This window comes from Hyla sarda, chromosome 7, assembly GCF_029499605.1.
Source record: "Hyla sarda isolate aHylSar1 chromosome 7, aHylSar1.hap1, whole genome shotgun sequence".
NCBI lineage: Eukaryota > Metazoa > Chordata > Amphibia > Anura > Hylidae > Hyla > Hyla sarda.
Window position 1 is genome coordinate 162,119,708 of NC_079195.1, and position 288,358 is coordinate 162,408,065.

At 44.4% G+C, this 288,358-nt stretch overlaps 1 protein-coding gene across 3 annotated transcripts; it reads left to right on the forward strand.

The window, feature by feature from the left end:
• Positions 1-36,133: 36,133 nt before the first annotated feature.
• Positions 36,134-182,015, forward strand: ZFP91 (ZFP91 zinc finger protein, atypical E3 ubiquitin ligase). 3 transcript variants are annotated; one of them, XM_056531144.1, is made up of 12 exons: positions 36,134-36,479; positions 37,135-37,166; positions 50,668-50,859; positions 113,242-113,281; positions 113,381-113,482; positions 113,605-113,709; positions 119,056-119,169; positions 157,795-157,845; positions 178,846-178,924; positions 179,037-179,151; positions 179,236-179,335; positions 179,421-182,015. In XM_056531144.1, the coding sequence occupies exons 2-12, from the start codon at positions 37,151-37,153 to the stop codon at positions 179,824-179,826; spliced, it is 1,320 nt and encodes a 439-aa protein (XP_056387119.1). In that variant the 5' UTR covers positions 36,134-36,479; positions 37,135-37,150; the 3' UTR covers positions 179,827-182,015. The 3 variants fall into 3 exon arrangements, with proteins under 3 accessions (XP_056387119.1, XP_056387117.1, XP_056387118.1); XM_056531142.1 differs by lacking the exon at positions 36,134-36,479 and adding an exon at positions 36,491-36,729; XM_056531143.1 differs by lacking the exons at positions 36,134-36,479; positions 113,605-113,709 and adding an exon at positions 36,491-36,729.
• The last annotated feature ends 106,343 nt before the right edge of the window (positions 182,016-288,358 follow it).

Genomic DNA, 288,358 nt, shown 5'->3' on the forward strand with positions numbered 1-288,358 from the left:
GGTGAAATCAAGAAAGAAAACAAAGAAAACTAAACAAAAAAAATGTAATACCGCTTGGAAAAAATCCTTGCTGCGGATGGTGGAGTTTTAGAGCAAAGTTGTTTGATGGACACTAAAAACGCTGGGCGCTAAAGCCTGCTCAAATAAGTTAAATTATCTCCACCTACTGGTCTGTATACTTGACTTGAAGCTGTATACGAGAAAGTAAAACACCTTGTGTATCCCATATTTGAACTGGGCGGTATGTGAGATATATAATCCTCTGGAGAGATTGTAAATAACTACTGACTGGGGAGCTTATAGTAGTAATATTTATTGGAGATTGAAAAGTGTTGGTATTAACATCTCTATAGTATATATAACTGAATAAAATTTTTCAACTCCTATCAGCTGACCAGTTAAAGTGATAAACAGCCGTGTATTAACCACTTAAGGACCAAGGACGTACCGGTACATCCTGAGTCCTTTCCCTTTCTATAACGCGGGGCCACGACGCGGACCCGCGTCATAGTGGGTCGGGCCGGCCTCTAACAAAGGCCGGGACCCGTGGCTAATAGGACGTGGCGATGATCGCGCTGCCGTGCGCTATTAACCCTTTAGACGCGGCGTCCAAAGTTGAACGCCGCATCTAAAGTGAAAGTAAATCACTGCCGGTTAGCTCAGGGGGCTATTCGGGATGTCTGCGGCGAAATTGCGGCATCCCGAACAGCTGTCGGACACGAGCAGGGTCTCCTACCTTGCCTCCTGGTGTCGGATTGCCGAATGACTGCTCAGTGCCTGAGATCCAGGCATGAGCAGTCAAGCGGAAGAATTATTGATCACTGGTTTCCTACGAGAAACCACTGATCATTGTAAAAGATCAGTGTGTGCAGTGTTATAGCCCCCTATGGGAGTTATAACACTGCAAAAAAAAAAGTGGAAAAAAAAGTGAATAAAGATCATTTAACACCTCCCCTAATAAAAGTTTGAATCACCCCCCTTTTCCCATTTAAAAAAAAACCTGTGTAAATAAAAATAAACATATGTGGTATTGCCGCGTGCAGAAATGGCCGAATTATAAAAATTATATTATATTATTATTATTAATTAAACCCCACAGTAAATGGCGTACGCTCAAAAAAATTCCAAAGTCCAAAATAGTGTATTTTTGGTCACTTTTTATATAATGAAAAAATGAATAAAAAGCGATCAACAAGTCCGATCAATACAAAAATGGGACTGCTAAAAACTTCAGATCACGGCGCAAAAAATGAGCCTTCATACTGCCCCATATATGGAAAAATAAAAAAGTTATAGGGGTCAGAAGATGACAATTTTAAACATATACATTTTCCTGCATGTAGTTATGATTTTTTTCAGAAGTACGACAATATCCAACCTATATAAGTAGGGTATCATTTTAATTGTATGGACCTACAGAATAAAGAGAAGGTGTCATTTTTACCGAAAAATGTACTGCGTAGAAACAGAAGCCCCCAAAAGTTACAATATGGTTTTTTTATTTTTCAATTTTGTCTCACAATGATTTTTTCCCATTTCGCCGTAAATTCTTGGGAAAAATGACTGGTGTCATTACAAAGTAGAATTGGTGGCACAAAAAATAAGACATCATATGGATTTTTAAGTCCAAAATTGAGTTATGATTTTTTTTATGTAAGGAGGAAAAAATGAAAGTGCAAAAACGGAAAAACCCCTGGTCCTTAAGGGGTTAACTAGCAAAACTCCCAGCCCAGTCCTGGCCCACTATATTAGATCCCATTGAAGTACTGATGGGCTGTAGAGGTTCAAAACAAGGGAAAACACACTTAATTAAATGAGAATTAATATCTTCTGGGAAAGACTTTCTAGCCGTGGAGCGTGGAATTTATTGTAGTAACAAGTATCAATATAAATAAGCCATCTATCCTTACCTGCTACCTTGACTAAAAAGCCCACCCCAGTACCTCAGCCCCCTGGCTACTCTATAAAAGGATATAAAAGCACTGCAAGACAGAGCGAGGCAACATATAAGGACTGAAAGTACTTTCTTCTGAAACGTGAATGTTACATGTAGATTTATTTTTATTCAGGTAAAATGGGATGGAATTGCATACTTGATGGCATTTCTGTATAATCCTTCTCTGCTCTCCACTAAAATTATTGAAGAATTTGTCAATTTCTGTAAAGGAAAAGGTGATATCCCTACCATGGTAATGGGAGACTTTAATGGGGTGAGGGATGAAAATGTTGATAGATTTAGGGTAGGGAGACCTAACCCAAAAATGGGTCCAACCCCATTGACGATTATTAGTCAGGAATTGGGATTAATAAATCTATGGAGGGTACGTAACCCTGACGATCAAGTATTCTCCCGTTGGAGTTAAAGCCATCAGATATTCTCAAGAATAGACTTGGCTTTAGGAACGTCCATGTTTAATCAAAAAATAGTGGAAATTAAATATCTGAACCGAAGTATATCCGACCATAACCCCCTTTTGATGAAAATGAAACGGGAAAACATAAGAAGGGCAGAAATAAAAATAAACGCCCATTGGTTTAATTTGTTAGGAAGCACTGGAGATATTAAAAGGGAGGTTAAAAATGTATTGTATTTAATTGAAATTAATTGATTGAAGTCAACTGGGGGTCAGCATCAGATGGGATTGTATGGGAGGCCATAAAAGTTTTGTGAGGGGGGGGGGGGGGGATAATGAACAAATGTCTCATATCTTTGATCAAAAATGAGAAAGATAGGAAAGGTATAACTGCGTTATTACTAATGATCCACAGATCATCCTCTCTAGTATTGCTGAGCATTTTGAGAGACTATATTCCTCTGAAGTATCCTGCTCTGAGATCGAGGTTCGGTCATATTTAGAGCAGATTTACTTCCCGGCAATATTGGAAAGGATAGAATAGAACTTGATGCTCCACTAAGTTTAAACCCTTAAGGACTCAGGGTTTTTCCGTTTTTGCACTTTCGTTTTTTCCTCCTTACCTTTTAAAAATCATAACCCTTTCAATTTTCCACCTAAAAATCCATATTATGGCTTTTTTTTTTGCGTCGCCAATTCTACTTTGCAGTGACATTAGTCATTTTACCCAAAAATCCACCGTGAAACGGAAAAAAAAATCATTGTGCGACAAAATCGAAGAAAAAACGCCATTTTGTAACTTTTGGGGGCTTCCGTTTCTACGCAGTGCATATTTCGGTAAAAATTACACCTTATCATTATTCTGTAGGTCCATATGGTTAAAATGATACCCTACTTAGGTTTGATTTTGCCGCACTTCTGGAAAAAATCATAACTACATGCAGGAAAATTTATACGTTTAAAAATGTCATCTTCTGACCCCTATAACTTTTTTATTTTTCCACGTAGAGGGCGGTATGAGGACTCATTTTTTGCACCGTGATCTGAAGTTTTTATCGGTATGATTTTTGTTTTGATCAGACTTTTTGATCACTTTTTATTCATTTTTTAATTGTATAAAAAGTGACCAAAAATGCGCTTTTTTAGACTTTGGAATTTTTTTGCGCGTACGCCATTGACCGTGCGGTTTAATTAATGATATATTTTTATAAATCAGACATTTACGCACGCGGCGATACCACATATGTTTATTTGTATGTATTTTTTACACTGTTTTATTTTTTTTATGGGAAAAGGGGGGTGATTCAAACTTTTATTAGGGAAGGGGTTAAATGACCTTTATTAACACTTTCTTTTATATATTTTTTGCAGTGTTATAGGTCCCATAGGGACCTATAACACTGCACACACTGATCTTTTACACAGATCACAGGCGTGTATTAACACGCCTGTGATCAGTGTTATCGGCGCTTGACTGCTCCTGCCTGGATCTCAGGCACGGAGCAGTCATTCGCCGATCAGACACCAAGGAGGCAGGTAAGGTCCCTCCCGGTGTCCTGTCAGCTGTTCGGGACGCCGCGATTTCACTGCGGCGGTCCCGAACAGCCCGACTGAGCAGCCGGGTCACTTTCACTTTAGAAGCGGCGGTCAGCTTTGACCGCCGCTTCTAAAGGGTTAATACCGCACATCACCGCGATCGGCGATGTGTGGTATTAGCCGCGGGTCCCGGCCGTTGATGAGCGGCGGGACCGACGCGATATGATGATTGCGGGAGCCGACGCAGGACGTAAATATACGTCCTGAGTCGTTAAGGGGTTAAGTGAGCTAAATAGTGCTCTAGAATCAATTAGAGGGAACTCTTCTACTGGAACGGATGGATTTCCATATGATGTATACCGGAGATATAAGGAATTTCTTATCCCCTGTCTTCTTAGAGTACTGACAGACACATTGGACTATGGTACTCTCCCAAGATCAATGCTCCAAGCTAAAATAATATCTTGAAACCTGACAAAAATCCTTGGGAAATTGAGTCTTATAGACCGATTTCACTTCTTAAAACCGATAATAAAATATATGCTAGACTATTAGCAAATAGGCTTCAAAAAATAATTAGTAAAATCATTCATAAAGCTCCGAATGGGTTTATCCCAGAATGTATGAGCAAATTTAATCTTAGGAGATTATACACAAACATGCAAAAAACTGGAGAGAAAGGGTCCCACTCCATTCTGTCTTTGGATGCTGCAGAGGCATTTGACAGGGTGGAGTGGAAATACTTGTGGGGAACAATGAGATAATTTGGCATAGGGGAGGAATTAATTAAAATGGTGAAAATACTGTATAAGAACGCAGAAGCAAATGTGGAGGTGAATGGAGACTCCTCAAGATGGTTTTCTCTCTCTCGGGGGATCCAAGAGGGTTGCTTATTGTCCCCTCTTCTGTTTGCCCTGTTTATTGAACCCAGATAAGAAACGACCCAAAGATAGAAGGTTTTGGAGCAGAGGGCGAAAGGGATAAAATATCCCTATATGCGGATGACCTTCTGCTCTATCTTAAAGGACAACTGTAGTTGTACACATTTATATATGCCCCTGCCCAGGCCTCAAAAATAAACAAAATAAACTCATACATACCTTCCTACGAGGCCCCGTTGGTCCGGCACAGGCCTCACGGTCCGGCAGTGCTGACGTCATTCCACTTCCTGGGGACGGGGACGCCGCAGAGCCGTCGGCGTATTACCGGCCGTAGCGATGTCCCGCCCCGGTCGATGATAGCCCACTGTCATGTAATAAGCCGGCCAGAGCTCCTTACATGACAGTGGGCTCAACCTATCATCGACCGGGGTGGGACATCGCTACGGCCGGTGATACGCCGACGGCTCTGCGGCATCCCCGTCCCCAGGAAGTGGAATGACGTCAGCACTGCTGGACCGTGAGGCCTGTGCCGGACCAACGGGGGCTCGTAGGAAGGTATGTATGAGTTTATTTTGTTTATTTTTGAGGCCCGGGCATATATAAATGTGTACCATTACAGTTGTCCTTTAAAGACCCTCATACCTCGTTGCCCTTGGTCATGGAAAAAAATCGAAATATTTGGAAAATACTCAGGATTGACTATAAATTGGGAAAAATCCATTTTTATGCCGTTAGGACCAGGTATAGATTTGGGCAACCCCGTAGTAAAAATGTTAAAAGAAAAATGTAACCCCTTAAGTATCAGGCCAATTGTCACTGTAGGACCAGAGCGTTTTTTTTGCACATCTGACACTTTAAGCATTATTAACTCTGGGATGCTTTTACCTTTCATTCTGATTCCGAGAATGTTTTTTCTTGACATATTCTACTTTATGTTAGTGGTAAATTTTAGTCTTGGTGAAAAGACATTTCTTGGTGAAAAATTGCAAAATTTGATGAAAAAAATAGAAGCTTTGAAGCTCTCTGCTTGTAAGGAAAATAGACATTCCAAATAAATGATATTTTGATTCACAAATACAATATGTTTACTTTATGTATGCATCATAAAGTTGCCATGTTTTTACTTTTGGAAGACAACAGAGGGCTTGAAAGTTCAGCAGCAGTTTTCCAATTTTTCACAACATTTTCAAAATCTGAATTTTTCGTGGACCAGTTCAGGTTTGAAGTGGATTTACCCCATAAATGACCCCATTATAAAAACTGCACCCCTCAAAGTATTCAAAGTGGCATTCAGTAAGTGTGTTAAACCTTTAGGTTTTTCACAGGAATAGCAGCAAAGTGAAGGAGAAAATTCAAAATCTTCATTTTTTACACTTGCATGTTCTTGTAGACCCAGTTTTTGAATTTTTACAAATGGTAGAAGGAGAAAAATTCTCTCAAAATTTGTAACCCAATTTCTCTCGAGCAAGGAAATACCTCCTGTATGTGTATGTCAAGTGTTCGGCAGGCGCAGTAGAGGGCTTAGAAGGGAAAGAGCGACAATGGAATTTTGGAGAGTGAGCTTTTCTGAAATGAAATGGTTTTTGGGGGGCATGTCACATTTAGGAAACCCCTATGGTGTCAGAACAGCAGAAAACCCCACACATGGCATACCATTTTGGAAACTACACCCCTCAAGGCATGTTACAAAGGGTCTAGTGAGCCTAAACACCCCACAGGTGTTTGAAGACTTTTCGTTAAAGTCGGATGTGTAAATGAAAAAAAAAAAATGTTTTCACTAAAGTGCAGTTTTTTCCCCAAATGTACCATTTTACAAAGGGTATTGGGAGAAAATGCCCCCCAAAATTTGTAACACCATCTTACCCCATGTTAAGACATAAAATGCTCTGTGGGCGAACTACAATGCTCAGAAGAGGAGTCACATTTGGCTTTTGGAAAGCAAATTTTGCTGAAATGGTTTTTTGGGGTAATGTCGCATTTAGGAACCCCCTATGGTGCCAGAACAGCAAAAAAAAAAAAAAAAAACACATGGCATACTATTTTGGAAACTTCACCCCTCAAGGAACGTAACAAGGGGTTTAGGGAGCCTTAACACCTCACAGGTGATAGATGACTTTTTGTTAAAATCTGATGTGTAAATGCAAAAAAATAATTTCACAAAAATGCATTAGTTACGCCGAGCGCTCCGGGTCCCCGCACCTCCCCGGAGCGCTCGCAGCATTTTCTTATTCGCAGCGCCCTGGTCAGACCTGCTGACCGGGTGCGCTGCGATATTACTCCCAGCCGGGATGCGATTCGCGATGCGGGACGCGCCCGCTCGCGATGCGCATCTCGGCTCCCGTACCTGACCCCTTCCCCGTCTGTGTTGTCCCGGCGCGCGCGGCCCCGCTCCTTAGGGCGCGCGCGCGCCTGGTCTCTGTGATTTAAAGGGCCACTGCGCCACTGATTGGCGCAGCAGGCCTAATCAGTATCATCACCTGTGCACTCCCTATTTATACCTCACTTCCCCTGCACTCCCTCGCCGGATCTTGTTGCCATTGTGCCAGTGAAAGCGTTTCCTTGTGTGTTCCTAGCCTGTGTTCCAGACCTCCTGCCGTTGCCCCTGACTACGATCCTTGTTGCCTGCCCTGACCTTCTGCTACGTCCGACCTTGCTCTTGTCTACTCCCTTGTACCGCGCTTATCTCAGCAGTCAGAGAGGTTGAGCCGTTGCCGGTGGATACAACCTGGTTGCTACCACCGCTGCAAGACCATCCCGCTTTACGGCGGGCTCTGGTGAATACCAGTAGCAACTTAGAACCGGTCCACCGACATGGTCCACGCCAATCCCTCTCTGGCACAGAGGATCCACCTCCAGCCAGCCGAATCATGACAGTAGATCCGGCCATGGATCCCGCTGAGGTCCTGCTGCCAGTTGTCGCCGACCTCACCACAGTTATCGCCCAGCAGTCGCAACAGATAGCGCAACAAGGCCACCAGCTGTCTCAACTGACTGTGATACTACAGCAGCTACTACCACAGCTTCAGAAATCATCTCCTCCGCCAGCTCCTGCACCTCCTCCGCAGCGAGTGGCCGCATCCAGCCTCCGATTATCTTTGCCGAATAAATTTGATGGGGACTCTAAGTTTTGCCGTGGTTTTCTTTCGCAATGTTCCCTGCATTTGGAGATGATGTCGGACCAGTTTCACACTGAAAGGTCAAAGGTGGCTTTCGTAGTCAGCCTTCTGTCTGGGAAAGCCCTGTCATGGGCCACACCGCTCTGGGACCGCAATGATCCTGTCACTGCCTCTGTACACTTCTTCTTCACGGAGATTCGAAGTGTCTTTGAGGAACCTGCCCGAGCCTCTTCTGCCGAGACTGCCCTGCTGAACCTGGTCCAGGGTAATTCTTCTGTTGGCGAGTACGCCATCCAATTCCGTACTCTTGCCTCCGAATTATCCTGGAATAACGAGGCCCTCTGCGCGACCTTTAAAAAAGGCCTATCCAGTAACATTAAAAATGTGCTGGCCGCACGAGAAATTCCTGCTAACCTGCATGAACTTATTCATCTTGCCACCCGCATTGACATGCGTTTTTCCGAAAGGCGTCAGGAGCGCCGCCAGGATATGGACTTTGTTCGCACGAGGCGGTTTCTCTCCCCGGCTCCTCTCTCCTCTGGTCCTCTGCAATCCGTTCCTGTGCCTTCCGCCGTGGAGGCTATGCAAGTTGACCGGTCTCGCTTGACACCTGTCACGATGCCGGCTGGCAGGTAGTGGATCCTCTGTGCCAGAGAGGGATTGGCGTGGACCGTGCTAGTGGATCGGTTCTAAGTCACTACTGGTTTTCACCAGAGCCCGCCGCAAAGCGGGATGGTCTTGCTGCGGCGGTAGTGACCAGGTCGTATCCACTAGCAACGGCTCACCTCTCTGGCTGCTGAAGATAGGCGCGGTACAAGGGAGTAGACAGAAGCAAGGTCGGACGTAGCAGAAGGTCGGGGCAGGCAGCAAGGATCGTAGTCAGGGGCAACGGCAGGAGGTCTGGAACACAGGCTAGGAACACACAAGGAAACGCTTTCACTGGCACAATGGCAACAAGATCCGGCAAGGAAGTGCAGGGGAAGTGAGGTGATATAGGGAAGTGCACAGGTGAAGACACTAATTGGAATCACTGCGCCAATCAGCGGCGCAGTGGCCCTTTAAATCGCAAAGACCCGGCGCGCGCGTGCCCTAGGGAGCGGGGCCGCGCGCGCCGGGACAGGACCGAGGGAGGTACGGGAGCCGGGGTGCGCATCGCGAGCGGGCGCTACCCGCATCGCGAATCGCATCCCGGCTGGAAGCGGAATCGCAGCGCCCCGGGTCAGTGGATCTGACCAGAGCGCTGCAGCGGGGAGAGTGTAGCGAGCGCTCCGGGGAGGAGCGGGGACCCGGAGCGCTCGGCGTAACAGTACCCCCCCCCTTGGGTCTCCCCCTCTTCTTAGAGCCTGAGAACCTGAGGAGCAGACTTTTGTCTAGGATGTTGTCCTCAGGTTCCCAGGATCTCTCTTCAGGACCACAACCCTCCCAGTCCACTAAAAAAAAAGTTTTCCCTCTGACCTTTTTAGAAGCTAAGATCTCTTTGACAGAGAAGATGTCCGAGGAGCCGGAAACAGGAGTGGGAGGAACAGATTTGGGAGAAAAACGGTTGAGGATGAGTGGTTTAAGAAGAGAGACGTGAAAGGCATTAGGGATACGAAGAGAAGGAGGAAGAAGAAGTTTGTAAGATACAGGATTAATTTGACACAAAATTTTGAAAGGACCAAGATAGCGTGGTCCCAACTTGTAGCTAGGGACACGGAAGCGGACATATTTAGCGGAGAGCCATACCTTGTCTCCAGGGGAAAAAACGGGAGGAGCTCTTCTTTTCTTATCCGCGAACTTCTTCATGCGTGATGAAGCCTGTAAGAGAGAATTTTGGGTCTCTCTCCATATGATGGAAAGGTCACGAGAAATTTCATCCACAGCGGGCAGACCAGAGGGCAAGGGGGTAGGGAGGGGGGGAAGAGGGTGACGGCCGTACACCACGAAAAATGGGGATTTGGAGGAAGATTCAGAGACTCTGAAGTTATACGAGAATTCGGCCCATGGAAGGAGATCTGCCCAGTCATCCTGGCGGGAGGAAACAAAATGTCGCAAATAATCACCCAAGACCTGGTTAATTCTTTCTACTTGTCCATTGGACTGGGGATGATATGCAGAAGAAAAATTTAATTTAATCTTGAGTTGTTTACAGAGAGCCCTCCAGAATTTAGACACGAATTGGACGCCTCTATCCGAGACGATCTGCGTAGGCAACCCGTGAAGACGAAAAATGTGTACAAAAAATTGTTTAGCCAACTGAGGCGCTGAAGGAAGACCAGGAAGAGGGATGAAATGTGCCATTTTGGAGAATCGATCAACGACCACCCAAATAACAGTGTTGCCACGGGAAGGGGGTAAATCAGTAATAAAATCCATACCAATCAGAGACCAAGGCTGTTCGGGGACAGGCAGGGGATGAAGAAAACCAGCGGGCTTCTGGCGAGGAGTCTTATCCCGGGCACAGATAGTGCAGGCTCGCACAAAGTCCACAACATCCGTCTCCAGAGTCGGCCACCAATAGAAGCGGGAGATGAGTTGCACAGATTTCTTGATGCCCACATGACCTGCGAGATGGGAGGAGTGACCCTATTTGAGGATTCCGAGGCGTTGGCGTGGAGAAACAAAGGTCTTTCCTGGAGGAGTTTGCCTGATGGAGGCAGGAGAAGTGGAGATCAGGCAGTCAGGTGGAATGATGTGTTGCGGAGAGAGTTCAACTTCTGAGGCATCCGAGGAACGAGAGAGAGCATCGGCCCTAATGTTCTTATCGGCAGGACGAAAGTGAATCTCAAAATTAAATCGGGCAAAGAACAGAGACCACCGGGCCTGGCGAGGATTCAGCCGTTGGGCAGACTGGAGGTAGGAGAGGTTCTTGTGGTCGGTGTAAATAATAACTGGAAATCTTGATCCCTCCAGCAGATGCCTCCATTCCTCAAGTGCTAATTTAATGGCTAGAAGCTCTCGATCCCCGATGGAGTAGTTCCTCTCCGCCGGAGAGAAGGTCCTAGAAAAAAAACCACAAGTGACAGCATGCCCGGAAGAATTTTTTTGTAGAAGAACAGCTCCAGCTCCCACTGAGGAGGCATCAACCTCCAATAGGAAGGGTTTGGAAGGGTCAGGTCTGGAGAGCACGGGAGCCGAAGAAAAGGCAGACTTGAGTCGTTTAAAGGCGTCTTCCGCTTGAGGAGGCCAAGACTTGGGATCGGCATTTTTTTTGGTTAAAGCACCGATAGGAGCCACAACGGTAGAAAAATGTGGAATAAATTGCCTGTAATAATTGGCGAACCCCAAAAAGCGTTGGATAGCACGGAGTCCGGAGGGGCGTGGCCAATCTAAGACGGCAGAGAGTTTGTCTGGATCCATTTGTAGTCCCTGGCCAGAGACCAAATATCCTAGAAAAGGAAGAGATTGGCATTCAAACAGACATTTCTCAATTTTGGCATAGAGTTGATTGTCACGAAGTCTCTGAAGAACCATACGGACATGCTGGCGGTGTTCTTCTAGATTGGCAGAAAAAATTAGGATATCGTCCAGATATACAACAACACAGGAGTATAATAGATCACGAAAAATTTCATTAACAAAGTCTTGGAAGACAGCAGGGGCGTTGCACAGGCCAAAGGGCATGACCAGATACTCAAAGTGTCCATCTCTGGTGTTAAATGCCGTTTTCCACTCATCCCCCTCTCTGATGCGGATGAGGTTATAGGCGCCTCTTAAGTCCAATTTAGTAAAGATGTGGGCACCTTGGAGGCGATCAAAGAGTTCAGAGATGAGGGGTAGGGGGTAGCGGTTCTTAACCGTGATTTTATTAAGACCGCGGTAGTCAATGCAAGGACGTAGGGAGCCATCTTTTTTGGACACAAAGAAAAATCCGGCTCCGGCAGGAGAGGAGGATTTACGGATAAAGCCCTTTTTTAAATTTTCCTGGACGTATTCAGACATGGCAAGAGTCTCTGGGGCAGAGAGAGGATAAATTCTGCCCCGGGGTGGAGTAGTGCCCGGGAGGAGGTCGATAGGACAATCATAAGGCCTGTGAGGAGGTAGAGTCTCAGCTTGTTTTTTGCAGAAAACATCCGCGAAGTCCATATAGGCCTTAGGGAGACCGGTTACTGGAGGAACCACAGAGTCACGGCAAGGGTTACTGGGAACCGGTTTTAGACAGTCCTTGGAACAAGAGGGCCCCCAACTCTTGATCTCCCCAGTGGACCAATCCAGGGTTGGGGAATGAAGTTGAAGCCAGGGAAGTCCAAGGAGAATTTCCGAGGTGCAATTGGGGAGGACCAAAAGTTCAATCCTCTCGTGATGAGATCCGATGCTCATTAGAAGGGGCTCCGTGCGGAAACGTATGGTACAGTCCAATCTTTCATTGTTTACACAATTGATGTAAAGGGGTCTGGCGAGACTGGTCACTGGGATGTTGAACCTGTTGACGAGAGAGGCCAAAATAAAATTTCCTGCAGATCCAGAGTCCAAGAAGGCCACAGTAGAGAAGGAGAAGGCAGAGGCAGACATCCGCACAGGCACAGTAAGACGTGGAGAAGCAGAGTAGACATCAAGGACTGTCTCACCTTTGTGCGGAGTCAGCGTACGTCTTTCCAGGCGGGGAGGACGGATAGGACAATCCCTCAGGAAGTGTTCGGTACTAGCACAGTACAGGCAGAGGTTCTCCATGCGGCGTCGTGTCCTCTCTTGAGGTGTCAGGCGAGACCGGTCGACCTGCATAGCCTCCACGGCGGGAGGCACAGGAACAGATTGCAGGGGACCAGAGGAGAGAGGAGCCGAGGATAAGAAACGCCTCGTGCGAACAGAGTCCATATCTTGGCGGAGCTCCTGACGCCTTTCGGAAAAACGCATGTCAATGCGAGTGGCTAGGTGAATAAGTTCATGTAGATTAGCAGGAATTTCTCGTGCGGCCAGAACATCTTTAATGTTGCTGGATAGGCCTTTTTTAAAGGTCGCGCAGAGGGCCTCATTATTCCAGGATAATTCTGAAGCAAGAGTACGGAATTGTACGGCATACTCGCCAACGGAAGAATTACCCTGGACCAGGTTCAACAGGGCAGTCTCAGCAGAAGAGGCTCGGGCAGGTTCCTCAAAGACACTTCGGATTTCCGAGAAGAAGGAGTGTACAGAGGCAGTGACGGGGTCATTGCGGTCCCAGAGCGGTGTGGCCCAAGACAGGGCTTTTCCAGACAGAAGGCTGACTACAAAAGCCACCTTAGACCTTTCAGTGGGAAACAGGTCCGACATCATCTCCAGATGCAGGGAACATTGGGAAAGAAAGCCACGGCAAAACTTAGAGTCCCCATCAAATTTATCCGGCAAGGATAGGCGTAGACCAGGAGCGGCCACTCGCTGCGGAGGAGGTGCAGGAGCTGGCGGAGGAGATGACTGCTGAAGCTGTGGTAGTAACTGCTGTAGCATAACGGTCAGTTGAGACAGCTGTTGGCCTTGTTGCGCTATCTGTTGTGACTGCTGGGCGACCACCGTGGTAAGGTCAGCGACAACTGGCAGAGGAACTTCAGCGGGATCCATGGCCGGATCTACTGTCACGATGCCGGCTGGCAGGTAGTGGATCCTCTGTGCCAGAGAGGGATTGGCGTGGACCGTGCTAGTGGATCGGTTCTAAGTCACTACTGGTTTTCACCAGAGCCCGCCGCAAAGCGGGATGGTCTTGCTGCGGCGGTAGTGACCAGGTCGTATCCACTAGCAACGGCTCACCTCTCTGGCTGCTGAAGATAGGCGCGGTACAAGGGAGTAGACAGAAGCAAGGTCGGACGTAGCAGAAGGTCGGGGCAGGCAGCAAGGATCGTAGTCAGGGGCAACGGCAGGAGGTCTGGAACACAGGCTAGGAACACACAAGGAAACGCTTTCACTGGCACAATGGCAACAAGATCCGGCAAGGAAGTGCAGGGGAAGTGAGGTGATATAGGGAAGTGCACAGGTGAAGACACTAATTGGAATCACTGCGCCAATCAGCGGCGCAGTGGCCCTTTAAATCGCAAAGACCCGGCGCGCGCGCGCCCTAGGGAGCGGGGCCGCGCGCCGGGACAGGACCGAGGGAGAGCGAGTCAGGTACGGGAGCCGGGGTGCGCATCGCGAGCGGGCGCTACCCGCATCGCGAATCGCAACCCGTCTGGAAGCGGAATCGCAGCGCCCCGGGTCAGTGGATCTGACCGGAGCGCTGCAGCGGGGAGAGTGTAGCGAGCGCTCCGGGGAGGAGCGGGGACCCGGAGCGCTCGGCGTAACAACACCTCAAGAGAGGACACGACGCCGCATGGAGAACCTTTGCCTGTACTGTGCCGGTACCGAACATTTCTTGAAGGATTGTCCTATCCGTCCTCCTCGCCAGGAAAGACGCACGCTGACTCCGCACAAAGGTGAGACAGCTCTTGATGTGAACTCTGCTTCTCCACGTCTTACTGTGCCTGTGCGGATGTCTTCTTCTACCTTCTCCTTCTCTGCTATGGCCTTCTTGGATTCCGGATCTGCAGGAAATTTTATTTTGGCCTCTCTCATCAACAGGTTCAACATCCCGGTGACCAGTCTTGCCAGACCCCTCTCTTAATGTGCATGGGACCCCATCACGAAAAAATTGAATTTTTGGTCCTCTCTAACTGCACTTCAGAAATTCTTCTTGGATTACCGTGGCTTCAACGCCATTCCCCAACCCTTGATTGGACCACAGGGGAAATCAAGAACTGGGGTACTTCTTGTCACAAGGACTGTCTTAAACCGGCTCCCAGCACTCACAGTCAAGACTCTGTGGTTCCCCCGGTATCTGGTCTTCCCAACGCCTATCTGGATTATGCTGATGTTTTTTGCAAAAAACAAGCAAAGACTTTGCCTCCTCACAGGCCTTAAGACTGTCCTATTGACCTCCTCCTGGGTACTACTCCACCCCGGGGCAGAATCTATCCTCTGTCTGCTCCGGAAACTCAAGCCATGTCGGAGTACATCCAGGAGAACTTAAAAAAGGGGTTTATCCGCAAGTCCTCCTCTCCTGCCGGAGCTGGATTTTTTTTTGTTTCCAAAAAAGACGGCTCCCTACGCCCTTGCATTGATTACCGCGGACTTAATAAAAGGTGGACTTAAGAGGTGCTTATAATCTCATCCGCATCAGGGAGGGGGACGATTGGAAGACTGCATTTAACACCAGAGATGGACACTTTGAATATCTGGTTATGCCCTTTGGCCTTTGCAACGCCCCTGCCGTCTTCCAAGACTTTGTAAATGAAATTTTTTGTGATCTTCTATATACCTGTGTTGTGGTTTACCTGGACGATATTCTGATTTTTTTCTGCTAACCTAGAAGAACACCGCCAGCATGTCCGCATGGTTCTTCAGAGACTTCGGGACAATGAATTATATGCCAAAATGGAAAAAAGTCTCTTTGAATATCAGTCTCTTCCTTTCCTAGGTTACTTAGTCTCTGGCCAGGGACTACAAATGGACCCAGATAAACTATCTGCCGTATTGGATTGGCCACGCCCCTCCGGACTCCATGCTATCCAACGTTTTTTGGGGTTCGCCAATTATTACAGACAATTTATTCCACACTTTTCCACTATTGTGGCTCCTATCGTGGCTCTAACCAAGAAAAACGCCAATCCTAAGTCCTGGTCTCCTCAAGCGGAAGACGCATTTAAACATCTCAAGTCTGCCTTTTCTTCTGCTCCCGTACTCTCCAGACCTGACCCATCTAAACCCTTCTGATTGGAGGTAGACGCCTCCTCGGTGGGAGCTGGAGCAGTTCTTCTACAAAAAAATTCTTCCGGGCATGCTGTTACTTGTGGTTTTTTTTCTAGGACCTTTTCTCCGGCGGAGAAAAACTACTCCATTGGTGATCGAGAATTACTGGCCATAAAATTGTCGCTTGAGGAATGGAGGCACCTGCTGGAGGGATCCAAATATCCAGTTATTATATACACTGACCACAAGAATCTCTCTTATCTCCAGTCTGCCCAATGGCTGAACCCTCGCCAGGCTAGGTGGTCGTTGTTCTTTGCCCGTTTGAACTTTGAAATTCATTTTCGCCCTGCTGACAAGAACATTAGGGCAGATGCCCTCTCTCGTTCTTCAGATGCCTCTGAAGTGGAAGCCTCCCCGCAACACATCATTCCTCCGGACTGTCTGATCTCCACTTCTCCAGCTTCCATCAGACAAACTCCTCCAGGGAAGACCTTCGTTTCTCCACGCCAGCGCCTCGGGATTCTCAAGTGGGGACACTCCTCCCACCTCGCAGGCCATGCTGGCATCAAAAAATCCATCCAACTCATCTCTCGATTTTATTGGTGGCCTACACTGGAGACTGATGTTGTTGATTTCGTGCGGGCTTGTACTGTCTGTGCCCGGGATAAGACCCCTCGCCAGAAGCCTGCTGGTCTCCTTCATCCTCTGCCTGTTCCTGAACAACCTTGGTCACAGATTGGTATGGACTTTATTACTGACTTGCCTTTATCCCATGGCAACACAGTTGTTTGGGTGGTCGTTAATCGATTCTCCAAGATGGCCCATTTTATCCCTCTTCCAGGCCTTCCTTCGGCGCTTCAGTTGGCGAAGCAATTTTTTATACACATTTTTCGCCTTCACGGGTTGCCCACGCATATCGTCTCGGACAGAGGCGTTCAATTTGTGTCTAAATTCTGGAGGGCCCTCTGTAAGCAGCTCAAGATCAAATTAAACTTCTCTTCTTCTTATCATCCCCAATCCAATGGGCAAGTAGAAAGAATTAATCAGGTCCTGGGTGACTATTTGCGACATTTTGTTTCCTCCCGCCAGGGTGACTGGGCAGATGTTCTACCATGGGCCGAATTCTCGTACAATTTCAGAGTCTCCGAATCCTCTGCTAAATCCCCATTCTTCGTGGTGTACGGCCGTCACCCTTTCCTCCCCTCCCCACTCCCATGCCTTCTGGTTTGCCCGCTGTTGATGAAGTGACTCGAGACCTTTCCACCATATGGAAAGAAACCCCAAATTCTCTTTTACAGGCTTCATCCCGGATGAAAAAATTTGCTGATAAGAAAAGAAGAATTCCCCCCATTTTTGCTCCCGGAGACAAGGTATGGCTCTCCGCTAAGTATGTCCGCTTTCGTGTTCCCAGTTATAAAATGGGACCACGTTATCTTGGTCCTTTCAAAATCAAGTGCCAGATCAACCCTGTCTCTTACAAACTCCTTCTTCCTCCTTCTCTCCGTATTCCCAATGCCTTCCATTTCTCTCTCCTTAAACCACTCATCCTTAACCGCTTCTCTCCCAAAGTTGTTTCTCCCACTCCAGTTTCCGGGTCATCTGACGTCTTTTCGGTGAAGGAGATTCTAGCATCCAAGACAGTCAGAGGTAAAAGATTATTTTTGGTTGACTGGGAGAACTGCGGCCCAGAGGAGAGATCTTGGGAACCTGAGGACAACATCCTGGACAAAAGTCTTATCCTCAGGTTCTCAGGCTCCAAGAAGAGGGGGAGACCCAAGGGGGGGGTACTGTTACGCCGAGCGCTCCGGGTCCCCGCTCCTCCCCGGAGCGCTTGCAGCATTCTCTTATTCGCAGCGCCCCAGTCAGACCTGCTGACCGGGTGCTCTGCGATATTGCTCCCAGCCGGGATGCGATTCGCGATGCGGGACGCGCCCGCTCGCGATGCGCATCTCGGCTCCCGTACCTGACCCGTTCCCCGTCTGTGTTGTCCCGGCACGCGCGGCCCCGCTCCTTAGGGCGCGCGCATGCTGGGTCTCTGCGATTTAAAGGGCCACTGCGCCACTGATTGGCGCAGCAGGCCTAATCAGTATCATCACCTGTGCACTCCCTATTTATACCTCACTTCCCCTGCACTCCCTCGCCGGATCTTGTTGCCATTGTGCCAGTGAAAGCGTTTCCTTGTGTGTTCCTAGCCTGTGTTCCAGACCTCCTGCCGTTGCCCCTGACTACAATCCTTGCTGCCTGCCCTGACCTTCTGCTACGTCCGACCTTGCTCTTGTCTACTCCCTTGTACCGCGCTTATCTCAGCAGTCAGAGAGGTTGAGCCGTTGCCGGTGGATACGACCTGGTTGCTACCGCCGCTGCAAGACCATCCCGCTTTGCGGCGGGCTCTGATGAATACCAGTAGCAACTTAGAACCGGTCCACCGACACGGTCCACGCCAATCCCTCTCTGGCAGAGAGGATCCACCTCCAGCCAGCCGAATCGTGACAGCATTTTTCCCGCAAATTTTACATTTTTACAAGGGGTAATAGGAGAAAATGACCCCCTAAATTTGTAACCCCATTTCTTCTTAGTATAGAAATACCCCATGTGTGGACGTCAAGTGCTTTGCTGACACCCTACAATGCTCAGAAGAGAAGAGCTTTTGGAAAGAGAATTTATTTGAAATGGAAGTCAGGGGCCATGTGCGTTTACAAAGCCCCCCGTCATGCCAGCACAGTGGACCCCCCCACCCCACATGCGACCCCCTTTTGGAAACTACACCCCTCACAGAATTTAATAAGGGGTGCAGTGAGTATTTACACCCCACTGGCATTTGACAGATCCTTGGAACAGTGAGCAGTGCAAATGATAAATTACATTTTTCAGTTTCACGGACCACTGTTCCAAAAATCTGTCAGACACCTATGGGGCGTAAATGCTCACTGTACCACTTATTACATTATATATAGGGTGTATTTTCCAAAATGGGGTCACATGTGTCGGGGGTCCATTGTTCTGGCACTATGGGGGCTTTGTAAACACATGTGGCCTTCAATTGCGGACAAATTTTCTTTCCAAAAGTCCAATGGCGCTCCCTCTTTTCTGAACATTGTAGTTCTCCCGCAGAGCACTTTGCATCCACATATGGGGTATTTTCTTACTCAGAAGAAATGGGGTTACAAATTTTGTGGGGCTTTTTTCCTATTTTCCCTTGTGAAAATTAAATATTTAGGGTAACACCAGCATTTTTGCCGCAGCTCATACTTGAAGCAGGAAACTCACTGTAAACCTGCCCATGTGAATGTATCTCATACATTCACATGCGGGGCAAACCTCCAGCTGTTTCAAAACTACAACTCCCAGCATGTACTGACAGACCGTGCATGCTGGGAGTTGTACTTTTGCAACAGCTGGAGGCACACTGGTTGGAAAACCTTCAGTTAGGTTCTTTTATCTAACTCAGTATTTTCCAACCAGTATGTCTCCAGCTGTTGCAAAACTACAACTCCCAGCATGTTCTGATCGCCGAAGGGCATGCTGGGAGATGTAGTTATGCAACAGCTGGAAGTACGCAACTACAACAACGAGACAGCTGTTTGGGTATGCTGGGATTTGCAGTTTTGCAACATCTGGAGGGCTACAATTTAGAGACCACTGCACAATGACCTCCAAACTGTGGCCCTCCAGATGTTGCAAAACTACAAATCCCAGCATGCCCAGACAGCAAACTGCAACTCACCGGCTTCCGTAGGATCCAGAGAGCCGCATCGCCGCCCTCTGCTGCCGCCGTTCGCCTCCCGCTGCCGCCGCAGATGGGTAAGTGGATTCGGTGCCATACCTCATCGGTTTCCCTGTTGTGCTTTGCCTACTGTCGGTGTGCAGAACGGGGAAATCGAAAGTTAAGCCCCCCGCCTTCTTGACAACCCATAGAAGGGATAGGAGGGGTGGCCCCCCTGCCACCTCACTCCTATCCCTTCAGGGGGATCGTGGGTGTCTTGGACAACCCCGATCCCCCTTATTCTCCGGGTCACCGGAGACCCGTATGACCCAGAATCGCAGCAAAGTGAATTCACCGGTGATTTCCGTCGATCGCCGACATGGGGGGCCTGATGACCCCCCTGGGCATTTGCACGGGGTGTCTGCTGATAGATATCAGCAGTCACCCTGGTCTGGTCCCCGCCCGGCGTGTGGCAGGGACAGAAATTCCCACGGACATACGTCCTTGGTCCTTAACCACCATGTAGCTAGGACGTACGCGTACGTCCTTGGTCCTTAAGGGGTTAAATACCTGGGGATACAGATATTGAGGAGTGTACAGGAGTTCCATCAAGTAAATATCTTCCCTGTGATAAGGGAAGTGGAAAGGAAGGCTATAGCCTGGAATAAGCTACCAATCTCTAAAGCAGATAAAATAGTACTTATAAAAGCTGTTATGATTCGGCTAGCTGGATGTGGATCCTCTGTGTCAGCGAGGGATTGGCGTGGACCGTGTCGGTGGACTGGTTCTAGGGTTGCTACTGGTATTCACCAGAGCCCGCCGCAAAGCGGGATGGTCTTGCTGCGGCGGTAGCAACCAGGTCGTATCCACCGGCAACGGCGCAACCTTGCTGATTTCTGAGAAGGCGTGGGACAGAAGGACTGGACAGAGGCAAGGTCAGACGTAGCAGAAGGTCGGGGCAGGTGGCAAGGTTCGTAGTCAATGACGATAGCAGAAGATCTGGAACACAGGCTTTGGACAACACTAACGCTTTCTCTGGCACAAGGCAACAAGATCCGGCCAGGAAGTGCAGGGGAAGTGAGGTTAAATAGACAGGGAGCAGGTGGAGGCTAATTAGACTGATTGGGCCAGGCACCAATCATTGGTGCACTGGCCCTTTAAATCTTAGAGAGCTGGCGCGCGTGCCCTAGAGAGCAGAGCCGCCTGCGCCAGAACGTGACAGCCGGGGACCGGGACGGGTAAGTGGCTTGGGATGCGATTCGCGAGCGGGCACGTCCCGCTATGCGAATCGCATCCCCATCGTGAATGTCAGTGCAGCGCTCCCGGTCAGCAGGTCTGACCGGGGCGCTGCAGAGAGGAGAACGCCGCGAGCGCTCCGGGGAGGAGCAGGGACCCGGAGCGTTCGGCGTAACAGTACCCCCCCTTAGGTCTCCCCCTCTTTTTGTCTACTTGTCCCTTCAAATGATACGAGAACATAGGGGGCGCCTCTTGAGTTTCCTTCCGGAACAAAAAGAAGTCCTGGGTAGCTACATCAGCGGCCGGTAATCCAGAAGAAGTGGGAATGGGGAGGGGGGGCAGAGGGTGAAGCTTGTCACGGGGCAGAGTGTTACCAGGACGGGGGCTATGAAGAGGCACGGCACAGTCCTGATAGGCCTTGGGGAGACCAGGCACAGGAGGAGACACTGAGGCCCGACAGACGGGACTGGGAGCAGACGTGAGGCATTTCTTGTGGCAAGCAGGACCCCAATTCTTGATCTCCCCGGTGGTCCAGTCAAGGGTGGGAGAATGATGCTGGAGCCATGGCAGACCGAGGAGGACTTCAGAGGTGCGGTTGGGCAGGACAAAAAATTCAATTTTCTCGTGATGCAGTCCAATGCTCATAAGCAAGGGCTCTGTGCGGTAACGCACAGTGCAGTCCAACTTCACTCCGTTGACCGAAGACGGGTCACCGGGATGCAGAACCTATTAACCAAAGAGGCCAGAATAAAATTTCCAGAAGAACCAGAGTCCAAGAAGGCCACGGCTTAGAAGGAGGAGTTGGCAGAAGGAGAAATCCGCATGGGCACCGTGAGACGTGGAGAAGCAGACTTCGTACCAAGAGACGCCACACCCATGTGAGCTGGATGCGTGCGTGTGTTTCCCAGACGTGGAGGACGAATAGGGCAATCCACCAAGAAATGTTCGGTACTAGCGCAGTACAGACATAAATTTTTATCCCTACGGCGAGTCCTCTCTTCATGGGTCAGGCGAGACCGATCCACTTGCATAGCCTCCTCGGCGGGAGGCACAGAGGTAGATTGCAAAGGATACTGTGAGAGAGGTGCCCAGAGATCAAGGTCTTTTTCCTGGCGGAGCTCCATGTGTCTTTCAGAAAAACGCATGTCAATGCGGGTGGCCAAATGGATAAGTTCATGCAGGTTGGCAGGAATCTCTCGTGCGGCCAGCACATCCTTGATGTTACTGGATAGGCCTTTTTTAAAGGTCACGCAGAGGGCCTCGTTATTCCAAGATAATTCGGAGGCGAGAGTACGAAATTGGATGGCGTACTCGCCTACTGAAGAATTACCCTGGACCAGGTTCAGCAGGGCAGTCTCGGCAGAAGAAGCTCGGGCTGGTTCCTCGAAGACACTACGGACTTCAGCGAAGAAGGACTGGACTGTGGCTGTGGCAGGATCATTGCGGTCCCAGAGCGGTGTGGCCCAAGACAAGGCCTTTCCAGACAGAAGACTAACTACGAACGCCACCTTAGACCGTTCTGTAGGAAATTGGTCCGACAACATCTCCATATATAGGGAACATTGAGACAGGAAGCCACGGCAGAGTCTAGAGTCCCCATCAAATTTGTTCGGCAGGGACAAGCCACTCGCTGCGGAGGAGGTGCAGGAGCTGGCGGAGGAGATGGTTGCTGCTGTAGCAGTGGCAGAAGTTGCTGTAACATGGCGGTCAACTGCGACAGCTGCTGTCTTTGTTGGGCAATTTGCTGCGATTGCTGGGCGACCACCGTGGGTAGGTCAGCGAGACTTGGCAGCGGCACCTCAGCGGGATCCATGGCCGGATCTACTGTTATGATTCGGCTAGCTGGATGTGGATCCTCTGTGTCAGCGAGGGATTGGCATGGACCGTGTCGGTGGACCGGTTCTAGGGTTGCTACTGGTATTCACCAGAGCCCGCCGCAAAGCGGGATGGTCTTGCTGCGGCGGTAGCAACCAGGTCGTATCCACCGGCAATGGCTCAACCTCGCTGACTGCTGAGAAGGCGTGGGACAGAAGGACTGGACAGAGGCAAGGTCAGACGTAGCAGAAGGTCGGGGCAGGCGGCAAGGTTCGTAGTCAATGACGATAGCAGAAGATCTGGAACACAAGCTTTGGACAACACTAACGCTTTCTCTGGCACAAGGCAACAAGATCCGGCCAGGAAGTGCAGGGGAAGTGAGGTTAAACAGACAGGGAGCAGGTGGAGGCTAATTAGACTGATTGGGCCAGGCACCAATCATTGGTGCACTGGCCCTTTAAATTTTAGAGAGCTGGCGCGCGCGCCCTAGAGAGCGAAGCCGCGCGCGCCAGAACATGACAGCCGGGGACCGGGACGGGTAAGTGGCTTGGGATGCGATTCGCGAGGGGGCGCGTCCTGCTATGCGAATCGCATCCCCATCATGAATGTCAGTGCAGCGCTCCCGGTCAGCGGGTCTGACCGGGGCGCTGCAGAGAGGAGAACGCCGCGAGCGCTCCGGGGAGGAGCAGGGACCCGGAGCGTTCGGCGTAACAAAAGCTATAATAATTCCGAAACTGTGGGACTCCAATATGGTTTAGAGATCAAATATTTAAGCAAATTATTGCTATTTTTAACTCCTTAATTTGGGGGAAGAAGCATACAAGAGAAAAGGTGGAATACCTTTGTGTACCAAAAGATAAAGGTGGATTATCATTCCCAGATATTAAAAATTATTTTTTAGCCACCCAACTTGCTTGGTTTATTGATTGGTGGCATGATTTATTGCTGAGATATGTATTCGAAGGTTTCCACGGGAAGTTTAAAAATATATTCAAAATTTTGGAATCTGGTATAATGGACAGAAAAAACCCAGGGGTGGATTGTTTGATCAAGACCTGGACAAGGCTTAAAAAGATTGAGTCATTCCAACATAGTTTGGAAATATCTACTATATGGCATAATAAAAAGATAGAGGAATTCTATAAATTAGGATCATTAAATAATATAGAAGAGAAGGGAATTAGGAAAATTTCTGACTTGATAAAAGAGGGTAAGCTTATTAGATAGGAGGACCAAAAAGAAAAGTTTGATTCGGAAGAAAAAGCATGATACGAATATGCTAAAATTAGATAATAGATATGCATTCTTTTGCCACCAAAGAGAAAGAGATCTTCAGTGTAAAGACTCTTAGGGGTCTACTGGAAAACTGACAAAATAGGAAAGAAAAAAATAGTAGCAAATTTATATAAAAGAACAACTAGAAGGTGGAGGTACTCTATCTACCACAGAATCTGACCGAGAATTTAACCAAGGAGTGATATCCTCTCAACACTCAGGGTAATCTTTCAGTATAAAAAACAACGGTTTGGCTTCTTCTCAAGGACTAGATATACTAGAAATAAATAAAATAATGTGGGTGCAGTATTAAGGTGGTCAGTAGGAGTAAAGATGGCTGGGAGGAGAATGGTGCAGGAATGGAGGTCTGTTTTTAGTAATATGTGTGTGGTTAGAGAAATAGTGTAAGTCTAATGCTATGGTGGAATCGGGGTGCAACTAAGTTGATGAAAAACTGGATATATTGTTAAAATATGTGATATAGATCTTATGTTAGAGATTGCGGTGTAGGTCTGTTAATGTAGTGGGAGCAAAGTGTAACTATGTAAATGAAAATGTGGTGTATATAACTGTAACAAATGAATCAATCAGTGTCTATGTCCAAGGTACAGAAATAATTTATTTGACTAAATACAAGGTAACAATTGATAGCAGGATCCTTGCACTTCCCATATACAATTTAAAATGTTTAAAACAAAGTATCACAAAACAGCTATTTGACACCTTTAGTAAAGTACTTAGTAGTAGAATGCAAAGCAGTGGGAGTTGGTGTGAGTGCCTGCAGTGCACTTGCAGGTGCTGGAGTCCCCAAATTGGCAGCCCACTGGTAAAACTGCTCTACAAAAAAATGTTGATAAGTCACTTTGAAGAAGTAGTTTTTAATCCTCCAGACGAGATTTAACAGTCACAGCAATGCAATGAGAGGTGACCGTGGTAGAAAAACCAAGTAGCGCGGCGGCTTTAACAAAGTTAATTCGGCACGGCGGCCGTTAGAAGCGGGTAGAGGAGCGGCACTGCGGCCGACAGGTGATGCTGGAAAACACGGCACTGCGGCCATCAGATGGTAATGAAGATATGGCACGGCGGCCGTTAAGTAACCAGTTGGTACACTGTACCGCTTACCCTTGGATGTGGCAGTCCTTACGTCTCCTGGCCGTGATGGTGGTTACAGTGGTGTCCGGGATCTTATTGTGTACTGCCGGCAAGCAGTCCTTTTCTCCGTGGACAAGTCACGAAATCTGCAGGAGTCGGGTAAGCGGTGTAGCAGTGATGTGTCCTGATGTTGACGTCCTGGGTTGCTTCTGAGTGTGCGCTCTTGGTATCCACGGCTTGCTCTGTTTGCTGTGTGCTGGGTGAGCTGTAGCCAACAATGCATAGTGCGGAGGTGATGGTACTTGTGGTGTAGTAGGTAGGAGTTGGTGACAAAGTGCTGTTGGTGATATTAGTCGCTGGTGGTGGGGATCAGACGCGTTTCGGTCCGTCTAGGACCTTCCTCAGTGATCTACCTGGAATATGCTGTTCAGTTTTGGGCACCTGTCGATAAAAGGGACACTGCGGAGTTGGAAAGGGTGCAGAGACGCGCGACTAAACTGATATGGGGCATGGAACATCTTAGCTATGAGGAGCGATTAAAGGAGTTACAATTGTTTAGTCTTGAGAAGAGACGTCTAAGGGGGGATATGATAAACGTATATAAGTATATTAATGGCCCATACAAAAAATATGGAGAAAAACTGTTCCAGGTTAAACCCCCCCAAAGGACGAGGGGGCACTCCCTCCGTCTGGAGAAGAAAAAGTTTAGTCTCAAGGGGCGACACGCCTTCTTTACCGTGAGGACTGTGAATTTATGGAACAGTCTACCTCAGGAACTGGTCACAGCAGGAACAATTAACAGCTTTAAAACAGGATTAGATACATTCCTGGAACAAAATAACATTAATGCTTATGAAGAAATATAAAATCCCATCCCTTCCCCAATATCGCGCCACACCCCTACCCCTTAATTCCCTGGTTGAACTTGATGGACATATGTCTTTTTTCGACCGTACTAACTATGTAACTATGTAACTATGTAACTATAATGGGTGTGGGTACTTTATATGTGCAAAATTGGCGGGTGCACATGAGTTCAAAACAAGACCCGGTTCGGCTGTTTGGACATAGACAGGTGAGTGGTGGAAAGAGCCGAAATGGAGTGAAATGTCCTAATGGGAGAATCTAAAATATAGTGTGGCAATTTTTATCATTATAATTTCATAGTAGTATATATATGTTAGTGGATGTCTGTATATGTACATAGTGGACAAGTGAGTGTGTGTGTGTGTGTGTGTGTGTGTGTATGTATGTGTATGTATATAAGATGGATATAGTATAAAAGTGAGTGTCATTAAGATTGTATTATCTTGTATTATTGTACTAAATCTGTATATATAAGAGGCAGTGTAAGTGTATTGGGACGGGGTGGGAAAGGGTATGAGTTTGACGTAAGTGTATATGCATAAATAGGAGGTGATTTAGTATGATGAAGTAGGGTCATTTAGTCACCATTGTAGCATAGGAGATGTAGAAATTACTGGATGATAAAAATAGAATCAGCTATGAATCAACATGTTATGCGGTTACTATAGAGTAAGTGAAGTATAAAATGGAATAGAGTAAGGATAAAATAAAATAAAGAAAAATAAATAATGATACAAAAAAAAAATAGAAATAAAAATAATAATAAAAGATAAAGAAAATAAAGAAAAATAAATAAAATAGAGTGCAAAAATAAAAAAATAAAAATAAAAAATAAGAATAAAAATAAGAAAAAATAAAATAAATAAAAAATATATAATATAAAATAAATAGTATAGAAAAGATAATTTAATTTTTTGTTATCTTTTCTATATTATTTAATCTTTTCTATATTATTTAATATATTATATATATTATATATTTTTTATTTATTATATTTTTTCTTATTTTTATTTTTTATTTTTATTTATTTATTTATTTATTTTTGCACTCTATTTTATTAATTTTTTTCTTTATTATTATTATTTTTATTTCTATTTTTATTTGTATCATTATTTATTTTTCTTTATTTTATTTTATCCTGACTCTATTCCATTTTATACTTCACTTACTCTATAGTAACCGCATAACATGTTAATTCATAGCTGATTCTATTTTTATCATCCAGTAATTTCTACATCTCCTATGCTACAATGGTGACTAAATGACCCTACTTAATCATCATACTAAATCACCTCCTATTTATGCATATACACTTACGTCAAACTCATACCCTTTCCCACCCCGTCCCTATACACTTACACTGCCTCTTTTATATACAGATTTAGTTCTACCCCTATTTATGATAATACAATCTTAATGACACTCACTATTATACTATATCCATCTTATATACATACACATACACACATACACTCACTTATCCACTATGTACATATACAGACATCCACTCACATATATATATATATATATATATATATATCTCTACTACTATGAAATTATAATGATAAAAATTGCCACACTATATTTTAGATTCTCCCATTAGGACAATTCACTCCATTTCGGCTCTTTCCACCACTCACCTGTCTATGTCCATACAGTCCGAACCGGGTCTTGTTTTGAACTCATGTGCTCCCGCCAATTTTGCACATATAAAATACCCACACCCATTATATCAAGATAGATCACTGAGGAAGGTCCTAGATGGACTGAAACGCGTCTGATCCCCACCACCTGCGACTAATATCACCAGCAATAGAAGAAAGGAATAGTCCAGCAGTGCCTTAAAATGTTGAATTTTATTCTTTCCTTTAAAACGAAGAGCACACTCCAAACACCATCACCATGCCGGCAGGCAACTCACATGGACACGTTTCGAACGCATGCGCATTCTTGATCACCAACTAATATCACCAACAGCACTTTGTCACCAATTCCTACATAATACACCACAAGTACCATCACCTCCGCTGTACGCATTGTTGGCTACAGCTCACCCAGCACGCAGAAAACAGAGCGAGCCGTGGATACCAAGAGCGCACACTCAGAAGCCACCCAGGACGTCAACATCAGGACACATCACTGCTACACCACTTACCCGACTCCTGCAGATTTCGTGACTCGTCCCCGGAGAAAAGGACTGCTTGCCGGCAGTACACAATAAGATCCCGGACACCGCTGTCACCACGATCACGGCCAGGAGACGTAAGGACTGCCACATCCAAGGGTAAGCTGTACAGTGTACCAACCGGTTACTTAACGGCCGCCGTGCCGTATCTTCATTACCATCTGACGGCCGCAGTGCCGTGTTTTCCAGCATCACCTGTCGGCCGCAGTGCCGCTCCTCTACCCGCTTCTAACGGCTGCCGTGACGAATTAACTTTGTTAAAGCCGCCTCGCTACTTGGTTTTTCTACCACGGTCATCTCTCATTGTATTGCTGTGACTGGTAAATCTCGTCTGGAGGATTAAAAACTACTTCTTCAAAGTGACTTATCAACATTTTCTTGGAGAGCAGTTTTACCCTATCAGTGGGCTGCCAATTAGGGGACTCCAGCACCTGCAAGTACACTGCAGGCGCTCACACCAACTCCCACTGCTTTGCCTTCTACTACTAAGTACTTTACTAAAGGTGTTAAATAGCTGTTTTGTGATACTTTGTTTTAAACATTTTAAATTGTATATGGGAAGTGCAAGGATCCTGCACTTTTATCAATTGTTACCTTGTATTTAGTCAAATAAATTATTTTTGTACCTTGGACATAGACACTGATTGATTCATTTGTTACAGTTATATACACCACATTTTCATTTACATAGTTACACTTTGCTCCCACTACATTAACAGACCTACACGGCATCTCAAGCATAAGATCTATATCACATATTTTAACAATATATCCAGTTTTTCATCAACTTAGTTGCACCCCGATTCCACCATAGCATTAGACTTACACTATTTCTCTCACCACACACATATTACTAAAAACAGACCTCCATCCCTGCACCATTCTCCTCCCAGCCATCTGTACTCCTACTGACCACATTAATACTGCACCCACATTAATTTATTTATTTCTAGTATATATAGTCCTTGAGAAGAAGCCAAACCGTTGTTTTTTATACTGAAAAATTTATATAAACATCCGTAGTAACAGAAAAGACAAAATTTAAAAGTAAAGAAAGGTAGAACAGAGACTTAGTGGAGATCGGAGAAGAGGAATGGGGAATATATACAGGAATGTAAATAGGTGCTCATTTAACCTGTTGGGGATGAAGGGCGTATGCATACGCCCTTGTGTCCTGGTACTTATGGTGTTGCCCTATACTTTTTACTTTCACAAGCGGTAAAAGGAAAAAAAGACCCCCAAAATTTGTAACGCAATTTCTCAGTACAGAAATACCCCATATGTGGACGTAAAATGCTCTGCGGGCGCACAACAAGGCTCAGGAGTGAGAGCTCACTATGTACATTTGAGGCCTAAATTGGTGATTTGCACAGGGGTGGCTGATTTTACAGCAGTTCTGACATAAACGCAAAAACATAAATACCCACATGTGACCCCATTTTGGAAACTACTCCCCTCACGGAACGTGACAAGGGCTATAGTGAGCCTTAACATCCCACAGGTGTTTGATGAATTTTCATTAAATTTGGATGGGAAAATGAAGAAAAAAATGTTTTCACTAAAATGCTGGTGTTACCCTAAATTTTTCATTTTTACAAGGAAAAATAAGAAAAAAGCCCACAAAATTTGTAACCCCATTTCTTCTGAGTAAGAAAATTCCCCATATGCGGATATAAAGTGCTCTGCGGGCGCACTACATTGCTCAGAAGAGAAGGAGCGCCATTGGGATTTTGAAGAGAAGATTTGGCCAGAATTGAAGGCCACGTGTGTTTACAAAGCCCCCATAGTGTCAGAACAATGGACTCCCCCACGTGACCCCATTTTGGAAACTACACCCCTCATGTAATGTATTAAGGGGTGCAGTAAGCATTTACGCCCCACAGGTGTCGGACAGATTTTTGGAACAGTGGTCCGTGAAAATGAAAAATTTAATTTTTCATTTGCACAGCCCACTGTTCCAAAGATCTGTCAAACGCCAGTGGGGTGTAAATACTCACTGCACCCCTTATTATATTCTGTGAGGGTTTACTCTTCTGGCACCACGGGGGGCTTTGTAAACGCACATGGCCCCTGACTACCATTCCTAACGAATTCTCTTTCCAAAAGCTCAATGGCGCTCCTTCTCTTCTGAGCATTGTAGCTCGCCCGCAGAGCATTTTACGTCCTAACATGGGGTATTTCCATACTCAGAAGAGATGGGGTTACAAAATTTGGGGGGCATTTTCTCCCTTTTGTAAAAATTTTAAATTTTGGGGAAAAAACTGCACTTTTTTTTTTCATTTACACTTTTTAACGAAAAGTCGTCAAGCACCTGTGGGGTGTTAAGGCTAACTGGACCCCTTGTTACGTGCCTTGAGGGGTGTAGTTTCCAAAATGGTATGCCATGTGGGGTTTTCTGCTGTTCTGGCACCATAGCACCCATTGTTGCTCCTTCCCTTCTGAGCCCTCTACTGCGCCCGCCGAACACTTGACATACACATATGAGGTATTTTCTTACTCAAGAGAAATTGCATTACAAATTTTAGGGGGCTTTGTCTCCTGTTACCACTTGTAAAAATTCAAAAACTGGGTCTACAAGAACATGCGAGTGTAAAAAAATGAAGATTTTGAATTTTCTCCTTCACTTTGCTGCTATTCCTGTGAAACACCTAAAGGGTTAACACACTTACTAAATGTCATTTTGGATACTTTGAGGGGTGCCGTTTTTATAATTGGGTCATTTGTGGGGTATTACTAATATGAAGGCCCTTCGAATCCACTTCAAAACTGAACTGGTCCCTGAAAAGTTCAGATTTTGAAAATGTTTTTACAAATTGGAAAATTGCTGCTGAACTTTGAAGCCCTCTGATGTCTTCCAAAAGTAAAAACATGTCAACTTTATGATGCAGATATAAAGTAGACATATTGTATATGTGTATTAATATATAATTTATTTGGAATGTCTATTTTCCTTACAAGCAGAGAGCTTCAAATTTAGAAAAATGCTACATTTTCAAATTTTTCATAAAATTTTTTGCAATCTTCACCAAGAAATGATGCAAGTATCGACGAAAATTTACCACTACCATAAAGGAGAATATGTCACGAAAAAACTATCTCGGAATCAAATTTATAAGTAAAAGCATCCCAGAGTTATTAAGTGACAATGGTCAGATTTGCAAAAAATGCTCCCGTCCTTAGGGTCATAATGGGCTCCATCCCCAAGGGGTTAATAGTAATCACAGGTTAACGCAAATATGGGTTCTACATAGAATCTATTACTGCCCTAAAATATTACACAAAATGGGGAAACGACTGGACTCCAGTTGTCCTAGGTGTGGGGAGCAGGATGCCGATTTATACCATATGTGGTGGGGCTGCACTGAAATTAGAAAATTTTGGAATGATGTATATATGGAAATTGGTAGGAAGGTGGGAGGGGAGATTAAGATGTGCCCCAAGATGGCCATTCTCGGTGGAGAAGGGGAAGATCAGGATCAAAGATAAGAAAGTAGACACAAGGTAAACAGATATCTCTTTTATGCTAGATTGCTGATAGCAAGAGGGTGGATATCCCCTCGACCCCCGGACGTTAAAGCCTGGTCAGAAATATGTACGTATTTTTAAAAATTTTCAAATGAAAGGACTGGAAAGGGAAAATAGGCGAGTTTTAGCATTTAAAATTTTATACACATTTTTTTTCTTTCTTTCTTTACTTTTTTTTTTCTTTTCTTCACTCTTGACTGCAGCAAGGGGGGGTGGGGGCAGAAAGAGTGGGAGGTTAAATGTTTGGTTTTGTTAATCTGTATTAAAACAAATCTGAAAAAAAAAAAAATATATATATATATAAAAAAGAAAGCCCATTTTAACGCCTTAACGACCAAGAACGTATATTTACGTCCTTGGCCGGCTCCCGCGATATAACGCGGTGACCCCATGTCATATCGGGTCGGTCCTGGCATGTTTCTGAAGCTGGGACCCGGGGCTAATAGCGCGCAGCAGCAATCGCGGTGCTGCGCGCTATTAACCCTTTAGACACGGCATTCAAAGCTGAACACCGTACCTAAAACTAAAATAAAAGCTTCCCGGCTGCTCAGTGGGGCTGATCGGGACCACTGCAGTGAAAATGCGGTGTCCTGATCAGCTAGGACGCGAGCAGAGGTCCTCTTACCTTCCTCCGATGCGTCCATTTGGCGATTGATTGCTCCAAGCCTGAGATGCAGGCTTGAGCAATCGACCGCCGATAACACTGATCAATGCATAGCTATGGCTTTGCAGTGAACAGTGCTAGCAATCAGTGTGTGCAATGATATAGCCCCCTATGGAAGCTATAATACTGCAAAAAAAAGTGTTAAAAAAAAGTTTATAAATGTGTTTAAACCCTTTCCCTAATAAAATTTCAAATCACCACCCTTTTCCAATTATAAAAAAAACATGTAAATAAAAATAAATATAAACATATGTGGTATCGCCGCATGCGTAAATGTCCGACATATAAAAATATCTAATTAATTAAACTGCACGGTCAATGGCGTATGCGTAAAAAAATTCCAAAGTCCAAAATAATGTATTTTTGCTCACTGTTTATATCATGAAAAAATGAATAAAAAGCGATCAAATAGTCCGATCAATACAAAAATGGTACCGCTAAAAACTTATGATGGCACAAAAAATGAGCACTCAAACCGCCCCATACGCGGAAAAATAAAAAAGTTATAGTGGTCAGAAGACCACAATTTTAAACGTATACATTTTCCTGCATGTAGTTATGATTTTTTCCAGAAGTACGACAAAATCAAACCTATATAAGTAGGGTATCATTTTAATGGTATGGCCTACAGAATAAACATAAGGTGTCATTTTTAATGAAAAATGTACTGCGTAGAAACGGAAGCCCCCAAAATTTACAAAATTGCCTTTTTCTTCAATTTTGTCGCACAATTTTTTTTTCCGTTTTGCCATCGATTTTTGGGTAAAATTACTGATGTCACTGCAAAGCAGAATTGGTGGTGCAAAAAAAATAAGCCATAATATGGATTTTTAGCTGTAAAATTTAAAGGGTTATGATTTTTAAAAGGTAAGGAGGAAAAAACTAAAGTGCAAAAACAGAAAAACGCTTGATCCTTGAGGGGTTAAACATCGGAAGTGTATAGATAATACTTGGATAGATAGTGTGTCTTTATGAGTTATGTTCTCCGAGTTATGAACCGACTATCATTTTGCATCACCTTTTTTAACTATCCTGTACATATATGAGAGATAGCATATCTATAAGACAATAAATGGGGGTGGGGGGGGTTTGCTGAGCTTATGCACCAGGGACCACAAACTTTTTACCTACAGGGCAAACTGACAACACTCGGGGCCCCCAAAGAAAATAAAGCAAGGGCCACATCTGTCACGCCCCTATCCTACATCCTACCCAATTCCTTCTTATGTCCCACCCTACACAAAAAAAATATATATATATATATATATATAGAAAACACGTCAACATAGGTAAGATATTTTTCCATGACCAATAATATCGGTATACAAAGAGGAAATATATACCATCACACAATAACTGGATAATACCGCCATACTGTACTGAATAAAACCACTATACAAAGAGCAGTATTCCCCCATACAGTGGCCATATAGTGGTAGATACTAGCTGTACACAGGATCTGTATACAATATAAGCGATTACATACAGGAATATATAGCGGTAGATACCAGCTGTGCACAGGATCTGTATACTATATAAGTGATTATATACAGGACCATATAGAGGTAGATACCAGCTGTACACAGATCTGTATTCCATACAGAGGTATATACCAGTCATGGACAGGATGTGTATACTATATAACTGATTATATACAGGACCATATAGAGGTATATACTATATGTACACAGGATATATACACCATATAATTGATTACAATTACATCTAGGGAACTCACAGATGTCTTTTCTGATCGGTGGCATACTCTTTCCTTTTCTTCTCCGTCTGTATCAGACCGCCATGATGACTTCTTCCTTCCAAAACTCATCTCTTAACAGGACAAACATGTTTGACTCCGCATTTTTATAGTGCCATCACTCCTTTACACAATCTCCCCATCTAAAGGCACAGAACTGTTATAATTCACTCCTTGGTGTCCTGTACAGAAAAGGGCAGGTAGGTATGTAGCCAGATAGGTAGGTAGCTATGTAGTTAGGTAGCCAGATATGTAGGTAGGTAACTAGCCAGGTAGGTATGTATCCAGGCATGTAGGTAAGTAGCTAGCTAGGTAGTTAGGAAGTCAGGTATGTAGTTAGGTATGCAATTAGGTATTTAGGTATCCAGGTAGTTAGCTAGGTAGTAGGTTAGCCAGGTATGTAAGTTGGTAGTTCTGTAACCAGGTATGTAAGTAGGCAGCCAGGTATGTGGGTAGTTAGGTAGCCAGGTATGTAGGAAGATAGTTAAGCAGCCAGGTATGTAGGTAGGTAGGTAGGCAGGTATATAGTTAGGTAGCCAAGTATGTAGGTGGTTAGGTAGTTATGCAGCTAGATATGTAGGTAGGTGCTTATGTAGACAGGTAGTTAGGTAGCTAGGTATGTAGGTAAGGTAGAAAAAATAGAAAGACAGCAGTACTCCCAAAAAAGAAAAGTCCTGTGGATGGGTGCAAGCAGTCTATGGGGCTCTGGTCCTGGGTCCAACAATGCAGAGATAGATAGGGACGACTGCAGCACACCGAAGTAGCAAAAATGAAGCTTTTAATCCAGCTAAAAGATGGAAAACATTTCTGGGGTCTCACACCACCTTTTTCAAGTCCACCTGAAAACGGTGGTGTGAGACTACAGAAACGTTGTCCATCTTTAAGCTGGATTAAAAGTTTCATTTTTGCTACTTCGGTTTGCTGCAGTCGTCCCTATCTATCTAGGTATGTAGGTAGGTAGTTAGGCAGACACGTATGTAGGCCAGGTATGAAGGTAGTAAGGTAGCCAGGTATGTAGGTAGGTAGTTAGTGGGGGCCAGGTTAGGCAGCCAGGTATGTGGTGAGCAAGGGTAGGCAGCCAGGTATGTGGGGGGGCCACATACAGGATTAGTTAGATACATTCCTGGAACAAAATAACATTAATGTTTATGAAGAAATATAAAATCCCATCCCAAATATAAATATAAAATCCCATCCCAAATATAAATCCCAAATATAAAATCCCATCCCTTCCCCAATATCGCGCCACACCCCTACCCTTTAATTTCCTTGTTGAACTTGATGGACATGTCTTTTTTCGACCGTACTAACTATGTAACTATGTACCCTCGTGATGTCACACCGTGCCCCCTCCATTCATGTCTATGGGAGGGGGCATGATGGCCTTAATCCCCCCATAGACATGAATGGTGGGGGCGTGGCGTGACGTCTCCAATCCCGGAAACTCAGAGGTTTCGGACATTGGAGCAGCAGCCCGGGACAGAATGCTGGGTGCTGCATAGAGATCACGGGGGCCCCAGCGTCGGCACCCCCACGATCAGACATCTTATCCCCCATCCTTTAGATAGGGGATAAGATGTCTATGGCCGGAATACCCCTTTATACATGCATTGCCGTCAATAGAGATGAGATGGTGCATGTCTGAGGCTGATTGTTTCAGTAGTGTCGGCCATGCACAGAATGTTTACCCAGAATAATTGGATGGATAATCTGCCATGTGAATGAGCCCTTACAGTGTGTGAATAGCGCCAGCACAGCTCCTGCAGCGGGTATGACACGCTGAAGTTAACACCAATTTTATCTTCCTAACCCATCAGACACAGCATGATGTCAAAGCTGATTATTGCATCAAAGTGATTTTACAGAGGGAGAAGTCTCTCTCTGTAAGCCTATTGGCACGTAAAAGAATAAAAAATGTCCTGGAAAAGACAGCGTTAATAGATATAACAATGATTTACATCAGTTTATGGAGGTCAGAAGCTTAATGTACAGAAAAATATTTAGGCATTATACTGTACAGCAGTGTTTCTCAACCAGGCAGCCTCAAGCTGCTGTCCAGGAATGCTGGGAGTTGTAGTTTTGCAACAGCTAGAGGCACCCTGTATACACAGGCATGACATAGCGGCCCATAAATGTGACTGCTGACTGTAACTTACACATATGACACTGCAGAGCGACACTGACATAAAAAGACAAGTCTAAACAATGTTTTTCAATGACTGAAAAAATATGGGCAATATAAAAATTGTGCAGCCATTTTGACCTAAAACATATAGTTAGGATACTGAATGAAGAAACTATCTACGGTACATTAAGATCTCATTTACTTAGGTTAGCCGTCTGGATGTCTAGATGCAGTGGTATTTGATTTCTAACTGTACTGCTTTCCTAACTCTACATTCACAACTCGCTCGAACTTTTACCTTGCTGTTAACAGCATTTATTAATACGTATTTTTAAAGGTCCGTGTGTTGCTCGTTTGTAATAAAGTTTTTTTTATAAAGAAAAAAAAAACTTAAAACTTTCATGAAACTACAGATCCCAGAAGTCAAAGCACACAGTTCAGACGAATAGAGCATGCGTATTACAGTTTCGGGTCCTTCCCCCTTAAAGGCTGTCCAATGAACGTCTAGATAGTGCACAAAGTGGGCGGGCTCAGGTAAAGCTTCGCAACGTTCAAGATTTTGTGCATGCGCGATGTTTGTTGGGCAAAGGCGATTTTCATTTCGCACAGGCGCAGATGGTCCAAGTCGTAAGCAAGGGGGTGCGCACGCCAAGTGACGTAAGAGCGCTGACCCGGAGGGTGAGCACCGCGCCTGCGCAGTGCCCATTACAGAGAGCGGACTGGCTGACGGACGGATGCCGGGAGGGCCGGAGCCGCGGGGCCGCCCGAAGCGGGCAGCAGGGGCCGAGGGGGTGGCAGTGGAAGATGAAGTTATGACTGGGGGCTCCTCCCGTCGAAGGAAGGCGGAGTGTCCGCGGAGGAGGAGAAGCCGCCGGGAAATGCCTGGGGAGGAGGAGGAGGAGGAGCTAGGTCTTGGGGGCAGACACAGGTGAATGACGTCGGGGGTCTGCTTTCTGAGCTCCTGATACAGTGTAGTCGACAGGGAGACGAAATGGGAGTGACACTATTGCCTAAAAGTGGGCCGAAAAGTTGACATGGGTGTGGTCAGCATCATTAACATAAGGGGCGTGGTTTACTTAATATTTACATATGGGAGTGGCTGTATCCTGTGTCCCATAAGGTCACTAAGTATATGAGGCATGGCGCACATCCTATTAGTATTTGTAAATATGGGACATAGTTTAGGACAGTGACTGTACAGCATGTAAATACTATATGTGTCCATATAGCAGAAGTTGGGTAGGTCTAGTTTGTGTCTAGAATTGTCAAACTTTATCAAATTGTAGCAAAGCATTGTGGGATGTGAATTAATAAGATTGGTTTCCATTTACAGCTATCTGGAGGAAGAAATGTTAGCTAATAAAGGTATGTGTGACATTGTGGTCATGTATTGTTCTCATGTTACATGTTTAAGCTAGTGAAATACACGTTTTCATCAGATGCCTCCATACATACCTGTTGTTACATTAGGAGGGATTTTTGTGGCCTTTAGGTTTCTCATCCGCCTACAATGACTGGCTACTTGAGGGAGTCCTTCAGTTAGTAAGCCCTGTGGGATGCTTGGCTGGCAGTATCAGGCAGGGCCTAGGACATGGATTGGGCAATCCCTGATTGGTGGTGATGATGCATTCTCAAGTGTTTGATAAAATTTAGTTGCAGGATGACAAGACCATGGCGTGTGCACGCAGCTTATCGTTTTGTTATCGGACCTCTGATCATCATGTGCTTAGTTACAAGCTGGCTTAAAGGGGTTATACAACAGAAGGGGGGTTTAGAACAATTTTCTATGTTCACATTACGGGTTTAGTACAATGCCCATTTTGCATTATTTAAAAAAAATAAAAAACGCGTAGACAAGAGAGGAAAAACCGGCGATTCGCTAATCTTGCGTCTTCCAGCTTCTTTATTGGATAAAATACTCACATTAATTCATAAGGAGGGGACATACACAAGTCCATCCGGAATGGCCGGATGGAGCACTAGACAGTGCAAAATGAAGCTTGTCGCCTTTCTGTACCCCCCTTGTGTATGTCCCCTCCTTATGAATCAATGTAAGTATTTTATCCAATAAAGAGTTGGAAGACGCAAGATTGGGTAGTCGCCGGTTTTTCCTTTCTCTTGTCTACACGTGATAGAGGCATTACTGTTGTTACCAGAGCACCGCCACACGTCAGAATTGCAGTGTATACCCACACCCCAGATCCATCTCCTACCTGCCTTGTAGTGCCGGGCTGCCTTGCTTTTTCACTTTCTAAAAAAATAAACCCATGCTACAATCCTCTTCCTAAGCTGCTGACACTTAAAGGGCTACTCCGGCGCTTAGACATCTTATTCCCTATCCAAAGGATAGGGGATAAGATGCCTGATCGTGGGGGTCCCGCCGCTGGGGACACCCGTGATCTTGTACGCAGCAACCTGTTAAAATCAGTCCCGGAGCACATTTGCTCCAGGTCTGATTACTGGCGATCACGGCTCCGCCCCCGTGTGACATCACGCTCCACCCCCTCAATGCAAGCCTATGGGAGGGGGCGTGACAGCTGCGTGGGCCCAGTGTTTCATATTACCGCTCAGCCAGTCACTGTCCAAAGTGATGTCCCGCTTCGGCAAGTGACTGGTTAAACGGCAGTATGACACACTGGGCCTTGATGTTACTCCGGGCCCAAGCATCATGCTGCAGCTCAGGAAGAGAATTGCAGCCAGGAACACGACAGAACACCAAAAGCACCATGGGAGATCTGGTGTCAAGTACAGGTTTATTTGTATTTTTTTCTATACTATGCCATTGTTCTAACCCCCTTCCTGCCGGATAACCCCTTTAAGGCTCCCTTGATGCCACCAAAGACCTACAACATGAAAAACTGTTTGGTTGGTCAGGGCATATATGGTAGACATGTTATGAAACATTTAAAGTCAACTTCTCTCAACATGCTCTAATACAGTGGTTCTTAACCTTGTTGGAGGTACTGAACCCCACCAGTTTCATATGCGCATTCACCAAACCCTTCTTAATTGGAAAAATAAAATATGATTTTTTCAAGTTCAAAACATAGGAGGTATATATTTATACATAGGTGCACAAAATGAACAAAACCATTAAAGAACAAAACGATTAAGAACAAAGAACAAAACCGTGAAAACATGATTTTCACACAAAAACATAATAATGAATATTTATTGCAAAACATAGAAATTATATGGTTGGATATAGCCCAGGTTACACAAACAGTAGAATCTACTGAGTAGATAAAGGCAGTGGTGATTCAGGTAAGTAACAAGGGCTGGAGGCAGGGATAGCTAGGTAGGGATAGGGTTAAAAAAGATATTGAATACAGGCAGTGGTGATTCAGTGTAAGGATAGGGTTAACTATGAACTAGACACAGTTAGCCAGACATTGAGTGAAGGCAGTGGTGGTTCAGTGTGCCTTCCTGTTCCTGCAGCATCCATGTGTGCAGGCTGTCCGCTTGTCAGAGGGACCATCTGACTGAGCCTGTTCAAGACGCCGCGGGACCGGAAGTGCGTCAGGGGAGGCCACGCTGGAAGTGGTGCATTCCAGCGTGGGACACATGCAGATATATTAAGAAAAAATTCTTAATATATCAACTGGCTGCAGAAAGTTAACCAGATTTGTAAATTACTTTCTATTAAAAAATCTTAATCTTTCTAATAATTATCAGCTTCTGAAGTTGAGTGGTTCTTTTCTGTCTGGCAACAGTGCTCTCTGCTGACATCTCTGCTTGTCTCGGGAACTGCACAGAGTAGAAGAGGTTTGCTATGGGGATTTGCTTCTACTCTGGACAGTTCCCGAGAGACATGTCATCAGAGAGCACTTAGACAGAAAAGAACAACTCAACTTCAGTAGCTCATAAGTAATGAAAGGATTTAGATTTTTTAATAGAAGTAATTTACAAATCTGTTTAACTTTCTGGAGCCAGTTGATATATAAAAAAAAGTTTTTTTCCTGGATAACCCCTTAACTATGAACTAGACACAGTTAGCCCGGCATTGAGTGAAGGCAGTGGTGGTTCAGAGTGCCTACCTGTTCCCGTGGCGTCCGTGCATCCAGGCTGTCCGCTTGTCAGAGGAACTGTCTGGCTGAGCCTGTTTAAGACACCGCAGGACCGGAAGTGCATCACGGGAGGCTGTGCCGGAAGTGGTGCGTTCCAGCGTGGGACACATGCAGGCGATCGCGTAGAAGCGGAGCCACAAATGATAGGAGGCTTCCTTTACAGTAGGGTAAAACAGTACTCTGAGATCTGTTAGGTGGGACATGATCACCTGCAGCCAATGATGGACAAGCGGGGCATGTCATCACGAATCATATGAGTCAGGTGTGTGTCTTGACCTCCGCCGAACCCGCGAGACTGACTCACCGAACCCCTGGGGTTCGATCGAACCCAGCTTAAGAACCACTGGTCTAGAGCAAGTTGACATGAAAAAATGTTTTCCAACCGGAGTACCCCTTAAGTGGCAGAATTACCAGAAGGCTTTTTCCCCACCCCAGTTTTTGTAGATGGCAAACTGACCACATACTTCATCACATTTAAGTGCATATAGCAAATGAATGTCAGAATAAAAAAAAAAAAAAAATTAAAGAGGACCTGCCAGCTCTCTAGACATGTATGTTTTAGTACAAGCTTGCATTCACCATGAAAGTGCAATGCTGGGTCATCTTTTCTTAGAACTCATTGGGGGACATTTACTAATCTAGTCTATTCTGGGTATGCTTATAGACCAGCGTATGTGTTAGTCTCCTGTCTATTGTGCTCCTAATTTATCAAAGGTCTCACAGCCCTTGATAAATTCTGTGCTCAGACTTCAGGGTCTACAGCTTAAACTGCATTTAGACCTGCTCCAACATGGTCTGACGTTTCAGCGTATTTTGGGCAGATGCGACTTGTCGCACTTGATAAATTCAGCACCAATGCATTTTCCAATGCATTTCTGTCTAAAATAGACTAGAATGCATCATGTTCTAAAAATCCTCCACAGCAAAAGTCGCAGAAAAGTCGCACATATTTAGACTGCGACTTTCTGTGCGACAAATTTAGACAGGAAAAAACAGTCTGAATCGTTTGATAAATCTCCCCCATTGTGTCATTTGTCCATTTCTGCTATAAATTTATGAATAAATTGTCGACTGGGGGTTACTGACACTCTCCAATCTGTGCTGGCAGTATCAAACTGCCCCCTTTGACAAGAATTCTCCTGAATCAATAATTTATTAAAACAGCATAACAGGAGAGAGGCCGGCTCTTGAAGGTCACTCACTCTTGCAGCTTTCTTCTCAACAATAGCTATTGCCCTTTTATTAAAAAAATTATAATTCTGCCCCTGCGTCACTAAATTTATTTACGAACCCTCTTAGGCTGGGTTCACACTACGTTTTCTCCCATACGGGAGCGCATACGGCAGGGGGGAGCTAAAAGCTTGCGCTCCCGTATGTCACCGTATGCGCTCCCGTATGTCATTCATTTCAATGAGCCGGCCGGAGTGAAACGTTCGGTCGGCTCATTTTTGCGCCGTATGCGCTTTTACAACTGTACCTAAAACCGTGGTTGACCACAGTTTTAGGTCCGGTTGTAAAAGCGCATACGGCGCAAAAATGAGCCGACCGGACCAAACGTTTCACTCCGGCCGGCTCATTGAAATGAATGACATACGGGAGCGCATACGGTGACATACGGGAGTGCGAGCTTTAAGCTACCCCCTGCCGTATACGCTCCCGTATGGGAGAAAACGTAGTGTGAACCCAGCCTTAGTCAGCGTGCCTAACTTTATTATTGGTGCCTAATGTTTTGGGTTATTGTTAGCTGTAATGTGTAAGTTACTAGTCTACCAGTGCCAAATCTATTTCTATAGCAAAGACCTTTAGCAATTTATCAATGTTTCTAAGACTAAAATGTGCCCTGATTGCCCATAACAACCAATCATAGCTTAGCTATAATTTTACCAGATCAATTTGAGAAATGAATGCTTAGCTGTGTTTGGGTGTTATGGGCAACTCAAACACATTTATGTATAAGATAGATTAATAAATCTGGCCCATAATGTTTATGGTTTGAGGGTTCTATGAGCTCTTGCTTACAGGTACTCTGTATGAAGACAAAATGACGGGAACAGTAATGACATGTTAACACGGTGGATTTTCCCTTCTGAAATATCTGCCACGAATCTGAGGCATACCCTTGGATTTTGACGTTTTAGTTTTAATTCATATGATACATATTTTGGTATGGTTTTGGACTTAGGCTTAGTTTTATTCCAGGCTACCTAATGCGGTTTCCATGTGGACAGTCTGGATGATTGCAGGCTGCACAGGCTTATAATGGAGCCCATGTTTGTCCGTCATAGGATTAGAACTTACTGGCACCAGATCTTTTAAATGGCTGAAAAACATGGTGTCCGGCGTTTTATCAAAGTGGGACTGCATGCTGCGCTGTTTAGTTCTAGATTGTTGCCAGAATCTGTGACAGAGGCTGTTAATGAAACCTGTGATGACCAGCTCAGTTGAAGGTTTCTGAACCCTCTATAACACCGTAGAAAGCATCTCATAAGAACTTCCACCAGTATGATTGCCTAGAGGATGGCAAACATTGGCATGAAATAAAATAGCAAACCTGAGGTGCAGCATATGCATGCAGAAAATCATGAAATGTTTGAAAATATTTAGTTTTAACTCCGATGTCTTTGTCCCTTTGTATTGGGTAGAGCACAAGGTAAATCTCCGGAGAAGCTTTCCTTTTGCCTACCTGTAATAGGGCTTACCTGTATTAGGCTTTCACTTGGGCCCATGTATATGGGGAGTACATTGATGGCCAGATGTCAGTGATCCCTGTAAGATTCTGAATTCCCTGTGAAATTCTAGAACAGAATGACATAAAATGGAGTGGGATGAAGTGGATATGGATCATTAGCTGCAAAGAGTGGGATGCAGAAGGATAAAAATTACCCTGTAAATATTAACCTCTAGATGACACAGGGTGTACATGTATGCTGTGACCGCCTGGTACTTAAAGGGGTACTCCACTGGAAAACCTTTTTCTTTTAAATCAACTGGTGCCAGAAAGTTAAACAGATTTGCAAATTACTTCTATAAAAAAAAATCTCAATCCTTCCAGTACTTATTAGCTGCTGTATAATACACAGGAAGTTCTTTTCTTCTTGAATCTCCTTTCTCCCCTTTGCTCTGGACAGTTCCTGACGTGGACAGAGGTGTCAGCAGAACAGCAGAGAGCACTGTGGTCAGGGAAAGAGGAAATTCAAAAAGAAAAGAACTTCCTGTGTATTATACAGCAGCTAATAAGTACTGGAAGGATTGAGACTTTTTTAATAGAAGTAATTTGCAAAACTGTTTCACTTTCTGGCACCAGTTGATTTAAAAGAAAATGTTTTCCAGTGGAGTACCCCTTTAATGCACTAGGGTGTACATATATGCCCTAAAGTTTTTATTACCTAAGTAGAGAGTGCAGGAGCGATGGCTGCTATCAGCGTTCACGCTGATGTCTGCCGTTAACCCTTTGGATGATGTGATAAGTGCTGATCACAGCATGGAAAGGGTAACAGTGGCAGGTGCCAATGGGTTTAGGACTCTCATTGGACCCCTGCACCAAGATCATGGTGATACAATGAGCTAAAATGGTGGCCGGTGGTAACCTCTGTGCCACCCAATTGCCTCTCCTCTGTTATTAGACTGTAGTAGCAAAGTGACAGTTTCAATGTACAATGCTATTGTTACGCCGAGCGCTCCGGGTCCCCGTTCCTCCCCGGAGCGCTCGCCTCATCCTCGTTGCTGCAGCGCCCCGGTCAGATCCACTGACCGGGTGCGCTGCGGTTCCGCCTCCAGCCGGGATGCGATTCGCGATGCGGGTGGCGCCCGCTCGCGATGCGCACCCCGGCTCCCGTACCTGACTCGCTCTCCGTCGTTCCTGTCCCGGCGCGCGCGGCCCCGCTCCCTAGGGCGCGCGCGCGCCGGGTCTCTGCGATTTAAAGGGCCACTGCGCCGCTGATTGGCGCAGTGGTTCTAATTAGTGTGTTCACCTGTGCACTCCTTATATATACCTCACTTCCCCTGCACTCCCTCGCCGGATCTTGTTGCCCTTGTGCCTAGTGAAAGCGTTCCCTTGTTTGTTCCTAGCCTGTGTTCCAGACCTCCTGCCGTTGCCCCCGACTACGATCCTTGCTGCCTGCCCCGACCTTCTGCTACGTCCGACCTTGCCTTTGTCTACTCCCTTGTACCGCGCCTATCTTCAGCAGTCAGAGAGGTTGAGCCGTTGCTAGTGGATACGACCTGGTCACTACCGCCGCAGCAAGACCATCCCGCTTTGCGGCGGGCTCTGGTGAATACCAGTAGTGACTTAGAACCGGTCCACTAGCACGGTCCACGCCTATCCCTCTCTGGCACAGAGGATCCACCTCCTGCCAGCCGGCATCGTGACAGTAGATCCGGCCATGGATTCCGCTGAGGTGCCGCTGTCAAGTCTTGCCGACATTTCCACGGTGATCGCCCAGCAAGCCCTAAAGATCACCCAACGAAATCACCAGCTGGCATACTTGACCACCGTGACACTGCAACTTCAGTCACAGATACAGCAGCTGCTGCCGCAGATACAGCAACTTTAGTCACACACACAGCAGCTGCAACAACCATCTCCTCCGCCGGCTCCTGCAACTCCTCCGCAGCAACCGGCCGCTCCTAACCCCTGCTTGTCCCTGCCGGACAAATTTGATGAGGACTCTAGACTCTGCCGTGGTCTCCTTTCTGGAAAGGCCTTGTCTGGGGCCACACCGCTCTGGGACCGCAATGATCCTGCCACAGTCCAGTCCTTCTTCGCTGAGGTCCGTGGTGTCTTCGAGGAGCCTGCCCGAGCTTCTTCTGCCGAGACTGCCCTGCTGAACCTGGCCCAGGGTGTTTCTTCCGTTGGCGAGTACGCCATTCAGTTCCGTGCTCTTGCTTCCGAGTTGTCCTGGAATAGTGAGGCTCTCTGCGCGACCTTTAAAAAAGGCCTATCCAGCAACATTAAAGATGTTCTGGCCGCACGAGAAACTCCTGCTAACCTACATGAACTCATTCATCTTGCCTCTCGCATTGACATGCGTTTTTCCGAATGGCTTCTGGAGCTCCGCCTGGATATGGACTTTGTTCGCACGAGGCGTTTTTTCTCCCCGGCTCCTCTCTCCTCTGGTCCCCTGCAATCCGTTCCTGTGCCTCCCGCCGTGGAGGCTATGCAAGTTGACCGGTCTCGCTTGACACCTCAAGAGAGGACACGACGCCGCATGGAGAATCTTTGCTTGTACTATGCCGGTACCGAACACTTCCTGAAGGATTGTCCTATCCGTCCTCCCCGCCTGGAAAGACGTACGCTGACTCCGCACAAAGGTGACACAGTTCTTGATGTCAACTCTGCTTCTCCACGCCTTACTGTGCCTGTGCGGATATCTGCCTCTACCTTCTCCTTCTCTACTATGGCCTTCTTGGATTCCGGATCTGCAGGAAATTTTTTTTTGGCCTCTCTTATCAACAGGTTCAACATCCCTGTGACCAGTCTCGCCAGACCCCTCTACATCAATTGTGTTAACAATGAAAGATTGGACTGTGCCGTGCGTTACCGCACGGAACCCCTCCTAATGTGCATCGGACCTCATCACGAAAGAATTGAGTTTTTGATCCTCAGGTTCTTTGGACCCAAGAAGAGGGGGAGACCCAAGGGGGGGGGTACTGTTACGCCGAGCGCTCCGGGTCCCCGTTCCTCCCCGGAGCGCTCGCCTCATCCTCGTTGCTGCAGCGCCCCGGTCAGATCCACTGACCGGGTGCGCTGCGGTTCCGCCTCCAGCCGGGATGCGATTCGCGATGCGGGTGGCGCCCGCTCGCGATGCGCACCCCGGCTCCCGTACCTGACTCGCTCTCCGTCGGTCCTGTCCCGGCGCGCGCGGCCCCGCTCCCTAGGGCGCGCGCGCGCCGGGTCTCTGCGATTTAAAGGGCCACTGCGCCGCTGATTGGCGCAGTGGTTCTAATTAGTGTGTTCACCTGTGCACTCCTTATATATACCTCACTTCCCCTGCACTCCCTCGCCGGATCTTGTTGCCCTTGTGCCTAGTGAAAGCGTTCCCTTGTTTGTTCCTAGCCTGTGTTCCAGACCTCCTGCCGTTGCCCCCGACTACGATCCTTGCTGCCTGCCCCGACCTTCTGCTACGTCCGACCTTGCCTTTGTCTACTCCCTTGTACCGCGCCTATCTTCAGCAGTCAGAGAGGTTGAGCCGTTGCTAGTGGATACGACCTGGTCACTACCGCCGCAGCAAGACCATCCCGCTTTGCGGCGGGCTCTGGTGAATACCAGTAGTGACTTAGAACCGGTCCACTAGCACGGTCCACGCCTATCCCTCTCTGGCACAGAGGATCCACCTCCTGCCAGCCGGCATCGTGACAGCTATGCAATAGCCTTGTTCATTGAATGCAATGAGTTGTGTAAAATGAATAACTTAAAAAATCTCTTAATTTTATGCTTATGATCCTGAACGTTGTAAACAAAAAAAAAAAGACAAAACCATAATTGCTGATTTTTTGGTTACTTCATATACCAGAAAAAATGAATAAAATGTGATCAAAAAGTCCCATCAAAACAAAAATCATAAAAACTCCAGATCAGGATGCAAAAAATGTGACCCTCTGAAAACCCTGTAAATGGAAAAAAAATATGGGTTAGAATAGGGCAATTTTAAGATTTGTTTTTTTTTTTTTTTATTTTTTTTTTTAAGTAGTAGTACAATAATAGAAAAACTATGTAAATATGGGTATTGCTTTAATTGCATTGACCACAGAATAAAGACCCTGAGGGAAATTTATCAAAACCTGTGCAGAGGAAAAATTGACCAGTTGCCCAAAGCAACCAATAAGATTGCTTCTTTCATTTTCAGATGCCTTTTCAAAAATGAAAGAAGCAATCTGATCAGTTGCTATGGGCAACTGATCCTCTCCACAGATTTTAATAAATATTCCCCACTTTGTCAATTTTACCAGCGTAAGAATTTCGGTTGTAAATTCCGATGCAGTAGAATCCCATTGCTGGCAATGGGATTCTGCTGCACAGTGCACACTATGGAATTTCAGTGGTGGAATTTGAAGTAGTATAACATTCTGTTCATCTGATGCTTGGTAAGTTGAAACTGACTTAGAGGGAATCTGTCACCTGTTTTATTCTGCTCAAATCTATAGCAGTATAAAACAAGTCCTACAACACTGATTGAGGGTATGTTCACACGGTGGAATTACTCCGCAATTTAAATGGGCACCGTCAGATTCAAAAACTTTTTATATGTTGTACATCTTGGCAAAACATTAACCTTTCTAATAGGGATCGAACGATATCGTTTTTTTTTGTTTTTTTTTAGGGCCGATACCGATAATCTGTGGCGGTTAGGGCCAATAGCCGATAACTTATACCTATATTCCAGTATAAGTTATCGGCTATTTATCCCCCCCCCCCCCCCCGCGACACCGCTGCAGATCATAGATTTAAAGCGGGCGCTTTAAAATCAATGAACTGCAGCGGCTTTTGCGGTGCCATAGGCCGCCCAACCGCCCCCCCCCGCCTGTCCGGGGGTCCTCCTGAGTGCTATCACCGCCCCCAGCGACCGGAACCCCTGCCGCACCGTGCCCCCCACCGCACTGGCCCCATTGCCTCCCCCATCCCCGGTTTTATAATTACCTGTTCCCAGGGTCCACTCTACATCTGGCTCCGGTGGCGTCCTCCTGAGCTGTCACTGTGCGCACTAACGGTGACGTTGCGTCACATCTCTTGTCATTGCGCACAGCGTAACGCAGGACGCAGCAGGAGCCAGAAGTAGCGTGGACCCCGGGCCCCTGGGAACAGGTAATTATAAAACCAGGATGGGGGAGGCAATGGGGCCGGGGCGGTGCGGTGGGGGCTGCGACGCTGGAACAGTGGGGGGTGCGACGCGGTGCGGTGGGGTTGGTGAGGGGGCGGTCGCGGTGCGGTGGGTGGTGCGGTGGGGGCGGTGCGGGCATTATCGGATTATCAGCAAGGTAATTACCGATACCGATAACGCCCAAAATCGTGAATATCGGCCGATAATATCGACCAAACCGATAATCCCTACTTTCTAATATACTTCATAAGAAAATTTTATTTCCTTTTTATAGAAATCATGGCTTTGTCCAAGCTGAAGCACAGGCATGGACAGTAAGTGAGGTTGTGCTAGCACTCTTCTGTCTGATAGGACTCTCTTGTCTGACAGTACTCCTCTGTGCTCTCTCCTGTCTGATAGGACCCCTCTGTGCTCTCTCCTGTCCTATCAGACAGGAGAGAGCACAGAGGAGTACTGTCAGACAAGAGAGAGCACAGAGGAATGCTATCAGACAGGAGAGAGCACAGAGGAGTCCTAGCAGACAGGAGAGAGCACAGACGAGTCCTAGCAGACAGGAGAGAACACAGAGGAGTGCTATAAGACTGGAGTCCTATCATACAGGAGAGAGCACAGAGGAGTACTATCAGACAGGAGAGACAACAGAGTAGTCCTAGAGAGCACAGAGGAGTACTATCAGACAGAAGAGAGCACAGTGGAGTACTATCAGACAGGCGAGAGCACAGAGGAGTTCTAGCCCACCCTCACAGGACTTTGTCCATGCCTGTGCTTCAGGTTGAAAAAAGCCATGATTTTATAAGCCATGATTTCTATAAAAATTCTTATGAAGTATATTAGAAAGGTTAAAGGGGTACTCCACCCCAAGCATCTTATCCCCTATCCAAAGGATAGGGGATAAGATGTCAGATCACCGGAGTCCCGCTGCTGGGGACCCCTGGGATCTCCGCTGCAGCACCCCGCTATCATTACTGCACAGAGCATGCTCGCTCTGTGCGTAATGACCAGCAATACAGGGCCGGAGCATCATTATGTCACGGCTCCGCCCCTCGTGACGTCACGGCCTGCCCCCTTAATGCAAGTCTATGGGAGGGGCGGGATGGCCGCCACGCCCCCTCCCATTGACTTGTATAGAGGGGACGGGCCGTGATGTCACGGGGGCGGAGCCATGACATAACGATGTTTCGTCCCCTGTAATGCCCGTCATTACGCACAGAGCAAGTTTGCTCTGTGCAGAAATGATAGCAGGGTGCCGAAGCAGCGGGACCCCGGCGATCTGACATCTTATCCCCTATCCTTTGAATAGGGGATAAGATGCTAAGGGGCGGATTACCCCTTTAATGTTTTGCCAAGATGCACAACATATAAAATGTTTTGAATTTGACAGCGCCCATTTTTTTTTTATCAACTGGTGCCACAAAGTTAAACAGATTTGTAAATCATGTCTATTAAAAAATCTTAATCCTTACAGTACTTTTTAGGGGCTGTATACTAATGAGAAATCCAAAAAAGAAATGCATTTCCTCTGATGTCATGACGACAGTGCTCTCTGCTGACCTCTGTTGTCCATTTTAGGAACTGTCCAGAGCAGCATATTTTTGCTATTGGGATTTTCTTCTGCTCTGGACAGTTCCTAAAATGTACAGCAGAGGTCAGAAGAGAGCACTGTGGTCATGACATCAGAGGAAATGCATTTCTTTTTTTGGATTTCTCTTTAGTATACAGCCCCTAAAAAGTACTGGAAAGATTAAGATTTTTTAATAGAAGCGATTTACAAATCTGTTTAACTTTCTGGCGCCGGTTGATTTAAAGAAAAAAAAAAAAAAAAAAGTTTTCCACGGGAGTACCCCTTTAAGGCCTATTGATTTAAATAGGGTTCTGTGGTCTGCTTTTCGCATTCCACAGAAAAATAAGATCAGGCTTATATTTTGCGGAATTCCGCAGCTGAATCCTATTGAAATCAATGGGGCTTTAAAGGGGTTATCCAGGAAAAACATTTTTTTTATATATATCAACTGGCTCCAGAAAGTTAAACAGATTTGTAAATTACTTCTATTAAAAAAATCTTACAGTACTTATGAGCTTCTGAAGTTAAGGTTGTTCTTTTCTGTCTAAGTGCTCTCTGATGACACGTGTCTCGGGAACCACCCAGTTTAGAAGCAAATCCCCATAGCAAACCTCTTCTAAACTGGGCGGTTCCCGAGACACGTGTCATCAGAGAGAACTTAGACAGAAAATAACAACCTTAACTTCAGAAGCTCATAAGTACTGAAAGGATTAAGATTTTTTAATAGAAGTGATTTACAAATCTTTTTAACTTTCTGGAGCCAGTTGATATATGAAAAAAGTTTTTTCCTGGAATACCCCTTTAATTCCGATGGAATTCTGTGTTCTGAGGACACAGAAATTCCGACAGATTTATGCAGTTCCATTCATTTCAAAGTAAATCATAGTGTTTCGGGAACCCACTTCCTGCACTTGTTTCATACTGCCCACTGTTTAGGCAGCATAAAACAAATGACAGGTTCCCTTTTTAAAGTGTTACTGTAAAAAAGAAAAAAAAAAAATATTGCTGTCTGATAATTTTTCTTGTGGATTATAGAAAATTCCAAGCTCTCAAAAAATACATATTCAGCCAATTATGGGTTAAAGTGTCACTGTTGTTAAAAACAATCTTTTGGCATGTCATAGAAACACATTAAATGTTTCAATCGTTCAGGGTCCGGGTGTTAAGACCACCAGCGATTGCTAGAACTAGTGCTCAGCTAAATGCTTCTCTCCCCTTCTCCCTCCTTGCTGTAGGAGATAGACAAGCCAAAAGGCTTCTTCTATTCTCCAAGAATTCAAGTTTCAGTGCATGAGACCCAGTGTATTCAGGGGGTATTATTTTTTTGCAGGGATATTGAAGCTTTGCTAATAATGTAGTGTTGTTATTTCTAATTGTCATGTCTTTCCTCTCTGCTTTCCTTTTTTTGTCACACCTCTCAGCACCAAAGTGTGAGGTGGAGGAAGTAGTGGTACAGGAGATAGAGCAACCCATATTAATTCCTGATTCGAATCTGGAAGTGGTGGAGACCAGGACGGTTTCAAGGGAAGGTGTTCTGCGCAGCACACGTTCAGAGTCGCCTACCTTAGAGCTCATCTGTAAGACGGAACCTGACCCAGATGACCTAGTCTATGGTAAGGAAATAAAGGCAATGTAAAGTAAGGTGTTCTGACATTATCGATGGGGGAGATTTATCAAACCTTGTGCACAGGAACACTAGAGCAATTGCCCATAGTAACAAATCAGATTTCAGATTTAATTTTAAGACTCCCTTTTAATAATGAAAGAAGGATTCTGCTTGGTTGCTATGAGTAACTACTCCACTGTTCCTTTGCACAAGGTTTGCTAATTCTCCCCCATGAAATGTAGCCTAACACTGACATGCTTGTGTCCTAGAAGATGACTGGGAGTCTATTAAAAACAGTGGTCGCTGTGTAATTCCTAGCCATTTTCTTGGCCGATATTAACTGGGTATTAATGGATTAGTAAAAAAAAAGGCTTCTTTGTTCCAAAAATAGTGGCAAACCTAGTTATGAGTTGTTTTTGAGCTTAGTCCGTTGAAGTTATAGGGAAACTGAAAGTAACATCCAGCATTTAAATGCTCTTCCTGTTGCACTGGGGGTGTTCCCCAGCCCATTGGTGCACCATCCTGCCTCATGCATCTGCCCTGTGATAAAGCATGCTGTTATAGATATATAGATATTTGCATAGTTAGTACGGGTGAAAAAAGACACAGACCCATCAAGTTCAACCAAGAGTGAAGGAAATGGTACGGGTGGATGAAGTATAGTTCTGCATAGACATTAAAGGGTCACTCTCATTAAAACTAATTTTTGCTATTGCACTCCTTATGGTAAATGAAAAATATTTCTAATATACGTTGTTTAAAAAAAATGAAGTTTTCTATGTTTTATTTGTGCTTAAAAAAGCTCAAGAGCACATTTTCCCCCAACTCATACACAGACTTTGGACCAAAGTCCAAACACAGGAAGTGCCGCCTGGAGTGCTGAGGGGGGGGGGGGGGGGGGGTCCAGCCTCATCCAGTCATAGCTCCTCTCAACCCCCGACCCCACCCCCGCCCCCCCCCCCCCTCAGCACTCCAGGTGGCACTTCCTGTGTTTGGACTTTGGTCCAAAGTCTGTGTATGAGTTGGGGGAAAATGTGCTCTTGAGCTTTTTGAAGCACAAATAAAACATACTTAACATACTTAAAAGTTGATCATATCCCCCTTAACCTGTTAAGGACGCAGGAAGTACCTGTATGCCCTGTGCCCGCTACCCTGCTATGACGCGGGTTCACGATCTGACCCCACGTCATGGCGGTGTGGTCCCGACTGCAATCAACGGCCGGGACCCTTGTCTAATGCCGCACATCACCACTCGAAGTGATGCCCGGCATTAACCCCTTAAACATGGTGATTAAAGTTGATCACCGCGTCTAAAATGAAAAATAAAGCATTTCCAGCAACTCTGTTGGGCTGATTGGGATCACCGCGGTGTCCCAATCAGCTAAGAGGACCGCAGGAGGGCCTTTACCTGTCCGATCTCTTCTGCGATGCTCCAGCCAGGCTCAGCAGGCTGGAGCAGTCGAGCACATATAACACTGATCAATGCTATGCTATGGCATAGCATTGAACAGTGTATGCAATCAGAAGATTGCATGTAATAGACCCCTATGGAGACTTAAAAAAAAAAAAAAAAATGGTGTTAAAAAAAAAAAAGTCAATAAATGTGAATTAACCCCTTCCCTAATAAAAGTTTGAACCCCCCCCCCCCCCCCCCCCCGCATTTCCCATTAAAAACAAAACACAAATGTAAACAAAAATAAACATGTGTGGTATCGCCGGGTGCATAAATGTCCGAACTATAAAAATATGTTAATTAAACCGCACGGTCGATGGCGTATACATAAAAAAAATTCCAAAGTCCAAAATTGCGTTTTTGGTAATTTTGTATACCCTAAAAAAAAAATTGATCAAAAAGTCCCATCAAAACAAACGGTACCAATACAAACTACAGACCACTGCACAAAAATTAGCCCTAATATAGCCATGTATGCCGAAAAATAAAAGTTATAGGGGTCAGAAGTTGACAATTGTAAATATATTAATTTCGGTGCATGTAGTTAGAATTTTTTTTAATGTTGTAAAATAAAATAAAACCTACATAAATTGAGTATCCTTGTAACTGCATGGACCTACAAAATAAAGATAAGCAATAATTGTTACCGAAAAGTGCACTGAGTAAAATCGGAAGCCGCAAAAAATTACGATATTTTTATTTTATTTTACATTTTTTAAATTTTGTCCCACAAATAATTTTTTTGTTTCGCCATAGATTTTGTGGTGAAATGACAAGTGTCATTACAAAGTAAAATTGGTAGCACGTAAAACAAGCCCTCATGGGTCTGTAGGTGAAAAACTGAAAGGGTTATGATTTTTAGAAGGTGAGGAGGAAAAAACAAAAGTGCAAAAACAGAAAAACCCTGAGTCTTTAAAGGGTTAAAAGTCTCTTCTCAAGAGTAAACAAATGATATTCTTTCTTTACCTATAAACTAAGATGCTCTGTGTTCCTTATTAGTTTATTTCCACAACCCTGTACCCTTTCCAGTTCCAGAATGTCGTCCCTTTTATGAACTGGCGCCCCGAACTGAACAGCATATTTTAGGCCACACCAATGCTTTATAAATGTCCCTGTCCTGTGAGTCCTTGCCTCTTATTTTATTTTATTTAAAAAATAAAATTTTTATATTTTAATAATTTTCCAACATTTTCCAAAGAATGAATACTGAGTCGGGACAATACCCGACAAAGATGTGAGAGGAGACAAGGTACATCTTCCATAGACTGTACCGTGCTATAAAGCTTGATATCATCGGCAAAGGTAGAGACAAAGCTGGTAATTCCATCCTCTATATTATTCATGGCTAATTCCATGTGTGTCCTACACGACAGTTGGCGCAAAATTAAAACTTTTTTAGTTTCTCCCATCTAGCAAGAGTTTGTATTGTAAATAAACTAGTAGCTATTAAATATGTGCCTGCACACAGGAAACTTCTGCTTACTCATTGTGTCATTAACAAAAATAAATTAAACTTAAACTGTGACCTACACGGCATGGAAATACCAATCATATGAACAACACTTTTTCAGTGTACAATATTTGCTCATTTGTTGAGTACAGAAATCTAGTAAGTTACAACTACTAATACAACATTTTGAATGTACGCTGTATAATTCGATAAAATAAGAAAAAAACCCTACTCATCAAACTGTATGTGACCTACACGTCATGTGCAATGTATCTTCATATAATATTATAAGTTTAAGCATTGTTTCTTGCTTCAGTTACTCTATCCCATAGAAAACACAGGAAAATCTGCAATGAAAGTCACGTTTGTCCGTTGTAGACCCACACAATTTAAGTTTCACCTTGTCTTTCTCGATAGCACTAATATCGTCTAATGTTGGTAACACAAAATCTTCACTTTTTGGGTTATAACATAAAAATCTTACATTAAATGTGCAGTCTACATTGGCTAAAAGCACCGGACCCACAAAACATTTCATCTTCATTGGCTGTTAGTTGAATTCAGTACAGGATAGTCAATCTCCATTATTGATTTTTCTGAATTTCAGACTCTTCGTCTCTGTCTGAAATGTAGGGCTCAGTGCTTGCATCTTCAGTTTCACGATCTCCGCTGTGGCACCTCAGTCATCCATGCATGGAGTGAACTCCACTCCCTGCCAGATGACTGGCGACTGGCTCCAAGATTCTGTATACCGGACGCTGCTGCTGCTGCCCGCGGTCAAACATCCTATCTCCTAACCTTTGGGTAGGGGATAAGATGTTTTTCGGCAAAGTACCCCTTTTAACTTGACCATGCTCCATAAGTCATCCAAGGGCTCCTTTCTTTTAGTGATATCTGTTTCACTTACACATAAGAAATTTATGTTTTTGCTGATTTTCTTGGCACATATATTGTAGTGCATGGCATTCTGAGGATCAGTTTTCCTTGCAGTTGTTGCTTCACGCACACAGCATTTGGAAATCTCTCCTAGGCCATCAATAGCACTTATGGCATGTGATGTTGCTAAAAAGTTCTATGAACACTGATCATTACCCAGAGTAATGAATGCAAGAGAAACCTTTTTTATTTGAGGTGTTGCGCAGCACCATCAGACTTGTATTCTACACTTTTCAACAAAAATTTACCATAATGGTAAAGCTTGAAATCATTTATTATTGCTTCACTGTAAACTGCCACTGTATATTTGTGATGTGCCATGTAGTCTGACACAACTATTTACGGTACTGACTGAAGCTGTTGATAATATACGATTGCTGATAATATACGACAAGAAATAATACATTTTTTGACCTACATGACATTTGATCCTTAAAATTAAAAATGGGTCCTAATTGAGTTAAGGGGGTATTCCAGGCCAAAACTTTTTTTTATATATCAACTGGCTCTGGAAAGTTAAACAGATTTGTAAATTACTTCTATTAAATAATCTTAATCCTTCCAATAGTTATTAGCTTCTGAAATTGAGTTGTTGTTTTCTGTCTAACTGCTCTCTGATGACTCACGTCCCAGGAGCTGTGCAGTTCCTATGGGGATATTCTCCCATCATGCACAGCTCCCGGGACGTGACATAATCATTGAGCAGTTAGACAGAAAACTTCAGAAGCTAATAACTATTGGAAGGATTAAGACTTTTTAATAGAAGTAATTTACAAATCTGTTTATCTTTCCGGAGCCAGTTGATATATATATATATAAAAAAAGGTTTTGCCTGGAATACCCCTTTAAGGTTATAAAAAAGAGAAAAGAGGAAAGGCGCTCCCTGTGTAATAAAGTCAGCACGAGGGTAGAGAGGAGAATAAATGCAATATCCGTGCTCACCCTGCTAAGTTGTGTGAGGACATACACAACTATGCTGAATACATGTGATTTTTAAGGATCACAATCCTGTAGTCTGCAGCCTTCCTGCAGGATGTGTGGAATAAAACAAGACTTCAGGGAGAAACCAGGATTTTCGGCGCTGACCAAAGAGAAGGTATCGGCGCCCAGCTAAAGGAAGGAGGTTTATTAGCAACGCGTTTCACCGCGCTTGCGCGGCTTCATCAGGCTTAATACACAGCAGTTGTACCAGGGTTATATACCCACACGGGATTAACCCATGAAGTGCATAATTAAAATATATTACAAAAAAACAATATAAAATGTATAAATAACAGTGAGCATAAATGTACATTTATAACACTCAGCACTGATCTTAATGAAATATTATATAAATTACAGCTGTAAAATTAAGAGGACATGTATAGAAGTAAAAAATGAAAAAATAGCCGCATAGTGTGAATTTGATTGAAGGATAAAAACAAGACCAAGGTTCCCATCGGGCGTGACCAGTTTAACCAAATAGTTGATAGAAGGAGTTGCATGATTCATATCACGAACATCAAATGAAGGAAGCACAAAAAGGTCAGAACAGGTTCCAAAAAAACTATTAAAGTAAAAAATTTATAAATAAAGAATGTATTAATGAAAATATGGATGAACAAAATCAACGAGTATTTGTCTCATTCAAACCGTGCGGAAATAAAGTTACCAACTTATGGATCCAAAAACTCTCACGGTTGATTAAACGTTGAAATCTATTGGAAATACCCTTTGGGACCGATTCCAAGATAATCAAATTTAAAGACTCTATGCAACTATTGTGTTTTAATGAAAAATGTTTAGAAATGCTATGTAGCATATACTCATGTCTGATATTCCATCTATGGCGATTCATACGTGCCCGAACTGTTTGTACAGTGCGGCCTACGTATTGTAAACCGCACTGACAAGAAAGTAAATATATGGCAAAATTAGTGTCGCAGGTAAGATTGCCTTTGACTTTGTATTCTTTGTGTGTATACGATGATTTGAATACAGTTGTGGATTTAATTAAATCACAGCACATGCAGCGAGACCGGCCGCATGGAGAGCTGATGGCACCCGTCTGAACTCTGTCTATAACTATAGGTTTCAATTTACCAGGGGCAATAAGATTTTGTAAATTACGAGATCTTCTAAATGTAATATTAGGAGTAGTAGGAAGAAAACTTTTAAGAATTGGATCATTACACAAAATGGGCCAATGTTTGGATAATATTTTTTTAATGTTATTAGCTTCGTTATTGAAATTAGTAATAAAATTATATTTGTGATTAAATGTTTTCAAGAGTGACATATTATTTAGGGACGGTGACTTAGGTGTGACCAATTCTAATTGTGTTTTTCCTTTTACTTTTTTATAGGCATCGGAGAGCAATTTATTGGGATAACCTTTTTCACGAAAACGTCCCCTAAGGACAGCGGCCTGCGTATCAAAACTGTCATCTGATGTACAGTTCTTTCTGACGCGCAGGTACTGACCATAAGGGACACCACGGAGCCAGATAGGATAATGTGCACTTTCATAGCTAAGAAAGCTATTAATATCAACTTTTTTGAAAAAAGTTTTGGTACTTATGTGTCCCAAATCTGATCTGGATATTTCCAAATCCAAAAATTGAATAACGTGAGTGGAATATTGCATAGTAAAATTAAGCCCCCAAGAATTTTGATTTAATTCACTAACAAATTGCTCTGCCTGCGAAAAAGAGCCACTCCAAATTATGAATAAATCGTCAATATATCTCCAAAAAAAGCAAACAAACTCAATAAATGCAGGGGACTGTGCCATAACTAGGGACTCGAATCGCCCCATAAATAGATTAGCATAACTAGGGGCGAAACGAGTCCCCATGGCACAGCCCCTGGTCTGCCTATACAAAACTTCATTAAATGTAAAAATATTGTGGTCCAAAATAAAACGAATAGAATCTAACAAAAATGCAGATTGGTCAGTGCTGAGTGTTATATCATTCGAAAAGGTATTTTGTATGGCTGATAGACCCAAGTCTGTTTAAATATTTGAGTAGAGAGAGCAGACATCCAGGGTTAAAAAAGAAAATGTCAGAGGTAAACTAATATTTAATTCATAAATTAACTGGGTTGAATCACGTAAATACGAAGGTAAGTTTAAAACATAAGGTTGTAAAAAAAGGTCAATGAAGTGGGACAAGTTGGCTGTAAGAGAGCCAACACCTGAAATTATAGGGCGACCAGGGGGTTTACTAGGATTCTTATGTAATTTAGGTAAATAATAAAAGTGGGGAATATTATAATGTTTAATATTAAGAAAAGTATGCTCTCTCTTATTCAACAGACCAAGGTCGGCAGCTTTCTGTATTAATGCTGAATACATGTTAAAATAAATCATAGAAGGGTCATTCAATAAAATCGAGTAATAACTCGTATCAGAAAGAATATTCATGGCCTCTGTTGTGTGAACAACATGGACAGGAGACGGGCATGAGACTAAAAAAGAAGAAGAGGAAGAGGAAGCAGAGGATAATGTAGGGGCTTCAAAAATAGTGTCTGATCAAGTGGATATATCTTTAGATACATCTCTTCTCACTATACATGATATTTCACATCTTAATACCACTGTCATTGAAGAACATATTTTTGAAGCCCCTACATTATCCTCTGCTTCCTCTTCTTCTTTTTTAGTCTCATGCCCGTCTCCTGTCCATGTTGTTCACACAATACCAGGGATGACGACCTCCTCCCAAATACCACCCACTGTGACCTTAACGCACAGTTTGAACACTGTCCAATTTCCAGACCACAAAAATCCCCAACACGCCCTCATTACTCAATACTTTCCACCTCTATTGGACAAACCATGTCACAAAAAAGAAAAATAAATTCAGAGGATGTAGAGGTGGCAGATACTCTAAAACTAGGGGATCCCCCAACCTTATCCCCTCTTCGCAAACAAGAATTGAAAAATAAAAAATAAAAATGTTTAACTTATCCAAATATTTGTTGTCTGAAAGCGAAACTAGTTTACTTGCCAGAGGCTTGTCCTTTTGTCCGGTCACTCGCCCTGACAATTTTCAATTATTTCTAGATTTGAATAACTATATACGGAAATTAACCATAAATCGTAATTTTTCTTTAATTGAAAAAAATAAAACTTCCTTAGCGGAATACCAGGATTATTCAGCTTTAACATCTTCTAATATCGAGGCCAAACATGTCCAGGTAAATCCCGTTTCTAACTTCTTTCCTCTACACCACAGAGGAAACTATTTAGAAACATTTTATTCTATGGTAAACAAAGATTTTAATTTGTTATGTGAGAGATCTATCATATATAAAGATAAAGATAATCTCTCTACAGCAGAAAGGAATGCCATCAGATCACTACAAAATAATAGCAAACTAGTTATCCGCCCCGCTGATAAGGGGGGTGGTACTGTATTACTTGATCGTGATGACTATATAGCAGAGGCCATGAATATTCTTTCTGATACGAGTTATTACTCGATTTTATTGAATGACCCTTCTATGATTTATTTTAACATGTATTCAGCATTAATACAGAAAGCTGCCGACCTTGGTCTGTTGAATAAGAGAGAGCATACTTTTCTTAATATTAAACATTATAATATTCCCCACTTTTATTATTTACCTAAATTACATAAGAATCCTAGTAAACCCCCTGGTCGCCCTATAATTTCAGGTGTTGGCTCTCTTACAGCCAACTTGTCCCACTTCATTGACCTTTTTTTTTACAACCTTATGTTTTAAACTTACCTTCGTATTTACGTGATTCAACCCAGTTAATTTATGAATTAAATAATATTAGTTTACCTCTGACATTTTCTTTTTTAACCCTGGATGTCTGCTCTCTCTACTCAAATATTCAAACAGACTTGGGTCTATCAGCCATACAAAATACCTTTTCGAATGATATAACACTCAGCACTGACCAATCTGCATTTTTGTTAGATTCTATTCGTTTTATTTTGGACCACAATATTTTTACATTTAATGAAGTTTTGTATAGGCAGACCAGGGGCTGTGCCATGGGGACTCGTTTCGCCCCTAGTTATGCTAATCTATTTATGGGGCGATTCGAGTCCCTAGTTATGGCACAGTCCCCTGCATTTATTGAGTTTGTTTGCTTTTTTCGGAGATATATTGACGATTTATTCATAATTTGGAGTGGCTCTTTTTCGCAGGCAGAGCAATTTGTTAGTGAATTAAATCAAAATTCTTGGGGGCTTAATTTTACTATGCAATATTCCACTCACGTTATTCAATTTTTGGATTTGGAAATATCCAGATCAGATTTGGGACACATAAGTACCAAAACTTTTTTCAAAAAAGTTGATATTAATAGCTTTCTTAGCTATGAAAGTGCACATTATCCTATCTGGCTCCGTGGTGTCCCTTATGGTCAGTACCTGCGTGTAAGAAAGAACTGTACATCAGATGACAGTTTTGATACGCAGGCCGCTGTCCTTAGGGGACGTTTTCGTGAAAAAGGTTATCCCAATAAATTGCTCTCCGATGCCTATAAAAAAGTAAAAGGAAAAACACAATTAGAATTGGTCACACCTAAGTCACCGTCCCTAAATAATATGTCACTCTTGAAAACATTTAATCACAAATATAATTTTATTACTAATTTCAATAACGAAGCTAATAACATTAAAAAAATATTATCCAAACATTGGCCCATTTTGTGTAATGATCCAATTCTTAAAAGTTTTCTTCCTACTACTCCTAATATTACATTTAGAAGATCTCGTAATTTACAAAATCTTATTGCCCCTGGTAAATTGAAACCTATAGTTATAGACAGAGTTCAGACGGGTGCCATCAGCTCTCCATGCGGCCGGTCTCGCTGCATGTGCTGTGATTTAATTAAATCCACAACTGTATTCAAATCATCGTATACACACAAAGAATACAAAGTCAAAGGCAATCTTACCTGCGACACTAATTTTGCCATATATTTACTGTCTTGTCAGTGCGGTTTACAATACGTAGGCCGCACTGTACAAACAGTTCGGGCACGTATGAATCGCCATAGATGGAATATCAGACATGAGTATATGCTACATAGCATTTCTAAACATTTTTCATTAAAACACAATAGTTGCATAGAGTATTTAAATTTGATTATCTTGGAATCGGTCCCAAAGGGTATTTCCAATAGATTTCAACGTTTAATCAACCGTGAGAGTTTTTGGATCCATAAGTTGGTAACTTTATTTCCGCACGGTTTGAATGAGACAATCGAAAATACTCGTTGATTTTGTTGCGTTTTTCGCTAAGCTATTTGTGCTTCCTTCATTTGATGTTCGTGATATGAATCATGCAACTCCTTCTATCAACTATTTGGTTAAACTGGTCACGCCCGATGGGAACCTTGGTCTTGTTTTTATCCTTCAATCAAATTCACACTATGCGGCTATTTTTTCATTTTTTACTTCTATACATGTCCTCTTAATTTTACAGCTGTAATTTATATAATATTTCATTAAGATCAGTGCTGAGCGCGGTGAAACGCGTTGCTAATAAACCTCCTTCCTTTACCTGGGCTCCGATACCTTCTCTTTGGTCAGCGCCGAAAATCCTGGTTTCTCCCTGAAGTCTTGTTTTATTCCTTTAAGGTTATGTCAGTGTTACTATATTATTTTATAAAAGCTGAAGAAAGAAAATAAAAATAACCTTAATTGGATGTCAGTCCTTTCATCAGCTAAAATTAAAGAAATAAAAACCTGACTTTATTGTGACCTACACTACACACTGACACCTGTTTATTTTTTTTTTTTATTCTAGAGGTAGATAAGAGATTAAAAACAAATCAGTATTGGTTATGCATACAGTGATGTAAGATTATTTACCTGTAACAATATAACAGTCAATATTGCTTACATTATTGTATTATTTGGTATATAAATTTGTTATTCAAAAGTAGTATGAATGCATTGTTTCTTTAACCTTTGTTGGCTACCATATTGGATGATTAAGTGACAACCAACAATACAAACATAAAAAATACGATTACTTTATTCATTAAGGACTTAGCTCATTTTCACCTTAAGGACGGAGCCCTTTTTTGCAATTCTGACCACTGTCACTTTATGCATTAATAACTGCTTTTACCGATTATTCTGATTCCGAGATAGTCTTTTCGTGACATATTCTACTTTAACATAGTGGTACATTTTCTACTTGCATCCTTTCTTGGTGAAAAATCACCAAATTTCATGAAAATTTAGAAAACTTAGCATTTTTCTAACTTTGAAGCTCTCTGCTTGTAAGGAAAATGGATATTCCAAATACATTTTATATTGATTCACAAATATAATATGTCTACTTTATGTTGACATCATAAAGTTGACATGTTTTTACTTTTGGAAGACATTAGAGGGCTTCAAAGTATAGCAGCCATTTTCAAAATTTTCATGAAAATTTTAAAATCTGAAATCTTTTTCAGGGACCAGTTAAGTTTGAAGTGGATTTGAGGGGCCTTTCTCTGAGAAATACCCCATAAATTACCCCATTATAGAAACTACACCCCTCAAAATATTCAAAATGACATTCAGAAAGTTTGTTAACCCATAACCTGTTAAGGACGGCGGGCGTATCCATACGCCCCCGTTTTAAAGTCCTTAAGGACTGAGGGCGTATGGATACGTCCGTGGGAATTCCGGTCCCCACCGCTAGCCGGTTGGGGACTGGATCGGGATGCCTGCTGAAATCATTCAGCAGGCAACCCAGCACATCGCCGAGGGGGGTCCTGAGACCCCCCCATGTTGGCGATCGGAGAAAATCGCATGTGAATTCAGACATGCGATTTTCTCCAATTCCGGGCTGATTGGGTCTCTGGTGACCCGATCACCCGGAAAATAGGGATGATTGGAGTTCTCAGTGACAGCCCCGATCATCCTAAGGGATAGGAGTGAGGTTGCAGTGCTGCGATCTCCTCCAATCCCATGCCATTAGTCAGAACTGAGTTCTGACCAATGGCAGCGCAGGACAGGGGGTTGCCATGGAAACCCCTCGTTCTGCCCACCCCTGGATGTCGGGCAGAACGGGGGGGGGGGGAAGAAGATGGAGGCCTGTACCTGAGGAGAAGATGCGTGGGGCCCAGCGATCATCGCAGACATCCAGCAGAGATAACGACTCGGGTAGGGAATCGATGGTGGGGGGGAGAAGTGAAAGTAAAGTGATCTTTACTGTGGCAACCACTAGGAAGGCCGGACTGCAACTCCCAGCATGCCCAGACATCCAAAGGCTGTCTGGGCATGCTGGGAGTTGTAGTTTTGCAACATCTGGAGGGTCACAGTTTGGTGACCACTGTTGCAGATAAGCGCCTTTTGCCATTGACCGCGATGAACATAGAAGATGCACAAACTTCTTGCAATTCCGGCCGAACGGAAGGAGATATCTGCTCAAAACTTGCTGTGCTGGTGCAGACAGTGGCACCCGACATGCCTCCAGATGTTGCCAAACTACAACTCTCAGCATGCCTAGACCGCCCAGGTATGCTGGGAGTTGTAGTTCTGTAACATCTGTCCCTTCAGATTTTGCAATTTTCATGACCCTTTTGAAAATTGCTGCTCTACTTTGAAGCCCTCTGATGTCTTCAAAAAGTAAAAATATGTCCATTTTATGATGCCAACATAAAGTGGACATATTGTTTATGTGAATAAAAATAACATTTATTGTGAATATCCATTTTCCTTACAAGCAGAGAGCTTTAAAGTTAGAAAAATGCAAAATTTTCATGAAATTTTGGGATTTTTCACCAAGAAAGAATGCAAGTAATGCCGAAAATTTACCACCAAAATAAAGTAAAATATGTCACGGAAAAACAATCTCAGAATCAGAATATTCGGTAAAAGCGTTTTAGAGTTAACGCTTAAAGTGACGGTGGTCACAATTGCGAAAAAGGGCTCAGTCCTTAAGGTGAAAAAGGGCTCAGTCCTTAAGGGGTTAAGGTCTTTCACAAGAATAGCAGCAAAATGGAGGAGAAAAATCAAAATCGGCATTTTTTGCACTAACATGTTCTTGTGGCCCCATTTTTTTCCATTTTTTAAAAGTGTAGCCCAATTTCTCTTGAGTATGGAAATACCTCATATGTTGACATAAAGTGCTCTGTGGGCTCACAACATGACTCAAGAGGGAAAGAGCGACTGTGGGATTTTTTAAAATGGATTTAGCTGAAATGGTTTTTGGGGGCCTTGTTGCATTTAGAAAGTCCACAGGGTGCCAGAACAGAAAAAAAAAAACCACATGGCATACTATTTTGGAAACTAAACCCCTCAAGGAACGTAACAAGGGGTATAGTGAGCCTTAACACCTCACAGGTGTTTGACGACTTTGCGTTGAAGTTGGACGTGAAAATGCAAAATGTGATTTTTAACACTAAATTGATGGTGTTACGACAAAATTTTAAGCCCAATTTCTCCCGATTAAGAAAATGCCCCATATGTGGATGTTAAGTGCTCTGCTGGCACACTACAGGTCTCAGAACAGAAGGAGCACCATTGGTCTTTTGAAGAGAGAATTTTGATGAAATTGAAGTCGGGGTCATGTACATTTTCAAACCTCCCATGATGCCAGAACAGCAGAAACTCCCCAAACGTGACACCGTTTTGGGAACTAGACCCCTCTAGGAACGTAACAAGGTTTACAGTGAGTACTTAGACCTTACAGGTTTTTTGAACATTGGGCCGTAAAAGTGAAAAATTTGATTTGTTAATAAATTGCTGGTATTAACCAAAATTTTTTTAGTTTCACAAGTAGTAAGAGAGAAAAAAAGCTCCACAAAATTTGTAGCCCAATTTCTCCAGAGTAAGAATATACCCCATATAGGGCGGGAAAGCACTATGCGGGTGCAAAACAGGGCTTAGGAGTGAGACAGCACCAATGAGATTTGAGGCCTAAAGTGGTGGTTTGCACTGCAATGGTTGAGGTTCTGCCGTAAAATAAAAAAAACAAAAAACAAAAAAAACCCCGGCAAGTGAGCACAATTTTGAAACTACACCCCTCAAGGAAGATAACAAGGGGTACAGTGAGTACTTATACCTCACAGGTTTTTTGAACAGTGGGCTGTAAAATGAAAAATTAGATTTTTTTTTTTACACTAAAATGCTGGGGTTACCCAATGTTTAACATTTTCACAAGGGGTATTTGGAGTAATTGGGTTACAAATTTTGGAGGGCTTTTTCTCCTGACTATGGAAATACATCCATATATGGGGTAACTTGTTGGGCGGGCGCATAACAAGGCTCAGAAGTCATAGAGGTCTTTTTGCATTTGAGCCCTATGGCATATCAGTTGCTGACGGTTACATACATTCAGAGGAAAATACAAGAATGAAACACCCACATGTGACACCATTACAGAAAGTACACACCCTGAGGAATGGGTATAGGGCTAAAGAGGACATTTTGAACGCACGGGGTATTTCTTAAATTTATTTTCCACGAATAGATGAAGGGTAGCTTTTGAAAATTGCAATTTTCAACCTATGCTCTGCTTCATTTTTCTGGGAACAACTAACATGTGACTCCAAATTGTCGCCTGGAAATACGACAGCTCATGAGGAAGAACTCTTCACATTTGAGGCCGATGTTTCTTACGGACCTAACAGTTACATTCAGAGGAAAATACAAGAAAGGAACACCCACATGTGAGCCTATTAGGGAAGGTTTACAGGGGTGAAGTGGAGATTTGGAACAGACGGGTGTTCCCTAAATTTATTTTCCAGGAATAGATGAAGTGTACTATGGGGGGGGGGGGGGATGAAAATTGCAATTTTAATACTGATATGCCAATTCCCAGAATGATGAGCCGGAGTATAGCCGAAAGTAAAAATTATGCCGCCCCAAACCCTATGCTCTGAATCATCATTCTTGGAATATGATGTGTGTAGCTGTCCCTATTCTGTTACCTCAAATGCGCACCCCGCTTAGGTGGGGAGAGAGCGCTGCGCATTTGAGGCAACTGCAAACCCCCAATGCTGTTGACTCTGACCCACCAATGGGTGTCCCATGACCCATTTTTTGTGGGGGAAAAAAGATATTGGGGGTATTGGGAAAAAGGTTTTGGGATTTTTTGGAGGGGAGGTGTTTTGGTTTTAAAATTTGGAAGACAATGTACTCTGGACTGGTACATTGGAATAGAATTCTGGGGAATGAAAATCAGGTAAAAGGATAAAAAATGTTGTACTCCACGGAAGTGTAATACTCCGTAAAGCAATCCTTAAAGGAGTACTCAAGTGAAAACCTTTTTTCTTTTAAATCAACTGGTGGCAGAAAGTTAAACATATTTGTAAATTTCTTCTATTAAAAAATCTTCATCCTTCCTGTACTTATTAGCTGCTGAATACTACAGAGGAAATTCTTTTCTTTTTGGAATGCTCTCTGATGACATCACGACCACAGTTCTCTCTGCTGACGTTATTATAATAATAATAACGCTTTATTTATTGTTGTCCTTAGTGAGATTTGAACCCAAGTCCCCAGCACTGCAAGGCAGCAGTGCTAACCACTGAGCCACCATGCTGCCCTTAGCATACATCTGCTATGCATGGTTGCTAAAATGGACAGAGATATCAGCAGAGAGCACTGAGCTCGTGATGTCATCAGTGTTCCAAAAAGAAAGGAATTTCCTCTGTAGCATTCAGCAGCTAATAAGTACTGGAAGGATTAAGATTTTTTAATAGAAGTAATTTACAAATATGTTTAACTTTCTGCCACCAGTTGATTTAAAAGAAAAAAGGTTTTCACCGGAGTACCCCTTTAAAGGAGTACTCCACCCCTAGACATCTTATCCCCTATCCAAAGGATAGGGGATAAGATGTCAGATCGCCACGGTGCCGCTGCTGGGGACCCCGGGGATCGCCGCTGCGGCACTGCGCTATCATTACAGCACAGAGCGAGTTCGCTCTGTGCGTAATGACGGGCGATACAGGGGACGGAGCCGCGTGACGTCATGGCTCCGCCCCTCGTGACATCACGGCCCGTCCCCTTAATGCAAGTCTATGGCAGGGGGTGTGACGATCCGCCACGCCCCCTCCCATAGACTTGTATTGAAAGGGGCGGGCCGTGACATCACGAGGGGCTGAGCCGTGATGTAACGATGCTCTGGCCCCTGTATTGCGCGTCATTACGTGCAGAGCGAACTCGCTCTGTGCTGTAATGAGAACGCGGTGCTGCAGTGGGGATCCCGGGGATCCCCAGCAGCGGGACCGCGGCATACTGACATCTTATCCCCTATCCTTTCGATAGGGGATAAGATGTCTAGGGGCGGAGTACCCCTTTAATGCAGAGGCCCGGATGATCAGGGCAAGTGTCGCACTGAGTGGTGGTGTCCTTACGAATCCCCTCTTGCGACACACACTCTGCATTTTTCTGGGATTGTCCCTTCTTTCCAGTGTGGGGGACCTCACCTGGAAAGTGTTGGCCGGGGACGATCTGGGGGCCCACAGTTCCAGAGGTGCTCTGACCCGCTCTTTGGCGGTCATCAAAGATGAGGCTCTTTAGAACTTCCTCTTGAAGCTGCAGGTATGTCCCTGTGTTGCCAGCGTACTGGGACAGTGCAAAAGAGTTATACATGGCAACCTGTACCATGTAGACCGCAACTTTTATGTAACATACCCATGTTTTCCGCATGGCATTATATGGCTTGAGGACTTGATCAGAAAGATCAACTCCCCCCATATACCGATTGTAGTCCAGAATACAATTGGGCTTGAGGACCGGTCCCACGGTACCTCGCACAGGGACAGGGGTCCCATGAATTGTGGTGAGCATAAGGACATCCTTCTTGTCCTTATACCTGACCAGCAACAGGTTTTCATGGGTAAGGGCATTGGACTCACCCCGATGGATAGGAAGGAAGGCCTCTTTGATTCTTCCGGACTGTCCAACAACGTGCGCGTGGATCTGGCGGCGAGGGATGTGAAGAGAGGGATACTAGTATAAAAGTTATCTACGTAAAGGTGATAACCTTTATCTAGCAATGGGTGCAAAAGGCCCCAAACGATTAACATCCAGAGTGGCGGGACATTCTGGGGGTTCAATACGGGAATCTCGTCCCTCATACACCATAACCTTGCAAGTGTACCCTGAGGTACTCTCGCAAAGTTTATACATCTTCACACCATACCACGCTCGCTTGGTAGGGATGTATTGCCGGAAGCTGAGACTCCCCTTAAAGCTGATGAGAGACTCATCAATAGCGACCCCCCTTCCAGTGACATAGGCTTAATTTTTATACAGTCAGTCATACACGGGATCAGTTCGTGGGGGAAATGCCGCATTATCAGCATAATTCAAAAACATCTCCGAATGGCCTCGAACCGGGGACGTGCCATGGCCATATTGTGGTGCGGGGTCTGGTAAAGGACGTCCCCACTCCAATATTGCCTGACACTGGGTTTCTTGACCAGGCCCATATGCAGCACGAGGCCCCAAAATGTCCTCATTTCGGCTGCATCGACTGGGAACCAGCCATTGGGCCTAGCCAAGAGTGAGCCCGGGTGTGCGGCTATGAACTGTTGGGCGTACAGATTCGTCTGCTCAACCATCAGATTGACAAAGTCGTCATTGAAAAAAAACAAGTGAAATAGTCCATTTCAGTTAAACCGACAATGTCAGTCTCGATTCCTGAGTCTCCAACAAACTCAGGAATCACAGGCTCGTGGTCCGCTGGCTCAGTCCAGACAAGTTCTCCTGTATGGGGCACCAGTGAACTTGGCTTTGGGGCTTGACTAATATGAGCGCCAGGGGGAGTCGTACTAGCATGGGGCACCAGGTCAGGAGCAGAGGAGGTTTGGGGACCCGCTTGGCGGCAACTCCGCCGCTTTGGTGGCTCATCATCAGAACTAGATGATGAGGAGGACGAGGAAATGAGGAAGGTGGGGTCTTCCTCGTCCTCTGAGGCTCTTTGAGTGTCAGAGGCAAGTATGGCATATGCCTCCTCTGCTGAAAACGCCCAGCTGTCACGCCCCTCCCATAGGCTTGCATTGACGTCACACGGGGGCGGAGGAGTTACGTCACACGCCACCTGCCCCGTGGTCGCCGGTAATCAGACCCGGAGCGAACATGCTCCAGGGACTGATTTTAACTGGGGTGCTGCGTGCAAGGTCACAGGGGTCCCCAGCGGCGGGACCCCCGCGATCAGGCATCTTATCCCCTATCCTTAGGATAGGGTATAAGATGTCTAAGTGACGGAGTACTCCTTTAAGGGTCAGTTCACACCACTATTTTGCTGTACGGTTTCGGCATACGGTTTCATAAAAAAAACGTACAGAATGCAACCGTACAGAAAACCGCACCCATAGACTTCCCATTCAAAAACTTATGCACCATATTGCATACGGTTGTCTCTGTTTTTCAAGCCATACGTTTTTTTCCTTTTTTTTTTTTTCCGGACAGAAAACCGTGGCCTACGGAGTGAAAAGTTCAAAACGTATACTTTTTTTTTTTTTAAACAGGTATAACCGGACATAATTTTTCAAACTGTATATGGTTTTCAACCGTATACAGATAAAAATTTGTACACACGTTTTGATACAGTTTAGTCAGGTTTTGAGGAATCTGTTTTTTTATCAAAAACCTGATACAGGAACTGTATTGCAAAAACGTGGTGTGAACCTTCCCTAAGCCAATTTTTAATCCAGTTACAAACTTTCTAAACGTTAAGACTTTAATTTACTGCGTCTATAAGGGACAGTGTCAAATGCTTTTGCAAAATCTAAAAACGCGACAGCCACCCCTCTGTCCAGTCTTCTGATCTTCATAAAAGCAGATTAGATTGGTTTGACAACTTCTATCCTTAGTAAACCCATGATGGTTATCACTTATAATACTATTACCCCCTATGTATTCCTGTATGTAGTACCTTTTGAGCCCTTCAATCAATTTGCCCACAAAGAGTTAAGCTTACCGGTCTGTAATTACCTGGGGAAGACCTGGAGCCCTTTTTGAAGATTGGTATTACATTTTCCTTGCACCAGCCCCTTGTCACAATACCAGACACCAGAGAATCTCTAAATATTATGAGCAAGTGTACAGAAATTAATTAACTCTTGTGTGTAATCCATTTGGTCCTGGAGCTTTGGAAATATACTTTTGACCATGTTTACATTAAACCAGTTCAGTACATTACATGTTGTGTTACCAGCACTGGCCAGGTTTACATCAGTTCCTCCATCTTCTTTTGTATATATTTTCTGGTGATTTGTTAGTTTTTATATGGCCACTTGACATTCATTGTTAATTGTTGCTGCTTTTCAACATTTTTTTTTATAACTTTTCGTAAGATCTTTGTGACTTGTAAGGCTAAAACTGACCCATTTGATTTGTATTTACTTAACCCCTAGTTGACTTAGGGCGTACGTATTCCCTTTTCATCTGGGACTTTAAGCACCAAGGCATAAAAGTATGCCCTGGAGCAGTGATTCCCAACCAGGGTGCCCCGGTACACTGGGGTGCCATTCGGCACTGCCCGGGGTGCCGCGGGATTTTGCAGTGAATTTTTCTTTTTTTTTTATTTCCCGTTGCGGCCTGCATGCCTGTGACTCATGGCGCCACAGGGGGAAAGGGAAGCCTGTGTGCCCACACAGCGTCTCTCGGCATCCCCCGGCGTAGCCCAGTGTCTTGCTACATCGAAGAGGGGAAGATGCCGTGGAACGGCAAGCTGTGTCGGATTCCTGTGCTGGCTTGCTTAAGGTACTGTACCCTTTCCACCCCTATGTTACCATTTTTCAACCCTGTCCACCACCCCCGTCACCCATGTCAACCCCACCCCACCCGTATCCCCCTTAGTCACCCATTACCAACCCCAACCCCCCCCGTAACCCATTTCCACCCTCCTATCATCCATGTCCGACTTGTCGACCCCCCCCCCAGTCCATCCCTGTCACCCATGTTCACCTCCCCTGTCCACCCCCCCCGTCTACCCCCTCCCCCCCCAGTCTACCTTGTCTCCCGTGTCCACCCTCCTGTCATCCATGTCAGCCTTGGCCACCCCTCTTTCACCCCTGTCCATCCCCCATGTTCACCCCCCCCTTCCACCCTTCTGTACACCCCCCAGTCTACCCCTCTGGCCACTCCCTATTCACCCCTGTCCCTTTGTCACCATGGTCCACCCCTGTTTTCCCCCCTGTACACCCCCCTGTCTCCCATGTCCACCCTCCTGTCACCCATGTTCACCCCTTTTAACCCCCTTGTCCACCTTGGCCACCCCTCTGTCATCCCTGTCCATCCCCCTGTCACCCACTACCCCCCCCCCCAGTCTACCCCCCTGTCACCCCTGTTTACCCCCCCCCGTCTCCCATATCAACCCCCCCGTCACCCATGTTAACCCCCCTGTCCACCCCCTAGTCACCCCTCTGTCCCTTTGTCCACCCCTCTTTTATCCTCCTTGTCATCCTTGTCCACACACCTGTTCACCCCCCCTCCCTGTCTCCCATGTCCACCCCCCCTGTCATCCATGTCCACTTTGGCCACCTCTCTATCCACCCCTCTGTCGCCAATGTTCGTCCCCTCTGACCACCCCCCAGTCTACCCCTCTGTCATCCATGTCTACCCCCCCTATTCACCCCTCTGTCCCTTTGTCACCCAGTCCACCCCTCTCTGTCACTCCTGTCCACCCCTCTTTTACCACCTTGTTACCCTCCTGTCATCCATGTCCACCTTGGCCACCCCCCTATCCACTTCTCTGTCACCCCTGTCCATCCCCCTGTCACCCATGTTCACTCTCCATTGTCCAGCCATCTGACCACATCCTTGTCACCCATGTCCACCCCCTATTCACCCCTCTGTCCATTTGTCACCCCTGTCCACTCCTCTTTTACCACCTTGTCACGCCTGTCCACCCGTCACCCATGTACACTCTTCTACACCCATCTTTCACCCATGTACACCTCTCTACACTCCTCTGCCACCCATGTACACTCCTCTACACCCCTCTGCTACCCATGTACACTCCTCTACACCCCTCTGCTACCCATGTACATGCCTCTACACCCCACTGTCACCCATGAACACTCTTCTACACCGCTCTCTCACCCATGTACACTCCTATACACCACTCTGTCACCCATGTACACCCCTCTTCTACCCATGTACACTTTTCTACACCCCTCTGCCACCCTTGTACACTCCTCTACACACCTTTGCCACCCATGTACACCCCTCTGTCACCCATGTACACTCCTGTACACCCCAACACCCCTCTGTCACCAATGTACACTCTTATATCAAACCCTTTGCCCCATCACCCATGTACACTCTTCTACACTCCTGTTACCCATGTACACCCCTCTGTCACCCGTGTAAAAAAAATAAAAAAATTAAAAGTTTGGCGCCTAATAGGTTTGTTTTGCAGGTTTAACGGTGAAGAATTGTGGCTGGAAGAAATTGTCATGATGGCCGGGCCAGATGGAGAAGAAAAGGGAACAACGCTGATTAGAGAAGATGTCTTTTGTGAGTTGCTGTCTAATGCAGCTCCGTAATCTACATACCCACAGATAAATATATGCTGTGCATTGCGGCACTTTTTCCTTCTTCTTATTTTGCTAGTCAACCTCCAGTAGGGGTGCCCCACGAAAAAAAACATTTTTCCCAAGGGGTGCCCCGAGCCAAAAAAGGTTGGAAAACGCTGCCCTGGAGTGTTAAATGACACTGAAGCGAGCGCAAGAGCTGCGCTTGCTTCAACAGCGGTTAGTAGCAGCTACTGTCAGTAGCTGGACACTCACCGCTAATGATGGGGAGCAGAGATTTTGCTGCTACCCTTCATTAATCCTTTAGACACAGTTATCAATAGCGATCACTGCGTCTAAAGGTGTAAATGAAACATGCCAATTAGCCCAGGAAGCTCATCAGACCAGTATGGTACCGATGTGCTAAAATGACATCGTCCGAATCACCAATCCAATGATGCAGCCTTGATGCAATGATGCTGACTGTATCAATGCATGCAATCTTATGATTACATATAAAAGTGCTCCATGAGGGATTAAAAAGTGTAAATAAATAAAATAAGAATAGATTTAAATTATACAGTTATGGCCGTAAATGTTGGCACCCCTGAAATTTTTCAAGAAAATGAAGTATTGCTATACACATGGCAATGAAACAGTGATATTGCACTCACTGCTGGTCACAATGCAAAAATGTTAGCTTTATTCCAACAGACTGCAATAGATTTAGTGGACAGGACAGGTACATAGAGAGCTCGGATGGAACAGGTGAGGCGGGGGCGTGGCAGAGGGGCGGCAACTAGTTTTGCGCTCGGAGGCGCTTCCTCTGGCCCATACTGCCCAGTACGGGCCAGAGGAAGTGCCTCAGAGTTTGAAATTAGTTGCTGCCCCTCGGCCCCGCCTCACCTGTTCCATCCAAGCTCCCTGTGTACCTATCCTGTCCACTAAAGATATTGTAGTCTGTTGGAATAAAGCTTGAATTTTCGCATTGTGACCAGCGGTGAGTGCATTCTCACTGTTTCTTATTCATTGCCGTGGATATTTACCTGTGACCTTTTTTGATAAGAGCATCGCCGTCTTGTATGCACCGAATATCAGGACTGATACACGTTGTATGCTACCATTCATCCAGTGTTACACTCTCAACCATATTGCGTTAGCGGTGCCAGACACTTCTTGTTTCTACTGTTATGTTGTTTGCTATACACATGTTTATTGCCTTTGTATGTATTGGAACTAAATCAAAAAAGGGAGTTAAAAAAGCAAATCAAACATATTATCACACCAAAATCCAAAAATGGGCTGGACAAAATTATTGGCACCCTTTCAAAATGGGGGAAAAATAAGATTGTTTCAAGCATGTGATGCTGCTTTAAACTCACCAGGGGCAAGTAACGGGTGTGGGCAATATAAAAATCGCACCTGAAAGCAGATAAAAAGGAGAGAAGTTCACTTAGTCTTTGCATTGTGTGTCTGTGTGTGCCACATTAAACATGGACAACTGAAAGAGGACTTGAGAACCAAAATTGTGGAAAAATATCAACAATGTCAAGGTTACAAATCCATCTCCAGAGATCTAGCTTTGCCTTTGTCCACAGTGCGCAACATTATCAAGAAGTTTGCAACCCATGGCACTGTAGCTAATCTCCCTGGGCGTGGACGGAAGAGACAAATTGGTGAAAGGTGTCAACGCAGCATAGTCCGGATGGTGGATAAGCAGCCCCAAACAAGTACCAAAGATATTCAAGCTGTCCCGCAGGCTCAGGGAGCATCACTTTCAGCGCGAACTATCCATCAACATTTAAATGAAATGAAACACTATGGCAGGAGACCCAGGAGGACCCCACTGCTGACACAGAGACATAAAAAAGCAAGACTACATTTTGGCAAAATGAACTTGAGTAAGCCAAAATCCTTCTGGAAAACTGTCTTGCGGACAGATAAGACCAAGATAGAGCTTTTTGGTAAAGCACATCATTCTACTGTTTACCGAAAACAGAATGAGGCCTACAAAGAAAAGAACACAGTACCTACAGTGAAATGTGGTGGAAGTTCATTGATGTTTTGGGGTTGTTTTGCTGCCTCTGGCACTGGGTGCCTTGAATGTGTGCAAGGCATCATGAAATCTGAGGATTACCAACGGATTTTTGGTCGCACTGTACAGCCCAGTGTCAGAAAGCTGGGTTTGCGTCCGAGACCTTGGGTCTTCCAGCAGGACAATGACCCCAAACATACTTCAAAAAGCACCCAGAAATGGATGACGACAAAGCGCTGGAGAGTTCTGAAGTGGCCAGCAATGAGTCAAGATCTAAATCCCTCTGAACACCTGTGGAGAGATCTTAAAATTGCTGTTGGGAAAAGGCGCCCTTCCAATCAGAGAGAGCTGGAGCAGATTGCAAAGGAAGAGTGGTCCAACATTCTCACTAAGAGGTGTAAGAAGCTTACTGATGGTTATAGGAAGTGACTGATTTCAGTTATTTTTTCAAAGGGTGTGCAACCAAATATTAAGTTAAGGGTGCCAACAATTTTGTCCAGCCCATTTTTGGAGTTTGAGACATCATGTCCAATTTGCTTAGTTTCCTCAGTTTTTTTTTTTTTGTTTAGTTCCAATACACACAAAGAGAATAAACATTTGTTTAGCAAAACATGTGTTACTGCAATCCTTTTCTGTGAGAAATACTTCATTTACAGGTCAATCCTTCTTCCGGTCCAGTTGGACACTGTACCTGAAGAAGAAGGTGTAACCTTTGAAACGCGTTGTCCTTGCTGTAAACTGCCATCCTTGACTAAAGATGGCATTGATTTACCCATCTGAAGTCTCCGGGAGTGTGCCTTTAGAGACTAAAAATTGGATTTTCTTCCTGGTCCAGAGAGGTCTGCCCTGCCGGGCTCCTCGCTCTCCAGCTGTTCTCCTCTGCATAAAATAAGTGATGTCATTACAAAGTACAATTGGTGAAGCAAAAACAAGCCCTTATATGGGTCTGTAGGTGCAAAATTGAACGCGTTATGATTTTTAGAAGGGGAGGAGGAAAAAACATAAGTGCAAAAATGTCCTTTAGGTGAAAATGGTCTGAGTCCTTAAGGGGTTAAAAAGTGATCATAAAATTCCATCAAAACAGAAATGGTACCAAAAAAGCTACAGATCACTGTGCCCTCATACAGCCCTGTATATGGAAAAATAAAGTTGAAGGGGTACTTCGGTGGAAACATTATTTTTTTTTTAAATCAACTGGTGCCAGAAAGTTAAACAGATTTGTAAATTACTTCTATTTAAAAATCTTAATCCTTCCAGTACTTATCAGCTGTTGTATGCTACAGAGGAAGTTCTTTTCTTTTTAAATTTCTTATCTGTCTGACCACAGTGCTCTCTGCTGACACGTCTGTCTATGACAGGAAATGTCCAGAGCTGGAGCAAATCCCCATAGCAAACCTATACTGCTCTGAACAGTTCCTGAAACGGACAGAGGTGTCAGCAGAGAGCACTGTGATCAGGCAGAAAAGAAATTCAAACAGAAAAGAACTTGCTCTGTAGTATACAAAAGCTGATAAGTACTGAAAGGATTAAGATTTTTAAATAGAAGTAATTTACAAATCTGTTAAACTTTCTGGTACCAGTTTATTTAAGACATTTTTTTTCCCCACCGGAGTACCCCTTTAACCCCTTAAGGACCCAGGGCATATCCATACGCCAGTGGGAATTCCGGTCCCCGCCGGGCGGGGACCGGACCTGGTTGCCTGCTGAAATCATTCAGCAGGCATCCCGTGCAAATTCCCTGGGGGGTCCTGGGATTTGCGCCGATTCCGGTTCATACGGGACTATGGTGACCTTGAATATAAGGGGGATCGCGGTTGTCCGAGACGCCCACAATCCCCCTGAAGGGATAGGAGTGAGTTGGCAGTGGTGCCACCCCTCCTATCTCTGCTATTGGTCATCAAGAAGCGACAACCAATAGGAGATCGGGGGCAGGGGGGTTAACTTTCGGTTCTGCCCACCCACAATAGGCGGGGCAAAACGGGGAAACCAGCAGCAGGCGACGATCGGCGGCGGTGATCGGCGGCAGAAGAGGACGGCGATGCGGCTCCCTGGATCCTACGGAAGCCAGTGAGTTGCCTAGCAACATCTGGAGGGCTACAGTCTGAGACCACTATGCAGTGATCTCTAAACTGTAGCCCTCCAGATGTTGCAAAACTACAACTCCCAGCATGCCGAGACAGCTGTTTGGGCATGCTGGGATTTGTAGTTTTGCAACAGCTGGAGGGCTACAGTTTGGAGATCAGTGTGCACTGGTCTCTAAACTGTAGCCCTCCAGATGTTGCAAAACTGCAAATCCCAGCATGCCCAAACAGCTGTCTCGGCATGCTGGGAGTTGTAGTTGCGTACCTCCAACTGTTGCATAACTACATCTCCCAGCATGCCCTTCGGTGATCATTACATGTTGGGAGTTGTAGTTTTGTAGCAGATGGAGGCACACTGGTTGGAAAATACTGAGTTAGATAACAGAACCTAACTGAAGGTTTTCCAACCAGTGTGCCTCCAGCTGTTGCAAAAGTACAACTCCCAGCATGCATGGTTTGTCAGTACATGCTGGGAGTTGTAGTTTTGAAGCAGCTGGAGGTTTGTCCCCCCATGTGAATTTACAGGGTACATTCACACGGGTGAGTTTACAGTGAGTTTTCTGCTTCAAGTTTTGAGCTGCGGCAAATTTTTGCCACAGCGCAAACTCTTAACAGGAATCTCAACATAAACGCCCTCCAGTGCGAATGTACCCTAAAAACACTACACTTACACATAATAAAGGGTAAAACACTACATATACACCCCCTTACACTGTCCCCCCCCCCCAAATAAAAATAAAAAACAGATCGTACGGCAGTGTTTCCAAAACGGAGCCTCCAGCTGTTGCAAAACAAAAACTCCCAGCATTTCCGGACAGCTCTGACTGTCCAGGCATGCTGGGAGTTTAGCAACAGCTGGAGGCACCCTGTTAGGGGTATTCTACGCCAGTGATTCCCAATGTCCACCCCTATGCAATCCCTAATTTAGTCCTCAAATGCGCATGGCGCTCTCTCACTTCGGAGCCCTGTCGTATTTCAAGGAAACAGTTTAGGGCCACATATGGGGTATTTCCGTACTCGGGAGAAATTGCACTACAAAGTTTGGGGGGGGATTTTTCTCCTTTTACCCTTTATGAGAAGGAAAAGTTGGGGGCTACACCAGCCTGTTAGTGTAAAAAAAAAAAAAAATATACACTAACATGCTGGTGTAGAAGGTAAAAAAGACTCCCAAAATTTGTAACACAATTTCTCTTGTGCATGGAAATACCCGACAAAATGTAAAATGCTCTGCGGACACACAGCAGGGCTCAGGAGTGAGAGCGCACTATGTACATTTGAGGCCTAAATTGGTGTGTTTGCGCAGGGGTGTCTGAATTTAAAGCCGTTCTGAGATAAACACAAAAAAATTAATACCCACATGTGACCCCATTTTGGAAACTCCACCCCTCACGGAATGTAACAAGGGGTATAGTGAGCCTTAACACCCCACAGGTGTTTGACAAATTTTCATTAAAGTTGGAAAATGAAAGAAAACATTTTTTTTCACTGAAATGCTGGTGTTACCCAAAATTTTTCATTTTCACAAGGTAAAATAAGAAAAAAAAATGTGTAACCCCATTTCTATATGTATATATATAAATACCCCATATGTGGATGTAAAGTGCTCTGCGGGTTCACTACAATGCTCAGAAGAGAGGGAGCCCCATTAGGCTTTTGAAGAGAAATTTTGTCCCGAATTGAAGGCCACATGTGTTTACAAAGCCCCCATAGTGCCAGAACAATGGACCCCCCCCCTCACATAATGTAATAAGGGGTACATTGAGCATTTACGCCCCACAGGTGTCTGACAGATTTTTGGGACAGTGGTCTGTGAAAATGAAATATGTAATTTTTCATTTGCACAGCCCACTGTTCCAAAGATCTGTCAAACGTCAGTGGGGCGTAAATACTCACTGCACCCCTTATTAAATTCTATGAGGGGTGCAGTTTCCAAAATGGTGTCATGTGGGGAGGGGGTTTTGTAAACGCACAGGGCCCCAGACTTCTATTCCAAAGAAATTCTCTCTCTCCAAAAGCTCAATTACGCTCCTTCTCTTCTGAGCATTGCAGTACGCCAGCAGAGCACTTGACGTCCACACATGGGGTATTTCCATACTAAGAAGGAATGGGGTTACAAATTTTGGGGGTCATTTTCTCCTATTACCCCTTGTAAAAATATAAGATTTGGGGAAAAAAACAGCATTTTAGTGAAATATTTTTTTTTTAATTTCATTTACATATCAGAATTTAACAAAAAGTTGTCAAACACCTGTGAGTTGTTAAGGCTCACTGCACCCCTTGTTACGTTCCTTAAGGGGTGTAGTTTCCAAAATAGTGTGCCATGTGTTTTTTTTTTTTTTTGCTGTTCTGGCACCATAGGGGCTTCCTAAATGCGACATGCCCCCCAAAACCATTTCAGCTAAATTTGCTTTCCAAAAGCCAAATGGGTCTCCTTCTCTTCTGAGCATTGTAGTTCGTCCGCAGAGCATTTTACGTCCTAACATGGGGTATTTCCATACTCAGAAGAGACGGGGTTACAAATAATTTTGGGGAGCATTTTCTCCCATTACCCTTTGTAAAAATGGTAAATTTGGTGGCGGTGGGGGGGGGGGGGGGGGGAATGCACTTTTGGGAAAAAACAACACATTTGTTTTTTCATTTACACATCCGACTTAAACAAAAAGTCGCCAACCACCTGTGTGGTGTTAAGGCTCACTGGACCACTTGTTACATGCCTTGAGGGGTGTAGTTTCCAAAATAGTATGCCATGTGGTGGTTTTCTGCTGTTCTGGAACCAAAGGGGCTTCCTAAATTCGACATGCCCTGCAAAAACCATTTCAGCAAAATTCACTCTCCATAATCCCACTGTCGCTCCTTCCCTTCTGAGCCCTCTACTGCACCAGCCGAACACATGACATACACATATGAGGTATTTCCTTACTCGAGAGAAATTTGGTTACAAACTTTGGGGGGGCTTTTTCTTCTATTACCCCAATTCAAAAACAGGCTCTACAAGAACATGCGAGTGTAAAAAATGAAGATTTTGAATTTTCTCCTTTACTTTGCTGCTATTCCTGTGAAACACCTAAAGGGTTAACACACTTACTGAATGTCATTTTGGATACTTTTTGGGGTGCAGTTTTTATAATAAGGTCATTTTGGGGGTATTTGTTCTAATATGAAGGCACTTCAAAACTGAACTGGTCCCTGAAAAATTCCAATTTTGAAAATTTTGTAAAAAATTTGAAAATTGCTGCTCAACTTTGAAGCCCTATGATGTCTTCTAAAAGTAAAAACATGTCAACTTTATGATGCAATCATAAAGTAGACATATTGTATATGTAAATCAATATTTTATATATTTGGAATGTTTGTTTTCCTTACGAGCAGAGAGCTTCAAAGTTAGAAAAATTATCAATTTTAAAATTTTTCATAAAACGAAAGGAAAAACGAAAGGAAAGGAAAATAGCTGTTTAAAATATAATATGGTATAAAACAATAATACCGCTCTATAGGGATATCAGAAAGTCCGCTAATCTATTAGTCCGGAAATAATCACAGTCCGCAATTATGATGAATGTAAATGAATATATACTCAATGTATAGACAGCAGTGTCAGAAGTATATATATTTACCAGTTGATGATATTCAAAGTATCAAAGTTGTTCAAAATTGCAGCCAGCTTCCATGTATGTCCTGGACTTGTTGCGCTGTACGTCTGAGACTTGGTGCGCTGTAATGGGCGTTGGCATGCGCTCCTGCAGCTGGTCCGCCCGCCACAGACCGGGTGTAAAGCCGCTGCTCACAGAGATGGAAAATACAGCTGACAGAGAACTTGGTACGCTGTAATAGGCGCTGGCGTGCGCTCCCGCGGCTGGTCTGCCTGCTACAGACCGGATGGAAAGCCGCTGTTCACAGAGATGGAGAATACAGCTGAGAGGATAATGCAGCCTTGTGGAGAGTCTCGCCGTCTGATGTCAGCCAGGTGGGAAAGGCTGGTGGAAGTGGATAGGGATGGAAGAAAGATGGGACCAAGCGGCTGGATTAGGCATCGGTGTCAATCTTTGTAGTCATGTAGAATAGGATCCCAAGTATAGATGCGGTAATTCACTTCTAGACGCGTTTCAGGGTACTGAATAAAATGACCTTTTCCTCAGTAGAGAGGGTTTTCTCTACTGAGGAAATGGTCATTTTGTTACCAATACTTTTTTAGGGCCTGTATACTACAGAGGAAATGCTTTTCTTTTTGGATTTCTCTTCTGTTATGACCACAGTGCTCTCTGCTGACATCTGCTGTCCATTTTAGGAACTGTCCAGAGCCGGAGAAAGTCCCCATAGGAAATATATGCTGCTCTGGACAGTTCCTAAAATGGACAGCAATCCAAAAAGAAAAGCATTTCCTCTGTAGTATACAGCCCCTAAAAAGTACTGGAAGCATTACAATTTTTTAATAGAAGTAATTTACAAATTTGTTTAAAGGGGTACTCCGGTGCTTAGACATCTTATCCCCTATACAAAGGATAGGGGATAAGATACCTGATCGCAGGAGTCCCGCCACTGGGGACCCCTGTGATCTTGCATGCAGCACCCCGTTTATAATCAGTCCCCGAAGCGTGTTCGCACTGGGTCTGATTACCGGCGACCACAGGGCCGACGGCGTGTGACGTCACGCCTCCGCCCCTGTGTGACGTCACGCCTCGGCCCCTCAATGCAAGCCTATGGGAGGGGGCGTGACAGCTATCATTATTTATCTTTGTCTGCCCTCTGCACCCTCTACAGTTCAGCAATGTCCTTCTTATTTACAGTTGCCCAAAATGGGACACATTATTCCATATGTTGTCTGACTAATGACTGATACAGAGGAAAAACTATGTCCTTGTCACAAGCCTCTATCCCTCTCTTGATGCATCCCATGACTTAATTAGCCTTGGCAGCCACTGCCTGCCAGTGATCACTAAAGTTGTTTACTGTCCACCAATATTCCCAAGACCTTTTCAGTGGTAGTTTACCTAATGTCTTATTATTTAGCATTTAATTGTACATTTTATTTTTATGGCCCAATTGTGTAACCTTACATTTATCCACATTAAATTTAATTTGCCATGTCTGTGACCAAGCCTACAGCTTTCCCACATCCCTCTGTAATGTAATGTTATCCTCCACCTTACCCAGTATAGTGTCATCTGCAAAAATTGGAGATTTTCCTAGCCTTTGGTGACGGAAAATATGAATTTTATTAAAGACAGGAGGCGAGCATAATGCTATTCTTTCTTTACTACTCAAATAGCGGCAAGGGTAAGCAAATCCACAGATATCAAGGAAAAAAATCTCAATATGCAAATAAAGGTATAACTGGTAGCCAATCATAATCCAGCGTAGGTGATAAAAGGTGAAGTCCGAAGGTATAATGCCAATTTTTTGATGTGACAGAGAATTTATAGGTGGATTTCTCAGTCATGGCAGGTAAGGATAAACGGGAAAAAACTAACGCACCTCAGCAACATGTGAAGAAGAAACAAAGGTGAATCATCGGCAGCTGTAGTACTATCAGGATAGTAGGATTAAAAAATGAATAGAATAGGGTAGGGTTAAAAGGGTGGGATAATGTTCACCTACTGTCTTCAATTGTCTCCAATTTAATGACAAGACAGGAGGCTTCCATTATGAAAGTTGCAATAATACATGCGATATAAAAAAGGCTTAAAGGAAAACTGTCAGATATTTTCTCCTGCACTATCCACACTATTCATCCCCCCTCCCTCTAGTTAAGAGTGGCGAAAAGAGGGAGAACTGGAGGGAATATTCATAAGCGGTGCTGATGTCAGTACAGAAGCCCCGCCCGTGCCAGTTACAGCAAGATATACACATAAAATAAAAGTACAATTGCGGGCGAACGGCCGGGCGGATCCGGGTAAGGTAGGGCTCGTTTTAATCAGCGTCTCCCGCACTATCCACCAGTACTGTGGATAGTGCGGGAGAAAATATCTGACAGTTTTCCTTTAATTATTACTATTCACTCAAAAAAGGACCATAGAAACATGAGGATTAGGTCCAAAATAAAAGGTCTTGAACATGGATTCAGAAGAGCATTCGTCAGATATCAGATGAAGATTCCCCAACTTGTCTCACTTTGGTGGGCATAGCTCCTCTGGTTGAGTGAGCTCCAAAATGGAGGTGTCTATTCCAGCTAATGACATGGTTTCTCTGACCTATCTAGCAAAAGTAGAAGAGACTGGTAGATGAGGTTTACTGAAGGAAATAAGTAAATGAGAAGAAGGATTTCTGAGGGACTTTGTTTTCTGTTTGTAGGATTTTAACCCTTGAATTACACATTAACATTCTTCATGTTGAAAAGCAGGATGGAAAACTATCTATTTATGGAAAATTGTCTCTGAAATATATCTAAAGCTTTCTTATCAGACAATCTTTTCTCCTGCTCTGGACAGTTCCTAAAATGGACAGCAGATGTCAGCAGAGAGCATTGTGGTCGTGACAGAAGAGAAATCCAAAAATTAAAGCATTTCCTCTGTAGTATACAGCCTCTAAAGGATTAAGATTTTTTAATAGAAGTAATTAACAAATCTCAACAAATGTAGTAGGAAAGGGGAGAGCACACAGGAAGCAACTTCACCTTCCACGACCTGTAATTACGTCTTCGGCGACCTATATCAATGTCTCCTGCGGGGTGCACATACAAATGTATGAAGTATCAATATAGGATAAAGAAAGGGGTACGTACGTGCACTCACCGCTTACCGGAGATAGTTGCATCTGGAAGTCCGGTAACGGGATATCGGGAGTGCCGTACACCTGCGCCTATGCCGTGAACCGGCATCCCGTTACTGGACTTCCAGACTATCTCTGTTGAGCAGTGAGTGCACGTACGTACCCCTTTGTTTATCGTAATTTACAAATCTGTTTAACTTTCTGGCACTAGTTGATTTAAAAAAAAAAAAAGTTTTCCATGGTAGTACCCCTTTAATATCTCCTAACATTTCCAAAAAGGCAAACTGCTCTTTGGACCCATCCTTTAACCCTTTAAGGATGAAGCCCATTTTTTGCAAATTTGACCACTGTCACTTTAAGCATTAATAACTCTGGGATGCCTTTGCTTATGAATTTGATGATAAATTCTACTTTAGTGGTACATTTTCATTGATACTTGTATAATTTCTTGGTGAAAAATTCGAAAATATCATGAAAAATAAAGTGCTCTGTGGATGAAGTACAGGGCTCAGAAGGGAAGGAGCGACAATAGGCTTTTGGAGTGTGAATTTTACTGAAATGGTTTTTGGGGGGCATGTCACATTTAACCCCTTAAATGGGCACTGTCACCAACTTTATTTTTTGATATGTTGTAGTACTTATGTACTGCAACATATCTCTAATATACTTTTTATTATATATTTTTTTCCATTAAAAAGGTTTAATTTACATTTAAAAACCGGCTACTGAAAAAGGACTGATTTTGGAGTGGCAATCAGTCCTTTTTCAGTTAGGCTGCACTCGCTCCCTGCCTGTCAATCAGACAGGCGGGAGCGAGCGCATTGGCTCCCCGGCTACTGGCTGGGAGGCCACTCCTCCCGCACAGCGCCGCCGCCGCCTTGTTGCCGCCGCTGTCCCTGCACGCCCGCTGACGGACTCTGCAGTAACTGCAAGTGTAATGAGGGAACGGGGTATGCGGGGCGGGGGGGGGGGGGAGGAGGGAACGGTCTAGTGCCGTAGCGGGGGGATGAACGGGCTAGCAAAAAAAAAAAAATTGGATGGTGGGAGCTACCCTTTAAGGACCCAGCCATTTTACACCTTAGGACCTGGCCATTTTTTGAACATCTGACCACTGTCACTTTAAACATTAAGAACTCTGGAATGCTTTTACTTATCATTCTGATTCCGAGATTGTTTTTTCGTGACATATTCTACTTTAACATAGTGGTAAAATTTGGTGGTAACTTGCATCCTTTCTTGGGGAAAAATCCCAAAATTTGATGAAAATTTTGAAAATTTAGCATTTTTCTAAATTTGAAGCTCTCTGCTTGTAAGGAAAATGGATATTCCAAATATTTTTATTATTTTATTCACATATACAAAATGTCTACTTTTATGTTTGCATCATAAAATTGATGTGTTTTTATTTTTGGAAGACACCAGAGGGCTTCAAATTTCAGCAGCAATTTTCAAATTTTTCACAAAATTTTCAAACTCACTATTTTTCAGGGACCAGTTCAGGTTTGAAGTGGATTTGAAGGGTCTTCATATTAGAAATACCCCACAAAAGACCCCAAACTGCACCCCCCAAAGTATTCAAAATTACAATCAGTCAGCATTTTAACCCTTTAGGTGTTTCACAGGAATAGCAGCAAAGTGAAGGAGAAAATTCACAATCTTAATTTTTTACACTCGCATTTTCTTGTAGACCCAATTTTTGAATTTTTACAAGGGGTAAAAGGAGAAAATGTAAACTTATATTTGTAGTGTTCGGCGGGCGCAGTAGAGGGCTCAGAAGCGAAGGAGCGACAAGGGGATTTTGGAGAGTACGTTTTTCAGAAATGGTTTTTGGGGGGTATTTTGCATTTAGGAAGCCCCTATGGTGCCAGAACAGCAAAAAAAAAAAAACACATGGCATACCATTTTGAAAACTAGACCCCTTGAGGAATGTAACAAGGAATTAAGTGAGCCTTAATACCCCACAGGTGTTTCACGACTTTTGCATATGTAAAAAAATAAAATAGTCACTAAAATGTGTGTTTCCCCCCAAATTTTACATTTTTGCAAGGGTTAATAGCAGAAATTACCCCCCAAAATTTGTAACCCCATCTCTTCTGAGTATGAAGGTACCCCATAAGTTGACCTGAAGTGCACTACGGGCAAACTGCAATGCTCAGAAGAGAAGGAGTCATATTTGGCTTTTTGAGAGCAAATTTTGCTCGGGGTCATGTCGCATTTAGGAAGCCCCTGTGGTGCCAGGACAGCAAAAAAAAAAAAAAAACAGTGGCATACCATTTTGGAAACTAGACCCCTTGAGGAACGTAACAAGGGGTACAGTGAGCATTTACCCCCACTGGTGTCTGTCAGATCTTTGGAACAGTGGGCTGTACAAAAATTTTTATTTGCACAGCCCACTGTTCCAAAGATCTGTCAGACACCAGTGGGATGTAAATTCTCACTGCACCCCTCATTACATTCCGTGAGGGGTGTAGTTTCCAAAATGGGGTCACATGTGGGGTTTTGTTTTTTTTGCGTTTGTCAAAACCGCTGTAACAATCAGCCACCCCTGTGCAAATCACTTCAAATGTACATGGTGCACTCTTCCTTCTGGGCCTTGTTGTGCGCCCCCAGAGCACTTTACGCCCACATATGGGGTATCTCCGTAGTCGGGAGAAACTGCAATACAAATTTTGGGGGGCTTTTTTTTCCCTTTTACCTCTTGTCAAAATGAAAAGTATAGGGCAACACCAGCATGTTAGTGTAAAAAAATTTTTTTTTTTACACTAACATGCTGGTGTAGACCCCAACTTCCCCTTTTCATAAGGGATGAAAGGAGAAAAAGCCCCCCAAAATTTGTTAGGCAATTTCTCCTGAGTACGGCGATACCCCATATGTGGCCCTAAACTGTTGCCTTGAAATACGACAGGGTTCCGAAGTGAGAGCGCCATGTGCATTTGAGGCCTGAATTAGGGATTTGCATAGGGGTGGACATAGGGGTATTCTACGCCAGCGATTCCCAAACAGGGTGCCTCCAGCTGTTGCAAAACTCCCAGCATGCTTGGACAGTCAACGGCTGTCCGGCAATACTGGGAGTTGTTGTTTTGCAACAGCTGGAGGCTCCATTTTGGAAGCAGTGGCTTACCAGACGTTTTTCATTTTTATTGGGGAGGGGAGGGGGGGCTGTGTAGGGGTATGTGTATATGTAGTGTTTTTTTACTTATTTTGTGTTAGTGTAGTGTAGTGTTTTTAGGTTACAGTCACACGGGCGGGGGATTACAGCGAGTTTCCCGCTGCGAGTTTGAGCTGTCGCGCAAAATTTGCTGCATCACAAACTTGCAGCCTGATACTCATGGTAAGCCCCCTGCCCATGTGAATGTACCCTGTACATTCACAGGGGGGGGGAACCTCCAGCTGTTGCAAAACTACAACTCCCAGCATGCACGGTCTATCAGTGCATGCTGGTAGTTATAGTTTTGCAACAGCTGGAGGCACACGGGGTGGGAAACACTGAGTTAGGAAACAGACAATGTTTCCCAACCAGTGTGCCTCCAGTTGTTGCAAAACCACAACTCCCAGCATGCCCAGGCAGCCGAAGGGCATATTGGGAGTAGTGGTTACGCAACAGCTGGAGGAGAACAGTTTGGGGACCACTGTGTAGTGGTGCCCAAGCTGTAGCCCTCCAGATGTTGCAAAACTCCCAGTATGCCAAAAACTGTCCAGGCATGCTGGGAGTTGTAGTTCTGCAACATCTGAAGGGCCAGATGTTACAGAACTACAACTCCCAGCATGCCTGGACAGTAAGGGCATGCTGAGGATGTGTAGTTTTGCAACATCTGGAAGGGCACAGTGGCCTCCAAACTGTGGACCTCCAGATGTTGCAAAACTGCAACTCCCAGCATGCCCAGACGCCAAGGGCTGTCTGGGCATGCTGGAAGTTGTAGTTTACAGGGTCCCATTACAGCAATGCATGTCGGTTTACGGGGACGTGCATTGCTGTAAAGGGCACGACCGCGGCTGAAGATCCACTCACCTGTCACCGCTGCCGCCGTCTTCATCGCCGGGATCCGGGTCTTCAGGGACGAGGTAAGTACTGGGGCCGGTCCCCAGCACTCCCCTGTCCCCCGCCGCGTCCTCCGGTCTTCCTCCCGTCCTCTCCGGACATCCCTGTCCTGGCACAATGGGGCCTTTGCAAACACACCTTGCTCCCATCTTCCATTCCAGCCAAATCCACCCTCCAAAAGGCTGATGGCGCTCACTCTCTTATGAGCTCTGCAGTGTGCCTGCACATCACTTTACGTCCACATATGGGGTATATCTATACTGGAGAAAAGTTGTGTAACAGATTTTGGGGGTCTTTCCCCATTCATCCCTTGTGAGAATGAAAAATGTGGGGCTACACCAACAGGATAGTGTAAAACTTAAATTTTTTATTTTCATGGCTCATTGTTCCAGAAATCTGTCAGACACCTGTAGGGTCGGAATCCTTACTGCATCCCTTGTTACATTCCATGAGGGGTGTAGTTTTCAAAATGGGGTCACTTGTCTGTTATTTTAGTTTAGATTTTATGTCTGAACCTCTGCAACTATCAGCCATTGCAGTACAAATCACCAATTTAGGCTGCAATGGCTAATGTATATGGTGCTCCCTCAGTCCTGACCCCTGCCATGCACCAGCAAAGCACTTTACGTCCACATATGGGGTATTTCCACACTCTGGAAAAGTTACGTTACAAATTCTGGAGGTCTTTTACCCCTTGAGGAAAATGAAAAAAAATGGGGCTACACTCGCATGTAAGTGTGAAAAAAAAAATAGTTTTTACACTAACATTCAGATGTAGCCCCAAAGTTTTCATTTTCTGAAGCGTAAAGCAATTTCTCCCAAGGACAGAAATACCCCATATGTGGCCCTAAACTGTTGCCAGGCAAATGCGACAGGGCTCAGGAGTGAGAGAGCTCCCTGCATATATTGTGATTTGCACAGGAGCGGCTGGCAGTTGCAGAACTTTACTTACTTTACCAAAACACTGCAGTTAATAAATCACCCCCTATTGCAGTGTTTCCCAACCTGGGTGCCTCCAGCTGTTGCAAAACTGTGACTCCCAGCATGCTGGGAGTTGTAGTTTTACTACAGCTGGAGACAGCCTGGTTGAGAAGCACTGCCCTACTGTGTTGATCTAGAGGAAGGCAAAAAGCCTCTTATGAGGCGGATGCCAATTTGCCCCATATCAGGGGGGAAAATTCCTTCCCAACTCAAAATACGGCAATCGAAATAAATCCCTGGATCAACGTACTTGGGACTTTTTGGGGATTATTGCAACCAGGGACTGGTATGTCCCTGTGTTGCCAATGCATTGGAAAAACTCTGTACATAGCCGTGATACAAGCTCATGTACAACGCCACCAAAACATTGGAAGAGAACAATAGCATTGTACAACGCTGCATGGCTCATGTACAACACACAGTAAATTTGGGAAAAAATGTAAATGGGGTAAATCATAAATTTAGTATTCCATAGAATTATGATACGCCTTAAAGCATTCTTCGATGCAGAGGCCTGATTTTTCAGGACAGGTGTCACACTGGAAAATGGTGTCCCTTCTTATCCCTTTTTTAAAACAGACTTTGCATCTTTTCTGGGACGTCCCTTCTTTCCAGTGTAGGGGACATCCCCTGGAAAATGTTGCCCTGGTACAATACGGAGGCCTACAGTTCCATAGGTACTTGGGCCCACTCCTTCCTGGTTGCCAAAGATCAGGGCCTTGATCACTACCTCCTGGAACTGAAGTAATGCCCCCGTGTTGCCAGTGCTTCAGAAAAATGCAAAAGTGCTGTACAATGCCGTCTGCACCATGTACAACGCAACTTTTTTGTACCATCTCCTGGTTTTGCGCATGGCACTATAATGTCTGAGGACTTGATCCGAGAGATCAACTTCTCCCATATACTGATTGTAGTCCAGGATACAATCCGGCTTGAGGACCATAGTACCGGTACCTCATACCGGGACAGGGGTGCTGCCGTTACCGTGAATTGTGGTCAGCATAAGTGTCGAAAGCTGCAGTGGCTCAGGCGGAAAGGGTCTTGAAAAGAGGGATGCTGGTATAAAAGTTATCCACATAGAATTGGTAACCTTTATCCAGCAGTGGGTACATCCTTCCAACACAATTTTTGTCTAACTCCCAGGATGGGGGGGGGGGGGGGGGGGTGTTTATTCTGGAGGTTCAATGCGGGAATCCACCCTAAACCTATAAGTGTACCCTGAGGTATACAGAATTTGTATACTTTCACGCTATAGCTTGCCCTTTTACTAGGAATGTACTGGAGGAAATTGAGTCTCCCTTTGAAACTAATAAAAACAGATATTTTTCTTGCAGCGCTGGACCAATGGAATTAGAAGAGACCAAACTCTTATGGTGATCAAACAGTAGCGATAGTAGTGATCACCATAAGAGTTTGGTGTCTTCTAATTCCATTGGTCCAAAATATCAGTTTTTTTTTTTATCTACCTCACTTACTACTACCGACGACTCCACAGAGGCTACATGTGAACACAGATGATGTGCTCTTAGCGCAACACCAAAGGGTGAGTGAGATTCATATGTTTTTTTTCCCTATAATCATTGTTTAAACTAGGGGCACGTGTCCTGTTTTTTCCCTTTCTCCTCTCTTTGAAACTAATAAGGGACTCGTCAATAGCGACCTCCTTTTGGGGGGCCTCTGCAAATTTATTAGTGAAATGATCTATGAATGGCCTTATTTTGAATAGGCGGTCATATGCGGGATCATTTCGGGGCAGGCATGTTGCATTATCAACAAAGAATCGGGGTGCTGGGCGACAAAATAATGGGCGTACAAGTTTGATTGAGCCACCGTCAAATTGACAAAGTCCTTTTTGAAAAAAAAACATAAAAATGTCAATTTCAGTGAGGTTTGTGGTGTCAGTTTAGATTCCTAGGTGGCCAACAAACCTAGGAATCGGACTCCTAATTTTCCGGAACTGTGGTCCAGACAGGGTCACCTATAATGGGGACCGGGAAACTTGGTACGGTGGACAGGGAACATTATACAGGGACAGGGCTATTAGTTTGGGGGACAGGGCTACTAGTTTGGCGGACAGGGCTACTAGTTTGGGGGACAGTGCTACTAGTTTGGAGGGCCTCTACTGGCATTGCCCAGCGGCAGACGCAGCGCAGCCTTCTAGGGGGCTCATCATTAGTGGATGATGAGGAAGAAAGGAGGAAGGTTTGATCTTCCTCTTCCCCATCACTGACTGATTTGGTGTCAGAGGCAAGCATGGTGTATGCCTCCTCCACCGAAAAACCTTACTGACCATTTAAAAACATTTTTGGGGGTAGGGACAGGGGAGGGGGGGGTTGTAAGTGTGTGTGTAAATTTGAGGTTTCACTTACTTTAATTGTGAGAAGTGTAGTGAAGTGATTTTGCAACAGTACAAAACACAAACGCTTCCGAAAAAGTGTAAGGGGTACGGTCCAGCCACACACAGTGCAGACCAGCGACTGGTGGCAAGGACCGCAAACACCCTCTCTGAAAAAAAATACCCTACAGAAAAAAAAAACTGCACCTCAAAAAAATATAGGGGCTGACTGCAGCAGCAAGATGCCAGACTCACAGAGCAGTGCTCCTGCAGAACAAGCAAACTGTCCCTACCTGCTCTACAGCTCACTCACCAACGATCCAGTCGGTCACAGTCACAGGATGCTGCCACAGCCGCCGCGCACCTCCCGCCGCACACTACAGCCGCTGCAGAACTCCTTCCTCCGCTCCCTGCCCGGACTTGAGTGAGCAGGCAAAGTGGGGGAAGGAGTTTTACTAATTTTCTCACTGTGCTGCCATTGGTCGGTTGGTCCTTACCGACCAATAGCAGCAATCGGAAAAGTGGCAACCTTGCCACCTCCCTCCTTTACAGAATGGTGATTGGTGCTGTCTCGGAAAGCACCAATCACCATTTATTCCTGGTCACAGGGGGGCCGAAACAGAGCTGGATCGCTGTGATTGGATGGTAAGAAGTTACATCATACTGCGGCGATTGCCGTTTCAGGAGGGGGTTAAATCCCCCTTAGGCGACGTGCAAAGATGGCTGCTATTAGGAAACCGCAGAAATCTTCACCCAATCACTGCGTCAGGAGATGCGGTGATCCAAAACAGATCGTACGTAAATGTACATTACAGTGCGGGAAGTACCACCTCATCATGATGTACATTTACATCCGTTGTCGTTAAGCGGTTATGCACCTAGAGATCCACTGGGTTCCCCGAGGAGATAGGTCCAATATTTTTGTAAATGGGCCTAACAGATCAAGGTATTTATCTCTGATCGAGTGGAATGACCTATCCACCCCTTTTTTTTTTTTTTTTTTTGCCTGACTTGGTCAGATACTTTACAAAGGTAGGATCAAAGTCTGCCGTGTTTATGAGGAAGAGTGGGCCTGGGGAATTCAGATTTGAGTTTGCTCCTGGCCACTTTGTTTAATGATTTCTTTACCCAAAGACTCAGGAAACGTTACACTTTCGGGTGAGGTACCGACCCCCAGATCTCGGGTGGTTAAAGGAGTTATCCAGGAATAGAAAAACAGAGCTACTTTCTTTCAAAAACCTCTCCCCACCTGTCTCCAGGTTGGGTATGGTTCTGCAGCTCAGTTCCATTGAAGTGAATGGAGCCAAGTTAGGAAACCACACCCAACCTGGAGACAGACATGGAGTTGTTTTGGAAGAAATGAGCTGTGTTTTTCTATTCCTGGATAACCCCTTTAATGTTACCCGGGTCCAAGTAAGGGACTTCAGCACTTTCTAAAAGCTTCAGCATCCAGTATTTCTTCCCCCTCATCTAAATGTCTTCATACTCAGAATTCTCCTCCATGGTATAAGGAGTTTATACCTCCTTATACCACCTGATCCTCTCTCTTTAATATTTTTCGGTGTTTTGATAGTATTTGTGATCAATATCAACCTTTTGTGGGAGGCTTTTCCAGATTTCTTTCCCCCTTCTACTGTATGTGAAGAAGATTCCTCTGTGGACCAGAAATCCTCTGAGGAAATAGATGGGTCCAATTGAGGCAATTTATGTGGCTTTGAGCGGGCCATAGCCAAAACCATTGACTTAGTAATGGCATCCTGCAATGATGAAATTGCCGAACGAACGGCAGATTGCACCGATTTATTAACAAATTGATCAACCATTGATTGAATCAATGCCTCAATAAATTCAAAAGTGTTAGGTTCCGCCATTTTTTCAGATTGTTAATCTGCCATTGTGACGGAAATTTTTTTTTAAATATTACCGCAAAGTAATAATAATAAAATAGTGTAAAAATATAATTATTAACTTGTTGGGGACCAAAAGCTGCCTCCTCGCTGTCTGATCGGTGATCTGCTTCTCCAAGCCTGCATAGCAGGCTGGAGCAGCAGAGCACCGATAAAACTGATCAATGCTATTCTATGGCATAGCATTGATCAGCGTGTGCAATCAAAAGATTGCATGTTATAGAATAATCATTGTGTAGAAGAATACAATGTTGAGGCACTCTGTTCCATCTGTTCACATTTATTATAAGAGCAGGTCAAACGCACGGCAACAAAACAAACTGGAAGCCTGTGCTAGCATTTCTCCTGCGGTGTTGCTATCAGTGTGTGAAGAGTGGGAGAAGAGAGTTGCATTGACAATCCAACACAATGGGCAGCACATTGAACACATTTTATAAGTGGTCAGAAACTTGTAAATAACTCATGAAAGAATAAAGTTATGTTAAAACCAAGCACATCATTGTTTTTATATGTTTTTAATGTGATTGAATAAACGTCCACTCGGTGGCTCTGTTCTGTTCCCTGCGCAAGTCATACAGTTAGTTGGTCTCCTCCCGGCCTGGCAGGAGACCAAACTCTGGAAGTGCGTGCAGAGCATGGTGAGGCTCAGTTTTCGCAGGCTTCAGTGTTGTCACGCCTGCTAGGGAACGCCAACTTTCTCCTGCCGGGAGCTCACACAATGGCCCTCATTTACTATACTAAACCCGACTTGTTTTGTGGGGTTTTTTTGGCGCATCTTTGTCTGCGACATGTCGCAGACATCGTGCGCCAGTCTGCGACACGATGCAAAATTTTTTCCCGACGAACCCGATGTGGATTCTCCCAAACCCGAAAAAGGGGCATAACCCGACATTTCTGAGCTTTCCCACATATTTATAAAGGTTTCCAACCCGAATTTGTTGAATTGTTGTGGATTTTTTCCCGACAACTCAGAGGAGTTGGAAACCAAAACTTACAAAACCCACGTGCGACAAACAGGATGCGACATAATAATAAATACCAGGGGAAAAAAGCAGTCGGGTAGGAAAGCAAGATAGACTTACAACCCGATTTTCTAAGTAAATGAGGGCCAATGTGAGCAAGGGGAAAGGTATGATACAAAGATTTTTAAAGCTCGGAAAAATGTTTTAAGGGCAGGAGGGGTGTTAAGAGTAGTTAGGGAATATAATATGAGTTAGTTTGAAAAATATGATTTGATGACAGGTCCTCTTTAAATTATGTAATAGGATAGGTAATACTAATAGGTGACCTTATGAAGGGAGAAATCCTGTGTGAAGGGAAGGAATTATTAAAACAGGACTGTATATACTGAAAGGTATCAGAAGGTGGCATTGTAGGACTGAGGAATATAAAGAGAATAAAATCAATAAGAATAAGCAGGAATAATATATATATAGACATAGTATAAAATTATATATATATATATATATATATATATATATATATATATATGGCGGAATTTGCAAATCAGCTCATTACATTACCTTTTCTTGCGATGTTCCCTGGTATCAGCTTAGCTCCAGTTACGGAATATAAAAAGCTAATCGGTATTAATGCCAAGCCAGAACTCTCTCTCCAGAAGGAAAGAGCACCCATGAGCAGACAGCTGTTTCTGGGTACTTGCCCCTCATCAGTACAGAGCAGGGTAATCTGGCTTGGCTGAGATGAGGGGCCTTAGACCAACTAAACGGGATGAGTATTTAACTCAGGGAGAGTTTACCACTCCTGGTGTGACGGAGCTTTCAAGGGCCACTAAGCACTCCGCAGGCATTCTGGGTAGGGGAATATGTAAATCAGCTCATTACATCACCTTTTCAGGGATGTTCCCTGGTATCAGCTTAGCTCCAGTTACGGAATATAAAAAGCTAATCCGGATTAATGCCAAGCCAGAACTCTCTCTCCAGAAGGAAAGAGCACTCATCTGCAGACAGCTGTTTGCAGATGGGTGTTCTTTCCTTCTGGAGAGAGAGTTCTGGCTTGGCATTAATTCCGATTAGCTTTTTATATTCTGTAACTGGAGCTAAACTGATACCAGGGAACATCGCCTGAAAAGGTGATGTAATGAGCTGATTTGCATATTCCCCTACCCAGAATACCTGCGGAGTGCTTAGTGGCCCTTGAAAGCTCAGTCACACCAGGAGTGGTGAACTCTCCCTGAGTTAAATACTCATCCCGTTTATATATATATATATATATATATATATATATATATATATATATATATATATATATATATATAATATAGTACAAACCAAAAGTTTGGACACACCTTCTCATTCAAAGAGTTTTCTTTATTTTCATGACTATGAAAATTGTAGATTCACGCTGAAGGCTGCAAAATTATGAATTAACACATGTGGAATTATAGACATAACAAAAAAGTGTGAAACAACTGAAAATATGTAATATTCTAGGTGGAAAGTGTCCCCAAGTGCAGTCACAAAAACCATCAAGAGCTACAAAGAAACTGGCTCACATGCGGACCGCCCCAGGAAAGGAAGACCAAGAGTCACCTCTGCTGCGTAGGATAGGTTCATCCGAGTCACCAGCCTCGGAAATCGCAGGTTAACAGCAGCTCAGATTAGAGATCAGGTCTCTAGAACAACTGTTAAGAGGAGACTGTGTGAATCAGGCCTTCATGGTAGAATATCTGCTAGGAAACCACTGCTAAGGACAGGCAACAAGCAGAAGAGACTTGTTTGGGCTAAAGAACAAACTGGGACATTAGACCAGTGGAAATCTGTGCTTTGGTCTGATGAGTCCAAATTTGAGATCTTTGGTTCCAACCACCGTGTCTTTGTGCGACGGATGAAAAGGTGAACGGATGGACTCTACATTCCTGGTTCCCACCGTGAAGCATGGAGGAGGAGGTGTGATGGTGTGGGGGTGCTTTGCTGGCGACACTGTTGGGAATTTATTCAAAATTGAAGGCATACTGAACCAGCATGGCTACCACAGCATCTTGCAGCGGCATGCTATTCCATCCGGTTTGCGTTTAGTTGGACCATCATTTATTTTTCAACAGGACAATGACCCCAAACACACCTCCAGGCTGTGTAAGGGCTATTTGACCAAGAAGGAGAGTGATGGGGTGCTGCGCCAGATGACCTGGCCTCCACAGTCACCAGACCTGAACCCAATGAAGGCAAAAGGGCCAACAAGTGCTAAGCATTTCTGGGAACTCCTTCAAGACTGTTGAAAGACCATTTCAGGTCACTACCTCTTGAAGCTCATCAAGAGAATGCCAAGAGTGTGCAAAGCAGTAATCAAAGCAAAAGGTGGGTACTTTGAAGAACCTAGAATATGACATATTTTCAGTTGTTTCACACTTTTTTGTTATGCCTATAATTCCACATGTGTTAATTCATAGTTGTGATGCCTTCAGTGTGAATCTACAATTTTCATAGTCATGAAAATAAAGAAAACTCTTTGAATGAGAAGGAGTGTCCAAACTTTTGGTCTGTACTGTATATATATATATATATATATATATATATATATATATATCTCTATATCTTCAGCATCTACAAAAATATGGTATCTAACAATAAGAGCACTTCATGCAAAGCAGCAAAGAAAGAAGGATTATACCTGCTGACCTCACCTTATATCACCTACGCTGGATTGTGATTGGCTACTAGTTATACCTTTTAATTTTTTAATTTTTTTAAATTGAGTTTTTTTCTTGATATGTTGATTTGTTAACCCTTGCCGCTATTTGAGAAGTAAAGAAAGAATAGGATAATGGGAGACTCCTGTCTTGTCATAAAATTGAAATTCCACTCTGTAATGCCTCTACTAGGTCATTTATTAACATTTTGAAAAGGAGTAGACCCATTTATGACCCATGCAGTACCCCACTTGTAACTGTCACCCAACCAGAGTAAGTTCCATTGGTAACCACACTCTGCTTTCTATCACTGAGCCAGTTGCTAACCCATTTACTTATAATCCTCCCCTAGTCCCAGCATCTTCATTTTATGTACTAAACTTCTGTGCGGCACATTATCAAATGCCTTAGAAAAGTCCAGATATAAGATATTTACTGCTTCACCCCAATCCAATCTATAACTGACCTCCTCATAGAAGCTGATCAGATTAGTCTGACAGGACTGATCCTGCATAAACCCACATTGGCTCTGTGTTAAAGATTATTTTCGTTAAAGATATTCCAGAATAGCATCCCTCAGAAACCCCTAAAAATCTTACCCACAACAGATGTTAATAGAACTTACAGGCCTATTTCATCCCTATTTGACTCCTTTTTGAATATTGGTACCACATTTGCCAAGCGCCAGTCCTTTGGAACAGTCCCTGTCATTATAGAGTCTTTGGATACAAGGAATTAGGGTCTTTCTAATAGGGATCGACCGATTTAAATTTTTTAGGGCCAATACCGATAACCTGTGGAGGTTAAGGCCGATAGCCGATAACTTATACCGATATTCCGGTATAAGTTATTGGCTATTTATCAAACAACCACCCCCCCCCCACCACCACCTGGCGACGCCACTGCAGATCATTGGTTTAAAGCGGGGGCTTTAAATCAATGAACTGCAGCGGCTTTTGCAGTGCCAGAGACTGCCGCCGCCACCCGCTTCTCTCCCCCTGCCTGTCCTGAGGTCCTCCCTAGTCCAACCACCACCGCCGCTGCCCCATTGCCTCCCCCATTCCCAGTTTTATAATTACCTGTTTCCGGGGTCCGCGCTACTTCTGGCTCCGGCGGCGTCCTGAGCTGTTACTGTGCACACTGACTGTGACGTCACTCGTCATTGCGCAGCGCACAGCGTAACACAGGACTCCGCAGGAGCCAGAAGTAGCGCGCACCTCGGGCCCCGGGAACAGGTAATTATAAAACCGGGGATGGGGGAGGCAATGGGGCAGCTGCGGCGGCAGTCTCTGGGCAGTGCGATGTGGGGGGGGCATTATCGGATTATCGGCAAGGTAATTGCCGATACTGATTACGTCCAAAATCGTGAATATAGGACGATAATATCGGCCAAACCGATAATCGGTTGATCCCTACTTTCGAGCACGCTACTTAATTCCTGCAAAACCCTGGGATGGATTCCATCTGGGCTCAGTGATTTGTGTGTTTTAATGTTACTAAGGTGCCACCATATTTCTTGTTGGGTTAAATAGACAACATTTGCTGGATAATTTATGTTATCCCTTCCCCTGTTATCAGACATTGGATTTTCCTATGTAAATACAGTAGAGAAAAAGGATTTAATAGATTGGCCTTTTCCTCATCCTCCTCCAGCATTACACCCAGATTATTTCTTAAAGGAGTTCTCTAAGCTAAAACTTTTAACCCCCACTGTGCCCGGGCTGTAAAACTATACATAATAACCTTTCACTTACCTGCCTACGATCCCCCGTTGCTCCGATAGCGCCGCCTGTGCTCCAGTCCCTGTCAGCTTCCTCTTCCTGCGGGTCGGTGACTTCACTCTGCGATCAGCCTATCAGAGGCCGCGACGGGACATTGCTGCGGCCGCTGATAGGCTGAGCGCAGAGTGAAGTCACCGACTCGCAGGAAGTGGAAGAGACCGGGACCGGAGAACGGGACGGCGATCTCGGAACAACGGGGGATCGTTGGCAGGTAAGTGAAAGGTTATTATGTATAGTTTTACAGCCCGGGCAAAGCGGGGGTTAAAAGTTTTAGCTTAGAGAACTCCTTTAATGGGCCAACATTTTCAGTTTTAAACTGGTGCCAGAAAGTTAAACAGATTTGTAAATTACTTCTATTTAAAAATCTTAATCCTTCCAGTACTTATCAACAGCTGTATGCTCCACAGGAAGTTATTTTCTTTTTGAATTTCCTTTTTGTCTGACCACAGTGCTCTCTGCTGACACCACTGTCCATTTTAGGAGCTGTCCAGAGTGTCAACAGAGAGCACTGTGGTTAGACAGAAATGAAATTCAGAAAGAAAATAACTTCATGTGGAGCATATAGCAGCTGATAAATACTGGAAGGATTAAGATTTTTAAATAGAAGTGATTTACAAATCTGCTTAGCTTTCCGGCACCAGTTGATTTAAAAAATAAAAAATAAAATGTTTTTTTTCCAGAGGTGTACCCCTTTTAAGTTTCTTATTGTTTGTGTAGGTGAAGAATATTTTTGTGTTCTTTTTACTTTCTATTTTTGCTAGTTTTATTTAATCTTTTGCAGAATTTATTCCTCTTATTATTTTGTTACTGTTTCCCCACTACCTTCTTGTTTAAGTAGTTTGAATGCTTTCCTTTTTTCATTTATCACATAATTTAGTGTTTTGGTTTATCACCTTTTTTCTTTTAAATCAACTGGTGGCAGAAAGTTAAACATATTTGTAAATTACTTCTCTTAAAAAATCTTAATCCTTCCAGTACTTATTAGCTGCTGAATGCTACAGAGGAAATTCCTTTCTTTTTGGAACACTGATGACATCACGAGCACAGTGCTCTCTGCTGACATCTCTGTCCATTTTAGCAACCATGCATAGCAGATGTTTGCTAAGGGCAGCATGGTGGCTCAGTGGTTAGCACTGCTGCCTTGCAGTGCTGGGGACTTGGGTTCAAATCCCACTAAGGACAACAATAAATAAAACATTATTATTATTATTATAATAACTTCAGCAGAGAGAACTGTGCTCGTGATGTCATCAGAGAGCATTCCAAAAAGAAAAGAATTTCCACTGTAGTATTCAGCAGCTAATAAGTACAGGAAGGATTAAGATTTTTTAATAGAAGTCATTTACAAATATGTTTAACTTTCTGCCATCAGTTGATTTAAAAGAAAAAAGGTTTTCACCGGAGTGCCCCTTTAATCCCGAAGGGTATATGTCATTCTCAAGTTCTCTTAAAAATGTCCCATTTACCTTGTGTACTTTTATTACTTAGGGCATGGTCCCAATCTATGTCACTATGGCATTCCTGAAGTTTAATGCTTTTGTAGACTCATTAGTAGCCATCCTCTTATAGGATAAATGAAAACTTATGTCGTGGTCACTAGGGATGCTCCGAAAGGGCCGAAACGGAAACCGAAAATTTAGGCTGTGCTTAACCGAAACTGAAAGTGAAGTAATTTTAAGTAGAGCTGCAACAATTAATCGAGAAAATTGATTAAATTCGATAACTGGATTCGTTGTCGACGAATCCCATTATCGAATAATCGCCCGATTCGTCGTCTGCAGTCAGAAGGCTACTGCCGGCAGGCAAACGGTCAAGCGTGAGTCCCGAAAATCCCGCAGCAGCCTAAGTACAGTCTCAGGCTGAGACTCAGATACTAGCCATTTCCATGGTATCGGGGACTCGTTCAATCTCCCCGATACCAAATCCGATACCTGCTGTGCTCTGCTGCCCCGTCCTCCCATCCCCATCATGGCGTTCCATGGAGGAGCATGTGACACACACGTCACTCCACCTCCTCCATCCACTGAGCCCAGCATAACGCTACGGAGGAAGCAGAGTGACGTGTATGTCACATGCTCCTTCATAGAACGACATGATGCGGACGGGAGGTCGGGGCAGCGGAGCTGTCTAAGGGGGGCCCTGCTAATGTCCAAAGGGGGGCCCTGCTAATGTCCAAAGGGGGCCCTGCTAATGTCTAAAGGGGGGCCCTGCTAATGTCTAAAGGGGGGCCCTACTAATGTCTAAAGGGGGGGGGCTGCGTTCTACATGGAGGCTGCTGCTAATGTCTGCAAGGGGATACTACCTACTATTTAAGGCAATCTTACAGCAGGGTCACCTGCACTAACTTGAATGTATAGGTAGATAGTGCAGGTGACCCTGTTTCTACCATACACACTGCTAAATAAATGGTAGTATGTGCAGAGGTGACCCTGTTTCTACCATACACACTGCTATATAAATGGTAGTATGTGCAGAGCATTGCATCCTAGTGTCTGTACTACAGACACAAGGGTGCAATGCTCTGCACATACCCCCATGGGTATAGCGGTGTGTATGTAGTGCATATACACTGCTATACACATGGGGGTGTGTGCAGAGCATTTGCACCCTAGTATTTGTAGTACTACAGATTTTGTACTACAGACATGGGTTGGATGCAATGCTCTGCAGTCTGCACATACCCCCATCTGTATAGGAGTGCTATATAAAAAGAGTAAAGTAAAAACAAACAAAAAATTTAAATTAACTGCTCTCCAATAAAAATTATCTCCCCCTTTTCCTATTGCTATACAAAAATGTAAAAAATGTTTTTATTTTTACATATTTGATACTACCACATGGCTAACTGTCTGAACTATTAAAATAGTAGTGAATCATTAACATTTTATTTTAATAGATCAGATAGTTACCCATTCGGCAGTATAAAATTTAAACTGGTTTCTGTACAGGATCATTAATAATGATCCTGTATGGCAACCGGCATAAACGTAAAAAAAATAAAATTGCTGCTGTTTGATCACATCACATGCTAGAAACTTTTAATATTGCCATTGTACATCATTTTTCAAGTAGAATCAGCTGAACCTCTTTTTTTTGGAATTTTGACATTTTTTCCGATTAATCCATAAAATAATCGACAACTAATCGATTATCAAAATAATCATTGGCTGCAGCCCTAATTTTAAGTGATCTGAAATTACTGTATAAACTCTGTGCTAATAATAAGATAAACGTTTTATTCTTAAATAAAATAAACCTTTTAAAAACCTTTTGTCCAAATTGTCTATAATACAAATAAAATAAAATTAATTAAATAAAACATACTGACTCAAAACCGTAAACTAAAGGGGTAAGTCTCTTATCTGACCACTGCAACCTGCTCCCCCTTGAAATTCCCTTAGCCCAAAAAGGCCGTACGGGCCATTTTTTACCCATAATTTTTGGCGCCGAAATTTTGATGCATCCCTAGTGGTCACTATTACTAAGATAGCCCCCTATGTCTTCTTTGGATACTATGTCTCACATAAAGGTTACTATAAGGTCCAGAAGTGACTCCACTCTTGTTGGGTCCTGCACTAGTTGGGAAAAGTAATTGTTCTTTATTATCGCCAAAAACCTGTTTCTTTTGCTGGACCTGCAGGTTTTATCTTCCCAATATATACCGTATTTTTCGCCGTATAAGACGCACTTTTTCTTCCCCCAAAAAAAGTTGGTGCGTCTTATACGGCGAATACACACACCTATCGCGGTGGTCCCTGCGGCCATCAATGGCCGGGTCCCGCGGCTAATATAGGACATCACGATCGCGGTGATGCCCTGTATTAACCGTTCAGACACGGCGATCAAAGCTGACCTCCGCGTCTGAAGGGAAAGTGACACTAACCCGGCTGCTCAGTCGGGCTGTTCGGGACCGCCGTGGTGAAATCGCGGCGTCCCGAACAGCTTACAGGACCTTACCTGCCTCTGTGTCTGCTCCGGGATCCCCTGCTTGGCCGGCGCTATCCTTCGACGTCATTACATAGTCGCGCACGCCGTCCCCAATAGGAGCGGCGTGCGTAACGACAGGATGACGGCGACGGAGAGCGTGGATCCCGGGGAAGATGATGTCCGGAGAGTCGGGGACACCATGGGGACGCGGCGACAGCGATGGAGCAACATCCAGGGCAGCGGTGACGGGTCCGGAACGGCAGGGACACGTGAGTACTACCTCCTATCCAGTGGTCTTCAACCTGCGGACCTCCAGATGTTGCAAAACTACAACTCCCAGCATGCCCGGACAGCCAACGGCTGTCCGGACATGCTGGGAGTTGTAGTTTTGCAACATCTGGAGGTCCGCAGGTTGAAGACCACTGTTGGGTTCAGAATCTTTATTTTTTTAGATTTTGCACCTATAAATTGGGTGCGCCTTATAGGGCGAAAAATACGGTATTAGGGTAATTTAAAGTCCCCCATAAGAAAGAAATCACCCTTCTTTGCTGCCCCATCTATTTGTCTTATTAATAGGCTTTTTGCTGCTTCTTTTATACTTGGCGACTTATAACAGACCCCTATTGGTGATTTATTGTTCTTACCCCCGCCCCTTATTTCCACCCACAGAGACTCCGCATAGTTATTTTCCTCACCTAAATCTTCGCTTAGAATGTGCCAAATAAAGGAATTTAGATATAAGCAAACCTTTCCCCCCTTTTTTACTTGTACGGTCATTTCACAACAGACTGTACCCCTGTATACTAACTGCCCAGTCATAGCTCTCATCCAGCCATGTCTTACTTATCCTCACAGTCTTACTCCAACATTTATAGGTCTAGTTCCTCAATCTTATTAATGAGGCTTCTTGCATTAGAATACATGCATTTAATGCTTTCTTTCCCATTTCCTTGTCACTTACGACTGTTCTAACCCCTCCCGCCACTCCACCCACAGTTTTACTGGTTATTCCAAGCTCTCTATCTACACTATCTTCCCCTTCTATATAGTAGTTTCCTTCTCTTTTCTTAATAACCCCTTAACAAACCATGCATCCATCCCTTAAATGGGCTTTATCAGATCCAAAAACCTATGTGTTGTTACTGATGAAAATTAAAGACCTTTTGTAATATGGTTGTTTACATTTTTTTGGAATATTTAATAAAGAAAACAGCTCCTGAAAATCTCACTGCTTGGGGTCTCCATACCTACTAGGACACTAGTGACACATAAGTCACGGACAAAAGATGACTCTTGGATAAGGCTGGATTAGCAGGCACACCAATCCCCTCCCACCACCACAAGGGAGGGACACGCCCGCAAGAGGTATTTTTATGATAAATACAGTGGTCCCTCAACATACGATGGTAATCCGTTCCAAATGAAACTTCGTTTGTTGAAACCATAGTATGTTGAGGGATCCGTGCAATGTAAAATATAGGAAGTTGTACTCACCTGTCCCCGCCGCTCCGGATCCGTCACCGCTGCCCTGGATGTTGTCCTCCATCACTGTCGTCTCTGCTTCCCCGGGATCGTCGCTCTCACGTGATAACGACGATGGAGAGCGCCGGCGATGCAGGGAATCCCGAAGAGGACGGTCCGGAGCCCCGAGGACAGGTAGGAGAACATCACCGGAGCACATGGGGCACTGTAAATGGCTATCCGGCGGCAGCTGAAGCAGTCTGCGCTGCCGGATAGCTGTTTATGCGATGGCCCCGACATACAAAAGCATCGTATGTTGATGCTGCCTTCAACATGCGATGGCCTCTGAGAGGCCATTGCATGTTGAAATTATTGTATGTCGGGGCCATCGTAGGTCGGGGGGGGGGTCAATGTATAGGTGTAAGAGACCTAAAAATGTTATGTACATGGTCAGGATTAGGTACTGAGTAACATATAATTATTGTTTTATATATATATATATATATATATATATATATATATATATATTATTATTATTTTTTTTTTTTTTTTTTTTTGTGGGATCTGACAGTTAAGCTTTAAAGCAAGAATGGGCAGAGTACTTAAGGGGTTAAAGCTGATAGCAGCCAATCATCAGGCGATCCACTGTTCTGGCCTTACCTTGGTCCCCCGTGGCTGCAGATCCTCAGATTGTATTGATAGAGCCTGCTCCAGACAGGCTCCATCAGTAGAGCACATATCTCCTAGATCAATGCAATTCAATAGAACTACATTGATCTGTATGAGTTCAATGTAAACTAATTGATTGAACACAGCATCAAATCTGCAGCTTCAAATCCTGCTCATTGAATATATACAAGATACTGTACGTGTGAATATACCCTTCAAATATAGCATTATTTTTCCTGCATAATTTCATGGCGCAAAAAATTTGCCATCAAACAGCCCAGTATGGAAAAATAAAAAAGTTATAGGGGTGTTATTTTCTAAAAAGTTTCATGTTTCGTGACAATCTAAAGAATCAAAATAACATGTCAGTTTGACTACACGGCGAACAGCGTAAAAAAATAAATAAATTGTTATGGCATATGTTATGGAAAAGTGAAGGAAGTTTTTACAAAGAAAAATTGTTCCCACTAAAAACATGCTCTGGTAGGGGTGTGTAGATGAAAAAAAATTATTTATGGCTATTATAGGGCATGGAGGGAAACATGAATATTGGCATGGTCCTTTAGCCCTAGAACACATGTATGCCCTGTGCCAACTCTCGGTCTATCAAGCGAGCTCAGGAGCTGAACGCGCTTCATGCACAGTGGGTCCCGGCTATCAGCATCCAGGACCTAAAGCTAGTGCCAGACATTGATGTTATGCATAAAGATGTAATTTTTACCCTAAAGTCCATTGCGTTGATAAAAAAAAAAAAAAAAACATTTTCAAACGTGTGTTTCTTTCCTTTAAAATTCATTCCACAAATATTTATTTTCTTTTTCTCCCCCAGCAATTTAGTGCTAAAATGAGTGATATCATTATGAAATACAATTGGTACTGCATAAAACAAGCCCTCATATGGCTCTGTACATGGAAAATTGAAAGCGTTATGGCTTTTAAAAAGCGGGAAGGAAAAAAATAATGAAAAGGCAAAAATGGAAATTTGGGGCTGAGCTGCAATACCTTACACAACCAGTGGACAGATCAGGCATTGTTTTTGAAAAAAGCAGTAATGTTTTTGTAAGACTTGAATAACCTTTCACTGGGTGGAAATTACAATGTTTTGTTGTGTCTGGACACACGTGTTTGAAGGAAGTGGTAACATAAGAAGACTAAGTTCACATCTGTGTTGGAAGCTCCATTGCAGCGTCCGTAATAGGGTCTGTGGGGTTTCAATCCGTTGTTTTTCAGGAGTTGTTTTTCAGGAGTTGAACAGAGAATAAATACAGATCTGCAGTATTTTTTTCTCCTTTCATCTCCCGTCATCTGGACAGACCCAGCCAATGGAGCTCCTCTAAGCAGAGCTCGTTGCCAATGTGAACCTGGCCTAAGGGTTGTAGGTGTCCCAAGAAGCTACTGTTACCCCCTTAAAGAGAATTTCAGGTCCCTAGTGCCTCACAGACTCGCTCCAGGACCTGACAGGGAAGGAGAACAGTGTTCTGATGCTGCATTCAGGCTGTCAATCCTAACTGGTGGGAGCAAGAAGCAAGATTGGAAGCCACTCCGTCCCCGTGTGACTGGATACCTGTCATGGGGAATGCTGTTCAAAGTAACTTTTCAGCTCTAGGAGGTATTGCAGAATAAGAGAAAAATAGGATCCGAAAGTTGCTCTCGTTACTTGTTAGGTCCTTGGGCTGGTGTTTGAGGTACCTGACAGATTCGTTTTAATGACTGCATTTTTATGACAACCTGATGGTCCCATCAGATATCACTCTGATTCCAGTTGTTTAACCCCCTAAATGCTGGGGTTAGTAAAAGGTTGCCTTACAGTTGCCCGCACTGTCAGGGCACTGATCAGCCTTCTCAGTGCAATCATGGTGTACTGATCAATTACTATGGTAGCCAGGGTCCTTCACTGTTACTCTACTATTACAGCCTGCTACATATAGGCAACACAGTGGCTTAGTGGTTGGCATTATTGCCTTCCAGCACTAGGGACTGCAAGGCAACACAGTGTTTGTGCGGTTTTCCTCCAAGTACGCTGGTTTCCTCCCAAATTTGAAAACCTTAAATAGGTGGACAATGTGTTGTGAATATGTCAGCGCTATACAGTCATGGCAGTAAATGTTGGCACCCCTGAAATTTTTCAAGAAAATGAAGTATTTCTCACATATAAGGATTGCAGTTACACATGTTTTGCTATACCCATGTTTATTCCCCTTGTGTGTATTGGAACTAAACCAAAAAAGGGATAGAAAAAAAGCAAATTGGACATAATGTCACACCAAATTCCAAAAATGGGCTGGACAAACTTATTGGCACCCTTAACTTAATATTTGATTGCACACCCTTTGGAAAAAATAACTGAAATCAGTCGCTTCCTATAACCATCAATAAGCTTCTTACACTTCCCAGCCGGAATGTTGGACCGCTCTTCCTTTGCAAACTGCTCCAGGTCTCTCTTATTGGAAGGGTGGCTTTTCCCAACAGCAATTTTAAGATTTCTCCACAGTTGTTCAATGGGATTTAGATCTGGACTCATTGCTGGTCACTTCAGAACTCTCAAGCGCTTTGTTGCCATCCATTTCTGGGTGCTTTTTGACGTATGTTTGTTCATTGTCCTGCTGGAAGACCTAAGATCTCAGACGCAAACCCAGCTTTCTGACACTGGGCTGTACAGTGCGACCCAAAATCCATTGGTAATCCTCAGATTTCATGATGCCTTGCACACATTCAAGGCACCCAGTGCCAGATGTAGCAAAACAACCCCAAAACATCAATGAACCTCCACCATATTTCACTGTAGGTACTGTGTTCTTTTCTTTGTAGGCCTCATTCTGTTTTCAGTAAACAGTAGAATGATGTGCTTTACCAAAAAGCTCTATCTTGGTCTTATCTGTCCACAAGACGTTTTCCCAGAAGGATTTTTGCCTACTCAAGTTCATTTTGGCAAAATGTTGTCTTACTTGTTTATGCCTCTGTGTCAGCAGTGGGGTCCTCCTTGGTCTCCTGCCATAGCCTTTAATTTCATTTAAACGTCGATGGATAGTTCACGCTTACACTGATGCTCCCTGAGCCTGTAGCTTGAATATCTTTGAAACTTGTTTGTGTCTACTTATCCACCATCCAGACTATCAATTTTCATAAATTTTTCTCTTCCGTCCACACCCAGGGAGATTAGCCACAGTTCCATGGGTTGCAAACTTCTTGATAATGTTGTGCACTGTGGACAAAGGCAAATCTAGATCTCTGAAGTTGGACTTGTAACCTTGAGATTGTTGATATTTTTCCACAATTTTGGTAAGTTTAACCCCTTCCCGCTATAGGACGTATGCATACGTCCATTCATCCCACATGTTCGCGCAATTGGACGTATGCATAAGTCATAGCGATCTCCGGCACTGCCGTGGGTAGCGCAGGAGATAGGCGACGGGACCCAGCGACCCAGTATTAACCCCATAGATGCCGTGATCAATCCTGATCACGGCATCTATGGTGTTGACAAGGGAAGCGCTCTCTCCCTGTTCTACAGCCGCAGCGCCACGATACAATCGCAGGTCGCTGTTTGTTGCTATGGCAGCAGGAGGTCAGATCATGACCTCCTGTATGCCTGCTACGGAAGCCTGTGAGATCCAGCCAGAGGCTGGATCGCACAGGCTGTAGTGTCTGCAGCTCATCAGGTTCTACTGTGCTGCAGTACAAATGTATTGCAGCATAGTATAACCTGTAAAAAGTGTAAGAAATGTAATAAAAAGTTCTTCAATAAAAGTATGAAGTGTAAAAAAAAAAAAAAAAAAAAATGCCCCTTTCCCAATAAAAGCCCTGTATTATCACCAAAAAAGATACACAAACACAAATCATATACATAATAGGTATTGCCACGTCCGTAATGATGTGTACTATAAAATTATAATGTAAATTATACCGCACGGTGAGCGCCGTAAAAAAAAAACCAACATAAAAAATAGCGCAAAATTCACCAATTTTGGTACAAATACATAGTTACATACATAGTTACATACATAGTTAGTATGGTTGAAAAAAGACATACGTCCATCAAGTTCAACCAGGGAATTGAAGGGAAGGGTGTAAGGGGATAAGGGGAAGGGATGTAGTTTTATAATTCTGCATAAGCATTAATGTTATTTTGTTCCAGGAATGTATCTAACCCTGTTTTAAAGCTATTAATTGTTCCTGCTGTGACCAGTTCCTGAGGTAGACTGTTCCATAAATTCACAGTCCTTATGGTAAAGAAGGCGTGTCTCCCCTTTAGACTAAACCTTTTCTTCTCCAGACGGAGGGAGTGCCCCCTCGTCCTTTGGGGGGGTTTAACCTGGAACAGTTTTTCTCCATATTTTTTGTATGGGCCATTTATATACATTTATCATATCCCCCCTTAAACGTCTCTTCTCAAGACTAAACAATTGTAACCCTTTTAATCGTTCCTCGTAGCTTAAATGTTCCATGCCCCATATTAGTTTAGTCGCACGTCTCTGCACCCTTTCCAGCTCTGCAGTGTCCCTTTTATGGACAGGCGACCAAAACTGAACAGCATATTCCAGGTGAGGCCGTACCAATGCTTTATAAAGGGGGGGGTATTATGTCCCTGTCCCTTGAGTCCATACCTCTTTTGATACATGACAATATCCTGCTGGCTTTGGACATATGACGCATGCATGTTATTAGTACCCAGATGCATAACTTTACATTTATCCACATTAAACCTCATTTGCCAAGTGGATGCCCAGACAACTTAGTCTATCCAAGTTATCCTGTAACTTATGCACATCCTCTATAGACTGTACTGTGCTACAAAACTTGGTGTCATCTGCAAAGATAGAAACAGAGCTGTTAATACCATCCTCTATATCATTGATAAATTAAACAACAGCGGGCCCAGTACAGAACCTTGGGGTACACCACTAATAACCGGGGACCAATCAGAATACAAATTATTGACCACCACTCTCTGGGTACGATCCATGAGCCAGTGTTCAATCCAGTTACAAACTAAAGTTTCCAAGCCCAAAGACCTTAACTTACCTGTCAGACGACTATGATGGACAGTATCAAATGCTTTAGCAAAATCCAGAAACACTATCCACAGCCATTCCTCTGTTAAGGCTTCTACTCACATCTTCATAAAAGCAAATAAGATTGGTTTGACAACTTCTATCCTTAGTAAACCCATGCTGGCTATCACTTATAATACAATTATCCCCTATGTATTCCTGTATGTAATCCCGTATAAGTCCTTCAAACAATTTACCCACAATGCACGTTAAACTTACCGGTCTATAATTGCCTGGCGAAGACCTAGAGCCCTTCTTGAAGATTGGTACCACAGTCGCCTTGCGCCAGTCCCTTGGCACAATACCAGACACCAGTGAATCTCTAAATATCATGAACAAGGGTACAGATATTACTGAACTTACCTCTCTAAGAACTCTTGGGTGTAATCCATCCGGTCCTGGAGATTTGCTCACATTTACTTTACTTAACTTACCTTGTACCATTAGCGGAATCAAAAAGATCAAAAGTTAGCACTTAGCACAAAAATGATACAATGGCGTCGGACGAAAAATAAAAAAGTTACGGCTGTTGGAAAATGAATGGCAGAAAAATAATTTTGCTCAGAAAAGGAAAAAGAACATAGAAAGCTATATAAAATGGGTATGGCCATAACCGTACTGACCCACTGAATAAATATAGCATCACTTTTACCGAACAGTGTACACCATAAAAAAATAAAAACACCAGAAATTTTCCAGTTTTTCACAATATTTTGAAGTTTTTCACAAAAAATGCTCTATGTGTCAACAAAAATGCACCAGTTGTATAAAGTATAATATGTCACGAAAAAACTATCTCAGAATCGCTCTGCTCAGAAAAAGCGTTCTAAAGTTATTACCATTTAAAGAGATACAAAAGAGCCTGGTCATAGAGGTAAAAAATTGGTCGGTCCTTAAGGGGTTAAAGGAGCATCACATGTTTGAAACAATCTTATTTTACACAATTTTGAAAGGGTGCCAATAATTTTGTCCAGACCATTTTTGGAGTTTGGTGTGACATTATTTCCAATTAGCTTTTTTTCCTCCCTTTTCTGGTTTAGTTCCAATACACACAAAGTGAATAAACTTGTGTATAGCAAAACATGTGTTATTGCAATCCTTTTCTGTGAGAAATACTTAATTTTCTTGAAAAATTTCAGGGGTTCCAACATTTACGGCCATGACTGTATCAAAACCTGTGTAGAGGAAAAGTTGCCCATAGCAACCAATCAGATTTAAGCCTTCATTTTTTAGATTTTTCAGAAGTGATCTGATTGGTTACTATTGGCAACTGGTCAACCTTCCCTTTGCACAGATTTTGATAAATCTCCCCCAATGAGTTGAAATGGAGGTCGGAGTGTACCGATCATCGCTCCCCCAATGCAACCCCTTTCAGGCAGATTGTAGTAGCAAAGCCCCTCCCCTAATACAGTTTAAAGGGGTACTCCACTGCTAGACATCTTATCCCCTATCCAAAGAATAGAGGATAAGATGTCTGAGCTCCAGGCTGATCATTTTTGTTCAGAACGCCGGGTTCAGGCAGCCGTGGTTTTGATGTCATGGACATAAATGGAGGGGGTGGTGTGACGTCACGGCCACCCAAATCCGGTGTTCTGAAAAATGATCAGAATGCCGGGGTGCCTTTGGATCGGGGATTAGATGTCCAAGGGCAGAGTACCACTTTAAATCACCCCTTTCCCATTTAGCTAATTAAAAAAATGAATAAGCATATTTGGTATGTCCAGGTATGGAATTGTCCGAAAAGGGCGACCCCACACAGGAATCTACCCCTCAAAATCTCCTACACGTTTCCTGGATACAGACACAAAGAGAGATAGGCGAACACTATCTCATTGATAAAGGACTGTCTAACTATTAGGATAGCAGAAGGAAAAATCCCCTTGCTGTCCTAATGCCCAATAACATAAAGCATGATTTGGTTAATAGCTGTCTCAGACTTTTCCAATGCATATATTGATATCAGGTATTTTTTTATTTTGGATTTGATATGTATACATCACCACTAATGTATCCAAAACAGGTGTAACGTTCATCACACTGGGAAAAACTCAGAATGTACTAGTATGTTAAACTGCAGTAGTCACTCCCAGTAGAACTACAGATCAAAATTTAATTCCCAAAGTATTACCCATCATGTTTTTATTCACACAAACAATTGACAGCAGAAGGGCAATAGAGGCCTTCATATGGCTCTGTAGTTTGAAAAATAAGAGTTATGTCTCTTAGAAGGCGAGCAGGAAAAAAAGGCCAAAATGAAAATTGTCTCTGTCCTCAAGGCCAAAACCTAGTGTTTCCCTAACACCTTAAAGGGGTATTCCAGGCCAAAAAATTTTTTTATATATCAACTGGCTCCGGAAAGTTAAACAGATTTGTAAATTACTTTGATTAAAAAATCTTAATCCTTGCAATAGATATTAGCTTCTGAAGTTGAGTTGTTTTTTCTGTCTAACTGCTTTCTGATGACTCACGTCCCGGGAGCTGTGCAGTTCCTATGGGGATATTCTCCCATCATGCACAGCTCCCGGGACGTGACATCATCATTGAGCAGTTAGACAGAAAACTTCAGAAGCTAATAACTATTGAAAGGATTAAAATTTACAAATCTGTTTAACTTTCCGGAGCCAGTTGATATATAAAAAAAGTTTTTGCCTGGAATACCCCTTTAAAGGAGTAGTCTTCTGAAAAGTATTTCCAGTCTGTTGTACCCTGGGCTGCAAAAAGAAAAGAAAACAAACTTGAACTCCCCTCCCTCTGTTCCCCTGTTCGGTCCTCCGGTCGGTCTTCTTCTTTTCTGTGTGCACGGATCGTCACACTGTGCTCAGCCTATCATCGGCCGCATCGATGTCCCGCCTTTTCCGTGTTCAGTGTGACAATCCGTGCACATGGAAAATGGAAGAAGACCAGACCGGAGGATATGGAGGATAAAGTTTGTTTTCTTTTCTTTTTTTTTTTTTGCAGCCCGGGACTGGAAATACTCTTCAGAAGACTACTCATTTCAGGACGCAGGACATACATGCGCCTGGTCCTCCCATATGAAGCGCTCTCAGCAGCTGAGCCCTCATATGGGTCTGTAGGTGGAAAATTTTAAGCGTTATCGCTCTTAGAAGCTGAGGAGGACACAACAAAAGTGCAAAAATGAAAAATTGCTGCATCCTCAAGGGGTTTAATAGGCATTGTCATTTGAACAAACTTTGCATAGATCAGTAGTGCAAGTGAAGATAAGAAACTTTGTAATGTATTTCATCAGACAAAAATGCTTTTTTCTTGTTATCAGACACCCTTCTCCTTTTCCTGCTGCCATACACTTACACTTTGAAAATTAGCCAAGCTTTGTCCTGTGTCTACTAGACAAGCAGTCCCAAGTCTTTGGCGAGGGGAGGAGGGAGATGGGAGTGAGCATGCACAGGCTACAGAGACTCAAAGAGAGACAGCAGAGACAAAGCTTTGTAAGTAAGACATCTCACCCCAGGGATTTGTACACAGTTTATACTTCTAGTACAGTGACTGCTGCTCTTTAGGCTGTGCAAAGAGAGGTAGAATTGCAGGTTCCCCTCCTCTTTGTGTACAGTATATAGCAAACACCATAGACATTAGGCATAGCCCACCATCTGTAGAATTGCAATTTAAAGATGCAGAAATCTGCTAAAATATGCAATTTGCAAGTCATATAATGGCCAGAAATATGTCTGATCCTCATGTACACACACAGGGAAGCATATCCTGATAGGTTACCTGAAATGTTAGGAACGCTTTATCAAAAATGAGTCCTTACTTCAGAAAAAATCTTTGAAGCCTTGGACACTAGGTGTCTCCCTCCCCTGCAAAGTGCTGTCCACTGCTTGTTGTTGTCTAGCAGCACAAAGATCAAAACTCAGTGCAGAAAGTGGTAGTGGTATGCAGGGAAGAGAGACCATGCATGTGTCCTTCAGAGGGTCCACGCTCTGTTCTTCTGTGCAGCTGTCACATCTGTTACTATCTACTTCTATCTATTGCTGCCTTCTAAATGTAATTCCCCCCAATCTGACACTTCTTCATTAGCATCAGTTTACTGCTTAGGACAAGAGCTTTTGTGAGGTTATCTGTAATGCTGCAGTTTTTTTTTTAGTTTTGCACTATGTAAATCATCCCAGCAGGTGTCAGTCTGTTCAGTTCAGTGCCCTTTCTCTAGCACTGTGATGGTAGAGCAGGAAGAAGTAGATGCTGTCCTTTACCTGGCCAGACGAGTTATAGAAAGGATGCCCTGTGTGTGTGTGTGTGCTGCTGGTAAACAACCCAGCCCTTGTCCCACTCCCTAAAATGGAGAGAATGAGGTATAGTTGTGCACCATGTTGGGGACTTACACCTGCCTTATAACAGAAGTAGGAGCACTAAATCACCTTGTCACAACACCACTGAAGTATTAATGTTACAAAACCATGCAGGTTTTTAAAAATCTTTTAAAAGTACAGGTACGCTTTAATGTTTATACTTCATGGTTTGCATTTTACAGAGATCAATGAGGGACCCTCATCATATACAGCTGGAATCAGGTAATATGTCTGTTAGACAAGGCTAAGACTTGTTTGTTGACCTAAATAATTAGAGACCTCTTATAATCCTAACATTTTTTTCTTTTCTGTGCTCTTCAGTGATGAAGAAGAAGAGGAAGAAGATGTGTTAATAAGTGAGGAAGAGACTCCTTATAAAGATGACCCCACTGATGAAACATACAGGCCCCCTCAGTTAGAAAGGTATTGGACATGTTCAGTTGTGGTGAACTTTCCCTCTTTTAGTGCGTCCTTCTTTCACTATCTGTCTCCGGCATTTCTGAAATGCTCTTTCTTGCTTTTCCTTGCTGCCTTCTGCACCTTAGTGAGGATGATGAAGACGATGATGAAGATGAGGAAATAATAAGTGAGGAGGAGACTGGTTATAAAGATGACCCCAGGGATAAGAGCTATAGGCCACAGCTGAACAGGTACATGTCGGTTGTGTTATGCGTGCTTCTTGCTGATTATGCATCATTCATCTTACTTTAATGGAATCGTCATGTTTGATAGCCCACATTTAATTTTGCAAAGAATGGTGAATAACTCACTGAAATAAAGTGTCATTTAAATTATAACCTCAGTGATCTAATTGATTTCCATTGATGACACGGCAGATGTCTCGGCGGTAGTCCAGTTCTGTCTAGGCACTTTCCAGCATATCCTCTGATATGGACTGTTTCAGTAATGTGTTCAGATCCTGTGGCTGGTGGGGGCTGATAAGAGTCCTTAATGTAGCCGCTTAGCAAAAAGTTGCAGGCTGTTAGAATTGGCAATTGTGAAGGCCGGTGCAACACTGAGGTAAAAGGTTGCTTTATCACTGAACACCAGCCTGTCATCTAAAATTAATGATTCATCAATGTTGGCACAGTGTGTTGCAGTATTATACAGTGGCACAGTGTGTCCCAGTATCATATATGGCAATGGTGTGTGGCAGTGTTAGATTAAGGGGCATGGTGTGTGGCACTTTTATATCACGACACATGGTGTGTGGGAGTATTATGCTTAGGGCACAGTTTGTGGCAGTTTTCAGGTCGTACAGGGAACAGTAGATTTACATCCTCCACACTTTAGTTAATCATTTTACCCAGTGACTTATTTCTAGGGTGATAATAGCGTTTTACAACTGGCAGCGCCTCGTTCTTGCACTGCACTGTGGCCGTTAGATGTGAACCAGGTCTTATTGTTTAGCTCTGACCTTCAGCGGATGGCAGACCTGGATAAGCTGACCCCTACTAAATATAGTTGAGTACTCTTGCTCTATGAATACTGAGGCTATACTTTTGCTGAATGCTGAATCACCCTGTACTTCATTAAATTTGTACCAATTCTGCTTTCATATTTTAAACTTCAACATACCTTTTGGGATGACCACACAGTATAGAGCATCTGTACAGCTTTTACATTTATGTTACATAGCAACATAGTTCATAAGGTTGAAAAAAGACCAGAGTCCATCAAGTTCAACCTATAACCCTAATATGTCCCTATTGAGTTGAGTTGATCCAGAGGAAGGCAAAAAACCCTCATACTAGAGGTAAAAATTCCTTCCCGACTCCAAATATGGCAGTCAGAATAAATCCCTGGATCAACCTTCTGTCCCTATAAATCTAGTATACATAGCCAGTAATGTTATTTCTCTCCAAAAATGCATCCAGCCCCTTTTTGAACTCTATTACAGAGTTCACCATGACCACCTCATCCGGGAGAGAATTCCACAGTCTCACTGCTCTTACAGTAAAGAACCCCCCTCTGCTGGTGTAGGAACCTTCTTTCCTCTAGACGTAGAGGATGCCCCCTTGTTATTGATACAGTCCTGGGTATAAATAGATCATGGGAGAGATCTCTGTACTGTCCCCTGATATATTTATACATAGTTATTAGGTCTCCACTAAGCCTTCTTTTTTCTAAACTAAATAACCCTAATTCTGATAATCGTTCTGGGTACTTTAGTCCTCCCATTCCCCGTATTACTCTGGTTTCCCATCTTTGAACCCTCTCCAGCTCCACTATATCTTCCTTGTACACTGGTGCCCAGTACTGTACACAGTATTCTATGTGTGGTCTGACTAGTGATTTGTACAGCGGTAGAATTATTTCCTTGTCGTGGGCATCTATGCCCCTATTGATGCACCCCATGATTTTATTAGCCTTGGCAGCAGCTGCCCGACACTGGTCACTACAGCTAAATTTACTGTTAACTAAGACTCCTAAGTCCTTTTCCATGTCAGTCGTCCCAAGTGTTCTCCCATTTAATACATAATCCCAGCCTGGATTTTTCTTCCCCATGTGCATTACCTTACATTTATCAGTGTTGAACCTCATCTGCCACTTCCCAGCCCAAAACTGTAACCTACCCAGATTCATTTTTAACAGTGCACTGTCCTCTATAGTGTTTACCGCTTTACAGAGTTTAGTGTCATCTGCAAAGATTGCTACTTTACTATTCAACCCCTCTGCAAGGTCATTAATGAATATATTAAATAGGACAGGACCCAAGACGGACCCCTGTGGTACCCCACTAGTAACAGTCACCCAATCAGAATGTTGTGAATTTCCATCAAAGCTTCCCTCACCTTGGAAGCAGGAATTTATAAAATATAGAACCTCAGTTTGGTTCTGCCATTTAGAAGCTATTATACCAGTGTAAACCAGGCCTATATTTTTCTATTTTTGTGCTTCATTATAGTTTTGTGCTTCAGAGGTTAATAGATAATATTGACCCTAACCTACTGAAAGGTCAGTAACATTAGATTGGTTAAAAATCTGCCTTGGCAGAAAAAAAGGACCGATATAAAACTTAAAAGGGAAACTAACAGAAGGATCATCCACACTAATCTGAATATATAGGATTATAGGGAGGGTGGCAATCTTTCTAACAATGTTTATCTGTCTAGCCATTCTAAATATACTTAAAGGGGTATTCCAGGCAAAAACTTTTTTTTATATATCAACTGGCTCCGGAAAGTTAAACAGATTTGTAAATTACTTCTATTAAAAAATCTTAATCCTTCCAATAGTTATTAGCTTCTGAAGTTTTCTGTCTAACTGCTCAATGATGATGTCACATCACGGGAGCTGTGCATGATGGGAGAATATCCCTTGCATGATGGGAGACTATCCCCATAGGAGCTGGACAGCTCCCGGGACGTGAGTCATCAGAAAGTAGTTAGACAGAAAACAGCAACTCAACTTCAGAAGCTAATAACTATTGGAAGGATTAAGATTTTTTTAATAGAAGTAATTTACAAATCTGTTTAACTTTCCGGAGCCAGTTGATATATAAAAAAAAGTTTTTGCTTGGAATACCCCTTTAACAATATTCACTTCCACTCGTTGCTACCATCTCTTTGTGACAATTATAGTCTGGAGCTGTGGCATGTTATAAACCCAAAGAAAGAAAGAGATAAAAATGACAATCTCATGCAGAGTATATCTCATGTATTGTAAGTGATAAGCCAAGAGCATATAGCCAGGACCGAGGACACAGTTGCCACTAATTTCCCTTAGTGTTATAAATATAGTGCCAAATCAACCACTGTATTGGGAATCACAGACTACATCTAACTCATTGCTAATATTTCAACCTATTGCTAACCTATTAACATGTTGTATAGTGTACCCTACAGGATGTAGCATAAAAAAGCTGAATTACTAAACGTGAATATATGTAATGTAAAGAACATTGTAGACGTAGATGTCACTTGTTATCCACAATAATCTGATGGGAAAACAGCTAGCACTATTGGTGGTATGAAAATTGTTTCTAACCAATGCTTTTGTATCAAAAAATGCTCTTAAAAATTGGACAATACTGTATTAGTTTCAGCAATATGTGGCTTATAACTAGGCAAATGACCAGTGGTAAATGTGTTTTTGGTGTTTTATATACTGACTTCACTCACAAAAAAAAAAAATCAGGGTGCATTCACACATCGTGGACTAAAAACCATGGCAGACCACAAAGCCAGATACAGTCCAAAAGTTAACTGACCGGAGGCACTTGTTGAATCCGTCTGGCTCATTGAAGTGAATGGCTGCTGTATAGCTTAAACGTGGTGTGAATGCACCTTTACTGCTATGGCTCTCAATTGATTTATGAAATAATACTCACCATGCTGTTGTAGCAAATTTTTGCAAACCTATAGGACTGACCTGAAGAGTTGTCTCTCTTCCCCAGCCTTGAGGAGGGGAACGCTCTTACAAGCTACTGAACTTCGAACCACAGTGAACCAGTGTTAGGCTATTTTTGCTCAATACTAGTGTAATTTAGATGTAACGCACCCATATGCCAAAGTCTGCCTTGGATGTTTTGCCTTCCCTGCTTGAAAACTGAGCTAAAAAACATACACACTCTTCCCTCGCCCTAACATTTCACTGTCTACATGGATTTGTTAAGGGTGTCAGCAGCACCTATCATCAATAGAGCTGGCTATAGAAGTGGTTATTACATAAACCTTGAGACAGATGCATTTGTGATTCCCAATACAGTGATTGATGTGGCAGTTTTCATAATTTACATAATTGTTAGGGCAACTGTTGCCCATAGCAACCAATCAGAGTCCAGCCTTTATTTTCCAGAGGCCGTTTAAAAAAAATGAAAGCTGGAATCCATTTGATTGCTATGGGCAACTGCCCCCCTGTTCCTTTGCACACATTTTAATAAATCTGCCTCTCTAAGTTTTGCACCTAAATATTTCAGTTCAAATTCCTAGCTCAGTGTTTCCCAACATGGGTGCTTCCAGCTGTTGCAAGACTAATACTTCCAAGCTGCCTAAACAGTCAAAGGCTGTCTGGGCATGCTGAGACTTTTAGTTTTGCAACAGCTGAAGGCACCTTAATTGGGAAATACTGCACTAGCCTTTACTCTATACTTTTTGACAGCTTTCTTCACTTGTGCACACTCCATTCATTTTAATGCGAGGCAGAAAAGGGGAGACTTGAATTACTACAAGGTCTTCCCCTTCATCCTTATTGATACCAGCTAGAAACAGAGAGATTTTTAAAATAACTTGGAACTTTGTACCCAAACTGTGAATTACAAGCTGACTGTGGAGAGAACTTGCTAACTAACTCCTGTGCTGTGTGAGAGGGATGTGCCCGTAGGAGTGCACTGACTGGGAGGAGTGACCTCTGTAATGTGTAAAGACAGTGCCCAGGCTGCAGCTTCTCTCTGTATGTGTAACATGGCAGACAATGATAACAACTTCCTGTGAATTAGATAGGAGAGATTTGTAGCACAAACAAAACGGCTGAGCTCTGAAAGAAAAAGCTACACAAAGGTACTGCACGTGTGCAGTGTGCCATTTTTATTGTTCATACAAGCTACATTTTCAGGAACCAAGCAGAAATCTTCATGCTAGATGAAAACATTAATGTGATCTTTTTATCAAACAGGTCTCTATAAATTTCAGAACTGTAAATTGAGGAAGTAAAAATATGGGGAAGTAAGCTATTTTATCAATCAAAAAGTCTCCCTTTCTAGTATGGAAAGGGACACACAACCATGCTTGCCACCAAAATTTATACCAGTCACTAGCTTAGGATCAGCCTTCCTGTTCTGGATACTGATCATTCTCAATGAGGATAACTTTTTGTTATACTTATGTATATTGTTAAGACTGGAAAGTTGTCAGGACACATTTGGTCTCAATGATGAATACTTTTTTGTACTAGTTTTTGTCTTTCATTTGCATAATGCTACTACAGTAATTACACTGTGTATGGCCAAACCTAACCATTTTTCTATCTCTTATTCTGCCAAAAAAAATTCTTAGGTCATCTGGCTCTAGGCGCCGAGGACCTCGTACTAGAGAAGATACAGCCCCTGTAGAGGTAAAGATGGAAGTAAAAGAAGAGAATCCTGTCCCTGAGCCAGAAGCTCCAAGGAAGTAAGTGACGTTATTAGTGATACTCCCAAAAATATACCTATTCCAGCACTGGTGGTGTTTTATTGCTACATCCCTCTCCTCATGAGATCTAAGGGATTCAACTTTTTCCTTGACTATCTGTGCTTCATGCAGGTGGTCAGATGGTCATGAGCTGTATAAAAAAAAAGAATGCCAAAAAATGTATGTATTGAAAAAAAATAAACCCTTCAATTATAACCCCATCTCTTCTGATTTCCTCCCTTTTTCGTTTTCCCCCAAAAAATAAAAAATGTCAAGAAATAATAAACATGTCTGCTATTGCTGTGTGCAGAACTCTCCAAACTATTTTTGATCTTACTTGGTCAACAGCATAAGCGCAAATGTCGGTCACATTTAAGAAAACAAGAATGTAAAAAGTGATCACAAAGTATAAACTTAATTTTTGAACTTTAAAAAGTCCACTTTAACCTCTTAATGACCCATGGCGTGTATACATGTCATGATGGCGATGAGGAGTTATGATGCAGGTTCTTGACTCGAGCCTGCGCCATATCCGGGGGCTCTCTGTTTTCAGTAGCTGGGGGCCGCAGTTGGATATTAACTCTTTAGATCTCAGCTGTTGTCTAAACAGACTTTTTAATGGTCCCTGGTGGTGTAGTGGTGGGGATGACCCCCCTGCAGCATAATCGCAGGGACTGGGGGGATAGTGATCCACTCTTGAGGCAGTCAATGGCTAACCTTTCCTTCAGTTGCTGCCCGTGATAGAGCCTGCCTTGAAATTCCTCATAAAAGTCTTCTAAAGTGACCAATAAGGTGTAATAAAAGTTTAACACACATACATTGACTTATTCCATTTCAAATGTTTTAACCCACCTTTTTTCATTTTCCTTGTAAAAAAATATGTTAACAAAATAAAAATAAATTTGATATAATCTCGCTTGTAATTGTCCAAACTATGAAAATATAACTTTATTTATCTCGTATGATCAATGGAGTAAACGTAAAAAAAATACTAATTATATCCCAGAAAAAAAATAAAGTAAAAAGTGATCATAAAGTCTGATCAATACCAAATGATAACAACAAAAAACTACAGATCACGGCACAAAAAAATAAGCCCTCATACAATGAAATGAGCCCAGCCAAAATAAAAAAGGTATAGGGGAAAGTAAATGGCTATTTAAAAAAAATCTTCAATTTTTTTTTTAAAGCAGTAAAATGTGATGGAGACTGAAAATATGAAGATAATATATTAGTTTGACAGCACTGTTAATGGCTTAAATAAGAAGTGTACACCTAAGTGTTTTTCCTGTCCCGATTCAGGAAGGAATCTCTGACAGTGCAGGAGATTTTTTTCCTGCTATGGGATATTTGTTTTATCATTTTTTTTCCCCATAGAAGATTTGTAAATTTCGATCTTACCAGGTTAACATCTGGATTCTGCGTTGGCACCTGCTCACCGGGTTCCAGTTGCTGTTTCGTCTCCCCTTGTGGCACCCAGGTGGGCTTATGCAGGGGAGACACAATAGGGGCCGGATCGCAGAACCCCTGTTCTTGCCTTCCGGTCCTATGTCCGCTGGTCCTCCGTACAGGCTGCGGCGTCGCTAGGCCGGGGGTCACTTCCAGTCCGTGTGTATGGAGTCTGACATCACACCAGCCGGAAGAGAGGCAGGGATTTCAAAGTCCCTAGTATATCAAGGCCCTGGCTTTAACAGCAGGTGTTTGCTCCCGTGGAGTAAGCTCTGTTTGTATCTGGTGCTGCTATTATCAAGGAAGGTATTTCTACTTACTGCTGCTGATGCATTTCGGTGGGTCTCAAGCCTCTGTGACCCCTTCCTCCACATACCAACCGATACAGCCTGTCCTTCCTGCTGCTGCTACAGTTGCCATTACAGGATGTCTACACCGGCCAAGACCTCCGAGGTTGATCCCGTGCAGAGTAATGAGGGCCTATAGGTTTTTTTTGTACCCTAGCCTATCTTCAGGACTACTGGCTGATCCTTTCCTCCCTTTATTTTTTTAGGGATAGACAGACAGGAAAAGATATTTCCTTGGTTATCGTGAAACCCAAATCTAAGGCAAATTTTTTTTTATTTGTAATAAGAAATATGTTGCCAATATGGTCTCTGAAGAGACTCGTGACCTTATGAAAGGTATTAGAATGATGATTCAGTCAGAGGATATTAGAATGATGATTCAGTCAGAGATTCAAGCTGCTAAATCCTCTTCTTTTAGTCAGGCGGGCCTGTCCACATCCATGAAAGTCCCAAAAAAAAGTCTAAAGTGGTCTTTTTTTTCCAAATCTGATGATGCTACGTCTCATCAAGACGAGGAGGGTGAATGTGTGGACAGCCCACAGGAGGAAGAGGATACAGGGTATAAGAAATTTTTGTTTAATTCTGAGGCCATTGATGAGCTCATTAAATCGGTAAGAGCCACCCTTAATCTTGGAGAAGTACAGGAAGCTAGAACCATTCAAGATTAATTATTTGGTGGCTTAGGTGACCGTAAGTCTTCTTCTTTTCCTGTTCATGCCCGATAAGGGGTCCTTTATTCCTAAAGGCATTAAGAGACGTTATCCCTTTGCCGACTCTGATTCCTCTAACTGGGATACTATTCCTAAAGTTGATGCTCCCATAGCCAAAGTAGCTAAGCATACTTCATTACCCTTTGAGGATTCCTCCCAAATGAAGGATCCACTGAACAGAAAAGCAGAGAGTCTCTTGTAAAAAACCCGGGAATCAGCAGCTACTTTGCTTAGGCCCAAGTAGCTTCCACCTGTGTAGCCAGAACTCTAGGTGTATGGATCGACCAACTTCAGCTACACTTACAGGGCGATACTCCTGAGGATATCATTGACAGTCTTCCCATTCTTAAAATGGCTACAAATTTTTTAGCAGATGCCTCTGCGGAATCTGTCAAGTTATCTGCCCGCACTGCTGTTCTATCCAATATTTCTAGAAGGGTGTTATGGTTTAAATCCTGGATAGGAGATGTTACCTCCAAAGACAAATTGTGCTCCCTTCCGTTCCATGGACAATTTGTTTCTGGACCTGATTTAGATAGTATCCTGGCGAATGCCTCTGACAACAAAAAATGTTTTCCCAAAGAGAAGACTCAGCCTAAAAAGACCCCTTTTTTGTCTCTTTTTTTTCAAATTAATCAGTCCTTTTAGAGGGAGAAAGGGTAAGACAGCAAAGGAGGTAAGGGAAGAGGCTTCTTGTTTAACCCAAACCAATCCAACACTGGTGGAGGTAAACAATGACACCATTCTGGTAGGGGCGAGACTGTCCTTCCCCCCCCCTTATTTATTTGGGAATCAATAATTCCCAACCCATGGATAGTCAACATAATTCAGCAGTGTTTCCAGATAGTTTTCCTCTCCCACTCCCCCAAGATTTGTGGTAAGCAATCAATTCCCAGGTCCCCTAGCCTTACTTCTCCAGGGAGTCCACGATCTATTAGGATTAGGGGCAGTCATAGAAGTCGCAAAAGAGTCTCAGGTCACTATTCCCGTCTTTTTCTAGTCAAGAAACCAAATGGGAGTTCAGGACCATCATCAATCTGAAACCCTTGAACAAACTAGTAACCTACAGAAAGTTCAAGATGGAAACAGTGAGGTCAGCCATTCACCTAATAAAAAGCAGGGCAGTCATGGCCACATTGGACCTCAGGGACGCATACTACCACCTACCTATTCACAAAGACTCACAATCTTTTCTAAGATTCGCCATTCAGTGGGGAGGCAGAGTCCGCCACTTTCAATTTGTCTGTCTGCCCTCCGGCTCCCCTCGTCCCCTCCCCCCCACCTCATTTTCACAAAAGTTGTGGCGGAGATGGTTGCTGTTCTCAGGAAAGAGAAAATTCTTGTAATTCCATACCGAGACAACATATTGATTGTGGTGGACTCTATTCCTTTTCTAAAGGAACATATAAAAAGAACAGCTCAGGTCCTACAGGATCTCAGATGGATCCTGAATCTAGAGAGATCAGACTTATTACCAAGTTGCAGGAAGATCTTTCTAGGAATCCTCTTGTATTAAGTAGCCCAACAGCCCTTCCTTCCCAGGGAAAAGATCCAAAAACTACAGGATCAAGTTCATCAACTTCTTTATCTCAGGAGTTATACCTTTTATTAACATCTTCCATCCCGGCTGTGGCTTGGGCTCAGTTCCACTCCAGACCTCTTTAGAAATGGATTCTAGCTGTATGGGACAAAAAAACTGAGCTCCTTAGACGAGAAATTTCTTCTTCCATCTCAGTTAAAGAACCAGCTAGAATCTTGTGCAGGGTGTACATTGGCATCAAACAGACCCCAGGATCATTACCACGGATGCCAGTGCACTGGGCTTGGGAGCCCACTCAGAAAGCCTTTCTGTCCAGGGAAGATGGAGTCCTTCTCTGGCAAACAGATTGGGAAACCTGAAGGAGTTATTAGCCATCTGGATGGCTTTCCAGGACATGGAACTTTATTGCAAAAACAAACATGTTCTCATCTACTCGACTGCAGTGGCGTTCATTAGTCATCTGGGGGGGCCTCACCACTCAACCCTTCAGTCAGTCTCAGGTCAAATATTCTGTTGGGCAGAACAGAACGTGCTTTCCATCTCAGCCGTACATCTCGGGGATATGCAACATCAGAGCAGATTTTCTAAGCCGCACTTCATAGATCCGTAGGAATGGACTCTAGCAGATTGGGCATTCTCGTCATTAATCAGCGCCTGGGGCCTACCCCAGATAGATTTGTTTGCTTCCAAGAAAAATCACAAAGCGAGAAGATTTTTCTCTCTGAATCCCAGAGACTCTCCATTGGCAGTGGATGCTTTAGTTCAAGATTGATCTTTTAGCCTGGGATATGCCTTCCCCCCAATAGCCCTAATCCCCAGAGTACTACACAGGCTGATGATCCACTCTTGTACGTTAATCCTAATCGCCCACTTTTGGCCCAAAAGGAGTTGGTTTCCTCTTTTAAAATCTATGAGTGTGGAAGATCCAATACTTTTCCCTTCTCATCCAGATCTACTTACACAGGGTCCGATCCAGCACAGTCAGGTTCATACCCTCAGTCTAGCAGCCTGGAAACTGAGGAGCTCCTAATAGAGAGGAAGGGTTTTTTCTGAAAAAAGTAATTAATAGAGATGAGCGAATCGAAGCAGACGAACCCTAATTCGTTCCGAATTTCATGATTTATTCGATTCGCAACAAATTCTAATATCGCGCGTATCGCTTTATTAAACTTCATTTAACAGCGTTCCAGGCTGCGGGACACCTAAAATGGCAGATCCACATGTCAGAACATGGGGCAGGGGATGCTGGGAAGCCAGGAAGGCAAGGCGGGAAGGGAGGTAGGTGTGATGACCCTGAATCACATGCCGGATGCATCCTATCAGCATTCATTGGCCCCTGTGATGTCCCAGCTCTATATAATCGGCAGCCATTTTGCGGCTGCTCATTTCATGCCATACACTGTAGAGGGATAGGAGGGACTACGTGTCTCTGTGTGCTAGTCACATCAGCGTTGTGGACAGAGAGAAGTGCAGTGCTTTGCTTGTTCTCACTGCTAGCCATTAAAGGAGTAGTCCGGCGCGCACTTTTTTCATTTTATCCCGTCCGGGCTGCAAAATAAAAGAAAACACACTTTCTCCTACCGGCCAACGAGCCCCCGGAGCTCCGGTACACTCCGGTACAGGTGTTCGGTCCCCGGGCTGTATTCTTCTTACTTCCTGTTAGCCCGGCACGTCACACGGAGCTTCAGCCTATCACTGGCCGAGGCGGGACATCCCTGCCGGGCTAACAGGAAGTAAGAAGAATACAGCTTGGGGACCGAACACCTGTACCGGAGTGTACCGGAGCTCCGGGGGCTCGTTGGCAGGTAAGAGAAAGTGTGCTTTCTTTTATTTTGCAGCCCGGAAGGGATAAAATGAAAAAAGTGCGTGCTGGACTACTCCTTTAACCTCCCAGTCAAGTTACTCAGCATTTTATCAGAGAGGGGCAGATAGCTTTTCGTTGCCTCATACATATCAACAAGCTGCCTTAATTTCATGAACCTTATCACAGGAGGCAGGAGTGATTTTTCACCACAATTCTGTGTATTTTTCCCACAAGAAATCATCAGCTGCTTATACTAGTCTGCAGACAGTATAATAACTAGCAGTTCACACCATTCTTAATACTCTGTCAGAGTGCAATTTTTGGTTTAACCCCTTAAGGATGCAGGACGTAAATGTACGTCCTGGTGAGGTGGTACTTAACGCACCAGGACGTACATTTACGTCCTAAGCATAACCGCGGGCATCGGAGCGATGCCCGTGTCATGCACGGCTGATCCCGGCTGCTGATCGCAGCCAGGGACCCGCCGGCAATGACCGACGCCCGCGATCTCGCGGGCGTCCGCCATTAACCCCTCAGGTGCCGGGATCAATACAGCATCTGCGGCAGTTCGCGATTAAAATGAACGATCGGATCGCCCGCAGCGCTGCTGCGGGGATCCGATCATTCATAACGCCGCACGGAGGTCCCCTCTCCTTCCTCCGTGCGGCTCCCGGCGTCTCCTGCTCTGGTCTGTGATCGAGCAGACCAGAGCAGGAGATGACCGATAATACTGATCTGTTCTATGTCCTATACATAGAACAGATCAGTATTAGCAATCATGGTATTGCTATGAATAGTCCCCTATGGGGACTATTCAAGTGTAAAACAAAATGTTAAAAAATGTAAAAGTAAAAGTAAAAAAAAAGTGAAAAATCCCCTCCCCCAATAAAAAAGTAAAACGTCCGTTTTTTCCTATTTTACCCCCAAAAAGCGTAAAAAACATTTTTTATAGACATATTTGGTATCGCCGCGTGCGTAAATGTCCGAACTATTAAAATAAAATGTTAATGATCCCGTACGGTGAACGGCGTGAACGAAAAAAAATTAAAAATGTCAAAAATTCCTACTTTTTTAATACATTTTATTAAAAAAAAAATTATAAAAAATTTATTAAAAGTTTTTTATATGCAAATGTGGTATCAAAAAAAAGTACAGATCATGGCGCAAAAAATGAGCCCCCATACCGCCGCTTATACGGAAAAATAAAAAAGTTATAGGTCATCAAAATAAAGGGATTATAAACGTACTAATTCGGTTAAAAAGTTTGTGATTTTTTTTAAGCGCAACAATAATATAAAAGTATATAATAATGGGTATCATTTTAATCGTATTGACCCTCAGAATAAAGAACACACGTCATTTTTACCAGAAATTGTACGGCGTGAAAACAAAACCTTCCAAAATTAGCAAAATTGCGTTTTTCGTTTTAATTTCCCCACAAAAATAGTGTTTTTTGGTTGCATACATTTTATGATATAATGAGTGATGTCATTACAAAGGACAACTGGTCACGCAAAAAACAAGCCCTCATACTAGTCTGTGGATGAAAATATAAAAGAGTTATGATTTTTAGAAGGCGAGGAGGAAAAAATGAAAACGTAAAAATTAAATTGTCTGAGTCCTTAAGGCCAAAATGGGCTGAGTCCTTAAGGGGTTAATACACATTTTTCTTTTTTTTTTTTGTGGTGCTGCACTGTTGTGTCTTGCTGCTGTGCAAAAATATGTTTTTTCAGCACACTGTAGTGCATTTTTCTGCCCTCCTACGTGCAAACCACATACCTACATCAAAGCAGTCTACTATTTTGTACCTGTTAATCAGTCAAGGGCCTACATACTGTGAAAGTCCAAGCAGCAGTACTCACCGGCTGGTGTTTTACAAAAATACAGAGTTTTTTGGCGTATTGTAGCGCATTTTTCTGCCCTCATCAGTGCATACCGCATACGTACATCTAAGTAGTGTGTACTATTTTGTACTTGTTAATCTGTCAAGGGCCTAGATACTGTGAAAGGACAGCCAATAGTACAAACCTGCTGCTGTTCTAGACAAATACTGTTTTAAGTGTAGTGAAGCGTATTGTACTCATATACGCAATAAGTATGTCAGGAAGAGTATTGCCAGGATGTGCACAGAAGAGTGGCAGAGGCCTAAATTCATCAGGCGCAGGCAGAGGTCGCAGCAGAGTAGGGGTGTGTGCCAGCCGGAGTCGCAGCGAGAGGTCTGAGCTCCCGGTGTCAGCTAACAGTCGTGTTGCAACCAGCAACCTAGCAGCCGTGATTAATTGGTTCACTCGGTTATCCATTGGTTCAGTCGGTGGGTTCCTCACACTCAACCCTCAGTTGTCATGGCCCTCATGCTGCTGCTGCCACCTCCAGGCTCTCTGATTCTGCTGCTCTATGGTCTCCTCATGCTAATGCTACCACCTCCACGCTCTGTCATTGTGCCACCATATGGTCTCCTCATGCTGATGCTACCACCTCCAGGCCCTGTCATTGTGCTGACATGTGACATGGAATTCCTTGTTAGATTAGGTCCTTTGTACCCACACGCCGGGGCCCGGGCCACTAAAACTTGAGTTAAAAGTTCAATTTCAAAATCTTTAATTTCAATTTCTAAATAGTTAGTTAAAAAAAGGGGGGCGCTCCTAGAGTGAAATGCAAATGCAAAGTCTGTTGCCAGATTTGCTGGTACCTCGCCAATTGTAGTTGTGAGCTGTTGGATGAAAGCTGCTGCACTCCGACCGGGTCTGGGCTCTTACGCAAGAGCCAGTGGAGATACGGGATGGGTAGCACAGGGCTACAGAAAAGGTCGGTTGATTGGGGAGGTGCTGCTATTTGTGTGTGAAAGGACGGAGAGACTCAAGCCAGCACAGGTAAAACTAGTTTATTTAGCAGAAATGTGAACAACGCGTTTCGGCACTCTCAAGGTGCCTTCCTTAGGTCCAAAGTGTACAATACTGAAAGATAGTAAAAACGAGGGTATAATAAAGAGACAGGGTAGAGAATAGAGGTACAATGGATGTACAGTGTGGGATAAGACAAATGTGTACGTGATCTAAAATAGTTAAAAGATACAGTAAACTTAAGGGTAAAAAGTATGTGTATCCTTGTTTAATTCGTTAAAATATATATGTAAAATATATATGTAAAATATATATAAAAGTATGTGAGCGTAGCATTTTGTTGCTACATGTATGACAGCTTTTTTTTTTTTCAAACTTTGTTTATTGAAAGGATTTTCAAAATTTTACAATTAAGGTAAACAACAATCAGGATAATAAGGCAGGTGTGCATAAGAGAGAGGGTCACTTCGGACCCAACAGACATAAAAGCAAATATGATATATAAGTCCTCGTTCGAGGGCAAACAAATCGCCGGACAACAGGCAATCACAATCCAAAATACAGTGAAACAAATCAGTACGATTGTCAGCATGGTGCAAAACACTCACTCCCACACACAGGGGCCTCCTCCACATACCACACATGGCATCCATCCGAACACACATATGTATGACAGCTTTTGTTGCAATAATGGGTGTATATAGATCACAGCTTGTGATCTCAGCCGAGGGTGGTTGTCGGTGTAAACGGTGTTACCAAAGTCCCGGGTGGACCTGATATACCGTATCAACTACACACCACAAGCCACCCTATGCATATGTTTAGACAGTGGTGGTTGGTAGGGCCCATTGCTATATGGTTTTTCTAGAGTGCAGCTCTAGTGTGTGTAAGAAATGAATATACAATTTCTACGGATAAATTGATAAGTAGTATGTAAAATGTGAGTACACAGTCAATCTATATGGATAAGTCGATATACATAAGGTTTGTAAGATTGGATCAATAGATATAGGGGGAGATTTATCAAAACCTGTGCAGAGGAGAACTTGCCCAGTTGCCCATAGCAACCAATCAGATTGCTTCTTTCATTTTTCACTGGCCTTCATAAAAATGAAAGAAGCAAGCTGATTGGTTGCTATGGGCAACTGGGCAAGTTTTCCTCTGCACAGGTTTTGATAAATCTCCCCCATAGTGTAATCAATACATAGCTTTAGCATATGTAAACTATACAGAAGTAATATACAAATAGATCAATGAATGATTACAATTGAAGAGCACAATTAAAGCATATGTAAATTGGCAGTACAGCATTACAAAAGGGCAATATAAGTATGGTAAAGGGACTTGCCCAACTTCTATATTAGTGGGCAGAGTAACTGAGAAGGGAATAGACAGCAGTCAGATTGGGGAGTGCGGGTAAGAGGGGGGGTAGGTTGGAAGGGAGTAGCGAGGGGTAAATGAATGAGTTATGAGGCATTACCTGCTGGAGATCCTGTCTGCAGCAACACTGGTTTGACAGCGTGCTTGCACTGAGCGCGCGTATTAATGCGCTCTCAGTGCCGCCACGTCACTTCCGGGTGGCCGGGCAACCCCAGACGCCAGCTGTCAGTGAATCGAGGCCGGCGAGGAGAAAGGCTGTGTTTGTCTGTGGTGACAGACAAGCGTGGGGATGTGTCGGCGCACATATGTGTGCGCCCAGCACACACATGTGTGCCGTACTGGTGTGGAGATGGTCTGTGCTAGTCTGTAGTTACAGACAAGCATAGGGTTGGTGACAATGTACTGTGTGCGTGCGCACGGCTTGTGGATGAATGTGAGGAGCGGCATACAGATGTGTACCGTACTGGGCACTATACGCCCCAATGTTTGTTGATATTAAAGTTGTTGTTTTTAGCTGTGAGGGTCCAAAAAAGTGACCCACATATATGTGTATCCTACTGGGCAATATAAGCCCCAATGTTTGTTGGTATTAAAGTGGTTGTCTAAGGCTGTGTGGGTCCTTGACAGTGGGTAATGGGATGTGTAAGGGAATGTTATGGGGGAGGGGGAGCAAAGGTGGGAGGGGGGGAAGATGGGATGAGGGTGGAGTGTGGGGGTTGAAAGTGGGGGAAAGGGAAGCCAGAGGGTGGGGAGGTAGAAGTGGAGGGGGGGGGGGGAAGGGGGGAAACGGGACGGGGGGGGGGGAATAAAGGGGGGGGAGGATGGGGGTTGGTGGTGGGGGGGTGTAGCAGATGGGAGAAGTAGCAGGGATCTATGGTGGGTGTGCTAATTGAGGCTGGGGGCTTATACAGACTTTTAGAATTCAATATGATGGTTCAGCTAATCCGGATACAGGCAGTGTATTCTTGAAGTCAGGAATATACAGACGTTTAAAGTTCAATGCAATTGTTCAGACCATCTGGGTACAGGCAACGCATTTTGAAAATCCAATAAGCTTCTCTTTTGTTCAAAGTAAGGGATCGGTTGGGAGTATCATGGGGAACCTGTTCAATTGGGGTGATTTTGATTGAAGAGAAGTCCTTGTTGTGTTCTTCCGTGATGTGACGTGAGACACTCTGTTTCAAATATCCTTTTGTACAGTTATATCTGTGGCCATTAAGGCGTTTCTGTAATGTCTGTGTAGTCCTCCCAATATATTGAATGCCACAAATGCATTCGATGAGGTAATCACAAAGTTAGAATTGCAGCTTAAACGGGACTTGATTGGAAATGTTGCAGACGTCATCCTGGAGGGGAAGGTGGAGATGTTGTGTGGAGACAGGTGGAGACCTGTTTGCCTGCATTTGTACGAGCCTGGTGTTAGGGGCGCAAGAGTTTGCTGATGTAGGGTTTCATTGGTAGTTTTGGCCTTCTTCAGTCGGCTTGGTGCTAAGATGTTTCTCAAGGTTTTTGCCCTTCGGAAGGTGAAGCCAGCATGGGAGGGTATGATCTTTTTCAGGATCGGATCCTGTAGGAGGATGGGCCAATTTTTCTTGAAATGAGATTGGTTATATGTGGTTATGAAGTTGGTAGAGAATCCAGTTGTAATGGTAGAGTTTTCTGGTTTCCTGTTGCTGTTGGTATCAGAGGATGTTGGAAGCAATGATGCTTGGCTGCAGGATAAGTTGCGTGTGTAGGCGTCTTTGAGGAGGGTAGTGGGGTAGTTCTTCTGTTTAAAACGTTCCTGTAATATTTTTGATTTAGTTTTGCAGTCATTTGTTTCGGTGCAGTTCCTCTTTATCCTGCGGTATTGACTGAAAGGGATGTTTCTCAGCCATTTTTTGTAATGTGCACTTTTGAAGTCTAAGAAACTGTTCGTATCTACCTCTTTGAAGTGTGTAGAGGTAATAATTTTGTTATCCTGGTGGCTTACTCTAAAATCCAAAAAGACAGTGGATTTGTGGCTGGAGTTCGGGCTGAATTCCAGGTCCCAGTGGTTATTATTCAGATGTTTAAATGGGCACTGTTAGATATAAAAACTTTTGATATGTTATAAGGCATTGCAAAACAATATGTTTTGCAATTGCTTTCATCAGAAAATTTTTAGAATTTCATATAGAAAAAGCTAGTCAAAAAACTGGCCACTAGGGGGTTCCTCCTGCCTTCTGAGACACATACCAGTCAGAAACGTCTCCTACGTCAGGGACGTTTTCCTTGATTGCCAGCAGGTCCCGCCCTCCTGTGCTCGCTCCCGAACCCTTTCACTGCCTGTGTGAGCGCGTAGCCGCCAGGAGCCGAGAGCGCGCACATACATCAGCAGCATCCTGAGAAGCGGGCATCGGAAACCAGGAGACCAGGAAAGTTGGTAAGAGCATATTTTTTCCTATATGCATTTGTGCTCGTGTTGCGGTCCCCCCTGGTTTTGCAGTCCCCCTGGTGTTTCGGCTCCCCCCCTGGTATTGCGGCTCCCCCCCCCCCCCCCTGGTATCGCGGCTCCACCGGCAGTATCACGGCTCCCCCCGGTGTTTCGGCTCCCCCCCTGGTGTTTCGGCCCCCCAGGTGTTTCGGCTCACCCCCAGAACCCCCCCGTGTTTCGGCTCACCCCCAGCAACTCCCCCCGCCCCCCCAGGTGGTTTCGGCTCACCCCCAGGCGCCCTGTCAGAGAAACAGTGCTCTCCATAACCTATCACTCTCTGAAACTACAACTCCCATCATGTCCTGACAGATATACAGGCTGTCAGGACATGTTGGGTACAGTAAACTCTCTAAAACTATATCTCCTAACATGTCCTGACAGCCTGTATATCTGTCAGGACATGATAGGAGTTGTAGTTTCAGGTGATACATCCACAAACAGTCAATCTCCAGCTGCTACAAAACTACAACTCCTATCATGTCTTGACAGCCTGTTTATCTGTCAGGGCATGATGGGATTGTAGTTTTATATTATCCCTAAAAAAACAGTCTCTCTACAGCCACTATAAAACTACAACTCCCAACATGCCCTGACAGCCTGTATATCTGTCAGGGCATGATAGGAGTTGTAGTTTCAGGTGATACATCCACAAACAGTCAATCTCCAGCTGCTACAAATCTACAACTCCTATCATGTCCTGACAGCCTGTATGTCTGTCAGGGCATGATAGGAGTGGTAGTTTTAGAGCAGCTGCAGATTGACTGTTTGTGGAGGGATCATATAAAACTACAATCCCATCATGCCCTGATATACAGGCTGTCAGGACATGATAGGAGATGCAGTTTTGTAGAAAGTGAAGATTGACTGGTTGTGGACGGATCACCTGAAACTACAACTCCTAGTATGCTACGACACCCAAATAATGTGTGGAAATGCTGGGAGTAGTAGTTTTGCATAAGCTTTAGGCACATTCAATGGGGGATATTTATCAAAACCTGCCCAGAGGATAAGTTTCCCCTGTTGCCCACAGCAACCAACAATGCCTCTGCAAAATGAAAGAATGGATCTGATTGGTTGCTATGGGCAACACAGGTTTTGATAACTCTCCCCCAATATTTGTAAAAATCTGTGTTATAGCTTTATTGCCCTTAGCTATTGCAAAGCTACAGACAAATGATGTGCAGGCATGCTGGGAGTTATAGTTTTGCCAATCATGTACCTCCGGCTGTTGCAAAACTACTATTCACAGCGTGTCTGGACAGGCAAATGATGAGTGGGCATGCTGGAAGTTGTAGTTTTGCAACAGGTAGAAGAACATAGCTTGCTTAAACAGTGTTATAAATGAGAGTGTTAGCAATCATATACATCCAGCTGTAGCAAAATCACATTTACCAGCATGCATGAACAGCTAAATGATGTGTGGGCATGCTGGAAGTTGTAATTTTGCAAAAGCTGGAGGAAACACTGCTATAAAACAGGGAATCTCCAATAATCCTTCTTCGTGTGTGTGTGTGTGTGTGTGTGTGTGTGAGTGTGTGTGTGTGTGTGCGCGCGCGCGCGCGTGTGCGTGGCATAAAACCAGAGAGGAAAGGGTTACAGATGAGACTTCTCTACTTGGCTGACTGCCAGGCTCGCTCCTGAGAACAGTGACTCAGAGCAGAGAGCGGGAGGGGGAGTGGTTATCACACTGAGGAGAAGAGGGAAACTCCCCCCCCTGTTTTTTGGACTTGTTTTATTGTGAGCAGTATATAAAAGGGAATGCTAAGAGAATTAAAGGGCATATACTCATAAAAATTATATGTACATGATCAGGATGAAGTGCTGAGCAACATAGAGCAGTTTTTCTTTTTTTGGAGATCTGGCAGGTACACTTTAATGAACAGTTGAGCTCGTTCCAGTCCTCCTGTCCAAATGATGAATAAATCGTCTATGTAACGCTTGTAGTAAAGGATGTTAGCATAGTGTTCTGTGGATCCGGATCCATAGATGTATTCTTGTTCGAAACCTCCCATGAAAAGGTTGGCGTAGCTGGGGCCACACGGGTCCCCATTGCCGTGCCACGTTTCGGGTGATACAGAGTGTCGTTGTGGCTGAATACGTTATGGGTCAGGATGAACTCCAGACCCTCAAGTAGGAAGTTGATTTGTTTTTCTTCAAGGTTCTTTGTTTTGTGTAGGAAATAAGCTGTGGTTTTTAGGCCAAGTCCATGGCGGATGTTAGAGTAAAGTGAGGTTACATCGAGGGTGAGAAACATGAATTGAAGTTCCCAACAAATATCCATAAGGTCCTGGATGAGGCTAGCCGAGTCTTTTAGATATGAAGGAAGAGTGATGACAATGGTCTGCAAATATAAATCAATGAAGTGTGACAGTTGACTGGTGAGTGATCCAATTCCTGAAATTATAGGTCTTCCGGGTAGGTTATTGAGGTCGTTGTGTATTTTGGGAAGGTGATAAAAGAATGCTAGTTGCGGATTGGATACTGTTAGGAAATTCTTTTCTTTCTTATTGAGGATGCCTTCTGTTTGGGCTGAGGTTATGAGTTGTGAGTATTCGTGTTGGTATCCTGGAGATGGGTTGGTATCAAGTTTTGTATAGTAAGAGACGTCTGATAAAATTCGGTCAGCTTCATTGAGGTAGTCTCTCCTGTCTTGGACTACTACTCCTCCTCCCTTGTCCGCACTTCGTATTACCAAGTTTCGATTTTCTTTCAGAGACTTCAGTGCTTGGCTACCCTCTTTGGATATGTTATTGTTCTTTAGTTTGTGTGATGCCAGCACGGGTAGGCTGGTGATCTCATCTAAGACGATACTATAAAAGGTGTGGAGGTGGTGTCGCTTGTGGTAATGTGGGTAAAAGTTTGATTTTCCCTTTACATCTTGGTGTATGTAGGGGTCAAGATGCAAATCCGTCGAAGGTGGGGGGAGTACGTTCTTGGTTTTCTCGATTTTGAAATGTCTTTTTAGTGTAAGCTTTCGAATAAAAGCATTTAGATCTACAAACACATCGAAATCATTAATCGATTGTATCGGGCAGAAGAATAGTCCTTTCGCTAGTAGCGAATGTTCGGCTTTGGAGAGTTGATGCTTGGAAAGGTTGAAGATTTGAATTATTTCACTTTGTTTTTCTTTGGGGTCTGTGTGTTTGGATTGGCATCGTGGCTTCCTCTTTTTTCCTCCTCAGGTTCCTCTGGTCTTTCTTTTCTTTGTGTTGTTTGTAGTTTCATTGTTGTTTGTAGTTTCATTAGTATTCAAAATCCTTAATTTCTATTTCAAAATATTAGATTTCTATTAAAAATTCTTGTATTTCAATGGTCTCCTCATGCTTCAGCCACCTTCAGGCTGTACCATACAGACACTATCTCACGGCCACATGAGCCCTGTGGGGGCTTGTTAGATTTGGCCCTTTGTACCCACACGCCGGGGTCCGGGACACTAAGACTTGGGAGTTAAGGGGGTTATCCAGCATAATGTGATTTTAGAACGTACCTGGCAGACAGTAATGGACATTCTTAGGAAGGATCTGGGCTTGTCTTGGGGCTAAATGGCTATGTTGTGAGATTACCATAACACGGTGGCTAGCTTTTTGTGAACTTGTATTTCCTGTTTGACTTATGTTTTTTTGACTACAAATCCCACAATGCCATTTTCCTCCCTCTCACACATCAGCCACCCCACCCCACCAACAAAAGACCTGTGGTTTTCAATCAGGGTGCCTACAGCTGTTGCATTTGTTGCAGATTGATCTCTCCACCCATTGAAGCATACAGGCTCCCTGTCATCAGCTGACTAGTGAGTCAGGTCTCGGCCGCATTGCAAGCTGGGAAAAATCCGAGACAACAGTCATTTTGTATGCTGGTAAAAATAAATAGTGGGGTGAAAATCACAGAAGAATTGTGAGAAAACCGTCACACACAGGTACAGACACTATATTATGAACTACACTAACTTTACAGCCCCTGTAGCCTAGTCAAATAAAAAAAAAATCCTGGAATACCCCTTTAAAAGTTCAATTTCAAAATCATTAATTTAAATAAAAAAAATCATACATTTCAATGGTCTCCTCATGCTTCATCCAACGCTGTGTCATTCAGGCAATATATGGTTTACTGATACTTCTGCTGGGCCTTGGTCGGGGACTGAAATTTATGTTATGGTAGCACTAGCTATCCAAAATCTTCATTTTACATTTCACAAATTCTTGTGTTTTTTCTTGGGGATTGTGAAGCCCTGGGCTCTCCTCATGCATCAGCCAACTCCAGGCTGTGTCATTCAGTATATGGTTTACTGATACCGCTGCTGGGCCTGGTCTGGGAACAAAAACTTTAGTATGGTAGGTAGCACTAGCTATCCAAATTCTTTGGTTTAAATTTCTGAATTCATCTTTTAATCTTAGGGATTGTGAAGGCCTAGTGTCTACTCATGCTGCTGCCAACTCCTGGCTGTGCCATTCAGCCACTATATGGTTTCCTCATGCTTCAGCCACCTTCAGGCTGTACCATTCAGACACTATATGGGCTCCTTATGCTTTCCCCACCTCCAGGTTGTGTCACTCATAAATGCTTAATTGAGATTTCAACATTGATCTTTCAATGTAAGGGGTTATGAAACCCCTTAGCACTAGCTAACATGCATCTTCAATAGATATTTAAACATTCACAGTTTTAATGGTAGGGGTTGTGAACCCCCTCTTGTGAACTCATGCTGCTTCCTGCTCCACTGTGTTTCAGGACCTACTTGACTTACTGTTGCTGCTTGGCCTGGGCCAAAACATTTTTGGTGGTAGCACTAGCTAACATACATCTTCAATAGAGATTTCAATATTCATCTTTTAATCTTAGGGGTTGTAATTTTTTCAAGACTGAGGCCCTTTGGCCCTCGACGTCATATGACCTGTGGAATTATCACAAGAATCCAATGAAACATGATGGAGCAATAGCAATGAACCATAACTGATTAAATGAAACATTCGTACTTTCATAATCAGGAACTGAGAGGCAAGGTTTGGAACAGGTGGTATCTCACATCAAATGACATGAAATATGACATAAAAGATCTCTTTATCCTCTTCAATTTTGACAACTTATAGTCTCCCTGCTGCCACATAGACGCTTTGTAGCGGTGATTCTAATGGCAGTGCCTGTAATCTGCATGCCAAAGTGAATAACAGTATGATTTCACTTACCTGGCACACTTCCTATGCGTGTTAAAGCAAGGCAAAGTGTTCTACACCCCCTATTGGGGCTCTCTGTAGGCCAGAAATAGCCGTTTTTAATACAGTTTTGCCGCAAATTTATTCAACCCGAAACAGACTTTTTTGAAAAATTCGGCAAATCGTCCGAACTTAATTTTTTGAAAAGTTAACTCATCTCTAGTAATTAACTTTTCACCTGTAAAATCTATTCTAAAGTTTCGAAAAAATACATTTCTTGGTGTGGGTCTGCTTTTTCACTTGACTCTTCTAACATTCCTGATATGCTTAATTTTCCACAGGATGGCTTTGATTTAGGTCTCTCTCTGAGTACTTTAAAGGTTCAGGTTTCAGCTCTCAGTGCTCTTTTCCAAATTAAATTAGGAGATGACTGTTGGGTTTCTAGGTTTATTAAAGCCACTGAAAAACTTAGGCCTAGGGTTACTAACCTCTGTCCTCCTTGGAACCTTAATGTAGTCCTTGTAGCCCTTGCTTAGCCTTCCTTTGAGCCATTGGAGTCCATCTCTATTAAATTCCTTACCTTAAAATTATGTATTTTTGGTAGCAATAACATCTGCACGTAGAGTCAGTGATATTCAGGCCCTCTCTACCTTAAAGCCTTTCTTTATGGTCAGGGATGATAAAATTATCCTCAAACTAGACCTACATTTTTTGCCTAAAGTTTCTTCCTCTTTTCATAGGTCACAGGATATTATTATTCCTTCCTTTTGCCCAGCTCCTAAAAATGATCAGGAAAGATTGTTCAACTGCTTAGATGTAAGGAGAGTTGTTTTACAGTACAGTGACCCCCCGACCTACGATGGCCCCGACATATGATCAAATCGACATACGATGGCCTCTCAGAGGCCATCGCATGTTGATGTCAGCATCGACATACGATGCTTTTTTATGTCTGGGCCATCGCATTAAGTGCTCTCCGGCAGCACAAAATGCTTAAGCTGCTGCCGGATAGCAGCTTAATGTTCCCTGTATGGTGCGGTAAGTATTACTTACCCCTCCACGATGCTCCGGGGTGCCCTCCGGGTCCAGCGCTGGTCTTCCGGTGTCTTCTCGGCCCTCTCCGATGACGTCAATACGCTGCTGCGCACGTCATCCAATAGGAATGGTGTACGCAGCGGCACAGTAAGGCCTTGCGGAAGAAAGCAGAGGGCCGGAGAAGACAGAAGAGGACCGGAGAAGACAGCGGAGGACCGGAGAAGACAGTGGAGAGCCCAGCTGAGGCCCGGGGTCACCATCGGGAGCAGCGGGGACACCATCTCGAGCGGCGGGGACAGGTGAGTACAGCTTCCTATACTTTACATTGCACGGATCCCTCAACATACGATGGATTCGACAAACGATGGCTCGTTTGGAACGAATTACCATCGTATGTTGAGGGACCACCGTATGTTGAATCCTCTCATTCCTGAAGGAAAGACAAAAACCTTTTTCTCCAATTTGCAGGTCCCAACAAGGGGAAAAAGGCTTCCAAAAGTTATATTGCAAGATGGATCCGCATGGGCATCTCAGAAGCCTATTCAGCAAGAGGAAAAAGATCCCCCTCTTGAATTAAAGGCTCATTCTACCCGTGCAGTTTCTTCCTCATGGGCAGAAAGAGCATCTGCTTCTGTGGAGCAGATTTGTCGTGCAGCGACATGGAAAAATGTACAGACGTTTTCCAAACATTATAGATTAGATGTTCTTTCTAAACAGGACATGGCTTTCGGACGCAAGGTCTTGAGTGCTGTGGTCCCTCCCTAAAATACTATTCTTTGATATTTATCTCAGGGTGCTGTCATGAAGACGACAGGGGAAATGGTGAATTATGCTCACCGATAATTGTATTTCTTGGAAGTCTCCATGAAAGCACCCATAATTCCCACCCTTTTTGGTTTTCTTTTCTTTCTGGTTTGGTCCTTTCGGTGATCAGTTTTTTCCCTTTTGATCTCTGTGTTCTTTGTAATACACTGGGAATGGAGAGGAAGGGTGGGGTTTTAAACTCTCAGGTGTTTTTCATGTCCCAATTAGGCAGAGGCAATCTCAGGGTGCTGTCATGGAGACTTCCAAAAAATACAATTATCCGTGAGTATAATTCACCATTTTCATTCCACCTAACATTTTTTGTTTTTGTTTCGAAGCATGTGTTATGGAAAAATAAAGGAAGTCATTACAAAGTACAATTGGTCCTGCAGAAAACAAGCCCTCATATAAGTGTGTCGATGAAAAGAATCATGCCTATTAACCCGATAACGACCATGGAAGAGTATAGACGTCCAGGTTGGCGGCCGTTCCCGCACCTGGACGTCTATACTCGTCCATTATTCTCGTGGGTGCTGCCCAGTGCATGAGATCGCAGCAGGGACTCGGCTGTATCACACAGCCGGGACCCTGCTGCACTGCCAGGACCGAAGTAAACTTCGGTCCCGGCAGTTTTAACCCTTACTGCCGTGGTCGGAAATGACCGCGGGCTGTAAGTGTTATGACAGAGGGAGCTCCCTCTGTCTCCTCTGCAGCACCCCGCATCGCGATCGCGGGGTGCTGTGTGTAATACGTGGCTGGCCGGGGCCTGCCGCACTGCCGGGAGTGAAGTTCACTTCACTCCCGACAGTTTAACCCTTACAGCCGCGGTCAGAAGTGACCGCGCGCTGTAAGGAGTTCTGACAGAGGAAGGGGTCTCCCTCTGTCTCCTCTGCAGCACCCCGCATCGCGATCGCGGGGTGCTGTGTGTGGCCGCACAGCCGGGAGTGAAGTTCACTTCACTCCTGACAGTTTAACCCCTACAGCCGCGGTCAGAAGTGACCGCGCGCTGTAAGGAGTTCTGACAGAGGGAGGGGGCTCCCTCTGTCTCTCCTGCAGCACCCCGGAGCATCGCGGGGTGCTGCTGCATACCTGGGCAGCCGGGATGTCCTACAAAGACCCCCAGGTCTGCCCTGGGTATTGCCTGTAGGACGTGCCAGAGGCACGTCCTATTATGCTGCCTGCTTGTGAAAACTGGCAGGCAGCATATAACTGCAATGCTTTGGAATACTAAGTATTCCAAAGCATTAAAAAGTGTAAAAAAATAAATAAATAAATAAATAAAACAAAAGTGTAAAAATAACTAAAAATGTAATAAAAGTGTAAAAAAATAATAATTATAAAAAAAATATTAAAAATACATTTATTAAATGAATCTAATAAAAAAAATGCATAATGTGTAGGATCGCATTGGCGGACATCCGCAGCATGTAATATGCTGCGGATGTTCACCATGTGATCCTACACATTATGCAGCAGTCACGGTAATGAGCTCCCTGCTGCGGCTGGGTAGCTTTGTGTGTCCACTCATAACGGCGGATTTCCCGCCAGCAGTCATGAGCGGACACACTGAGCTACCCAGCCGCAGCAGTGATGGATATATTCGCCATGAGCGGGTGCTTATTCCCACAACATGGCGGATATATCCATCAGGAGCCTTAACTGTCACAGACAGACGCGTTATACTGCCAGCCGACCAAGGACCAATCAGAGAGGTCCCTTGTCCAGCCAATAACTTGTAGGGGTGTGGTATATAAATGGGGTCACTTGTGGGGGTGGGGGTACTGTTCTGCCCTGAAAGCCAAATGGCGCTCCTCTCCTTCTGAGTCCTACCACGCGGCCAAGGAACCATATATGGCCAAATCGGGGGTATTTCCGAACATGGGACAAGCAGCTAAATAAAATATAGGGTGCATTTCTTTCAATATCTGAAGTGATGTACAAAAAATATGCCCCCCAAATGATGCATTTGTGAAAAATTGCAAATTTTGAATTTTTAACACTGACTTTGTAATAATTCCTGCCAAAAAACTATGGTGTTAAAATACTCACTGTACCCCCTAGCGAATACCTTGAGGGGTCTAGTTTTTAAAATGGGGTCATTTGGGGGGGGGGGGGGTCCTATGTTCTACTACCTTTTAATTTCTGCAAACCTTGCATAGCACAAGTTGTTAGGCTTCTAACTAATTTAAAATGTTAATTAAAAACTAAAAAATGACGTCAAAATAAAGTAGACATCTGAAAGTATAAGTTTCATAAACTATTTGGTCAGTAAGTATAAATATATGCAACCTATTAGTGTTAAAATAGCAAAAAATCATAATTTTTTGTAAAAATTTCATGATTTTTTGCATTGTAAAAAAAAAACTACAAATGATAGCGGCTTACTTTTACTATGTACATGAAGGACAACTTGTGACAAAAAAACAATGTCAGAATTATCGTGATTGGCAAAACGTTACCAGAGTTATTCTCTAATAAAGACAGACATCCCCGATTTGAAAAAACAGGCCTGGTCTTTCAGGGGCGTACAGGTTTATTTGCATTGGTCCTTAAGGGGTTAAAGGGAAAGTCAAGATCCAAGGGGTTATGTAACCTAAATATGTTGACACATAGATCATCCACAAACATAATGACACTGAGCATAATTCATCTGATTTATTGTCTGCTATGCACTTTGTACCTTTTTTCCATATTATCATCCATTTCAGGGAAGGGGTAGACTAACTGTATTGTGTCCCTATAGTATTACTAACCAGTTGTGTATAAATATATATACAATACAATCTTCTATTGTGATTTATTGTCCAATTTAAATGTCTATTCATTCTCTGTTTTTGAGTGACTGCTTACAAACAAGTTAGTGATAATTTGTAAATTATTGTAAACTCTGTCTCTGTTAACTTCCCAGGCCTTGCAACGATCCCACAATTTAACTTATTTCCACATGCCAGCAGAAATATGGAACTGCCCCTTCAGCTTCAAAAATGTCAGCTTATGAATGTGAGGGAGTTCCACATCCCTGCTAACATAAGGAGAACATCAACTATCACTAGAAAGCAAATGAATAAAGGAGATTAAAGGAGTATTCCAATATCATAAAAATAATAATGCTGCAGAAGCATTACTTACCTGTCTGTCCAGTTCTGAACCCACTAAGAATCCATTAGTGTCCATTAGAATCTATTTTTGGGGGTCTCTCTCTTTCCATTTCAGATAATCAATGTACTTCCTGGCTAAGCAATTGCTCAGTACTACAATTCCCAGAATTGTCTTCTCTCCCTCCCCTCCCACAGAACTCCTGCTAGTTCCCCACCAAGAGCTGCAGCAGAACATTCCGTAACACAGCAGACTATCCCTCCACACAGTCAAGCCATACTAAGGCTGCATTGACATATCGTTTTTGCAATACGGTTCCCGTATCCGGTTTCAGTGAAAAAAACGTATGGAACCGTATTGCAAACCGTATGTATAGACATTTCATAGAAAACCGTTTGCCAACCGTAGCATCCGGTTGTGTACGTTTTGCATTATTTACGGTTTTATCCATTTTTTTCCTGTACACAAAACCGTAGTTTACTACAGCTTTATGTCCGGGTGAAAAACCGAATACAACCCGTATACGTTTTTTTTTTTTTTTTTTAAATGGTGGTCTATGGGAACCCTACTGAACCGTATGTGTGTACTGTTCCATCCGGTTTGCAAAATACGGTTTTGCAGTTTGCACATGTGCAGTGCACGCCGAAAGTTCTTCCCACAAATAGAACAAGAAGAACTTTAATTAACCCCTTAAGAACTCAGGGTTTTTCCGTTTTTGCACTTTCGTTTTTTTCCTCCTTACCTTTTAAAAATCATAACCCTTTCAATTTTCCACCTAAAAATCCATATTATGGCTTATTTTTTGCATCACCAATTCTACTTTCCAGTGACGTTAGTCATTTTACCCAAAAATTGACGGTGAAACAGAAAAAAAAAATCATTGTGCGACAAAATCGAAGAAAAACGCCATTTTGTAACTTTTGGGGGCTTCCGTTTCTACGCAGTGCATATTTTGGTAAAAATGACACCTTATCATTATTCTGTAGGTCCATACGGTTAAAATGATACCCTACTTATATAGGTTTGATTTTGCCGTACTTCTGGAAAAAATTATAACTACATGCAGGAAAATTTATACGTTTAAAAATGTCATCTTCTGACCCCTATAACTTTTTTATTTTTCCACATACAGGGTGGTATGAGGGCTCATTTTTTGCGCCGTGATCTGAAATTTTTATCGGTACGATTTTTATTTTGATCGGACTTTTTGATCACTTTTTATTCATTTTTTAATGGTCTAAAAAGTGACCAAAATACGCTTTTTTGGACTTTGGAATTTTTTTACGTGTACCCCATTGACCGTGCGGTTTAATTAACGATATATTTTTATAGTTCGGACATTTACGCACGCGGCGATACCACATATGTTTATTTTTATTTACACTGTTTTATTTTTTTTTTATGGGAAAAGGGGGGTGATTCAAACTTTTATTAGGGAAGGGGTTAAAGGACCTTTATTAAGACTTTTTTTAACTTTTTTTTTGCAGTGTTATAACACTGCATATATAACACTGCACACACTGATCTCCTATGCTGATCACTGGCGTGCATTAACACGTCTGTGATCAGTGTTATCGGCGCTTGACTGCTCCTGCCTGGATCTCAGGCACGGAGCAGTCATTCGTCGATCGGACAACGAGGAGGCAGGTAAGGGCCCTCCCGGTGTCCTGTAAGCTGTTCGGGACGCCGCAATTTCACCGCGGCGGTCCCGAACAGCCCGACTGACTAGCCGGGATACTTTCGCTTTGGAATCGGTGGTCAGCTTTGACCGCCGCCTTTAAAGGGTTAATACCGCACATTGCCATGATCGGCGATGTGTGGTATTAGACGCGGGTCCCGGCCGTTGATGAGCGCCGGGATCGACGCGATGCTTCATATCGCGGGAGCCGGCGCAGGACGTAAATATACGTCCTGCGTCGTTAAGGGGTTAAGGACAAACCTAAAACCGTCTCCGTTTTTTTTTTTTTCAAAAAACGTATTAAACCGTATACAACCGGACATCCGTTTTCAAACCGTATACGGTTTAAAACCGTACCGAGGTCTATGCGGTTGTATGCGGCTCGGTCCAGTTTTGAGACATATTTTTTTTTAAAATTTATTTATTTATTTTTTTACAAAAAACCTGATAGGGGAACCGTATTGCAAAACGAGATGTTAATGCAGCCTTAGAGACTCCAAACCCCAGAGTAGGAGCAAATCCCCATAGCAAGCATCTCCTGCTCTGGACAGTTCTGACATGGACAAAGCTGTCAGCAGAGAGCACTGTGGTCAGACAGAAAATACATTTAAAAAGAAAAGAACTTCCTGTGGAGCATACAGCAGCTGATAAGTACTGGAAGGATTAATATTTTTAAATAGAAGTAATTTACAAATCTGTTTAACTTTCTGGCACCAGTTGATAAAAAAAAACAAAAAAAAATTTCCACCAGAATTCCCCTTTAGAGGGGTACTCCGGTGCTCCAGCGTTCTGAACATTTTGTTCAGAATGCTCGTAGCCGGAGGCCGTGATTGTGATGTCACGGCCACACCCCCTTGTGACGTTAGGCCATGTCAATGTCGTATTTGTGTGGGGAAGTTGAAAAGAAAACCGTAGTTTTGCAAGGCTTTGTTTTCATGCTATAGCCTTCACGGTATTTTGTGGGTCAATACGATTAAAATGATACCCATGGTTACATGCTTTTCTATTTTTGTACTGCTTTAACCCCTTAAGGACTCAGCCCATTTTGGCCTTAAGGACTCAGACAATTTAATTTTTACGTTTTCATTTTTTCATATCATAACTCTTTTATATTTTCATCCACAGACTAGTATGAGGGCTTGTTTTTTGCACGACCAGTTGTCCTTTGTAATGACATCACTCATTATATCATAAAATGTATGACGCAACCAAAAAACACTATTTTTGTGGGGAAATTAAAACGAAAAACGCAATTTTGCTAATTTTAGAAGGTTTCGTTTTCACGCCGTACAATTTATAGTAAAAATGACGTGTGTTCTTTATTCTGAGGGTCAATACGATTAAAATGATACCCATCATTACCTACTTTTCTATTATTGTTGCACTTAAAAAAAATCACAAACTTTTTAACCAAATTAGTACGTTTATAATCCCTTTATTTTGATGACCTATAACTTTTTTATTTTTCCGTCGGTATGGGGGCTCATTTTTTGCGCCATGATCTGTACTTTTTTTTGATACCACATTTGCATATAAAAAACTTTTAATACATTTTTTATAATTTTAGTTTTTTAATAAAATGTATTAAAAAAGTAGGAATTTTTGCCTTTTTTTTTTCCGTTCACGCCGTTCACCGTACGGGATCATTAACATTTTATTTTATTAGTTCAGACATTTACGCACGCGGCGATACCAAATATGTCTATAAAAAAAAATTTTTACGCTTTTTGGGGGTAAAATAGGAAAAAACGGCCGTTTTACTTTTTTATTGGGGGAGGGGATTTTTCACTTTTTTTTTACTTTTACTTTTACATTTTTTTTTACACTTGAATAGTCCCCATAGGGGACTATTCATAGCAATACCATGATTGCTAATACTGATCTGTTCTATGTATAGGACATAGAACAGATCAGTGTTTTCGGTCATCTTCTGCTCTGGTCTGCTCGATCACAGACCAGAGCAGGAGACGCCGGGAGCCGGACGGAGGCAGGAGAGGGGACCTCCATGCGGCGTTATGAATGATCGGATCCCCGCAGCAGCGCTGCGGGCGATCCGAACATTCATTCAAATCGCGCACTGCCGCAGATGCCGGGATCTGTATTGATCCCGGCACCTGAGGGGTTAATGGCGGACGCCCGCGAGATCGCGGGCGTCGGCCATTGCCGGCGGGTCCCTGGCTGCGATCAGCAGCCGGGATCAGCCGCGCATGACACGGGCATCGCTCCGATGCCCGCGGTTATGCTTAGGACGTAAATGTACGTCCTGGTGCGTTAAGTACCACCGCACCAGGACGTACATTTACGTCCTGCGTCCTTAAGGGGTTAAAAAAATATCAAACTTTTTTAACAAAATTTGTATGTTTAAAATCACTTTATTTTTACCACCTATAACTTTCCAAATTTTCCATATACAGGGCTGTATGAGGGCTCATTTTTTGCACTGCAATGATCTTTAGTTTTTATCAACATTATATAGTGATAGTTTGGACATTAACGCATGCGGCGATACCAAATATGTTTATTAATTAATTTATTTTTTTACACTTCTTGGGATAAAATGGAAAAAAGGGGCCATTTAAATTATGATTGGGGAGCGATTATTTACAGCAATCCTTAGATTGCAGATACTGAACAGTGCTATGCATAGGCATAGCACTGATCAGTATTATCGGTGATATTCTTCTCTGATCTGCTCGATGTTAGACCAGTGAAGAAGATCCCAGGATGACGGCCGAAACAGGTAAAGGGACCTCTGACCGTCATGTTGGATGATCGGATCCCTGGGGCAGTGCCGTGGTCCGATCATCCTTTCAAACGCCCGCACCGCCGCAGATGCTGTGATCTGTCGTGCTTGCGTCATACAGTGCAGGGACCCACCGCTAATGGCCAACATCCACGATCGTGCGGATCAGTACAGATCACGGCATCTGCAACAATTTAAAAAGGGGACAAAAAGTGACCCCGGGAATTATAGGCCTGTTAGTTTAACCTCTGTTGTATGTAAATTGTTTGGGGATTTTCTAAGAGATGCTATTTTGGGATATCTTGATAAAAATAAATGTATGACCCCATATCAGCATGGCTTTATGAGGGATCGGTCCTGTCAAACTAATCTGATCAGCTTTTATGAGGAGGTGAGCTCCAGACTGGACCAGTCACAATCGCTGAATGTTGTATATCTGGATTTTTCCAAAGCATTTGATACAGTGCCACATAAAAGGTTTGTGCATAAAATGAGAGGGATCGGGCTGGGAGAGAATGTGTGTAAGTGGGTAATTAACTGGCTCAGTGATAGGAAAAAGAGGGTGGTTATTAATGGTACTTATTCTGATTGGGTGACTGTTACTAGTGGGGTACCACAAGGGTCAGTATTGGGTCCTGTCCTATTTAATAGATTCATTAATGACATTGTAGAGGGCTTGAATAGTAAAGTAGCAATCTTTGCAGATGATGCTAAACTCTGTAAAGCAGTAAACACAATAGAGGACAGGGCACTGTTACAAATTGATCTGGATAGGTTGGAGGCTTGGGCTGGGAAGTGGCAGATGAGGTTCAGCACTGATAAATGTAAGGTAATTTACATGGGGGGGAAAATCCGGGCTGGGGTTATGTATTAAATGGGAGCACACTTGGGACGACTGATGTGGAAAAGGACTTGGGAGTTTTAGTTATCAGTAAATTTAGCTGTAGTGACCAGTGTTGGGCAGATGCTGCCAAGGCAAATAAAATCATAGGGTGCATCAATAGGGGCATAGATGCCCATGACAAAGAAATAATTCTACCACTGTACAAATCACTAGTCAGACCACACATAGTACTGGGCACCAGTGTAAAAGAAAGATATAGTGGAGCTGGAGAGGGTTCAAAGACTGGCAACCAGGGTAATACGGGGAATGGGAGGACTACAGTACCCAGAAAGATTATGAGAATTAGGGTTATTTAGTGTAGAAAAAAGAAGGCTTAGGGGAGACCTAATAACTATGTATAAATATATCAGGGGGCTGTACAGAGATCTCTCCCATGATTTATTTATACCCAGGACTGTATCTAGAACAAGGGGGCATCCCTCTACGTCTAGAGGAAAGAAGGTTTCTACATTTTATTCTGACTGCCATATTTGGAGTTGGGAAGTAATTTTTACCTCTAGTATGAGGTTTTTTTGCCTTCCTCTGGATCAACTCAGTAGAGACTCATTAAGGTTATAGGTTGAACTTGATGGACTCTGGTCTTTTTTCAACCTTATAAACTATGTTACTATGCTACTGCATCCGAGGGGTTATGGCAGACATCATGCTGATCGCTGATGTCCTCCGTTACCGGCGGGTCCCTGGTTGCTGATTGCAGCTAGCACCTGCTGTGCATGATGAGAGCACCTGTCCAATGCTTGCGTCATGTACAGGACGTAAATGAAGGAAATCTGCAGAAAAAGACAACTTATCCGCTATCCACAGGATTGGGGATTAGTGTCTGATCACGAGGGGTCCGACCGCTGTGACCCCCCCGCGATCTTCTGCACGGGGCCATGGCTCTCCCGTGCAGGAAGCGTGCCGGCCGCAGTATGAAGTTGCGGCCGACAAGCCTCCTCCATGTATCTCTATGGGAGTACTATGGGGGGCATATGGGGAACTGTATCAGAGAGGTCAACGCTACACGCATTAGCCGCTCACATAGAGCGGCAATGCGGGGCCCTCGTTTGGGAGACCGTGGGGGGTCCCAGCGGTCGGACCACCCCTGCAATCAGACACTTATCCATTATCCTGTGCATAGGGGATAAGTTGTCTTTCACTACAGATGTCCTTTAAGTACCAATACACTAGGACGTACATGTACGTCCTGTATCCTTAAGGATTTAAGTAGTCGTTTAAAAGCAGGAGTCTGAAACTTGTGGCCATCCAGATGTTGCAAAACTTCAACTCCCAGCGGCATGCCCAGACAGCCATTTCCTGCAGCTAACCGCTGTCAGGAATGCTGGGAGTTGAAGTTTTGCAACATCTGGAGGGCCACCAGTTTGAGACCCCTGTTCTAAAGGGATACTATCACGTCCGTTAGGCTGCCCATGCTGAGAAAAAAACTGTTTAGGGTCAGTTTATACTTGCTTATTTTTGCTGCAGATATACTGCAGCAGATTTTTCTGCCCATTGATTTTGCATTGATTTTGCATTGATTTTGCTTATTTATCATAAACTAGCTGAGTACCCGGCGTTGCCCGGTTTTTCCTTCCTAATGCTTGTTGGGGAGGAAAATAAACAAAGGAGGAAGCTTTTGACTTCATATCCCGTCCTCATATATTGTTGTCATATCCCGACCTCCTATCCCGTCATCATATCCCGACCTCCTATCCCGTCATCATATCCCGACCTCCTATCCCGTCATCATATCCCGACCTCCTATCCCGACCTCCTATCCCGACCTCCTATCCCGACCTCCTATCCCGACCTCCTATCCCGACCTCCTATCCCGACCTCCTATCCCGTCCTCCAATCACGTCCTCCAATCACGTCCTCCTTTCCCGTCCTCATATCTCGACCTCCTTTCCCATCCTCCTATCTCGACCTCCTTTCCCATCCTCCTATCTCGACCTCCTTTCCCGTCCTCCTATCTCGACCTCCTTTCCCGTCCTCCTATCTCGACCTCCTTTCCCGTCCTCCTATCTCGACCTCCTTTCCCGTCCTCCTTTCCCGTCCTCCCTTCCCGTCCTCCTATCTCGACCTCCTTTCCCGTCCTCCTATCTCGTCCTCCCTTCCCGTCCTCCTATCTCGACCTCCTTTCCCGTCCTCCTATCTCGATCTCCTTTCCCGTCCTCCTTTCCCGTCCATCTATCCCGTCCTCCTATCCCGTCCTCCTATCCCGTCCTCCTATCCCGTCCTCCTTTCCCGTCCTCATATCTCGACCTCCTTTCCTGTCCTCCTTTCCCGTCCTCCTATCCCGTCCTCCTTTCCCGTCCTCCTATCCCGTCCTCCTTTCCCATCCTCCTATCCCGTCCTCCTATCCCGTCCTCCTATCCCGACCTCTAATCACGTCCTCCAATCACGTCCTCCTATCCCGTCCTCCTTTCCCGTCCTCATATCTCGACCTCCTTTCCCCGTCCTCCTATCCCGTCCTCCTATCCCGTCCTCCTATCCCGTCCTCCTATCCCGACCGCCTATCCCGTCCTCCTATCCCGTCCTCCTATCCCGTCCTCCTTTCCCGTCCTCATATCTCGACCTCCTTTCCCCGTCCTCCTATCCCGTCCTCCTATCCCGTCCTCCTATCCCGACCGCCTATCCCGTCCTCCTATCCCGTCCTCCTATCCCGTCCTCCTATCCCGTCCTCCTATCCCGTCCTCCTATCCCGTCCTCCTATCCCGTCCTCCTATCACGACCTCCTATCACGAACACCTATCTCGACCTCCTATCCCGTCCTCCTATCCCATCCCTGCCTACTAAGCCTGTCTGCATAGGTTCCCCATGTTTCACATAATTCAGGGCTATATTGGGCAGTAATTCTTGGGACTCCATGGTTTATTCCTCCACAGGAGGCTTTCTTGAAGCAGAGAACAGAGGGCAGTACGAGTAGTAGAGGAATGTAATGGATTGATGAATGGAGTTCATTGCTGCCACAAAGGCTTAGAATTAGGCTGTCGCTGTGAACCAGTTGATTTACCCAGGTTTGGGGGGGACTAGCAAGATGGGAGATGGCAGTATGTATCTTAACATATTCTGAAATATAAGTACGTGGTTTCAGAGTGAATAGTAGTTCACATGACGTGATGAATGCCCGGCACTCAGCACGTTTATCAGTAAACTTGTCAGGCATAGCTATGGTAGGTTCAGGTGTAGCTACATCAAGAAAGTTAGGAGGCTGTGTAAGTGGGGAAGTAGGCAAGTCCATAGCCTCTGACGCTCTCTTTTCACGGCCTTGTTCCCCTTTGTAACAGAGCTTCTTGGCTTGCTTGCATCTGGCATGTTTCATGGCAGCTAGTTGCTGCATGAGTGCAGCAATGGAATTAGTTCTTGCATGTTCCATGGCTAGGCTGGGTTATTATGTAACCTGGGAAGTGACTTCCCTTTATTCTAGTATAGAAAACCCAGTAACCGGAACAAAAACAATAAAATAATTGCCTAAAATTCCAGAATATAGTACCTGCAATGGCAGAGAATAATTAAGGTCAGTCCAAATCTGAGGTCTGAGTAGGCAGCACAGTCGTGATTTCTATAAAAAAGGAAATAACATTTTTTTATGAAGTATATTGTGTTTTGCTTAGTTGAATAATATATAAAAAGTTTCTAGATCTGACAGTGCCTATTTAATCACTGGGGAAATTTTCACTTTTGGGTTTGTTTTTTTCTCCTTCTTTTGCTAGCCATAAGTCTTTTAACCCCTTAACGACAATGGACGTTAATGGACGTCATGGTGCCATGGTACTTAACGCAGCAGCCAGGAGCAGCCAGGGACCCGTCGGTATTGACGGACATCCGGGATCGCGCTCATGTCTGCCATTAACCCCTCAGATGGCGTGATCAATACAGATCACGGCATCTGTGACAGTGCGGTACTTTATCCCCTTAAATGGGCACTCTCATTAAAAAAAAATTTGCTATTGCACTCCTTATGGTAAATGAAAAATATTTCTAATATACTTTGTTTAAAAAAAAATGAAGTTTTCTATGTTTTATTTGTGCTTAAAAAAGCTCGAGCACATTTTCCCCCAACTCATACACAGACTTTGGACCAAAGTCTAAACACAGGAAGTGCCGCCTGGAGTGCTGAGGGCGGGGTAGGTGTCCAACCAACAGCATATGGCAGTTATGTGTGAGAGGAGCTATGATTGGATGAGGCTGGACCCCCCCCCCCCTCTCTCAGCACTCCAGGCAGCACTTCCTGTGTTCGGACTTTGGTCCCAAGTCTGTGTATGAGTTGGGGGAAAATGTGCTCTTGAGCTTTTTTGAGCACAAATAAAACATAGAAAACTTAATTTTTTTAAACAAAGTATATTACAAATATTTTTCATTTACCATAAGGAGTGCAATAGCAAACATTTTGTTTTAATGAGAGTGACCCTTTTGGACTAGGCTCATTTAGGCCTTAAGGACCAGACCAATTTTATTTTTGTATTTTAGTTTTTTCCTCCTCGCCTTCTAAAAATCATAACGCTTTCATATTTCCATCCACAGACCCATATGAGGGCTTGTTTTTTACGTCACCAATTGTACTTTGTAATTACATCACTTATTTTACCATAAAATCTACGGCGCAACCAAACAAATATTATTTATGTGGGAAAATTGAAAAGAAAACCGCAATGTAGCAAATTTTGGAAGGTTTTATTTTCATGCTGTACACTTTCCGGTAAAAATGACATGTTTTCTTTATTCTGTGGGTCAATACGATTAAAATGATACCCATGTTATATGCTTTTCTATAATTGTACTGGTTAAAAAAAATCTCAAACCATTTTAACAAAATTAGTATGTTTGAAATTGCCCTATTTTTTACCTCCTATTACTTTCTAATTTTTCCGTATATGGGGTGGTATGAGGACTCGTTTGTAGTTTGTATTGATCTGTAGTTTTTATCAGTACCATTTTTACTTAGGTTTTCTTTTTATACATTTTTAATAAATTTTTTTTTTTATAAAATGTGACAAAAAAGCAGCAATTTTGGACTTAAAATTTTTTTTTTACGTTTACGCCGTTCACCGTACGAGATAATTAACAATATATTTTATTAGTTCAGACTTTTATGCACGCGGCGATACCAAATATGTGTATTAATAATTTTTTTTAACGCTTTTTTGGGGGTAAAATGGGAAAAACTGACGTTTTACTTTTTCATTGGGGAGATGATTTTTCACATTTTTTTTACTTTTTTAGTTTACATTTTTTTTTTTTTTTTTTTTTTTTTTTTCACACGTTAATAGTCCCCATAGAGAGCATAGCACTGATCAATCTCAGACCAGAGCAGAAGACCCCGGGAGACAGCCAGAGCCAGGTGAGGAGACCTCCAGCTGCCATGCTGGATGATCAGATCCCTGCGGCAGCGCTGCGGGCGATCCGATTATCCATTCAAAGTACCGCACTGCCGCAGATGCCGTGGTCTGTATTGATCACGGAATCTGAGAGGTTAATGGCGGACATCCGCGCGATCGCGGATGTCCGCCATTATCGGCGGGTTCCTGGCTGCAGATGGCAGCCGGGATCTGCCGCTCATGATGCGAGCACTGGTCCGGTGCTCGCGGTCATGGCGGCGCGTAAATGTATGTCATGGTGCGTTAAGTCCCACGGCACCATGATGTACATTTACGTCCATTGTCGTTAAGTTGTTAAAGGGATAATCAGATTGCCCCCGCAGCGCTGCCGCGGGGATCCCATCATCCATAATGACGGACAGAGGTCTCCTTACCTGGGAGATCGAGCATACCAGAGCAGAAGATCACCGATAACACTGATCAGTGCTATGCCCTGTGCATACCACTGAACAGTATTAGCAATCAAATGATTGCTATAAATAGTCCCCTATGGGGACTATTAAAGTGTTAAAAAAAAAAAAGTATAAAGATGTAAATAATAAAAAGTAAAAAAAAATTGAAAAATCCCCTCCCCAATAAAAACGTAAATCATCCGTTTTTCCCATTTTACCCCCAAAATAGCATTAAAAAAAATTTCATAAACATATTTGGTATCGCTGTGTGCATAAAAGTCTGAACTATCAAAATATATTGTTAAATATCCCGTACGGTGAATGGCATAAACGTAAAAAAAAAATTAAAAGTCCAAAATTGCTGGATTTTTGTCACATTTTATTTTAAAAAAATGAATAATGTATAAAAAGTATAACCTAAGCAAAAGTGGTACCGATAAAAAACTACAGATAACGGCACAAAAAATGAGCCCTCATACCACCCCATATACGGAAATATTAGAAAGTTATAGGTGGTCAAAATAGGGCAATATCAAACATACTAATTTTGTTTAAAAAATGTAAGCGGTAAAATTATAGAAAAGCATATATCATGGGTATCATTTAATTGTATTAACCCACAGAATAAAGAAAACATGTCATTTTTACCATAAAGTGTACACCGTGAAAACAAAAGTTTCCAAAATTTGTGGTTTTCTTTTCAATTTTCCCACATAAACAATATTTTTTTGGGTTGCGCTGTACATTTTATGGTAAAATAAGTGATGTCATTACAAAGAAAATTGGTGACGCAAAAAATAAGCCCTCATATGGGTCTGTGGATGGAAATATAAGAGAGTTATAATTTTTAGAAGGCGAGGAGGAAAAAACGAAAATGCTAAAATAAAATTAGCCTGGTCCTTAAGGCCAAAATGGGCCTGGTCCTTAAGGGGTTAATGTTCCACCTATGGGGCCACATAAGGGCTTGTTTTATGCTGGACCAATTATACTAACTAAGTGATAACATCACTTATTGTACCATAGAATCTATGGTGAGGCCAAAACAAAGTCATTTGTGAAGCAAAATTAAAAGAAAATGCAATTTTGCAACTTCCAGGAGGGTTTCTATGCAGTGCACTTTACTGTTAAAATTAGTTATCTTTATTCTGTAGGTCAATACAATTACAACAATACCCAATTTATATAGGTTGTTTTATATTGCTACTTTTTAAAAATTATAAAGTTTTGTAAGAAAATGAATGTTCTTAAAAATGTCCTCTTCTACCCCCCTATAACACTTTTTTATATTGGCTGTATGAGGGCTAATTTTTTGATCTGTAGTTTTTATCGATACCATTTTTGTTTTGATGAGCCTTTTTTTTATTGCTTTTTATAAATTTCTCTGGTATATGAAATCAACAAAAATTGACAGATCTGGTTTTTCTGTACATTTCTGGTATTTTACGCCATTTACTGTGCGATTTCCTTAACATTGTATTTTAATAGTTCAGAAATTTCCACATGCGACAATACCATAATTACCATGCAATTTTTTTACATTATTTTATTTGAAGAATAGGAAAAGAAGGGTGATTTACACTTTGAATTCACATTTTTTTCTGTGGGCTGTCTGCTATCGGGATTTCAGCCATTCCGCTTCCCCTTCCTAGAGGGAGTAATTCAGGTCTTGTACGGTTCCTGTTTTTGTTCTTGCAGCCGTTGTCCTTTGGCCCCCTAGTATCGGATGGTTTATTTATTTGGTTCTTAATCTTCCTATCCATACCATCATACTCCCCCTTCGGTGGAGTGCGGCAGGATTTGGCGTAGTTAAAGCTGTTGCTGTCCTGGCGTTCACGTTGCCTTCCTTGTTGGCACTGCTGGGGTGGTTCCTGCCTTAGCCCTCCCCCTTTTTCTGGGTGGAGTGCTGGCGATCCTGGCATTGTTGCAAATCTGGTTATTCCAACCCTCAGGTTGCATTCTCTTTTGGGGTAGCTCTTGCTTAAAAGACATCCTGGTGGTTCTTGTGGGGTTTCTGCTTGGGTTTTCTATCAGTCTCATCACTTCTTTTCCATTTGCGGTGAGGGTGCTCTCGGTTTGTTCTCTGCTCTTACTCTCCAGTGGTCTCTCTGCTTGGAGTATCTCAAGACCTTTCTCCTCATGGCTCTTCTGTGCAGGCTGCCAATAGCTCCCCGAAGTTCCGCATCAATCTCAGTTGTGGCATGTCAATCCTCCTTCTGGGTGAGTGTCAGTTGTTCCGTGCTATAAGGGTATATCACTCCTTCCCTTGTGGTCCTGGCCTCGTTTAGAACTCCCTCGATATTCTGCATTGTGCTGTCTTCCAGGTGGCTGTTACACATCTTGATGTCAAGGGTGGTTTCCTGGGTCCAGGGTGGTTGTTGTCTCTGGCCTTAGCGGGGTTCCTATCCCGATCCTCTCCACTGTTCCCTACGGGAGGCATTCCCTCCCTCCCTCTCCACATCCTGTCTCAGCCTAGGGGCACGTCACCTGGGGCGTATCGCTCAGGTTTGGGTTTGCTCATAATCTACTGGTGTGGGACTCTGCAGTCCCTCAAGTTATTCCTGGAACTGGAAACCTCTGGTTCTGATGGTTCCTCTTGTTCCCTTCCAGACGATACAGCATGCTCTTTGAGTTCTTCCACCCGGTTTCCTCGGTCCTGCAGTTGCAGCTGGCCTCCTGGTGGGGCTTTCCCTTCTTGCCTTTCCGGCACATTTCCCTTCTGGACGCTGGAGTTTCCTCACCATGTTCGCTTGCTTACAAGAATGTCTGAATTGGGGTTCTCTTATCACTCGCTCTTCCACCTTTTGGACAGGCCTGTGTCTTATGTCTTTTCTTCGGAGGTGGTTTCCCCTCTCTGGCCAGGAAGGTGTCCTGCAGGCAGGCCTCTAGGGCTACCGTTTCTTGTCGAATTTTGTCAGACCTCAGTCTCTGCACGGTTCCTTTTTTTTTTTTTTGGGTCCTAGCTCTCCCCTCATGTTTTGTTGGGGTTTCCAGGTGGTTGGTTTCCAGATTCCGTTTTCCTCTGGACCTCGTCCACATTCCTGTGCGAATGGATATAATTCAGTCTCTGGACCGACCTTCTCTTTTCGTTTTTTTCCCCCACACCTGGGACTGCTTTAGGATGTCCCATGAAGCTACTGATAAAAGATTTTTTTGTACTCACGGTAAAATCTTTCTCATAGTCTTCATTGGGGATACAGCACCCACCAATTTATGGTTGCCTGGTCAGGTTGTTTTATACCTGTTGTTACTTTCTGGTGTCCTTTGGACATATCTCCTTTGTTGTTTGGCTTCTCCTACTGCTTTGTGACACAACTGGTGACACAACTGGTGTATCCTGCTGGGAGGAGCAGACTTCTTTTTTTTGCCTAGTGTCAGCAGCATAATACCCATGGTCTCCTGTGTTCCCCAATGAAGTCTGCGAGAAGGAGGAGATTTTACGATGAGTAAAAAAAAAAGTCCTTTTTTGGGGGGTGGGGGGAAGAAAACAACAATTCTGACTATTTTTGCCATTTTCTTTTTACATTGTTCATTGTGCAATATAAAATACATATACACGACTGATATTGTTAATGCTTTACTATTTTTGCCCAGCAAACATGCTTTTAAAAAAAAAACATAAATAAATATTTTTAAATATTTATAAAATATTAATTTTTTTCTTCAACGGAACTGTGTGTATGTTTTCTTGTGTCATGAGTTGTAGTTTTTATTAGTACTACTTTGTGGTAGTATTTTAATAATTTTTTTATATAGAAAAGGCATGCCCCCAGCTGCATGAAGACCTATTGGCTTACCTCTGTTTGACCATTTATAGAGGTCATAGTCAGCATAGACAGTGGCAACTATGGGGTCGAACAACTGGGATTTTTATTTCCAATTTTGTTTGCTAGAACATGGTGTAGGCTTTATAAACCGGTGTGAGGTGCAAAACTGCGCCCTATGCAGTTTTGCGTTGGCCCCTCCCCTCAGCTGTCCTGAGATTTCCGAACATATAAGGAGAGGAGGGGGAAGGCAGAGCTGTGCATGACACAGTTCTGCACCTCCCTCAAGAGGAGGACGTAGATTCCTGCAGCCCCACTCCTGGATGTAGATTTTTTACAGCTGTGTGAGTGGGGCTTCCCCTCAGGAGAAGAGGGATTATCACAGCCCTGCTCCCGGACATACATTTTCATGCACCTCCGTCAGGAGGAGAGGGATTCCCACAGCGCCACTTGCACAGCCCCCTGGGCGTGGATTTTCACAGCTGTCAAAATCTACGTCCAGGAGCGGGCATTTGAAAATCTATGTCTCCCATCCTGAGGGAGGGGCAAGAAGGGAACTGTGTATGGGGCTGAGGGAGGTGCAGAACTACGTCCTGCACAGCTCTGCCTTCCCCCTCCCCTCGCTGTATGTTCGGAAATCTCCGGCCAGCTGAGGAGAGGGGCCAACGCAAAATTGCATGGGGTGCAGTTTTGCACCTTACACCATCTACACCTGTAAGTGATGGCATGGGCACAGTTCCTTTGTCCACAATGTCCCCATGGTATACTATTACATTGGGCTTAGCTTGACTTAATTGTCACATGTTAAATTCCTTTTATCGGAATCTATCAGCTCCATACCAGGCACACAGCTGTAGATCACAGCAGATAGGTGTTACAGAGATAAAATTAACCAAACATTTAGTATTGCTAGTCACAATTTGTAAATTAATAGGAGAGCCTTTTTCGTTAGCAGCTGAAGTGTTATAGAGGTGGCACCCAACCACAGAGTTCCTCGGGTAACCGAAAATTTTGTTTCTGTATCAAGTTTTGATTTCTGTAATGCAGGTTAGGAGGAAAAACAATCTCTTGCCTATTGCTCTAAAATTATACCTTTTGTACTTTGCACTTTCCATTTAAACCCTACTTTATGATTTAGCTGTAACATCTTATTTCTTTTTCTTCTCTTCTTCTAAAGGAGAGGTCGTCGGCGCAAAGATGATAAAAGTCCAAGACTACCAAAGAGGCGGTAAGTAGGTGCTTTATCCTCTCCTGACTATTTCCTGATAGTGCCAAAAACTTTTTCTTTTTATAAAGAGAATTTGTGTCTTCGTTTTTTTAATACTACATACAAATATATTTTTCTAATTTGTTTTTCTAGTTGTAGGTATTTTTTTCTTTTTCAGTTTTCCTTGAATATGGGGGCAACCCTCTTGCCTGAGCCTCTGCTCTTTACTTTAACAACATTCATAGATATGCCTTACAGCAGCCAGATTGGGTGTTGAGCTTACTGAATTCTTTTGGAATGTTGTGAACATGCTCTGTAAGTTAAGCAAAAAGAAAAAAGAAAGGAGCTGTGACTATTGCCTATTATCAGTGGTGGATCCTGTGTTATCTGCCTCCAGCTCTATAATGTTGTCTTTTATTCTAACCCCACTCTGTTGTGACAGTGAGATCACTTCTGCAAATTATTCTCTACACAACAGCAGTGTTATTTTTGTTGACCAATTATTATTGGTTGACCATGCATTATTTTCAGTGACTAAAACTAAACAAAAATAAAAACTTAATTATGATGACTAAAACTATAGCTAAAATATGTCAACATTTAGGCTTAACATTTTCCACTTAAAAAAATGCCAGCAAAAACGCCAGAAAAACTGCCACAGCTTTTTTCTGCCTTTTGGCACTTTTCCTGGTGTGTGGGGAACCCTATGCGTTTTTTTTATATTTTATTTATTTATTTAAAAAAAAACACATAGGGTTCCCCGTCTTTTTATTCTCAGCCAGATACCAACCAAGCAGCAACAGCCTGATGTTACCAGGGTGGGCGAGGACCATTGTTACTGGCCCTCCCCAGCCTAAATAACGCCAGCCTTTTACCACCTAGGCCCAGAAGCGCCATTTTAGACACTCTGAGCCTGTTGGTACCGGCTCTTCCCGGCACCCCTGTGGCGGTAGGTACCGGGGTAATAATTGGGGGTTAGCGCTAGCTGTTTTTGGGGCTAACGCTAAGCCCTGGCTTATTAAAGGATTCCGTCAATAAGACCGGCTTCCACTACTAAGCCTGAAAATTCAATAAAAATAAATAAAAAAGACGACACATTGGAAACGTTATTTTAAATTAAAAAAACACTCCCCCACAGCCACTCGTTAACCAATTTATTAAAAGGGGAAAAAATCCAGTTCATCTGCCGTAATCTATCGAATTTGCCGTAATTCTCTGCATACACGGATCTGAAACAAGAAGAAGAAAAAAAAATAGCTATATATAGCTGTATATAAAGGGATAACCTACACTGTCAAGCAGTGTAAGTTAACTCTTTCCTTGCTGGGCTGGCGCATAGCGCACAGCTCAGCAAGAGGTTAAGTAAACCAGCAATGTGTATACTGTATACACATTGCAGGCTCACTGTAAGTTCTTGCTGGACAAGTTCTACTGCTCAGTATCAGGCTTTGTAGCCATGAGCACAGCTGAGTCCCGACATTCACATCAGTAGGATCGCAGTGGGTGTCAGGAGGAGTGACATCCGCTGTGATCTGTCCCTTACTGCAGGTACTACTGCTCCCAACATGGAGCACATTCTGCTCCATTCTGGGAGCTTTAGTACCTGCATTAATAGACAGATCGCAGCGAGAGTCACTCCAGACACCCTATGCGATCCTCATGTATAATGTATAGATGCGGCCGGTCGCTCTTTTATGGTTCCCTGCACTGACATATATATATACAGTGGGGATCAAAAGTTTGGGCTCCCCAGGTAAAAATTTGTATTAATGTGCAAAATGAAGCCAAGGAAAGATGGAAAAATCTCCAAAAGGCATCAAATTACAGATTAGACATTCTTATAATATGTCCATAAAAGTTAGATTTTTTTTCCATCATTTACACTATCAAAATAACTGAAAACAAAAAAATGGCGTCTGAAAAAGTTTGGGCACCCTGCAGAATTTATAGCATGCACTGCCCCCTTTGCAAAGCTGAGACCTGCCAGTGTCATGGATTGTTCTCCATCATCATCTGGGAAGACCAGGTGATGTCAATCTCAAAGGTTTTAAATGCCCAGACTCATCTGACCTTGCCCCAACAATCAGCACCATGGGTTCTTCTAAGCAGTTGTCTAGGAATCTGAAACTGAAAATAGTTGACGCTCACAAAGCTGGAGAATGCTATAAGAAGAGAGTAAAACGTTTTCAGATGTCAATATCCTCTGTTCGGAATGTAATTAAGAAATGGCAGTCATTAGGAACAGTGGAAGTTAAAGCAAGATCTGGAAGACCGAGAAAAATGTCAGACAGAACAGCTCGCAGGATTGTGAGAAAAATAATTCAAAACCCACGTTTGACTGCACAATCCCTCCAGAAAGATCTGGAAGACACTGAAGTTGTGGTACACTATTCTACTATAAAGAGATACTTGTACAAATATGGTCTTCATGGTAGAGTCATCAGAAGGAAACCTCTTCTACGTCCTCACCACAAAAATCAGCATTTGAACTCTTCAAATGAACATATAGACAAGCCTGATGCATTTTGGAAACAAGTTCTGTGGACCGATGAGGTTAAAATTGAACTTTTTGGCCGGAATGAGCAAAGGTACATTTGGAGAAGAAGGGGAACAGAATTTAATGAAAAGAACCTCTGACCAACTGTTAAGCATGGGGGTGGATCAATCATGTTTTGGGGTTGTATTGCAGCCAGTGGCACAGGGAACATCTCACGAGTAGAAGGAAAAATGGATTCAATTAAATTTCATCAAATTTTGGATGCTAACTTGATGCCATCTGTGAAAGAGCTGAAGTTAAAGAGAGGATGGCTTCTACAAATGGATAATGATCCTAAACACACCTCGAAATACATGGGGGATTACATCAAGAGGCGTAAACTGAAGGTTTTGCCATGGCCTTCACATTCTCCTGACCTCAACATAATTGAAAATCTATGGATAGACCTTAAAAGAGCAGTGCGTGACAGACAGCCCAGAAATCTCAAAGAACTGGAAGACTTTTGTAAGGAAGAATGGGCAAAGATACCTCAAACAAGAATTGAATGACTCTTGGCTGGCTACAAAAAGTGTTTACAAGCTGTGATACTTGCCAAAGGCGGCAGTACAAGATATTAACTCTGCAGGGTGCCCAATCTTTTGCAGACGCCATTTTTTTTTCTGTTATTTTGAAAGTGTAAATGATGGAAATAAAATCTAACTTTTGTTGACATATTATAAGAATGTCTGATCTGTAATTTGATGCCTTTTGGAGATTTTTCCATCTTTTCTTGGCTTCTTTATGCACATTAATACAACTTTTACCTGGGGTGCCCAAACTTTTGATCCCCACTGTACACCTATTCATATTTCCCACAGAGTTGTGATTGGCTGGAACCATCTGGCCAATCACAGCTCTCTGGGGGAAATATGAATAGGTGTATATACACGGCAGTGCAGGGGACCATAGAAGAGTGGCCGCATCTATATATTATACAGAAGGATCGCAACAGGCCCCGGTGATCTTTCAATTAGTACAGGTGTGTTCCATGCTGGGAGTAGAACAGTGTGTTCCATGCTGGGAGTAGTAGTACTACCTAAAAAAAAATAAAAAAGTGAAAAACACACACACACTACATTTTTATTATTGTCGGCTACATTTTTAGTGCCCTGCCCGCCTACATAAATTGATCCCTGTTTAAAAATGTATTAACATTTTGTTATAAAAAAGATACATTTTGTTAAATACAATTTTTTCCATCACTACTGTATCTTTTTTATTATAATTTTTTAATAGTACCCTACAAAATTATTTATAAAAAAGGTATCTCCATCACTTTTTTAGATCGCTAAAGTCCAAAAAAGAATAAAAACTGCCTGCAAACCCACATAGCGTTGACGTTTTTTCACTCTTATAGATTTGCAGTTGTCTCTGTCAGACAGAATGGAAAGTGACCTCCTCCTGCTTCTTGGCATGGTGGACTCCTATAACATTATCCAAGTCCCCTGTCAGAAAGGAAGTATTGCAAGCAGGTACATGCACCCATCTTTTAGGTGCAGTCTTTGTTCTATCGTGGAACTTCCTTTAACCTGGGGCTTTTTTTCTCCTCTACAAGGCTTAGCTAAGTTCTTATGCTATTGACAATTTATTGCCCTATGGAACACCTGTCTTGCTCATATGGCTGCTTCCCCCTTTCTATGTGAGCTCATAGGTTGGGGCAGCCCTCATTTTTCTACCCCCTCACTGTCCAGTCTTTATACTTTCTACAGACGTATTCTTATTAGTTTGTTCCCTACAGAGTAATATTGTCTCCAGCGTATGGCTTTCTTTTTCTACACAAACTGTTATTGCTATGCAAGTGTAGACAACAGTCTTGCAACCCTTTTTCCCCTCTTTAGGTGTGGTATGCATGTTCTTTACTAGTTACCCTATTGGTTTGTCACTTACTAGCAGGCTGTATAGTTATCCAACAGACATATTGTATTCTTCTCACACTATGTACAGTCCTCAGACTGCCATATTGCTGCTTTCTCCTACGGTGAAAAATCTGTCTGCAGATATTAATGCCTGACTCCTGTGCCAGACCTGCTGGTCCCTTGACTTTGTCTTCCATATTTTCCTTGGAACTTTCAAAGTTTTTCCGCAGCCCCATGGTCCAGCATTGTCCATTTCTTTCCTGCTCTCTTCAGGGTTCATGGGATTCTGTTTGTTTATAGCATCACATTACCAATGCCTTAGCTCTACCATCTGGTCCAGCTTCTCGCACCTCACCACAGATCTCTTCCTCACTGCCTCTAGTCACTGGGTCCATGGATTTTCTGCTGGGATTTCTCCTTTCTAGTCTTCCCTCATGCCAGGGGAAGAATTTTGCTTCCCCCTAGACATTGCTGGCTGGCTTCTTCTCCAGGAGGAGTCCCTTTTGGACCAATACTCAGCTTGTCTCTTCTGTGGGTCTGCTAACTGGGCTTTTCTTCCCTGGAGCCTCCCGAGTCCTTTTCATCTGATTCTTTTGGGGAAGTGCTACCATGTGCAGGTGACCCCATCAGCATTCCTAGGTGTAGCAGACTATAGGTCATTTTTGTCTCTCTCCCCTTCTTCAGAATCTACAGACTGTGAAAACTGTTTGCATCTTCCCCCCATCTTTCTGTCGAAGGGACATTGGCGTGTAAGGGTTCCGCCAGTGTAGCTTTTCAGCAGCGGTGCGTCTTTCTATATTCTTTTTTGCCTGGTATTTGTTGTCTTCCACCCTAGGGACAGCTTTTAGACATTACATGGTCTCTTGTGTCTTACCATGAAACAACCAAGAAAAGAGGATTTTTGTTCTCCCTGTAAAATCTCTTTCTCGTAGTCTTCATTGTTGGACAGAGCACCCACTTATTTTGTTTTCTACTTCCATGGATCTCCTGTAGGGTGTTTCTTTTTCACTATTTTCAGACAGTTATTGTTGACTTCTACTGCTTTGGCACAAAACTGATTAGCTCAGAGCCTGGGCCTTATATTCTGTTCAGGAGGAATTACTTCCTCTTTTACTTAGTGTTAGCGCCTCCTAGTGGCAGCAGCTTATACCCATGGTCTCCTGTGTCCTCCAGTGAAGACTACGAGAAAGAGATTTTACGGTGAGTACAAAAATTATTTTATTTGGAGCATAGTCTAACTTAAGAGTTGATAATCTTAAAATAGACACTGTCTTTAAATGACTTACCTTCTGTTAGCAGTGCTAGATAGTTCTCTGCCTCAGCCAGGCACTCACCCGACCCTGCTGACCCTAGACACCGAGAAGGCCTTTGATAATGTACATTGGGACTGGCTGAGGATGGTGCTAGAGAAATTTTGGATTAGTGGACGCTTTTCCTTTTTCCTATCTTGCCTATACAATCTTACGGCTTGGGTAGCAACGCCGGGGATCTCATCAGCTCCCTTTCTTCTCCATAAGGGCACCAGACATGGGTGCCCACTCTCAACCCTTCTTTTTTTTTTTTTTTTTTTTCAAGAATTGTTTTTATTAGGTTTTGCAATACAGAATAAGCCGGGCATTCCTGGTGTAGAGAAACCAAATCAGTGGAAATAAACATACAGGTTAACAACCTAAAAAAACTAACCAATAGAAAGTCTGTCTTTGATCATATCATAAAGGTATGAACAAAAGTCCTCAGCCTGTGGACACAGAGAAAGAATTAAGGGGCAAGGATGGTACTGCCAAGCCCGAACAGGTCACATGTAAGTAACCAAAGTAGCTGTCATGGGGGGGGGGGGGGGAATTGGAAATAGGGGAGAAAGGGGGGGGGGGTAGGTGGGGATAGGGTAGTAGCCACTGGGAAAGGGGAGGGGTCACTTTTGAGTACCGCAACGCCAACCGTGTTGACCATTTGTTCAGGAAGACCTGATGAGTGGAATTGCCAAGAGAGATTACTTTTTCATAGGAGCAAGTGAGGTTGGTTGCTGCCACAACATCTAGGACATCAGGAACTATGGGAGACTTCCAATGTCTCACAAGTATCGTTTTCGCTATTGCACACATAGTACATATTAGACCCTTACATTTCAGTGGTAGTATTTGTTGCGGAGACCAATCATAGTAGCAGGGTAATACATCTTTAAGAAGCTGCTTACAACTTGTCCAATATCTTTGTATCAAAGGACAGGTCCAGAGTGTGTGGAACAGGGTGCCTTTACAACCACAGCCCCTCAAACACTTATTAGAGACGGAGGGGTATATGAGGGCTAATCTGTCTGGCGTGTAATACCATCTTAACGTCATTTTTATAACTGCCTCAATATGAGAAGTGCATCTGAGGTACCTCTGGGACATATTAAAAGCGGACATCCTAGGTCTTTTTCCCAACTCCTCCGGGAATGGAATTTATGAAAGCAGGTTGTGTGTTGGAGAACATTATATAAGACTTTCAACCCCTTCCTGCTGCTAGATACATGTATGTAGATAACTGCGTCTCTACATAAAGAAGAGTGTATTGGGTTCCCCACCAGATGGCGGAGTTGGAGATATTTGAAGAAGTCCGAGGTCAGGATGGGATACCTGTCACATATCTGGGAAAATGCTAGAAAGCCACTAGGGTCCATGAGATCTCCCACCGTGAATATCCCCTGGTCTGCCCAGGAGCGTAAATCAGTGTCAGGGAGCATAGCTTGTAGGAGAGTGAAGGGTAAGGCATTTTTTATCTGAGGTGTATTCGCGTTCGATTTGAAGTGAAATTTCGACCAAGTTGTCAGAGAGGCCTTTACTATAGGACCCTTATCTGCAGGCGCGGGTATATGCCAGAACGATGTCAGTAATAAGTCTGTCAAGGAGAATGGGCACGTCATGGCTCCCTCTAGCTGAATCCAAGGTATAGAGTCATCTAGTGTGAACCAACCCTTCAGAGCTGATACTATAGAAGATAAATAGTAGAATTTCAGGTCCGGCAAAGCCAGGCCTCCCACTCGTCTGACTCTAGTTATGATTGAGTGCGCGATTCTAGGTCTACTGTTGGCCCATATAAACCCAGCAAGCATACTCATGCCCCTTCTGATTGATCTGGCCATTGAGCCGTTGGCACAACATCTGCTGACGACAGACCTGTACTCGGAGTTGAGAGTGGGTTCCACTGAAGTAAAAATATTGTTTTTCGCTGTCAACGTTCTTTTATATCTTAGTCACCCTGCTAGGGACGTGCCTCGAGTCCTGGATTTTCTTTCTTATTATGGGGGCTTGTCAGGCTATAAAATAAACATGTCAAAATGCGAGCTCTTGCCATTGGGTTTGTCGCCTCTGCGCTGGCTCGCGGAGGCGGGGAATCTAGGGGTCGCAGTTGCATCCTCTCACATCCAATTCTTAGGCATCAAGATTGGGAAAACACCTGATTTTCTTAATTAACCTCCCCTCCTTGCTAAAATAATTTCCGAATTGCGCTAATGGGAGAATCTTCTGTTAACTCTCATGGGATGTTGTCATCTCCTGAAGATGATCAGCTTCCCCAGGCTGTTATATCCCGTCCAAACCCTTCCTACCCTACTCAAACTTGATGATGTTAAACGCCTCAATTCAGTGGTTACTCGCTTTATCTGGCAGGGTAAGCGCCCTCGCATTGCTCTGCAAAAATTGATGTTGGGCAAGACTAAGGGTGGTATTAACCTACCCAATGTGAGGGGCTATAACAGTCTGCTTATTTCGGGAAGTGTAATTGATTGGCTGCAGGGTTCCTTTTTCTATTCCAATGTGTTCCTAGAACAGAACCTGGCAGCACAGTGGGACTTGGTAGCCCTTCTGCATACCGCCTACTCAAAACTGCCCCCCACGATTAACTGATCGGTCTTGTTACGTGATACTATCGTCTCTTGGAAGGAGATGCGGAAGGCTTTTGGCCTCCCCTTTCTCCTTTCCAAGAGGATGCCCTTATGTCATCATCCTGAATTCCCACAGGGGAGATCCTCCTCCTGGCTGTCCCTCTGGAAGGACCGAGGTATATTAGTGGTTGGGGACCTTATGAATAAGGAAGATCGTCAGTGGTACACTCCGGCTGAGAAATTATCTAAGTTTGCTCTCCCTACCTCACATATGTTGTTTGCCAATCAATCCTATACATTCTGTAATAGTAGGCTTCATAATCTCACACTTGAATCACAATCCCACTCCTTAGACAATATAATCGGTACAGTACCTAGATGCTCTTCAATCTCGTTACTCTATCAAGCCTGTCAAAGCAGGTTTCTAAAATTGGACCCTAAAAATGATTCTGTACGTGGGAGAGGTGGAAGGGCGATGAGGAATTGACCAAGGTCATCCTCTCCGGATGGAAGGTGGTACGTAAATGTGTAATAAATGAGAGATGGAGGGAAACTTATTTTAAAATGGCTCATGCTGCACTATTTGTATTCAATATTCTCCCCTCTCTGGATTTTCCAGATAGAATTACCAGTTGCCCTAAGTGCCAAACACTCTTGACAAATGTATATCATGGTGTCTGGACATGCACACATTCTAGATCCTACTGGGAGTTGGTTGCAAGTTATATTTATGACCATTGGAGAGTGAGAGTCTCGATTACACCGAGTAGCATGCTCTTCCAGCAGTTGCGTCCCCTGGAGGGGCAGGATGGGGAGGGAAGGAAGCCCCCTCAGATGGTTCATGTGGCCTTGTTGGTGGCTTTATGCTGCCTCTTTGCTACTTGGCTCTCAGACCCTACACCGGATTTGTCCATGCTGATTGCTCAAATTAAGGTTTTCTTTGGGGTAGGTAGGCTAGATGCAGAGCATCACAAAATGACTGGCACCAAAAAGTTCTTCCATAAATGGAAATCATTCATAGTGACGCATTTTAATGTGCATGAGATAGCTGACATATTGTGGCCCTTCCAGTACATGGAATGGTATAATATGGAGGCTCTCAAGTGCTCTTTGGGTTACCTCAACTTGCCCTGACCCTTTTTTGTTTGGATGCATGTGATTATCTCTGTCCTGCACATTTTTGTTCGTATTTGGGATACCCCGGGGATCTTTTATATTCCTTCCTTTACTCAGGGATGTGTGGGTCGTCTCTCACTGGCTACCTATATCGCATGTGATAAACTATATTACTGGGCCTTTCAGCCTGTACGGGACACTGGATTGTTATGTTGGAAGGCCTTATGGCTTCTCATTTATGTTATGCTCTTTTCTTTTTTGCACTGAATGTATATTTGATTGTGATTTTTGGCCGCACTGTTGGGCCTTGTTTTATGTCTTCTGTTTTCCGTTTTGTTCTGTTTTGGAAAATGCTAATAAATACACTGGGGGGGGGGGAGGACTTACCTTCTATGTAAATCAAACCTTCACTGTATGTAAATTGTTTTAGGGTTTTCTAAGGCAGGGTTCATACTAAGGAATTTCTGAAAGTAAGTTGCGCTTGGAAATTCCGTTGACGTATAATCCCATTGCTGCCAATGGGATTCCGCTGCACAGTTCACCCTTCGGAATTTCACAATGCCCTCTTATTTCCCAATGTGAACCCTGCTTAAGAGATACTATATTGGTGTATCTCAATGAAACTAAATTTATGACTCCATATCAGCCTGGGTTCATAAGAGATTGGTGCTGTCAGGCTTTTATGAAGAGGTCAGCTCAAAACTGGATCTTGGCAAATCGCTGGATATCATATAACTTAAAAGCTTTTGATACTGTGCTGCGTAAAAAGGTTGCCACATAAAATGAGAATACTTGTACTGAGGTAAAATGTGGGTAAGTAAGTGGCTCAGTGATAGAAAACAGAGGGTACAAACTCTGAGTGGGTGACCGTTACTAGTGCGGTACCCCAGGGGTCAGTTCTGGGCTCTATTTTTTAAAAGTCCAGACTGGGAATATGTATTAAATGTGAAAGCACTGGGAATGACTGACATGAAAAATGACTTAGGAGTTTTAATCTACAGTAAATTTAAATGTAGTGTCCAATGTCAGGCAGCTGCTATCTATCAGATAGAATTCCTCAGTAAGAGTCCATTGGAAGGAACATTTGGCACTAGTGATGAAGGGTAAAAAATCTAGCTTTTTGCCAAAACATGATAAAAAGAAATGATAAAAAGCAGAGCTCTACGTATATAAAAACTGACACATTTCGATGACCTTTTTCAAGGTCTGTTGCCAATACAAATAACGTCATAGGGTGCATCAAAAGAGGCATAGATGTCCATGACATGGAAATAATTCTACCACTGTACAAATCACTAGGATCACACATGGAATATTGTGTACAGTACTGGGCATCAGTATACAAGAAAGATATAGTGGAGCTGGAGAGGGTTCAAAGACGGGCAACCAGAGAAGTAATACAGGGAATAGGTGGACCACAGAAAGATTTTCAAAATAAGGGTTATTTAGTTTAGAAAAAAGACAGTTCAGGGATGACAAAATAACTATGTATAAATATATCAGGGGTAGTACTGATATCTCTCACGTAATCTATTTACACTGTATCTTTAGCAAGAGATGGAGAAACAACAATAAAAGGACTCCAGACCAAAGGCGCTATCCCAGGTGGCAAATAAATAATCAATTGAATATAATAGAATATTATGGGATAGTGTCCTTGGTCTGGAGTCCTTTTTTTGTTGTTTCTCTATCCATTGTTCTACCGGACCTCCGGCCTGAGTGTCCGGTCAAGCTCCGTTGGCCTGCCATCCATAAAGACCACCCCGTTGCCAGGGGTTACGTGCCTGAGACCTACATATAATCAGTGAGAGTCTCCAAGACAGCCGCTCACCTTCTTACTCCTACCTACTCGCAGGATTATACGAGGCGCTGCCCTCCTTCTTTTTCCTTTATATACCCTTCTCTTTAGCAAGAGGACATTCTCTACGTCAAAAGAAAAAACTTTTTTTTCACAAGCATAGGCTTTATTGAGAGAAACTATGGAACTCTCTGCCAGAGGAAGTGGTTATGGTGAACTCATTAGAAGAGTTCAAAATGGGCCTGTATGCATAACTAGAATAATAACTTTACAGGTTATGGATACTACATTTATACAGACAGAAGGTTGATGCAGGGATTTATTCTGATTGCCATATTTGGAGTTGGGAAGGTTTTTTTTTTTGCCCTTCCTCTGGATCAGCACAGTAGGGATATAGGTTAAACTTGATGGACATTTGTCTTTTTTTCAACCTTATGAACCGTGTTAAAAACTTTGTTCACTTCAGAGTGATAGCCAGTGTGATTCCTAACATTTGTAGTAATTACTTGTTTTAGCAAAAATTACTTTTTACCCCAGAAAAACTGCTCTAAAATCTTGGCAACCTGATTGTTGAAACTGATATCAGAGTCACCTGCACTAACCTCAATATACAAGAAGTGCAGGTGACCCTGTTTGTAGTGCTTAAATTTATGCAGCCGCTGCAGGCGATATTCATCTTGTTGCTAATGTGGTAATTTCTTCTTATCTGCAAAGGAGGTGGGCTGGGTTATCACCAGAGCAGGTGAGAGAAAGCAGTGCACTTACAGAAGCAGCCTGCCTCTGTAGCAGATAGGAAGAAATTACTACATTAGCACCAAGATGAATATCTCCTTAAGGCTAAGTTTCTACTTGTTTTTTTTTTTTTTTTTAAACGCCAAGAAAAACGCCAATTCTGCCGCATGGCGTTTTTTTCGGCCAAAGAACGCGGCTGCCAGATGTTAGCTGTAAATCAATGAGAAATCGCAAAATTCTTATTCCACTTGGTGTTTTTCACTTTGACGTTTTTTAAATTATTTTGGCGTTTTTTCACTCTTTTTTGGTGTTTTTCAGCTCCTTGGCAGTTTTCCAAAATCGCAGCATGTTGTGGTGTTTTTCTTCCATAGAAGTCTATGGGAGTGAAAAAACACCAAGAAAAACGATATGTGGGTTTTAACTTTGGCGTTTTTGCAGGTAGTTTTAATTTTTTGGACTTTTTAGCGATCCAAAGAAGTGATGGAGATACCTTTTTTAATAAAATTTCATAGGGTACCATTAAAAAAAAAAAAAAAGATACAGTAGTGAAGGAAAAAATTGTATCTAATGAAATTTATCTTTTTCCTAACAACATTTTTATTCATTTTTAAAACAGGGATCAATTTATGTGGGCGGGCTGGGACCTAAAAATGTAGCCGACAATAATAAAAATGTAGTGTGTGTATGTTTTTCACTTTTTTTCTTTATTTTTTACATTTTTCTAGGTAGTACTACTAGTCCCAGCATGGAACACACTGTTCCATGATGGGAGTAGTAACACCTGTACTGATTGACAGATCGCCCATTGCGATCCTCCTGTATAATGTATAGATGTGGCTGGCTGCTCTTCTATGGTCCCGTGCACTGCTGTATATATACACCTATTCACATTTCCCGCAGAGAGCTGTGATTGGCCAGATGGTTCCAGCTCTCTGTGGGATATATCAATATGTGTATATATACTTCAGTGCAGGGAGCTGCATCTATACATTATACAGGAGGATCACAGCGAGTGTCAGCAGTGACATCCACTGTGATCTTTCCTTAACTGCAGGTATCTACTACTCCCAACATCGAACACACTCTGCTCCATGCTGGGAGCTGTAGTACCTGCATTAATAGATAGACTGCAACAGGTGTCAGAAATTAAATGTGCTGCGATCTGTCTATTAATGCAGGTACTACAGCTCCCGGCATGGAGTAGTAGTACCTGCAGGTAAGAACAGATCACAGCGGGTATCACTACTGACACCCAATGTTATCGTCCTATCTATTGCAGAGATGGAGTGGCTTTCTCCTGCGCTCGCATCTCTGCACTACTCCGGCCAGTGATGTGAATAGAACATCACTCATTCATATTTCCCTCAGAGAGCAGTGATTGGCTGCAATCATCCGGCCAATCACCACTCTGGGCGGAAAATATGCATGAGTGATGTTCTATTCACATCACTGGCTGGAGTATAATGCAGAGATACGAGCGCTGTATAGAGCCGCTCCACATCTCTGCTATATTATGGACGATCGCATCGGGTGTCAAGTCTGACACCGGGGGCGATATGTCTATTAGTGCAGGTACTACTACTGTTCCATGCTGGGAGTAGTAGTACTACCTAAAAAATGTAGAAAAAAAAAGTGAAACACACACTATATTAAAAATATATCAAATATATCAATTACGTTAAATAAAAAAATTTCCATCACTACTGCATCCTTTTTTTTTTTATTTTTTTTTTTGGTACACAACAAATTTTGGGTACCCAAAAAACTGCCAAGGTGCAATTTCCACACAAACCAAAAAACGCAGGACAAAAAAACAAGTAGAAACTTGGCCTAACTGCTGCACCGATTTTGGCTCAGTAAGTAGCATTCATACGGGTGACCCTGTTTCTATCTGTAAATTCAGGTTCCCCCCCCCCAACTGTGTTTGTATGTTCAGTTTAGTGTGGGTGAGGTTTCAGTCAGTTTATCTTAAACCCCTTAACAACCATGGACGTAAATGTACATCTTTGTGCGGCGGTACTTCTTGCGTCATGCACTGCAGGACCTGCTGGTGATGGCGGACATCAGCTATCACGCTGATGTCCACCATTAACCCATCAGATGCCGTGATCAATACAGATCGCGGCATCTGCGTCAATGCGCGTGTATAAATGGATGATCGCCGTGGGGTTGCCTCACGTGCCTCCGTCCATCTCCTGGGGTCTTCTGCTGTGGTCTGAGATCGAGCAGACCAGAGCAGAAGATTGCCGATAATACTGATCAGTGCTATGCCTATGCATAGCACTGTTCAGTATATGCAATCTAATGATTGCTATAAATTGTCCCCTATGGGTACATAAAAAGTGTATTAAAAAAAAAAAGTAAAAAAAAAAATGAAAAATACCCTCCCCCAATAAAATTTTTAAAAAAGATTACAAAAACATTTATAAACATATTTGGTATCACCAGGTGCGTGAATGTCCGAACTATCAAAGTAGAATGTTAATGATCCTGTATGGTGAATGGAGTAAACGTTAAAAAAAAAAAAAAAGTCCAAATTGCTGCTTTTTTGTCCCATCTTATTCCCCAAAAAATTTATAAAAAGTAATTTAAAAGTTTCATATACGCAAATGTGGTATCGATAAAAATACAGATCACAGGGCAAAAAATGAGCCCTCATACAGCCGCATATACGGAAAAATGAAAGTTATAGGTGGTCAAAATAGGGCGATTTTAAACATACTTGTTTTGTAAAAAGAAAAAAGTTTTAGACTTTTTAAAAGCTGTAATAATATAAAAGTATGTAACATGGGTATCATTTTAATTGTATTGACCCACAGAAAAAGAAAACATGTAATTTTTACCGTAAAGTGTACAGTGTGAAAACGAAACCCTCCAAAATTTGCTAAATTGTGGTTTTCATTTAAAATTCCACACAAAAATATAATTTTGCAGCTTGCAGTGCTGGAGGCTCGTGACGTCATGGCCACTCCGCTTGTGACATCACAGCCACGCCCCCTCAATGCAAGTGTATGGGAGGGGGCTTGACAGACATCATGCCCCGTCCTAGACTTGCATTTAGGGGGCGTGGCCGTGACGTCACGAGTCTCCGCATTGCCAGTCATCCGGCACAGAGCGAAGTTCGCTCCATGCACCGGATGTCTGGGGTGCCGCAGCTTAGACCGCGGGGGTCCCTAGCAGCGGCTATCCTTTGGATAGAGGATAAGTTAGTCCTCTCCCTTTCTATAACTCGGTGGCCATGTCGTGGCCCCGCGTCATAGCGGGTCGTGCCCAGCTGTGGCTAATAGCGAGCACCACCGATTGCGGTGCCGCATGCTATTAACCCGTTCAAAGTTGATCGTCGCATCTAAAGCTGCAAAAAAGCACCCCCGGCAGCTCAGTCGGGCTGATCGTGATGAAATCGCCATGTCCCGATCAGCTAGGACGCAGCAGAAGGGTTTCTTACCTGCCTTCTGCGCGTCTGATTGCCGAATGACTGCTCCATGCCTGAGACCCAGGCAGGAGCAGTCAAGAGGCAGAATCCTTGATCAATGTTATCCTATCGGTAAAAGATCAGTGTGTGCAGTGTTATAGCCCCCTATGGTGGCTATAACACTGCATAAAAAAAGTGAAAAAAAAAATAAGGATCATTTAAAGGAGATATCCAGTGGTGAAAAACTTATCCCCTATCCTAAGGATAGGGGATAAGTTTCAGATCGCGGAGGGTCCGACAGCTGGGGCCCCCTGCGATCTCCTGTACGGGGCCCCGACAGCCCAAGGGAAGGGGGCGTGTTGACCACCGCACGAAGTGGCGGCTGACACACACCCTCAATACAACTCTATGGCAGAGCCTGGAGCGCTGCCTTCGGCTATCTCCGGCTCTGCCATAGCGATGTATTGAGGGGGCGTGTCGGCCGCCTCTTCGTGCGGTGGTCTACACGCCCTATCTGGCCAGCGAGCCGGGGGCCCCTGCGGTTGGACCCCCCGCGATCTGAAACTTATCCTCTATCCTTAGGATAGGGGATACGTTTTTCACCACTGGACTACCCCTTTAACCCCTCCACAAATAAAAGTCTGAATCACACCCCTTTTCCCATTGAAAAAAAAAAAACTGTGTAAATAAAAATAAACATATGTGGTATCGGCACGTGTAGAAAAGTCCGAACTATAAAAATATATTTGTTAATTAAACCGCATGTTCAATGGCGTACGCGTAAAAAAAATTCCAAAGTCCAAAATAGCGTATTTTTTGGTCACTTTTTACCATAAAAAAATGAATGAAAAGTGGTCAAAAAGTCTGATCAATACAAAAATTGTACCGCTAAAAACTTGGGATCACAGTGCAGAAAATGAGCCCTCATATTTTCCCGTACACAGAAAAATTTAAAAGTTATAGGGGTCAGAAGATGACAATTTTAAACGTATAAATTTTCCTGCATGTAGTTATGATTTTTTTCAGAAGTAATACAAAATCAAACCTATACAGTGACCCCCCGACCTACGATGGCCCCGACATATGATCAAATCGACATACAATGGCCTCTCAGAGGCCATCGCATGTCGATGGTAGCATCGACATACGATGCTTTGTTATGTCGGGGCCATCGCATTAAGTGCTATCCGGCAGCGCAAAACGGATAGCAGCTTAATGTTTCCCGTGTGGTGCGGTGAGTATTACTTACCCCTCCACGATGCTCCGGGGTGCCCTCCGGGTCCAGCGCTGGTCCTCCGGTGTCTTCTCGGCCCTCTCCGGTGATGTCACTACGCTGTTGCGCACGCCGTCCCGTCATCCAATAGGAACGGCGTACGCATCGGCGTAATGACGTCGCTACGCAGGCCCAGTAAGGCCTTGCGGAAGACAGCGGAGGACCGGAGAAGACCAGGAGAGCCCAGCAGAGGACCAGAGAAGACCAGGAGAGCCCAGCGGAGGCCCGGGGTCACCATCGGGAGCGGCGGGACGAGGTCCGGAGCGGCGGGGACAGGTGAGTACAGCTTCCTATACTTAACATTGCATGAATCCCTCAACATACGATGGATTCGACAAACGATGGCTTGTTTGGAACGAATTACCATCGTATGTTGAGGGACCACTGTATAAGTAGGATATCATTTTAATCGTATGGACCTAAAGAATAAAGAGAAGGTGTAATTTTTACCGAAAAATGTACTGCGTAGAAACGGAAGCCCCCAAAATTTACAAAAATTTGTTTTTACTTCAATTTTGTCCCACAATGATTTTTTTTTTCCATTTCGACGTAGATTTTTGGGTAAAATGACTGATGTCATTATAAAGTAGAATTGGTAGCGCAAAAATCAGTGCTGGAGAGCGTAGATAGAAAAAGTCTGTGTACCTGCATCTGTGAGTGTCCAGAGACTCTGCACTGTCTGTGCAAGGTAAATGAAGGCCTATCTTAACAGCAGCAGGGTCTATCCCTTGACTTGCTTTGCTGCTGCTGTTTATTTTATTTCTGCTCATAGCACCTTGCAAACCCAATGTATCAGTAACCATCCCCACTCCCCATGCCATCTATCCTATTGCATTTTATAAAGCATCTCCCAACACAGTGCCAGCCTATTCAGTGTTTTAGGTAACTCTTTCCTTGTTATCATATTTCTTTGATATCTGCTTATATAGCACTATAGAGAGAATGAGAAATAGCTCAGTACCATGGATGATTTGTCAGAATCTCCATAACCGTTAGAGGACTAAAATCACCTTGTTGGTCAACCATGCAGGTTTTTAAAAATGTCTTAAAGAGAGGTAAACTTTAATGAATGGATGAAGGGTATGCAGCACAGTTAGGTTGACTGCATTAGACATAGGTCAGATGAACCTGCCAGCTATGTTATGTTTATAGAAATGTTCTGACTTCTCTTTTGGGGGGAGGGGGGTCATGTTGGGTTTCATTGCCCTTGACTTTAATTCTCAATAGTGAATAACCTATCAGAGGTACTGCCTATTCCACTCTCCCCATCAACAACACTTGCACACTCAGCCAGATACTGGCTTGCATGAATGTGCAGAGTTTATTAAGAGTAGCTGTTGGTCAAGCAAGCATTTGGATAAGAGCCGTTGAAAATGTAAGCCCTAATTATGCTGGAAGCAGATAATAATAGTCGCCATCTTCAAAGCTTGAGCTAAATATGTTAAACAATCCTGACTTGCAACATACAGTTAAGGTAAAGAAGCTCCATAAGGCTGTGTTTGCGCTACAAAAATTCTGGGCATATTCCGCTTACACCAGCTTCCTCCAGACAGCAGAATGTGGACAGTAAGCATCAATCCATTCATTCAGTACTGGAACTTCACCGGCAGATTCCACCAGAAGATTGAGAATGTTCCAGTCCAATTCAATGTGGAAAGTTTTACTACAGAACTTCTGTAGTGTGCACGGAGTGTCATACTCTCTTTAAGACAGTGGGAGTTAGCTTCAAGCTGAATTTCATGTGGAAATTCCTTATTCAGTCAAACAGTCCTTTAGATTACTACATTACTGCTTAATACATTAAATGTCATGTATGTACATATGTCATGCTATGTACATATATGAACTTAGAAGTCCGAGGTGGGTGGTTGGAGCAGCGCTCAGCAGATCACCCTGGAAAGCTGGATTACTTGTTTGGTGCAGGTCGGGGAGAAAAGATTCAGTAGAATCGTCCTTCCGTGTTCATTTTTTCTCCTGGAGGAGAACTGAGCAAGTAACCCAGCTTTCCTGTGTGATCTGCTGAGTGCTGCTCCAACCACCCACTTTGGGCTTCTATGAATCCCTGACTCAAACCTTGACATGCGGGAGGTTACCAGGCTGCCAGCGGGACCTGCCAAGGACCATGGGGACACCAGCTTAACTACATGTTACAGACAGTGTTGTGCCTGAAGCGCAACATTAATAGGTGAGTTCATAATACACGACACCTACCACACTGCTGTTTACACTGGATAAGCGGCACATAGAGTTCTGTGCTGTTTCTTTTTTTCTGTCTTCACATATATGAACTTAAGGGGAAACCGTCATCAGTTTCACCCACTCTAACCTGTTGGTACAGGTTGTAGTGCAGGTGACACTGATAACGATACTTGCCTATCCCCGATCAGTCACTGCTAGGGATGTAAGAAAAAATCGATTCGCGCAATTATCGCGATTTTTTGTTCCGCGATACTGAATCGATTTTAAAATTCTGAGAATCGATTTTTTTATAAATTATTATAATTAACGTTTACTGTATTTCACTCACTGAGTCACAGTCCTATTTGTCTGTCTTATTTTTTTTATAACACTTAAACTCCTGACCACTAGTTGGCAGTGTACCTGTTATCAGCTCTGTCCCACTCGCAGGCTGCTACCGCGAGACTGCAGACTCAGAACAAACAGGAAGGAGAACGTACGCACTCACAGGACAACTCTCGCGGGACCTTGTTCTTTCTCAGCTAGAATAAGTTTTCCCAAGCTTTTAATAGGGAATATCGCGATATATCGTGATATATCGCCAACATGACAGTATTGCGATATATTGCGATATATCGAATCGCCACCCTGGTATCGCGAATCGAATCGCCAAATTATTGGCGATTCACACCCCTAGTCACTGCGGCTGCTTTCCTAAGCCTGCTCGCATCCAGACCCTACCAATAAGCACCAGCAGCGATGATTCCAGCATCCCTGCACACTTAGCCAGCCCAAGCAAGGAAGAAAGCAGGCCAACGGGATCATGGACAGGTAAGTAACGTTATCATGAGTGTCACCCGCAATGCACATCAGTACCAACAGGTTAGTGCGGGTGAAACTGAAAGCATGCCTGTTATTTCAGACAACTTTTCAGGATATAAGCTGTAATGTGTGTGCATGAGTAGTAGCACCCATTCTACCCATTATGTTATTTGTACATGTCACCAGATTTCTGCTCTGCATGCTTCATCCTTAATTTTGAGAAAAGCCTCTATAATGTATCTTGTATACTTAACACACAGAAGAAAAAGATTCTACTCTCCTATATGCTCAACTTAAGAAGCAGCAGCATAAAGGGTATTTTAAAGCAGTAATGAGCAGTTGAGGACAATAAACTCCTTCAGTCTGTCTTTAGCCTCATTGTCTGCATCTGGCTATTTTCAGCCCTTGCCCTCACCTCTCCTCTCCTTAGGCCTGTTTAAACGGCATGTAACCTAACTTTTTGTGAGTCCGTTTTGTTAAGATGAATAAATTGTAAAATATGAAAGGGTGAGGGGCAGAAAAGGAGCCTGATAGGGGAAGAAAGAAGCATTTTTCTCTGCTAAGGTATATAAGGTTTTATTTATTTGCCTATACTATTGATTTATGCAAGGTTTTTTAAAATGACAGTGATCTTTTAGGGTAGGGTCTCACCCACCGCGTCCGCAGCATAATTGACGCTGAAGGATGCGCTGCCGACAGTCGCAGAGCAGGCTCCCCGTAGCTGTGTGTGTCTGTCTGCTCTTATCAGCGGATTTTCTAATGGCAGTCACAAACTGACACACAGATCTACCCAGCCACAGCAGGAAGCTTGCTTTGCAGTCGCTTTGTGACTGCCGGCATTGCATTTGCAGCGTCAAATATACTGCGGATGCGTGGTGTGTGACAGTACCCTTAAGGAGGAATTCTCGGTGCAGCAGGCACTAGGACTGCATTGTCCTGCGTCTAATTGTCCTGTCACAGTCCGCACATAAACATGTTTATTCTTTTGGTGGAAACTCTGCAGCACGGAATCCTACTGAGAGTAATGGGAGGCTTCTGTAAAGTGGATTCTGCTGGGTTTCCAAGTGGAAGTCTCAGTGTGAAATTGGACCTAACGGTCAGTTCATCTCTTACTGTACCTCCACACCCCATTTTCCTTCCATAAACATCCATGGGGAACATGTTCACTAATCCCTCAGCAAGGAGGGGTTGTATTGGTAAATAAATTCAGTGCATTTTTCTCTAATACGATATATAGTTAAGTTTTTTGTATCCACTTGTACTATAGATTTTGGTAAAATTTGTTAAATGTTCAATGCTCATATAAAATGTGGCCACATTTTAGTAGCAAATGTCAAGCATTTTGATAAAATGTAGTGTATAGCATGTGTTTGGCAGTTGCCATTATTTTATATTGTACTTAAATTTAGCTTATTTGTAATTGACCTTTTCAGGAAGAAGCCACCTCTGCAGTATGTGCGTTGTGAGATGGAGGGATGTGGCACAGTATTGGCACACCCCAGATACTTACAAGTAAGGGCAAATTTCTGGGTAGCATGGTGGGGATATGCAGAGTTCAGCCTAAAATGGAACACGCGTAATACTGCATTGTAGTGTGAAATGAATAATTTCTTTTATTTTACAGCATCATATTAAATATCAACACCTTTTAAAGAAAAAATATGTATGTCCGCACCCCTCATGCGGGAGACTTTTCCGCCTTCAAAAGCAACTGATGCGACATGCAAAGCATCATACAGGTAATTCATAGAGTTCTTTTTTTTTCTACAAGGGGAGATCCAGATAATCTGTATTCTTTTCTATGACACTGCTTCTGTTATTAGACCAGCGGGATTATATCTGTGAATACTGCGCTCGAGCGTTCAAGAGCTCTCACAACCTGGCTGTTCATAGAATGATCCACACAGGAGAAAAACCCTTACAGTAAGTGTCATACCCTAAAATTCCCCCTCTCCATTTACCTATAACATCATCTGTTCATTAGCTTCTCACCATTCTCTATCTCCAGATGTGAGTTCTGTGGCTTCACCTGCAGACAGAAAGCCTCCCTGAACTGGCACATGAAGAAACATGATGCTGACTCTTTCTACCAGTTTTCTTGTGGAATCTGTGGAAAGAAGTTTGAGAAGAAGGACAGTGTTGTGGCCCACAAAGCCAAGAGCCATCCTGAAATTCTTATAGCTGAAGCCCTGGCGGCCAACTCTGGCTCTCTCATCACCACCAACAATGAACTGCTGGTGACAGAGACCCCTGCTACCACAGGCTCAGTTGTGCAAGATGAGCTTGCACCCCCACAAACCTTTCACTCTACTCATGGCTCCAAGGTTTTAGTTGCTTGCTCTGTCCCGCCAGTAGAAGGACTGGGTGCTACAACAGAGGTTCTTATTGAGGATTCGGACTCTGCAGGACCCTAGAGCAGGAGAATACTCTCCCTTCACAGCACCTAGACTGTTTCCTTGTCCCCCTCCCCCCAGCTGGCTGGCTGTCTCATCCCTTCAATGCTTTCTTTCTGTGTTTCTTAATATTTGCATAACTAATGTGGGGCCCAAAGCTTTGTACCCTGATGTTCTCAATCAATTCCTTTTATCTTACAAGTTGTCTGGTTTAGTTTTTACCAGTCTTCTGGTATGGCATCCTTTCATTTTTTCTTTGCTTCTTTTCGCCCTTGCATTACGGTTTTATTTGTTTTTATTTTGAATCCCATCGCCCATCCTGTCCCTTCTTACCTTCCTCCTCAGGTGCTGTGCTGTGCACTCTCACTGTATATATACTGTATGTTTAAAGAATAAAAAGGAGCTGTTCTATTTCAAAATGAAGCCCTATTCCCCCAAGCAAAGCTGCTAGTGTTACTTAGAGCGCTGCTTGCGGTCTCTTTGTACTCTGTGACCCATTGTCCATATTATTTTTTCTTGTTAATTTTTGTCCCTCGTACGAGTGAAATTTTGCACTTTAGAGTGATTCAAAGAGGGTAGTTTGCCTAAAATGGTTCTTTTGGTCCTATTTACTATCCCATCTGCCTGCTTGCACTTAACCATGAATTCCCTTTACTTGCACAGTATTCATTCATTTTCAGTCTTATTAAGTTCCATTGCTACAACATAGTCCATAGCCTGTCTTGTTCGGCACAGTTTATCGCCTCGGGTTTTTTTTTTTTTTGGGCACCATTTTCTCTGCACTTTGACATTTTCATTAACCTCGTTATCCATTCAACACATTGCACTTAAAGGCTATGGACACCATTTCAGACATTTTTTTAATGTAGTGTATGTATTTTATTAAATTAAACATATTTACAATTGTTTTTCACTAAAAATATTTAACCATTTGCCTTCTGCATACAGTATAATACTTTCAGTGTTTATTCTACCAGACATGCTCACCGCTAGATCAGTCTCTAGCCCATCTTTCTGCTTTCTTGAACACTTATTGTAGCTGACATATTTACCATCAAGTTAAAGTGAATCAGTCAGCCCATCTGCACTTTGTGAGCTGCAGACATGTGCTGACAGAAAATGGTGCAATAACACACATTTTTACCTTTTCTAAAGCTTGAGGGGCTTATATTCCAGGCTGAGGTGTCCAGGAGGAGGGGCCAAATGCGATGATGCAGCACTTCAGCAGCCTGAAATAAAAGCCCCTCAAGCTTTAGAAAAGGTAAAAGTTTGTGTTATTGCACCATTTTCTGTCAGCACATAGTATACAGAATGGCTGACAGATTCACTTTAAGATAAATGTAATTGTTAGGCAATGCGCACATTAGGGGGGCTTTATCAATAAAATCATTAGATTCTGCTGTGCTGTGCACATGCGGACTCCGCACAGAATGCATAGCTGTCTATAAGATGGCACATTCCTGTGCGGTCCTAGTGTATGGATGCCTGCAGACTGCAGAATGTCCACACAAAGATTTTCCATGCGGACATTCCGTAATGTGAACACAGCCGAAGACATAACAGCTGCAGATGATAAATGGTTATAAACTTTTAACTATAACTAGTTCTAAATATGTTTTATTTAATAGAATACTTATAGTGCAATAACAAAAATGATTGCAAAGCTGTCCATAGCATTAAAACCTACTCTTCCTGTATACTTTTTAAATCTAACGAAAAAAAATTGATTTGATTTACTTGTTTGGGTGTTAAACTTATTTTGAGTTGGACGTGTGTGTCTGCTTTTACTGTTGTCAGATGTTTGTGTCCCGAATGAGTCTAAGTTACAAGTTGAAATTCAGGCATGTGGAAATCAAGAAAAAATGTAATCCATGTCTGAAAGTATGTAATATATATATATATTTAAAAAAAAAAAAAAAGTGAACGTCATTCTGCCCACATAGGTAACCCTGGGCATCGTGAGCGCCAAAAAACTCTTACATTTAAAGATGTTTCCTTTTTAGAAAAGTGCCCCCTCTTTCTGACTACTTGAAGATATAAGCTGGCTGCTGGAGCTTTCTGATTGGCTCTTGGATGCCATACTATTTTGTATTCTGTATGTATTGAATACAATAAAAAAAAAAATATATAAATTGCACCATAGTTTGGTGAAATATGTGAGCTTTAGAAAGCAAATGATCAGTCTAATTAAAGTCTTGATTTTTCACTTATTAGGTGCAAGTTTTTTTGTCATTCTTCTTTTTTGTATTTGCCATTCATTTTACTCTGTTATCGTAAAGAAACCCAGGCAAAGGTTTGTGCATGTTTTTTTTTTCTTTTAATAAAGCACCTACCAACCTATTCATTGTGTACTTTGTCCAGTATCCCCCAAGTTCCCCTTATACGCACTTCTGTTTAAGGGTGCATTCCCACACGGCGTATACGCAGCGTATTTCATGCTGCGCAAAATTTACGGCAGCAGCGGGAAATACGCTGCATATTCCTTGCTCATTATACACACAGGGCTTTCCGGCGGCAGCCCTATAAGTGTAGTGAGTTTTAGAGACAGGGGCGTGTGCCTGAGACGCGCGGCTCCGCCTCCAAAACTCACTGCACACATAGGGCTGCCGACGGAAAACCCTGTGTGTATAGTGAGCAAGGAATATGCAGCGTATTTCCTGCTGCTGCCGTAAATTTTTCGCAGCGCGAAGTACGCTGCGTATACGCCGCGTGGGAACGCACCCTTAAAGAGGAGGACCTGTTTTTGTAAAGAAGAACATCCTGGTTTCTGATCATGGGTCTGTTTTCTGACCCTTCCTCTCCCCAGGATTAAGCTGACATGCGGACATGGGATGTCCTAAAAGGGCTACCGCTTTGCAGTGAATCCCCACATTGTCATCATCTTGTTTTAAGGTCTAAATGTGTGTGTTGATTTCATAATACATATTTGTAAACAAACAAGACAGTGTGGCTGTGTCAAATCTTTCACAATCTTGGTAAACTGGTTACACATTGGCCCAGATTTATTAATCTGTTAGAGACAATAATGGTTGTGAGTTGCCCTTAGCAATCACAGCTCAGCATTCATATTTTAACAAGCTCTGATAAAATGAAAGCAAAGCTGTGATTGGTTGCAATGGGCAAACCAGTTTTTGTGCCCTAACAGATTGATGATGATACAAGAATAGGGGGCTTAAAGGGGTAGACCAGTGTAGAACAACTTATCCCCTATTCTAATGATAGGGGATAAGTTACTGATCGACCTCCCGTACTGGGCCCCGGCTCGCTGGCCAGAGAGTGCGTGTCAACCACCACACGAATCGGCGGCCGACGGGCCCCTTCGGCAATCTCCGGCTCTGCCATAGAGCTGTATATAGGGGTCATATCAGCCGCAGCTTCGTGCGGTGGTCGACACGCGCTCTCCGGTCAGCGAGCCGGGGTCCTGTACGGGAGATGACGGGGGCACACACGATCAAAAACATATCCCCTATTCATAGGATAGGGATAAGTTGTTCTACACTGGACTACTCCTTTAACCAAATAATGCATACTATAGTGCTACTATAGTACTTTTTGAAAATACCTGTACCAAAAATATAGTGCACACACAAAGTAAATATAAGAAAGTAGAAATTTGATGTGTATGAATATAAATATACCTTTATTGACACTCTCTCTGGCTCCTGCTATTTAATCGGCCCCTCTGCCACCTTAAGAATTGTGCCACGCACTGGCACATCTACTACGCCCTTACCCCGCCCTGGCGGCTCACCAGAGAGAAGCGCAGGGGAGAAAGAAGAAGGAGTTGCCACTGTCGCCTTACCACTCCTGGTGCCTCAGTGGGTTTGTGTTCGGCTCCAGGGTACAGCTCAAGCTCAGCCTCCACTCTATCTGCCGTGGCAGCTGGTAAAGAGACTACCGGGCAGACAGGACAGGTTAAGAATTAAAATTATAAAAACTGTACTCTGTTGGCCTATGCTATGCCCAGATTTCCTACTACCCCCTTGTCATGCCCCCCATGTGTACAGTGACATAGTACATGCTGTACCGTGACATCACTGCATTGTGTATATTCTGTACTGTGATGTGAAATCAACATGCACAGTGATGTCATAGTGCATGGTTAATATACTCAGTGATGTCACAGTACAGTATTAATATGCACATTGACATAACAGTACAGGGTTAATTAAGACCAGGGGTCTCAAACTGGTGGCCCTCCAGATATTGCAAAACTTCAACTTCCAGCATTCCCGCCAGCCGTTAGCTCCAGCAAATGGCTGTCTGGGTATGTCCAGGCATGCTGAGAGTTGAAGTTTTGCAATATCTGTTCACCAGTTTGAGACCCCTGATTTAAGACTGTACTGTGATGTCACTGTGCATATTAACACTGTACTGTGATGTCACTGTGCATATTGACACTACTGTGATGCCACTGTGCATATAGCAACCCTGTACGGCAGTGATTCCCAACTGGGTTTCTCAGCAAAGATGGCGTTTGTGAAAAGAATATAAATAAGTAAGAAAAAGCTGGCCCTTTTTTGTGTGTTTTTTTTTTTTTTTTGTCCACTCTGCTTCTTTTGCCTCCATCCCCTCCTCCTCTTGAGAAGACAACTTTTGCAGGGAAAGGATGGCGCAAAGCGAGAAGCACGCATCAGTTGTGGCAACCCCAGCCCACAATGCAGAATGCTTAGGGGAGCACTTGCAGCCACGCAAGGATAAAGACCCCTTCAGTCAAATCGATGAGCACTAAATCAGGTTAGAATTATGGTGTGGAGAGTTTATGAAGGCATTTGCTGGGGGGTGGGTGTTTGTGGTGGATGTCTGCTATCTGGGAGGCTGCTTTGTGGAAGGCATTGTGTGTAAGATTGCTGGAGGCATTGGGGGAATTTATCATTGGCTGGCTGTGAAATAAGTGTAGGTGCACATGATTTTCTATGGTGGTTTCTGTTGTCCTGGGAAAAATTGCAAGTAGTACAAAAAAATCTGCAACAAATCCACAAAAGTCGCAGTTGATAAATCCAATACCACTGCTTTAAAGTTACTACAAAACTTCCTGTGTAAATAAACGTGCAAATTTTCTAACGTAAAAAAAAAGGTAAATCCAATGATACATTTCTGCCATTGCGTGTGTGCGGTTGCTGGAGGCATTAAGTGTGTGTGTGTTTGTGTGGCGCTGCTGGAGGCAGTGTGTGTGTGTGTGGGTGGCTTCTGGAGGCATTTTGTGTGTTTTTTGAAGCTGCTGGAGGCATTTTGTGTGTGTTTGAAGCTGCTGAAGGCATTTTGTGTATGTGTGATTTTTGTGTGTGACTGCTGCAGGCATTATATATGGGGGAGGTTGGAGGTAGTGTGTGTGGGAGAAAGCTGGAGGCATTTGTGGAAAAGTGTGGAGCCTAATATGTTTGTTTTGCAGGTTATGCAGTGAAAATTTGTGGCTGGAAGAAATCAAAGTAAACAACTCTAATCTCCGAAGATGTCATCTGTGAGGTGCATGCAGCAGCACTCTAATCTACATAGCCCACAGATATATAGAGGTTTTGGGGGGAGATTTATCAAAACCTGTCCAGAGGAAAAGTTGCTGAGTTGCCCATAGCAACCAATGAAATCACTTCTTTCATTTATGAAAAGGCCTCTGCAAAATGAAATAAACAATCTGATTGGTTGCTATGGGCAACTGGGTAACTTTTCCACAGCACAGGTCTTGATGAATCTCCCCCATTGTGCATTGCCCCTTTTTAGCCATTTTTTTTTTGTAGCACGTCGAAAATTGTTCGGTAAGGATGCCCTGCAAATTATTATTATTATTATTTTTTTTTTTTTTTGCGAGGGGTGCCCCGAGCCGAAAAAGATTGGGAACCACTGCTGTATGGTGACATCACTGGCTGTGAAATAAGGGTACGTGCACATGATTTTCTATGGTGGTTTCTGTTGTCCTGGGGAAAAAAATTTCAAGTAGTACAAAAAAATTGGCAACAATTCCACAAGTCGCAGTTGATAAATCCATTACCACTGCTTTAAAGTTACTACAAAACTTCCTGTGTAAATAAAAGTGCAAATTTTCTAAAATAAAAAAAGTCAATATTAACCTTGTACTGTGATGTCACTGTGCATATTAACCCTGTACTGCATTATCATTGTGCACATTATTCCTGTACAGTACAGGTTTAATAAGCACAGTGGCATCAATGTACATTAATTAATGCACACAGTGATGTCACATGGGTGGGTAGTAATACCTATCCCACAGGTCCCAAACGGAAATCCACACATGCTGTTGTTTTAGGAAACTTCCTCAGGGGTAAATAGGTATGGTACTTTGCTGTCCTATATATCATAGGTAAATGGAAAATTCCTGACAGGTGTAGAATTGCTACGGCGCAGAGTGAAAAAGATGGAGTGATGGATGTTGATGGGTAACAAGTATGACATCACAGGTGCAAATACATGTGTATGCAGCGCAGAACAGAAGAGATGGTAGAACGCAAGTTGGAGGAAAACAATTAGTGAGATGTGATTGTAACAGAATGTATATGTATGAATATATAATTATGTGGACCTCCAAGGTAATATTTGCTGAAATATTACCTGTACCATGAGCCACACCAGAGAGGCAGCAGGAGATTAGGGAGGTAAACAAGTGGCTCAGAAGCTGGTGTAGGAAGGAGGGGTTCGGGTTCATGGAGAACTGGGCCGACTTCGCTGTGGGTTACCGACTCTACCGTAGGGACGGGCTGCACCTCAATGGGTAGGGTGCAGCTGTGCTTGGGGAGAAGATGGCTAGATGGGTGGAGGAGTGTTTAACCCCCTTTAGGACCAGGCCAATTTTCACTGTAGGACCAGAGCGTTTTTTGCACATCTGACCACTGTCACTTTAAGCATTAATAACTCTGGGATGCTTTTACCTTTCATTCTGATTCCGAGATTGTTTTTTCGTGACATATTCTACTTTATGTTAGCGGTAAAATGTTGTCGATACTTGCATCATTTCTTAGTGAAAAATTCAAAAATTTGATGAAAAAATTTTAAATTTTGCATTTTTCTACATTTGAAGCTCTCTGCTTGTAAGGAAAATAGACATTCCAAATAAATTATATTTTGACTCACAAATACAATATGTCTACTTTATGTTTGCATCATAAAGTTGCCATGTTTTTACTTTTGGAAGACATCAGAGGGCTTCAAAGTTCAGCATCAATTTTCCAATTTTTTTCAAAATCTGAATTTTTCATGGACCAGTTCGAGCTTGAAGTGGATTTCAAGGGCCTTCATATTAGAAATACCCCATAAAAAAAACCATTATAAAAAAAACTGCACCCCTCAAAGTATTCAAAATGACATTCAGTAAGTGTGTTAACCCTTTAGGTGTTTCACAGGACTAGCAGCAAAGTGAAGGAGAAAATTCAAAATCTTCATTTTTTTTTAACACTCGCATGTTCTTGTAGACCCCGTTTTTGAATTTTTACAAGGGGTAAAAGGAGAAAAATCCTCTCAAAATTTGTAACCCAATTTCTCTCGAGTAAGGAAATACCTCATATGTGTATGTCAAGTGTTCAGCGGGCGCAGTAGAGGGCTCAGAAGGGAAGGAGCAACAATGGGATTTTGGAGAGTGAGTTTTTCTGAAATGGTTTTTGGGGGGCATGTCACATTTAGGAAGCCCCTATGGTGCCAGAACAGCAGAAAACCCCCACATGGCATACCATTTTGGAAACTACACCCCTCAAGGAACGTAACAAGGGGTCCAGTGAGCTTTAACACCCCACAGGTGTTTGACGACTTTTCTTTAAATTCGGATGTGTAAATGAAAAAATATATATATTGTCACTAAAGTGCATTCCCCCCCCCCCCCAAATTTACCATTTTTACAAAGGGTAATGGGAGAAAAAGCCCCCCAAAATTTGTAACTCTTCTGAGTATGGAAACACCCCATGTTAGGACATAAAATGCTCTGCGGGCGAACTACAATGCTCAGAAGAGAAGGAGTCACATTTGGATTTTGGAAAGCAAATTTTGCTGAAATGGTTTTTGGGGGGCATGTCGCATTTAGGAAGCCCCTATGGTGCCAGAAAAGCAAAAAAAAAAAAAAAACACATGGCATATACTATTTTGGAAACTACACCCCTCAAGGAACGTAACAAGTGGTACAGGGAGCCTTAACACCTCACAGGTGTTTGACAACTTTTTGTTAAAGTTGGATGTGTAAATGAAAAAAAAAATTTTTTCACTAAAATGCAGTTTTTTCCACAAATTTTACATTTTTACAAGGGGTAATAGGGGAAAATTACCTCCAAAATTTGTAACCCCATTTCTTCTGAGTATGGAAATACCCCATGTGTGGACATCTAAGTACTCTGCTGGTGCACTACAATGCTCAGAAGAGAAGGAGTGCCATTGAGCGTTTGGAAAGAGAATTTGTTTGGAATGGAAGTCAGGAGCCATGTGCGTTTACAGAGCCCCCCATGGTGCCAGCACAGTGGACCCCCCCCCCACATGTGACCCCATTTTGGAAACTACACCCCTCACTGAACATAATAAGGGGTGCAGTGAGCATTTACACCCCACTGGTTTGACAGATCTGAGTTTGACAGTGGGCTGAGCAAATGACACAGACCAGCATTCCAAAAATCTGTCAGACACCTGTTGGGTGTAAATGCTCACTGCACCCCTTATTACATTCCGTTAGGGGGTGTAGTTTCCAAAATGGGGTTACATGGGGGGGGGGGTCATTGTTCTGGCACTATGGGGGCTTTGTAAACACATGTGGCCTTCAATTCCGGACAAATTTTCTCTTCAAAAGTCCAATGGTGCTCCTTCTCTTCTGAGCATTGTAGTGCGCCCGCCGAGCACTTTACATCCACATATGGGGTATGTTCTTAGTCAGAAGAAATGGAGTTACAAATTTTGGGGGGCTTTCTTCCTATTTTCCCTTGTGAAAATGAAAACTTTAGGGTAACACAAGCCTTTAAGTGAAATTTTTTTATTTTCCCATCCAACTTCCCATCTTACTCCTGAGCCTTGTTGTGTGCCCGCAGAGCATTTTACACCCACATATGGAGTATTTCCATACTCAGGAGAAATTGTGTTACGAATTTTGGGGGTCTTTTTTTCCTTTTACCGCTTGTGAAAATAAAAAGTATGGGGCAACACCAGCATGTCAGTGTAAAAAAATAAAAACATTTACACTAACAGGCTGGTTAAAGGGGTAAAAGGAGAAAAAGCCCCCCAAGTTTGTAGTGCAATTTCTCGCGAGTACGGAAATACCCCATATGTGGCCCTAAACTGTTTCCTTGAAATACGACAGGGCTCCGAAGTGAGAGAGCGCCATGCGCATTTGAGGACTAAATTAGGGATTGCATAGGGGTGGACATAGGGGTATTCTACGCCAGTGATTCCCAAACAGGGTGCCTTCAGCTGTTGCTAAACTCCCAGCATGCCTGGACAGTCAGTGGCTGTCCGGAAATGCTGGGAGTTGTTGTTTTGCAACAGCTGGAGGCTCTGTATTGGAAACACTGCCGTACAATACTTTTTTATTGGGGGGACAGTGTAAGGGGGTGTATATGTAGTGTTTTACCCTTTATTATGTGTTAGTGTAGTGTAGTGTTTTTAGGGTACATTCGCACTGGCGGGCGTTTACGATGAGTTTCCCGGTAGGAGTTTGCGCTGTGGCGAAAAATTTGCCACAGCTCAAACTTCAAGCAGGTAACTTACTGTAAACCCCTCCAGCTGTTTCAAAACTACAACTCCCAGCATGTACTGACAGACCATGCATGCTGGGAGTTGTACTTTTGCAACAGCTGGAGGCACACTGGTTGGAAACCTTCACTTAGGTTCTGTTACCTAACTCAGTATTTTCCAACCAGTGTGCCTCCAGCTGTTGCAAAACTACAAGAGCATGCTGGGAGATGTGGTTATGCAACAGCTGGAGGTACGCAACTACAACTCCCAGCATGCCGAGGCAGCTGTTTGCTGTCTGGGCATGCTAGGAGTTGTAGTTTTGCAAGATCTGGAGGGCCACAGTTTAGAGATCACTGCACAGTGATCTCCAAACTGTGACCCTCCAGCTGTTGCAAAACTACAAATCCCAGCATGCCCAAACAGCTGTCTGGGCATCCTGGTAGTTGTAGTTTTGCAACATCTGGAGGGCTACAGTTTAGAGACCACTGTATAGTGGTCCCAAACTGCAGCCCTCCAGACGTTGCTAGGCAACTCACCGGCTTCCATAGGATCCAGGGAGTCGCATCGCTGTCCTCTGCTGCCACCAATCCCCACCGCTGAACGTCGTCTCCGCCATGGTAAGTGGACTCTGGCGCCGGTCCCCGTCGGTTTCCCCGTTCTGCCTCACCTATTGTGGGTGGGCAGAACGGGGAAACCGAAAGTTAACCCCCCGCCCCCGATCTGCTATTGGTCATCGCTTATAGATGACCAATAGCAGGTATAGGAGCAGTGGCAACCCTGCCACCTCACTCCTATCCCTTCAGGGGGATCGTGGGTGTCTTGGACAACCCCGCTCCCCCTTATTTTCCGGGTCACCATAGACCCATATGACCCAGAATCGCGCAAAACGCCGGTGTGAATTCACCGGCGATCGCCAACATGGTGGGGTTTGCGCGGGATGCCTGCTGATTGAAATCAGCAGTCACCCCGGTCTGGTCCCCGCGCGGCAGGGACCGAAATTCCCATGGACGTACGCGTACGTGCTTGGTCCTTAACTACCAGGGAGCTTAGACGTACGCGTACGTCCATGGTCCTTAAGGGGTTAAACTAGGGACTGGGAGGGAGGGAACCTACAACATAGAGGGGGAAGATAGTGTAGATAGAGAGGGGGGACTTATTAATGTACCTGGGGGTGGAGCAGAGGGAGGGGTTAGAATAGCTAACATACATACACCATACATACATACATACATAGAATAGCTAAAAACATACACCATTGAATTGCATGTTGACTAATGCCAGAAGTCTGTCCAATAAAACTGATGAACTGGAGTGGTTTTTGTCTGAGGAGAATTATGACATAGTGGGTATAACAGAGACTTGGTTGGACAATAGCTGTGACTGGGCGGTCAACATACAGGGTTATAGTCTATTCAGGAAGGATCGGACAAAACGGAAAGGGGGAGGATTTTGTCTTTATGTAAAGTCCAGTCTGAAGGCCGCACTGCGGGAGGATATACGGGAGGGAAACGATAATCCGGAGTCATTATGGGTAGAAATATATCGAGATAAAAATAAAAAAAATTCTGATGGTCACGCCCCCTCCCATAGATTTGCATTGAGGGGCAGAGCGTGACATCACATGAAGGCGGAGGCGTGACGTCACACGCCGCCCGCCCTGTAATCGCCGGTAATCAGACCCGGAGTGAACACGCTCCGGGGACTGATTACAAACGGGGTGCCGCGTGCAAGATCACGGGGGTCCCCAGCGGCGGGACTCCCGCGATTAGGCATCTTATCCCCTATCCTTTGGATAGGGGATAAGATGTCTAAGCACCGGAGTACCCCTTTAACCAACAGACCTGACAGAGTAACTAATGTGCAAGTACAAGGACACCTGGGAAATAGTGATCATAATATAATACATTATAACTTGTTTTTCAATAAGGGAATCTCTCGAAGGGCCACAAAAACAATGAACTTTAGGAAGGCAAAGTTTGACCAACGCAGAGAAGACCTTAATATAAAATGGGATAATGTCCTCAAAAACAAGAACATTGACACTAAATGGGAGACTTTTAAAAATATCTTAAATTCTCACTGTAAGATGAATATACCTTATGGGAATAAAAGGGTCAGAAATAAAAGAAAACAATATGGATGAATAAAAATGTTAAGGGGGCAATAAATGACAAAAATAAAGCATTTAAACTACTAAAACAGGACGACAGTGAAGAAGCATTAAAAAGCTATAGAGGAAAAAGTAAAATATGTAAAAAACTGATAAAAGCAGCAAAAATAGAGACAGAAAGGCTCATTGCCCAAGAGAGTAAAACTAACCCCAAAATGTTCTTTAACTATATAAATAGCAAAAAGGTCAAAAATGAAAGTGTTGGCCCTTTAAAAAATGATAAGGAAGAAATTATAAACGGGGATCAGGAAAAAGCAAATGTATTAAACAAATTCTTCTCCACTGTATTCACCGAGAAAAATGAAATGGCAGGTGAAATACAGTGAGATAAGGTAAACTCCCCTTTACAGGAAGAAGTGCAGTGCCGCCTACAAAAAATCAAAACAGACAAATCACCAGGTCCAGATGGCATTCAGCCATTTTTAATATTCCGGGACTCTATAGCAACAGGGACTGTTCCCCAGGACTGGCGCATGGCAAATGTTGTGCCAATATTTAAAAAAGGGAAAAAAGGTGACCCCGGGAATTATAGGCCTGTTAGTTTAACCTCAGTTGTATGTAAATTCTTTGAGGGTTTTCTGAGAGATGCTATTTTGGAGTACATCGCATGACATCATGCGAGAACGGAGATCATTTCCTGGATCTCTGCCAGTTGCTTTTCGCATCGCAATTTTCTGCTGCCCTGTGAAGCGAAGATGGTGGGAAGTAACTTTTCAACTAGTGAGGAAAAACTGGTGATTTGTGTAAGTAATGTCACCACTGTTATTTCATTATATTTAACTGCATTTTAGACTAGTTTGAAAGTTATGATATAAGATCAGATAGCAGTGTTTCAACAGTGTGCCTCCAGCTGTTGCAAAACTACAACTCCCAGAATGCACTGGCAGACCATGCCTGCTGGGAGTTGTAGTTTTGCAACAGCTGGATGCACACTGGTTGTGAAACACTGAGTTAGGTAACAAACTCTGTGTTTCGCAACCATTGTGCCTCCAGCTGTTGCAAAACTACAACTCCCTGCATGCAACTCGCTGCATCCCCCCCCCTCCCCCAATGTGAATGTACAGGGTACATTCACATGGGCAGGGGCTTACAGTGTGTTTGTAGCTGAAGCAAATTTTGCGCTGCAGCTCAAACTCTCAGCGGGAAACTACTGTGAACCCCCGCCCGTGTGACTGTACCCTAAAAACACTACATTACACTACACTAACACAAAATAAAAAGTAAAAAACCCTACATATACACATACCCCTACACAGCCCCCCCTCCCCTCCCCAATAAAAATGAAAAACGTCTAGTACGGCACCGTTTCCTAAACGGAGCCTCCAGCTGTTGCAAAACAACTCCCCAGTATTACCGGACAGCCATTGACTGTGCAGGCATGCTGGGAGTTTAGCAACAGCTGGAGGAACCCTGTTTGGGAATCACTAGCGTACAATACCCCTATTTCCACCCCTATGCAATTCCCTAATTTAGTCCTCAAATGCACATGGCGCTCTCACTTTGGAGCACTGTGTTATCTGTTGTATTACATAGGACTGCAGGTCACATCTACTACATTATCTGTACTCAGAGAGTTATCACTGTGTTATATGTGGTATTACCTAGGACTGCAGGTCATATCTACTACATTATCTGTACTCAGAGAGTTATCACTGTGTTATATGTGGTGTTACATAGGACTGCAGGTCACATCTACTACATTGAGAAGGAAACAAAAAAGAAAAAGGTGCGCTCCTAGTGCAATAAAATTAAACACGGTAAGCCCCAAGCAAGGTAAGATGTGAGCTTACCAAAGGGTGTTGTGCTGAGGGCACAACACCTGTAACAGCCTGTAGACTCGCTGAAGAAGGTGAGGGTAACCACTGCTCCGGATCCTTCCTGAATGGCGACAGGCACTCAGCAGAAAATGCAAGATATTGGCTTATGCAAGCCGTAAAAATAAGGATATAGTCCAGGCGCTGGTCCTCCCAAATGGATGATATCAAGAGTCAGATATGTAGTAAAATAATGGTTCTTTAATGCAACACAAAAGTTTCAAGTCCTCTGCTGGACTCTTCATCAGGCATAACATACATAGAATAAGTGGAGTTTAAATACACCAGGCAGACAATCCCTACCGGGACACAGGTGTGATGATGACGTCAAACCTAAACATAACAATAAAATTAACTTAAAATCATAGATTCAATATCCTGTACCATATGTTATTTGGATTTCACACTAATCCCTTTAAAAATAAAGGAATTCCTTTATTTGAAAGCGCTGGAGTCCCTCAGTTCGGGGACCCCCCACGCCGCTTCCATGAGTGAGACCGGTAGCACGTAACCAGTCAATCACCCTGTGACAAGGGTAAACATCCGGGCAAAGCGCTCTTAGATTATGAATGAACTTGCATTCCTCTGGTTGATAGCGAGGCTGATGACGTCCGACCGTCACGCTGCAAAATGTAAACAAACAGAAGGGGGCCGTCAGAACGTGCGGTGAGTTATAACTCTGAGTGTATGTTGAGTATATACAGGCATCATATTAAGTAGAACTAATTAGAACTAATGTAGGGAAAAGGATGAAAGGAATGTTTATTATGAACCGTGGATTACCAGGCCATTCTATATGATGATTAACTGGGCCGATCATAGTGTATAGATGTATTTAGCTATATTTATCAGATTGGCAATACACACTGGTCCGGCAGTATAAGTGCCACCCATGTGTGTATCTACCTTATATGAAATTATGACAAGGTATATAAAATTATTAAAAATATAAAAATACAAAAATACCCATCTTTAGCCGAGGAATGAATTCTAAGGCTAGTGAAATTATTATAACCATATTATAAAGGTGATAAAGGAACACAATGTAAAGCTGTACGGATACATAATAACCATGGCATTAAGCCCATAAACAAAAAGAAGTACACAGTAATGGAACCTAGATTCAATGATATAGAATAGATAAGGGATACAAGTGAATGTCCCCACTTGATTACAACTTGGTTACAGTAATCTTTCTATGTTGAAATCTATGTTATTGCATAGAAGTGGTTATATGTAACAACAAAGTAGTTATATGTAACAGAAAGCAATGAATCATATTATTTTATTTTAGCTATGTTTTCTGTTTCCTCATGTTTAATGAATATTATCTATATTTTAGGGTGGAACCGAAAGTACACTTGTGGTCTCCATTTTTCCAGATGTTAACAAAATTGTTTCAACAGTCTCATTAATGCCTCTGGGTGCTACGGTGGACAACTTATACATCCAGTAGACCTCCTTTTTCTTCAGCAACTTTTTGTATTTTTATATTTTTATAATTTTAATAATTTTATATACCTTGTCATAATTTCATATAAGGTAGATACACACGTGGGTGGCACTTATACTGCTGGACCAGTGTGTATTGCCAATCTGCTAAATATTGCTAAATATAGCTAAATACATTGTTACATAGTTACATAGTTAGTACGGTCGAAAAAAGACATATGTCCATCAAGTTCAACCAGGGAATTAAGGGGTAGGGGTGATGAGGTGGCAAGCAAAGGGTGTATTTCCTTGACTCACCCTGAAGTATCTCTCACCTGCTCCTTAATTAATGAGGCAGGAGGGAAGGGAGGTGTGTATATAAGATGGAGACTCAGTCTAAGGGTGGATTCACACTACGTTTTCTCCCATACGCGAGCGCATACGGCAGGGGGGAGCTAAAACCTCGCGCTCCCATATGCCTTCGTATGCGCTCCCGTGTGTCATTCATTTCAATGAGCTTGACCACAGTTTTAGGTCCGGTTGTAAAAGCGCATACGGCGCAAAAATGAGCCGACCGAACGTTTCACTCCGGCCGGCTCATTTATATGAATTACATACGGGAGCGCATACAAAGGCATACGGGAGCGCGAGGTTTTAGCTCCCCCCTGCCGTATGCGCTCCCGTATGGGAGAAAACGTAGTGTGAACCCAGCCTAATGTGGGCTCTTCCTAGGAGACAGCAAGTGGGCTGTAGGGAAGAGACAGAGCCTGCTGAGGAGTACACAGCCCGAGCTATGAGTGGCTCAAAGAGTGACATGAATTGTGTGTAGAAGGTTGCAGGGGACATATGTTTAACCGACTGAGGGAAACTCAGCGGTTGTTAATCAGGACAAGCTGATCTGTTTAGTCAGTGACCAGACGGTGTAGAATTTTGTTTTGTTCCTGCTTTTTGTTTATTTCTTTCCCTTCAACCTGTCTAATAAAACTGGCAAGGTGCCAGATTTGCATTATAAACGTTTGTTTGCTGGTTTATTGAGAAGAAACGCATCCTGTGGCATGGTCCAGGACGATCCCAGAGCTAATCCCCAAGACGGATCGTCCCATTTTGGTGGAGGATGCGGGCACGCCGTTGCTAAGGGCAACCAGTTGCCAAGGGCAACCAACGTGCGAGTTTGAGAGGAGCTGTTGCTAGGAGCAACCCCTTGCAAGATTGCAAGTTGGAGGAGCCCAGCAGAGGAGTTCAAGCACAGTTTGGTGTCTGTGGAGGAGCGTTGCTAGGGGCAACGGATCGAGATTTTTTTTTTCAAGAAAATGGGACAACCTTGAAAGGCCGATGCTGGGAGCAACCGACGTGGGCCACAACCGGTGGTCGCCAGGATGAAGCCGAGGTCCCGTGAGTTGTTGGTGGGCGGAATCCCACTGTGGGTGGACTTGGATTGTTGCCAGACTGTATCTCGGATTATGCCAGAAATAATTCCATTTGTGAAGTCCCACCCGGAGCCTTGTAAGACTGTTCAAATTACCTTTGATACATGTTTTGGGACAGTAAGCCATATGATGGAGATATGTGCGGAACTTACAGTGGAAATTGTACTGGGCAGAGACTTTCCGTATTTCTGGCAGCTGTGAGATGCCGAGAGTGCACCTGAGAGTTCGCACACAAAGGTTCCGGAAGTAGTGAGGACTGGGGGGTCTCTACTGGACTGTGTGAATGGTGCTGTATATTGTGAACCCATGCAGGCTGATAATGTTTTTCTTGAAAAACTTATGTTAATGTGTTCTGATGTAAAGAGTACTGTTGCCACCTCTTGCAGGACAAAAGAAAACCTGTGTGAGCTCGAAATAGAAGGTAAAAAGATGACGGTTTTGTTAGATCCAAAATGTGTAATAAGTCTGGTAAAGACCAGCTGCAGAAAGCCAGACCCCGCTATAGTGTCTATATAAGCCGGTATTTGGGGTTATAAAACAGTTAATGTGTGTATTTCTACTCCCTATGGTACCATAAGTCACAAAGTTGCAATAGAAACTACCTTAGAGTATGAAGTAATGCTGGGGAAGGATTTTTTGTTTTTTCAGCAGTTGTGGGAAGATAGTCAGGTGACTAGAGCAGGAACACCTGATAGGCTCACAACACTTGGTTTTCACCACATAGCAGGGGACAGTAACTCAGCAGAGGCTGAGGACGGGGAGTGTCAGCAGACCCTAGGTATATGTCAGGTGGAAGTGTGCCAGACCACTAGGGGAGCTGAAGAACAGTCTGCGAGTCAAGTTAAAGAGGTGACTGGAATAGAAGCTACGGAGATGGCTGCGGAAAAAACAAAACTCCGGAAGAGAGTACCAGTGGAGCTTGGGGCTGCGCTTACGGTCACAGACAGAGTCCTTAGTGAAGGAGACTGTGAAAAGACAAAAGAAAAGTCTTCCAAGAAGCCGAGAGACAGTTCAGAGGAACTGTTCAGGAATCACCCTGACTCGCTGGTGCCAAGAGCCATTGAAGTTGTTGCTAGGGGCAACAAACTTACCGCCAAGGGATTGCCGGTCCGACTGGAGTGTTTAGCAAGAGTCTCCAGAGTTGCCAACGTGGTGGGAGAGGAAGAGTGCCAGGTGTCAGTGGCACCTGTTGTTAGTGATAATATTGAGGCACAAGTGGCCGCAACCTCGAAAAAGGGGGAGACCATCTAGAGATGGAGAAGAGCTGGGTCGAGTGTCTGGCAGAGGACCAGAGGATGTCTGAAGGTCTAACAGCGAAAGTGAGGAGACCACTGTCAGTAAAAGGTCTCGGAAAAGACGAGCTGGCCTTGAAAAAAAACTGGAGCAGATCCAAAATCTGGAAGAACCCCTGCAGATGGTTTCTGTGAGGTTGATGGAGAAAGAAAAAGAGGTACATCGCTTGACAGAGGAGAAGGACAAATCACTTGCTGACTTTAAGAAAGAGCAAGAAGCGAGGCTTCAGCTGGAAAAAGTCATGGAGCATCACAAAAGGGAGTTTGTGGCTCTGCAGGATGAACTGTCCCACTCCCAGGGTCTTGTGACCAGCAAGGAGAGTGAAGTGGAGAGTCTGGCCAAGCGGATGTCATTCCAGGAAGAAGAAGTGAGTCTTCTACATGGTGCATATCAGGCTCTGCGGAGTGATCACAAGGCTAGGCTGGTAGCCATGGAAAAAATTGAAAAAGAGAAGAATGAAATGATGATGGAAGTTGATGATCTGGACAGTAATCTGGAGAGTGTCTCTAAAGCTAAGAGACAACTTGAGGAGGAAGTCAAGGTGAAGAATGCCCTTGCACATGCTCTTCAATCTGCTTGTCATGACTTGCTCTGTGAGCAGTATGAGGAGGCCCTGGAACAAGTTGAGACTCTGCAACATGAAAACAAGAATTTGCCACAGGAGATCTCAGATCTATCTGAACAGATTGGTGAGAGTGGAAAATGTATCAATGAGTTAGAGAAGACCAAGAAACAGTTGCTGGACAGTGAGAAGATGATCTCTGGAAATCTCAAGAGTGAGCAGCTGAAATATATAAAGCTGGAAGATGACATGTAGATCTTAAAAGAGAGCCTGGAAGTGCAGAATAAAACGTGCAGAAGGTCCCACGTAGCTGCCTTGGTTTTGCTGGGAGCGCAACTCTACGAGCAGGTGGCTGTGCTGGCTGACAATGAACAGTTGAGGAAACAATTGCTGTCTTTGGAAGATACTGTCAGGGACTTGACAGAGTTACTTGACAGTGAGAGAATGAAGTCCGCTAAACTCCAGTGTAAGCTGCGAAAATGTGAGAAAAAGGAAGAGGACCAGGAAGTTCTAAAAGAGAGCAGAGACCAAGCTATGGTGGAATTTGCTCAAAGGCTTCTGGGGCAGAAGTTACGGGATACAGGGATGCTTTCTCTGAAGCCTGGTAAAAAGTCCTCTAATGCTAAGATTGAGGTGAAGCCCTGTAAGAAGTCCCCTGATGCTAGGACTGAGCTGAAACCTGGTGTGAAATCCTCTGAAGTGGAGACTAAGGAGAAGTCAGGCGGGAAATCCTCTGAACCTGAGCAGACCAAAAATTCTGAAGGTAATGCTGGGGCAGAGAAATCCTCTGAAGCAGAAGCTAAACCAGTGTCAACCTCAAAAGCTGTGAGTAAAGAAAATGGTACAACTGAGGCTACAGGTGAAGAGAAGAAGCCTGAAGAAGCTGCAAAGAAGACCAAAACGGTAGTAGAAGCTGATTCTACACAAGAATCTGAAGGAGCAAAAGACTCTGAAGCCAAACCTGAGGAAGCTGGTGCCCCTGAAGAGAAGGCTGGAAGGGATGAGGTGAAATCATGTGAGAAATCCACTGAAGTCAAGACTGAGGTGAAACCAGGTGGAAAGTCCTCTAAAGTTGAGACTGAGATGGACCCGTGTCGGAGGTCCTCTGAAGCTACAGAGAACAAGACAGTGGTTGGTGAAGCCACTGAGGCCAAAAGATTCTCCGAAGCAGAGGCAGAGGTCCGGCAAGCCAGAAGAAGACAAAGTTTAGAAGCATCGGTCCTCTCTGTCCTTAATTTCAAGAACCCTGCCCACACCAGGGTGAAGAACCTGGTACTGGAGAGGTGTGACCGAGAGACTTGCAATTGGTGGCTGGTAAAAGTCCGGAAGAAAGAAGTCAAGGACTTCAGAGAATGTGGGATAAAAGTTGTCCAAAAGAAAGGAAAGGCAGATGGTTTCTGCCTTTCAAATACATGTGCTCCTTCCCGGTGGTCTGAGCAAAGGGGGGGGGGGGGGGTTATGTGATGAGGTGGCAAGGAAAGGGTGTATTTCCTTGGCTCACCCTGAAGTATCTCTCACCTGCTCCTTAATTAATGAGGCAGGAGGGAAGGGAGGTGTGTATATAAGATGGAGACTCAGTCTAATGTGGGCTCTTCCTAGGAGACAGCAAGTGGGCTGTAGGGAAGAGACAGAGCCTGCTGAGGAGTACACAGCCCGAGCTATCAGTGGCTCAAAGAGTGACATGAATTGTGAGTAGAAGGTTGCAGCGGACATATGTTTAACCGACTGAGGGAAACTCAGCGGTTGTTAATCAGGACAAGCTGATCTGTTTAGTCAGTGACCAGACGGTGTAGGATTTTGTTTTGTTCCTGCTTTTTGTTTATTTCTTTCCCTGCAACCTGTCTAATAAAACTGGCAAGGTGCCAGATTTGCATTATAAACGTTTGTTTGCTGGTTTATTGAGAAGAAACGCATCCTGTGGCGTGGTCCAGGACGATCCCAGAGCTAATCCCCAAGACGGATCGTTACAACATCTATACACTATGATCGGCCCAGTTAATCATCATATAGAATGGCCTGGTAATCCACGGTTCATAATAAACATTCCTTTCATCCTTTTCCCTACATTAGTTCTACTTAATATGATGCCTGTATATACTCAACATACACTCAGTAATAACTCACTGCACGTTCTGACGGCCCCGTTCTATTTGTTTACATTTTGCAGCGTGACGGTCGGACGTCATCAGCCTCGCTATCAACCAGAGGAATGCAAGTTCATTCATAATCTAAGAGCGCTTTGTCCGGATGTTTACCCTTGTCACAGGGTGATTGACTGGTTACACGCTGTTACGCCGAGCGCTCCGGGTCCCCGCTCCTCCCCGGAGCGCTCGCAACATCCTCGCTACTGCAGCGCCCCGGTCAGATCTAATGACCGGGTGCGCTGCGCCACCGCCCCCAGCCGGGATGCGATTCGCGATGCGGGTGGCGCCCGCTTGCGATGCGCACCCCGGCTCCCGTACCTGACTCGCTCTCCGTCGGTCATGTCCCGGCGCGCGCGGCCCCGCTCCCTAGGGCACGCGCGCGCCGGGTCTCTGCGATTTAAAGGGCCACTGCGCCACTGATTGGCGCAGTTGGTCTAATTAGTGTGTTCACCTGTGCACTCCCTATGTATACCTCACTTCCCCTGCACTCCCTCGCCGGATCTTGTTGCCATTGTGCCAGTGAAAGCATTTCCTAGTGTGTTCCTAGCCTGTGTTCCAGACCTCCTGCCGTTGCCCCTGACTACAATCCTTGCTGCCTGCCCCGACCTTCTGCTACGTCCGACCTTGCTCTTGTCTACTCCCTTGTACCGCGCCTATCTTCAGCAGTCAGAGAGGTTGAGCCGTTGCTAGTGGATACGACCTGGTTACTACCGCCGCTGCAAGACCATCCCGCTTTGCGGCGGGCTCTGGTGAATACCAGTAGTAGCTTAGAACCGGTCCACTAGCACGGTCCACACCAATCCCTCTCTGGCACAGAGGATCCACCTCCTGCCAGCCGAATCGTGACAGTAGATCCGGCCATGGATCCCGCTGAAGTTCCACTGCCAATTGTCGCCGACCTCACCACGGTGGTCGCCCAGCAGTCGCAACAGATAGCGCAACAAGGCCACCAGCTGTCTCAACTGACCGTGATGCTACAACAGCTACTACCACAGCTTCAGCAATCATCTCCTCCGCCAGCTCCTGCACCTCCTCCGCAGCGAGTGGCCGCTTCCGGCCTACGACTATCCTTGCCGGATAAATTTGATGGGGACTCTAAGTTTTGCCGTGGCTTTCTTTCACAATGTTCCCTGCACTTGGAGATGATGTCGGACCAGTTTCCTACTGAAAGGTCTAAGGTGGCTTTCGTAGTCAGCCTTCTGTCTGGGAAAGCTCTGTCATGGGCCACACCGCTCTGGGACCGCAATGACCCCGTCACTGCCTCTGTACACTCCTTCTTCTCGGAAATTCGAAGTGTCTTGAGGAACCTGCCCGAGCCTCTTCTGCTGAGACTGCCCTGCTGAACCTGGTCCAGGGTAATTCTTCCGTTGGCGAGTACGCCATCCAATTCCGTACTCTTGCTTCCGAATTATCCTGGAATAATGAGGCCCTCTGCGCGACCTTTAAAAAAGGCCTATCCAGCAACATTAAAGATGTTCTGGCCGCACGAGAAATTCCTGCTAACCTGCATGAACTCATTCATCTAGCCACTCGCATTGACATGCGTTTTTCCGAAAGGCGTCAGGAGCTCCGCCAGGATATGGACTTTGTTCGCACGAGGCGTTTTTTCTCCCCGGCTCCTCTCTCCTCTGGTCCTCTGCAATCCGTTCCTGTGCCTCCCGCCGTGGAGGCTATGCAAGTTGACCGGTCTCGCTTGACACCTCAAGAGAGGACACGACGCCGCATGGAGAATCTTTGCCTGTACTGTGCCGGTACCGAACACTTCCTGAAGGATTGTCCTATCCGTCCTCCCCGCCTGGAAAGACGTACGCTGTCTCCGCACAAGGGTGAGACAGTTCTTGATGTCAACTCTGCTTCTCCACGCCTTACTGTGCCTGTGCGGATATCTGCCTCTACCTTCTCCTTCTCTACTATGGCCTTCTTGGATTCCGGATCTGCAGGAAATTTTATTTTGGCCTCTCTCATCAACAGGTTCAACATCCCGGTGACCAGTCTCGCCAGACCCCTCTACATCAATTGTGTTAACAATGAAAGATTGGACTGTACCGTGCGTTACCGCACGGAGCCCCTCCTAATGTGCATCGGACCTCATCACGAAAAAATTGAGTTTTTGGTCCTCTCCAATTGCACTTCCGAAATTCTCCTTGGACTACCGTGGCTTCAACGCCATTCCCCAACCCTTGATTGGTCCACAGGTGAGATCAAGAGCTGGGGTACTTCTTGTTTCAAGGACTGTCTTAAACCGGTTCCCAGTACTCCCTGCCGTGACCCTGTGGGTCCCCCTGTAACCGGTCTCCCTAAGGCTTATATGGACTATGCTGACGTATTTTGCAAAAAACAAGCTGAGACTTTACCTCCTCACAGGCCTTATGACTGTCCTATTGACCTCCTCCCGGGCACTACTCCACCCCGGGGCAGAATTTATCCTCTGTCCGCCCCAGAAACTCTTGCTATGTCTGAATACATCCAGGAAAATTTAAAAAAGGGGTTTATCCGCAAATCCTCCTCTCCTGCCGGAGCTGGATTTTTCTTTGTGTCCAAAAAAGATGGCTCCCTACGTCCTTGCATTGATTACCGCGGACTTAATAAAATCACGGTAAAGAACCGCTACCCCCTACCTCTTATCTCAGAACTCTTTGATCGCCTTCAAGGTGCCCACATCTTTACCAAACTGGCCTTAAGGGGTGCTTATAATCTCATCCGCATCAGGGAGGGGGACGAATGGAAAACTGCATTTAACACCAGAGATGGACACTTTGAGTATCTAGTCATGCCCTTTGGCCTGTGCAACGCCCATGCCGTCTTCCAAGACTTTGTTAATGAAATTTTTCGTGATCTCTTATATTCCTGTGTTGTTGTGTATCTGGACGATATTCTGATTTTTTCTGCCAACTTAGAAGAACATCGCCAGCATGTCCGCATGGTTCTTCAGAGACTTCGAGACAATCAACTTTATGCCAAAATGGAGAAATGTCTGTTTGAATGTCAATCTCTTCCTTTCCTAGGATACTTGGTCTCTGGCCAGGGACTTCAAATGGACCCAGATAAACTCTCTGCCGTCTTAGATTGGCCACGCCCCTCCGGACTCCGTGCTATCCAACGTTTTTTGGGGTTCGCCAATTATTACAGACAATTTATTCCACATTTTTCCACTATTGTGGCTCCTATCGTGGCTTTAACCAAGAAGAATGCCAATCCTAAGTCCTGGTCTCCCCAAGCGGAAGACGCATTTAAACGGCTCAAGTATGCCTTTTCTTCTGCTCCCGTGCTCTCCAGACCTGACCCATCTAAACCCTTCCTATTGGAGGTTGATGCCTCCTCTGTGGGAGCTGGAGCGGTCCTTCTACAAAAAAATTCTTCCGGGCATGCTGTTACTTGTGGTTTTTTTTCTAGGACCTTCTCTCCGGCGGAGAGGAACTACTCCATCGGGGATCGAGAACTACTGGCCATTAAATTGGCACTTGAGGAATGGAGGCATCTGCTCGAGGGATCAAAATTTCCAGTTATCATTTACACCGATCACAAGAATCTCTCCTATCTCCAGTCTGCCCAACGGCTGAATCCTCGCCAGGCCAGGTGGTCGTTGTTCTTTGCCCGTTTTAACTTTGAAATTCATTTTCGCCCTGCCGACAAGAACATTAGGGCCGATGCTCTCTCTCGTTCCTCGGATGCCTCGGAAGTAGAGCTCTCTCCGCAACACATCATTCCTCCTGACTGTCTGATCTCCACTTCTCCAGTCTCCATCAGGCAAACTCCTCCAGGGAAGACCTTCGTTTCTCCACGCCAACGTCTCGGGATTCTCAAATGGGGTCACTCCTCCCACCTCGCAGGCCATGCGGGCATCAAAAAGTCCTTGCAACTCATCTCTCGTTTCTATTGGTGGCCGACTCTGGAGACGGATGTTGTTGATTTTGTGCGGGCCTGTATTGTCTGTGCCCGGGATAAGACTCCTCGCCAGAAGCCTGCTGGTCTCCTTCATCCTCTGCCTGTCCCCGAACAGCCTTGGTCTCTGATTGGTATGGACTTTATTACAGACTTACCCCCATCCTGTGGCAACACTGTTGTTTGGGTGGTCGTTGATCGATTTTCCAAGATGGCACATTTTATTCCTCTTCCTGGTCTTCCTTCAGCGCCTCAGTTGGCAAAACAATTTTTTGTACACATTTTTCGTCTTCACGGTTTGCCCACGCAGATCGTCTCGGATAGAGGCGTCCAATTCGTGTCAAAATTCTGGAGGGCTCTCTGTAAACAACTCAAGATTAAATTAAACTTCTCTTCTGCTTATCATCCTCAATCCAATGGGCAAGTAGAAAGAATTAACCAGGTCCTGGGTGACTATTTACGGCATTTTGTTTCCTCCCGCCAGGATGACTGGGCAGATCTTCTACCATGGGCCGAATTCTCGTACAACTTCAGAGTCTCTGAATCTTCTGCTAAATCCCCATTTTTCGTGGTGTACGGCCGTCACCCTCTTCCCCCCCTCCCTACTCCCTTGCCCTCTGGTTTGCCCGCTGTGGATGAAGTGACTCGTGATCTTTCCACCATATGGAAAGAGACCCAAAATTCTCTTTTACAGGCTTCATCTCGCATGAAAAAGTTTGCCGATAAGAAAAGAAGAGCTTCCCCCATTTTTGCTCCCGGAGACAAGGTATGGCTCTCCGCTAAATATGTCCGCTTCCGTGTCCCCAGTTACAAACTGGGACCACGCTATCTTGGTCCTTTCAAAATCTTGTGCCAAATTAATCCTGTCTCTTACAAACTTCTTCTTCCTCCTTCTCTTCGTATATTCCCAATGCCTTTCATGTCTCTCTCCTTAAACCACTCATCATCAACCGTTTCTCTCCCAAACTTGTTTCTCCCACTCCTGTTTCCGGTTCTTCTGACATCTTCTCCGTGAAGGAGATACTGGCCTCCAAGACGGTCAGAGGGAAAAAACATTTTTGGGTTGATTGGGAGGGCTGTGGTCCTGAAGAGAGATCCTGGGAACCTGAGGACAACATCCTAGACAAAAGTCTGGTCCTCAGGTTCTCAGGCTCCAAGAAGAGGGGGAGACCCAAGGGGGGGGGTACTGTTACGCCGAGCGCTCCGGGTCCCCGCTCCTCCCCGGAGCGCTCGCAACATCCTCGCTACTGCAGCGCCCCGGTCAGATCTACTGACCGGGTGCGCTGCGATACCGCCCCCAGCCGGGATGCGATTCGCGATGCGGGTGGCGCCCGCTCGCGATGCGCACCCCGGCTCCCGTACCTGACTCGCTCTCCGTCGGTCATGTCCCGGCGCGCGCGGCCCCGCTCCCTAGGGCGCGCGCGCGCCGGGTCTCTGCGATTTAAAGGGCCACTGCGCCACTGATTGGCGCAGTTGGTCTAATTAGTGTGTTCACCTGTGCACTCCCTATGTATACCTCACTTCCCCTGCACTCCCTCGCCGGATCTTGTTGCCATTGTGCCAGTGAAAGCGTTTCCTAGTGTGTTCCTAGCCTGTGTTCCAGACCTCCTGCCGTTGCCCCTGACTACGATCCTTGCTGCCTGCCCCGACCTTCTGCTACGTCCGACCTTGCTCTTGTCTACTCCCTTGTACCGCGCCTATCTTCAGCAGTCAGAGAGGTTGAGCCGTTGCTAGTGGATACGACCTGGTTACTACCGCCGCTGCAAGACCATCCCGCTTTGCGGCGGGCTCTGGTGAATACCAGTAGTAGCTTAGAACCGGTCCACTAGCACGGTCCACACCAATCCCTCTCTGGCACAGAGGATCCACCTCCTGCCAGCCGAATCGTGACACACGCTACCGGTCTCACTCGTGGAAGCGGCGCGGGGGGTCCCCGAACTGAGGGACTCCAGCGCTTTCAAATAAAGGAGCTCCTTTATTTTTAAAGGGATTAGTGTGAAATCCAAATAACATATGGTACAGGATATTGAATCTATGATTTTAAGTAAATTTTATTGTTATGTTTAGATAGGTTTGACGTCATCATGACACCTGTGACCCGGTAGGGATTGTCTGCCTGGTATATTTAAACTCCACTTATTCTATGTATGTTATGCCTGACGAAGAGTCCAGCAGAGGACTTGAAACTTTTGTGTTGCATTAAAGAACCATTATTTTACTACACATCTGACTCTTGATATCATCCATTTGGGAGGACCAGCGCCTGGACTATATCCTTATTTTTATGGCTTGCATAAGTCAATATCTTACATCTACTACATTATCTGCACTCAGAGAGTTATCACTGGGTTATCAGTTGTGCTTCTTCTGTTTTTAAAAAAAAAAATGGGTTCTCTTCTGCTTTAAAAAAAGCAATTGGTTGTCACAGGATACAAGGCACAAAGGATGCAAGCAAAAGCACAGAAACACTCTCCTCTCTAAACCACCATGTGAATCTGCAAAGGAATGCTGGTGGGGAGTGATGTTATATACTGGTCGTGCCAGCAAGTTTCTATTGGTTGCTAGGGACGTTGCTAAGCTTGACAACTGTGCTTGCAGAACTCTCATTGGCTCGCAGGCATAAGTAGGGCGGAATTTCAAAGAATATTCATATTGCGAATATTCGCATGCATAAACCTTTCGCCTCACAGTCTCATCCTTGGGTCTTTATTGATACAAGCATTGCATTTATCAGTCGAAGGCGATCCCTACAATGTGCTCAGTTTTTAAAACAGTTCGAAAAAAAGACGAATATTCATAATAGCGAATTTTTAGCGCGAAATTCCTAATATTCGTGAATTTGCGAATATACGATATTCGCTGCGAATATTCGTGAGCAACACTACTGATCAGCTCCAGACTGGATCAGGGGGAATCGCTGGATGTCGCATATCTGGATTTTTCCAAAGCATTTCATTTGGTGCCACATAAAAGGTTGGTGCATAAATTGAGAAGGAAAATAATACAACAAGAATTGTGTAGCTCACTCAGCCGGGGCTGACTCGAGGTTAACTGGGTAGGTCTATACCCCACAGACCTAAAGGTATATATAGAAAAAGGATGTATAACAAGTGTATACAAGAACCAGTCCTCTAGAGCCAGTAGAAATAAGAAATGAGAAAATAGGAAAGAAAATAGAAAAGAGATGAAAATGAATGAAATAAAATTTTTTAAAAATGATAAAAATAATACTGCAGTGAATTAAAAGATGAAAATTATATATATATATATATATTCCTTAATAGTCCCGAATTAAAGTTGGAAACATGAAAAAGATATAACACATTTATTCATAATGTAATAATATACATCAGTGCAGGGCCCTTGCACGAGATGTATTACAACTGTTAAAAAACATATACTAATAAAAAATATATAAAATGATGATATGCAAAATTATATATCACGATCAGCCACCTTTAAATAAATGTCAATTTGCTAGAGAAATAGTCTATGATAAAGTGATGTCTGTGCAGCAGGTAATGATATATAGAGTGCCAGACTTGTTCACAATGTTTTAAAGGAGTTTCAGAAAACGCTGTACATACAGTGTGGTACCTGTAGTCCACAACGGGATGTAGTTCACGCTGTCCTGCGGTAGTGATGACGCTCGGAGCTGGCACAGAGCTGCCTCCGGCCCAGAGGTGGTTGCTCCAGCGGTCCCGGCGGGGTACAGGTGGGCACGGATCTGTGTCCGGCCGTAGCGTTTGCTGGATGGAATAAACAGGTAAGTGAGCTGGCGTTCTTGTGCTTGGATTTTTTCAAAGCATTTCATTTGGTGCCACATAAAAGGTTGGTGCATAAATTGAGAAGGATTGGGCTTGGGGGAGAATGTGTGTAAGTGGGTAAGTAACTGGCTCAGTGATAGGAAACAGGGTGGTTATTTTGACCTTAAGGACCAGGCCAATTTTATTTTTGCATTTTCGTTTTTTCCACCTCGTCTTCTAAAAATTGTAACTCTTTTATATTTTCATCCACAGACTAGTATGAGGGCTTGTTTTTTGTGCGACCAATTGTCCTGCCTAATGACAGATCTCATTTTACCATAAAATGTATGGCGTAACCAAAAAAATACTATTTGTGTGGGGAAATTAAAAAGAAAACCGCAATTTAGCAAATTTTGATAGGTTTCGTTTTCACGCAGTACAATTTACGGTAAAAATGATGTGTTCTTTATTCTGTGGGTCAATACGATTAAAATTATACCCATGATTCTATACTTTTCTATTATTGTTACTCTTTAAAAAAAAGTTTTTAAAAAACTTTCTAACCAAATTAGTATGTTTAAAATCCTTCTATTTTGTCAACCTATAACTTTTACATTTTTCCATATAAGCGGCAGTATGAGGGCTCATTTTTTGCGCCATGATCTGTACTTTTTATTGATGCCACATTCGTGTATTTAAAACTTTAATACATTTTTTATTTAATAAAATGTGACAAAAAAGCATCAATTTAGTGTTTTTTATTTATTTATATTTTTTACGTTCACCTCGTACACCGTACGGGATCAATAACATATTTTAATAGTTCGGACATTTACGCACACGGCGATACCAACTATGTGTTTTTTTTTTTTTTATATATACACTTTATGGGTTAAAATGGGAGAAAAGGCTATTTTGCATTTTTATTGGGGGAGGGGATTTTTCAAATTTTTTTCAAATATTTTTTTAACGTTCATTTTTACCCTTTAATAGGGGCTACCGTATTTATCGGGGTATGCTACGCACCAAGGATATTTGTTTATAAAAAGTTTTTTACCCAAATATCCTTGGTAAAATGAGGGTGCGTGTCTGTGCATATGTATACCTCGATACACTGTTTCTGACCCCGCAGAAGCCCCCAGGAAAGGCAGATATGTGGGCAGAGGATGGGGGGAGGCGATGGGGCAGCGGCAGCGGTGGTATGTAGGCAGAGGATGGGGGGAGGCGATGGGGCAGTGGCGGCGGTGGTATGTGGGCAGAGGATGGGGGGAGGCGATGGGGCAGCGGCGGCGGCATGTGGGCAGAGGATAGGGGGGAGGCGATGGGGCAGCGGCGGCGGCATGTGGGCAGAGGATGGGGGGGAAGCGATGGGGCAACTGGGGTGGTTAGACTCAGGACAGGCAGGGGGAGAGAAGTGGGCGGCGGTGGAGGTCTCTGGCACCGCAAAAGCTGCTGTAGTTCATTGATTTAAAGCACCCGCTTTAAGTCATTGATCTGCAACGGCTTCTGCCCCGCCGGGGGTTGAAATAGCCAATAACTTATACCGAAATATCGGTATAAGTTATCGGCTATCTGCCTGAAAGGTTACAGATTATCGGTATCGGCCCTAAAAAAAACGATATCGGTCAATCCCTAGTTCTCTGTGGCGGCCATTGTTTCTGTGATGCTTTGTCTGTGGGGTGGAGTGGCCCAGAGCCAGGGGCTTGGTTGGGCAGTAGTAGGGCTGCCTGGCCACTGGGTCGCTCCCCCCATTGGGCATGGGGTCTCGGAGGCAGTGGTCGCCGCCGGGGGCTACGCTAGTGTCAGGTTAGGGACCCACTCTAATGAGGTGGCCGTGACGTGGCGAGTGGGCATGTACTTTTTGATCAAAATGTATACTAACAACCTGTTAGTTTTTGAAATTATGCTGAGAAGCAAGTAGATCAAATTACAAATGGTGGATGTGCGGCTGTGTTTCTCTCTTTGTGTTGTACATTTGTAGTCTCTCCCTTCTTCCATAGTCTGCACTCCACTCCACCCATTTGGCCCAGGTGTTTTTAATTAGCAGGAAACTGCATAAGTGTTTCCTCCTACCATTCTCCCAGCCCTCTGGCAGTGAGCACATGGTAGGTGTCACCATTCGGCAGGCTGGAGGTGGATCCTCTGTGCCAGAGAGGGATTGGCGTGGACCGTGTCGGTGGACCGGTTCTAAGTTGCTACTGGTATTCACCAGAGCCCGCCGCAAAGCGGGATGGTCTTGCAGCGGCGGTAGCAACCAGGTCATATCCACTGGCAATGGCTCAACCTCTCTGACTGCTGAGATAGGCGCGGTACAAGGGAGTAGACAAGAGCAAGGTCAGACGTAGCAGAAGGTCGGGGCAGGCGGCAAGGTTCGTAGTCAATGGTAATAACAGGAGGTCAGGAACACAGTAATGGTAAACACAGAAGAAGCTTTCTCTAGGCACTAAGGCAACAAGATCCGGCAAGGTGAGGTAATATACCAGGGAGCAGGTGGAAACTAATTAGGGTGATTAGGCCAGGCACCAATCATTGGTGCACTGGCCCTTTAAATCTCAGAGAGCTGGTGCGCGCGCCCTAGAGAGCGGAGCCGCGCGCCAGAGCATGACAGCCGGGGACCGGGACAGGTGAGTGACTTGGGATGCGATTCGCGAGCGGGCGCGTCCCGCTATGCGAATCGCATCCCCGCCAGCAATGTCAGTGCAGCGCTCCCGGTCAGCGGGTCTGACCGGGGCGCTGCAGGGAGAGAAACGCCGCGAGCGCTTCAGGGAGGAGCAGGGACCCGGAGCGCTCGGCGTAACAGTACCCCCCCCCCCCCTTAGGTCTCCCCCTCTTTTTGTCGGGATGTCGCTCCACATGGGACGAGGACATTGGGAGCGATTGTAGAGTCTCCTTCTGGGGGACAGTGAAGTCCTGGGTATACTCATGAACGGCAGACAGTTCAGAAGGAGTGGGAATGGGGAGGGGGGGCAGAGGGTGAGGCTTGGCGCGGGGCAGAGTGTCACCAGGATGGGGGCTATGAGGAGGCACGGCACAGTCCTGATAGGCCTTGGGGAGACCAGGCACAGGAGGAGACACTGAGGCTTGACAGACGGGGCTGGGAGCAGACGTGAGGCATTTCTTGCGGCAAGCAGGACCCCAATTCTTGATCTCCCCGGTGGTCCAGTCAAGGTTGGGAGAATGATGCTGGAGCCATGGCAGACCGAGGAGGACTTCAGAGGTGCAGTTGGGCAGAACCAAAAATTCAATTTTCTCATGATGTAGTCCAATGTTCATAAGCAGGGGCTCTGTGCGGTAACGCACAGTGCAGTGCAACTTCACTCCGTTGACCGAAGAAATGTAGAGCGGCTTGATGAGACGGGTCACCGGGATGCAGTACCTATCAAGCAAAGAGGCCAGAATAAAATTTCCAGAAGAACCAGAGTCCAAGACGGCCACGGCAGAGAAGGAGGAGTTGGCAGAAGGAGAAATCCGCACGGGCACAGTGAGACATGGAGAAGCAGACTCCGTACCAAGAGACGCCAGACCCACATGAGCTGGGTGCGTGCGTGCGTGCGTTTTCCAGACGTGGAGGACGAATAGGGCAATCCACCAAGAAATGTTTGGTACTAGCGCAGTACAGACATAGATTTTTATCCCTACGGCGAGACCTCTCTTCAAGAGTCAGGCGAGACCGATCCACTTGCATAGCCTCCTCGGCTGGAGGCACAGGGGTAGATTGCAAAGGATACCGTGAGAGAGAGGTGCCCAGGGATTAAGGTCTTTTTCCTGGCGGAGTTCCTGGTGTCTTTCAGAAAAACGCATGTCAATGCGGGTGGCCAAATGGATAAGTTCATGCAGGTTGGCAGGAATTTCTCGTGCGGCCAGCACATCTTTGATGTTACTGGATAGGCCTTTTTTAAAGGTCGCGCAGAGAGCCTCGTTGTTCCAGGATAATTCAGAGGTGAGGGTACGAAATTGGATGGCGTATTCGCCTACAGAAGAACTACCCTGGACCAGGTTTAACAAGGCAGTTTCGGCAGAAGAAGCTCAGGCTGGTTCCTCGAAGACACTGCGAACCTCAGAGAAGAAGGAGTGTACAGAGGCAGTGACAGGATCATCGCAGTCCCAGAGTGGTGTGGCCCAAGACAAGGCCTTCCCAGACAGGAGACTAACCACGAAAGCCACCTTCGACCGTTCTGTAGGAAATTGGTCCGACAACATCTCCAAATGTAGGGAACATTGTGACAGGAAACCACGGCAGAGTCTAGAGTCCCCATCAAATTTGTGCGGCAGGGACAAGCGGAGGTTAGGAGCGACCACTCGCTGCGGAGGAGGTGCAGGAGATGGTGGCTGCTGTTGCAGCTGCTGTAGCTGCGACTGAAGTTGCTGTAACATGGTGGACACTTGTGACAGCTGGTGACTTAGATGGGCGATCTGTCGGGATTGCTGGGCGACCACCGTGGTGAGGTCAGCGACAACTGGCAGGGGGACCTCAGCAGGATCCATGGCCGGATCTACTGTCACGATTCGGCAGGCTGGAGGTGGATCCTCTGTGCCAGAGAGGGATTGGCGTGGACCGTGTCGGTGGACCGGTTCTAAGTTGCTACTGGTATTCACCAGAGCCCGCCGCAAAGCGGGATGGTCTTGCAGCGGCGGTAGCAACCAGGTCGTATCCACTGGCAACGGCTCAACCTCTCTGACTGCTGAGATAGGCGCGGTACAAGGGAGTAGACAAGAGCAAGGTCAGACGTAGCAGAAGGTCGGGGCAGGCGGCAAGGTTCGTAGTCAATGGTAATAACAGGAGGTCAGGAACACAGTAATGGTAAACACAGAAGAAGCTTTCTCTAGGCACTAAGGCAACAAGATCCGGGAAGGAAGTGCAGGGGAAGTGAGGTAATATAGCCAGGGAGCAGGTGGAAACTAATTAGGGTGATTGGGCCAGACACCAATCATTGGTGCACTGGCCCTTTAAATCTCAGAGGGCTGGCACGCGCGCGCCAGAGCATGACAGCCGGGGACCGGGACAGGTGAGTGACTTGGGATGCGATTCGCGAGCGGGCGCGTCCCGCTATGCGAATCGCATCCCCGCCAGCAATGTCAGTGCAGCGCTCCCGGTCAGCGGGTCTGACCAGGGCGCTGCAGGGAGAGAAACGCCGCGAGCGCTTCAGGGAGGAGCAGGGACCCGGAGCGCTCGGCGTAACAGTAGGTTTCATACTGGTGTGGTTCTCTGTGGCGGCCATTGTTTCTGTGATGCTTTGTCTGTGGGGTGGAGTGGCCCAGAGCCAGGGGCTTGGTCGGGCAGTAGTGGGGCTGCCTAGCCACTGGGTCGGTCCCCCCATTGGGCATGGGGTCTCAGAGGCATTGGTCGCCGCCGGGGGCTACGCCAGTGTCAGGTTAGGGAACCCACTCTAACTAGGTGGCCTTGATGTGACGAGTGGGCATGTACTTTTTGATCAAAATGTATACCAACAACCTGTTAGTTTTTGAAATTATGCAAGCAAGTAGATCAAATTACAAATGGTGGATGTGTGGCTGTGTTTCTCTCTTTGTGTTGTACTGATAAATGTAAGGTTATGCACATGGGGAGGAAAAATCTGGGCTGGGATTATGTATTGAATGGGAGCACACTTGGGACGACTGACGTGGAAAAGGACTTGGGAGTCTTAGTTAACAGTAAATTTAGTTGCAGTGACCAGTGTCGGGCAGCTGCGGCCAAGGCAAATAAAATCATGGGGTGCATCAATAGGGGCATAGATGCCCACAACAAGAAAATAATTCTACCGCTGTACAAATCACTAGTCAGACCACACATAAGATATAGTGGAGCTGGAGAGGGTTCAAAGACGGGCAACCAGGATAATACGGGAAATAGGAGGACTACAGTACCCAGAAAGTTTAACAGAATTGGGGTTATTTAGTTTAGAAAAGAGAAGGCTTAGGGGTGACCTAATCAGTATGTATAAATATATCAGGGGACAGTACAGAAATCTCTCCCATGATCTATTTATACCCAGGACTGTATCTATAACAAGGGTGCATCCTCTACATTTAGAGGAAAGAAGGTTTCTACACCAGCACAGATGGGGGGTTCTTTACTGTAAGAGCAGTGAGACTGTGGAATTCTCTGCCTGAGGAGGTGGTCATGGTGAACTCTGTAAAAGAGTTCAAAAGGGGTCTGGATATATTTTTGGAGAATAATAACATCACCAGTTATGTATACTAGATTTATAGGGACAGAACGTTGATCTAGGCATTTATTCTGACTGCCATATTTGGAGTCGGAAAGAAATTTTTACCTCTAGTATGAGATTTTTTTTTGCCTTCCTCTGGATCAACTCAGTAGGGACTCATTAAGGATATAGGTTGAAATTGATGGTCTTTTTTCAACCTTATTGTTACGCCGAGCGCTCCGGGTCCCCGCTCCTCCCCGGAGCGCTCGCTACACTCTCCCCACTGCAGCGCTCCGGTCAGATCCACTGACCCGGGGCGCTGCGATTCCGCTTCCAGCCGGGATGCGATCCGCGATGCGGGTAGCGCCCGCTCGCGATGCGCACCCCGGCTCCCGTACCTGACTCTCTCTCCCTCGGTCCTGTCCCGGCGCGCGCGGCCCCGCTCCCTAGGGCGCGCGCGCGCCGGGTCTTTGCGATTTAAAGGGCCACTGCGCCGCTGATTGGCGCAGTGATTCCAATTAGTGTGTTCACCTGTGCACTTCCCTATATCACCTCACTTCCCCTGCACTCCCTTGCCGGATCTTGTTGCCATCGTGCCAGTGAAAGCGTTTCCTTGTGTGTTCCTAGCCTGTGTTCCAGACCTCCTGCCGTTGCCCCTGACTACGATCCTTGCTGCCTGCCCCGACCTTCTGCTACGTCCGACCTTGCTTCTGTCTACTCCCTTGTACCGCGCCTATCTTCAGCAGTCAGAGAGGTTGAGCCGTTGCTAGTGGATACGACCTGGTCACTACCGCCGCAGCAAGTCCATCCCGCTTTGCGGCGGGCTCTGGTGAAAACCAGTAGTGACTTAGAACCGATCCACTAGCACGGTCCACGCCAATCCCTCTCTGGCACAGAGGATCCACTACCTGCCAGCCGGCATCGGGACAGTAGATCCGGCCATGGATCCCGCTGAAGTTCCTCTGCCAGTTGTCGCTGACCTCACCACGGTGGTCGCCCAGCAGTCACAACAGATAGCGCAACAAGGCCAACAGCTGTCTCAACTGACCGTTATGCTACAGCAGTTACTACCACAGCTTCAGCAATCATCTCCTCCGCCAGCTCCTGCACCTCCTCCGCAGCGAGTGGCCGCCTCTGGTCTACGCCTATCCTTGCCGGATAAATTTGATGGGGACTCTAAGTTTTGCCGTGGCTTTCTTTCCCAATGTTCCCTGCACCTGGAGATGATGTCGGACCAGTTTCCCACTGAAAGGTCTAAGGTGGCTTTCGTACTCAGCCTTCTGTCTGGAAAAGCTCTGTCATGGGCCACACCGCTCTGGGACCGCAATGACCCCGTCACTGCCTCTGTACACTCCTTCTTCTCGGAAATCCGAAGTGTCTTTGAGGAACCTGCCCGAGCCTCTTCTGCTGAGACTGCCCTGTTGAACCTGGTCCAGGGTAATTCTTCCGTTGGCGAGTATGCCGTACAATTCCGTACTCTTGCTTCAGAATTATCCTGGAATAATGAGGCCCTCTGCGCGACCTTTAAAAAAGGCCTATCCAGCAACATTAAAGATGTTCTGGCCGCACGAGAAATCCCTGCTAATCTACATGAACTCATTCACCTAGCCACTCGCATTGACATGCGTTTTTCCGAAAGGCGTCAGGAGCTCCGCCAAGATATGGACTCTGTTCGCACGAGGCGTTTCTTCTCCTCGGCTCCTCTCTCCTCTGGTCCTCTGCAATCCGTTCCTGTGCCTCCCGCCGTGGAGGCTATGCAGGTCGACCGGTCTCGCCTGACACCTCAAGAGAGGACACGATGCCGCATGGAGAATCTCTGCCTGTACTGTGCTAGTACCGAACACTTCCTGAGGGATTGTCCTATCCGTCCTCCCCGCCTGGAAAAACGTACGCTGACTCCGCACAAAGGTGAGACAGTCCTTGATATCTACTCTGCTTCTCCACGTCTTACTGTGCCTGTGCGGATGTCTGCCTCTGCCTTCTCCTTCTCTACCATGGCCTTCTTGGACTCTGGATCTGCAGGAAATTTTATTTTGGCCTCTCTCGTCAACAGGTTCAACATCCCAGTGACCAGTCTCGCCAGACCCCTTTACATCAATTGTGTAAACAATGAAAGATTGGACTGTACCATACGTTTCCGCACGGAGCCCCTTCTAATGTGTATCGGATCTCATCACGAGAGGATTGAACTTTTGGTCCTCCCCAATTGCACTTCTGAAATTCTCCTTGGACTTCCCTGGCTTCAACTTCATTTCCCAACCCTGGATTGGTCCACTGGGGAGATCAAGAGTTGGGGGCCCTCTTGTTCCAAGGACTGTCTAAAACCGGTTCCCAGTAACCCTTGCCGTGACTCTGTGGTTCCTCCAGTAACCGGTCTTCCTAAGGCCTATATGGACTTTGCGGATGTTTTCTGCAAAAAACAAGCTGAGACTCTACCTCCTCACAGGCCTTATGATTGTCCTATTGACCTCCTCCCGGGCACTACTCCACCCCGGGGCAGAATTTATCCTCTGTCCGCCCCAGAGACTCTTGCCATGTCTGAATACGTCCAGGAAAATTTAAAAAAGGGCTTTATCCGTAAATCCTCCTCTCCTGCCGGAGCCGGATTTTTCTTTGTGTCCAAAAAAGATGGCTCCCTACGTCCTTGCATTGACTACCGCGGTCTTAATAAAATCACGGTTAAGAACCGCTACCCCCTACCCCTCATCTCTGAACTCTTTGATCGCCTCCAAGGTGCCCACATCTTTACTAAACTGGACTTAAGAGGTGCTTATAATCTCATCCGCATCAGAGAGGGGGATGAATGGAAAACGGCATTTAACACCAGAGATGGACACTTTGAGTATCTGGTCATGCCCTTTGGCCTGTGCAACGCCCCTGCCGTCTTCCAAGACTTTGTTAATGAAATTTTTCGTGATCTTTATACTCCTGTGTTGTTGTATATCTGGACGATATCCTAATTTTTTCTGCCAATCTAGAAGAACACCGCCAGCATGTTCGTATGGTTCTTCAGAGACTTCGTGACAATCAACTCTATGCCAAAATTGAGAAATGTCTGTTTGAATGCCAATCTCTTCCTTTTCTAGGATACTTGGTCTCTGGCCAGGGACTACAAATGGATCCAGACAAACTCTCTGCCGTCTTAGATTGGCCACGCCCCTCCGGACTCCGTGCTATCCAACGCTTTTTGGGGTTCGCCAATTATTACAGGCAATTTATTCCACATTTTTCTACCGTTGTGGCTCCTATCGTGGCTTTAACCAAAAAAAATGCCGATCCCAAGTCTTGGCCTCCTCAAGCGGAAGACGCCTTTAAACGACTCAAGTCTGCCTTTTCTTCGGCTCCCGTGCTCTCCAGACCTGACCCTTCCAAACCCTTCCTATTGGAGGTTGATGCCTCCTCAGTGGGAGCTGGAGCTGTTCTTCTACAAAAAAATTCTTCCGGGCATGCTGTCACTTGTGGTTTTTTTTCTAGGACCTTCTCTCCGGCGGAGAGGAACTACTCCATCGGGGATCGAGAGCTTCTAGCCATCAAATTAGCACTTGAGGAATGGAGGCATCTGCTGGAGGGATCAAGATTTCCAGTTATTATTTACACCGATCACAAGAACCTCTCCTACCTCCAGTCTGCCCAACGGCTGAATCCTCGCCAGGCCCGGTGGTCTCTGTTCTTTGCCCGATTTAATTTTGAAATTCACTTTCGGCCTGCCGATAAGAACATTAGGGCCGATGCTCTCTCTCGTTCCTCGGATGCCTCGGAAGTTGAACTCTCTCCGCAACACATCATTCCTCCTGACTGCCTGATTTCCACTTCTCCAGCCTCCATCAGGCAAACTCCTCCAGGAAAGACCTTTGTTTCTCCACGCCAACGCCTCGGAATCCTCAAATGGGGTCACTCCTCCCATCTCGCAGGTCATGTGGGCATCAAGAAATCTGTGCAACTCATCTCCCGCTTCTATTGGTGGCCGACTCTGGAGACGGATGTTGTGGACTTTGTACGAGCCTGCACTATATAAGACCGGGATAAGACTCCTCGCCAGAAGCCCGCTGGTTTTCTTCATCCCCTGCCTGTCCCCGAACAGCCTTGGTCTCTGATTGGTATGGATTTTATTACTGATTTACCCCCTTCCCGTGGCAACACTGTTATTTGGGTGGTCGTTGATCGATTCTCCAAAATGGCACATTTCATCCCTCTTCCTGGTCTTCCTTCAGCGCCTCAGTTGGCTAAACAATTTTTTGTACACATTTTTCGTCTTCACGGGTTGCCCACACAGATAGTCTCGGATAGAGGCGTCCAATTCGTGTCTAAATTCTGGAGGGCTCTCTGTAAACAACTCAAGATTAAATTAAATTTTTCTTCTGCATATCATCCCCAATCCAATGGACAAGTAGAAAGAATTAACCAGGTTTTGGGTGATTATTTACGACATTTTGTTTCCTCCCGCCAGGATGACTGGGCAGATCTCCTTCCATGGGCCGAATTCTCGTATAACTTCCGAGTCTCTGAATCTTCCTCCAAATCCCCATTTTTCGTGGTGTACGGCCGTCACCCTCTTCCCCCCCCTCCCTACCCCCTTGCCCTCTGGTCTGCCCGCTGTGGATGAAATTTCTCGTGACCTTTCCATCATATGGAGAGAGACCCAAAATTCTCTCTTACAGGCTTCATCACGCATGAAGAAGTTCGCGGATAAGAAAAGAAGAGCTCCTCCCATTTTTTCCCCTGGAGACAAGGTATGGCTCTCCGCTAAATATGTCCGCTTCCGTGTCCCTAGCTACAAGTTGGGACCACGCTATCTTGGTCCTTTCAAAATTTTGTGTCAGATTAATCCTGTCTCTTACAAACTTCTTCTTCCTCCTTCTCTTCGTATTCCTAATGCCTTTCACGTTTCTCTTCTTAAACCACTCATCATCAACCGTTTCTCTCCCAAATCTGTTCCTCCCACTCCTGTTTCCGGCTCCTCGGACATCTTCTCCGTCAAAGAGATTCTAGCATCTAAAAAGTTCAGAGGGAAAACCTTTTTTTTAGTGGATTGGGAGGGTTGTGGTCCAGAAGAGAGATCCTGGGAACCTGAGGACAACATCCTAGACAAAAGTCTGCTCCTCAGGTTCTCAGGCTCTAAGAAGAGGGGGAGACCCAAGGGGGGGGGTACTGTTACGCCGAGCGCTCCGGGTCCCCGCTCCTCCCCGGAGCGCTCGCTACACTCTCCCCACTGCAGCGCTCCGGTCAGATCCACTGACCCGGGGCGCTGCGATTCCGCTTCCAGCCGGGATGCGATCCGCGATGCGGGTAGCGCCCGCTCGCGATGCGCACCCCGGCTCCCGTACCTGACTCGCTCTCCCTCGGTCCTGTCCCGGCGCGCGCGGCCCCGCTCCCTAGGGCGCGCGCGCGCCGGGTCTTTGCGATTTAAAGGGCCACTGCGCCGCTGATTGGCGCAGTGATTCCAATTAGTGTGTTCACCTGTGCACTTCCCTATATCACCTCACTTCCCCTGCACTCCCTTGCCGGATCTTGTTGCCATCGTGCCAGTGAAAGCGTTTCCTTGTGTGTTCCTAGCCTGTGTTCCAGACCTCCTGCCGTTGCCCCTGACTACGATCCTTGCTGCCTGCCCCGACCTTCTGCTACGTCCGACCTTGCTTCTGTCTACTCCCTTGTACCGCGCCTATCTTCAGCAGTCAGAGAGGTTGAGCCGTTGCTAGTGGATACGACCTGGTCACTACCGCCGCAGCAAGTCCATCCCGCTTTGCGGCGGGCTCTGGTGAAAACCAGTAGTGACTTAGAACCGATCCACTAGCACGGTCCACGCCAATCCCTCTCTGGCACAGAGGATCCACTACCTGCCAGCCGGCATCGTGACACTTATGAACTATGTTACTATGTATATATGTTTATGATGAACTAGCTGAGTACCCGGCGCTGCCCGGTTTTTCCTACCTTATCCTTGTGGGGCAGGAAAAGCAACAAAGGAGGAAGCTTTTGTCCTCATATCCCATCCCTAAATCCTGACCCCATATCCCCTCCTCATATCCCGACCTAATATTTTGTTCTCATATCCTGTCCCCATATCCTGACCCCATATCCCGACCTCAAATCCTGTCCCCATAGCTAATCCTCATTTCCCAAGTCGTCTCCATGACAGCACCCGGAGATTGCTTCCGCCTGATTGGGACAGGAAAAACCCTGAGAGTTTAAAACCCCACCCCTTCCTCTCCATTCCCAGTGTTTTTCCTGTCCCGATTAGGGAAGGAAGCTTAGAGTGCAGGAGAGCTGTTACGCCGAGCGCTCCGGGTCCCCGCTCCTCCCCGGAGCACTCACAGCGTTCTCCTGTTCGCAGCGCCCCGGTCAGACCTGCTGACCGGGTGCGCTGCGATAATGTCCCCAGCCGCGATGCGATTTGCGATGCGGGATGCGCCTGCTCGCGATGCGCATCCCGACCCGCTTACCAGACTCGTTTCCCGTCTGTGCTGTCCCGGCGCGCGGCCCCGCTCCCTAGGGCGCGTGCGCCGGGTCTTTGCGATTTAAAGGGCCTGTGCGCCACTGATTGGCACATGGGTTTTAATCAGTATCTTCACCTGTACACTTCCCTATTTATACCTCACTTCCCCTGCACTTCCTTGCCGGATCTTGTTGCCATTGTGCCAGTGAAAGCGTTTCCTTGTGTGTTCCTAGCCTGTGTTCCAGACCTCCTGCCGTTGCCCCTGACTACGATCCTGGCTGCCTGCCCTGACCTTCTGCTACGTCCGACCCTGCTCTTGTCTACTCCCTTGTACCGCGCCTATCTCAGCAGTCAGAGTGGTTGAGCCGTTGCCGGTGGATACAACCTGGTTGCTACCGCCGCTGCAAGACCATCCCGCTTTGCGGCGGGCTCTGGTGAAAACCAGTAGCAACTTAGAACCGGTCCACCGACACGGTCCACACCAATCCCTCTCTGCCACAGAGGATCCACCTCCAGCCTGCCGAATCGTGACAGTAGATCCGGCCATGGATCCCGCTGAGGTCCTGCTGCCAGTTGTCGCTGACCTCACCACGGTGGTCGCCCAGCAGTCGCAACAGATAGCGCAACAAGGGCACCAGCTGTCTCAACTGACCGTGATGCTACAGCAGCTTCTAACACAGCTTCAGTAACCATCTCCTCCGCCAGCTCCTGCACCTCCTTTGCAGCGAGTGGCCGCATCCAACTTCCGTTTATTATTGCCGGACAAATTTGATGGGGACTCTAAATTTTGCCGTGGTTTTCTCTCACAATGTTCCCTGCATTTGGAAATGATGTCGGACCAATTTCCAACTGAAAGGTCAAAGGTGGCTTTCGTGGTCAGCCTTCTGTCTGGGAAAGCCCTGTCATGGGCCACACCGCTCTGGGACCGCAATGATCCTGTCACTGCCTCTGTACACTCTTTCTTCACGGAGCCAGTTTTTAATTTTTAATTATATATCTATTTTATGAATTATGGTCCAGTTTCAGCTTGTAATTTATTATTTATTTTGTTTATAAGTATATATTAAATTAACCATCTAGTCCCGCTGCTCCTGGTGCGCAGTGTAGATCACGGACGCCATCTTTTTAGAGCCTCTGTTCCCCCTATTATTCCTTATGTAGATGTGCATCCACAGGAACGGTGTCAGGCGCCATTTTGGTGTAGCCACTGCTCATGGTGCGCAGTATAGACCATGGACGCCATTTTTTCAGAGCCTCTGTTCCCCCTACTATATATATATATATTTTTTATGTAGATACGCATGCGCAGGAACGGTGTCGGGTGCCATTTTGGTGTAGCCCGTGCGTTCTTTTACTCTAGACACTAGAGATCCTTGGCGTTGTAGGTCATTTCCGGTAGTTAGCTGAGGCGCCTCCCGATACCACAGGTGTGTTAATAGTTTCTTTATTGAATACCCTATATATCCTTGCTCCTATTCAGTATATGCATACTCCTTGATAAAGCCGGTCACGGTGAAATGCGTTGGAGGTGATTGCAGGGACGTGGAACTTACCTTCTTTTTACATGTGGGGTCAAGTATTTACATTCTGACACCTTCACTTTTAGCACCTTATTATGTTTTGTTTTCTTGCACTGCTTTTTTTACATTTATTGTATGCACTTATATTTCTGTGTTGCACATTGCACTTTATGCATATTTATATTTCTAAGGTTAAATACACTTTTTATGCTTTAAACAGAGTGTCACATTGCACGTATTTTATAGCAACAGGTGTTTCTATGATCCATTGGTGATCAATTGACCCCCACATTTACTCCTTTATTTTTTACATCCTTTTCCCGTCCCTGCCATCTTTTGCATTTTTTAAGTTCATTTATTTACATATATATATATATATATATATATATATATATAAATTTATTAAATAATTATACACATTATCAAATTGCGCTAATGACAATTATTTTTATGTATGTTATATAGCTATATATTCTTATCAATCTTTTTTGCTTGTGTATGATATATGTATTTTTTGTAAAATAAAACTATATTTATTAACTTGATGGTTATTGATTTATCAGATTAATATATTTTTTATTTATTTTATTATATACATTTTTATTCTTGGTGGGTTTACCCTATACGCTGTAGTGGCGTATTTATAGGTTTTTCTTTCTTCACGGAGATTAGAAGTGTCTTCGAGGAACCAGCCCGAGCCTCTTCTGCCGAGACTGCCCTGCTGAACCTGGTCCAGGGTAATTCTTCTGTTGGCGAGTACGCCATCCAATTCCGTACTCTCGCCTCCGAATTGTCCTGGAATAACGAGGCCCTCTGCGCGACCTTCAAAAAAGGCCTATCCAGTAACATCAAAGATGTGCTGGCCGCACGAGAAATCCCTGCTAACCTGCATGAACTTATTCATCTGGCCACCCGCATTGACATGCATTTTTCCGAAAGGCGTCAGGAGCTCCGCCAGGATATGGACTTTGTTCGCACAAGGCGGTTTCTCTCCCCGCGTCCTCTCTCCTCTGGTCCGCTGCAATCCGTTCCTGTGCCTCCCGCCGTGGAGGCTATGCAAGTTGACCGGTCTCGCTTGACACCTCAAGAGAGGACACGCCGCCGCAATGAGAACCTTTGCCTGTACTGTGCCAGTACCGAACACTTCTTCAAGGATTGTCCTATCCGACCTCCACATCTGGAAAGACGCACTCCGACTCCGCACAAAGGTGAGACAGCTCTAGGTGTGAACTCTGCTTCTCCACGTTTTACTGTGCCTGTGCGGATTTCTTCTTCTACCTTCTCCTTCTCAGCTGTGGCCTTCTTGGATTCCGGATCTGCAGGAAATTTTATTTTGGCCTCTTTCGTCAACAGGTTCAACATCCCGGTGACCAGTCTCGCCAGACCCCTCTACATCGCCTCTGTTAATAATGAAAGGTTGGACTGTACTGTGCGATACCGCATGGAACCCCTCTTAATGTGCATTGGACCCCATCACGAAAAGATTGAATTTCTGGTCCTCTGTAACTGCACTTCGGAAATTCTTCTTGGACTACCTTGGCTTCAACGCCATTCCCCAACCCTCAATTGGACCACCGGGGAGATCAAGAACTGGGGTACTACTTGCCACAAGAACTGTCTTATGTCTGCTCCCAGTACTGTCAGTCAAAACCCTATGGCTCCTCCGATACCAGGTCTCCCCAAGGCCTATCTGGACTATACTGATGTTTTTTGCAAAAAACAAGCAGAGACTTTGGCTCCTCACAGGCCTTATGACTGCCCTATTGACCTCCTCCCTGGTACTACTCCACCCCGGGGCAGAATCTATCCTCTGTCCGCTCCGGAAACACAAGCCATGTCGAAGTACATCCAAGAGAATTTAAAAAGGGGATTTATCCGCAAGTCTTCCTCCCCTGCCGCAGCTGGATTTTTCTTCGTCTCCAAAAAAGACGGCTCCTTACGACCTTGCATTGATTACCGCGGTCTTAATAAAATCACTATAAAAAAACGCTATCCCCTACCTCTTATCTCAGAACTCTTTGACCGCCTACGTGGTGCCAACATCTTTACCAAATTGGACTTAAGAGGTGCATATAATCTCAAGGGAGGGGACGGGTGGAAGTCCAACAGAGATGGACACTTTGAATATCTGGTTATGCCTTTTGGGCTTTGCAACGCCCATGCCGTCTTCCAGGACTTTGTAAATGAAATTTTTCGTGATCTTCTATATACCTGTGTTGTGGTCTACCTGGATGATATTTTGATTTTTTCTTCTAACCTAGAAGAACACCGCCAGCATGTCCGCATGGTTCTTCAGAGACTTCGGGACAATCAATTATATGCCAAAATGGAAAAATGTCTCTTTGAATGTCAATCTCTTCCCTTCCTAGGATACTTAGTCTCTGGCCAGGGACTCCAAATGGACCCGGACAAACTATCAGCCGTATTGGATTGGCCACGCCCCTCCGGACTCCTTGCTATCCGTTTCTTGGGGTTTGCCAATTATTACAGACAATTTATTCCACATTTTTCCACTATTGTGGCCCCAATTGTGGCCCTAACCAAGAAAAACGCCAACCCTAAGTCCTGGCCTCCTCAAGCGGAAGAGGCATTCAACCATCTCAAAACTGCCTTTTCTTCTGCTCCCGTACTCTCCAGACCCGATCTATCTAAACCCTTCTCACTGGAGGTAGACGCCTCCTCGGTGGGAGCTGGAGCGGTACTCCTACAGAAAGATTCCTCCGGACATGCTGTTACTTGTGGTTTCTTTTCTAGGACCTTCTCTCCGGCGGAGAAAAACTACTCCATTGATGATCGAGAACTACTGGCCTCCGGACTGTCTGATCTCCACTTCTCCAGCCTTCATCAGACAAACTCCTCCAGGGAAGACCTTCGTCTCTCCACGCCAGCGCCTCAGGATTCTCAAGTGGGGACACTCCTCACACCTCGCAGGCCATGCTGGCATCAAAAAATCCGTCCAGCTCATCTCTCATTTCTATTGGTGGCCTACCCTGGAAGCTGATGTTGCTGATTTTGTTCGGGCTTGTACAGTCTGTGCCCGGGACAAGACCCCTCGCCTGAAGCCTGCCGGTCTCCTCCATCCTCTGCCTGTTCCTGAGCGACCATGGTCTCAGATTGGTATGGACTTTATTACTGATTTACCTTTATCCCATGGCAACACAGTTATTTGGGTGGTCGTTGATCGGTTCTCCAAGATGGCACATTTTATCCCTCTTCCAGGTCTTCCTTCTGCGCCTCAGTTGGCGAAACAATTTTTTGTGCACATTTTTTGCCTTCACAGGCTTCCTACGCATATCGTCTCGGATAGAGGCGTTCAATTTGTGTCGAAATTCTGGAGGGCCCTCTGTAATCAACTTAAAATCAAATTAAACTTCTTGTCTTCTTATCATCCCCAATCCAATGGGCAAGTGGAAAGAATTAATCAGGTTCTTGGTGACTATTTGCGACATTTTGTTTCCTCCCGCCAGGATGACTGGGCCGATCTTCTACCATGGGCCGAATTCTCGTACAATTTCAGAATCTTTGAGTCTTCCGCTAAATCCCCATTTTTTGTGGTGTACAGCCGTCACCCTCTTCCCCCCCTTCCCTCTCCCATGCCTTCTGGTTTGCCCGCTGTTGATGAGGTGACTCGGGATTTCTCCACCATCTGGAAAGAGACTCAAAAATCTCTCCTACAGGCCTCATCCCGGATGAAGAAACATGCCGACAAAAAAAGAAGAACTCCCCCTGTTTTTTCTCCCGGACACAAAGTATGGCTCTTCGCCAAGTATGTCCGCTTTCGTGTCCCCAGTTATAAACTGGGACCACGTTATCTTGGTCCTTTTAAAATCAAATGTCAAATCAACCCTGTCTCCTACAAACTCCTTCTTCCTCCTTCTCTCTGTATTCCTAATGCTTTTCATGTCTCTCTCCTTAAACCACTCATCCTTAACCGCTTCTCTCCCAAGGTTGTTGCTCCTACTCCTGTTTCCGGGTCCTCTGACATCTTCTCGGTTAAAGAAATTCTGGCATCCAAGACGGTTAGAGGTAAAAAAAAAATTCTTGTAGATTGGGAGAATTGCGGCCCAGAGGAGAGGTCAATGGAACCCGAGGACAACATCCTTGACAAGATCCTTATCCACAAATTCTCAGGTTCTAAAAAGAGGGGGAGACCCAAGGGGGGGGGTACTGTTACGCCGAGCACTCCGGGTCCCCGCTCCTCCCCGGAGCGCTCACAGCGTTCTCCTGTTCGCAGCGCCCCGGTCAGACCTGCTGACCGGGTGCGCTGCGATAATGTCCCCAGCCGGGATGCGATTCGCGTCCGCATGCGCCGGGTCTTTGCGATCTAAAGGGCCGGTGCGCCACTGATTGGCGCATGGGTTTTAATCAGTATCTTCACCTGTGCACTTCCCTATTTATACCTCACTTCCCCGGCACTTCCTTGCAGGATCTTGTTGCCATTGTGCCAGTGAAAGCGTTTCCTTGTGTGTTCCTAGCCTGTGTTCCAGACCTCCTGCCGTTGCCCCTGACTACGATCCTTGCTGCCTGCCCTGACCTTCTGCTACGTCCGACCCTGCTCTTGTCTACTCCCTTGTACCGCGCCTATCTCAGCAGTCAGAGAGGTTGAGCTGTTGCCGATGGATACGACCTGGTTGCTACCGCCGCTGCAAGACCATCCCACTTTGCGGCGGGCTCTGGTGAAAACCAGTAGCAACTTCGAACCGGTCCACCGACACAGGACACGCCAATCCCTCTCTGGCACAGAGGATCCACCTCCAGCCTGCCGAATCGTGACAAGAGCGCTCTTCTGCTAGAAAACTTTGGGGGTTAGTCTGCCCCATAAAAATACTTACTGACTCGCCGGGAAACGCTTTTTCTGTTTGTCTCCCCTTGCGGCACCCAGGCGGGCTTATGCAGGGGAGACGCGAATAGGGGCCGGATCGTGGTCCTCAGGTGCTGCCTTCCGGTCCCGTTCCAACCAGCAAGCAGCGGCATCGCAAAACCGGAGGACTCTATGGTAAGAACGTCACTTCCGGTGACGTAGGAGTCCTCCGGAGCGTGCTTCCGGCTTCATGTATGGCGTCTGACATCACACCTGGCCGGAAAAGAGGCAGGGATTTCAAAATCCCCATGAATATAGGACACATGGAAATCACAGAAGGTGCTTACTCCAGAAGAGTAAGCTCTATAAGAATTCACTCCTCTACCACAGCCGACGCTGCTAAAACACTGCAGGGACCCGCTACAGCACTACAGTTGCTACGTCCTATTACCCGCTACAGGATATATTGTAAGTACTCCTGGTGCTGGGTCATTTTTTGGCTTCTTTTACCATGGTGGATTCAAGCTCTATGACCGTTCGCTTGAAGGTACAATCTGTCACAGCCAAAGCAATTTCCGCTGCTACAGTCGTTTTCCACTATGTCTACACCGGTTAAAGCCGCTGAGGTTGATCCCGTGCAGATCCAAGTAACCGTAAGTAATGAGGGCCTATAGGGTTTTGTACCCTGGCCTATCTTCAGAACTACTGTCTGATCCTTGCCTCCCTTTATATTTTAGGGAGAAAAAGATACTCCTATGGTTTCTGTAAAAACAAGATATATAAAATAAGGAAATGAGTAGTCTGTAATAAGGAGCCTCATGTGTCTTAAAAAAAAAACACTGTGCAAAAGATGTGTTGCCAATTTTGTCTTGGAGGAAACTCCTGATATTATGAAAAATATTAGATTAATGATTCAGTCTAAAATCCAGGCTTCTAAATCCTCTTCTTCAAGTCAGGCCGTCCCGTCTACATCGCTAAAGATCCAAACAAAAACTAAGATGGTTTCTTTCTCTGACTCTGATGATAATACATCTCATCAGGACATTGAGGAAGGTGAATGTGTAGACAGCCCACAAGAAGAAGAGGATACGGGTTTTAAAATTTTTTTGTTTAATACTGAGGATATTGAGGAGCTAATTAAAGCAGTTAGAGCCACCCTTAATCTTGAGGAGGTACAAGAGGTTAAAACCATTCAGGATGAATTATTCGGAGGTCTAGGTGACCGTAAATCTCCCTCCTTCCCTGTGCATCCTAACATTCATAAGATAATTAATGACCAATGGGCTAGGCCAGATAAAGGGTCCTTCATTCCTAAGGGCATTAAGAGATGTTATCCCTTTACTGAGGCTGACTCATCTAACTGGGACACTAGTTGCATCCAGTGCATCCAATCTCTCCCAGCAGTGAAACAGCAAGGAAGTCTCTGCTAACTATAAAAAGTAAGTATACAAGCGATTGTTTGAGCTGTGATTGTTTTGAGCTATATACAAGAGTGTCAAGTATACAAGTGAGTGTGGGTATAAAAAAGAGAGGGACTTAACATTAAGAGACTTTAAATTCAGGGAGTTTAATTGAAATATTAGATTTTTTTTTGCTTTTATTTACTGATATTTTTGCAATCCCTAAACCTAGAATGGCCTCCATATTGGAAAATGCAGTCTGGTGTGCGTCTTGTACAATGTATGCAATCCTTGAGCAGCAGTTCGAAGGTGAATATTGTTGTGTGAGATGTGAGCGAGTTGTTCGTTTGGAAGCCCAGGTCCTGGATCTAGAGGAACAACTGGCAACATTGAGATGCATTGACAACCCGGAGAGGAGTCTCCTACTCACTGAGCAGGCACTCTCAGGGGTAGAGGTGGGGGAGGACAGTGGGACGGAGTTGCAGGACAGTCAGGCAGCTAGCTGGGTTACAGTTAGAAAGCGGGGTAGGGGAAAAAGTGTCAGGGAGGCTAGTCCTGAACTGGCACACCCCAACAAGTTTGCCCGCTTGGCAGATGACGGGGATGCAATTTCAGAGCTAGCAGTACTGCAGCAGGATACTGCCTCTGACCGCCAGGGGGGTGTCCGCTCCAGTAAGGAGGGAGGGAGGAGTGCAGGGCCGGCCAGACAGGTACTAGTGGTGGGGGACTCAATTATTAGGGGGACAGACAGAGTGATCTGTCACAAAGACCGGGATCGCCGAACAGTGTGTTGTCTACCTGGCGCTCAAGTTCGGCACATCGCGGATCGGGTTGACAGGTTGCTGGGCGGGGCTGGAGAGGACCCAGCAGTCATGGTACATATTGGCACCAATGACAAAGTAAGAGGTAGGTGGAGTGTCCTTAAAAAGGATTTCAGGGACTTAGGCCGCAAGCTTAAGGCAAGGACCTCCAAGGTAGTATTTTCTGAAATACTACCAGTACCACGAGTCACACCAGAGAGGCAGCGGGAGATTAGGGAGGTAAACAAGTGGCTCAGAAGCTGGTGTAGGAAGGAGGGGTTTGGGTTCATGGAGAACTGGGCCGACTTCGCTGTCGGTTACCGGCTCTACCGTAGGGACGGGCTGTACCTCAATGGGGAGGGTGCAGCTGTGCTTGGGGAGAAGATGGCTAGAAGGGTGGAGGAGTGTTTAAACTAGGGACTTGGGGGGAGGGAACCTACAGCAAAGAGGGGGAAGATAGTGTAGATAGAAAGGTGGGAATTATTAATGTACCTGGGGGTGGAGCGGAGGGAGGGGTTAGAATAGTTAATAGGAATAGGCTTCATAGGAAAATAAAACTTACACCCTCGAATCCCATTAACCCCAATAACATAAAGGATGGAAATGTAAAGTGTATGTTCACAAATGCCAGAAGCCTAGCAAATAAAATTGGGGAGCTTGAGGCCTTGATACTGGAGGAACATATTGATATAGTTGGGGTCACTGAGACATGGCTGGACTCCTCGCATGACTGGGCTGTCAATCTGCAGGGTTTTACATTGTTTCGCAAACATAGAATGAACAGGAAAGGTGGTGGAGTCTGTCTGAATGTAAGAAGTGGTATGAAAGTCAGTGTGAACGATGCCATAGTCAGTTATGATTCTGAGGATGTGGAATCACTGTGGGTAGAATTACAAAAGGAGGGAAATACTGAAAAAATTATATTTGGTGTAATCTACAGACCCCCTATTATCACTGAGGAAATAGAAGGTCGGCTGTATAAACAAATAGAGAGGGCTGCCCGGGCCGGTACAGTGGTAATAATGGGAGATTTTAACTATCCAGACATAGATTGGGGTCAGGGGTTGGCTAAAACTTCAAAGGGGCGACAATTCCTAAATTTATTGCAAGATAATTTTATGGGCCAGTTTGTGGAGGACCCAACAAGAAGTGATGCCTTTGTTGGATCTGATCATTTCCAACAACGCAGAGCTGGTTGGTAATGTAACTGTGCGGGAAAACCTTGGTAATAGCGACCACAATATAGTTACTTTTGATTTAAAATGTAGAAAACAAAGACAGACGGGGAAGGCAAAAACATATATCTTTAAAAAGGCAAATTTCCCTCAGCTGAGAGCTGCGCTACAGGACATAGACTGGGGGGGGGGGGGGAGGTGTTCTCAAATACTGATACAGAAGGTAAATGGGAAATTTTTAAATCAGCTCTAAATAACTATACAGCTAAATATATACCAAAGGGAAACAAATATAAACGATTAAAACTAAATCCTACATGGCTGACAAATAATATTAAAAGAGCAATAAACAACAAAAAATAGCCTTCAAAAAATACAAATCTGAGGGGTCAGCTATAACATTTAAACAGTACAAAGAGCTTAATAAAATCTGTAAAAATGTAATAAAAACTGCAAAATTCAAAATGAGAGACAGGTGGCCAAAGAAAGCAAAACTAATCCTAAATAATTTTTTAGATATATAAATGCAAAAAAAAACAAAGGACAGAGCATGTAGGACCCCTTAATAATAATAATGGGGAGGTTGTCCCGGGCGATCAAGAGAAGGCAGAGCTACTGAATGGGTTCTTTAGTTCTGTATATACTAGGGAAGAAGGAGGAGCTGACATTGGCCAGTCAATGCTGGTAACACATCATGTAATGTACTGAACCGGCTTAATGTAGAGATGGTACAAGGTAAGTTAAGTAAAGTAAATGTAAGCAAATCTCCAGGACCAGATGGATTACACCCAAGAGTTCTTAGAGAGGTAAGTTCAGTAATATCTGTACCCTTGTTCACGATATTTAGAGATTCTCTGGTGTCTGGTATTGTGCCAAGGGACTGGTGCAAGGCGAATGTGGTACCAATCCAAGAAGAAATCACCGTACAGAAATTATTTAGTCTGTCAATCAAAATAATATCACCAAAAAAACACTAAAACTTAGCTTTTAATATATATTCAATTAAAAGGGGAATAAACCCCAAACCATCAAAAACAAAAATGGCACAAAGCCATAGAGAACAAATCCAATCACGATAGTTTGTCTGTGTCAAAAAATACCTACCCCCGATCAGGGTTTATGACAAAGACAAACAGCCAAGTAGATCTATACGACCGGTTTAACAACTACAATCATTAGAAGAAGATTGCACAAAAAATAACAAATTCAATATAGTCACCTGTGCTAAAGGTAGGGTGTGAGGTAAAGGTAAAAAGGGGGAGAGGGGATTAGGGGATATTAGCCAAGTTTTGACAATAGGCCGCTAGCCTGGTGTCTCCCTAAATCGCCCTCTCTCTAGCCCTAGGCGGAGTGTATGCCCTAATAAGGACGGCCCCGCTCCGGAACCTCAACCTGTCTCTGTTCCTGTATACCCTACAATGAGAGGTATAGAGGGAGGGGGCTCACTGTCTCACTGGGGTACCCTGAATAGCTAGAGGGATAGGATAAGAGATCCCTACTAGTATACCAATGATTGGAGATATAAAGAAGTATTAGTGGGGGGCTGTATAAGTCAACAACCAGAGGTCTATAACAAGGGAGTCACCAAATGAATCGTCTATGTCAGGGGAGCCGCTAGATGGATTGACAAGGTATCAGGTGTTTATATATATCATAAAAGATTACACAGTGGATATCACATGACAAAGGTCACGTGAATCCACAAATATAAACAAGTGTATACTTTATTGCGGTGGTAACCGCTGCTTTAGAGCAGCGGTTACCACCGCAATAAAGTATACACTTGTTTATATTTGTGGATTCACGTGACCTTTGTTATGTGATATCCACTGGGCGTTGCATACCTACATCGCTGTTATCACAAAGAAGCGAGGCACACAGATCGCGCAGCTAGTGTGCGCATGTGACCTTTTGTTTACATCGGAGGTCCACGCACATGACACGAGTCATGTGACCTCCACCGGGACCGGAAGTACACGCTATTCCCATAGCGCTGAGTCTTCCTGAAGCCGGCTCAGACGCATGCTTTCGGCATCTGATGTTAGTTCCGGTTACCTGACGGGGGAGGTTCAGGTGGATTCAGCAGAACCTCGGCATCCAATAAGGTAAGCCCCTTCACAGGGGAACATACCTTGTTGGCTATCATAGTAAGGGGGGAGGTTTCTATTGTTTGTATTTAAACCGGGAAACTTTCATTTAGACACATGGTCATCAGCAGTGTGTCACCATCTGTACTGCTCCCTATCTGACCATCCAAGGATTGTCTTCTCAGTTCTACCCGGCCCCCAGACCGACCCCTGATGAGCAGGGGGGCGTGAAACGCGTTGGGACATTTTCCATATCAGTCCAATTTGGGACTTTTTTCGTGACATCCTTGTTAGAGACCGGTCCTCATTTGTGTGATAAGTATATCTATCTATCTATTTTGTTGGTCTAGTCATCTATCATGTTGAGCCACTATAATTGACAGGTTGATATCCACCTGGCACTGTTGTATTTTGCTATTGAGATATATGTCATCTTGCAAACCATATATATGTTAATACTACCATCTGATATCTGTTTCATTATTAACTCAATATATTTCTGAGTTTGTTATCTTGGCAGGAATAAGTTCTTTTGTTTTGTTTTGAGTGTCATATTTACCACTTGAAACTACTTTCAGGGCCATTGTAATTGATATATATTGTATCTTTTATGTAATATATAAACACCTGATACCTTGTCAATCCATCTAGTGGCTCCCCTGACATAGACAATTCATTTAGTGGCTCCCTTGTTATAGACCTCTGGTTGTTGACTTATACAGCCCCCCACTAATACTTCTTTATATCTCCAATCATTGGTATACTAGTAGGGATCTCTTATCCTATCCCTCTAGCTATTCAGGGTACCCCAGTCAGACAGTGAGCCCCCTCCCTCTATACCTCTCATTGTAGGGTATACAGGAACAGAGACAGGTTTAGGTTCCGGAGCGGGGCCGCCCTTATCAGGGCGTACACTCCGCCTAGGGCTAGGCCTAGGGAGAGAGAGCGATTTAGGGAGACACCAGGCTAGCGGCCTATTGTCAAAACTTGGCTAATGTCCCCTAGTCCCCACTCCCCCTTTTTACCTTTACCTCACACCATACCTTTAGCACAGGTGACTATATTGAATTTGTTATTTTTGTGCAATCTTCTTCTAATGATCGTAGTTGTTGGACCGGTTGTATAGATCTACTTGGCTGTTTGTCTTTGTCATAAAATCTGATCAGGGGTAGGTATTTTTTGACACAGACAAACTATCGTGATTGGATTTGTTCTCTATGGCTTTGTGCCATTTTTGTTTTGGACTGTTTGGGATTTATTCCCCTTTTAATTGAATATATATTTTAAAAGCAAAGTTTTAGTGTTTTTTTCAGTGATATTACAATCATCAAGAAGGGCTCTAGGTCTTCCCCAGGAAATTATAGACCGGTAAGTTTAACGTGCATTGTGGGTAAATTGTTTGAAGGACTTATAAGGGATTACATACAGGAATACATAGGGGATAATTGTATTATAAGTGATAGCCAGCATGGGGTTACTAAGGATAGAAGTTGTCAAACCAATCTAATTTTCTTTTATGAAGAGGTGAGTAGAAGCCTTGACAGAGGAATGGCTGTGGATATAGTGTTTCTGGATTTTGCTAAAGCGTTTGATACTGTCCCTCATAGACGTCTGACAGTTAAGTTAAGGTCTTTGGGCTTGGAAACTTTAGTTTGTAACTGGATTGAACACTGGCTCATGGATCGTACCCAGAGAGTGGTGGTCAATGATTCGTACTCTGATTGGTCCTCGGTTATTAGTGGTGTACCCCAAGGTTCTGTACTGGGACCGCTGTTGTTTAATTTATTTATCAATGATATAGGGGGTGGCATTAACAGCTCTGTTTCTATCTTTGCAGATGACACCAAGCTTTGTAGCACAGTACAGTCTATAGAGGATGTGTATAGGTTACATGATGACTTGGATAGACTAAGTGTCTGGGCATCCACTTGGCAAATGAGGTTCAATGTGGATAAATGTAAAGTTATGCATCTGGATACTAATAAGCTGCATGCATTGTATGTCTTAGGGGGTGTTAAACTTGCAGAGTCACTGGTAGAGAAGAATCTGGGTGTACTTGTAGATCACAGACTACAGAATAGCATGCAATGTCAGGCTCCTGCTTCCAAGGCCAGCAGGATATTGTCATGTATCAAAAGAGGCATGGACTCGAGGGACAGGGACATAATACTCCCCCTTTTATAAAGCATTGGTATGGCCTCACCTGGAATATGCTGTTTAGTTTTGGTCACCAGTCCATAAAAGGGACACTGTGTTGCTGGAAAGGGTGCAGAGACGCGCGACTAAACTAATATGGGGCATGGAACATCTTAGCTATGAGGAGCGATTAAAGGACTTACAATTGTTTCGTCTTGAGAAGAGATGTTTAAGGGGGGATATGATAAACGTATATAAATATATTAACCCCTTCCCGACCTATGACATACCTGTACGTCATGAGTGGCAAGGTGTTCCCGACCCATGACATACAGGTACGTCATGAACATTTTTGCCGCTACTCGCGGCATTCCGCAGTGCCCGGTAAGATGGTGGCTATCACTGATAGCCAGCCATCTTACCATGCGACCACGGGGGGTTTCATCCCCCACCCCCCCCCCCAGCGATCGCTGCTATCAGCTGGTCAAATCTGACTAGCTGATAGCAGCGTTTCGCTATCAGAATACTTAGCAGGACGGTGTGTGAGTCCCGATCACGGGGATCGGGACACACACCACTCTGCTAAGTGTCCCTGACCTGTCCCCCGGCGTCACTTACCCGGCCATGCGGTGTCCTGAGCGGTCCCGGCGCGAGCGACGTCCTCCAGGCGGTCCCGGCGGCGCTGCGTCCCGGAGGTGAGTTTCCGGCAGCAGGGCAGCATCTTCATTGGCAGCAGTGAGATCGCCGTAAAGCGATCTCACTGCTGCCTCTGGGAGTTTCAAAACTGCAACTCCCAGCATGCCCAGACAGCCTTTGGCTTTCTGGACATGCTGGGAGTTGCAGTTTTGCAACATCTGGAGGTCCACAGTTTGGAGACCACTGTATAATGGTCTCCAATCTGTGCTCTTCCAGATTTTGCAAAACTACAAATCTCAGCATGCTCAGTCTGTCCAGGCATGCTGGGAGTTATAGTTCTCTAACATCTGGAAGAGCACAGATTGGAGACCATTATACAGTGGTCTCCAAACTGTGGACCTCCAGATGTTGCAAAACTACAACTCCCAGCATGCCCAGATTGCCCAAGCATGCTGGAAGTTGTAGTTCGGCAACATCTGATCCTTCAGATATTGCCGAACTACAACTTCCAGCATGCCTGGGCAGTCTGGGCATGCTGGGAGTTGTAGTTTTGCAACAACTGGAGGCACACTAGTTGGGAAACATTGTCCATTTCCTACCTCGGTGCCTCCAGCTGTTGCAATTGTTGCAAAACTATAACTCCCAGCATGCACTGACAGACCATGCATGCTGGGAGTTGTAGTTTTGCAACAGCTGGAGGCACACTGGTTTGGAAACACTAAGTTTGGTTGCAAAACACTTGAAAGGTTATTACTTAACTTAGTGTTTCCAAACCAGTGTGCCTCCAGCTGTTGCAAAACTACAACTCCCAGCATGCACGGACAGCCAAAGGGCATGCTCGGAGTTTGCAACAGCTGGATGTTTGCCCCCTCCCCCCAATGTGAATGTACAGGGTACACTCACATGGGCGGAGGTTTACAGTGAGTGCTGCAAGTTTGAGATGGCGCAAACTTCCAGCGGCAAACTTGCTGTGAACCTCTGCCCATGTGACTGTACCCTAACAACACTACACTACACTAACACTAACCTAAAATAAAAAAACACTACATATACACATACCCCTACACAGCCCCCCTTCCCAAAAAAAAAGAAAAACGTCTGGTACGCTGGTACGTTTCCAAAATGGAGCCTCCAGCTGTTACAAAATAACAACTCCCAGTATTGCCGGACAGCCATTGACTGTCCAGGCATGCTGGGAGTTTTGCAACAGCTGGAGGCACCCTGTTTGGGAATCATTGGCATAGAATACCCCTATGTCCACCCCTATGCAAATCCCTAATTCAGGCCTCAAATGCGCATGGCGCTCTCACACTTTGGAGCCCTGTCGTATTTCAGGGCAACAGTTTTGGGACACATATGGGGTATCGCCGTACTCGGGAGAAATTGGCTTACAAATTTTGGGGGGCTTTTTCTTCTTTAACCCCTTATGAAAAGGTGAAGTTGGGGTCTACACCAGCATGTTAGTGTAAAAAAATAAATTTTTTACACTGACATGCTGGTGTTGCCCTATACTTTTCATTTTCACAAGAGGTAAAAGGGAAAAAAGACCCTCTTAATTTGTAATGCAATTGCTCCCGAGTACGGAGATACCCCATATGTGGGCGCAAAGTGCTCTGGGGGTGCACAAAAAGACCCAGAAGGGAGAGTGCGCCATGTACATTTGAGGTGATTTGCACAGGGGTGGCTGATAGTTACAGCAGTTCTGACAAACGCAAAACAATAAATATCCATATGTGACCCCATTTTGGAAACTACACCCCTCACGGAATGTAATAAGGGGTGCAGTGAGAATTTACACCCCACTGGCGTATGACAGATTTTTGGAACAGTGGTCTGTGAAAATGAAAAATAAAATTTTTCATTTGCACAGTCCACTGTTTCAAATATCTGTCAAACGCCAGTGGGGTGTAAATGCTCACTGCACCCCTTATTAAATTCCATGAGGGGTGTAGTTTCCAAAATGGGGTCACATGTGGGGGGGTCCACTGTTCTGGCACCATAGGGGCTTCCTAAATGGGACATGCCCCCCAAAAACCCTTTCAGAAAAACTCACTCTCCAAAATCCCATTGTCGCTCCTTCCCTTCTGAGCCCTCTACTGCGCCCGCCGAACACTTGAAATACACATATGAGGTATTTCCTTACTCGAGAGAAATTGGGTTACAAATTTTAGGGTGCTTTCTCTCCTTTTACCCCTTGTAAAAATTCAAAAATTGGGTCTACAAGAACATGCGAGTGTAAAAAATGAAGATTTAGAATTTTCTCCTTCACTTTGCTGCTATTCCTGTGAAACACCTAAAGGGTTAAAACACTTACTGAATGTCATTTTGAATATTTTGGGGGGTGCAGTTTTTATAATGGGGTCATTTATGGGGTATTTCTAATATGAAGACCCTTAAAATCCACTTCCAACCTGAACTGGGCCCTGAAAAAGTCCGATTTTGAAAATCTTGAGAAAAATTGGAAAATTGCTGCAGAACTTTGAAGCCCTCTGATGTCTTCCAAAAGTAAAAACTTGTAAATTTTTTGATGCAAACATAAAGTAGACATATTGTATATGTGAATCAATATGTAATTTATTTGGAATATCCATTTTCCTTTCAAGCAGAGACTTTCAAAGTTAGAAAAATGCAAAATTTTCAAAATTTTCATGAAATTTTTAGATTTTTTACCAAGAAAGGATGCAAATATCAGTGAAATTTTACCAATAACATAAAGTAGAATATGTCATGAAAAAATAATCTCGGAATCAGAATGATAACTAAAAGCATCCCAGAGTTATTAATGTTTAAAGTGACAGTGGTCAGATTTTCAAAAAATGCCCAGGTCCTGAAGGTGAAAATGGGCTGGGTTATGAAGGGGTTAATGGCCTATACAAAACATTTGGAGAAAAACTGTTCCAGGTTAAGCACCCTCAAAGGACAAGGGGGCAGTCCCTCCGTTTGGAGAAGAAAGGGGTTAGTCTCAAGGGGCGACACGCCTTCTTTACCATAAGAACTGTGAATTTATGGAATAGTCTACCTCAGGAACTAGTCACAGCAGGAACGATTAATAAATTTAAAACAGGGTTAGATACATTTCTGGAACAAAATAACATTAATGCTTATGCAGAAATATAAAATCCCATCCCTTCCCCCAATATCCCACCACACCCCTACCCTTCAATTCCCTGGTTGAACTTGATGGACGTATGTCTTTTTTCGACCGTACTAACTATGTAACTATTCCAAAACTCGACGCTCCCATAGCCAAGGTGGCCAAAAATACCTCCTTACCATTTGAAGACTCCTCTCAGTTAAAGGATCCAATGGACTGTAAGACAGAGAGTCTCTTTTAAAAGTCTTGGAAGGCAGCATCTACATTGCTTAGACCTAATGTAGCTTCCACGTGTGTAGCTAGAACCTTGGGCGTGTGGATTGACCAACTTCAACTACACTTACAGAGCGATACCCCTAAAGAGGATATAATTACAAGTCTCCCTATTCTTAAAATGGCTACCAATTTTCTTGCGGATACATCTGCAGAATCTGTCAGACTATGTGCCCGCACTGCTGTTCTGTGAAATATTTCAAGAAGGGTTCTCTGGTTGAAATCCTGGACAGGTGATGTTACCTCCAAAAACAAATTGGCCGTCCTTCCAATTCATGGACAATTTGTTTTTGAAGCTGACTTAGATAATATCCTGGCTAAGGCCTCGGACAATAAAAAAAGGTTTTCCCAAAGAGAAAGCTCAAACAAAAAAGACCCCCTTTCGCCTCTTTTCTCAGACTAATCAGCCCTATAGAGGACGTAAGGGCAAAACAAGCCGTTGGTCCCACGGGAAAGGAGGTAGAGAAAGAGGCTTCTTGTTTAACACCAGCCAGTCTAGCGCTGGTGGAGGTAAACAATGACGCATGTCCGGTAGGGGCGAGACTGTAATCCTTCACCCCGATTTGGGAATCAATGATTCCCAACCCTTGGATAGTCAACATTATCCAAGAAGGTTACCGGATAGAGTTCTCCTCTCCCCCTTCCCCAAGATTTGTGGTAACCAAATCCCCAGGTTCCCTAGCCTTAATCCTTCAGGGGGTCAAGAATCTATTGAGTTTAGGGGCAGTCATAGAGGTCCCAAGAAACCAGAGGATTTCAGGTCATTATTCCCATCTGTTTCTAATCAAGAAACCAAATGGAAAATTCAGGACTATCATCAACCTGAAACCCTTACATACAGGAAATTCAGGATGGAGACAGTGAGCTCAGCCATTCATCTCATAAAAAACAAGGCAGTCATGGCCACAATAGATCTCAGGGATGCGTATTACCACCTCCCTAACCACATAGACTCAAAACTTTTTCTAAGATTCGCAGTCCAGTGGATGGAAGAGTCCGCCATTTCAATTTGTCTGCCCTTCAGGCTCTCCTCGGCCCCCCGCATTTTCACAAAAGTGACAGCGGAGGTGGTGGTAGTTCTCAGAAAGGAGAAAATTCTTGTAATACCTTATTTGGACATCATATTGATTGTTGCGGACTCTGTTCTTTATCTAAAAGAACATATAAAAAGAACGGCTTAGGTCCTTCAGGATCTCGGTTGGATCTTGAACCTAGACAAATCCGACTTACTACCAAGTTGCAGGAAGGTCTTTTTAGGGATCCTCTTGGATTCAGTAGCCCAACAGTCCTTCCTTCCCAAAGAAAAGATCCAAAAGATACAGGATCAGATTTGTCTACTTCTTGCTCTGAAAAGTTGTACTCTAAGATTTGCCATGTCGGTCCTAGGACTGTTAACATCTTCCATCCTGGCGGTGGCTTGGGCTCAGTTCCACTCCAGACCCCTCCAGAAGTGCATTCTAATGGTATGGGACAAAAAGCAAAGCTCCTTAGACAAAAGATTTCCTCTTCCATCACAATTAAAGACCCAGCTAAGATGGTGGCTTCCCCTCCAAAATCTGGTAAGGGGTGTACACTGGCATCAAACAAACACCAGGATCATTACCACGGATGCCAGTGCTCGGGGTTGGGGAGCCCACTCAGAAATGCTTTCAGGTACAAGGGAAATGGAGTCCCGCTCTAGCGAACAGGTCAGGAAACTTTATTGCAAAGACAGACACGTCCTCATTTACTCAGACAACACAACCGCAGTGGCGTTCATTCGTCATCAAGGGGGGCCTCGCCACTCAGCCCTGCAGTCAGTCGCAGGTCAAATATTCTGTTGGGCAGAACAGAACATACTTTCCATCTCAGCCGTACATCTCAGGGGGATATGGAACATAAGAGCAGACTTTATAAGCCAACACTTAATAGATCCGGCGGAATGAACGCTAGCAGACTGGGCATTTTCGTCAATAGTCAACGCCTGGGGCCTACCCCAGATAGATCTTGTAACGTTGAGCGCTCCGGTCCCTGTTCCTGGACCGGAGCACTCGCAACGTCTGCCCCAGCGGGGTGCGCCGGTCGGACTCTCTGACCGGGTACACTCCATCTCTGCTCCCATCGGGGACACGGTCCGCGCTGCAGGATGTCCCCGCGCGCATCCCAGCGCCACTTACCCATGCCCGCTCCAGCCCTCTCCTCTGCTCCCCGCTCACGTGACTCCCGGCGCACGTGTCCCTGCACTATAGGGCGCGCGCACCGACAGTTTAAGATTTAAAGGGCCAGTGCACCATTGATTGGTGCCTGGCCCAATCCGTTCTTTGTCACTCCTATAAAGGTGTCCTGCCCCTTCCTGCCCTTGCCGGATCTTTGTTGTCTCAGTGCCCTAGAGAAAGCATTTTGTGTATATCCTTGCCTGTTGCCGATTCCGTTGCTAACGACTACCGCCTGAGAACCCGTGCTGCCTGCCCTGACCTTTGCTATGTCTGACTACGCCACTGCCTGCCCCTTCTGTACTTCGCCTGTCTCAGCTGCCAGTGAGGTAGAGCCGCTATCGGAGGATACGACCTGGTAGTTACCGCCGCAGCAAGTCCATCCCGCTTTGTGGAGGGCTCTGCTGAAAACCAGTAACTGCTTAGAACCAATCCTCCGGTACGCTCCACGCCAATCCCTCTCTGGCATAGAGGATCCACCACCTGTACCGCTTCCCGCTATTAGTCCGGATCCTGACAGATCTATTTGCTTCCAGAAAGAATCGCAAAGTGAGAAGTTTCTTCTCTCTGAATCCCAGAGACTCTCCAGTGGCAGTGGATGCTCTAGTTCAAGAATGGTCTTCAGCCTGGGATATGCCTTCCCTCCAATAGTCCTAATCCCCAGAGTACTACACAAGCTGATGATCCACTCTTGTACGTTAATCCTCATCACTAGTGTTGCTCGCGAATATTCGCAATGCGAATTTTCTTTACGAATATCGCATATTCGCGAATTCGCAAATATTCGTGAATATAACACTATATATTTGTAATTACGAATATTATTTTTTTTTTCACAGTACACATCACAGTTATCACCCCTCTCAGCTTCCAGCTTGTGTGGTGTAAAGAAGGCTCTAATATTACTGTGTGAGACTGGAGTCTGTAAGATCTATTCTAAGGTTTGGAAAAAATAAATTTCCTGGTGTGGGTCTTCTTTTTCACTTGAATCCCCTAACATTCCTCAGATACTTAATTTTCTGCAGGATGGCTTTGATTTAGGTCTTTCACCGAACACTTTACAGGTCCAGGTTTCAGCCCTCAGTGCTCTTTTCCAAATTAAATTAGGAGAGGATTGTTTGGTGTCTAGGTTTATTAACCTCTTAAGGACCCAGGACGTATGGGTACGTCCTGGGTCCTGGTGCTGCGATATAACACGGTGACCCCACATCATTAATGTAGTCCTGGAAGCCCTCATTGAACCTCCCTTTGAGCCAATAGTCCATCTCTATCAAATTACTTACCTTAAAAACTGTATTTTTGGTAGCAGCTCCCAAGAATGATCAAGAAAGATCGTTCAACTGTTTAGATGCTAGGAGAGCAGTGTTACAATATGTTGAATCCTCCCTTCCCTGGAGGAAAGACAAAAAACCTTTTTCTCCAGTTTGCAGGTCCTAACAAGGGGAAAAAGGCTTCCAAGAGTTCAATTGCGAGATGGATCCGCATGGCCATCTCAGACTCCTATTCGGCAAAGGGAAAAAAATCCCTCTCTTGAATTAAAGGCTCATTCTACCCGTGCAGTTTCTTCCTCATGGGCAGAAAGAGTATCTGCTTCTGTGGAGCAGATTTGTCGTGCAGCCACATGGACAAATTTACATACATTTTTCAAACATTATAGATTAGATGTTCTTTCTAATCAGGACATGGCGTTCCGACGCAAGGTCTTGAGAGCTGTGGTCCCTCCCTGAATACTATTCTTTGGTATTATCTCCAGGTGCTGTCATGGAGACGACTTGGGAAATGGTGAATTATACTCACCGATAATTGTATTTCCTGGAAGTCTCCATGACAGCACCCATATGACACACCCTTTGGTTTTTCTTTCTGGTTGGTCATTGGAGATCACTTTTCCTTTCTACTCGATGTTCTTTGTAATACACTGGGAATGGAGAGGAAGGGGTGGGGTTTTAAACTCTCAGTGTTTTTCCTGTCCCAATCAGGCGGAGGCAATCTCCGGGTGCTGTCATGGAGACTTCCAGGAAATACAATTATCGGTGAGTATAATTCACCATTTCTAATCCTCATATCCTGTTCTCAGGTGGGGCTGCGTTGTGGTAAAGATATTGTAAGCTAAAAATAAAAGGGGTGTGGCTTAAAAGGTGGGCTTGTCTTTGTGAGATGGGACATGGCATTCAGGGAGGGTGTGGCTTACCAGCCGGACTGATGCATTCACTAGGAGAAGCAGAGCGGAGCTTGAGGAGTAAAGTACCAGAAGTCCTATATACATGCATGGGACTTGAAACAAAAACCCATACTTCACATATGGGGGCAGGTTAGGGGTTATTTTAACTATTATATATTTTTATTTTACATATAAGTAACATGTGTCCAAGTATTATCAAAATATCTCAGCGTTGCCCGGTTTCTCCTTCCTAATCCTTGTTGAGGAGGAAAATCAACAAAGGAGGAAGCTTTTGACTTCATATCCTATCCTCATATATTGTTGTCATATCCTGTCCCCATATCTCAACCTCATTTACCGTCCTCATATCTCAAACTCATAACCCGTCCTCATATTCCGACCTCCTATCTCGACCTCATATCCCGTCCTCCTATCCCGAACTCATATCCCGTCCCCATATCCCGACCTCCTATCTCGTCCTCATATCCCATCCTCATATCCCATCCTCATATCCCGACCTCATCCCGACCTCCTATCCTGTCCTCATATCCCGACCTCATATCCCGTCTTCATATGCTGTCCTTATATATCGTTCTTATGTCCCATCCTCATATCCCGTCCTCACACCCCGTCTTCATTTCTCGACCTCATATCCTGTCCTTATGTCCCATCCTCATATCCTGTCCTCAGGTGGGACTTATTTGTGATGAAGATACTGTAAGCTGAAAATCGAAGGGGACGTGGCTTTGTGGGACTGGGAGTGATTTGGAAGCCAGACCGATGCACAAAAAGGGTAGAGAATAAAAGGGGTGGGACTTAAACAGTGGGCATATTTTTGTGAGATGGGGTGTAGCTTGCAAGCCGGACTGACACATTCACCCGGAGGTGCAGAGCGTAGTATGTGGAGTAAGGTACTGGAAGTCCCATATACTTCCATGGGACTTGAAACAAAAACCCATCTTTTATATAATTGTGTAGGTAAGGGTTAATTTAACTCATATATTTTTATGTGACATATAAGTAATATGTGTACCTGGTATTATTGAAATATCTCCAGCCATACGGATGTTATGTGGGAACATACATTTCCCATTGATTTGCATGGTACTTTAACCCCTTCTCGCAAATGGACGTTTGTGAATGTTCATTTTTCCTGTCACTTAAGGCAAATGGATGTTCATAAACGACCAATGTATTTTCTATGACTATGTCTGGTGGCATGGTGATAGAAACGTCATCGCAGCTGTTCTGAACAGCTGACCGATGACACTATGCAGCTGGGGACCAATCAGAATAGTCCCCTGCTGCTGATCATTGTCATTGGCCAGTCAGTAAGTGACTGACTAATGAAAAGGTTGCGGTGGTCCCGGGCTGATGGGGTCTCTGGTGACCCGATTGCCTGGCAAATAGGGATGATTGGAGCTGTCAGAGACAGCCCCAATCATCCTGAGGGATAGGAGCGAGGTGGCAGCAGTGCCACCTCCTATCCACTGCCATTGGTCGGTTAGGACTAACCGACCAATGGCAGTTGGGGGTTAAAGTTGAAATCCCCACTCTGCCCGCCTCTGGATGTCGGGGCAGAGCAGGGGGAAGATAGCAGCGGGTGCCAGGACCGGCGATCGTAGCGGGACCGGCGGCAGGCAGTGGCGGGATCAGCGGCGGAGGCAGCAGTAAAGGCTGCAGTAAAGCCAAAGGCTGTCAAAGCATGCCCAGACTGTCCATGCATGCTGGGAGTTGTAGTTCTGCAACATCTGAAGGGCCAGATGTTACAGATATACAACTCCCAGCATGCCTGGACTGTCTGGTAATGCTGAGAGTTGTAGTTTTGCAACATCTCATTGGAAACCCTCGCCGTGTGAGTGTAGTAAAAACACTACACAGCCCCCCCATATAAAAATAAAAAATGTCTCTCCTTTTACCCCTTGTAAAAATTGAAAAACTGGGTCTATTAGAAGTTTCTCCTTCACTTTGCTGCTATTCCTGTGAAACACCTAAAGGGTTAACACACTTACTGAATGTCATTTTAAATACTTTGAGGAATGCAGTTGGGGTAATGGGGTATAATGGGGTAATTTATGGGGTATTTCTAATATGTAAGCCCTTCAAATTCACTTCAAATCTGAACTGGTCCCTGAAAAATTCTGATTTAGAAAATTTTGTGAAAAACATGTCAACTTGCAAACATAAAAGTAGACATATTGGGGGATATTTATCAAAGTTGTCTATGTCCCGCATCAGTTTAGACCAAACTACAGAGTGTTTGGCAGGTCTAATGTGCGCCTAATTTATCAAAAGGCGCACAGCTCCATTTGAATGTACAGGGTACAATCACAAGGGGCGGGTTTACAGCGAGTTTCTCACTCCAAGTTTGAGATGCAGCTCAAACTACCAGCGGGAATCTCATTGGAAACCCTCGCCGTGTGAGTGTAGTAAAAACACTACACAGCCCCCCCATATAAAAATAAAAAATGTCTCGTATGACACAGTCTCCAAAACGGAGCCTCCAGCTGTTGCAAAACAACTCCCAGTATTGCCGGACAGCCATTGACTGTCCAGGCATGCTGGAAGTTTTGCAACAGCTGGAGGCACCCTGTTTGGTAAACACTGACATAGGGTATTTATGGTATTGGAGGCAAGTCTAATTCTTGCATCCTGGTCCGTCTCTATGCAAATCCCTTATTTAAGCCTCAAATGCGCATGCCGCTCTCTCACTTCGGAGCCCTGTCATATTTCAAGGCAACAGTTTAGGGTCACATATGGGTTATTTCTGTTCTCAGGAGAAATTGCCTAGCAAATTTTGGGGGGCTTTTTCTCCTTTTACCCCTTATGAAAAGGTAAAGTTGGGGTATACACCAGCATATTATTGTAAAAAAAAAAAAAATTTTTGCACTAACATGCTGGTGTTGCCCCATACTTTTCATTTTCACAAGAGGTAAAAGGAAAAAAAGACCCCCAAAATTTGTAACACAATTTCTCCTGAGTACGGAAATACCCCATATGTGGACGTAAAATGCTCTGCGGGCGCACAACAGGGCTCAGGAATGAGAGAGCCATGTACATTTAAGGTGATTTGCACAGGGCTGGCTGATTGTTACAGTGGTTCTGACATAAACAAAAAAAAAAAACACCCACATGTGACCCCATTTTGGAAACTACAACCCTCGGGGAATGTAACAAGGGGTATAGTGAGCCTTGAAATTTGGATGTGAAAATGAATTTTTTTTATTTTTTCATTAAAATGCTGGTGTTATCCAAAATATTTCATTTTCACAAGGAGTAAAAGGAAAAAAGACTGTAAAATTTGTAACCCCATTTCTTCTGAGTATATAAATACCCCATATCTGGATGTAAAGTGCTCTGCGGGCGAACTACAGGGCGCCATTGGGCTTTTGGAGAGAGAATGTGTCTGGAATTGAAGGCCATGTGTGTTTACAAAGCCCCCAATGGGGCCAGAAAAATACCCCCCCCTTCACATGTGACCCCATTCACTCTCCAAAATTCACTCTCCAAAATCCCATTGTTGCTCCTTTCCTTCTGAGCCCTCTACTGTGCCCTGCCGAACACTTTACATACACATATGAGGTATTTCCTTAGTCGAGAGAAATTGGGTTACAAATTTTGGGGGGGATTTCTCTCCTTTTACCCCTTGTAAAAATTGAAAAACTGGGTCTATTAGAAGTTTCTCCTTCACTTTGCTGCTATTCCTGTGAAACACCTAAAGGGTTAACACACTTACTGAATGTCATTTTAAATACTTTGAGGAATGCAGTTGGGGTAATGGGGTATAATGGGGTAATTTATGGGGTATTTCTAATATGTAAGCCCTTCAAATTCACTTCAAATCTGAACTGGTCCCTGAAAAATTCTGATTTAGAAAATTTTGTGAAAAACATGTCAACTTGCAAACATAAAAGTAGACATATTGGGGGATATTTATCAAAGTTGTCTATGTCCCGCATCAGTTTAGACCAAACTACAGAGTGTTTGGCAGGTCTAATGTGCGCCTAATTTATCAAAAGGTGCACAGCTCTTGATAAATTCTGCGCACGGACTTCGGGATCTATGCTTTAGTCTATATTTAAACCTGCTCCAACATGGTCTGACATTTCGGCGTACTTTCAGCCTATGCGACTTGTCGCTGAAAAGTCGCTTTTGATAAATTCAGCACCAATGCATTTTCCAATGCATTTCAGTCTAAAATAGACTAGCATGCATAATGTTCTAAAAATCCTCTAGAGCAAAAGTCGCAGAAAAGTCGCACATATTTAGACTGCGACTTTCTGTGCGACAAATTTAGACAGGAAAAACCAGTGTAAATCCTTTGATAAATATCCCCCACTGTATATGTGAATCAATATATCATTTATTTGGAATGTCTATTTTCCTTACAAGCTGAGGGTTTCAAAGTTAGAAAAATGCAAGATTTTCAAATTTTTCATGAAATTTGGGAATTTTTCACCAAGAAATTATGCAAGTATCGAGGAAAATTTACCACTATGTTAAGGTAGAATATGTCACAAAAAAACTATGTCGGAATCAAATTCATAAGTAAAAGCATCCCAGAGTTAATACTTAAAGTGACAGTGGTCAGATGTGCAAAAAAGCGCTCTGGTCCTTAAGGTGAAAATGGGCTGTGTCCTTAAGGGGTTAAACAAAAATCCTGACCCTCACAAATGGGTGTAGTTAAGGGTTAAATTCACTAACCTATTTAAAGTGGAAATATAAGTAACATGTGACCAAGTATTATCGAAATATCTCCAGCCGTTTGGAAGTTATGCAGTAACTTGTATTTCCTATAGACTTGTATGGGACTTTAAACAAAAACCCCGACCCTGGCAAATGGGGGTGATTAAGGGTTAAACTACCTATCCTATGTTTGTTGTTGACATATAAGTAACATGTGTGCAAAGTTTCATGTTAATATCTTTAGCCGTTTGGACGTGATGCTGGAACATACACACACATACATACACACATACACACATTGGGGGACATTTGTCATTAGGTGTCTATTGTAGACACAGATCTACCCCTCTACACACCCTGTCTAATTTACACTCTTATAGAAAAATATATAAAGTTCACTGTAGCATAATTCAAAGTGCTGAGCAGAGTTCAAAAGTGCTATACAATAAATGGGAAGTTCAAAAGTGCTACGCAAAGAATGATTCCAATCCTCCACTAGGTAAGTAGATGTATAGAAGGAAGTTACTGTTGCAATTGTAGCAGTTTTAACAGAGGACAGTTGTAGCAACTGTATCTAAGTACATAAGAAAGTTGTTGGTGCACAGCACCGCTCACCGCTTCCCTGCTGCGCTCCTATCCGTCGTATGGTCCTTATCCTTTAGTATGCTACAGTGAACTTTACACAAGTACTTTGAACTCTGCATAGCACTTTGAATTTTGCTACAGTGCACAATCATTGAGGAATTAAGAAATATTCTTTCATCTCCAGCTGCTGCAATTAGGGACTGCTGTTCTTATATTGCATGAATTTTTAATTTTTATCACCTTCATTGTATTAATTTATTACATTTATTGTATTTTTATTTTCTTTATTTTAATTAGTTATTAAAGGTGTGGTTAGTGCAAGGGCCCTGCACAACCACACACGAAATACTAAATAATTAAAATCTATATTAATTTTACTTTTATCACCTAGCCTGCATTAATTTTACATATAATTTATATATTAATATTCATATATTAATACTACATTAATCTAATCCAGTCAGTATTAGACAATCATCAACACACTATCACCACATCCCGATACCAGACCAGCAATCACTATATCCCATCATTACATCCCACATAGATTATTATTATTAGCATATGAGTATCTAGAGGTCTGTATCTCCACATATTTTTCTATATTATACCTAGACACGTAGGGTTAACGTGTATCATACAGTACCTCGACACTCATTCATCACCTATTTAGTGTGAGCCCCCCACCTCCAATTTCATTTAATTTACACTCTTGCTCAAAATTTACAAAAGTTGTGCACTCTTTGTGCAAATATAGAAACGCCCCCCCTCGCTCTACTGTGCACTCCTTCTCTACCGCACACTTCACAAAGCTGTGGCATTTTCCCACGGTAAACTGCTCACATAGCTAGAAGTGCTGGAGCAGCAGTGTGTGCTGAACAAAACTCTGCACAATAGTAAAATCAGATCGGAAGCGGATGCCTGCTGAAATGCTTCAGCAAGCATCCAGGGCAAATGCCGAGGGGGGCCATGTAAGCCCCCCATGTCAGTGATCGTCGCAAATCGCGAGGGAAATTGCCCCTGCGATCTGCGGCAATACCGGGCTGAGCGGGTCTCTGGGACCCGACCGCCAGGTAATTTTCCCGGTGTCACAGGCAGCCACGGTTGTCACAGGCAGCCACGGACCATGCTGAAGTATAGGAGCGAGGTAGCAAGCCTGCCACCTCCTCCTATCCCCTGCGATTCCTCGGTTAGCTAACCGACCAATCGCAGGGGCGGGGGGGTTACTTCCTCCTGCCCTGCCCGGCCCCTGGAAGTCCGGAGAGAACGTGAGGAAGACCAGAGGACGCGGCGGCGGACGGGGGAGTGCTGGGGCCCGGCCCCTGGACTTTCCCCTGAAGACCCTGGACTCATCCCTGAAGACCCAGATCCTGGCAGGGGAGACAGCGGCAACAGGTGAGTGGATATTCGGCGGCGGCGCGGGACCTTTGCAGCAGTCCAGACCGCCGTAAAGCGATCTGGACTGCTCCATCTGGTCCCCTTACACTACAACTCCCAGCATGCCCAGACAGCCCTTGGAGTTTGGAGACCACTGTGCCCTTCCAGATGTTGCAAAACTACACATCCTCAGCACGCCCTTACTGTCCAGGCATGCTGGGAGTTGTAGTTCTGTAACATCTGGCCCTTCAGATGTTGCAGAACTACAACTCCCAGAATGCCTGGACAGTTTTGGCATACTGGGAGTTGTAGTTTTGCAACATCTGGAAGGGCACAGATTGGGAACCACTGTATTAGTGGTCTGCAAACTGTAGTCCTCCAGATGTTGAAAAACTACAACTAAAAGCATTCTGGGAGTTGTAGTTCGGCAACATCTGGCTCTAAAGATGTTGCCGAACTACTACTTCCAGCATGCCTGAAAATGTTTGGGAGTTGTGGTCTTGCAACAACTGGAGGCACACTGGTTGGGAAACATTGTCTGTTTCCTAACTCAGTGTTTCCCAACCCGTGTGCCTCCAGCTGTTGCAAAACTATAACTACCAGCATGCACTGATAGACTGTGCATGCTGGGAGTTGTAGTTTTGCAACAGCTGGAGGTCCCCACCCCCCCCCGTTAATGTACAGGGTACATTCACATGGGCAGGGGGCTTACAGTGAGTATCAAGCTGCAAGTTTGCGATGCAGCAAATTTTGCGCGGCAGCTCAAACTCGCAGCGGGAAACTCGCTGTAATCCCCCGTCCGTGTGACTGTACCCTAAAAACACTACACTACACTAACACAAAATAAAATAAAAAGTAAAAAACACTACATATGCACATACCCCTACACAGCCCCCCTCCCCAATAAAAATGAAAAACGTCTGGTACGCCACTGTTTCCAAAATGGAGCCTCCAGCTGTTGCAAAACAACAACACCCAGTATTGCCGGACAGCCATTGACTGTCCAAGCATTCTGGGAGTTTTGCAACAGCTGGAGGCCCCCTGTTTGGGAATCACTGGCATAGAATACCCCTATGTCACCCCTATGCAAATCCCTAATTCAGGCCTCAAATGCACATGGCGCTCTCTCACTTCGGAGCCCTGTCGTATTTCAAGGCAACAGTTTAGTGCCACATATGGGGTATCACCGTACTCGGGAGAAATTGCCTAACAAATTTTGGGGGGCTTTTTCTCCTTTCACCCCTTATGAAAAGGTGAAGTTGGGGTCTACACCAGCATGTTAGTGTAAAAAAATAAATTTTTTACACTAACATGCTGGTGTTGCCCTATACTTTTCATTTTGACACGAGGTAAAAGGGAAAAAAGCCCCACAAAATTTGTAATGCAATTTCTCCCGACTACAGAGATACCCCATATGTGGGCGCAAAGTGCTCTGGGGGCGCACAACAAGGCCCAGAAGGGAGAGTGCACCATGTACATTTGAGGTGATTTGCACAGGGGTGGCTGATTGTCACAGCGGTTTTGACAAATGCAAAAAAAAAAAAAACCCACATGTGACCCCATTTCGGAAACTACACCCCTCACGGAATGTAATGAGGGGTGCAGTGAGAATTTACACCCCACTGGTGTCTGACAGATCTTTGGAACAGTGGGCTGTGCAAATTAAACATTTTGTACAGCCCACTGTTCCAAAGATCTGACAGACACCAGTGGGGGGGGGGGGGGGGGGGTAAATGCTCATTGTACCCCTTGTTACGTTCCTCAAGGGGTCTAGTTTCCAAAATGGTATGCCATGTGGGGGTTATTTTGCTGTCTTGGCACCATAGGGGCTTCCTAAATGTGACATGCCCCCCGAGCAAAATTTGCTGTCAAAAAGCCAAATATGACTCCTTCTCTTCTGAGCATTGTAGTTCGCCCGTAGTGCACTTCAGGTCAACTTATGGGGTACCTCCATACTGAGAAGAGATGGGGTTACAAATTTTGGGGGGTATTTTCTGCTATTAACCCTTGCAAAAATGTGAAATTTGGTGGGGAAACCCACATTTTAGTGAAATTATTATCATTTTTTTTACGTATGCAAAAGTCGTGAAACCCATGTGGGGTATTAAGGCTCACTTTATTCCTTGTTACGTTCCTCAAGGGGTCTAGTTTCCAAAATGTTAGGCCATGTGGGTATTTTTTGCTGTCCTGGCACCATAGGGGCTTCCTAAATAAGACATGCCCCCGAGCAAAATTTGCTCTCAAAAAGCCAAATATGACTCCTTCTCTTCTGAGCATTGTAGTTCGCCCGTAGTGCACTTCAGGTCAACTTATGGGGTACCTCCATACTCAGAAGAGATGGGGATACAAATTTTGGGGGGTATTTTCTGCTATTAACCCTTGAAAAAATTTGAAATTTGGGGGGAAACACACATTTTAGTGAAATTTTTTATTTTATTTTTTTAGATATGCAAAAGTCGTGAAACACCTGTGGGGTATTAAGGCTCACATTATTCCTTGTTACGTTCCTCAAGGGGTCTAGTTTCCAAAATCATAGGCCATGTGGGAGGTTTTTTGCTGTTCTGGCACCATAGGGGCTTCCTAAATGCAACATGCCCCCCAAAAACCATTTCAGAAAAACGTACTCTCCAAAATCCCCTTGTCGCTCCTTAGCTTCTGAGCCCTCTACTGCGCCCGCCAAACAATTTACATAGACATATGAGGTATGTGCTTACTTGAGAGAAATTGGGCTACAAATATAAGTATAAATTTTCTCCTTTTACTCCTTCAAAGTCCTTCAAAGTCTCTTCAAAGTGAGCTTCAAAGTTAGAAAAATGCAAAATTTTCAAATTTTTCATCAAAGGATACAAGTTACAACAAAATTTTACCACTATGTTAAAGTAGAATATGTCACAAAAAAACAATCTCGGAATCAGAATGATAACTAAAAGCATCATTCTTATTAATGTTTAACCCCTTAAGGACCCAGCCATTTTACACCTTAGGACCCGGCCATTTTTTGCATATCTGACCACTGTTACTTTAAACATTGATAACTCTGGAATGCTTTTAGTTATCATTCTGATTCAGAGATTGTTTTTTCGTGACATTTTCTACTTTAACATAGTGGTAAAATTTTGTGATAACTTGCATCCTTTCTTGGTGAAAAATCCCAAAATTTGATGAAGAATTTGAACATTTAGCATTTTTCTAACTTTGAAGCACTCTGCTTGTAAGGAAGATGGATATTCCCAATAATTTTTTTAATTCACATATACAATTAGTCCACTTTATGTTTGCATCATAAAATTTACATGTTTTTACTTTTGAAAGACACCAGAGGGCTTCAAAGTTCATCAGCAATTTTCCAATTTTTCACAAAATTTCCAAACTTTCATGGACCAGTTCAGGTTTGAAGTGGATTTGAAGGGTCTTCATATTAGAAATACCCCACAAATGGCTGCATCATAAAAACTGCACCCCCCCCCCCCAAAGTATTCAAAATGCCATTCAGTCAGCGTTTTAACCCTTTAGGTATTTCACAGGAATAGCAGCAAAGTGAAGGAGAAAATTCACAATCTTCATTTTTTACACTTGCATGTTCTTATAGACCCAATTTTTGAATTTTTACAAGGGGTAAAAGGAGAAAATGTATACTTATATTTGTAGCTCAATTTCTCTCGAGTAAGCACATACCTCATATGTCTATGTAAAGTGTTCGGCGGGCGCAGTAGAGGGTTCAGAAGCGAAGGAGCGACAAGGGGATTTTGGATAGTACATTTTTCTGAAATGGTTTTTGGGAGGGCATGTTGCATTTAAGAAGCCCCTATGGTGCCAGAACAGCAAAAAAAAAAAAAAACATGGCATACCATTTTGGAAACTAGACCCCTTGAGGAACGTAACAAGGAATAAAGTGAGCCTTAATACCCCACAGGAGTTTCACGACTTTTGCATACGTAAAAAAAAAAATTTTTTTTTACTAAAATGTGTGTGTCCCCCCAAATTTCACATTTTTGCAAGGGTTAATAGAATAGATGGGGTTACAAATTTTGGGGGGTATTTTCGGCTGAGTATGGAGGTACCCCATAAGTTGACCTGAAGTGCACTACGGGCGAACTACAATGCTCAGAAGAGAAGGAGTCATATTTGGCTTTTGGAGAGCACATTTTGCTCAGGGGGCATGTCGCATTTAGGAAGTCCCTATGGTGACAGGACAGCAAAATAACCCCCACATGGCATACCATTTTGGAAACTAGACCCCTTGAGGAACGTAACAAGGGGTACAGTGAGCATTTACCCCCTACTGGTGTCTGTCAGATCTATTGAACAGTGGGCTGTACAACATTTTTAATTTGCACAGCCCACTGTTCCAAAGATCTGTCAGACACCAGTGGGGTGTAAATTCTCATTACATTCCGTGAGGGGTGTAGTTTCCGAAATGTCAATGGCTGTCCGGCAATACTGGGAGTTGTTGTTTTGCAACAGCTGGAGGCTCCATTTTGGAAACAGTGGCGTACCAGACGTTTTTCATTTTTATTGGGATGGGGAGGGGGGCTGTGTAGGGGTATGTGTATATGTAGCGTTTTTTTATTTTGTGTTAGTGTAGTGTAGTGTTTTTAGGGTACAGTCACACGGGCGGGGGATTACAGCGGGTTTCCCGCTGTGAGTTTGAGCTGCCGCGCAAAATTTGCTGCATCACAAACTTGCAGCCTGATACTCACTGTAAGCTCCCTGCCCATGTGAATGTACCCTGTACATTCACAGGGGGGGGGGGGGGAGAAACTCCAGCTGTTGCAAAACTACAACTCCCAGCATGCACAGTCTATCAGTGCATGCTGGTAGTTATAGTTTTGAAACAGCTGGAGGCACACGGGTTGGGAAACACTGAGTTAGGAAACAGACAATGTTTCCCAACCAGTGTGCCTCCAGTTGTCTCAAAACCACAACTTCCAAACATTCTCAGGCATGCTGGAAGTAGTAGTTCGGCAACATCTTTAGAGCCAGATGTTGCCGAACTACAGCTCCCAGCATGCTTGGAGTTGTAGTTTTGCAACATCTGGAGGACTACAGTTTGCAGACCACTAATACAGTGATTCCCAATCTGTGCCCTTCCAGATGTTGCAAAACTACAACTCCCAGTATGCCAAAACTGTCCAGGCATGCTGGGAGTTGTAGTTCTGCAACATCTGAAGGGCCAGATGTTACAGAACTACAACTCCCAGCATGCCTGGACAGTAAGGGCATGCTGAGGATGTGTAGTTTTGCAACATCTGGAAGGGCACAGTGGTCTCCAAACTGTGGACCTCCAGATGTTGCAAAACTGCAACTCCCAGCATGCCCAGACGCCAAGGGCTGTCTGGGCATGCTGGGAGTTGTAGTATACAGGGCCCCATCACAGCAATGCATGTCGCTTTACGGCGACGTGCATTGCTGTAAAGGGCCCGACCGCGGCTGACGAGGAACTCACCTGTCGCCACCGCTGCCGTCTTCATCGCCGGGATCCGGGTCTTCAGGGACGAGGTAAGTACCGGGGCCGGGCCCCAGCACTCCCCCGTCCCCCGCCGCGTCCTCCGGTCTTCCTCCCGTTCTCCCTGGACTTCCAGGGGCCGGGCAGGGCGGGAGGAAGTAACCGCCCCCCCCTGCGATTGGTCGGTTAGCTAACCGACGGATCGCTTCGGATAGGAGGAGGTGGCAGGCTTGCCACCTCGCTCCTATACTCCAGCATGATCCTGGCTGTCTGTGACAACCGGGATCATGCAAAATTACCGGGCGGTCGGGTCCCAGAGACCCGATCAGCCCGATATCGCCGCAGATCGCAGGGGCGATTTACCTCGCTTTTTTACCGGCGTTTGTGCTGGATCCCTGCTGAAGCATTTCAGCAGGCATCCGCTTCCGATCTCTGCCCGGGGCATGGCAGAGACCGGAGAAACACCAGGACGTACTAGTACGTCCTTGGTCCTTAAAGCCCAGGGTGCCAGGACGTTCTAGTACGTCCTGGGTCCTTCAGGGGTTAAAGTGACAGTGGTCAGATGTGCATAAAATGGCCGCGTCCTAAGGTGTAAAATGGCTGGGTCCTTAAGGGGTTAAAGAATTTAGCGCCAAAAAAATAAATTTCACACCAAAAGTATCCACCACATTTTCAAAGAGCTTTGTGCCACGGTTTACACTGTTCTTGTCAGTTTTGTAAAAGTGGGCGTGTCCACGTATATTGTCTACTTTACATGATATTTTCAAATGGGTGAGAGTCCAGTTTACATCAAAAATTTAACACCAGCTTTTTGAGTTTTGTTTTTTCTTGTTTTTTTTTAGGGGGAAAAGGTGTTATTTAAGTAATTAAATTAAATTTAATTTCGTCACCCCCCCCAGGAGCGCTGCTATTGGCTGGACAATAGCAGCCGGCAGGGGAGGGGTTAACTGCATCTTCCCGCAGCTCTGCCCATTAAGGTCCTTGGGCTTGGAAACTTTAGTTTGTAACTGGATTGAACACTGGCTCATGGATCGTACCCAGAGAGTGATGGTCAATGATTCGTACTCTGATTGGTCCCCGGTTATTAGTGGTGTACCCCAAGGTTCAGTACTGGGCCCGCTGCTGTTTAATTTATTTATCAATGATATAGAGGATGGTATTAACAGCTCTGTTTCTATCTTTGCAGATGACACCAAGCTTTGTAGCACGGTACAGTCTATAGAGGATGTGCATAAGTTACAAGATGACTTGGATAGACTAAGTGTCTGGGCATCCACTTGGCAAATGAGGTTCAATGTGGATAAATGTAAAGTTATGCATCTGGGTACTAATAACCTGCATGCGTCGTATGTCTTAGGGGTATTAAACTGGCAGAGTCACTGGTAGAGAAGGATCTGGGTGTACTTGTAGATCACAGACTACAGAATAGCATGCAATGTCAGGCTGCTGCTTCCAAAGCCGGCAGGATATTGTCATGTATCAAAAGAGGCATGGACTCGAGGGACAGGGACATAATACTCCCCCTTTATAAAGCATTGGTACGGCCTCACCTGGAATATGCTGTTCAGTTTTGGTCACCTGTTCATAAAAGGGACACTGCGGAGTTGGAAAGGGTGCAGAGACGCGCGACTAAACTAATATGGGGCATGGAACATCTTAGCTATGAGGAGCGATTAAAGGAGTTACAATTGTTTAGTCTTGAGAAGAGACGTTTAAGGGGGGGATATGATAAATGTATATTAATGGCCCATACAAAAAATATGGAGAAAAACTGTTCCAGGTTAAACCCCCCCAAAGGACGAGGGGGCACTCCCTCCGTCTGGAGAAGAAAAGGTTTAGTCTAAAGGGGCGACACGCCTTCTTTACCGAGAGGACTGTGAATTTATGGAACGGTCTACCTCAGGAACTGGTCACAGCAGGAACAATTAACAGCTTTAAAACAGGGTTAGATACATTCCTGGAACAAAATAACATTAATGCTTATGCAGAATTATAAAACTACATCCCTTTCCCTTATCCCCTTACACCCTTCCCTTCAATTCCCTGGTTGGACTTGATGGACGTATGTCTTTTTTCAACCATACTAACTATGTAACTGAGTCCAGTCAGCGGGCATAGCTGCTTGGAGGTGCCAGGGACCCCTCCTCTGTGCGATCAGAGCCCCCTCAGGAAAGAAGGGACAGAGCAGGGAAAGAATACACTCCAGGGCAAGGTAGGAGTGAGTGTAAAAAAGTAAAAAAAAAAAAAAAAAATCCCCCTCACGACCCCCTAATAGTTCCCAAGGGGTCCACCATAAATTTTTCAGTGTGACACGGGCCCTATTAGGGGTTCAAGGCACTGTATTTGCCCCCCCCCCCTTTTTTTTTTGACCGCAATATTTTCCCTCCCCTATATAACGGTGTGTGATTTTTAATCACACACCGTTATATCTAATAGTTACACCAAGCACACTACATACATCACCGCCCATGGCACGGAAGCGGTTCAAGGCCATTCGGAAATGCCTTCATTATGCAGATAATGAGGCATGTCCACCCCGAGGTGATCCAACCTATGACCGGCTTTATAAAGTGAGGCCGGTCATCAATCACTTTGGGGCCAAATTTTTGGAGGCCTACGTAGCGCTCAGGGAGCTCTCTGTAGATGAGTCTCTTATCAGTTGTAAGGGGATACTCGTTTTCCGACAGTATATTCCCTCAAAGCGGGCGCAGTATGGCGTGAAGCTTTATAAACTTTGTGAGAGTACCTCCGGGAACACTTACAAGTTTAGGGTGTATGAGGGACGAGATTCCCGTATTGAACCCCCAGATTGTTCCCCCACTCTGAGTGTTAGCAGGAAAATCGTTTGGGACCTTGTGTACCCATTGCTGGATAAGGGTTACCACGTGTATGTGGACAACTTTTATACCAGCATCCCTCTGTTCACATCCCTTGCCGCCAGATCCACGTCCGCTTGTGGGACCGTGCAGAAGAATTAGAGAGGCCTCCCTCTAAATTTTATCCAGACACCTATGCCCAAGGGTGAGTCCCGTGCCCTTGCCCATGAAAACCTGTTGCTGGTCAGGTATAAGGATAAGAGGGATGTCCTTATGCTGACCACTATTCATGGCAATGGCAGCTCACCTGTCCCTGTGCGAGGTACCACAACAACGGTCCTCAAGCCTGATTGTATTCTGGACTACAATAAGCATATGGGGGGAGTTAATCTTTCTGATTAAATCCTGAAGCCATATAACGCCATGCGGAAAACACGTGTATGGTACAAGAAAGTTGTGGTCTACTTGGTACAGGTTGCCATGTACAACTCTTTTGTACTGTACCAGAACGCTGGCAGCACGGGGACATTCCTCCAGTTCCAAGAAGAAGTCCTAAAGGCCCTGATCTTTGCTGAACGGGAAAGAACAGGCCGGACTTCCCAAGAAACTGGAAATATAGGTGCCAGGATCGTCCCAGGCCAACACTTTCCAGGTGAGATCCCCCACACTGGAAAGAAGGGACAAACCCAGAAAAGATGCAGAGTGTGTAACAGGAGGGGGATACGGAAGGATACCACCTATCAATGTGACACTTGCCCCGATCATCCGGGCCTCTGCATTAAAAACTGCTTCAGGGAGTATCACACTTCCATGCGGTCCAAAATTTTCCCTTTTCATTTAAATTTTCCATAATTTGACCCCAATGTACCAAGTCCATAGTAGATTCCAAATTTTAACCCCATAAAACCACAAAATTACCCCATAAAAAATTTCTGCAAAGAAAAAAATACAAAAAACTGATAAGACCTCTGGGGGTATTTCTTTTTTTTTTTTTAAATGGGTCATGGGTCACTGAGTCACTATCATCGGGGACTTTTTATGTTGCCTCAAATGCGCAGCGCTCTCTCCACCTGAGCGGGGTGCGCATTTGAGGCAACAGGTTAGGGACGGCCACACACATCACATTCCCAGAATGAGGATTCAGAGCATAGGGTTTGGGGTGGGCATATTCTTTAGTTTTGGCTATGCTCTGGGTCATCATTCTGGGAACATAATCTGTTTCATAATTTTATGTCCCACTGTACCCCATTTTAGTAACTTACCCCATGTAACGTTTATTAATTACCCCATGTAATGCCCCTTGAGTGGGGGTCCGACTGCTCTGGCTCCACAGGCAGTGATTTCGAAGCTCAAGGCCCCTGACTGCACTCCTGTTCTTCTGTGACCGGTCCAGATATGAGGTATGTCCTTATTCCAAAGAAATGTATTTACAAATTAAAAATTTTTTTTTGCTGTTCTGGCACTAAATGCGACATGCCCCCCCATTTCATCAAAATTTTCAAATGTGACTCCTTCTCTTCTGAGCATTGTAGTGCGCCTGCAGTGCACTTGATGTCCACATATGGGGTATTACCATACTCAGAATAGATGGGATTACACATTTTGGGGGGCATTTTCTCCTATTACCCCTTCTAAAAATCTAAAATTTGGGGAAAAACAGAATTTTTGTAAAAAAAACAAAAAAAAAAAAATCTTTTACACATCCAAAGTAGTCAAGCACCTGTGGGTGGTAAGGCTCACTGGACCCCTTGTTACGTTCCTTCAGGGGTGTAGTTTCCAAAATAGTAGGCCATGTGTTATTTTTTTTTTTTTTTTTGCTGTTCTGGCACCATAGGGGCTTCCTAAATGCGACATGCCCCCCCATTTTTGAAAAATTTGCAGATGCGACTCCTTCTCTTCTGAGCATTGTAGTGCGCCCGCAGAACACTTCACGTCTACACATGGGGTATTTACATACTCAGAAGAGATAGGGTTACAAATTTGGGGGGGCATTTTCTCCTATAACCCCTTGTAAAAATGAAAAATTTAGGGGGAAACCAGCATTTTTGTGAAATTTTTTTTTTCATTTACACATCCAACTTTAACAAAAAGTCGTCAAACACCTGTGGGATGTTAAGGCTCACTGTACCCCTTGTTACGTTCCTTGAGGGGTGTAGTTTCCAAAATAGTATGCCATTTTTTTTTTATTGCTGTTCTGGCACCATAGGGGCTCCCTAAATGCGACATGCCACCCAAAAACCATTTCAGCAAAATGTGCTTTCCAAAAGCAAAATGTGATGACTACTCTTCTGAGCATTGGAGTTCACCCGCAGAGCACTTGACGTCCACACATGGGATATTTCCACACTCAGAATAGATGGGGTTACAAATTGTGGGGGGCATTAGCCAGGGCCTGCCTTAGGTGTTCAGGCGCCCTGTGCAAACTAACCTTGTGGTGCCCCCCCCCCCCCCCCCCGTGGCCTGCCCCCAATATTATTTTAAGTAGAGGTGCACTGAAATGGAAATTTCAGAACCGAAACGAAACTGAAATAAAAAAAAATGTCCGTCCGAAACCGATACCGAAAATGACTTCTCCCCGTCTTCTGGTAAAATGCAGCGCTCCGCTCATTAGATTAGATTCCCCCACATTAGATTGCCAGCTCCCCCACAATAGTAGGCAGCTCCCCCACAATAGTAGGCAGCTCCCCCACAATAGTAGGCAGCTCCCCCACAACAGTAGGCAGCTCCCCCACAACAGTAGGCAGCTCCCCCACAACAGTAGGCAGCTCCCCCACAATAGTAGGCAGCTCCCCCACAATAGTAGGCAGCTCCCCCACAACAGTAGGCAGGTTCCCAAATTAGGTCAGCATTTCCCCCACAATAGTAGGCAGGTTCCCAAATTAGGTCAGCATTTCCCCCACAATAGTAGGCAGCTCCCCCCAACAATAGTAGGCAGTTCCCACACAATATTAGGCAGCTCCCTCCAACAATATTAGGCAGCTCCCCCCCACATTAGGTCAGCAGTTCCCCCACAATAGTAGGCAGCTCCCCCACATTAGGTCAGTATTTCCCCCACAATAGTAGGCAGCTCCCCCCAACAATAGTAGGCAGTTCCCACACAATATTAGGCAGCTCCCCCCAACAATATTAGGCAGCTCCCCCCACATTTGTAAGCAGCTCCCCCCCCCACATTAGGTCAGCAGTTCCCCCACAATAATAGGCAGTTCCCCCACAATATTAGGCAGCTCCCCCCACATTTGTAGGCAGCTCCCCCCCACAATATTAGGCAGCTCCCCCCAACAATATTAGGCAGCTCCCCCCACAATATTAGGCAGCTCCCCCCAACAATATTAGGCAGCTCCCCCACAATATTAGGCAGCCCCCCCCCACAATATCAGGCAGCTCCCCCCAACAATATTAGGCAGCTCCCCCCCCCCAACAATATTAGGCAGCTCCCTCCCCCCCACAATATTAGGCAGCTCCCTCCCCCCCACAATATTAGGCAGCTCCCCCCCCCCCACAACATTAGGCAGCTCCCCCCCCCCCACAATATTAGGCAGCTCCCCCCCACACACAATATTAGGCAGTTCCCCCCCCCCACACACACAATATTAGGCAGCTCCCCCCCACACACAATATTAGGCAGCTCCCCCCCCCACACACAATATTAGGCAGCTCCCCCCCCACACACAATATTAGGCAGCTCCCTCCCCCACACACACACAATATTAGGCAGCTCCCCCCCCCACAATATTAGGCAGCTCCCCCCCCCACAATATTAGGCAGCTCCCCCCCCCCACAATATTAGGCAGCTCCCTCCCAATATTAGGCAGCTCCCCCCCCCCCCAATATTAGGCAGCTCCCCCCGCCCAATATTAGGCAGCTCCCCCCACATTTGTAGGCAGCTCCCCCCCACATTAGGTCAGCAGTTCCCCCACCCCACAGACATACAGCTTCCAGCCATATACAGTGTATGGCTGGAGGCTGTATGTCTGTACTGCTGCCCCCACAGTGTTCCGGTCACCGCTCTTCCGGCCCAGGGTCACATCTACTGCTATGGCCCATGGACCATAGCAGTAGGTGCCGGGACCGAAGGAGCGGTGACCGGAACACTGAAGAAGATGACGCGCCGCCCGTCACTTACCAGGCCCCGGTCAGCGCGTGTTCTCCCGCGACGATCCTGCGGTCCTCCTGCGTCTCTATGGTTGTACGCACGGGACGTTAGTCACGTCCCGTGCGTATGACCATAGAGGCGAAGAAGCGAAGGACCGAAGGAGGATCGCGGGAGGACGCCGGGGAATGGTGAGTGACCGCTGGACATCCTTATGTCCCGAAAAGATTTTTCGGGACACAGGGATGTCCGGGATAGGAATACTTCTTTTTATGTGCCCGGGCCGGCTCCTGTGTGTGGCTGCAGGCGGGGGCCGACCAGAGCATATAAAAACTAATACTGTATACTAAAAACCAGGGGGCCTCCAGCTGTTGTGAAACTACAACTCCCAGCATGCCCGGACATACTTTGCCGGTCCGGGCATGCTGGGAGTTGTAGTTTCACAACAGCTGGAGGCCCCCTGGTTTTTAGTATACAGTATTAGTTTTTATATGCTCTGGCCGGCCCCCGCCTGCAGCCACACACGGGAGCCGGCCCGGGCACATAAAAAGAAGTATTCCTAATCCTATCCCGGAGAGCGCAACCCCCCCCCCCCCAGATGTTGCGGCCGGCCCCCCCTGCACCCCCCACGAGTGCCTCTGCCACTGGCAGTGTTTGTAACTTGTGCTGTGAGCGGGCAGGGGAGGTGGTCATTATCGGCACATTTTTTGTTGTTTCGGCATTTTGCCGAACTAGCTATTTTCGGCCGCCGATATATCGGTGCATCCCTAATTTTAAGGATAAGTTATAGATCGCGGGTGGTCCGAGCATTGGTTTACTGCTGAGACCCCCACCGATCACCTCGGTTGAAGTGTTGGAAAGCTGTTGGAAAGCTAAAACTCGCATCATGTCTGGAGAGCCTCTGGCAATGTGACTTGTAGTTTTGTAACAGCTGGAGAGACACAGATTGGACACAGTTTTACCCATCATCACTGCAGAACTTACAAGTGACTACAGCTCTGATGGGACAGTCAGGAGAATACACAATGATATCAGTGACCTGAGTGACGTCTTCTGACTGGAGTGATATCTTCTCTGTTATTTTTTCTTCTTCATCTGGTCCAGAGACCAGGTCTTCCTCCAGCTCCATCTTCTCTGCAGAGTCTGAAATCCAGACATCATTGGCTCCTCACTGTCAGCAGATCCTTCTCCTCTGTATGAAGACAGTAATCATTATAACCTTGCCAGAAAGTGTACCCTAAATAAAATACTGCCCCACACTGTACCCTAAATAAAATACTACCCCAAACTGTACCCTAAATATAATATTGCTATACACTGTACCCACTGAATATAATCCTGCCACACACTGTACACTGAATATAATACTGCCCCACACTGTATCCACTGAATATAATACTGCCACACACTGTACCCTGAATATAATACTGCCACACACTGTACCCTGAATATAATACTGCTATACACTGTATTCACTGAATATAATACTGCCACACACTGTACCCTGAATATAATACTTCTATACACTGTACCCACTAAATATAATACTGCCCCACACTGTACCCTGAATATAATACTGCTATACACTTTACCCACTAAATATAATACTGTCACACACTGTACCCTGAATATAATGCTACAACACACTGTACCCACTAAAAATAATCCTGCTATACACTGTACCCTGAATATAATACTGCCATACACTGTACCCTGAATATAATACTGCTATATACTGTACCCTGAATATAATACTGCCATACACTGTACCCTGAATATAATACTGCTATATACTGTACCCTGAATATAATACTGCCATACACTGTACCCTGAATATAATACTGCTATACACTGTACCATGAATAGAATACTGCCATACACTGTACCCTGAATATAATACTGCTATACACTGTATTCTGAATAGAATACTGCCATACACTGTACCCTGAATAGAATACTGCCATACACTGTACCCTGAATATAATACTGCCACACACTGTACCCTGAATAGTATACTGCCATACACTGTACCCTGAATATAATACTGCTATACACTGTACCCTGAATATATTACTGCCATACACTGTACCATGAATATAATACTGCTATACACTGTACCATGAATAGAATACTGCCATACACTGTACCTTGAATATAATTCTGACATACATGCATACACATCATATATACATATACAACCCCTCTTATCCCCTGTGTCCTCATCACCCCATAACCCCCCGTTAAACTTCTCCTCATCACTACTATAACCGCCCCCCTCTCCTCATCACCCCCATAAACCCCCCTGCAACTTTCATTACCCTCCCTGCACCTCTCATGACCCCCATAACCCCTCCCTGCACCTCTCATCATCCCCATCACCCCTCCCTGCACCTCTCATCATCCCCATCACCCCTGCCTGCACCTCTCATCATCCCCATCACCCCTCCCTGCACCTCTCATCCTCCCCATCACCCCTCCCTGCACCTCTCATCATCCCCATCACCCCTCCCTGCACCTCTCATCATCCCCATCACCCCTCCCTGCACCTCTCATCATCCCCATCACCCCTGCCTGCACCTCTCATCATCCCCATCACCCCTCCCTGCACCTCTCATCATCCCCATCACCCCCCTGCACCTCTCATCATCCCCATCACCCCTCCCTGCACCTCTCATCATCCCCATCACCCCTCCCTGCACCTCTCATCATCCCCATCACCCCTCCCTGCACCTCTCATCATCCCCATCACCCCCCTGCACCTCTCATCATCCCCATCACCCCCTGCACCTCTCATTATCCCCATCAACCCCCCTGCACCTCTCATCATCCCCATCACCCCCATCACCCCCCCTGCACCTCTCATCATCCCCATCACCCCTCCCTGCACCTCTCCTCATCATCCCCATCACCCTCCCGCACCTCTCATCACCCCCATAACCCCCCCTGCACCTCTCATCTCCCCCATAACACCCCCCTGCACCTCTCATCGCCCCCATAACCCCCCTGCACCTCTCATCGCCCCCATAACACCCCCTGCACCTCTCATCGCCCCCATAACCCCCTGCACCTCTCATCGCCCCATAACCCCCCTGCGCCTCTCATCGCCCCATAACCCCCCTGCACCTCTCGTCGCCCCGCTAAACCCCCCCTGCACCTCTAATTGCCCCATAACACCCCCCCTGCACCTCTCATTGCCCCCATAACACCCCCCCCCTGCACCTCTCATTGCCCCCATAACCCCCCCCCCCCTGTTATCACCTCCACAACTGCCCGCAAGTTCACTTACCCTGCCGGGGATCGGTGCAGTGAGGCTGCATCTACTCCTGTCACTGCACGGGTTCGGAAATCTCACCTCACACGATGGAGGACACAGCTCTGCATTACAGAGGCAAACACAGCTCCCTCCCCTCCCCCCTGCTGTGTTTCCACAGGACATCATCTACCGCGGGAGCTTTCAAGTTTGCACGGGGAAAGGAAAACACAAAGCGGGGGGAGGGGACGTAGGTGCACAGCTCCTTCACATCCCCCTGCTCTGTCTTGGGAGGACGTAAGTTTGCACGGTCACAATAAGCCACAGCAGGGGAGAGAGAACATACATGCACAGCTCCTCATCTCCCTAATGACTGCTATGTGTAATGGACCGGCCCTGCAATGATTCCTAAGAGTCCCGCATCCTAGAAATAGGTAAAAAAAAGAAAAAAGGAGATGTGTCGGCCGCCAGGCGCCCCTGTTGCTATGGCACCCTGTGCGGCCGCAGAGCTCGCACAACCCAAAGGCCGGCCCTGCTATTACCCCTCGTAAAAATGTAAAATTTGGGGGAAAACCAGCATTTTAGTGAAAAAAATAATTCATTTACACATCCAACTTTAACGAAAAGTCGTCAAACACCTGTGGGGTGTTAAGGCTCACTGTACCCCTTGTTACGTTCCTTGAGTGGTGTAGTTTCCAAAATAATATGCCATGTATTTTTTTTTTGCTGTTCTGGCACCATAGGGGCTTCTTATATGTGACATGCCCCCAAAAAACCATTTCAGAAAAACTCACTCTCCAAAATCCCATTGTCGCTCCTTCCGTTCTGAGCCCTCTACTGCGCCCGCCGAACACTTGAAATACACATATGAGGTATTTCCTTACTCGAGAGAAATTGGGTTACACATTTTAGGAAGATTTCTCTCCTTTTACCCCTTGTAAAATTTCAAAAATTGGGTCTACAAGAACATGCAAATGTAAAAAATGAAGATTTAGAATTTTATCCTTCAATTTGCTGCTATTCCTGTTAAACACCTAAAGGGTTAACACACTTTCTGAATGTCATTTTGAATACTTTGAGGGGTGCAGTTTTTATAATGGGGTTACATTTGAGGATTTTCTAATATGAAGGCCCTTCAAATCCATATCAAAACTGAACTGGTCCCTAAAAAATTTAGATTTTGAAAATTTTTAGAAAAATTGGAAAATTGCTGCTATACGTTGAAGCCCTCTGATGTCTTCCAAAAGTAAAAACATGTCAACTTTATGATGCAAACATAAAGTAGACATATTGTATATGTGAATCAATATATCATTTATTTGGAATATCCATTTTCCTTATAAGCAGAGAGCTTCAAAGTAAAAAAAATGCAAAATTTTCAATTTTTTCATAAAATTTTTGAATTTTTCACAGAGAAATGATGCAAGTATCGACAAAATTTTACCACTAACATAAAGTAGACTATGTCACGAAAAAACATTATCAGAATCAGAAAGAAAAGTAAAAGCATCCCAGAGTTATTAATGTTTAAAGTGACAGTGGTCAGATGTTCAAATAATGGCCGGGTCCTTAAGGTATAAATGGGCTGGGTCCTTAAGGGGTTAAGGAGACCTGGGAAACCGGTCTGGCACAATGCTCGAGGATTATTACTAATATGCTGTTGGACAATGATAGGAAGCTACTAGAGGAGACCAAACAGAACATACAGGTTTTAGAGGCAACATTTGATTCCTTTGATAAAGTGGAACAGGTGGAACCATTCCAGAAGAGGTTGAGTGATATTTTGCACAAATATGAAAAGGACATTATAGCAGGGAAAAGGTTGAAATTTGCACGTGATAAAGGTGACTATGAGAGAGGGTCGGCTTATAAGTGGAAGCATACTGGTAATACGAGAGGTGGCTGTTACACCGAGCGCTCCGGGTCCCCGTTCCTCCCCGGAGCGCTCGCCTCATCCTCGTTGCTGCAGCGCCCCGGTCAGATCTCCTGACCGGGTGCGCTGCGGTACCGCCTCCAGCCGGGATGCGATTCGCGATGCGGGTGGCGCCCGCTCGCGATGCGCACCCCGGCTCCCGTACCTGACTCGCTCTCCGTCGGTCCTGTCCCGGCGTGCGCGGCCCCGCTCCCTAGGGCACGCGCGCGCCGGGTCTCTGCGATTTAAAGGGCCAGTGCACCAATGATGGTGCCTGGTCCAATCTTCCTATTACCTTGATTAGTTTCCACCTGTGCACTCCCTACTTATACCTCACTTCCCCTGCACTCCCTTGCCGGATCTTGTTGCCCTTGTGCCTAGTGAAAGCGTTCCCTTGTTTGTTCCTAGCCCGTGTTCCAGACCTCCTGCCGTTGCCCCTGACTACGATCCTTGCTGCCTGCCCCGACCTTCTGCTACGTCCGACCTTGCTTCTGTCTACTCCCTTGTACCGCGCCTATCTTCAGCAGCCAGAGAGGTTGAGCCGTTGCTAGTGGATACGACCTGGTCACTACCGCCGCAGCAAGTCCATCCCGCTTTGCGGCGGGCTCTGGTGAAAACCAGTAGTGACTTAGAACCGGTCCACTAGCACGGTCCACGCCAATCCCTCTCTGGCACAGAGGATCCACCTCCTGCCAGCCGGCATCGTGACAGTAGATCCGGCCATGGATCCCGCTGAAGTTCCTCTGCCAGCTGTCGCCGACCTCCCCACACTGGTCGCCCAGCAAGCCCTAAAGATCGCCCAACGAAATCACCAGCTGGCATACTTGACCTCCGTGACACTGCAACTTCAGTCACAGATACAGCAGCTGCTGCCGCAGTTACAGCAACTTCAGTCTCAGACACAGCAGCTGCAACAACCATCTCCTCCGCCGGCTCCTGCAACTCCTCCGCAGCAACCGGCCGCTCCTAACCCCTGCTTGTCCCTGCCGGACAAATTTGATGAGGACTCTAGACTCTGCCGTGGTCTCCTTTCTGGAAAGACCTTGTCTGGGGCCACACCACTCTGGGACCGCAATGATCCTGCCACAGTCCAGTCCTTCTTCGCTGAGGTCCGTGGTGTCTTCGAGGAGCCTGCCCGAGCTTCTTCTGCCGAGACTGCCCTGCTGAACCTGGCCCAGGGTGTTTCTTCCGTTGGCGAGTACCCCATTCAGTTCCGTGCTCTTGCTTCCGAGTTGTCCTGGAATAGTGAGGCTCTCTGCGCGACCTTTAAAAAAGGCCTATCCAGCAACATTAAAGATGTTCTGGCCGCACGAGAAACTCCTGCTAACCTACATGAACTCATTCATCTTGCCACTCGCATTGACATGCGTTTTTCCGGATGGCGTCTGGAGCTCCGCCTGGATATGGACTTTGTTCGCACGAGGCGTTTTTTCTCCCCGGCTCCTCTCTCCTCTGGTCCTCTGCAATCCGTTCCTGGGCCTCCCGCCGTGGAGGCTATGCAAGTTGACCGGTCTCGCTTGACACCTCAAGAGAGGACACGACGCCGCATGGAGAATCTTTGCCTGTACTATGCCGGTACCGAACACTTCCTGAAGGATTGTCCTATCCGTCCTCCCCGCCTGGAAAGACGTACGCTGACTCCGCACAAAGGTGACACAGTTCTTGATGTCAACTCTGCTTCTCCACGCCTTACTGTGCCTGTGCGGATATCTGCCTCTACCTTCTCCTTCTCTACTATGGCCTTTTTGGATTCCGGATCTGCAGAAAAAATTTTTTTGGCCTCTCTTATCAACAGGTTCAACATCCCTGTGACCAGTCTCGCCAGACCCCTCTACATCAATTGTGTTAACAATGAAAGTTTGGACTGTGCCGTGCGTTACCGCACGGAACCCCTCCTAATGTGCATCGGACCTCATCACGAAAGAATTGAGTTTTTGTTCCTCAGGTTCTTTGGACCCAAGAAGAGGGGGAGACCCAAGGGGGGGGGGGTACTGTTACACCGAGCGCTCCGGGTCCCCGTTCCTCCCCGGAGCGCTCGCCTCATCCTCGTTGCTGCAGCGCCCCGGTCAGATCTCCTGACCGGGTGCGCTGCGGTACCGCCTCCAGCCGGGATGCGATTCGCGATGCGGGTGGCGCCCGCTCGCGATGCGCACCCCGGCTCCCGTACCTGACTCGCTCTCCGTCGGTCCTGTCCCGGCGTGCGCGGCCCCGCTCCCTAGGGCACGCGCGCGCCGGGTCTCTGCGATTTAAAGGGCCAGTGCACCAATGATGGTGCCTGGTCCAATCTTCCTATTACCTTGATTAGTTTCCACCTGTGCACTCCCTACTTATACCTCACTTCCCCTGCACTCCCTTGCCGGATCTTGTTGCCCTTGTGCCTAGTGAAAGCGTTCCCTTGTTTGTTCCTAGCCCGTGTTCCAGACCTCCTGCCGTTGCCCCTGACTACGATCCTTGCTGCCTGCCCCGACCTTCTGCTACGTCCGACCTTGCTTCTGTCTACTCCCTTGTACCGCGCCTATCTTCAGCAGTCAGAGAGGTTTAGCCGTTGCTAGTGGATACGACCTGGTCACTACCGCCGCAGCAAGACCATCCCGCTTTGCGGCGGGCTCTGGTGAAAACCAGTAGTGACTTAGAACCGGTCCACTAGCACGGTCCTCGCCAATCCCTCTCTGGCACAGAGGATCCACCTCCTACCAGCCGGGATCGTGACAGTGGCTATGAGCATAAGGATACAACATTGGCCTCTGGACAGGGCACGTCAAGCTCCAGTGATTTTTTAGGGTCATGCGACACAGATACAGGACATGGCAGGGCAGATGCCGCCACCCACCCAAAAAAATAGACCGGAGGCAGTGGAAAGCAGATTAAAACTATCCACCGACATACGGGAGTCGGTCCAGGAGGCATCGGTAAACAGCCCCTCCCAATCTTTACAAGTCATCGACCTGTCTGCATACAATTTGAGCATAGAAGAGAGGTCCGTATTGTAGAAGGGCCTCTCATTTTCACCTACAGCTCAAATTGATAAATTTATGTTAGTAAAGGATTTGTATCTTTTTTGCAGAAAACTGGCACTCAGGATGATCTATACACATCGGGAGGACATGCATGATGGACAATTGGACCAACAAGTCCTGCGGGATCTGTTTGACCTGCTTACAGAAAATGAGGAGCAACCAGGTAATATGACGAGCTTTCCAGCTAGACCTCCTTCTAAGTTCGCACCTTCCTTTTCTGGTTTCCCCCCCAATCAGGTCTTTTTTAATGTAATGATCAAGGAAATCTAAAAGTTACTTATGTTGGTTCCTACTGGTAAAAATCTAACCCAGAGGAATTGCAAGCTATAAAATCCTTGCAGGGGCAAAGTGACTTCGTAATTAAGGAGGCCGATAAAGGGGGCAACATTGTCTTATGGCCCATTAATTTATATGCTGCAGAAGCCAAGAAACAGATGGAGAACAGTGATAACTACTCAATCCTCCCTTCGGATCCCACTGAAATCTTCAAGAAGAAATTGGGAATGTTTTTGGATGCCGCTCGACAGTACAGGATCATCACAGACAGAGAACACCGTTATTTGTATGTTATAACACCAGTGACCCCTACCTTTGATATGTTACCTAAGGTGCACAAAGACCTTATGAGACCACCGGGGAGACCGATTGTGGCGGGGATAGGAGGTCTTACTGAACATGCCTGCACTTACGTGGATTTTTTTCTCCAACCCCTGGACAGGATCTACCGTCCTATGTGAGAGACTCAATGCATCTAATGGAACAGATTCAGACGATCAAGGCACCACGGGGCCTTATACTTGTAACCTGTGACATGGAGTCTCTGTACTCGAACATCTCCCATGAGGATGGCATCAGAGCAGTATCGGAAATTCTGGATGGACAAGGTAATGGTGAATGTATGCATGATTGATTCCTCATAGACCTGCTTAATTTCATCCTACGACATTACTATTTCCTGTTTGGCGGCAAGTACTACAGACAGATCTCGGGGACCGCCATGGGTGCACGTTGTGCCCCCTCCTACGCTAACCTCTTTTTGGGGTGGTGGGAGGGGATACACGTGTCCCCGATGGAAGCGTACAAAAAACACATTCTTAAATGGTATAGGTATATCGACGATATCCTTTTTCTCTGGACAGGAACTCAGGAACAGTGCCGGGAATTCATCGATTGTCTGAATAGGAACCAACTGAACATACTCTTGACTTCAAAGATGTCTGAGGAAATGGTAGAATTTTTGGACCTTAAATTGCAGGTACTGGGTGAACATATAACAACATCACTTTTCCCCAAGGAAACAGCAACTAATAGTTTGCTCCACTTTAACAGCTTCCACCCAGGACATACGAGACGAGGGGTTTCAACTGGCCAGTTTCTGCGGATACGCCATAATTGCACACAGGTTGATGACTTTAAAAGGCATGCAGGGGACCGCTAAACCAATTCTGATGGCTAGATGAGCAGGGAACTTGAAAGACATTCTGACAAGAAGCCATTTCACGAGACCACCTCAGAAGAAGAGTCAGTATGTGGGCTCGTTCCCATGTGGTGAGTGCTCCTTATGTCAATTTATGGAACCAGCCAGGGAATTCCTTAACCCTGGTGATGATTCACAACATAAATTACGGCATTACATAAATTGCAAAACGTGAAATGTGGTGTATGCCATTGTGTGCCCTTGCCAACAGGTTTACATTGGACAGACGACACAGGAACTGCACAAACTAATCCAGAAACATCTATCGACTATATCCCTGGCGGAGAGAGACTTTAGAAGAGACCACACCTTGACCTCGGTGGCAGCACACTTTCGGATTAAACATCAAGGTAAGCCTCGAGGTATGAAGGTTGTGGGGCTTAAAAAACTAACGTGTGGGATTCGTGGAGGGGATATGGTTGGCCTCCTACTTGATTCCAAATGGATTTTTGATTTAAACACAGTTGCGCCACACGGCCTCAATGAGAAAATAGCCTTTACAGTTTTCTTGGGCTACTACAATAAATAACAATAAACAACAATAAAATATCTACAAAATTATTTATTTAATTTCATATATATATATATTTTTCCTCCCCCACCCCCTCCATAGTGCACCTTTTTGGCACCGTTTGTTTTGTTTCTGTTTGCTCACCCCTTTTTTGCACATGCCCCCCCCCTTTTTTTCCCACACAACATAGTCATCCATCACATTTAGTTTCCACTTTTATCGATCACTATGCGCATAGCTCACCATAACCATATATTCATTTGCACACATAGCATTAGTTATTTACACATATTTTGGACACGGTACACTTCCATTTACACACTAGTGTACAATTGACTTAACACACAAATAACTCCCCCTTTTTTAGTATTTTTAGATTATCCATACATTGGGAAATAACAACTTATCTTACCTTACCTGCTGAGCTGTGCCGGCTGATATATGGTCACTCTTATGGGATACATCTTTGACTTTGGGCCAAATGAAGAATTTGGAGGGATCCATGACGATGGCTCCAAGATGCCCTATTGCTCTGAGCATCAACTGTACTATGGCGAGGACTGTAACGTTCTCAAAAATTTCTTCTTCATGGCCCCTTCTTCTTGTTGGCCTTTTTCCAGGAACTTTCTTATCCATTTTTTCTATCGCTATCTGTGATGATTGTCCCTCAACTTGAATAGGGAACTTTCACCGTACCTTCACGTGAAGAAAATTCTTGATTGGTATATGGATGCGTCTTTTTTGACGCATTCAGAGAATGCATTCTCTTTGGGCAAAATGATTGTACATGGACATGGCCAATAGAGGGACATAAAGACATGATTATGTATATATATAGGTTTTGTAATCTCTTGTAATTTTTTGCAATTATTCATGATTCTGACTAGAGATGACCGAACTTACAGTAAATTCGATTTGTCACGAACTTATCGGCTCGGCAGTTGATGACTTATCCTGCGTAAATTAGTTCAGCCTTCAGGTGCTCCGGTGGGCTGGAAAAGGTTGATACATTCCTAGGAAAGAGTCTCCTAGGACTGTATCCACCTTTTCCAGCCCATCGGAGCACCTGAAAGCTGAACTCATTTATGCAGGAAAAGTCATCAACTGCCGAGCCGAGAAGTTCGTGACAAATCGAATTTACTGTAAGTTCGCTCATCTCTAATTCTGACACGTGTTTGGTTTGTTTTCCCCATGCAGCACGCAGTAAAGTGGAGATATGACCCTAGATTGGTTTAGGTTACTTGTATTTATACGTCATTTATACAAAACTCTGGGATACTTACCTTAGACGTAATCACTAACACTACTATTATAGTACAAGTACTCTCTAGCGCACACGCTTCCCTGGTGATACAGGGGAGGTGCATGCGCAGAATTACGCAGATTGCGTACACTCGCTTCCCACATTTTACTATGTGCAGGGCGCATGCGCATTGCGACAGATTGCCACCATCTTTTTGGTGATGGTGTGTGCAACCACGTCCGCACACAGTGTGTGGATCGATCACAGTTGGTGTATACAAACGCGCTGATGTACATGGGCGCATGCGCAGAAAGCTGGGAGCTGCCACACTTCCGGGGGCTATCAGCGTCGTACCACGGCCTTGCTTCCGGCAACTGCATGCTGCAACGGGAAAACAAATGGGAGCCATGTTGGATTCACCTAATGACAGGTAACTGTCATATGCCTACAGGTGTATATCATTTGTTATGATTGTTGGTATATATAAGACATGGCAGGGGGGGTGTTTAGTTACTCCTGAGGAAGCCACCGGTGGGGGTGGCGGAACGCATGGAGCAAGCTGGTCCCCTGACTCTGGGTGATATCTAGTTCATGTCTCATTGTACATTTTTATAGATTATACATTTTGCGGCCGGGACCTTTTGCAATATTCATTTGAGAGATTTTGGTCCTTTGGTTACTACATGTATTGTAAGCATTCATAGTGGTGTTTTGCACATTTATACTTCATTCTTATATAGCACTTATTTTGTTTGGCAGACTTTATGGGGTATCTCGTGGCATGCACGTAGCCCTTTATACAGGTTTGATGCTGTTCACTGCTGTTAATACTTAGGTTCTGGCCCAATTTCATAGCTATATTTTGGGTTCCTCAAATTAAGGCGCTGGTCCCCAAGTCAAGTATTAAAGTTTTATTTGCATGCGTTTCGATCCCGGAACGCGGAACCAGGGTTTCCATCCGGTAAATCCAATATACTTCTTTTCGTTTGAGCTGTTCAAATCTATTGGAAAGTCCTGTGGAATAGCTTCTAGAGGTGTGATTTTAATTGGATGTTCAATATCGGGATGAAATTGGGCACAATGTCTAGACACTCCATGTAATTGGAATTTATTGCGAATGTTGTACCGGTGTTTGTTTAGTCTGTTATGCAAAGGCTGTGTTGTTCTACTAACATATTGTAGGGAACATATGCATTGTAATACATATATTACAGAATCGGACTGGCAGGATAAAGATTTATGTTAAAGATTTCACAGTTTTTTTTACAGGTAATAGTTGTCTGTCCATGTGTAATATTAATTACACATGGACAGACAACTATTACCTTAAAAAAAGACGGTGAAATGAATACTTTTTTATGGAAACTGTATGCCTGATGAAGATCCCTTTCCGGGATCGAAACGCGTTGCAAATAAAACTTTAATACTTGACTCGGCGACCAGCGCCTTCATTTGAGAAACCCATTTCCATAAAATTTTCTTGTTAAACCCATCTTGTAGGAATTCCAGGATTGATGGAATAGAAGGTGAAGAAGGGTCAACCTTCTTGGCAGAACACCAGGAAGAAAATTTCTTCTGATTCTGGTGTAAGTCCTATTGGTCGCCTCACTCCTAGAGTGAGATAGCGTTTCCAATATTCGATCCAAAAATTCATCAATACCCTGGATATCATGGAAGTTGGCAGAAAAATGTATGCAAGGCCGAAGTTCCAAAGAATTGTCATGGCATCTACCAATGAAGGAATGTCCGCCAGATAAAGGGAGCAGAACCTGTCTAGCTTGCGATTGGCTCTTGTAGCCATCAGGTTTATTTTTTGGAAGACCCCAGAGATCCACTAGTTGTAGGAAAACTTTCTGGTTCAGAGCCCACTCCCCAGGGATCCGTAAGATCTCTGTTCAAGCGATCCGCTATGACGTTCTGAACTCCCTTAATGTGGACAGCGGATAACCTGAGTATCCTGGTCTCTGCCCAACGAAGATCCTTGCCACTTCTTGAAGAACTGTAGTCAATCTTGTTCCTTCCTGTTTGTTTATGTAATAAACTTCCGCCATGTTGTCCTCACCTTCAAAGCTTTTCCCATTAGAACAGGGGAGAAATGAAGCAGCGCATACTAAATTGCTCTTAACGCCTTGATATTGGAAAATAAAAGTAGTTCTTCTTGACTCCATTTCCCAGCTGCCTTCCTCCCTAGCAGATGAGCCCCCCATCCGGACCCGGAGACATCTGTTGTCAAGACTAACCAATGTGGCTCTAGAAGAGACATCCTTTCCTGGGGAACAGCCCACTAAACCAGGGACCTGCGAGCTGAAGGAGAGAGCTTGTGAAGAGTGTCCAGGGAGAAAATCCTTCTGTACCAGGACTGCAGCACTTCCGCTTGAAGAGGTCTCAAGTGCCATAGTGCCCAGGGATCACCTTCTACTGAGGATGATAGGAGTCCTAGAGACCTCATGAACAGTCCTCAGAGACACTTTGCGAGGAATCTGAAGAAATTGATATCCCTTGGATATAATTTCCTTCCTTGCTGGAGAAAGATAAACTCTTATGTTGTGGGAATCCAGACAGAAACCCTGAAAGGTCCTTACCTTGTTCGGAGCTAAATGTGACTTCTCCCAATTTATCACCCATCCTAGTCTGCGAAGTAAGTCTAAAGTCAGGCTAGTGTGGAATTGGAGTTTTTCCGGAGATCTGGCTAATGCTAGCCAATCATCTAAACCACCTTTGTGAAGACAAACAGGGCAGTTGTAATTCCAAAGGGAAGAACTCTAAACTGTACATTATGAAAAACCTCTTTTGATATAGAGTGCAGAATTTTTAGTGGTCCAGAAAGATGGGTTTGTGAAAGTTTCCCTTTTTGAGGTCCAAGGATGCCATGTAATCGTCTTTCTGTAGAATGGACTTGACAGACTTTATTGTCTCCATCCGGGACTTTTCTTTACGATGAATCTGTTTAGATATCGGAAATCTATAATTAGTCTCCATTTCCCTCCTGGCTTGGGCGCAAGAAACATGGGAGAATAAACTCCTTTGGCCTTCTTGGATAGAGGAATGGGTTCTACAGCAGCAATAGCAATACGATCCAGAATTGACTGCTCCAGAAAGTCCTGCTTTGGGGAGTTAAGAATGGAGGATATTACAAATATCTCTGGAGGCTGGGAAATGAAAGAGAGAGAGGGCATATCCTCTCCTTATAATGTCTCCTTATGTGTTTTGCCAAGCTGGAAAAAAATTTAGGAGACGGCCGCCAATACGCATGCTCTCAGAGTCAGAAGACTGGCTTCTTGATACCTCTGGCTCTAGAGGATCCTATTCTAGAAGATCCTGATCCTCTACCACATCCAGAGTTTCAACTTTGCCTGGATCTCTGCTGTGTTCGATCAGGTCTTGACTGATTATAGCCCCCTCGAAAGGATCTATTAGATAGGGGAAAACTCTTAGAGAATTGAGAGTTCTTCCATAATTTTATCCAATTCTGACCCAAACAGCTTTCCAGGCACATACTCAAGATTATAACAAAAAAGAAAAACCAAGGTATTCAGGGACACAAATTTAAATCTTTAATGTTTAGCAAAAAAGACATACATTTAAAAACATTTAAAAAAGGCACAAAATACCAAGATGGTCCTACAAATACACATCCGGAGGTCCTAGAACAAGGGGTTAATCCCCAAAATTACCTGTATATCCAGATAGCTAAAAGAGCCTACTTATAATAACAAAAGTTTCCCAACTAGTGGCTGCACCCAGTAAGGTAATAGCCCTATACATTTGTACACATAGCAAGAGGTTGTTAACTTCACGTTCTAGGGACACACCAGGACCTCTGTCACCCAACGTTTCGCAATTAAATGCTTCTTCCGGGGCGTAGTTTACTGTGGGTCTGCCACCTATTTATACACCTAAATAGCCTATCATATGTGTCTACGTAATATTGCCTCACTTCCTGGTGTGCGTCATCCCTGCTTCCTTATTTCGTGCCGTGTCACATGACCCATCGTGTCATGTGACGACGTATCGCGAGAGTCAAGGAGAGTGATCTCGCTACCTAATATCTAAGTGTCACGGGATTCATTGTACCATTGCGAGATCCTAACGTCATGTGATGACCCGCTGACTGAGCCGTGGACACGTCAGGTGACCATCCAGGTCACATGACACATCATAGAATTATGAAAAATACGGAGAGCTAGCTCCGAAACCATGGAGACCATATTAGCAACGATCTCCCTCTGTATTTGTATATATTGGGGACTCCAAGTGTAACTACTAACTACAGGTAAATTAAAGGTGAAAATTAAAAGTGAAAAAAGTGCAATAGTTACCGATACCTTAAACTCGGATATATAAAGCAGTTATTATATACTGCAGATATTATAAACTAAATAACCTATGTATATTATCCTGTATATTACACCTAGTGACCTAATAAACACTATTCACCCCTTTCTCCAACAATTCATTGTACATGATGTGAAATTATACAATACCAAGAAAAAATTACAATTACATATTATGTACAGTCACACCCTATATAAAGGACAATAATAGCTTGACACCTATAGAGTTAAGTTAAATGATATGGCTCACACCACAGGTACAATTATACTCATAGTCGAGCCATACCATGTAACACCCAGTGTATAAAGTGAAATAAATTTATATATTTATTTTCTTTTGTTTAAGATGGAGACTAACCCGTCAACGAGACAGAAAGTACTCCAATGGCCATGGGTTGATTATTAAAATGTGTAATATGTGAGTATCATAGTGATCAAAATTAATGTGATTATAATTCCACATATAACATATATCACATACAAGGACATACAGGGCCCACTTTTATACATTTATTACACACATCTAAATCCACCACGTCAAATACAAACAAACAACACACTAACGGAAATTATATGATAAAACCATCACGTGAAGTGTACATACCGTGACCACCACGATAGTGAGAGGACGTGACATATCTTGTGCTGTACTAAAAAGAAAAGGAATAATTATTTGTGGATTGTGTTCATGTACATGGATATGTTAACATGTTAAAATTCCTATTTTAAATAAGTCACTTAGTATAATAAATAATCCCCATTTGGGAGGAGTAGATTCTGATACTCAGTTCATATTGATACCATATGGAAGGGGGGAAGAAAGGAAAAGAAGAGAGAAAGAAGAGGGGGAGGGGGGAATAAGGGGGGGGGGGAAGAAAGGGGGAAGGGGGGAGAAAAAGGGGGAAAGGGGAGGGGGGATCGGGGAGGGAAAGAGAGAAGGGGTAAAGGGAGGAGAAAGAAAGAAGAAAAGGGAGAAAAAAAGAGGAAAAAAGAGAAAGGAGAAAAGGAGAAAAAGGAAGAAAGAGAAAAAAGAGAAAAGAAAAAGAAAAGAAAAAGAAAGGAAAAAAGGGGGGGAAAAGGAGAAAAAAAGGGAAAAAAGAAAAAGAAAAAAATAGAGAGAGAAAAAAAAGGGGGAGGAAAAAAGAGGGGCAGGAGGAAAAGGAATAAATCACCCCATCATATGGTGAACAAAACATTTGGGTTATGTAGCCCACAGTATATTGCACAAAACCCCATTATGTAGCACCAAAGGTGTATTGCACTTAATCCAGGTCATGTAAAAGAATCCCAATTCACCATGCCATATTATATATTGCACTTAATCCAGAGGATATATATTGCATGAACGTCCCAAATATTCTTCTTGTGATCGCAATTTTATATTTGATATTGTGTAAGGGATATCCCATAATTCAAGCAACCAGGTGCCACACCATCCAAAGATATTCATTACATTAGGTTAATAACTCAATATTCCTAAGTAAAAAAGGAGGAAGAGCAAGGTGTAAATTCAATTAAAAAAATAAAAATAAAATTAACTATAAAAAGGTTAAAACCCTATGTCAGAAATCTCCCATCACACCCAAAGTCTACAGAAAAGGGACAAAGCTGTTAACCTCATTTAGGCCTTGGGGAATCATCGTATCAAGTCGAAATATCCAGCGTTGGGCTACCACTTTCTGCCAGTTCCCTCCTCTTGGGCCAACAGGTACATGGTCAATGCCTCTGAATCTCAAGAGGCTAGCGTCACAATCATGTTTAATCTTAAAGTGCCGGGGGATAGTTTTCACACATGGGCGATCTGGTTGTTCTAGGGCCATTCTTATGTCAAGCACATGTTCCCGAACCCTTCTACGGAGAGGGCGTATAGTTTTACCAATAAATAATAGCCCGTAGGGACACGTTGCAATGTAAACGACACCTTTGGTTGCACAAATGATGTGATGTCTAATATCGTATGTGTGAGAGTTATTAAAGTTTTAAAAGGTGGTACACCTATCCATCTTTGTGCATGCAACGCAGTTACCACATGGATAGCTCCCCATTTTGGGTCCCCTTGAACCAAAAATGTAGGATTCAGGTCTAATTGTATAGTGGCTCTGTACAAGTTGATCCTTCAAATTTTTAGCACGTCTAAAGGAAATGGATGGCCTTTCCCCAACGATATTGTTAAGCATTTCATCGTTTTGCAAAATTGGCCAATGTCGGCCCAAGATTTCCCTTACTTTGAGCTCCGTGAATGGAAATCAAGTATGCACCTCACCTGTTTAGAAGGTTGGGTGGCAGATTTTGGTAGGTGAAGTAAGGTGGTCCGATTGCTTCTTTTAGCCCGCCAGTACGCTCTGTTGATGACACGATTGCTGTAGCCTCGTTCTCGGAATCTAGTTTTTATGTCCTGTGCCTGTTGTTTAAACAAAAAATCATCAGAGCATAATCTCCTGGCCCTTAAAAATTGTCCCACTGGTATATTCCTTACAAGGTGATCCGGATGTGCTGACTTGGCGTGGAGTAGGGTATTAGCAGCTGTTACTTTTCGATGTAAGTTAGTTTGTACTGTGCCATCTTCAGCCACCTGTATACCGATGTCCAAGAAGTCAATGTTAGTTTTATTGCATTTATATGTAAGACGTATGTTCAAATCATTTTGATTGAGGTAACTTATAAATTCCTCCAGTTCCTTTTCTGTACCCTGCCAGACAATCAGAATATCGTCGATATAACGGCCCCACGAGATCACCTTATTGAGGTGAGGGGCCATGTCCGACGTAAAAAGGGTCCTCTCCCACAGCCCCAGGAACAGGTTAGAGTATGAGGGCGCACAAGACGCCCCCATCGCTGTGCCCTGGCGCTGCAGGTAGAGGACCCCCTTAAACATAAAGAAATTTTTACTGAGAGCAAAGGTAAGTAGTTCAATAATAAATGCACATAAATCCACATCAGTATTGTCTGCCTCCAGGAAGAATTTTGTTGCTGCTATTCCATCTGAGTGACGTATAGAAGTATACAGTGACTCGACGTCACATGTCACTAACAACATGTTATCTTCCAACTGTACCCCCTCCAGCCTTTTTAAGATGTCATTGGAGTCTTTGATGTAAGATGGTAATAGCTCCACTAGTGGTTTAAGGTAAAAGTCCACTAACCTGCAAGCCGGTTCTGTTAAAGAATTGTTGCCAGATACTATTGGCCTTCCCGGAGGTGTATTCGGGTCCTTATGTATCTTGGGGAGCAAATAGATCGTTGGAATCTGTGGGTGTTCAGGTAGCAAGCCCGCCATCTGTCTCTGAGTTAAGATGCCCTTTTCCTTGGCGTCATCCAAGATCTGGCCTAATTGTTGCCTAAAGGAGGATAAAGGATTAAATGTAAGTCTCTGATAGCATTGAGTGTCCTTTAGTTGTTTATACATCTCTTTTTCGTACAAAGCCATGGGCCATAGTACCACGTTACTTCCCTTGTCGGAGGGTTTTATCACTATACTGGTCATTTCTTGCAATTCCTTAATCGCCTTCCTCTGGCTGAATGTCAAATTATCATATTTCTTGGTTTCAGGGATAGTCCTCAGTTCCCTTATCACAGTTTTAACAAATATATCTATCTCTGGGAATAAGGACAATGATGGAAAGTAGTACATTTTGGAAGCAGGTATTCAGGATACCTGCCTTTAGGTGTCATTTCTTGTTCATCCAGAAGTGATTGTAGATCTCTCATAACAATTTGGTCATTGTCCATAGTTCCTAAAAAATCATCCTGTTCTTTGCATCGGTTGGTATGTAACTTATGGAGTACCAGCTTCCGTGCAAATAAATGAATATCCCTTACTGTGGAAAAAAGATCATAGTTAGGTTCGGGACAAAAGGATAACCCCAATCCTAGAATTTGTTCCTGTGTAGGTGTAAGCACGTTATCAGATAAATTTATTACCTTTAGCGGCTGTCCTATATGGGTCTGATTGTATTGTTGTCTAGTTTGTCGTCTCTCCCCTTGGTGTTGCCTGTAGTCAATACGGCGACGGTTACCACCCTGGTTACGTCGGCCTGAAGTTGTTGAGGATGTCACAGAGCTTGCTCCCAACCCAATCTGCCACCCAACCTTCTAAACAGGTGAGGTGCATACTTGATTTCCACTCACGGAGCTCAGAAGTAAGGGAAATCTTGGGCCGACATTGGCCAATTTTGCAAAACGATGAAATGCTTAACAATATCGTGGGGAAAGGCCATCCATTCCTTTAGACGTGCTAAAAATTTGAAGGATCAACTTGTACAGAGCCACTATACAATTAGACCTGAATCCTACATTTTTGGTTCAAGGGGACCCAAAATGGGGAGCTATCCATGTGGTAACTGCGTTGCATGCACAAACATGGATAGGTGTACCACCTTTCAAAACTCTAATAACTCCCACACATACGATATTAGACATCACATCAATTGTGCAACCAAAGGTGTCGTCTACATTGCAACGTGTCCCTGCGGGCTATTATATATTGGTAAAACTATACGCCCTCTCTGTAGAAGGGTTCGGGAACATGTGCTTGACATAAGAATGGCCCTAGAACAACCAGATCGCCCATGTGTGAAAACTATCCCCCGGCACTTTAAGATTAAACATGATTGTGACGCTAGCCTCTTGAGATTCAGAGGCATTGACCATGTACCTGTTGGCCCAAGAGGAGGGAACTGGCAGAAAGTGGTAGCCCAACGTGAAACACGCTGGATATTTCGACTTGATACGATGATTCCCCAAGGCCTAAATGAGGTTAACAGCTTTGTCCCTTTTCTGTAGACTTTGGGTGTGACGGGAGATTTCTGACATAGGGTTTTAACCTTTTTATAGTTAATTTTTTTAAATTTTTTAATTGAATTTACACATTGCTCTTCCTCCTTTTTTACTTAGGAATATTGAGTTATTAGCCTAATGTAATGAATATCTTTGGATGGTGTGGCACCTGGTTCCTTGAATTATGGGATATCCCTTGCACAAGATCAAATATAAAATTGCGATCACAAGAAGAATATTTGGGACGTTCATGCAATATATATCCTCTGGATTAAGTGCAATATATAATATGGCATGGTGAATTGGGATTCTTTTACATGACCTGGATTAAGTGCAATACACCTTTGGTGCTACATAATGGGGTTTTGTGCAATATACTGTGGGCTACATAACCCAAATGTTTTGTTCACCATATGATGGGGTGATTTATTCCTTTTCCTCCTGCCCCTCTTTTTTCCTCCCCCTTTTTTTCTCTCTCTCTCTTTTTTCTTTTTCTTTTTTTTCCCTTTTTTTCTCCTTTTTCCCCCTTTTTTTCCTTTCTTTTTCTTTTCTCTTTTTTCTCTTTCTTCCTTTTCTCCTTTTTCTTTTTTCCTCATTTTTTCTCCCTTTTCTTCTTTCTTTCTCCTCCCTTTACCCCTTCTCTCTTTCCCTCCCCGATCCCCCCTCCCCTTTCCCCCTTTTTCTCCCCCCTTCCCCCTTTCTTTCCCCCCCCCCCCTTCTTCCCCCCTCCCCCTCTTCTTTCTCTCTTCTTTTCCTTTCTTTCCCCCTTCCATATGGTATCAATATGAACTGAGTATCAGAATCTACTCCTCCCAAATGGGGATTATCTATTATACTAAGTGACTTATTTAAAATAGGAATTTTAACATGTTAACATATCCATGTACATGAACACAATCCACAAATAATTATTCCTTTTCCTTTTAGTACAGCACAAGATATGTCACGTCCTCTCACTATGGTGGTGGTCACGGTATGTACACTTCACGTGGTGGTTTTATCATATAATTTCCGTTAGTGTGTTGTTTGTTTGTTTTTGACGTGGTGGATTTAGATGTGTGTAATAAATGTATAAAAGTGGGCCCTGTATGTCCTTGTATGTGATATATGTTATATGTGGAATTATAATCACATTCATTTTGATCACTATGATACTCACATATTACACATTTTAATAATCAACACATGGCCATTGGAGTACTTTCTGTCTCGTTGACGGGTTGATCTCCATCTTAAACAAAAGAAAATAAATATATACATTTATTTCACTTTATACACTGGGTGTTACATGGTATGGCTCGACTATGAGTATAATTGTACCTGTGGTGTGAGCCATATCATTTAACTTAACTCTATAGGTGTCAAGCTATTATTGTCCTTTATATAGGGTGTGACTGTACATAATATCTAATTGTAATTTATTCTTGGTATTGTATAATTTCACATAATGTACAATGAATTGTTGGAGAAAGGGGTGAATAGTGTTTATTAGGTCACTAGGTGTAATATACAGGATAATATACATATGTTATTTAGTTTATAATATCTGCAGTATATAATAACTGCTTTATATATCCGAGTTTAAGGTACCAGTAACTATTGCACTTTTTTCACTTTAAATTTTCACCTTTAATTTACCTGTAGTTAGTAGTTACACTTGGAGTCCCCAATATATACAAATACAGAGGGAGATCGTTGCTAATATGGTCTCCATGGTTTTGGAGCTAGCTCTCCGTATTTTTCATGATTCTATGATGTGTCATGTGACCTGGATGGTCACCTGACGTGTCCTCGGCTCAGTCAGCGGGTCATCACATGGCTTTAGGATCTCACGATGGTACAATGAATCCCGTGACACTTAGATATTAGGTAGCGAGATCACTCTCCTTGACTCTCGCGATACGTAGTCACATGACACGATGGGTCATGTGACAAGGCAAGAAATAAGGAAGCAGGGATGACGCACACCCGGAGGTGAGGCAATATTACGTAGACACATATGATAGGCTATTTAGGTGTATAAATAGGTGTCAGACCCACAGTAAACTACGCCCCGGAAGAAGCATTTAATTGCGAAACGTTGGGGGACGGAGGTCCTGGTGTGTCCCTTGAAGGTGAAGTTAACAACCTCTTGCTATGTGTACAAATGTATAGGGCTATTACCTTACTGGGTGCAGCCACTAGTTGGGACACTTTTGTTATTATAAGTAGGCTCTTTTAGCTATCTGGATATACAGGTAATTTTGGGGATTAACCCCTTGTTCTAGGACCTCCGGATGTGTATTTGTAGGACCATCTTGGTATTTTGTGCCTTTTTTTAAATGTTTTTAAATGTATGTTTTTTTTGCTAAACATTAAAGATTGAAATTTGTGTCCCTGAATACCTTGGTTTTTCTTTTTTGTTATAATTTTGCATGGTATGGGAACATACACATAGATGTTGGCATTTTGTATACATACTCAAGATTGCAAAGAGTATACTTGGACAGATTATCTCCTGTCCAGGGTCTAAGCCAGAGAGCCCTTCTGGCAGCAGATGAGAGAGACATGTTACGGGCAAACAGCTTAACTTGTTGACAGTTAGCATCATAAAGGTAATCCATACCTAAAATAATATATTAATATCTCTTCCCTACTGATACCAGAGTCAATATCATCTTGAACTCTAGTAAGCCAGGCTTTCATAGCTTTAATCACTTCAAAAGAGGCAAAGCCTATAAAACTCTGACTGGCAGCTGTAGTATAGGACCGCTTTAAGGCAACCTCAATACCACGGTCCATGGGATCCTTCAAACTTGATCCGTCATCTGATGGAACTATTGTTCTTTTAGAAAGCCTCACAATAGATATATCCACTTTAGGGGGAGAACTCCAATCCTTAGATTTGGACTGGTCCAACGAAAAAAGTGTCTTGAATTGTCTACTCATTAGGTCCATAAGCATATTATCCACAGAGAAAACCCTAGGCCCTTTCGAGGTGGGAAGCTTCCCCCTGACTCTCAGGCAAACTCTCAGCTTGTACTGCTTTAATAAATTTAGGGAACTTTTCCACAGGAAAATAATTATTTCCCTGATCTTCCTCTCATCCACCACTCTAAGGAGTCATGATAATGGTCTTTCCACATGACAATGATCCCAAACAAAGGAGTGGCTTCGTAAGAAGCATTTCAAATTCCTTAAGTGGCCTGTGTTACCCAGCGACAGGCCCAAAAAATCATTGCTCTAGAGGAGATCTGCATGGAGGAATGGGCCAAAATACCAGCAACAGTGGGTGAAAACCTTGTGAAGATTTACAGAAAACGTTTGACCTCATTGCCAACAAAGGGTATAAAACAAAGTATTGAGATGAACTTTTGTTATTGACCAAATACTTCTTTTCCACCATAATTTGCAAATAACTTCTTAAAAAATCTGACAATGTGATTTTATGGATTTGTTAAAAATTACAGGCCTCTCTCATCTTTTTAAGTGGGAGAACTTGCACAATTGGTGGCTGACTAAATACTTTTTGCCCCACTGTAAGAGGAACTAGAAAACTAGCTCCCTAAACTGTTCCAGCATATATTCGGCCGCCGGCTGATCTGACACTTCCGGTGATGTCACCAAAAGCAACGCACAGACTTACGCGTACTCTGCAACAAGCGCTGCCCTCGGACACAGGAAAATGGCACCACACATCGAAGCTGCAAAACCACATGTGTAACACTCACGTTTCAGAAGACAGGAACACCGGTGGATGTGGATCCGCTGGACCTGTGTGGCAGATGACTCGGACCGAATCAGGAAGCGGAGTCTAACGTGGTATTCACCAGAGCCCGCCGCAACGCAGGATGGACTTGCTGCAGCAGGCGGCACCCAGGTCGCTACCCCTGGCACAGCTCAACCACACAGGCAGCTGAGGAGATGCGCACAGGAGGGATAAGGCAGCTCGTAGTCTGGATAGCAGAAGGTCAGGGCAGGCGGCACAGTAGTGTAGTCAAAACATAGCAGGAGTTCAGTAGGCAGGCGGCAGAGGAGCAAGTTCAAGTCACAAAGCAAGGGATGCACGGCAAGGCAATACTGAGGAATGCTTTCTCTAAGGCACAAGGCAACAAAGATCCGGCAGGGGACTGAGGAGGACAGAGGAATTTATAAATGAGTCACAGGTGAATTACACTAATGAGCGCATTGGTCCTTTAAATCTTAAAGCTCCAGCATGCACGCCCTAGGGGACAGGAACACGCTCGCCGGAGCAGAGAGGCAGAGCCGGAGGCAGGAGAAACACCCGGAGAGTGACATCCCACGATAAGAGTCCAAGCCCCGTCAGCAGCAGCAGGTAAGGGGACCATGCGATCATGGCCAGCGTGTGCGGCCAGAGCGCATAACGTAACAGTACCCCCCCTTTTGTCTCCCTCTCCTTTTACGAGAGAGGAAACTCCTGAGAAGGTCATGGTCCAGGATATTCTCCTCAGGCTCCCAAGATCTCTCCTCAGGACCGTAACCCTCCCAGTTGACCAAAAAAAATTTGTTTATCTCTCAAAGTTTTTGTCACAAGAATCTGTTTAACTTTGTAGACGTCAGAAGAGCTGGAGACAGGTGTGGGGACAACATTCTTCTGAGAGAACCGGCTTATGACAAGAGGCTTGAGGAGAGACGTGGAAGGAATTGGGAATACGTAACGTAGCAGGTTGACGGAGTTTGTAGGAGACAGGATTGATTTTTTGTAGAATCTGTAAGGGACCAAGGTAGCAGGGACCGAGCTTGTAACAAGGGATCTTGAAACGGATGTACTTGGATGAAAGCCACACCATGTCACCAGGACTAGCGCCTTCATGTGTGAAGAAGCCTGGGATAACGACTGTCGGGTCTGTTGCCAGATGGTGGAGAAGTCACAGACCAGCTCATCAACAGCAGGCACACAGAAGGAGACTGGGAGAGGAAAAGGAGAACGGAGATGGAGTCCATAGACAACAAAAAGGGGGACCTCGTGGATTCGGAATCCTTATGATTATATGAGAATTCACCCTCTCCCCCTGACCGTTGGACTAAGGGTGGTAGGCCGAGTTTGTCCAGATGGTTGTAAAGGGTTTGCCAGAACCCAGAGACAAAGTGCAAACCTCTATCTGAAACAATATGCAGAGGAAGACCATGTAAACAAAAGACATGTAACAAGAAGTACTTCGCTAGCTGCGGGGCAGAAGGAAGACCTCGTAGAGGAATAAATGAGCCATCTTGGAAAACAGATCTACAACGACCCAGATGACAGTGTTATTATGAGATGGTGGCAAATAGGTGATGAAATCCATGGCGATATGGGACTACGGAGTCTCTGGAATGGGTAAAGGCTGTAAGAGTCCTGCAGGTCTCTGTCGAGGAGTTTTGTCACGGGCAGGTTTCACAGGACCGAACAAAATCAGAAACATCACGTTCAAGATGGAGCCACCAGTAGTGAAGGGAAATAAGAAGTAGAGTCTTGTGTATTCCAGAATGTCCTGCTGTCAAGGAAGAATTACCCCATTTCAGGAGCTTGCGTCTCAATCTGGTGGGCACAAAGGATTTTCCTGGAGGAACTTGCTGAATCTCGGCAGGAGCGGCAGGAATCAAACGGTCAGGAGGAATAATATGCCTAGGCGTGGAGTCTAAACCAGTGACGTCAGAGGACCTGGAGAAACCTCCAAAGCAAAGGGCCTCTCCGGATCAGGTCTTGTAAGCACGGGAGCAGAGGCAAATGCAGACTTTAAATGGGAGAAGGCCTCTTTAGCCTCTTGAGACCAAGATTTAGGATTAGATGCCTTCTTAGTGAGAGCCACAATAGGAGCAACCAAGGATGAAAAATGTGGGATAAACTGACGATAATAGTTAGCGAATCCCAGAAAGCATTAAATAGCACGTAGGCATGAAGGACGAGGCCAATCTAATATTGCAGACAACTTATCTGGATCATCTGCAGGTCCTGATGAGAGACAATGTAGCCAAGAAACGGAAGACTAGAAATCTCAACAGGCTATTCTCCAGTTTGGCGTAGAGATTGATTCTTCCGAAGTCGCTGAAGAACCAGACGAACATAAGTATTATGC

What these genes read in the sequence shown, in the direction of transcription:
- ZFP91 (XM_056531142.1), top strand. Translation starts at nt 36,536, where the DNA reads ATGCCGGGAGGGCCGGAGCCGCGGGGCCGCCCGAAGCGGGCAGCAGGG. An exon ending in GGTCTTGGGGGCAGACACAG is followed by an intron (nt 36,730 to 37,134) that starts GTGAATGACGTC and finishes TTCCATTTACAG; the next exon opens with CTATCTGGAGGAAGAAATGT. An exon ending in CCCAGATGACCTAGTCTATG is followed by an intron (nt 50,860 to 113,241) that starts GTAAGGAAATAA and finishes TGCATTTTACAG; the next exon opens with AGATCAATGAGGGACCCTCA.